This window comes from Lissotriton helveticus, chromosome 4_1 (assembly GCF_964261635.1).
Source record: "Lissotriton helveticus chromosome 4_1, aLisHel1.1, whole genome shotgun sequence".
Lineage (NCBI taxonomy): Eukaryota > Metazoa > Chordata > Amphibia > Caudata > Salamandridae > Lissotriton > Lissotriton helveticus.
The window spans coordinates 1,426,600,302-1,426,888,659 of record NC_136063.1 but is presented as its reverse complement, the minus strand read 5'-3'; positions in this window follow the sequence as shown (position 1 = coordinate 1,426,888,659).

Here is a 288,358-nt window from a genome sequence, read left to right as displayed (position 1 = left end):
CTCAATCCCCGGTTCAATGTAGATAAACAAAAAGAGAGAGGCCAGATCAATCTCAAATAATGCCACAAGATTGGAGCGAGATAACTGGGGATCACACACTCACTTAGGGTGAAAAGGAAAGCCCTCACACACCGACCTAGTCAGTGTCATGCTTCATCATCGGGCCCCACCAAAGAGGCCGAGTGCCTCTTTGGTGTGCTACAACGCCAGAAAGACTGCGGAGCTGGTTGTGTGAAGGAGGGCGTGCTGTGAGGGTGAGTTAAATTAAAAGTGTCTAAATGAGTATCAAAAAAATATTTTATTAAATGATCCCTAAGACACGATTTTACAGGTATTATGTGTCTGAATTTAGTTGCCAAGGATTAGGAATGGTAAGATTCAGATAAATACAGTGAATAAATTCGTCAGTCAACATGTTTCTGCCATATTGCAGGCTTAAATTTGCCAGCCTCCCTGTTGTGTATTCAGTTTCCGGATATTTATTCTCTATGTAGTGTGTTCGTTCAAGTGAACTAAAATCTAGTCTGGCCTAATTGGATCTTTTTAAACTTTTAAGAAAACTTTATCATTTTATTATATGAATTGAGTAGTTTTTAATGTCTTATTGAGACATTTTAATATTGTATTGTCCAGCACTTTACTTCATTCTGTATAACAAAACTGTATGAAATGTGCTGCATTTTTTTAAATGTTCTTTTATGGCCAATTTGGCAGAAATAAAGATATTTTGAATGGAATTGAAGTACATAAACTGCTGACAAGGTATATTTGGGGATTAGGCTCCCCTGCAAGGGATTAATTTTTTTAAATGTTTTTATTTTTGCCATAGCAACTTGTGCATATCCATCCCTTGACATAATTTAGCTTTTTTTGTATACCACGTTGCCTTAGCTTTTCCCCACAGAGTTTGCAGAGAAACAAAAGAGCATTTATTCTCAACAAGGAATAGCCTATGGTAGGATCTCAGTGGTTATTTCCAGAAGTCTGGATTTTTAACTATTCATGAGTCAAATAATTACTGCTGGGCATATCCAATTTGAGTACAAATCAATGGACACAGGTGCATGATTTGATATCCCATCTTCTAGTATGTCACAGGTTAACAGGAGATCATGTTATGGAGTAACAGACCAATCTCCAAAACACTCAGTCAATGCTGGAGCCAATAAGACACAGAGGAAAGTATATTCTCTATCTGTCTGATGTAGTAGGCACCAAACGTCTACAAGAGTGTGGTCTTGTAGGATCATGTCATGTAGAACCTCCATATCTGGAGAATTCACTTTGGTAGGTCCGGACCGACATGGTGGCCGTCACCCCCACTCATTGTACGAGTGTGCCCAAATTCTACCAGGAATCTATTATGGGTCGCCAATAATTGTGCTGTTGACTGATTAGGAGTGTGTATCAAGCATAAGACCAGAGTCTTTCCAAATATGTATAATTTTAAGAAGACATAGCAGGCTTTTGAGTCTTGTAATGCTTTAAACATCAGGGACTTCCTCATCAGGATGGCCTTTCCAATTTGTTTTCGAGAGGTTAGAGGGACTTTGGTCACCATCATGGTTGGAACGATGATGACTACTGCCTTTAACTTTGCCCACCAGGTCTCCTTCGATGGGTTAGCTTCTATTGCAAAAGGAGAGTTTCTTGTTTAGCGCAATGTGTGTGGTTGTTTCATGTGTAGGTAATGCTGAATTTTCTCTCTTTTAAAATAAAGCAATAACTGTTTGTCATTCAAAGAGATGTCTTCAAAGGTGAGATAGAGCTGAGTCTACATCTGTTGCCAACAACTCATCTTCCTTAATTAGTTAGATATTGTAGATGCAAAGTTATTTGAATTCAGACCACAAACAGAAGTTAATAAGGAGACCCCTAGGTTGGAACCTATGGTGGTTCCCTTGAATCAAAGAGTTCTGCAGGTGAACCTAGGGTGACAAATGTGAGGTGGTCAGCACTGTCAGTAATTGTAAATCTTGTATGAGGGTGCCATGCTAGTAGGAGCAGGTGAGGAATCAAAGTTGCAGTACTGGAGGTGTGCTGAGACTCACTGTGATCTGCACTTAGGTGGTGTTGCTTGGTCACATGCAGGAGGTAAGGGGGAAACATGGTGCCCACTGGCGAGCATCCTACAGAGGTGTGAGCTCTTCACTAAAATAAGTGCGCTTGTCCCAACTTTTGCCTTACCTTGCTACTGCCCACTATACTTTGAAGTCAGATGCTCCGGAAAACATGCAACTGGATGGCTCTGTGAAGGCTGTTTAATTTGTGTGGGATTGATGGAAGCTTGTTCATGCTTTTCTTGCCCAGAACACTATTCCTTACATTGACTGCTCTCGCAGGGTTCCCGTGCAGGGAGCTCCAGAGCGGAAAGAAAACCCTTGTCTGGGTCCCGTATGGCAGTGGCAGCAAAAGTCTGGAGGTGCGGGCCTGGGATGAGGGCTGGGGAGAATAAGGTCCATGTGTTTGCAGCATTGGGATAGACCAGGTGTCCAGCAACTGGGGCAAGTGCAACGGTATCCCTGTCTCAGTGGTTGCTATGTGGGGGCCTAAGTAGGGTGTACTTCCACCCATGATTGGTCTTTGATTAGCCTCTAAGGATGAGAGAGGCTCTAACCAGAGTCAGAACTCAACATACTCACTATGCACTCTTTCACCCAGTCTCCCCTTTATGGTCGCCCCCAAGGTAAGACCCAGTGATCAGCCTGCCGCAAACTACTCCTAAGCAGCCCACAAAACATTCTAAAAAAGGTATTGGTGTTGGGAAGGGTATTCGGGCTCTAAACCCTTAGATTAAAAGCTCGGGAGAGGCAAGCTGCAAGGAGCTGTGGGAAGCAAAAAGAAAAAGGCTACTACTCAAATTAAAGTTACTCTGTCATTGAATTCCCTTTTTAAGGATATGGCTTCAACTATTTTTTCACAGACTGCTGAGGAGTCCCTTCTTTTGTGACTTTGGAGGATCAGAGACAGGAATCCGGATCCCTGCAAAGTCCCTCAGTTGCTAATAATACAGATACACCAAGTATATCAGCTGATCTTCAAGTGGCTGGCCCCACCCAGTGTAAGCCCCAGATAACCATCAGTAATAGATTTGAGGCCCTTGTTCCCGCCATGCGGAGTGAAGAGTGAGGGGGTAGGAGAGCCTTGTCAGGGAGAACAAACGGAGAAGATGGCCTCCTCACTGGTTAGTGATGGGCTAGACAGGACTGAGATGGGTGCAGTGCCGCCTGATGAATCTTTGGCGTCCATTTTGCAAGGCTTCTAAGCTGACATTAAACATATCTTTGAGGTCTCTCAGTCTCATCAGATGGGGGTTCAAGCCTCCTGCTGGGCACTGAGTGAAAAGTTGGGTGAGGTGGTTGAACAAACTAGAGTGCTGGAAGCAAAGGTCAACCAGGCTAAGCGGTGTATAAAAAAGAACCAACAGGCATTAATGTGCTGGTAAAGCAAAACCACGTTTTGGGGGAAGATCTAGATTTCAGTTAAATAAAGCAGAAATTAGGGCCCAGATTTATTAAGGACTTGTGTTGTCCTTGCGTGACACCACAAGTCTTTCATTGGGATTTACAAAGCCATGAAATGGGTGTAAAGAAATGTAATGCAACGCAGTAGCTTGCAATGCATTTCATTACAATTCATTGTAATAGATTTTCGTTGGGTCGAGCATTGAAGTTCCCATGCATCCACCCATTGAATTTTACACAGTCCCAGATTTCCCTAAGGCATTAAATTTGAGATTGTGCCAAAATGATGTGCCTATTACAGAGAGGGGTAACAAGGAGAAATGTATATTTTTTACTTTGTTATTTCCTCTTTCAACATGTGCTGCATTGTGCAGCATACATAGAAAGAGGAATGAACCTCTGAGGATTGTTTTTGTGAAGGAAGATTTCCCTTTCTGCATACAAACAAGCCTGCCCATAACACAGGCACCCTTGCACAATGGTGCAGTGGTGCTTGCATTGGTGCTAGGCAGCCTGAAGTGCAACAGTGCAAGAAGAGAGCAGAAATGCTTCATATCTGTGTAAATATGGAGCATTTCTTCTCTCTACCTTTTATGCAACAGAGAGCAGCAAGTTCTGTTGTCGTCCTGTGTTGCAAGTAATAACAGTAAATATGGCCGTAGGTTTTTACCACAAAATGTTGAACCACTTTGGGAATCACTTGCCCATGAGATATCTCTTCATGAACTTACTTGAGTATATTCCCTGCAGTGGCAGCTCCTTTGTTAAGGGGGAGGTGCATAGCCCCACTGCTCAGCAGCAAGAAACATAAAATTACAATAACTGATGTTATTATCATTTTATGTTTCCTTCTTCTGCTGCAGCTTTCCGGGCGGGGTGGGGCTGCTCTGAGGACAAAGGAGCAGGGCAGGAGTGGTTTCCCCACTCCTAAGTGCTCATGACTGTTGGTCAGCCCTTTTAGGCCGTCATATGCACTTACCATATTCTCCATGCAGGCTGCACTACAGCATGCAAGGAGAACATGCCCAAGCCCCCATTCCCTGGCTGAGCGCCGATCCACGATGGTCAGACCAATCACAGCTACATTGCAGCTTTGTAATTGGCTATCGGGAGCCTGGTGCTTCCTGCTGCTTCCTAAATCCTGCTGCAGGACTGGAGCAGGAAGAAGAAGGCATGAGGAGAGAAGGGGGCCGGCCGTCCGTCACAGTGTGTTTTTTAACGTTTTTTGCCCCCACCTGCCCCCACCCCGCACCACCACCTGAGTTCGGTAGCAGTTGCTACTGATTCCCTGTGGTGTTAACGGGCATTATTATCCGAACACTTGTAGAATGAATTTCGTAAAAAGGCATGTTCTTATGCACAGTTGTTTACCTTTATCACCTCATTGACAGCGTTCTACCATACAATATTTAATGAACAACCAATAAACAAGAAATAAAAACATTATGATGCTACGATTTTAATTTGCAATTCAAATATCTTGATGCCATTCTATCTGACAAAAAAGTATTTTTCTAAGGCAGAACAAGTTGAGATTCCTTCACAGGTCATCCCTGGGATCAGTTAATTCTACCTTTAAAGCTATGAATTCTGTTTCCGACGCCTCAGCATGCAATCCACATCCTGCTATAGGCTTGTATATTTGGTATAATTAAAAGTACAGTTCTTCTTTTATGTTTTATGCCTAGCCTGCACATGCTCATTAATTGGGCTCTCAATTATATCACAATTTATAAAGAAAGATAACTTTGCTTTTAGCAACTGCTCACTACCCACTAATAGCTCCCGTGGGAATAGTTGTCTCCCTCTACATCTCCCATCTCATTAAGAGGTCACCTTCATTACAAGACCCACTCTGGGAATAAATCTATGCTCTAGTTACATACATCAAGGTTCTTCCAGAAGAAAATTTAAATAAACTGCATGTCATGCGAAAGAAATCCAATAAGAGGCCTTCCTCAGTTGAGGTGCATGAAGCAGAGAATTAAACAATGGTAGTAGCAATAGAATACATATTTGCACAGCTTCTAGGTTGTGTGCATATGCAAAATTAAAAACCCACACACCAAGGAATAAAATGTAGGTTCTAACTGTTTTAATTCTAAGAATTTTGGAATGCTGAGAATTCTGGCATCTTAGGCCATGGGCGTCAATTAGGGAAGCCAGAGGAAGCAACTACTGACACTGACACTGACATGATCTTTGTACCTCTGGCTACCACTGGTCTTTGAGGTCATTGGTGCATTTGGCAGGAACTGAAAGTAAACAGGCCTGCATGTAGTTTCCAGTCATTGCCATTCCTATTACACCTTATCAGCATGGACGACATAGAAGGGCCCCAGAGGTTGCAACTGTGACCCCTGGCTTGTCTTTTTCGACACCGGCACTCCTTTTACGACCCGCTGGCCTCCTATGTGGCAAGATAAGTGCCTAAGAACACAGGGTCCGCGCACCCATATGGGCATCGGGGATCCACTCTTCTTGTTTTCTCTCCATTTTTTGTATTATATTCGCAGTGAATAATAGTTTGTATTTACTATTTATGTAATAAATATTAGAGCACCAGGAGCTCGAATAGAACTTTTGCTGACAGGTGTGGTAAATAATTTGTTTAAATGCATGTTTTGTGTTTCTTTGCGGGTGAAAGTGTGTTTGTGTGAAAGAGAGAGCACGTGGATATGTAAGCATGTTTCTTTATGTGTCTGTATGTGTGAGCATGTGTGTGTGAGGGAAAATGAGTGAGAGTAAGTGACAGGTAGTGAGTGGAAATGTATGAAATTCAGTATCAATGAGAATTAGTGGGACGAAGAGTGACTGCAAATGAATGAGAGTCGGTTAGTGAGAATGAATAAGAATTAGTTTAGATAGTGTCAGAGAGAAGAAGTGTGGGTGACTAGTACTAGAGAATGACAGTGAGTGACTTTTACGGAAGGAATATGAGTTCATCAGAATGAGACAATATATGAAAAAGAGGTAAAGTAAGTGCAAATGAACTTTAGTCGGAAAGCAGGAGTGAGTGAGAGTAGGAGTGAATGCGTATAAATGTGTAAGAATGAGCGGGACTGATGAGAAAGTGGGAGTAACGTGGTGTTATGTATGTGTGTCTGCCACTGGCCCTCTCATGCCCAAGGTAGGGGTTGGCTGATAAGGTCACCCATGGCAAAATATTGGTTTTGGAAATCTGTTTGCAATTCTTAGTATTACAGTCATCTGAGACTAAATACTGGTAATGGCATACTAGAGGTATTTTTTGTTAATTGGGGCACCCGTGGAAAAATGCTGGCTCTGGCATATTTGAGGAAATTCCGGCACAGTGGATGCAAAATGCTGGCACTAGCAAATGAGAGGTCATTTTTGCCACAACTGAGAAAAAGTGTGGCATATGGAAGGGGGCCAACCATGACAAAAAGGTGGCCCTGACATGAGGTACTTTTTGGCAGAAAGATCACCATGATATGGATGGCATTATTTACACAATTCTGGCACTGGCATATTGTATGTAATTGTTGGCAAAAGGGGCATCCAGGAAATATGGAGCCACCCAAGACAAAATGCTGACCCTGGCACAATGGAGGTAATTTTTGGGCTGCCAGAGGACATTTTGGAAAAAAGGGGAAAACGCCTGAAGAGCATTAGGTTTCATTTGCCTTCGAACACTGTAAAAAAAACTATTTAAAAAAGGCTTGTTCTAAAGATGTGACTTTTTAGCATATTTATGTGAAAAGTGTGCTTTATAGTGAACGAAGTACCAAATGTTCCAAACATTTCTTGTATAGAGAAGCCCTTTGAGTCCCACGGGATGAGGTCTAACTTACTTGCTATGCTTTCTCACTACAATTCAGGGCAAGTATTATGCCCTACCCTTTCCAAAGATTATGCGAGCAACTTTGATGTAGAGAGTATCTAAGATATAAATGTGTCTGTGTTGTTATAATAAAAATGCAATGATTATGGAACTTCAGAAATGTCACTTACTGCTATGTCATCAGGGTTAGGGTCATATGACAGCACTTGCTGCAAAGATTCAGGGTCAAAGGTCACATAATTTCACTTCCTGTGCGGTCACTAAGCTTAAATAGTGTGTGATGTCACTTCTGCTATCCATGACATTTTGGTGAATTGATGTCCATGCTTATCAACAGAAAGGACACTGTTCAGAGATGAAGAGTGGTGAAATGGCAATCACTGAATTGGGCAAAGGCTGTGCAAGATATCACATCAGCGCTCCTTGGCATTTTAGTGATTTAACTTCCTATCAATTCATCAAGGGCTCTGAGTCCCTTCAAGATGACTAATGAGCTCAACCAATGAGAGGTTTCATTAGGGAGGAGGAACGCCAGTGGTAACTTGCCTCCAGTGTTCTCCCAGTCACTGAAATAATCGAGTTTGGAGAGGTAGGAATAGTAGAAGTAGTAGTTGAGGCAGTTGTACCCTTTATTGTGTTGATTTAAACACAGCATTTATAATAAAATACAGCAGAAGGCCAATAGCTCAAACATTTAATTTAAACATCACAAACTAACAGTTAAATTCATAAAAAGCTCATGAAAAGCTGCACAAATGACAAACTAAATGTTCAATTCAGATCCTTGGTTAGTTATTTGGTTTAAGTTTGTTGTAAACTAGGAAGAGAAATTTCATGGTTCAACAAATTATTCTCTTCTAAAGCCCACAGAAAACATACTGTGCAGCATCATTTTTAGTTCATATACCATAGGACCAGTTTGAAGAAATACTTTAGCTGCCCAACTGAAAGCAGCATGTTAAGCATCCCCAAAACAAAGGACTAATCTCTGCTGAAGGATGTAAGTTAGAGCGGACTATCACCCCAGAGTTTTTTCTGGCTCTGATCTGATGAGTCTGTGCACACCAAGGGCCCGATGTAGGTCGGTCGGTAACGGCCGAAAATCGGTATTTTCGGCCGTTACCGACCGGTAAATCTGATTTGGTATGTAGGGCCCGGTATTTTACAGAATCGGTAAATTTACCGATCGGTAAATTTACCGATTCTGTAAAATACCGAATCGGTATTCATACCTATTCGGTATTTTTGATATGTAGGTGGGACTCTTCTGAGTCCCACAACCCTTAACGATTCGGTATTTTACCATCAAATATATTTGATGGTAAAATACCGATTCAGGTGTGCATGCACACCTGTGCCATATGACAGGCAGACCTGCCCTTAGGGCAGGTATGCCTGCCACATGGCCCCCGATTCTTTTTTGGGGGTGCTAGAGGGTGTCAAAGTGACACCCCCTGCACCCTTGTCAAAATCTGTATTTACCGATTCGGTAAATACCGACCGGTAATGCCCCATTCATTCCTATGGGCTTCAAAGCCCATAGGAATGAATGGGGCATTACCGGTCGGTATTTACCGGTTCGGTAAATACAGATATTTACCGATTCGGTAAAAGGAACATCTGGATGTTCCTACATCTCCACCCCTTAGATTTACCGATTTTTAATTACCGAATCGGTATGATTCGGTAATTAAAAATCGGTAAATCTATTTTACCTACATCGGGCCCCTAGTGCCTAGTGGGCCACTCATAAAGCCAGGCCACAAGCTTCTTTCAGGAATTAAGTAGTGAGGAGGAGGTTTTATGTGTAGCAGTAGGTCTTTCAATGCTTCAGGGGCAATAAAGGAGAAGGCTCGACTGCCAGCTCTTGGTTTCTGTACGAGTAGGATTTGTGCAAGTAGGATTGTGGAGGTGTTTGGAAAAATTGCGAAAGCAGATGCTGTTGTTTAGGTATGCTGTGCCAGTGTTATGTAGTACCTTGAAAGTGTGGGTGAGGAGTTTGAAATGTGCTCGTTAGTGAATGGGGAGCCTTGTGGAGCTCCTACAGGTGTGGTGTGATGTGAATGTGGCGTGGAAGGTTGAAAGTGATTTTGGCCTCCGAGTACTGATTGGTCCTCAGACTTCTGATGATTTTTTTGTTTATGCCGGCTTAGAGGCTATTTCCATAGTCCAGTTTGCCTATGACCTCAGTGTGTGTGACTGTTTTCCAGGTGCTGACAGGATTTGAACATCTTTTTTACCATCTTCAGGAAACATTGAAGCATGAGGCAGGCAGTGAAGGCATTGACTTGGGAGGTCATAGTCGAGTTTGAAGCTGATGATGATCCCTATGTTCTTGGCATGGGTGGTGGGGCTATGTGTTAGTCCTAGATCCATTGGTCACTAGTTCGAGACCCACTGTGATGTGATCTTCCTGGAGATCACAATCTTGGTTTTCGGTCAGCTTTAGACAATTGGGGCCAGATGTACATTGCGCAAAATAGAGCCTTGCAAATTGTGAGTCTTTTGTGACTCGCAATTTGCGAGGCCCGATTTTGCATTTGCGATTCCCAATAGGGTCTGAAATTGCGAGGCTCATTAATATTAATGAGCCTCTTGCAATTTGCAAGCCCATTGGGAATGACAGGCTCTCAAAGGTATGGGGGCCTGCTGGGCTCAGCAGAACACCATGTCTGGGACTGCTTTTAAATAAAGCCGTTTTTTTTGGTTAAATGCAGCCCGTTTTCCTTCAAGATGCATTAAAAAAATGTTTTAAACTTATTTGTTAAATTTTTTAAGGGCAGGTAGTGGTCTGTGGTACCACTGCTTGCCCTTTAAACATATTTTTTAGAGACAGTCACAAAGTGGAAGGGGTCCCCTGTGACTGCATTACCACCCTCTTGAAGAGGGTGGTAATTTGCGAGTGTTATGAGACCGGAATTGCGGTCACAAAACATTGGTACATTGATTTGCAGACACAATTAGGAAGGGAACACCCCTTTACTAATTGCGACACGCAATTCCTAAACAGCAAGTCGCAAATAAATTTTGACTCGCTATTTAGGAATTGTACATGGCCCTGTAGGTTTTTGCATGCATAAACGGGTCGCAAACCCATTTCCGCATGCAAAAACGGGTCGTACATCTGGCCCTCGATCTTCATTCCATGAGCGATTTCAGTCTCGCAGTCATTGAACTTGATCTGGGTAGTGGGCGTCTTGTCCGTGAGGGAGAGAATGAGTTGCATGTCATCATCATTGGAGAAGACGTTTATATTGTGAGAGTGGATGATGCTGGATAGAGGGATCATATATGTGTTGATGAAGTTCTGGGTCATGGAGGATCTTTGCAGAACTTCACAGATGAGATCGCGCATCCGAGGTGTACCATGCCAGGTTGATTGATTGGGTACGTCGAGTCAGGAAGTAGCAGAGCCATCTGGTTGCATGTCATTAGATTTCGATGTTGTATTGGATTTGAATGAAGAAGGAGAGGGTGACTGTGTCAAATTATGCAGAGAGGTCCAGGAGGATGAGGATGGCTGCGTCTCCTCTGTCTAGAGTAATGTAGATGTAATCCGTGGCAGCTGTGAGGGTAGTTTACATGCTGTGGCTGGGGTTGAAACCAGACTGAGTCGTGTTGAGGAGTTGTGGTCATTGAGATATTCAATGAGGTGGCTGAGGATGATTTTCTCTAAGACCTTGGCAGGGACTAGTAGCAGGAAAATAGGTCTGTGGTTGGCAAGCTATGAAGGTCCATAGAGGGTTTTCTCCGCAATAAGACAACAGTCGCGTTTTTCCAAGCATCTGGAAAGGTCACAGAAGTCATTCAGAATGGGTGTGAGCATGGCACTGAGGGCTGCAGTACTCTGGAGTAGGTGTGGTGGGGTCAGGGGTCTGTTGTTTGCAATGGTGTCTCATCCATGTACCAATTCGCCTGTGGTCTGAAACGTATTGTATTGTATTGTTGTATTTGAGGGGGCCAGTGAGATGGCTCAGGAGGTGATATTGCAATATTTAATGGCTTTAGGGAGGCCTGTTGCTGTGGTCGGGTCAGTGGTTTTCCAGTCCATGTCAGTAATGTTTCAGTTTCAGCTTGCTGGTCTGGAGGTGTTGCATGTGCATTGAACTTGGACGGGGATGCTGACCTTCACAAGGGCGTGGTCTGTATATGGAACTGATGTGGTATCATCGACTTGGATGGTCCTGAAGTTGTTGAGAATAGGGTTCAGTGATGAAAATACTGTGAAAATATATTTGCCTTTGGCAAGACTGCTGGAGACTTTGACTATGCTCTGCAGGACAAAGGCAACAGTAGGACTCCACCAGAACTAAGACAAGAAGAACTTTCTTTGCCACATATGTTTGAGTCAAGACATAAAACAGGATTCCTCAAATATTGAAGAATTTAGAAACACACACACATATATATATATATATATATATATATATATATATATATATATATATATATATATATATATATATATATATATATATATATATATATATATATATATATATATATATATACATATATATATATATATTACCTACTGGCGGTCGCCAGTAGGTAGTTATAGTTAGGACCTAGTTTCCATAGGAAATCCTCAACATTGTATTTGGATTAACTTTGGCCCTGGTGGACGAATGTTTGCGACTGTCTCAAAGAAGATGGCTCGGTCCGCTGCGCTCCTTCCCTGAAAGTTTGGGGGGGAATGGTGAAGTGGGGGCTGAGATAAAAGGGGGTCCCAAAACGTGTTTTCTCCATGTCATTTTCCATAGGACGTTTAGACACGGCTACAGGTCGAACGGCTGAATGGATTTATAAGAAATTTGGCAAAACTGTAGAGTCCGGCTCGCAGATTACGCTTTTTTTGGAATGGTGTAAATCTGTTCAGTAGTTGCTGAGAAAATTAAAGTTAAAGTCAATTATATATCTGTAAGCGCGCACGGGTGCGCGCACTGAAGCGGCTGGCGCGGGCGGAATTTTTTTTTTGCTGCGTGGCGTCTGTTAACGTTCGATTCGAAGGAAATCAGGAAGTGTTGACCGCCATTTTGTCACTGCGAGTAAATATATTGTCATTTCAAAGCGTTGGAACATGGAAAGGGGAGAAGGTAGAGATTGTTTTGCTGCGTAGGTTCTCTCAGGGTGTGCAGTAAGGCCCTTAAACACGAAAATATATATATATATATATTTTTTTTAAGTTGCGGGGTGCGCGCACTCGGGCGCGCACACCTGTTTACAAGAGTGTGAAAATGGAGATAAATCAGAAGTTTGAGTGCTTTGATATAAGGTGGCTCTGAAAAGAGCCCTTTTGTTAATTGAGTTTTTTCTGCATTTATAAGTAAGTACCGATGCAGAGTCTGATGTTGCAGAGGAAGATTCTGTTTCCCTCATCCGTGAAATGAACACCATCTGTCCTATAGATGTCTTGCATGTGGTAACGCAAGTTGTTGTGGTAAATAGAACCCATGCTATAATCTCTGAGGAAAGCAGAAACAGATTTATTAACATGTCTCCTTGCTTTCTCAATTTGTGCACAATGTTGATTGGACCAATTCCATTTTTGTCTTTGGCATATATTGGAATATACCAAGGCAGTTCGAGGAAAAAGTGTCATCAATTGTCGAAAGGTGTCTTTTAGAAGCATTTCCAAACCTACCCCAGTCAATGTGCCTAGATCGTTCCCACCACAGTGCACAATTATAAGGTCTGGTTCTGGGAGATGCATAAAAGTTTTCACCAATGGTATTAATTGGTGACATCTTAATCCTCTTTGCCCAATCCACGTTATCTGCACATTTGGTAAATCAAGGTTGGAAATTCGTCTGCTTGCTGCATATTTTCCACTTCAGTGAATATAGCTGTGTCCTAAAAGCCAAACCTTCATTTTCAAGGCAGATGCACTCGTACTCCGATGGGTTCTGGAAGTGGAATGGCTGTTAGAAGCTGAAAGTCAGGATAAAAAAATGGATGAAGCTTGGTGTGGTTGAAAAACGAAAAATGATTGGTTGATTCTAATACGTGAAGATTGAAGACTACGTTGCATGTTAATGTTATGTAAAAGAAAAAGTAGTATTGGGTGTGAAAAAAATGACATGTAACAGAGCTGTGGATAGGCAGGTGTTTCTGGAGGGAAAACAGTGTTGTTAGTTTGCTGTAGAACGTTGAGATATGAACTTTTGACCTGTGCCTTCAGCCAGGTGCAGAATGAGGTGTTACCATGGAAACAGCCAGAGATGGCAGTGGGTAATGGGTGACTTTTATGTGACATTGAAAATATTGTGAGGGACAACCAACTGAAATGTAAATTTGAATACAAAATTTTGCGGGAGGAAATATGATTGGCTGAAGAGACATATATGAGTCTGTATTGACTGGATATCTGTGCCATTGAATTTTGGTTGCAGTGATAGCAGCATAATTGAGACTTCCGTCAAACGAATATCTATTTTGTGACTGTCAATGTTGTACATCGTACAAAGCATTGGTAAAGGTAAGTCTGTAACTGTTTGTTTTGTCATGTACCGTAAAATATGGTTTACTCACAAACAATGATTGATTTTCCTCATAGTTTGAAACTAAACTCATTTTTGGCTGTCATAATGTGTTGTATTTCTAAAACTATTTTTAATTTAAATGTGAAATATGAAGTATAAAATATGTTTAATATGAAGAGTAATTATTTGTGTGATTTTGAAGCCTTTATATATAATGAGAGAAGTTGTTTATGAAGTGAAAAAATGATATTAGCAGAGAGACAGATAATGCAGATAGAGAGAGAAATGGTAAATTACATGTGATACCGTCGTGAAAAAATGTTAATGGTTAATGAATTCGTAAACTTTCTGTCACACGACAAAATTAGAGTGCGGTTTGTGGCCGCGGCCTGCATTGGTGGGCGTAGGGTGAGAAGGGCAGGTGGTCGAGTAAAATAAAATGAAAAGTTGGTACATTACATGTGATATCGTCTTGAAAAAGTGGTAATGCTTAATGAATTCTTAAACTTTCTGACAGACGACAAAATTACATTGTAGTTTGTGGCCGCGGCTTGCACTGGTGGGGTGAGAGGGGGAGGTGGTCGAGTAAAATAAAATGAAAAGTTCTGACCATGAGGTTGTACACAGATTTGTGCAGTAAATGTGTTCGTAAATTGAGGTACCAAACGGAGTATAAAAATATCTCTCTCACTCCTGCTGTTTGACTGCATCTTCATCTGCCTTCTGTTTTCCGTCTCCGTTGCCCTGTGTTATCTTATTGTGTGTGTGTCTGTCTGTGTCTGCCTTCAGTCCGGGCTGAGGAACTTTGCTGTGGAGGCACACACAGATAGTCGCATCAAAGTAGTTGGAACGTTTTCAAAAAACTATTTATATAATTGAAATGCTTTTTTGAAGCGCTAGTGAATGTTTTCTTTCACAATTACTGCTCGGTTGTTTCCATAGAGCAGAGGGTATGTTGTAATTCACTACTTAGTGCCTCTGCATCTGCACTCTGTTCTCTGGTGGCTGGCGGAGAAGTGTTTGTTATTGTGGAGATTAAAGCGTGATAAGGAGTGAAATACGACATAGCGTCTGGTCTGTAGAAGCGTGGGAGCAGTGATTAACACTGAGTGAAGCGGAACTGCGGCGGTGCTTGGTAAGAGTAATAAATTATTTTTTTACAGAGGTACAACTGTCTGCATGGTGCGCGACCTACTAAGAAAGGGTTCACGGGCTGTTATAGGCCTGCGGGTTCTAGTATGAGTAAATCAGGTCGACAAAAGAAAATATTAAGTTAGTACAGCTGAAGTTACGTGGAACACATGAATACTGTTTCAGTATACAATCATTTTAGTTGAGATTATGGGTTAAAAGAGAGAACGTGTATATTTGAAATGTTTATTCAGAAATGCACTGTTTTCAAGGCAAGTTTCTTATCTAATACGAGTAGAGACATTGCAAAAAACAAAGTAATCGGTATAGTCACTAGTACATAAAATACAAACGGTATAGTTGATGAAAAATGAATATGGTTTAGCAAAATTAAATATACACTCTTATGAGGAAGTATATATATTTTAATAAATGGAAGAAGGTCTCTGGCCTTTCAGTTTAGGAACGATACATGAAAATGCTAGTGGTTAGACAATATGTCTTTATCAATGAGTTCTCTGCATGCGAAGCACTATCACGTTTCTGTTATGCTATTGTGTAAGGGAAAAAAAACGCGCCAAAACCGTCAAAATGGCGAGAGGTGCATGTATGTAATGTGTTGGATCGTTCGCAAATCAGTGTTGAGAAGAACTACTGTATTGAGATATCTTTTGAAGGTTGCAGTATTGCATTTGAAGTACAGTACGAAAAACAATGGAAATATTATTGAAAGAACATATTTTTCTCTTATGTATTAAAAAATATTTTAGTTTATGGAAAATTAAAGGTGCAGAGGTGTGTGAGGCGGAAATAAGCAGTTCAAAGGCGAAATGGCGTTTACAGTTATAAAAAACTCATTCTATATTTACACATTAATTAGGGCACATGTAGCATATATTACCGAGTTTTGCTTCGAGTACGTTTGAAAGAACATAAGATAAGATATACAATAGAATTGTTGAGATTAGACTTTAATAAAAAATAAAGTTCAAAATCGAGTAGCTGAAGAAAAAAAATTTAGTCCACAGAAAAGATCAAAATTTAACCAGCAGGAAATCATAATGTCTACTGTTAGTTAGGCCAATAGGTCTGTTCATGTTAAGAAAATATCCAAGAAAACGTGAAAAAGATAGAGAGGCAAAACGAAATGTGGACGTCAATGGCTTGTATAACAGTCATCCAAGTATTGTATAGGCGAAGTAGGCAGCAACTGCTTGTAACAGGAAGTCACTGTTATGATCCGAAAACATGTCAGCCATCCAATTGAAAAGAGGAAAGCAGCATTCATGATCTGTTATTACCGGAGCCTCTAGTACCATCAGAGGACAGCTCGGTGGGTTTTCAATGTAGCTGTCTGTCAGGAAATCTTGCGCCGCTTCAAATATATCCCAATGACCCAGAACTCCTTGTATCGCTGCAAAGGCCATAATCCCTCCGTTGCAACAAAACTGTTCATGATCAATTAACGGATTCATGAGATGATTGAAATTCACTTCAGGAGGTACCAAGCTGCAGAGACATAAGTCCAGGGCCCACATGAAATCACAGCTCAGGCAATGAAATACAGGCTGCACACAGGTGAAATAGGAATATCGAAATGATAATCGATATGAAGTATTCAGAGTTGAGAGTGCTAAGATGCCGTAGTAGTCAAGCATCTTCTGGCGAAATAGTTCTAAGTGTTCCGGCTTGTTTGCGAAGACAGGAGGGACATCCATTTTGAAATAAACGAGATGGGAACAGAAACGTCGCAGCACTGGCAGTTCAACAGGAAGTCCACAGAAATAGGTCGCAGAGCATGGAGTGAAGAGTAGCAGAATGACTTGATATAATTTTTGGCAGTCCGGTCACTAAACCATTGCTTAGTAGTTATAAAAAAAATAGCCTGTCTTGAAGTGGAGGATGCGTTTAAAATTAAGGGAGTCACCTCAGTAAATTGTAAAGGAAGGCCACTCTTTTATAAGGAATGGTGTTGTCTGTGAATATTAGCTAAGTGAAAGATATGTTCGCGAACAGATGCTACGCTAACTTCTTTTTGTGACATAAGGCTGTTGTTCATGTCTTGTGATTCAAGGCCGGAATTCACTGCCAGATGGAAACATCAAGGTTCAAATGCGTGGGGTAGATAAACTACATTCTTAAAGGGAAGCAAATGCAGAGTGATTTTTACCGCGCAAGCTTTGTCGTTTAAAAAGTCATAGTGATTTTCATTATATGTAAAAAATAATATCACTGATGAAGAATGAAAAAAAATCGTTATAATAATAGGCACTGGTGTATTTTTGGAAAGATATGCAACATTACAGGGATTCCACTTAAATAAGTCATGTAATTGAAAGTGCCTGCATGTGGACGACTAAATAAATGTTTAGGCGTTTAATATACAGCTTTGAAAAAAAACGTGTGTATGGTTAAAAAATGAAATGTAAAGGTTTAAAGCAGCAGTTTCCAAAGCGGTCGTGGAGGGCCAGATGTATGGTAGATTAAAAAAATTACTGCATGTTTTTCAATTGAGTTATCTAAAAAATATGTTTCATTATCTACTGTGTAGTTTTTCAGCATGTTGCTTATTGTTTGAGTTTTACTATTGCTGTGTCTTATACATTTTCAAGGGGCGGATGTAGGGTCATGGTGGCCGTGGGCAGGGAGCGTAGGTAGGGGGCCCTGTAACAGGGGGTCCGGGCAGGGCGGAGTGCGGAGCCCAGTGAACAGGGGGGGGGTCAGGGTGTTTGGAAGTGGAACAGAGCCAGAGGACGCGTAATTCTTGGCATGGGCCATCACAGAAACATGTATCTATTGTCAGAGAATTATTATATTAAGGATATATATTGGCATGGTGGTCCCTGGGGTTTGGTGATCCAGTGCAGGTGTACAGCTTGCATATGCCTAAGGCCAGCTCTGCATTTTCTGTGTATGCAGTTGTTGTCCGTTACATGGGTTTTTACAAAACGTGTGTGTGGTGAAAATGAAATGTAAAGGTTTAAAGCAGGAGTTTCCAAAGCGGTCCTGGAGGGCCAGATGCATGGCAGATTAAAAAAATTACTACATGTTTTTCAATGGGGTTATCTTAAACATATGTTTCTTTATCTACTGTGCAGTTTTTCTGCATGTTGCCTATTCTTTGATTTTTACTGTTGCTGTGTCTTATACATTTTCCAGGGGCGGGTATAGGGTCATGGCAGCCCTGGGCAGGGAGCATAGGTAGGGGGCTCTGTAACAGGGGGTTTGGGCGGGGCGGAGTGTGCAGCCCACTGAATAGGGGGGGTGGATCAAGGTGTTTGGAAGTGGAACAGAGCCAGAGCACGCCAAATTCCTGCCATGGGCCGCTACGCAAATATGTATGCATCCTTAGAGGATTATTATATTAAGGATATATATTAATATGGAGGCTTCACCTCAAACAAACCTCTGGATAGGGCACACCTTATCGTCATCCTGAATCAATCATTTAAAATGTTAGGGACAGATTTATGATAGGTGTGTGCTTCTTTTGCGCCGCTGTGCGTCACTTTTGTGACGCAGTGGCGGTGCAAAAGATTTGCTATGTTGCGACGTATTTACAACTTGATGCATCTAGGCAGATGTGTCATGCTGTAAAGTCCTGTGCCACATGAAACCAATGCAGCAGTGATGCAAAAGATGCACCATGTTGCAAGACAGGCCTCACTTCATCTCCATCAACATACCGTCTGTTTAAACTGTAAACATTTAGGAATGTGTAGGGGGCATGGAGAAGCTGAATCTTCTGTAAATGTCAAAATTGTTGTATACAGTGCTGAACTTCTGTGTACTCTTTGATATGCTAGACTGCATCTGCACAATGAGATACCTAAGCAAAGGAAACACAGGTGATGTGATTGTGAAATGAGGAAAAGAAATTCCACATTTTTCATTTACATCACCTGTGTTTCATAACTTTACGAATCACATTGTGCAGATGAGGTTTAGGCCTGTTCACGGACACAGAAGAGGTCTGACCTTTGTTCAAGAGTGCAGTGGACATGACTCACTTCATTGGTAGGTCTGCACATGTATTATCTCCTCTGTATTCTTCAACAAGCCTAAATTTCATCTGCAACCCTGAGTAGGCCTCACCTCAAACAAACCTCTGGATAGGCCACACCTTATCGTCATCCTGAATCAATCATTTAAAATGTTAGGGACAGATTTATGATAGCCGTGTGCCTCTTTTGCGCCGCTGTGCGTCACTTTTGTGATGTAGCGGCAGCGCAAAAGATGCGCTATGTTGCGACATATTTACAACTTGATGCATCTAGGCAGATGTGTCATGCTGTAAAGTCCTGTGCCACATGAAACCTGCGTCAGGTTTCATATAGGCGTTTTGTTGCAGGGTGGGCATTCATTTGCATGAAAGCCCTGTAAAACTAACACAGTGAAATTTAGAAGAATTCACTGAGTCAGCTTTATAGCATTGCTGAATCAAATCCTTACGCCTGTTTGAAACAGGCATAAGGAGTGATGCACCATGCAATGTGTGGCTTGCTCCTGTGCATTGCAGTAGACATGTTGCGCTTACGTCGTGATTCCTGCAATGTGCTGCTTTTGCGGCACAGATGTGTGACGCATCTGTGCTGTTTTTGCTCAATGGTGCTCCACATTGTAAATGCGGCACACCATGGGTGGCAGAGCAGCGGTGCACATTAACTGGTGCATCTCTGGGGATGCGCCAGTTAACATAAATCTGCCGCTTTACATTTAAGTATGAGCAGGGGACACAGAGTTGGTGAGGCTTATCCAAGGTTAAAAAGAGATGAGTCCTGTTCACTGAAAACTTGGACATAGGCCTCACCTCCTCAGCATCGCTGGACATGGCTAAATAATAGCTGCAAAATGTTACTCTTGTTAAACAATTTTACTATTATAGTCTCTGAGATTTGTCTCTTACTCTGCAACATCTTATTGTTGTTCTCTTTCTTTAAAGATAACGACAACATCAACCATGAGTGATAATGAGCAATCCGTTGATCTGGATCTTATCGTTGAACTTGTCATTGAAACGTCAGTGGAAGTAGATCCCTTAGATGATTTAAATCCTGAGGATGATGAAGAACATGATGAGGATGCCGATTTGTCAGAATTGTATGACATGGGTGGGAAGCTGACCTGCTTGAGCCTATGGAACTATAAACATTTATTTTTAAAATTTACTGGAAATAAAAAGTAAAAATGTAAACCGTTTCATTTCAAATTAAACACAACTTCAAAAACAGGTTATGTGTAGTGTCTTTAATAAAATAGTCAAATATGCTCATAAAATTAGATCAGATTCACATATAAAACAGCACAGGTAAAATGTAGAAGCATTCCATTTCTTTCCTACTATTTGTGAATACTAAATTTGCCAATGCACTAAAAATTATTCTATATAAAAATTAGAAATAGTGTGTTAAATTTTTGACAATGATGAGAGAGTAAAAAAAGGTTAACCTGATGTTTTAAAGTTATTCACGGGCTTCTTTAGAGGAAGTATTCTATATGATTGTAGCGTGGGTGTTTCACTTTTTTATAGGTAATAGAATGCATTCTGTATGCTGTAGCAGGAGGAGTACTACATGCTTGAATATTCTTCAGTGCTTATTTTCATTTCGTAAGTGGTATTGAGACCGACACAGAACTTCAATGGATCGGAGGGGCTGTTCCTGTGCATCTGGAGGACTGCCAAGCCGTTGCAGCAGTGGGAGTGAGGCCTCTCACGACACAGAACTTCAATGGATCGGAGGGGCTGTTCCTGTGCATCTGGAGGACTGCCAAGCCGTTGCAGCAGTGGGAGTGAGGCCTCTCACAGGGGCGTAGCGCAGCTCCTTTTGATGTTCACAATTGTAGATAACAGGGTAGAGATGTCCGTGGAATTTATGGATGGTTAGTCACACTAGAGTGTGCGCGGCGCCCCTAGCACCTCATTACGGCAGACAGGGGAGCCGCATTACACAGTTTGAGAATCAGAGATTTAGGACATAAACCTTCATAATAGGAAGGCTTCTAAGTGATAAAAATCGCCGGTGCTCGGCGTTAAAAATATCACTGCTATCGGTGGAATTTTCCACGGTGTTAGTGCTTCTACAGCAATGGGAACACAATACTGATAGAAAATCCTGTAACAATCTCAGTATTTCACATTATCGCGTGAAAAGAAAGTCTTCCGAAAGATGTTGAACGTTGTTCTCTTTTGAGAGTACAAAAGATAGTGAGGGAAGTGTGTTGAGTCCTCCGTGTAAATTGCAGAATAGAAACTACTAAGAACCAATTGGAAGTGTTGTTTTCGAGTCACATGACTTCACATGCGCGTCTCGGGACGTGTACGCGGTGATAGTATCTGGTCACGTACGCCATTTGGAAGTAGCGGTCTAATTCAGCGAAGTTTCAAAACGTGAAAAGGAGTAAATCCAAACACATCCGGATTTAATATATCTTCTGAGCTCGATTCAAGCATATAATTGTTAAAGTATAAAACCTTTTATATTTTTTTTTTAAATACCAAGGTGTGTACATTCGGTCACGCAGGAAAGTTTAAAAAGACATTCGGCTCCATTTAATGTAAATTCTCATAATAATAAAAAAGAAGCCTAGGTTTAGTGTCTTTGACGTAGTATAAGTTCTTTGATGGGTCTATGAAGAAATTTAATAAGTTGCAAAGTTTTCACAAATTATATATATGCGGGTGCGCGCACACGGTCGCGCACGAACGAAAGCCAAAAAAGTGGAGATAAACCCCCTTTATAATATGCTCCTGGAGCTCTTTTTGGTAGAATGAGTTAGTTCTGAAAAGAACTTTTTTTTTTTTAAAACAAGTGTTATGTTGTTTTTGATTTTTTAAACTTGCAACAACATTTTCATGTGTGACACAGGATCAAAATGAAATGAAGAAATTTATCTTTTCTTAGGGCATTTATGACTCTCAATTTTTAGTTTAGTAAGAATGAGGCTCTGCTCTCCGTACAGAAGAATTTCTCCACACTCGTTGCATTTCATGTGCACCTTTGCAAGATATGGTCTCAAGTCCATCACAGCACTCGATGGAGATACAGGTCGTCCACCAGAAGATGTGCTGGCCACCTCTGATGGTAATAGCGTGGCCAGGGCTCTTGTCGATGCCTTTGCGAATTCCACTGGGTGCACTTGTTTGACATGCCGCACCATGGTATGTATGGAAAAGGAATATTTTTTTCTTTGATTTCCTCTTGAGAGAACCGAATTGCATATCGTGCAGGTAACTTTTGGCGCATTCACTTTCTTTTGTTCTTCAGGATAAGTGGAAAATTGCCAAATAAAAGATTCCTTTTTTCTTTTTAAAGGTAGTCGCTCATTTCCTTCAGATTCTGAAGATGAATGCAGGGCGGCAGCCATTTCAGCAAAGTCTTCCAAAGGATGTTGAACGTTGTTCTCTTTTGAGAGTACAAAAGATAGTGAGGGAAGTGGGTGGAGTCCTCCGTGTAAATTGCAGAATAGAAACTACTAAGAACCAATTGGAAGTGTTGTTTTCGAGTCACTTGACTTCACATGCGCGTCTCGGGACGTGTACGCGGTGATAGTATCTGGTCACGTACGCCATTTGGAAGTAGCGGTCTAATTCAGCAAAGCTTCAAAACGTGAAAAGGAGTAAATCCAAACATATCTGGATTTAATATATCTTCTGAGCTCGATTCAAGCATACAATTGTTAGTATGGTTTTAGGAGCTTCACCACATGTTTCTATAGGAAAAAGCCCTTTACCCTTGCGACAAATCATCAACGATATGGACCATCTTCAAGAACCACTATGCACTGAAAGATGAGACATACAATTTATGGAGTATGAATACAAAATCATTCATAATCCAAGAAAAGGATACACACCTGCAAGTTTTGTCTCAAGACACATTCCACCACAGACAGAACCCAATACCCCTTGCAGAGGCATTTGCCAGCTTCATACAACAATAATCTTTCCCAAATAAACTATTGCCACACAAAATATCTGAGCAACCATTGTGAAACCTTGCACTAAGTAAGGTACGGCAAGTCAAGTCTTAACAAAGGTGGAGATATAATGACACCAGGTTATATCCAAGGGGTGTTAGCTTCAGGAAATCAAAACCAACCATGCAGATATATGAAGAACTCTTTCTGATGGCTGATGGTTATAACACGTGAGGGACCTGCTTAGCCATCTGAATATCTTTTCAGAATACCCTTACATTTCTTTCTGATTCCCTTTATGCTTTGTGCTGCAAACTCTGTGTCAGAAATTGGGTTATTAATTGTGAAGGATGTGAGTTCTTCATAGGTAATAGGTCCGCAAATTGTCTTATTACTGGGACCACGTTCCCTATTGTAGTGTTTGATTCTCCCAGGGTAGTGAAGCAGAGGAGCTCATGGCCTGCTCAGGGGAGGTAGAGTGGATTAGCATTCACAAATTGCGGGCTTTCAATAACAACACTCAATAAATTATTGCCCAGTCAGTGCTTTTATTTTTAAAAAGGAAAACGTACTTTTATTACGTACATACTACTAAATGTTAATTACGTAATAAACATATTGCTCAGATGCTCACCCCCTATAATGCTAAAACAATTTCATCCACAATGTTTGGTGCAGGGATGTGGGCCACAGGGGACAAGAGTGTTCGACAGATAACAGAAAACACCTTTTAAGGAGATTACTGTCAGTACCCCGCTCTACTCCAGCATCTATTGAGCACAGGGAGTTGGGAGTTGGATTCCTTTCTGATATCCTTTAAACTAAGCCACTATTATTGTGGTGATCTGTCTAGTCAAAACAAGAAAATCTGCATACTGAATTAATCCTTAAGGACTGTGTGAGTTTAGATATGATGACTAGAATCTCATGGTTATGTAACATAAAACAGACTTTGCTGGAACTGGAACAGGCAGAGGGAGATCTGTGGTCTCATCCACAGGATATCTTGAGGTATTAAAAAAAAGAAATAAGAAAGCATGTGCTGGAAGTCTGCCATAGAAAGAGGAAAAAAGTAGATCTCCTCAATGTTACATTAGGGTAGTATAGACTATGAAATGAGGAGTTAGGCTGCAAATTGCACCTTACGGTAGTTAATAATGCACAGCACAGGTATCTCTTAACCCGTTTCCATATACTTATTTTCCTTCATTTGACTCCTTTTCCAAAAAACAAGAGCTGGGGCACAATTACTAGGAAATGTCCCTATGAAAAGTGATCAGCTCAGTCCACTCAGCATAAAGAGTTTTTTGTAAATTTTATTTGACCTCCCCCAGGAAATCCCTTCTTAACCCCTTCGCTGCGGCGGCTATTCTGCCGCAGCGCTAAGGGGGAGGCGCGGCGATCCCGTGCTCGTGACGGAACCGCTCAGTCACGGCCCTCGGGTGAGCTGTGCTTGTGACAGAACGGTTCCGTCACGGCCCCGCCCGCCCATTAGAACGTCAGCGCAGGCGCGGAATTCGCGCCGCGCATGCGCGGCGAGCGGGCCGTGACGGAACCGCTCCGTCACCAGCACAGCCCACCCGAGGCTCGTGACGGAATGGTTCCGTAACGAGCATGGGAGGGGTTAAACCACTATTTTTACAAAAAAAGAATTATTTCTCACTAGGCTGCTTTTAATTTTTTGCATGAATTATGGGATGCTAGGTCTGCTACAGGGTCGCCCTGTTCCACTTGAAGGGGCGAGGATGTAGCCTTACAGCTAGAGCAGTCAACCTCAAAGCTGGGGAACCGGGTTCAAGTCTCGGCAATCACGCTCAACAGCCTGTGATTCTGGGAAAATCACTTAATCTCTCTGTGCCTAACAAAAATGAATGTGTCCTCTTGTAATGAAACTGGTGCTCGTGTAAAGCGCTCTGATACCTGAAGTCTCGGGTCTAGTATGCGCTATAAAAAACTCTAAAAAAAAAGTGTTTCATATTAGAGCTTTTTTAAATGATTCAGGAAACAGGAGCATTTGATAATGGTTAATGTGCTAATCTTAGTTGGTTTGTTTATTGGTGACTCCATTGGGGCATCATGGTTATATGTAGCCAATGGCCATCAGAATTGCATTTTAACCTTGCATATATAAATCGGTCTGGGGTATTTATGCATGACGTTTGCACATCATTTTATTGTTTTTACGATTTATGTTTTATATTAACTGTCCTGTTGTCATCGTGTGAATTTTGGTTTTAAGAGATCGATGTTTTAATTATATTGTAACTCTTTGTTGTAATATTTTGTGCTTTTACCGCTCAGTGAATTTGTGCCAAATAAAGCATGATAATGATGATGATACTATGCATTAAATTACAAAATAAGTACATCATGCACATGGAAATAGCTTTGGTGACACCCTCATAGCACATTACCCTCCCCCAGTGGGTACTGAACCTGATAATCACAATACCTCTCACCTATACTAAATGCAACATCGCCATATAAGGGGTGTCATTTGAAATATGGAAGACCGTCTGGCTTTGTCAAGTATAATACCTGCATTCTATGATTTGTCAAGGTAAAACATTATATGGAGTGTCAGTATATATAAAGCAGGCACACTAGCATTGTCAAGGTGTCACCACATCAACAGGACTACCTACATGTCATATTTAAGCCTTGGCGCACCATTAGAATCATTGAAACCAATACTAATAGTCATAGGAATTCACTATAATTCAAAACTGATGGAACGGGCACTTTCTGGGTGGCTGAAGAGATGCCCCCAGTCATGCAGAACCTATAGCTTCCATCAAGAGTGGGTGATTACACTTGCTGTATAACTTGTGCTTACCCTTGGCTAGCTTGGCACTGAGCAGTTGGGACTATTCTGTCCCCAGCGCCGAGATACCCTCATGGGTGATTCAGCGCTATACAAATCAATAAATATCAAATATCCAATATCAAATTTCAGAGACAATGTGTAGGGCAAAGACACAACAGTCACTCACAATAAATAAACTGAGCGTCGCAAAAGAGACTTCATACAGGATGTATGCAAATAATGTTTGTATTTAACATACATATCCCATCATTATAACTTAAACATTATGGGCCATATGTACCAACATTCTGTTTTGTGATTCCTAAATAGCGATTTTTAAGGAATCGCTATTTAGAAATCGCAAAATGGTATGTATGTATAAATCAGCTTCTTGTTAGCGATTTCTTAAAATTCCTTAATTGCGATTAGCAAATTGCTAATCGCAATTAAGGAACAATTTCCCATTCGTTTCTATGGGCCAGGAGGCCCATAGGAATGAATGGGAAAATTGCGAATCGCAATTTGCTAATCGCAAATTGTGAATATTTTCAAGGGTGCAGGGGTGTCCAAAGGACACCCTGTTGCACCCCTGAAATCGGCATGGGTGCACATACATGCCCTAAGGGCATGTATGTGCGTCACATGGCACTTAGAATATTGTAAAAATATGCATTTTGAAAGGAATTCGCAACTTACCACCAACTAGAAGTTGGTGGTAATTTGCGATTCCTTAAGGCCAATTTGCTAACTTTTTTTGGCTTTTTACATTGCATTTAAGGAATCGCAAAATTTTCGATTCCTTAAATTGAATCGCAAGATAAGGAATCGCTGTTTTGCGATTCCTTATTTTTCAAGCAGATTTGCTTGATGCATACCATTAATCCAAATTGCATTCGCAAACGCCGAATTTCGGCGTTTGCGAATTCAATTTGGCTTGATACATATGGCCCTATATACTTTTGGACACAAAACACATTTGGAAATATTACAAGCAGTTCTTGGCCTACTGGCATGGTTATGATAGCAATAATATGCACACTGTCAACACATTCTAATCTAAGCCACCCCCCCATAGAGAAAGAGAGTACCCTTGTGTGGTGCAACATGGTGTCCACCCCAGGTCCACCCTAGAAATCCTGATAATACAATCCCACACAGTTATAAAGTACACCACGGGCAACAGCGATGTCAGGCCTGCAGACTCCATGGCCCCATCCCCCCTCTAGTTCACCCTGATGGTCTTATATATCCCTGGATGGAAGATAATCACGACCAAAGTCAAACTCAGTCCTCAGGAAGCAGGTGGGGATATGTAGCAACTTCTAATTAGGAGGTAGACATAGACAAGGTGAGTTTAGCAGCCACTTGGGAAGTTCACCCACGGGTCTCAAAACACAATGGAGTCAAGCAGTCTCTTTACCTGTTTCAGACTGTTTCTGAAGCATTCCTTCAACCCAATCAATCTATCTCGCTACTACCTGGCTCCACAATATCTTCAATAGAAACCATCAGTGGAGAGGGCAGTTGGTCCACCGTGATGACGGTCAAAGGAGAACAACTGATTAATGGGGAGTAGTACAGGGAGCCTCTCAATAGGAGGAGGCACCTCGACCAATATGCGTTGATCAGGGTCGTGCCCAAACAATCCGGGCACATTGTCTGGTGCATGTCGGTATGAGTCGCACCAGACACTTCAGGTCTCAAACACTTAGAGTTGCAAATTCCATACCTCCCTGGAAATAAGGAACAATGACCGGTGTACAATGAGATGGGTTGTGCTAGGCAATTCTGGTCACACACAGCAAAGAGTTGCAAATTCCATACCTCACTGGAAATGAGGTACCATGTGAGGTGCACGATGATACAGGTTGCACCAGACCCATCTGGTCACACAAACACAGGTCCAGGATTAGCAGAGCCTCATGAGGTAGAATGAGGCACTACTACGTGTGCACCCCCACCTCCTAGGGTCGCAACCTGTGAATTGGACACCACACGCAATGAGCATGCAGTCAGCATGATTAAGGGCATGATGCATGAGAGAGAAGAGACATGATTGATGAAACAGGCTACGCAAGGTCCCACAACCGCTGAAACGCCTTACCACCAATTAGACACCTTTCAGTGGATTAGTCCCTGCGATACAGGAACTACATGCCTTAGATGCAGGCAAGGTTTCAGGGGCTCCACACTAGACAATCCGGTCCCCAGGCACAAGTCTTAGTTCCATGCTCACACCCCGCTACCCATTGAGATTCAGTACCTGATGTGGGCACTTGAGAGAGCATTGCTCCCTAGATGTTACAGGTAGATGGTGTAGGTCCCTGGCGGGAGATCTTTGATGGTCCTCTGATCTCTGGGAGAACAGGAAGCTGTCCGTCGGGCCCTTGAAGATCACACTTCAGGGTGCCACACTTCAGATGGTCTTTAGGAAGGCCAGCCACTATTCAGAAGGGGCATGCAGTTCCCTTCAAGGGCAGTAATCCTCCATGTGCACAACAGAGTCCTCTGGAAATTTGCACTACACAGTCCAGATGCTCTGGTCCCCTGTCTCCACCAGTATATTGCATCCCTTTGCTGAAGGATGGCATCACTAATTATACTGTTGTGGGTCTTTGAAGATAGGGGTGATTTAAGTGTTTTCATTTGAACCACAGATTGCTCGACTAAATTGTAGGCCTTTCTGGTGTGGGGCCATTGAATGTGGATGTTAATCCTTAGTGAAGCCATGATCCAGCCCCCAGAAGCCAAGTGTCAAAACCCCTCCCAACAATCTATCCTATTTGGCCCTCAAATTGAAAAAGTCTGTCTTTCTTGTTGCTAGAAAATGCAGAAATGTGTTCCCCCAACCCATGGTGTCTACTGGAGCCAGGCACCATGGCACCCAAGACTCTTAAAGGGTTTGGCATAGCCAATCCATTGATAGGAAACATCATGAGGCTGCTCCATTTCAATCCACTATTGCAGCCCAAAGTGATATAAACCACTTCCCTAGTTAACCTATAGGAAGAGCAAGCCTCATAGGTAGTGAAAACACACACAGGTATTCCTTACTACCTGGGTGCATGCGGACTAGTGTGCACACACATATGCAATGGCAGGTTGGGCACTTAGTCCCCAGCACCAAGGGTGCAAGTTTGCCCGCCCTAGTCTGCAACGTCAGACTGGACACAGATTTACTAATATGGGTGTCAGTGTGCATACACATGCAATAACGGGCACCATATGTGCTGGTGCACAGATTCAGGGGCCTGCAATGGCAGGCTGCTAATGTGTTTAAGCACAACAGATGCCAGTGACCACACACCGATCTGTGATGACAAGCTGGGCAAATGTTTCAGAGCATAGAGTCAGCACCACTTCCCAACACAGATAGGAAGGGTGCAGAAACTTTCACACTGTATTTACAATGGCTAAGTGCTCAGAGTCCGGAGACCCTACAACAGAATCAGAAAAACCTAGGAGGAAAAATCAAAATGTTTAGGGAAACGCTACATGACAAGTATCAGGTTAAACACAAACTTTCATTTTGCATATTGTCAATAAAGCATTTGAATTGAAGTAGTGTGTCTGAGTCTTTCTTTACTCACTGTAGACCACATAAGGCAATCATAGGACCGACCACAAGAGGACCCTGCATTCTAGTGACCAACAGCAAAACCTCCAACTCTCGGAATGCTCAAATCAATGAAGAACCTTTCTCAGCGTCAGGGATGTAATCCTCTGTGAGAAGTATGGTTATTTTAAACCAGGGACACTCAAAGTACTGCTATAGGGTCACATGCTGTCCTCCTGACCTTTAATTGCGGCCCCAGGTGAACAGCAACACTGGGCTGCTGTTCACATGACAGCGCAGGAACATTCAGAAAGCTGTGATCCAAACAGGCACAGTTTATTTACATGTTAACAAAATGAACCGTAATGAAGAAAAGAAAGTGTCCTAGGCAACTTATCTTTAGAAACACCTTTAGCTTGAAATACATCTTGCACTAAACATGTTTGATAAACTCTCTGCAAACTTCAAAAAAATGTATTTTATTAACATGCATAAGTGTTTTACCTTAGTAGATCAGATTATATCACTGCATTGAGACACATTTATTAGCAGTGATTTAAGCATGGGCGTAAAATCCATTCCGCTCGCGGATTTTGCGGATTTTCGGCAAATTCGCAATCCGCGAACTCTCGCGAATTTGCTGAAAATCCGCAAATCCGCACGCAGCGGATTTTTTTGCTTGGTGATACAATTTTGTGGCGCACGGCGTTCACTTACCGTCATTCAGCGTTTGCAGAGTTGTTTTTCTCCATATTTTGCGTGTGCTGCGCCATTTTGGATCTTACTGCGGGATCCCGCGGGAGTTTGGCGACCGCGATTACGTCAACGCGGCTTGCCACCTTGCACAGCACGCATCGCGAACACGTAGATGCGGCGAGCAGCAACAATCTTGCACTCGCGAAATTTCAAAATTTGCAATTTTGCACAAGAATCCACCAGCAAGCAGCATAAACCTTCTAAAAATGATGATTTTTATCAGAATAACTCCTAAGGTTGACATTAAATAAAATATATTGTGGGTAGCCACAGTATCCAGTAGGACCAGGGTTAGTTATGGGTGCATGATACAACTGTTTTGTTGAATTTAAATAATCATTGAGGGCATGGATGGCATGGGATTGTGCTGATTTTTGTGTGTTTTTCGATTTTTGGGGCTGCTGTTGGGGCCTTTTGCCCAGGGGTACCCAGTGGTGCATGGACTGAGTCTTTCTGTGGGGTCTCTTTCATGTAAACATCATGGAGGGCATGGATGGCATTGGATTGTGGTGATTTGTGTGTGTTTTTTGTTTTTTTAGGGTGTACTGTTGATGGGGACTGGCCATGTAGGTGGGGGCCATTTTGAGTACTGGTACAGGCAGGCCCTGGCCATGTGCTTGGGGTGCAAGGGGCCATTTTGAAGGCAGGCAGTGTTCTCAGGCCTGCACCCATTTTGCCTAGCTTTCATCCATTATGCCCAGGGGTAGTGAGTGGTGCATGGGCCTAGTCTTTCTGTGGGGTGTCTTGAATTTAAACATCATTGAGGGCATGGATGGCATGGGATTGTGCTGATTTTTGTGTTTTTTTCGATTTTGTAGGCTGCTGTTGGGGCCTTTGCCCAGGGGTACCCAGTGGTGCATGGACTGAGTCTTTCTGTGGGGTCTCTTTCATGTAAACATCATGGAGGGCATCGATGGCATTGGATTGTGGTGATTTTTGGGTGTTTTTCGTTTTTTTGGGGTGTACTGTTGATGGGGACTGGACATGTGGGTGGGGGCCATTTTTAGTGCAGGTACAGGCAGGCCCTGGCCATGTGCTTGGGGTGCCAGGGGCCATTTTGAAGACTGGCAGTGTTCTCAGGCCTGCACCCATTTTGCCTAGCTTTCATCCATTATTCCCAGGGGTAGTGAGTGGTGCATGGGCCTAGTCTTTCTGTGGGGTGTCTTGAATTTAAACATCATTGAGGGCATGGATGGCATGGGATTGTGCTGATTGTTGTGTTTTTTTCGATTTTTTAGGCTGCTGTTGGGGCCTTTTGCCCAGGGGTACCCAGTGGTGCATGGACTGAGTCTTTCTGTGGGGTCTCTTTAATGTAAACATCATGGAGGGCATGGATGGCATTGGATTGTGGTGATTTTTGTGTGTTTTCCGTTTTTTTGGGGTGTACTGTTGATGGGGACTGGCCATGTGGGTGGGGGCCATTTTGAGTGCTGGTACAGGCAGGCCCTGGCCATGTGCTTGGGGTGCAAGGGGCCATTTTGAAGGCAGGCAGTGTTCTCAGGCCTGCACCCATTTTGCCTAGATTTCATCCATTATGCCCAGGGGTAGTGAGTGGTGCATGGGCCTAGTCTTTCTGTGGGGTGTCTTGAATTTAAACATCATTGAGGGCAAGGATGGCATGGGATTGTGCTGATTTTTGGGTTTTTTTCGATTTTTTAGGCTGCTGTTGGGGCCTTTTGCCCAGGGGTACCCAGTGGTGCATGGAATGAGTCTTTCTGTGGGGTCTCTTTCGTGTAAACATCATGGAGGGCATGGATGGCATTGGATTGTGGTGATTTTTGTGTGTTTTTTGGTTTTTTTGGGGTGTACTGTTGATGGGGACTGGACATGTAGGTGGGGGCCATTTTGAGTGCTGGTACAGGCAGGCCCTGGCCATGTGCTTGGGGTGCAAGGGTCAATTTTGAAGGCAGGCAATGTTCTCAGGCCTGCACCCATTTTGCCTAGCTTTCATCCATTATGCCCAGGGCTAGTGAGTGGTGCATGGGCCTAGTCTTTCTGTGGGGTGTCTTGAATTTAAACATCATTGAGGGCATGGATGGCATGGGATTGTGCTGATTTTTGTGTCTTTTTCGATTTTTGGGGCTGCTGTTGGGGCCTTTTGCCCAGGGGTATCCAGTGGTGCATGGACTGAGTCTTTCTGTGGGGTCTCTTTCATGTAAACATCATGGAGGGCATGGATGGCATTGGATTGTGTTGATTTTTGTGTGTTTTTCGATTTTTGGGGGTGTTGATGGGGCCTGTCCATGTGGGTGGGGGCCATTTTGAGGCCTGGTCCAGGCAGGGCCTGGCCATGTGGGTGGGGGTCTAGGGGCAATTTTGAAGCCAGGAAGTGTGCTTTGTTGTGTCATAGGCCTGCACCCAGTCTGCCATGCTTTCATCCATTATGCCCAGGGGTACTCTGTCAGTGGTGCATTTTATTGGTCTTTCCATTTTGGGGGGTAGGTATAATAAAAATGCTTACTTGCAAACTATTAATTGAAGCGCTATATATGCAACATTTATTTAACTGATGTTCCTCTGGCTTCGTTTGCTTTTAGGTGCAGAAAGACGAATCATCAGCCTCATCATTCCTCATCAGTGCCAGGAAGAATTCCTGCTGCGGTGTGTGCAGAACAACGTCACGTGTGGCCACAGACAACTCTGCAACTTGTGCAACTGCGGCCTGCTGTTCTGAAATCTGAAGAAGATGGCCCCAAAAAAAGTTGCCCGTAGCTCCTCTAGCAAGAAAGTTGCCAGTAAGGAGCAGAAGAAGCAACTGGCGCCACTTACCAAGGAGACTGGTGTGACGACCGCCACATTTTTTGGGATAAAAAAAAGTACGCCTGCAGCAGCAGCGGGGTCTGCTGGGGACCAAGCTGGGAGCAGCACCTCCGCTCCATTGGGCTCAGTGCCACCACCACCACGCCAACTTAGGTCCAAGCCCTTGAGTGCTGCAGAGGCAGCCAGTATAGTTGTTCAATCACCATCGACCAGTGATGTTGGCTCATCGCAAGAAAGTAGCAGCATCCTTCAATCAACACAGGTTGTTGTAACTCATCTGACGAGTGTTGAACAACAACAGCCGCAACAACAACCACATGTGCAAGTACAAGCCCAAGTACATGTGGAAGGAGAGGCGGTGCAAGGAGAGGAGCAAGCAGAGGTGTATGGAGCGGCACAAGTGCCCACAATAGTTGTTCCACCCGAAGGAGGGGCACATCAGGAAACCGACATTCAAGCAGAGGTATCACATGAGGAAGCCACTCCTCCTGATGATTCATTGTCTTCCAGATCCCCAGCAAGGAAAAGATCAAGGATGGTGTCTACTTCTCCTTCAAGCCCCCTTCCTTCTGATGATATGGATGAAACTTGGGAACCACTACGGCCGTCTGAGAGTGAGGCACACCATGATCTGACAAAGGTAGCTAAGTGTAAAAGAAAGGACCCCGAAAGTCTCAGAGTTATGGAGTGTGATGATGACGCTGAACAAGAAGTGGCGTATACTCCTGCTGATGAAGACTCTCACGACGACGACGCAGTCATCATAGGCGTCACTCCAGCCTCAGCGGGCATGCCGCAAACAGACATTTTTACCCTATCCCGAAATGCTGCTGAGCGTGATGATGGCGACGTGTCAATGGGACCACCACCAATGCAGTTAACTAGTACACCACCACTTACAGCTTCCATATTTTCTCGCCAGAAGGGACCTCCATCCACCTCGACCTCCATTTCCTCAATTAGTGGTGCTGTAAGTGCACAATGTACTAAATTTCGGCAACACACATCCTCCAGTTCATCTGGCATTAGCAGCATTACCAGTATCGCCTCCTCCGCTCCCCACAGACATTTGAAGTCCGCAGTTTGGGACTTCTTTAGTGTTAGCCCGACAAGGGAAAACATAGCCATTTGTACCATTTGTAAGGTTCGAGTTAGTCGTGGTAAGCTTGGTACCAACTATGGTACCGGAGGCCAGAGAGGTCATCTTGAGAGACAGCACACTGTCAAATGGCATGTGCAGCTAAGGGAGATCAAGGATGCCCGAATTGCAAGTCAACAAATTGTATCCGTTGATGTTTCATCTGCTGATGACGAGGAGGAAGAAGAAGCGTCAGACATTTCTTCACTTACACCCAGTACCCCTGTCAGCAGCAGATCTATGAGCCACACTAAGAGTGTGGGAGAGAGTGAGACACCAACGCGAAAAAGTTAATCACGGAGCGTAACTGGGTCGCAGAAGTCATCATCATTCCGTAAATTGGTCCAGCCCACCATTAGAAGCATGTTGTTTCTAGAAGCGCCATATGAACGCAACCACCCAATGGCGCGTCTGTATAACAGTAAGCTGGCTAAAATGCTTGCGCTGGACCTTCTCCCTTTTTCTTTTGTGGAAGGGTGGGTTTTATTGAAATGGTGGCAACGCTCTGCCCTAAATGGAAGGTTCCTAGCCGGTTCTATTTTGCCAGAGTTGCGATTCCAGCACTACATGAAGATGTGCTGGAGGTGATTGGGGCAGCTTTGCAGAAGAGTGCTGTTCACACTATACATCTGACAACAGACATGTGGAGCAGTTGTGCAGCCACTGATTACATGTGCATCACTGCACACTGGGTCTCTTTTTCAGGGGTTAAAGGCAAGATAAACGCAGGTGTTGACGAGGGCAAAGTTTATAAAGCTGCTCGGAAACATGCAACAATAGCCATGTTTGCCATGGAGAAAACTCATACAGCAGAAAACATTTTGCATGAGTTTAACACAAAGGTCTTTCAATGGCTGTCCCCAAGAAAACGCATGATTGGTTATGTTTCCACGGATAATGGTGCCAATGTATTTAAGGCCATGGATATGGGTAACTATTTCAGAGTGCTGTGTCTGGCGCACTGTATAAACCTGGTTGTTAAAAAATTCTTGAGTGAAGAAAGTCCAGTCTCCGAGTTACTGACCACCTGCCGAAGAATGTGCACACATTTCAACCATTCTTTTAAGGCCCGGAAACAGGTGAGGTGCCTGCAATATGAACATAAATTGCCAGTGAAAGCACTCATCCAGGAGGTGGCAACAAGTTGGAACTCAACCTTCTACATGCTTGAGCGTCTGTATGAGCAGTATGTAAATGTAAATGTAAATGTACATGTATTTATATAGCGCAAATCACCGACACGGTATCTAAGCGCTTGCTTAGGGAACCCGTCCTGGTATTCCCCTGTGAGATACCCCGGCAGGGTATCCACAAGGTGAAAGCCAGGCATCCCGCCGCGAGGGGCCGTATGCGGTAGTCGATCAGTATTTCTTTAAACTGGGTACACCTATGATGGACATGAGGATACAAGTGGAGCAATGGCACCTTGGTAAAAGCCTGACAGACATGCTTCGTCCTTTTGAGGTCTTCACGCGTGCAGTCAGCAGGGAGGACTGTAATTTGGGAAAAGCTATCCCATTGTTGAGCATGCTAGAGCACCGACTGAAGGCGGTGTGTTCTAAGTTTGAAAAAGATTGAAAGGAAGAAGCATTAGAGTTGGCGGAGAAGTTATTACACCGCCTACTTGGTGATGATCGTCTTGAAATGATCAAGACAGAACAGCATTACATTTGTGCTACTATTCTGGATCCACGGTACAAAAAGGCAGTGGCAGGCAGAGTATTCTTTCCTTTTGATGACGCAGATGTTACAAAGTACAAACATTGACTAGCTGCGTCAGCCACTCGGTTTGAAAGAGAACGGCAGGAAATTGAAGGAAAAGGCAGTATATCAGCATCAGCAGGCCGTCCACAGTCAAAAAAATTCCCTTCTGCATTTGTGGCTGTGGCAGAAGTGAGTGATTTTCCCTCTCAGCCGTTAACGACACCAGCAACCGTATCATCTGCACCATACACAACAGTAATATCGGGTGATGAAGAGGATTGGCTAACTCAGCTTGGGTTTGCTTCTGAAATGGTCCCAGAAAAAAGTAAGCAAAGTGGAGGAACCCGGGAGAACCTTGAGTTGATGGCGCAGGCCTATCTGAATGACTCAACAGAGGTCCATCTTTCTCATGACCCATTGGCGTATTGGCATGGGAAAACAGTTGCTTGGCCAGAGATCACCAACCTGGTTATAAATTACTTGTCTTGCCCACTTGCAAGCGTGTCTTCTGAACGTGTTTTCAGTGCTGCTGGTGGCATTGTAACTTCCAAAAGGACCCGCCTCTCGCCCAAAAATGTGGAGAGGTTAACAATGATCAAGATGAATCAGCACCTCATACCACCAGATTACAAAATACGAGAATGCACGCAGGAAGAAGATGAGGAGGAAACCAACTTAGATGAGGGAAGTTCTTCTCTGTTAAGTGACCTACTCCCGTATGAATTCGCAGAGTTTGAGGACGAGCTCTTCTTCCCTGACACCGAGCCTTGAAAATAAATGAGTCAATGAATCACTAACTTTCTTTTTCGTCCTTATTCACTTTTATTCCTGTGTGTCTCTTTCTTTGTTTTGCAAAATCTATATGACAAAAACTTTAATCACCTAATCACAAAAAACAAGCCCATCAGCAGAACTGTCTTCACTTATTTGCTTATTGATTTGAAGGTGCCGCAGTCTGCATTCTTCAGGTTCACAAGTTCACAAGAACATGCTCCTCTATCCTCCTCCTCCAGACTCCCTCAAAGCAGATGGCTGGATTACGCCCAATGAAGAAAGACTCTGCACTTGTGGGGATGTTCTACTTCTTTGCGGGTGAGTAGACGGCTCTGGGGCGATTGCTGGGAAGGTCTAATACCGGATAAAAGTGGTTGCCTTTTTAATAATTCTAAGTATGAGATTTTCCATTTTTGCTTTTTGCCTGTTTGGGGGTGTTGTGCTTTTTTGCGGGTGGGTTGGCGGGTCTTGGGGCATTGCTGGGAAGGTCTAATACCGGATAAAAGTGTTTTGGAGAAAATCCATGAGGAAAAGCGTTTTTGCATTTTCTGACATTTCGCTCACTACAGAGTTTTTGGGGGCCTGTTTGGGGGGCTTCCAGGTGTTTGTGGGTGGGTTTTGGGGTCTTTGAGCAACCCTGGGTATGGATACTTTTCATTGCAAGTGGTTTGAAGAAAATCCGTGGTGGCAAAGGGGCGTTAGGGCCTAGCTGCAGAGCGCGCGTGGAGTGATGTTGGGAATTCGCCAGAAAAATTACTAAGTCCCCATTTTTGTAGTTTTGCTTTTTGGCTGTTTGGGGGTCTTCTACTTGTTTCCGCCTGGGTTGACGGCTCTGGGGCCATTGCTGGGAATGTCTAATACCAGATAAAAGTGTTTTGGAGAAAATCCATGAGGAAAAGCGTTTTTGCACATTAACTTAGGACTCGTTAGGGTTAGCACTAGCAGCAGGGTTGCATGTGTTTCGGGGTGTTCTAGATTTTTGCAACTGAGTTCTGGGGTCTTAGAGCACTCGTGGGAATGTGTAATTTTGGTTGCAAGTGGTTTGAAGAAAATCCATGGTGGGGAAGGGGGGATTTGGCCTAGTTAAAGAAAGCGTTTGCCACTATTCATAACTTAGGGCTCGTTAGGGTTAGCAGTATTGTATTGCATGTGTTTGGGTGGGGGGCTGTTTGTGGGGGGGTTTGCGAGTCTTTGAGCGATGCTGGGTATGGATACTTTTGCTTGCTTGCAAGTGGTTGAATACAATCCACGGTGGGTACGGGGGGATTTGGGCCTACTTTACTTTCAAAGTACGTTTTGTCACCATTTTCTACTAGGCCTCATTTTTTGAGATCTGATTGGGGGTCTTCTTAGGGTCTTCTACATTTTTGCGACTGGGTTTAGTAAGGGTCTGGGAGCACTGCTGGGAAGGTCTAATTTTGTTCTAACACACAGTTTACAGTACACCTAGCTTGAGGGGAAGGGTCCGCTAAATTAATTCGCCCATACTTATTTATCCTTTATAAGGAGACTCAGACAGAGTAGGCACTTTCAAAAATATTGTACTGTCTATTAGGAATCTCAAAGTGTGACTTTTTGCACTACACAGCGTACATACCTTATATTTATTTGTCAGTGGTGTTCTAATATCACTTCCTGTTTTTCCATCAATAATTACAGGCCGGGTTTCAGCCTGTGCAATGGGAAAAAAAGGATGAAGTCAGGCTTCACATTAGCGAGCCGCAATTCAGCATCTGGCAGGCAGTGGACAGGGTGTCTTCTGGTCACCAACATTGATGGACAGAGCGTCAGATGGAATGGAGGAGTCCCGCTAATAATAGGAATGGTTGGATACATCTTACAACTTCCCAAATTCAACAGGACAACTACAACAACATACAGATACAGTATCCGTTCTTTTCTAATTATTTTTTAAGTAATGTTATTGCTGTGAACTTCTATGAGTGTGACTCTGCATTTCTTTGATCTCTGCTTCTAAATTCATCCCTACAGCCATTGGATAGGTTTTACATCTGCTATTTTTCAAACCTAATTAATGTACGAAGTGTTTCTCTGAGTGTAGAGATAGGCAAGTGAAAACGCATAATTATTACTGCAGCCCTGTACTGTCGCATTCTTTCATTCACGGTTGTCGAAAGTACTACTTACTTTTCAGTAACCATGCATGCAGTAGTGCATGCACTTCCTTTATGTCACTTAAAAGATTCATGGTTAGCTTTGTACCCAAAGATTTGTTTATCTTCAATTATTGTTTGTCCATGCTGTGCTTTTTTTTTCTTCTCTCAACAAAACTTTCCCAAAAACCTCCATTCCCATCCATTTTCCAAACCCTAACCCTCTTCCCCCGGGCAGTGTGGTTTTGATTGATGTGTGACTAAATGACAGCAATAATTCCACACACTTGCTGGGGAGGATAAGGTCATAGCAACAGGCTGGTGAAGGAATCCGAGGATATATTCTTACTCAGCTTGACACCGAGTCACTATTGGCAAATGAAAGCAGATTTTCATGTGGGCCATCAACTTGATTGGTCATCAAGAACATCCTCCTCCTAGACGTGGCAAATGAAATTATTACGCTGCTGTGTCCTTCACCTTCAGTACTATTTCTTGTAATAGTAGCCAATGTCAAAGAAATTCAACGCAAGTAGTAGTTATACTTTAAATACTTTACCATTTGTTAGGCTACATTGTGGCACTGTTCTAGTGTACTGTCACCTTCTATATTCTCTATCGTACTGTTCTAATGCTACGGTAAGGACAAACAAGGTTTCATTTTCTTTTTTTTCAGATGCTGCAACTGCCACTGTGTAACACCACAAGTACCACCGCAATGATGACATTTCATCCGCCCAGGATTGCCAACCTTAATCGCCATTTCGCGTGCAGCCAGCCCTGTGCCTAGCCCTATTTCCAAACACAAATTACAGGTAAGATAAGCGTTTGGGTGGAGGTAGTATAATGAAGTATTAGGAGAGACGGGAGACTGACACTAGTCCTAGGACTATTGAATTCACTTACTCTGTGAGAGGCACTTAGTTTTGAAAACATTTGGGCCATTAGTACTTACACAACTTGAATCAAGATGCCACTTAAGTTTCAGGACTGTTAAACCCCCACCCACCAGCCTCAAAATCAGTAAAAAACACGTATGCTAAGATAAAGTTTAAAGTATATTTATATATCCAGTAACATAAATCTCCCGCAAGACCCAACCCACCCCCCCCCGAACCCCAACGAATGTCCCTGAAAACGAAGTCCAAAAAAGTAGAAAGCCCAACTCCCAATTCCCACCCCCCAGAAGTCTTTAAAAAAGGGGCAAGGGAAAGTCTCCTCCTACTGGCTTTTCGGGCCAGGTCAGCATGCTCCTTGCGGAGGGTCTCAAGCAGGGTTTTGGTGTTAAGGAGCTCCTGCTCGAGGTAGGAAACCCTCAGGGAAAGGCGGTGCATCCTTTTTTTGCAACTGCTGTGGGGGGCAGCTGATTTCTTTGCTGCTCGGTGGTGGTGGGTGGCTGCGATACCCTGGCTCCGTACCGCTGGAGACCTGCGCTGACTGGCTGACCCAGGGAGAGCGGAAGAGGATGCAGGTGTCGCCGTGGATGTTGTTGACGTACTCTGCGTGTCCTCCTCCTCCTGGGCCACCAGCCGCCGATATTCGGCGACAGTCGCCTCCAGCCTCCGTTGTCGGGCCCTTTCAGCCAGCTCCTTCCTTGTTGGTTTGGAAGGAGCATCTATATGAAGAAAGAAAGACATAGTCTGTAACCAATGCTCTTTAAGATTAACACAAAATGATTCAGCAGAAAGTTGTGTCACAGTAGAACTAGCAACTTGGAAGCGCAGTACATAACTATTGTGGCCAGTATCTATCTAACCTCCCACTTATTCATCCTTGCTCTAACATTAGTGGGAGTTTAAGGAATCAATTCTACGAGCACTATGGACTCACTCCATTAGAGTCGACTATGACAGTACACCAGTCTTATTCTTCTTCTTCTCTCTTGTTTAGCAAAATTGGTATGTTAACTTCTGCAAGCCGGCATAATGCCAGCGCAGTCAACTTGCACCCGAGAAAAACAGACGCCCGCCATGATGAGTGAGACAGACTTGCGTTACTGTACCAGTCTAGTACATGCAGGTGGTGATGCTCTTACTTTTCTATTACGGGTGGCACTGAGAATACTCTGTTACAAGGGCTACTGCTTAATTAATTTAACTTTCACCCTACAGTGCCAATGAATAGATACTAGAAAAGGAAAATGAAGAAGATAAATAATCTGATTATCTATCACTGCACATGGTATGTATTTGCTTACATATGGGCTGACTTTAGGTGCTTTGCTTTTTATTGAGTGAACAGTGATACATCCACACAAGAATGACCGAGTTCTACTAAACTTATTAACAGAGGTAGTGAGCGGCCATCGTAATAGCCGGATATATGCTGTGCTTGCAATACAAACTACTGCTACTATTCATGGTAGTATTCGGACAAAATTACAACTTCTTTTCCTTGCCTTTCCTACACTGGGACGGACGTGTGGGTGCGGTGTTACATGCTCTTCAAAGTAACACTTAGTTCATCTAGTGACCGTCTACTCTCTCGAGATACACATATGCTATCTAAGAGTCAGATAGTACCATGATCCAGGCATCCATCCATTCAAACTATATGTCAATCATTCTTCTTCATGTCTCTCATCTGGACAAACCTTACGTTTTCTCACGGGGAGCACACTATGCAGTCTGCAATCTCAATAAGTAAGGAATATAAGAGCTTACCACTGCCCGCCACTACCGTGGCAACCCGCACAGCAGTTTGGTCCGGCACTTGCACCGCCTCCTCCCCAGAACTTTCCTCCTCCGCCTCCACGCTGGGCCCAGCACCAGATGTTCCACCTACAAAGTACATTTAAGAATGTTAGATGTCATAGACATACACCAATCACTAGTATTTTGTCTAGGAATGAAGAAATGTGAATACCGAAAACAAGCTAATAATTTGTGACTGTCTACTCTAAAGTAAAAATGTCCCTTTTTCCAGGGAAGGGTGTTGTCTTGCTGCACTTTTTGACACAACTGATGAATGCTTGCTTTTTAACACGCACCATTTGTCTCATAACAGACAGAATCTTCACTTCTAAGAACAAATCATCATCACTAGGACGGAGGGACCAGCGATTCAGCACCAAAAAGAAAAGTTAAAGCTCAACCCAGGTGAGGGCTCGGCACGCCCACAATAAATGTGTGAAATAAATCACTATAAGCACTTTTCCATTTTTAATCAACCGTTTATGTTTTATGACAAGCTTGATTTTAATAAATATTTTTACTTTTAATAAAGCTTTAAAACTTAAATAGACTCTGTGGTTTTTGGTCATGAGTGAATGAGCAAAAGGTTTTGCAATTTGCAATGCATTAGCCCGTGCCTCTGACACTTCTGGACTCTGACTCCGTACTCTTGTCCTGCGTTGGATAATCATCATTGGGGATCAATCATCGATGAATTCGGGAGCTAAATGACTCTGCCACACTATCTAGTCAGTAAGGAGATTGGGGGTACTTCAAAGTCTGTTATCACTGAGGTATGTGGAAAGTCTACCTGCACCTATTATAATTGATAAACAATGCACTTTCGTGTCCATAGTTCTGTTTGTACAGATTTGTGCCTGCAACAGTAGTAGTATGGATTGTCCTCCTATCCAAACCAAAAGTAAAGTAGTATCTTATTTTTTCTTGGTGGTCATTCACCTTTTTATTGTTGGTAATTGTCAAAGCATAAACATTAAGAAGACTTGAAAAGACATTATGGACAATCCCAGAGGACTGCACTCAGTGCATAGAGCTATTGCTGACTAGAATGGGAGTTTCGTTTTACACCTTTTGCCAAATGTTCAATCTTAGTTAGCTACACAGACAGACAAATAAGAATAATCTAGTAATACCACAGGGAGTCATAGTCGAGGCAGGATAAGAATTTAGATACAGTCTACAAGAAGATCAAAGACGATTTAGAAAAAATCGAATGAGGAACGCTAGGAAAAAATAGGTACTCTATATTAAAATTAAAACTTACCGGGGCCAGCAAAGGAGCCCTCGCCTGATCGATCCTGGCCTTGTTCAGCAGCAGCAGCCTCCTCCAATGTCCTCTTGCCCCTGGGGGGAGCTGATGTACAACATGAAAGAAAGAAAGACCCAAAAACATGGATGATTGTTGTCAGCCAAATCAAACATTTCAAAAGAACAATAACAAAATCTTTTGGCGAAATAGCAAATAGACAACTATTGAACGGGATATATTGACCTATCTGATGTGGTCTACTACGATATTAGAATTGCTTGATTTGCGGACCGTCGACTTGGAAAGTTATGCAACTCACTAAACAAACTACTAAAAAGGTTCGCCTAGGACTGGCAGGCAGCAGTCCGCAGCACGCGAAGTGACAGACAAACTCCATCGTGATTGCAGATCAGCGACAACACTAAAAAGTTTCCTACTACATTAACCAGTCATTAAAATACTCAAACTATCAATCCACCACCACTATTTCTTCTTATTGCCAGGTGTACAAAAGAAGGACTGGACTTGAGTCTGTAGGGGCAGATTTACAAGCCCCTTGCGGCTCTTTTGCTCCATTGTTGCGTGACTTTTGTGATGCAGAGGCATAACAAAAGAGGCGCCATGGGGCGGCGTATATTAACAACGTGACGCATATGGGAGATGCATCACGTTGTAAAGCCCTGCATCATCAGGGGCGTTCCGGCGCAAGGGAGGGAACGCATCCTAAAAGTGGCTGAGGGAAATTTACAAGATGTCAATCAGTCACTTTTAGGACTCAAACCCTGCGCCTGCTTGAAGCAGACATACGGCTTGATGCAGCATTGGGGAGATAGGGCACCCCAGAGTATTGCTGGAGCTGCGCCATCGTTGTCATGCAACTCCAGCAATGCGCCGCCTTTACGGCACAGATGCGTAAGGCTTCTGTGACGTTTTGGGCCCATGGTGCGCCGCATTGTAAATACGGTGTACCATGGGTGGTGGTGGCGTGGCGCACAATTACTGGCACATCCCTGCTACTTTGCAGGGATGCGCCGGTAATTGAAAATCTGACCCTTAGTGTCTAGCATTACGCAGTTCTTTACACTACACTCATACATAATTTCTCAGGCCAATGAACACAAAATAGAAAACAAATAAGTATAGTAGCAAGGCTACTGAGAAGGAGAGCAGTGCACCTGAAATGCACAGAAGATTTTGAAATATAATTTACCTACAATGTAATCGGCAGCATTATTGCTCTTGGTAAAAAACAAAAATTTGCAATATAATAACACACAGAGCCGGAGAAAACAGAGTAGTGATGAAATAGCTAGAAATAGCTACTACTACTCACCAAGCCCGGGGATCTCGATGCCGAGCACGTCCAGCAAGTCGCGTTCCCGGTCCATGAGATCCGTCCAGCGGTGGGTGGCCTGGTTGTAGGTGCGCCGGACCCCAGAGTGTTCAAACATGGCCCGGCACACCTTCTCCCACCGCTTCCGGCGCTCCCGGATCCCGTAGCCGGTAGCGATCTTGCCGCCTCCCATGATGGTCTTGGGGAGGCGGCACTGGACATGAAAGACTAGTGCGGCCACCTCCTCCGCCCTAAAAATCTCCCGAGCTATAACTTGCTCCCCCATCAAACGCCCGCACGGGAGCCGGGCACGGGGTGCGGGACCTTTCCCCTTCGCGGGCTGCTTCCATGCCCTTTACCATGGTCTGGGCAGAAAGGAAGGTAAATAATAAAGAAGAAATAGAATAGGGAAGAAGAAAAGAAAAGAGTTAAAAAAAGTAGTTTAAAATGAACCCAAAGTAGCAGAAAACACAAAAATATAGAGCTAGAAAAATAGAGGGATAGATAATAAGTAAAATAGAACAAAAAAAACTTCAAACAAGCAAAGGATGGCAGAGATTGACAGAGGATACAGAAAGCATGCCCAGAACCATAGCAATGAATGAAAAACAAGATGGCCGCGTCCGTTGACGACCGCGTGGGTAAGTTCGCGCGAGATTTTCCCTGCGATCACACGCGAACATGTACTAGCGAGCCGCACACTTTGCGAGATTACACATAGCGCCCGGAAACGGAATTACGTCACGCAAACAAGATGGCCGCGCCCATGTATGAACGCTAGGGTAACTTCGCAAACGTTGCGCTACAAGCGGCTTGCGAACACGCAAAAAATCACGCGAACAAACACGCTGCAAAAAAACAAATCGTGTATTCGCACGAATTCGCGGCTTCCAAAATCGATCTCGCACGAATTCGCGAATCGTGAATCGCGAATCGCGCGAAATTGCAGAAAAACGATTTTTGCAAAACTGAAAGCACTCAGCAGGTGCAAAAGTTCAATCTTAACATTAGTAACCATTCCCTCTAGTGCTTCCTGAGGGGCCCCTCCAGAGTTCAGTTGCCTACTTGCAACTATTCTATGACCCTGCTCTGACCCTCACAGCAGGCTCAGAGAATAGCTACAAGTATGCCAAAGGTCCTGCTAAAAAAAAATTAGACTGCAACAGAAAGCAATTACAGATAAGGAAGCAGGTGCCAGACTGGTAGTTCAAATTCAGTGACACATTAATCAATCAGCCCCTCATTCATTCATTTCAGTTGAGGCTGGGCAGGTGTGCTTTTCCCCCCATAATCTACAGTGAGGAAACACAGGGTGGCATGGGTGAGCGAGAGGGTGGCAGTGGTGAAACAGAGGGTGGCAGTGGGGAAAAAGAGGGTGCTGTGATGAACCAGACGTAGAAACAACATGGTCGCGGCCGTTGCTACCCGACAAGTAAGTTCGCGTTTGCGAACTGGTAAAAAACCCTCGCGAAACGGCAGAAACACTTGCGAAACCAAAAAAATTTAAAATCCGCTGAATTCGCGAGAATTCGCGGATTTTGCGGATTGCGAATCCGTAATTACGCAATTTCGCGGATTGCCAATTTGCAAAATTCGCCCATCTTACATGTTACCCCCCTCTCTGAAATCAATGCCATTAGTGAAACAAGAGGCAAGCCATTTGTCAGGTGCACTTTGTATGTAGCCCTGGTTGTTATATATTAACATTTTAGTTTATTAAATAAAACACAAGATATGGTTTTGTAAAACACTGTTCTTGAACTTGTATATTTTAAGGGGCTCTCATATATGGTAATGAAGAAATAGGAGACAAAGTGAATTTAACAATTTGCCTAGTATCACACAATTTTGTCAAGTGGGGAAGCCAGGACCGATACCAGGTTTTCTGGTTTCACATTTTGTGATTCAGCCACAAGATGAGTATCTCTTTCCCTCTAACAATTTACATTAGAAGTTAATGCTGTGACTTTAATTCTTGGCGAATGAGAATAGAGCTTTGGCGGCAGAAAGAAGTTATGTGAAGGCTCGGTTTGTTGTCACACATTGCATCTGCTTGGTGTCTTCTCACACACAGCATTCATTCCCCTGGCCCTTGCATTGCTGGCATCAGTGTGGCCCTCTGACATACCACACAAAGGGCACATTAGGATGGTGGGCGGACCATCCTGACGCAAAAAGGGACCACCCTTCATAAGGGCGGGGGTCCCGTGGGGGACATTAGAATGCGCCTGCCACTGTGGCGGGCGCAAGGTTCGCCGTTTACACCTTGGTGAAGGTAGCACTAGCTAATGGATTTACTTTGATGGGTCGCATTTTTACTAACAGACTATACTTACCCCTCAAGTGCAACAATGTTCCTTTGTTTCTTGTTTTCACAGAAAACCCCTGACGAAGGGACACACATCCCGAAATGCAATGGGTTATAAAATCGATTGTTTTGAATTTTATGTATTCTCAAAATTGATGTCTTTTGTGGGTTTCTATGATATTAATCAGATGTTATGATTAGAGAAACCTGATAACAGAATGTGGTTTATTACTCCATGGTAATTGCTTTATAAAATTTGAGTTAATCTTCATATATTGTCATTGTTGATGCGTATTAGAGTCCTAGTTGCCCACACAGAGCTAGGCCACTATCATTAGTTTTCATACATATGTTTAGTAGACATATTTCTAACACTGCACACATATCGGTCAAAAATAAGAAGTATCAAAATATTGGAGTGCGCTTTTCACCAACTTTCACCACCTTTTTAAAAGAGGCATTTTCAGCCCTGCAATATAAAAACCAACTTCACTAAACGATATGTTTTGAAATTGTGAGTCAAGGGACAGCAAACATACTTTTCATAATTTTCCCAGTTTGAAGTTACACTTGTAAAATGCTACAAGGCAGCTCCAATGCTAACCTGTGGGATTGATAGGCCTTGCAATAGTGAAACATCAATGTAATCATTTTCCAGTATCAGTACCAGGACATGTAACATTTTAAAATACCTGTCCTTCTATTTAAATACACTCCACCCTGCCCTTGGGGAGGCTTAGGGCCTACTTTAGGGGTGACATATATGTAATAAAAAGGAAGCTTTGGGTCTGACAAGTACTACTTGTCTACTACTTGTCTACTACTTGGGTAATGTCACTACGAGACATCCTACTGTGTTTTTATCTGTCATTGGTGGCCCATTGAACCAAACTGTTCTAAAATTGGTAGGTGGCAACTGGAAACACTTTTAACTTCTGTTGCATTGGTCGGAATATCATGATCCTTGAGAACATCAAATTTCCCCCCAAAAGTGGGGTTGAACCTTTCTGGTATTTTTCAGTACACCGGGTGAGTACTCGATGATGAAGCATGCCACAAAGAAATATTTACGTGAGCGTCTGTTAAATAACCAAGGTTTTCTCACATTTTTTGGGTCCTCCTACCCACGGGATCAGAAGGATTATGTGGGTGGCCATCTTCCCTTTGAAATGTTTCTCTTTACCTTAGAGGAAATAGGGCAGCCGTCCTTTTAACATTTCCTCACTTCCTCTTTTGCTAAAGGTAGATAAATTTAGATAGCCAGCTAACCATTAGGAGGATTTTTCTCATCCAGCAATAAAAGCAAAAATATAGAGCACTCTTATATTTGAGTGGATTGATGTACATCATACAAATGTTTCACAGCTGCTTCATATGCTTTAATACCCAAGATTGGCCTTCCACTTTCTACTCTCACAATTGCTTAATGCGTACAGCATTGTTATTTAACAATTTACGCAATTAACAGCTTTTAACTGAGTTCAGTGATGATTTACACTTCCCAATAAACAACACTGTGCATAACCCAGAGAAGAGAATTGTTCTACTCTAAAATCTCTCAACACAAATGTAAATGAAATCACCCTATGTGCAACCGAAAACCTTTGAACACCAAAAATACTGCAGCCACACCTAAATTGCAACTCTCAGAATGACTTTGTTTGAAATCCCAAAAACCATATTCCTGAATAACTCAGTCTATGAGCAAACCAATCAAATGTATTTCTCCTTTGACTAATGGCTATTATTCTTTTTTTTGCTCTATATTCATTGCGAGAGGGTTTCCCTCGTTATAATTTATAAGAGAAGCAATCATTACAACTATCTAATAACACAGGGTCATCTGCCTATAGTATATAATAGACATGTCATTCTGATTTTATCTCTCTAGAAAAGTTCCTGGGCCACAATTATGCTATGGCCAACCATGTCAAATCAAACGCTCTCTCTTGGTACTGTGTCTTCACAAAGATATAAGCCATTGAGATTGTAGGCTGGTCTGGCGAGTCAGCATAGTATACTTATTCCTTCTTCTCATCCAAAGGTTCACCACACCATAAACAGACAATTGATGAAGCTATACTTAGTCAATGCTGATTTCTCAGCATGTCCTAATGCGAGATGATGGGTTGTGACTCATTTAGTGCCATATTTATTATCATTTTGTATCACACAGTTTTTGGATCCCTGCAGTGAGTGAGTCATGCTAACTGAGTCTCAATAACTGTAAGCTCTGTCAAAATAGATTTTGAGTGCTATTCCCCAGTGCCTGCTTTTTAACTAAGGATTGACACTGCAGAGTTTGGATAGGAGCATCCGAGCTGGTTGCACGTGAATGCATGCACAGACGCATATCCACACCTATGTAATCTGGGCGAGAGGGACTCCTGTTTATCTAAGGCTGGTACATACACATGAGTAGCCTGTCATTAATAAATGGGTTATGGCCTGTGTAGTTCTTATAATTTGATTAGGCATGCATACTGTAAATCGTTAGTGCCTCACTTTAGTCTCCAGTGTTTAACCAGATTTTACAATGTGAAAAAAGCTGCATGTAGATATATACCATTAATTTGATCATATCTGCAATCTTCTAGGCTCTATATCATATTTTTTGAGTCTGCTCCAAATTTGATTCTGGCTTTGACCCAACTGAGACAATTGATTACTCTGAAGGCAAGCAGGGTGATCAAAGCATTAATTTGACAGTGCTTTGATCTTCTGGCAATCAGGAAGAAATCTAGAGCCTTATTACAAGTTTGGTGGTCTGACTGCTGTAGAACCGCCCCCGCCTCCACCAGCACCTCACAGCGCTGGCGGTCCAAAGACTGCTGCATTACGAGTTGAACACGTGGGTGGAGTAGTGTGGCTCACTGGTTAGAGGCGGCAGGCCCGAGAGCAGAAGTCAGCCTGGGACCAGGGTTCAATTCCCGACGCGGCAGGGTCGTGGACCTTGGTCAGCGGACTTGATAATTCTCGCTTTGGTGCTTACTCTAATCAGGGGTTCCACTCGGCAACTCTGGGCATTAGCTTGCCTAATCTCCCCAACGGCCCCACCAATTCCGGGGATGCCTGGCTCCACCTTGGGGACTCCCAGCAAGGGACCATCCCACAGGGAAAGCCAGGACGGGTTCCCCAGAGTTATACAGCGCCGGGACGCCCCGTTGCTGGGGCAGCTGTGCGCTTTACAAGTATACTACATTTACATTTACATTTACATCTTCTGGCAATCAGGAAGAAATCTAGAGCCTTATTACAAGTTTGGTGGTCTGACTGCTGTAGAACCGCCCCCGCCTCCACCAGCACCTCACAGCGCTGGCGGTCCAAAGACTGCTGCATTACGAGTTGAACACGTGGTTGGTGTCGTGGAGGTGGGAATCTTGTGGCAGTGATGGATATTTTTCACAAATATATTGATGCCTGTGTGTGGACACATATGCATGATATATGTGAAAAAATATCATATACCCATTACCCGGGCTCAGACCATAGGCAGGAAATCATGGCAGTGTGGTATATGGCTCGAAACTGACTCACCTGAAGAGTGCCACAAACAGGGTCCTAATCCTCGGTGTGAAGATCCTGCTGTGAAGGGGGACCTAGAGAAAGGGATTCACATTGGAATCAGCCTGGAAGAAGAAGAAAGGGATCCAAGCTGGACTTGGCCTGGATGAAGAAGAAAAGGGTGAGTACGCACCCCAAATCCTTTCTCACCACCACCTAGAAGCAGGTGGTTGGACTGCTGTGGTCAGCTTGTGGACAAGGCAGCTCATAATACGGATGGATGTACAGCTCTCCTGTACCACTCTATGGCAGCTGCCTATCTCCGACCTTGAACCCTGTGGGGGGGCGGTCTGCTGGTGCTCAAGGCGGTTCAGCTGTGGTCTTTGCAAAGACAATCCGCCAAACTCATAATACGTCGGTCGGACCACTGAGATCTCCATGCTCTCACCGCCGCCACTGGCACTGCAGTAAATGGGACCGCCAAACTCGTAATAAGGCCCTTAGGGCGTCCGCCTGACACCGTAGTGGGATGGAATCCACCTGTCAATTAGTCAGTGGTTCCACCTCAGTATTAGGATGCAACCGCCTTATGGGTGGTCGGAAACATCCTCTCTTCTATAGCAGCTTGTGTGGCAGCCGGAAATGTGCCAAAGCACAAGCTGCAATAGAAAAATATATGTTTTCAAACATCCCTGCACCTTGTGGTGCCTGCCACACAGTGTAGGGATGATTAGGGTTGTGCCACAAGTGCACCCCAGACCACATAGAGGAGGGCCAGAGTAGAAGGGAGTCCTTCTCGGGCCCCACAAAGTCACTTTCTGCCTTTCTCTTCATGGTGGGTAGACCGCCATGAAGGCAACATGGCAATCCCGACGGCGGAGCCGAGGGTGGCTCCGCTGCAAATTTGAGATTACAATTCCTCTCGCAGCCCTGATGGGCTCAGTGAGCATGTCAGAAGCGAAGCGGAATTCCCTTGTCGGTTTTCCTCTGACTGCCAGTACCATAATACTGTGATCGGACAGAAACCTGTGATGTCGTGCAGAAAGCCTCTGATGAGCTGTCGAATGGCTTTCGACCCAAAATCTTAAAGAGGGCCTTAGAGTCCAACACCATTCTCAAATTGGTATTGATTGGAGTGGAAATAGTAAATGTCACCACTTTAGTGCCCAACACCGTCCCAAATTTTGTATAAAAAAAACTTCACACAATTTCTCTTTTTATCTGTTTCCAATTTTTTATAATTCTATAGTTTTGCATTTTGAATCATATATACTTCAAGTAAAATATTTAAATATATAAAGTTAAATACAACTTTATCATTATTTTTGTAATTAAAAAAAAATCAGGTAAATACATTTGCATGTTGTCGATTTTCAACTCTTCTTTTTCATTGTTAACAAACTTTTTTACATTTGTTAACATTTTTATTTGTATATTTTAATTTGTTTTAACTTATATTATATCAATATATAGTAAATAATCGCACATATTTTGTACTAATATTTAGTTTATACTACACAATGTTTCCACATTATTTTATAACATTGTTTGATATGTTTGATATGTTTAATAATTAAATAAAACATTTTAACATTTCTAAGCTTTTTATATGTATATTTTCAACATTATTTTAACATATTTTAAATAATTGTATATATTTCATCCTATCGTTTAATTTATACCTTACAATTTTTATTTTAAATAATGTTGTTTGATATGTTTTATATGTGTAATCATTATTTACACTTTTTTAACATTTCTAAACTTTTTAAAAATATTTATATTTTAACAATATTTTAACATGTTTCACTAGTAAATATTTGTATACAGATTTTTTATTAATATTTAGTTTATACTTTATAATTTTTTCATATTTTGTAAGATTGTTTAATGTATTTTATATGTTTAATATTTTTTTACATTTTGAAAAACATTAATTAATCACTTTTACAATTGTTCCCCTTCATTTCTATGAGGAGATAGTCTTTTATTTAGTTTACTTTAGCAGCCATTGGTTTTTATAGCTACATTCTATTTTGTAATCTAATTGGTGTTTTTTTGTCTATTTTTCCATAACCAGTTCTCACTAACATGCTGCTGTTTGTCAGAGCACGTAAGTCCTTTTTTTATGGATTTTGAGTGTTGGGGGGAATTTTCCAGGGAGGTTTAAAAGTTAGTTATAATGCTGTTTGAAGGTTTTTGGTATATGTAAAAGTATTGCTGTTAGTGTTTTACACTAGTTTGTTTATTTGCATTTTTCTACACTGTTCTAGTAATGTATTACTATGTGATGGTAGATTGGGTGATATGAGATATAGTTTAAGGGTTAACTGTTATGTATATGTATTTTTGGGAATGTAATGTGTTTTGTGGATGTTTTTTTTTCATTTACTTTACAAGTTTTTGTCTCTGAACGTCTTCTATGGGCATTTGGAGTTTAAGTTTTTTTTTTTAAAGGAAATCAGTTTTGCTTATAATACAGCAACGGTTTTTATTTTTTCAGGTTTCAAGGAGCGGTTCTATTTTGAAAACATTGTTTCAGTTTTTTTTACGAAACCTAGATACTTTGGATTGCTTCATAGAGGGTTTTGATTGGATTCGTTATATTTTTGCATTTTTTTGAGGTTGGTTCCTTGGAATACTTTATCTCATTTTTAGTGGACTACTACATTTTATTATGTGCAGACAGAGAAAGATCTGCAACCTCAGAACAGTAAGTTTTATTTATTTCATTTATTTGGGTTGGGAAATGTAATATTATATTGTTTATGTCAAATTCATGTGATTGCTATGCGGAACTGCTTGGATTATGTGTTGAAATTCTTTTATGTGATGCTTGAGTTTTATTTGATCTATTTTAGTTTGTGATAGTAAAACATCTTTTTAATAATTTATATGTATTTTTATAATATATCAGTGTTTGTTAACATTGTGATTTTAAATAATTGCTTGACTGTTCTTAAAAAATATTATATCATTTACTTCAATAAATTAGATTTGATATGTTGGTTTAGAGTTTGTCACACTTTTTGAGGACTTTAGAAGGTTAACATTTATTGTATAGTATGCTTTTGGCTATCATTGCTAAGCAATCTACTCCTTTTTTATTTAAGAATAGTTTAACTTTAAATTGTAGCACAATGTACATTCTTTTGGTTTATATGCTATTTTTAGGGCTGATTTGGCAAACAGATTGCTCCATTCATAGTTTTTAGAAACTTTGGGGTATATTATCAAGGGGTTTATCTCCGCTTTTTTGGCTTTAAAAGCCAAGAAAGCGGAGATAAAATTATCTCCCTATTACCAAGCTGTCGCTAACACCAGTTAGTGACAGCTAATAGGAGATAGCGACCATCTTGGGCCCCGCTTTGCATGTCAGTGATATTTATCACTAATGACATGCAAAGTGGGCGTGCCAAGATGTTAGCGACTGGAAACAGTCGCTAACATCGCTATCTCCTATTACCAACTTTTGGAGATACTCGCGCTAAGCGCGAATATCTCCAACAGCTAACACCTGCCCTGAGCAGTTCTTAGCCATGTTATCCAATGGGAGGTGGATAACATGGCTAAGAGCATTTGCTCGATAATGCATGAATATCGCTGACTTTTCAGCGATATTCATGCATTGCGGCCGTTTTTTATCGCTTTTGCGATAAACCTTGCTAATAGCAAGGTTTATCTGCGATAAAAATCGCCGATTTGCGGCGATAATTTTTGTCTCTAAACAAGTTAGAGACAAAAATTATCTCTATTGGTTGGTAATATGCCCCTTTGTCCTTTTTGTAATGCCTCTATAAATTTTAATAATGTAGGTTGAGTTCTGTCTAGTGTGGATTGGAAGGCATTTTGCCAACCTTGTGTTCTGTTGCTTGTTTTAGGTTCCTGTGCCAAGGCACTGTCAGAGACATTCCCCCATGGTTTTTGGAATATGGGTTTGGTGTCTGTGTCCGGAGTGATGCAGTCTGCCAACCCAAGTGTCTTCGAAATCATCCATTAGGGTAATAAGAGCTTTCTATTGGTAAGTGGTTGGCAACCTCAGTGACAGAAACATAGGCTAGTTCTATTATTTGTTCTTATTTCAAAGGCAAATTGGCTGTTTGTGGATTATCCTACACTAGGTGCAGATTTTTGGATGTGTCTCCCTATACTTTGATTGAAATAATAGTAACATCCTTGTATGTCTGTGGGGGTTATATTTTCTTAATGGTTTTAATCATGGCTTTCTCAAAGTCTATGAATATTTTTTGGGGTAGTAGTTATTCGTTTTGTGTTTTATATAGTTCAAGAGCTCGTTGTAAGTGCTACTTTGTTTATTTGTTACTAGGGCACATATAAAAGGGATATTTGTGTTTTGATATTCACAATGCATGGTGTATATCTTAGTGAAAGGCGTGGGACACATTGTGAAGGTCTAATCCATCATACAGGTTTGACATACATTTTTAAGTTTCATAAGAGTTAGGGTTTAGTTTATATATAAGTATTACTAATTTGGTTATGTAATTGTTCAGATATATATTTTTCTTCTTTCATGGTTTGATGGGAGAATCCATCATAGGTCCTTTTCCTTGTTGGGTATGTTGTTTTTAAATTATAAAAGACCTTATTTGAATTTCGATGAACTTGCTACTGTGTCACAACAGTAATGCATAACCCGCCTGCTGAAATATAATTCCCATAATATTGGATTTTTATTTCAGTGGACACTATATTCATCACCTTTGTGACGGAATTACCCGTCCGCTGAAATCTATATCAGCTAAGTTAGTGTTCCATTTATAATATTGTTATAATTGTTTGTTTAATTTTATTGGATTAAAGTTGTTTGTAATTTTACATTATTCATTGATTTAGTATAGTTCGAACTTTTTATATCAGTTGAGTCATTCTATGGTGAAAATTAATTTAGTTTTTACTTTTTATGTATAATATATAGTTTGATATTTTTTGTTTTTATATATATATATATATATATATATATATATATATATATATATATATATATATATATATATATATATATATATATATATATATATATATATATATATATATATATATATATATATATATATATATATATATATATATTACCTACTGGCGGTCGCCAGTAGGTATATATAGTTAGGATTTTTTTCCTATGGGATTTTTGAAAATTCTATGTCAAATAACTTTGGCGTTTGTGGACGGAATTGGCTGAAATTTTCAGGAAAATGGCACATTTTGTTTCTGAGCAGCCCCTGAAAATTGGGGGGGGGTTCGTCCAGGGGGGGTCGAGAAAAAAGGGGGGTCCCAAAACGTGTTTTTAACATTGAGTTTTCCATAGGGCGGTTGGCCTCACTTTTAGCCCGAACGGCTGAATGGATTTGCACGAAACTTGGCAAAATTGTAGGGACTGGTAGCCCAATGTGCCTTTTGTAGGTCTCAATATATGTGCTACAGTGGATTTTGAGAAATTAACGTTTAAAAAAAGATATATATCTGTAACAGCGGACCGGGCAGCGCTCCAGTACGCGTACTTTTCGCGCAACGGAGCTTTGTGAAGCGAAGCTGATTGGTTCTCCGGCGTCTGTAAACATTCCAAACAGTCCGTAGCGGCCGCCATCTTGTCTCTCGGTAGGATCGAGAGACAAGAGGAGGCCAAAGCGAAGGGGTAAATGACCATAAGGGGGCATAGTAGATCCTCGCTGACCCCCTAGGTTTGATGTGGAGGTTTTAAAAGGGCCCCGCGGGGCAAAAAAAAATAATAATAATAATAATCGAACGGCTGAATGGATTTGCACGAAACTTGGTAAAATATTAGGGACTGGTAGCCCGATGTGCCTTTGCTAGGTCTCAATATATGTGCTCCAGTGGATTTTGAGAAATTAACGTTCAAAAAAAGATATATATCTGTAACAGCGCTCCGCTTCGCGTAACGGAGGTTTGCGAAGCTGATTGGTCATTCTGTCACTGGGCTATAGTTGGGCTACATCTGGCTGATATTTGGGCTACATTTGTTTTTTTTGTCTCTGGCGGCCATCTTTGGGCTACATTGGGCTACATTGGGCTTCATTGGGCTTCATTGGGCTACATTGGGCTACATTTGGGCTCCAACATATATATAGGCCAATGTAGCCCAATATATCTTTTTCAAAGTTAATTTTCGTAAAAACCACTGGAGCATATATCTTGAGACATAGCAAAGGCACATCGGGCTACCAGTCCCTACAATTTTGCCAAGTTTCGTGGAAATCCATTCAGCCGTTCGAGCTAAAAGTGAGTCCAACCGCCCTATGGAAATGAAGGAAATGAATGGGTAATTTGTAATTAGCAAATAGCTTATCGCAAACTAGGAATGGTAAAGAATCGCTATTTATTCCTTAAAGTTCGCTATTTAGGAAATGCAAAAAACTTTGATGATACATATGGCGGTTCATCTCTAACAAGATAAGAAGCATAGGGATAGATTTATGATGACTGGCGCATCACCAGGGATGTGTTAGTCATTCTGTGCCGCTGTTCCGTCACCTATGGTGTGCTGCATTTACAATGCGGCGCATCATGGGGCAAAAACAGCACAGATGCGTGATGTATCTGTGCCGTAAAGGTGGCGCATTGCTGGAGTTGTATCGCAAGTGTGATGAAGCTCCAGCAAGGGTCGGGGGTGCCCCTGTCGCAGGGTTTCTGTTCTCACACAGAACTGTGGACAGAGGATTGGAACCTCGGCGAATTAGGGTGCCCCAAAACTCACCTTAGTAATCAAAAACCCCTTAGCAAGCTAGGTACAGTGTCACATTGGATATAACAAACTCTCAATGTTTAGACAATCCAGAATATGAACTTATAGTACCTCAGGATACGTGGAACTCATGAACAGTCGGTCGTTATATATTTCTTAGAAACCAGAACATGGAGTTAAGAAGAACACATGTGTATTTGAAATGTTTATTTACTAATGCCGTCTTCTCAGGCGTAGTATCTTAGATAATACAAGTACACATATTATCAGTAGCAAAATTACCAGCATAGTTACTAGTACATAAAAAGCGAATGGTGACAGTATGTTAACATGCTGTAAATGAATAAGAGTTAGCAACACTTATAAGCAGCCGCGGGCCGTGGAGGGAGTTACGGTGGGGCAGGGAGGCGGGGAGGGGGAGGGGCAGGGTGGAGAGGGCTCCACCCTGCCCCTCCCCCTCCCCGCCTCCCTGCCCCACCGTAACTCCCTCCACGGCCCGCGGCTGCTTATATCTCACCCTCCCTAATACACATATTATATTATTTGCTAAGAAGGTCTGTTTGTGTTGGTTTAGGGCGTGCCCATACTTTAGTGTCTTAGATTTGAAGGAATCACATCAGCATACACCAGCTCTCTCTTCATGTGAACCACATCAACTGTTGTGTATGTGTGTTCGGCAAAGCAATATAAAACCCGCCTCATGCCCAGAATTGGCAGAAGCTGCACTTATGTTATGAGTATGAAGTCGTGGAGATCAGACCTCATAACAATTCTGTATCGTGTTGTTCTTGAAACTTCAGCACTCGCTGTACAGATATAGTTTAACAAGCAAAGCAGATAGTAGAGCAATAACATATTATTCTCATGTAAACCACGATGAACTACTAGGTTGAAAGCTAAAGCAACAACTAAGTGTCGTGTGCAGAAGTTGCAAAAAAGGAAAAATGGCGTTTAAACCGGTAATGAGCCCATGCTAACTTAACACGGTGTAAAGATATCCAGGACCTAGATGACACCTCCCCATGATCCGGAAACAAACTGAATAAGATAATAGAAGTGCCATCTCATGAGAGCAGATTGCAACTTTATATGTGGACGGTCCGCAAGGTAAAACATTAAAAACTAGGAAAATTTAATGCTAAAGAAAAATAAAACAGCCAAGTACTTTATCGAGTCTTAAGCCAATAGGCAAGCTAAATAATAAAAACTTGACAAATAAGTCAATGAATTGTCAATGAAATGCTAGTACTCAGCATATCAAACATGAAAAAGGTCTATGACATAACTGTGTATGCAAAATAAGCTGCAACAGCCTCCAATAGGAAGTCACCGTCTTCATTCGAAAAGAGTTCAGCCATCCAATTTAAAAGCGGAAAAGAACATACGTGCTCTCCCAGCACCGGATCCTCTATCACCATCAGAGGACAGCTCGGTGGCTTTTCAAGAAAGCTCTGTTCCAAGAAAGACTGTGTTGCCGCCAGTAAATTCCAGGGACCAATTAGTCCATGCATCAATGCCACAGCCATAATCCTTTCGCCAGGACAAACCAACCCGTGAGTAATGATAGGAGTCATCAGCTGATTAAAGTCGACGTCAGGAGAAACCGGTCCGCAGAGACACAAATCAATGGCCCAATCGAAATCACAGGTCAGGCAGTGAAATACAGGCTGGACACAGGTGAAGTAGGAGAATCGAAAAGATAATCCATATGCCGTGCTTAATATCGCCAACGGCATTGTGCCATAATATTCTAGCATGCGATTGCGGAACAGTGTCAGCAGCTGCAGGGCGGGAGCTTGCACAGGAGGGACATCCATATTTAAAAATGTAAAAAAGCACAAGAGCGTCCGCTGGTAATGCAAGTAAAAATGGGAATCCACGAAGCACAGTGGAAAAAATAGAATGAAAGAAAGCAGGGATGACTCCAAAGATTTTCTCAAATGAAGTCACGAGACCACTGGTAACAACTTTAAAAAAGTGCGCCAGGGCCTTTGTGGAGGACGCGTTAAAGATAGTCCGAACCATCTTGCTGAAATGGAAAGGCGAATCAGTATTGAAAAGGGTCTGCACCTCTGTACGGGTGTTCGCTATGTGAAGCACGAAAGTTTCACGGGCCGAACTCAAGGCCACCTCTCTCTGAGACAAAAGAGCTCTTATTCTTGCCATGCCGTTGAAATCTGCTCCCAAGGTTGGTATTTGTGGCCAGATTGAAAACTCCCTATGTTCATGTGTGGGAGGAAATAGAACATTTCTGCAGCAAATAACCCGTTCACTTACTGTTACGATAAAAGGAATACTTTTAATTAACCCAGAACAATCTTCATTATTGAGCATCAAATAACTACCATTTTCCAACAACTTGAACGTGGGGATGATAGCAGGAACTGGCGTGCCTTGCAACACGCAAGCCATATTTGGTCAGTGTTTGTTGCATGAACCGTGTAACTGTATGTGCCTACACATTAGTGAATGATCTGGCGTCTCAGTGCATTCCTCTCCATTCAGATAAACTTCTTGATCATCTTTGAAACATCTGTATGTGTATGGAAGCGACCAGACCTCATGAAGAAAAGCACTACCTAAAGGTTCATAACGACCTATTGGTATATATTTCATACAATTTGAAAACTTATATAAAGCAAAAGGCAGCGTTATTAAACCGTGGATAAGGCACGTTGCCAAAAAACCCGCAATCCTCTGCTGATGATGTCACTGAGCATGTCATGAATGATGTAATATGTGACATCATCAGCAGTGGATTACGGGTAATAGTATCTCTAGTTTACTCCCCTATAGCTGTCTTTCTTTTAACATAAGTGTCTGTTTCCTTCCCTTATACTTACTGTTCTTTTTTTAAAAAAAAAATTTTGGTTCACTTCCGGTTCGCGTACCGGCGAGCGAACTGGGAACCGAACTACGAGAAATAGAGGTTGGCACAGTTCCAAATATTGTACCAATTTTTTAATAACGGGGAGGTAGTTCTGAAAAGAACTTTTTTTTTATTGTTTTTGTTGTTTTATATTTTTTTTATTATTTTTCTGAACATTTTTTTACTTTTTTTGAATTTTTCTGAACAGTTTTATATTTTTTTGGGTTTTTCTTGGAGGGGGCAATGAAAACGATTCATTGTAAAGGGCTCAACAGGAGCAACAAAACAAAAAAAAAGTATTTATTATTTGGGGCGTTTCGTACAAACTTGCATATGATAGTCAATAGCTCTGTTGATCAGAGTGATGCTTCTTTCTCCGTAGCAAATGAATCCACTGCAATATACGCAGACTTGTTTTACTTCATGAAATCTCGTTTGTATATTTGGCACCATCTCCCTGCCCTCTGGTCCCGTTACTTCCGGTACAACAGATCTTCTGGCCATAATAGGGAGATTATCTAGGTCGTTACGAAACTGTGCAGCACTGTAGTTGTTAGGATGCCACCTAGTCATATGGCGATGCATTGTGTAGTTTCCGAAACTGTATTTTTTGTCGGTCCCTCTGGACAGTCTATCTTGACATATAAGGCAAGTTACGTATCTTGCATTTACTTTTTTCTGACCTTTGGGAATTTAAAAAAATTGCCAAATGAAGTTTTCTTTCCGGTGAGACGTCCTGGGCTCCTCAGGCAAAAAGTGCCTCTCTTCGTGCTCGTCGTCCTGTTCCTCCTTTTCCTCTTCTTGCTGAATTATAACTTGAGCAGGTGGTCCACTCTTCCTTGGATGTGGTGGAGGTGGTGGGGAAGCACCAGCTGAAGCTACTAAAGAAGCCATTGCTCACTGGTAACAAAGGGTCTTTCTCTCACAATGATGAAAGTCAGAGTGAGGAAAGAAGGAGGGATTTTCATCATTTGGGAAAAACAATAGTTCTCAACCAATGAAAAGTGTTCATTTTAGATTATATGACCTAGTCTTACATCATTAGGAAACCAAAAGTGAAATGAACCAATGAAAAGTGTTATTACCAAGTCACATGACCTGCTGTGTTTACGTTAAGCGCTTTGCAGGGCCTCCCGGTTTGCTTCCAGAAACCTGTGCTTTGCGACTCGGTAAGCGTACCAGTTCGCTAACGTAGCACGTCATATGACGTATCACGCGACAACGCCAAACGTCATGCGGACGGGAGGCGTCACGATGTTGTTTTCTAACGCGGCAGTTGCGGTAAAGAAACGTTTACCGGCTCGCGGTCTATTTCGCGGCATCAAGGTCAGCTAACGGGAAGCTTCCCGATTCGCGAAGCGGGAACGAAGAAAAAAAAATTTTTTTTTTTTTTTTTATTAATAAACATATAAAATATATTTTGGGATTTAAAGAAGAATACATTTTACAGCTACAGATATTAGCTGTTAAAAAACCAATGAAATTCACTGAAAAAACCATAGGTTATAGACCATATATAGTTAGGAATTAGCATTTACAAAACCTTGAAAATTCACTGAAAAAACCATAGGTTATAGACCATATATAGTTAGGAATTAGCATTTAGAAAACCTTATTTTACTCACACAAAACCATTGAAATTCCATATATAGTTAGTTGCACTAACTATATATCGCGCACCCGCAATCCACTGCTGATGATGTCACATATTACATCATTCATGACATGGTCAGTGACATCACTGATGACATCACTGATGACATCTCAAATGACATCACTGATGACATCACTGATGACATCTCAAATGACATCACTGATGACATCATGACACACCAATACCAGTTACTACATACGCACTCACTGATTCCTACGTCTACACACACATTCACTCATTCACCCATACAATCACTCATACATACAGTCACTCATTATTACAACACTATCATATGCACTCATACACCTATGCAGACAGTCACACACTGCCACTCATCCATGGAGTTACTCACACACCAAGTCAGTCCTGTAAAGAATCAATCACACTTCCATTTCTTCATCTATACAGTTAAACACAGAACACCATACTTCAGTGACATCACTGATGACATCACTAATGACATCTGAAATGACATCACTGATGACATCTCAAATGACATCACTGATGACATCATGACACACCAATACCAGTTACTACATACGCACTCACTGATTCGTACGTCTACACACACATTCACTCATTCACCCATACAATTACTCATACATACAGTCAGTTATTATTAGAACACTATCATATGCACTCATACACCTAGTCAGTCCTGTGAAGAATCAATCACACTTCGATTTCCTCATCTATAGTTAAACACAGAACACCATACTTTTCACACATATACTAACACATACTTACTCTCTTATACAATCACTGATACAAGTACACATTGATATGCACAGCGTCACACACCTCCCAGCCAGCCACACACACACTCAGTCTTCCATCCATCCAGTCATTCTTCAATATGTAAAACGTATTTAAACTTTACAAAAACACACAGACACTAGATGATGTCATCAGTGATGTCATCAGTGATGTCACTGACCATGTCATGAATGATGTAATATGTGACATCATCAGCAGTGGATTGCGGGTGCGCGATATATAGTTAGTGCAACTAACTATATATGGAATTTCAATGGTTTTGTGTGAGTAAAATAAGGTTTTCTAAATGCTAATTCCTAACTATATATGGTCTATAACCTATGGTTTTTTCAGTGAATTTTCAAGGTTTTTTAAATGCTAATTCCTAACTATATATGGTCTATAACCTATGGTTTTTTCAGTGAATATATATATATATATATATATCTATATATATATATATATAGATATATATATATATATATATATTCCCAAAGTTGCCTCTGAGCTCAAAAACTACTACTCCACACGAGGATAGCTCAACAGAACTTTATTTCAGAAGCCGGTTCACCTTCCCAACAAATTATCAATCCCTGACGCGTTTCGATGCGCATGCATCTTATTCATAGGGCGGGGTCAGCAGCAGAAACACAGGGTCAATTAGCAGCATTTCTCCCCTATGTAGCATCCACCTTCCAATAGGCTGCATGCTGGGTGCAGTAGTTCAATGTTTCCCCTCCAGTGGGGTCCGTGTCAGTGCCGATAATAAAAACACCCCAAATGTTTTCCACAATGTCAAGCCCTCCAGTGGGCCTCAGAAAAATGCTCCGGTTTCAAAATGAAGATTCCTCGTGTGCTGAAAGGCGGCTGCCGATTATCAACAGCCACACAGACCTGTTTACAGTAGCCAGGCGGTGCAGTTTTCCACGGCCGAGGCCGACGCATCAAACATTCCCAAAGTTGCCTCTGAGCTCAAAAACGCGACCACACGAGGATAGCTCAACAGAACTTTATTTCAGAAGCCGGTTCACCTTCCCAACAAATTATCAATCCCTGACGTGTTTTAATGCGCATGCATCTTATTCATAGGGCGGGGTCAGCAGCAGAAACACGGGGTCAATTAGCAGCATTTCTCCCCTATGTAGCATCCACCCTCCAATAGGCTGCATGCTGGGTGCTGTAGTTCAATGTCTCCCCTCCAGTGGGGTCCGTGTCAGTGCCGATAATAAAAACACCCCAAATGTTTTCCACAATGTCAAGCCCTCCAGTGGGCCTCAGAAAAATGCTCCGGTTTCAAAATGAAGATTCCTCGTGTGCTGAAAGGCGGCTGCCGATTATCAACAGCCACACAGACCTGTTTACAGTAGCCAGGCGGTGCAGTATTCCACGGCCGAGGCCGCCGCATCAAACATTCCCAAAGTTGCCTCTGAGCTCAAAAACGCTACTCCACACGAGGATAGCTCAACAGAACTTTATTTCAGAAGCCGGTTCACCTTCCCAACAAATGATCAATCCCTGACGCGTTTCGATGCGCATGCATCTTATTCATAGGGCGGGGTCAGCAGCAGAAACATGGGGTCAATTAGCAGCATTTCTCCCCTATGTAGCATCCACCTTCCATTAGGCTGCATGCTGGGTGCTGTAGTTCAATGTCTCCCCTCCAGTGGGGTCCGTGTCAGTGCCGATAATAAAAACACCCCAAATGTTTTCCACAATGTCAAGCCCTCCAGTGGGCCTCAGAAAAATGCTCCGGTTTCAAAATGAAGATTCCTCGTGTGCTGAAAGGTGGCTGCCGATTATCAACAGCCACACAGACCTGTTTACAGTAGCCAGGCGGTGCAGTTTTCCACGGCCGAGGCCGCCGCATCAAGCATGCGCATCGAAACGCGTCAGGGATTGATAATTTGTTGGGAAGGTGAACCGGCTTCTGAAATAAAGTTCTGTTGAGCTATCCTCGTGTGGAGTAGCGTTTTTGAGCTCAGAGGCAACTTTGGGAATGTTTGATGCGGCGGCCTCGGCCGTGGAAAACTGCACCGCCTGGCTACTGTAAACAGGTCTGTGTGGCTGTTGATAATCGGCAGCCGCCTTTCAGCACACGAGGAATCTTCATTTTGAAACCGGAGCATTTTTCTGAGGCCCACTGGAGGGCTTGACATTGTGGAAAACATTTGGGGTGTTTTTATTATCGGCACTGACACGGACCCCACTGGAGGGGAGACATTGAACTACAGCACCCAGCATGCAGCCTATTCGAAGGTGGATGCTACATAGGGGGGGAAATGCTGCTAATTGACCCCGTGTTTCTGCTGCTGACCCCGCCCTATGAATAAGATGCATGCGCATCGAAACGCGTCAGGGATTTATAATTTGTTGGGAAGGTGAACCGGCTTCTGAAATAAAGTTCTGTTGAGCTATCCTCGTGTGGAGTAGCGTTTTTGAGCTCAGAGGCAACTTTGGGAATATATATATATATATATACATATTATATATATATATATATATATATATATAGTATATATATGTATAAATATTATATATATATTTATATATATATATATATATATATATATATATATATATATATATATATATATATATATATATATATATATATATATATTCAGTAATCTTTGGGTTGATATTTCAATATTTGCAGTTAATGTTAAATGTTTAAAAGGGCTTTTAGGCTTTTATTGTATATATTTTGGATTTATAATTCATGTGGGAATAATGGTAAATATTTTGTTGATTTAATATATTTTCATTTAATTTAAATGTGTGTATGACAAGTTTTGGGTTTATTTAAAGTAATTGCTTTATGTGAAAAGTGTTTTTTATCATTTTATTAATTATTATTTCATTATTTTTTTTAAAGTAGTCAGTGTTGTGTGAATCAATATTTTTGACGTAGTATATCTTTATCTAAAGGCAACAATATTTTTGTTTCCGATATTTTTGTTTTCTTCTATTGCAGCTTGTACTGTGGCCCGGAAAGGGTCCGTAGCACTAGCTGCATTAGAGAAAGGCAGGTTTGCAAACATCCTTGCACTGTGTGCCAGGCACCATGTGGTGCCTGGCACACCGTGCAAGGATGTTTAGGGGCACCATATGGGCCCCCCTGGCTACATAGTGGTAGCCCACATGGGATGGGAGCTCTGCTAGGGGTCCCCAAAGTCCCTTTTCAACAGTCTTTCTATGGCGGTGGAACTGCCATGAAAAGGTTGTGGGAAATGGACATTGTAATCCCTTCACAAGCACCACATTCACTGTCCGACCGCCGCCCCAATGGGTGTCTCAAGCCTGTTGGGGGTGGCACCCTTTTTTCCCAATCGCTGCACTCTGACTGCCGGTATCGTAATCTAGCGGTCAAACCGTTGCCCTGGATGTCAGGCAGACCACCACCAGCAGCCTGTCGGTGGCTGTCTGCCCAACATCATAATGAGGGTCTATGTGTATAGGTGTAAGGTAACAGTAAGGTATTGAAACATGGTTTATATAATTTTAAATAAAAACATTGTCATATTAATAACCATTTGTTTTTGAAAATATATTTATTGTAGCAAATAAAATGTGATAACATATCAACATGTGAAATAGTCATTGGGAAATATGTTATGATATTGGAAAAGAAAATGTGCTTTATTTTTATAATATTGGGCTACAATATTGCAACCTAATTGAAAATGTGTAGATAGCAAATATACTTACTTACAATTGTAACTTTTAGGGGCCCTGGGCGACGACGAATAAGCCTCAGGAAACTACAACTGAGCACCAGACAGGGGGGTCTTGGAGTACCAGACCTACGAGGATATTACTACGCAAGCCAGTTGCAATGGCTGTCACGATGGGTGGCAGGCAGGAATCTACACGAAATTGACATCACACGGGAACGATTAGCACGTGGGGAGCTACACTCCCTTCTGTTGCCCGGAGCCAAGGTCCCTCGAGACTGCCACCCCCTTCTACATACTGCTCTGCTGTGCTGGCGTAAGGCACTGGCGTACACTGCGGGGACCATACCTTATGCAGATAACATCCCCCTGTTAGGTCTCCCAACACCGCAGGGACATCTGACGCAACGCAGGTTATGGCCTTGGACAGAAGCAGGGGTTGACAGAGTGGGCGACCTGTTTGGGGACGACACACTACTGGATCACGCCTCCTTCGCGCAGTCAAAGGGGGCCCCACTGCGATTGTACTTCCTACTTGCTACAGTGACACACTATGTGAGACGCACATGGGCCCCACAGCGCAGCAAACCAGAGCAACATGAACTAGTGCATCTCCTTCATTATATGGGGAGGGGGGCCACTTAGTACGATGGCTCTACACAGGCATTAGAGAACACGCCGCTTTGCCTCTAACCACACTCAGAGATACTTGGACTCTAGACACAGGAGAGGCTATGACAGACGGGGCTTGGAAGATTGTCCTGGAACACCACAGAAGGGTGTCTAGAAACGTCAAGTTCAAATTCATACAGGCTATCATGTTGCATTGAGCATATCTCACCCCACAGAGGCTCCATAGGATGTTCCCTGCTTCCTCCCATAGTTGTCCCCGATGTCAGATGGATGAGGCCGATCTCCTCCACATGCTGTGGTCATGCCCACGATTGCGTAGCTACTGGGGGAGAGTCCGCCATACACTAACTACTGTCACAGCCCTGCAGATACCGGAGGGGGCACTGCCTTGTCTGATAGGACACAGGAAAAGACCCATGCCCCAAAAAGCCCAGCTGAAGTTCTTAGACCTGGCATTATTGTTGGCAATTAGAGTCATAACTATGAGATGGAAATCAGCCAGGCCCCCGGGTGTGGAGGTGTGGCAGACTGATTTGCTGAAATGGGGCAGGGCGGAGGGTGTAATCCTGCGTAGAGAAGAGGAGAGGGGGCTCCGGAAACATCCAATTGCGCAGGAATGGGAGCGGATGCTTTTGGAGATAGAGGAAGTAGATCTGGTGCCCTCGCAGGTGAATATCCCGTAGCCGGACCTACAGGGTGGAGAGCAGAGGACTACAGAGTAGGGATAGGTCTGCCAAGGGCACAGGTTAGCCAGCACCATGCGAATATGGTTTTCTTGGCAGGATGGGGTCTATATGCCGATGAACACAGTGCATAACCACTGGAGGAGCCAGGAGACGTAAGGGGAGGGGTGGGAGTTGGGTGGGAAAGGGAAAAGTTATGAGGCGATAATGTAATGCTACTGCAACATGACCACTGAAGTAACGAAAGATAGTCAATTAGGGCTTACTGTAAAACTGAGAAGGATTACATGTCAAATAGCCGAAAGTTATGTTATGTTATGTTATGTTATTTAATCTTTTGTATAGCGCACGGCTACTCAAAAAGAGTGTCCCGGCGCTTTTAGTAAAGAGGGCTGCATCCTAATAACATAGCACAGTTAAAATGAAAAAAAGACAGAGGCCAAGCGGACACACAAAAAGCGGGCTACTGAGTGAACAGCCAGGTTTTAAGGCCTTTTCTAAAGGCAAGTAGGCTGGTAGCTCCCCGCAAAGTGAGCGGCAGAGAGTTCCACAACTGTGGCGCTAATAGTCCAAAGGAGCGGCCTCCCAAACGAGCTCTCCTCACTCGCGGGACAACCGCCAGGAACAGGGATTCCGACCTCAAAGAGCGAGTCGGATGATAAAAGGCCAGTCTCTTTTGGAGGTACTTTGCTCCCACCGCATGGAGGGCCTTATAGGCCAGAGTCAAAGCCTTAAAGGCAATCCGTTTCCGGATTGGAAGCCAGTGCAAGGTCTTCAACAGACCCGCTGCACTGGCCCGTCTATTTAAACCAAAAATAGCTCTCGCGGAAGCGTTCTGCACCACTTGGAGCCGCTGCAGCAAATATTCTGGCAGGCCCAGGTAAAGAATGTTCGAGTAATCTAACCTGGACCCGATAAGAGCCTGCACCGTCAGCTTCCTGTGCTCCTCAGACAACAGGGGAAGGAACCTCCGCAGCATCCTAAGGAGGCCAAAGCAGGTGCCCGACACCCGAGGATCTGGTTATAAGGGGAAAACGAGAAAAGACTGTTTGATGCTAACATATATAAATGTAACATGTGATACTTGATACAGTCGTGAATAAAGTGTTTAAAAAAAAACTATTGTAACTTTTAATATAAGTATACAAATATACATAGATGTTAAGGGATATGTTGTTTAAGTGTTAAGTTTTATGTGTGGTTCTGTTTTTATTTTTTATTGCTGGTAAAATGGTACTGAAAGGCTTGAATGCTGTTTCCATTGGAAAAATAGGAAGCTCCAATGTATTTTTTTTTATTTTTGTTGTTCTTGGGTGTGGTCTAGAGGCAGAGAAGTATAGGAGGAGATGTTCCATTTCTTTCTGTAGTTTACAAGAATCAAATATTTTATGAAGCTATGGCACAAGGAGGAAAGCCTATTGAGGAGCTTGAGGCTGCAATGGAAGAAGAGGAGCATGCCATTCCCCAGGCGAGCAGGAGATTCTAAGAAGAAGACGGCTAAAGGAGAAGTGTGGCTCAATGGTTAGAGTGGCAGACCCTGATGTAGAGGTCTATCCCGGTACCAGGGTTCAATTCCCCGCCTCGGCGGGTCTTGGGCTCAAAAATTCCACAGACCTGATAATTCTCGCCTCGGTGCCTATTCCAATCATGGAGTCCCACTCTGCAACTCTGGGCAATAGCTTGCTTAATCTCCACAACGGCCCCCACAATGCTAAGGATGCCTGGCCTCCACCTTGGGGGTGCCCAGGAGTGGACACCTCACAGGGAAAGCCAGGATGGGTTCCACAGCGGTATTCGTACAAGCACCTTGAGACCCTTGCGGGTGAGTAGTGCGCTATACAAGTACCAGTTTATTTACAAAGGAGACAGTAGTGTGGTTGTTTTTCACCTTACCTGCCGGAGAGAAGAAGGTGAACGTGTACCATTTGACATGCAACTTATGACACCTAGTAATTTCATGTGGGAGTGATGAGCAGTACTTGCTGAGTACAACAGGGCCGCAAAAGCATCTAAAAGCAATTCACTCCCCACGTTTGGGATGGATTTAATGAAAAAGGCAGTTGGTGTTGGGTGAACTTGTCAAACAAAACAAGATGATGGACGCTGAAACTTTTCAACCACTCACTGCCAGTCATAGATCTGGGGTTAATCCATCATTCTTTTGTTCACTACGCCACCCTAGTTTGGACCTAGCCATTTGCAAATCAGTGTTGACCCTGCTCCTCATGTTATGTTATGTTATGTTAAATTCTTTTATAGCGTGCAATAGCTACTCCAAAGAGTGTCCCAGCGAGGAGCCAAGAGGAGTTTCTAACATAGTAGCCAGCAATTACGGGAACAGGTGAGTTTTTAATAGTTTCTTAAATACGAGCGGGTCTTGCATGTTACGCAAAAAGAATGGAAGAGCATTCCAAGCCTGAGAGGCCTTAACAGCAAGAGAGCAGCCACCCAATTTGTAGCGGTGATGGAGCAAGGTTGCGCATGTAAAGCGACTTGCTTGTATTCAACCCTCTCTAATAACTCATAATGTGCTAACTAACCTGTTTGTCTTATTAATATTGCATTTAACAAAATGTTAGGTATCTAGAAGAAGCTTACTTATGTGTTTCTACTAACAATAATCCGCTTGCACTAAAATGGCCGCTGCTACGCGGGATTTCTTACTGCGCATGCCTCTGTCACACTCATGTGACATGACGTTTCTTTCGCTTGGAGGCTTTTGCTTCTGTGCACTAGAACTAAAATGGCTGCTTTGTGTTACAGCATGCATGAAGCTTGCATCGCTGCTTTTGCTAAGCTGTTCGTTTTGACTAATCATTAACGCAATAGTTAAAATAAAATAATGGGAATAGAATAGAGATAAGTGGTATACAGTACATTCATTTATTCTGTGTTCTAAAACCGTTTCTTTTCTATTTTTTAATGTAACGATAATCTTGGGCCTGGGAGGTGTTATTACTCCATCTTGAAAACTCACACTGCGCATGTCAAACTCCAGAAGGAGCTGAAGTCATTTGACATTGAAGCCATGCCAAGCTTACAGCACAGTAGAAGATGCATCTGGGAATCTAACCTGCTGACCCCAAGCGGAAGAAAATTTTGTTAACATTGTATTTCTAAAAGAACATCCATTGTTGGGTGGAATAAAGATGCATGGGAAAATTAAATTTGATGGGCGGGAACGTTAATAGAATATTCAGAAGTAAAAGTTTCATTTTAGTATGGTGTGATGATCTCTCCCCGTCTCTTGTCCAATCAAAATTGGGGATCCTTACACTTGCAACATTGGGGGGTGGTACACTGTCCTGAAATATAGTATAACTAGAGTAGGCTTAGTTAGCTAATTTGTCCGACTTGTCCGAATATCTGACCTGTCACTGACCCAACGCACTCAATAGGTGATCGGGAACAAAGGTGCTGGCGAAGCACTTGGTCAGAAGATTCGATACCCCAATCGGAGTTTGGGAACTGGGTGCTGGCGGAGCACTCTATCTAAAGACTTTGTGACCTTGTCGGGGTTCAACTGTTAGCTGCAGAGAGAGTCCAACACAGGCGTTTGTCCTTTAGCTTCCGGTGCGGGTTCTAGCCTGAGGTGGTCCTGTCCTGATCCAATTTGTTCAGCACTTGTCCTGATTCTGGTTTGCACCTGTTCTTTCCTGCTGGTACCTGCATCTTGGGGTTCTGTCCTTTAGCCCAGCCCGTGACCAGGGTTGGTCTTCACACCACTCTAGGTAATTATAATTAGAGTGGGTTTGTCATTGTATTGTTTCCCCTTCTCTACCATTCCAATGCTGATAAATGTTTCTCATTTCATTTCAATTTTTAATCATATTCTTGATGATTGATCAAGTTTCAATTAATGTAGTATGGACACTGACATTTAATAAGTTTTCATAGATAAAGAGTTTAAATCTATCCCGAGTTTGTGGTTATTATATGAGTGCAAATGTTATTTTTCTACCTATTTTCTTGCTAACTCCCTGATCCAATAGGTCTCTAGGTACCGGTGACTAGGATTGGTAAGTCAAACGGTATAGGACCCAAATGGTTAAACAAAATCTTGATCGAGCGTAGGTTTGCCTGCTCAAAGTGTGTGTTTGTTGATTTATGGGCCCAGGTGAGTATGGTAATAAAAATCTTAGGCAGGTGAGCCCGCGCTCCATCAGTTCTTTTTGGTAGCAGCATGATGGTTAGGGTTTAGTTAATTTAGGTAGTCAGTTGTAGTTAGTTGGTTAATGAAAAATATTTTTTAATATTTGAAATTGTATTATTGATTGTATTGATTTTATGTATTAACTAAAATTGTTAGTATCTGTTTTATGCTTTGTGTGGAATCCCCGGGGTCAGAATAGTGGGTGGTAAGTGGAAGCCACACTGCCGTCTATCACCACCCCCTTTTGTGGCACTTTGGCCGCCATAAGTGTGGCAGGGTATGCTCAGACGTGAGTCCCTTGCTCACTTTGCCACTGGATTCAAGCGGGCCGGGCTGAGGACGGCTGGAATGCCAGAAACCGGTCCTCGGAGGCTTGTTTCCGGTCCAGGGAAGGCATGGCTTGGCAGTTCGGGCTGGGCTGTTCCCATGAGGCACAGGGTCAGACTGATTTGCATATAGCCATGTCTGAACTGGGGTGGCAGAGTGGGCTAAAGAATGGTGATGGATAAAAACCCAGATCTTTTGACTGGGTGTGGGTGTTTGATTGGTTTGGATGCTCCTTCCATCACCACCCCCTTTTGTGGCGCTTTGGCCGCCATAAGTGTGGCAGGGTATGCTCAGACATGAGTCCCTTGCTCACTTTGCCACTGGATTCAAGCGGGCCAGGCTGAGCACGGCTGGAATGCCAGAAACCGGTCCTCGGAGGCTTGTTTCCGGTCCAGGGAAGGTATGGCTTGGCAGTTCGGGCTGGGCTGTTCCCATGAGGCACAGGGTCAAAGCTGATTTGCATATAGCCATGTCTGAACTGGGGTGGCAGAGTGGGCTAAAGAACAGTGATGGATCAAACCCAGATCTTTTGACTGGGTGTGGGTGTTTGATTGGTTCGGATGCTCCGTCCATCACCACCCCCTTTTGTGGCACACTGCAGTGAGGTCACTTGCCTGTAGGAAATAAGTGCATCGTTAGGTAGAAGCGGGAGCACTATTTTAGGGAATTCTCTGTATGAATGTGTGAATAATTGAAAGCAAAGAGTTCGCTAGCAAAACTTTTTGTGTGATATCACCTAGAAAGGGGCACACTGAAGGAGTAGCAGGTTCTTCGGAGCTTGATTGATAGCAAAGGGGTTCGCTGGTGAAACTTTGGCCTTAGTATATCCCAGAGGGGATAAGTCTGAAGAAGAAGCAGGTTCTCTAATGGTCGCGTGAAGGGTAGACGGAAGGGATCTACTTGTAGTGTGTGAAGAGTAAGCGGAAGGGTTTTACTCGCAGTGAGTGAACTTCTGCATTAAAAGTGGAAGAAGGGGCGTGGTCAAGATAGCGCGCGGTAGGACGCTTATCCCATAGCTCCTGCCTGCCGCCCACCTAGGACAGCATAGCACGGCCGTCCCAGGGCCTGCCTGACACGGGGCTTGCTGCGGTGAAACAGGGCGAGATCGATGCCTCGTTGGCGACCCCCACACAGACTTTGGGCAGTGCCAGGACTGCGGGACATGGTGAGTGCTCCCAGCCGCCATTGCCGCGCGGCCCCGACAACGCGGTGCCGCGTAGCCGATTCTGAGGCCAGCAACTCCCTTCCTGACGGCCTTTTCGCGTCCCAGTGACTCTCGCCTGGTGTGACTGCGGCGGGAACGCGGTGGTGACCCCTGGGGGCAGTGATTGCCGCCAGCTGAAACCCCACGCGGTGTAGGGTGCGGCCTTCTCCCGGGAGCTGGGCCTCCTGAACCATCGGCCCTGCGTGAGCCCAGCTGGCCCTGCAGTCGGCGTGAGCGGTGGCACCAGGGCACCAGAGTGGTGCTTGTGACTGCGGGGGAGGCCCCGAGATTTGGTACGCCAGTCGGGGCTGACTTTTGCCTCCGGAGGGGCTTTACCTGCTTGGGCCTGCACCTTAAGGGGCCTGACCGGATGCCATGCGGGCAGCACCCGGGGCACGGCCCGAGCTCGAATTGTTTCTGAGCCCGGGAGTGGGCTGTCGGAGCGTGGAGGCCCCATCACGCCGAGGGAGCCCACCTGGAGTCCTGGCGGCCTGCACAATGCACTGCCCCCTGCGGGTCTGGGTTGAGTGCTGCGCGAAGAACGAGCACGGCGAGGCTCGCAGATCCCCAGCCTGACAGAAGCGGTGGGGGGGCTCCATGCCATTGCCTTTTGTACTGCAACGCCGCAGTAGTGACCAGCACATGGGGAGCAGCCTCTGAGTAGCTTGCCACGCGCGACGTCAGGAGTAGACGGCCGCAGCAGAGGTCTATAGATGGTCCCCCGAGCACGGGTTGAGTGCTGCGGGCGGCCGGCCCTCGGCGTTCGTGGGCCGTGTCACGCTGATCCCCGGCTTAGGGTGGGACGCCTTACGACAGTGCGCTCCCAGTAGACGGGGCACGGTGCTGACATCCTCGTCCCCGTGGTAGTCCTCGCAGATATTGGTGTGGAGGGGACCGGTTCCCCATGGGCGCGGGCTCCCACGCCGCGCTTTGCTGTCCGGAGCCCAGATACCCGCGGCCCTGTGCTGCCTCGGGGGGTGTCCTGTCGGGAGACTCTCCTTGGCCTGCGTCGTGGACATCAGCGCCCCTGCGCCCTGCCTGGGGGCGACAGCCTTAGCTCTGCACCTGATGCTCAGTGCACGCTACGTCACGTTTCCCCGCGCCGCCACCGCCGTGGGGCTCTTCCGCCGGTGGGTGCCCCGTAGGTGCCCCTGGGCCCGGCTGGAGTCCCGACCCGCTTACTCCGTTCTTGTTAGCCACACAGGAGTATGTCCAAGGCCCGGAGTGTGAAGGTGAAGCCCTTGAAGGACATTTTTGGTCGCGCTCAGTCCAACCCAGACATGGCGGCGATGGGCTCTGAAGCTACGATCCCCAAGCCTCCGGCCGGTGCGGGAGACAAACCCATAACGAAGGTGTTCTTGGAGTCACTTTTCCTCACCTTGCGCGAGCATATTCAATCGGTGAAAGCCGAATTCGCCTCGGAGCTTAAGGAGGTGCGCCGCAACGTGGACTCCATAGGCGATCGGGTAGCCACAATCGAGGAGAACAGTGACACCACGGTGGTGGACCTGTCCACCCTTCAGCAGGAGGTTCTCCGGCTTCAAGAGCAGAACATGGACATGCAGCTTCACCTAGAGGATGTCGAAAACCGGTCCCGGTGGAATAATATCCACATTCGCGGGGTGCAGCCCACTGACGCCACCAGGGACCTATTCGCCTTTACGACTAGCCTCTTCCAATTCATCTTGGGTGACTCTCACACAGCGGACATTGTCTTAGACAGGGCGCACAGGGTGGGCACCCCCCGGGGTGCCCAGGCTCCACCGGCGGATATCTTGATCTGCGTGCAGGACTTCAAGACGAAGGAACTCATTCTTTCAAAAGCAAGAGCCCTGCACCCGATCTCCTTTCAGAGTCTCTCACCGGTATTGTACCAGGATTTAGCGTTAATCACGCTACAGATGCGTAAACAGTTCCGGCCGGTGACTGATCACTTACGGCAGAAGGGGATTCCGTACTCCTGGGGGCACCCCTTTCGCCTTATCTTCCGGCTTAATAACAAGATCCACCAGCTTCGCTCTTTGGAAGACACCTGTCGCCTGTTGGGTTTGACACCACCGGAGGCTGAGGAGGCAACTGAGGATACGAGCGTGAAGCCCACGACATCCCCTTCGGGTTGGCAGCGTCAAACCAGGAGGCGGCAGTACCGGAGGCCCCCCGCCACAGAGATAGCACAGAGTCAAAAGGATGCCCTGGCGACGGCGACTGTGGTCCTCGCGAGCGACATCCCGGAGGGCACTTGAGCAACCGGCGTAGAGACACGTCTGGCCCATAGTGGTGGCGTCTTTGCTGGGCTGGGTGGGCGGTGGGTGGAGGGGGAAGGTTTCCCTTTTGTCGTTTGGGGTTTTCCGGTGATTGACCAGGTCCCCCAACTGGTTGTATTTACTGGACGCCCTGGGGCGACAGACATTACCGTCTGACCTCTTTTGGTTCCAGGTTGTTGGGGTTAGGTAGGGGGGGAGTTCATGTTGGACGGGTTTTGGAACTCCTGTCCTCTTCAGCACCGAGACTTTGTCTCCCGGATTGCTGTTCATGGCGCGGGCGGGGGGAGGGGGGAGGGAGCGGCTTGGGGGGATTTGGGGGTGGTTTCAGCTCCCGAGTTGAGGGGTGTGTTATGTTGGTATCTGGTGGGGTGGGTTCCCCTGTCCACACTTTTGTTTTTGGTTGAAACACGTTACACTGAGACTTTCTGGCATCTGTCACGTAGATGGCACTCCACACGCATGGTCGACCACGGGACTTTAGATGACTCTTTCACGACTTAAGATTCTGACCCTCAATGTGCCCGGCCTAAATAATCCTATCAAGCGAAGAGCTGGTCTGTCCCTTCTAGAGCACTCTACCGCAGACATTTGCCTCCTGCAGGAGACTCATTTATGGCATAAAGATCACCATCGGATGAAGTCCCGAGCCTTTCCCTCTCAACTATTTTCCTCTCTGCCATCCACCAAAACGGTGGGGTTAGCGATACTAGTTTCCAGATCATTTCGGGGCACGGTGCTTCAGCGGGAGGCAGAGATCAAGGGGCGCCTACTGGCATATCGGTTCCTGGCGGCGGGTCAGACTCTAGTGGTGGGTTCGATATACGCGCCCAACGAAGGTCAGGAGAGTTTCCTCCATAAAGCACTATCGTTAGCCACGGCCAACTCAGAGCGACATATACTCTTGGGGGTGACCTCAATCTCATTTTCCACAACCTGACCAATCGCTCCTGCCAACGGTCGGGCCACGTGGGGTCTCTCTCCAGGTCCAGCCTTGCATATCTCTGGGACTTAGACCTTGTAGATTTGTGGAGACACCTTCACCCTCATAGCAGGTCCTACACTTACGACTCAGGGGACCACAAGACTTATGCCCAGCTGGATTATTTCCTGTGCTCCTCCTCCCTGGTGGCACGGGCTACAGAAACCGACATCCTTCCTGCGTCGTTGTCGGATCACTCCCCAGTAGTGGCATCCTTTTGGTTGCCCAATGCCCCCACACCACAGCAACACTGGCGTCTTCGAGACTCCCTCCTGCACATCCCGTCGACTGTGGATCGGATTAAAATAGCCATCACCCAATTCTTAGCTCATAACGCTAACGCTGAGAACTCCCTGGCAACGCAATGGTCTGCTCTTAAGGCAGTCTTGCGGGGAGAATTCATCTCCATCTCCGCCGCCAACAACAAAGATCGAGCGCTGAAACGAATAGAGCTCTCGCAGCGGGTGGCAGTGCTGGAGCAAATGCACCAGCGTACAGGGGCAGCTAGGGCCTGGGGCAAACTGTGCATGGAGCGGAGGCTGCTGGCTGCTGTGGACCAAGATAAGGCGGAATACGCGGCGCTCCATCTAGGCCATGCTTACTACTCTGGAGGAGACAGATGTGGACGTCTCTTAGCGCACAAGTTGCGTGAACAACGTCAACGACATAGGGTGCAAGCCATCCAGGCGGCACAAGGTGACCTAGAATTGGACGACGCATACATAGCAGAGGCCTTCCGAGCATTCTATGAGTCACTTTATGGGAGCGACTCACTTGATGCGCACTCTAGACTGGACTACCTGCAGGATGCTCAGCTTCCCTCATTAAATCCCACGCAGGCGGCCTTCCTGGACAGTGAGATCACATTGGAGGAGATCATCACGGCCATATCACGGCTCAAGGTGGGGAAGTCCCCCGGCCCGGATGGGTACTCGGCGGCTTTCTATAAAACTTTTTGCCAACAGGTGGCCCCCCTGCTTCGAGATCTCTTTAATTCCTTTGCCCAATCTGGGGCTATCCCGGAGGAGATGCTAGAAGCCTCGATAACTGTCATCCCCAAACCAGGGAAAGTAGCAACCAGTTGTAGCTCGTATCGACCAATCTCTCTCCTTAATATCGACTTCAAATTGTATACGAGCATTTTGGTGGGACGGCTGGCTCCCTAGAGGACACAATTGGTAGAGCCAGATCAGGCCGGCTTCATCACACAGCGCCAAACCAGTGACAACACCAAACGGGTCCTGCATCCTATAGAATCTGGGTCGCGAGTGCGGCAGGACTGCATGCTGCTCGCACTTGAAGCAGAGCAGGTCTTTGACAGGGTCCATTGGCCCTACCTGGAGCAAGTTTTACACATGTTCGGCCTTGGGGATGTGATACGCATCCGCATACTGAATTGCTACCGTTCGTCTAATGCCACAGTGCGGGTCAATGGTCCCACGTCCTCCCGCCTCCCTATCGGTAGAGGGACCCATCAGGAGTGCCCTCTTTCCCCCATTTTATTCGCACTATACATGGAGCCATTAGCCCAGAGAATCCGACACCACGCTCTCATCGCCGGGATTACATTTGGGGGGATACTCATAAGATTAGATTATATGCTGATGATATTTTACTCTCCTTTACCGACCCTGTGCAATCACTTCGAGCTCTCTTTATTGAACTGCACTGCTTCGCACAGGCTTCCGGGTTTAAGATCAATGCCGACAAATCGCTTGCCTTTAACATGTCCCTTTCCGACGCGACCCTTGCCTCCATTCGGGAGGAGCATCCCGTTCAGTGGTCCGACACCACAGTCCCATATCTGGGTGTCCTTCTGGGCCCCACCATCCCTGCCACCGTCGAGGCGAACTACACCAGGCTCCGCATGCAAATTCGTGGGGAGCTCCGGCGATGGAAACATCATTCCCTATCCTGGTTAGTGAGGATCTCAGTTATTAAAATGTCGCTTCTCCCCCAGATTTTATATTTCTTTCAGACCCTTCCCTTGCATCCAACGGCAGGCTGGATCCAACAGGTCCAACTTGGTACGTTTTATCTGGCAGGGCCGCAAACCGTGCTTCAAGCAGTCTATCGCAGTCCTCCCGCCGGAACACGGTGGAGTGGGGGTGCCCGACCTGCAACTTTATTTCTACACGGCACAGCTCTGCTATTTGGTGGAGTGGCACCGTCTGGAGTCTGGTAAACACTGGTTGTTCCAGGACCAGGTGGTGGCTGGTATGCCCTTACAAAGGATTCCCTTTCTCCCGAAGCACCACCGGCCGCCCAATCTTTATGCCTCTTATATCACTAGCACTGTCATGGAGGCATGGGACCGTGCCGCTTCCAAGCACGAGTTGACTTCCTTCCCATCTCCCTTGACCCCGCTGTTTGGTAACCCTGACTTCACCCCAGGATTGGACCTTAACGCATTTGTGAACTGGCGGCGCTCTCCCTGCCGGTCCCTGAGCACATTTTTAATTTAGATGGTATCCTCTCGTTTCAACAAATGAGAGATGAGTATGGCATTACTGAGGCGGACAGGTTATCCTATCTGCAGGTGCGACACTAGGCGCTCCAACCACAGGTTCGACCGGGAGCGCAACAATACCTCACCCCTTATGAGAAGTGGTTGGTCACCCGCTCCTCCGACAAAAAGCTAGTCTCCGACCTCTACAAACACCTCCTTGTAACGAATACCCACACCTACAATGCCGGCAGGGTTCTGTGGGAACGGGACCTGGGGAGGGCCCTCTCTCACAAAGAATGGAGTGGCATATATTATAGGGCCAGGCATTCAGCTTATCAGGCAGGCCTCACCGAAACACTGACCAAATTCGCTACATATTGGTATCACACCCCAGAGCGCCTCCACCAATTTGACCCCCGTATTAGTGTTCGCTGCTGGAGGGGGTACGGGGAATTAGGCACACTAGAACACCTACTTTGGAGTTGTGACCAGCTTCACTCCTACTGGAGTACAATCCTTGACGATATCGATTCCCATCTAGACACCCAGCTTCCTCGCTTTCCCACATATATACTCCTAGGGTTACCCAATCCCTTGATGTACCCCCTGAAATCGCGGCGGGCCGCCTCATTGCCATCGCTCTTGGTCGGCTGCAAAAAACATCTTAGCGCATTGGAGATCCCCTCAGGTTCCCCCTCACACGGGTTGGTTGCACAGGTTGTGGACAGTGCTCGGCATGGAGAAGCTATCTCTCACCTTGGCGGGCAGAGGAGAGGAGTTTCCCAAGTTGTGGCACCCCTTCTTGACGTTGCTCACTGGGGAGTTTCGGGAGCTGAGTTGTCCCCGATATCTGCGACTTCTCCGCCTGGCTGATACACCAATCCCTGAGCAGGGCGGCCCCACGCGCTTGCAGCAGCTCAAGACATGCTGAATCTTTTACCTTACTTTCCCTTTTCTGTTTCTTATGCTTTGTGGACAGGGGAGGGAGTTCGATCGTTCATCCTTTTGTGTTATTTGTGAATTGTATTGTTGACCGGCTCCTAGCAATTACTTAGTAAGATTATCTGTGCCGACTTGAGAGTCTGTAACGCACTGTCTTGGAGGAGCAGGAGGTCCTGTTCTCTAGTTATGTTTGAAATGCTAATTAAGAGATTTAAACCATAAAAGTGAAAGAAATTAAGTTTTCGTATTACCTTGCAAAGGAGGGAGTCAGTTGCGGAGCTGCGCTGATGTCACTCAGAGTCGCGCTGGTATTAGAAGTATTTTGTAAACAAACTGAGAGTCATCCTAAAGGTTTGGTTTAAAATATATGTGCCATATAGGTCCGATTGTAGGAGGTAGACCCGATAGAAAATATCTAGGGTTTGCACAAGAACAGTATATAAGAGGAAGACCTCATATCATGTATGGAGAGAAAAGAAAAATGTCATTCATTAAAAGAATTAAGAACTTTTTAAAGAAAAATAAAGCAATTAAAACAAGAGAAGGGATTAATATTCCACCACCAAATACGCCCACATCATACATGATGGTTGAAAGGGGCTATCACACTTGTACACAATTGGATGGAGTACACAAAAGATGATAGTGTTTTAGCATCTCCAGACAATGGTACGTTTAATGGCAGAGTTTTGTACAATTTGAGAACTCGCTTGAATGAATTAGATCCCAGACCTAGATTAACGCAGTATGAGGTATTGCAGGAATGGGAAACTGAGGCTTTTGAGCGAGACAGACCCAGAAGTAATAGGAATTGGAGTAAGTTTTAGCCCCGATTTCCAAAAGAGACAAGAGACAAACAAATGAAACAATGGAGACAGTTCATGTTAGTGGAAGGATTGTACCCTGCATTAACTTTAGAAGAACCCACTGGAAGTAAGCGGACAGAGAAAACGAAAAATGTAATGATTAGTGGTGAATCAGATGATGATTATTTGGAGGATTTATTAATGAAAAATCCATCCACCACCTTATAATGAGGAGCCAAGTATAATTAATCCAAATGCACCATTTTTGAAACCACCTCTGATTCCGCAAGTGGTACATTAGACTTCAATAGAAAAGGTACTTCAGGAAAGAGAATGAGAAGCATTAAATAAACAAAGAAGTGAGTTAAATCAGAAAATTTCTCAATTGAATACGAGTCCTGAAGCCCTGACAATTCCGGTAACTATTGGCCCAGTTGTTCCTCTGTATGGACATAAACAACCTAGTCCTAAAAATACCATACTAACTACATCTGTAGTACAGCCTAGAAAAGAACCCTTAATAATTGATGATCAAGCAAGTGAATGTGAGTCAGTGATTTCCCTGATGGATTTACCTATAAGAGAACCAGTGAGTTACTTGGTCAAGAAAACCACTCCTATAAGTTCTAGAGAAGTACAGATGGAGACATCCTCAGGTACAAGAAGTGCCATAGTAGTAACTCCAGAAGAAATAGAGAGATGGTCCCGAGAAATAGAGAAACCAAAGTCACAACCAAAGATATTGGACATATTCAAATTAAGAGTCGAATTAGAGGAAATGATGGCTGGAAATGTGGGATTAGACAGGTTAAATACATTCAGTGAGGACGAGTTGTTGTTTATATGCAAAGCATCACTAGAAATACAGGAGTGTTTCATGAAAAACTTAATGGATATGGCAGCTAATATGGGAATTGACATTGGCAATTATAAAGTGTCACAGAAACCATATCGAGCTGAATTTTCTGACAAAGACTTGGAAAATATGAATGTGACAGGTAGAAAAGTACAAATTAAGGAGCTTATGTCATTATTACAGAAGTCGGGCGACCTAGAAAAATGGAAAACTAGATGGTCAAAGAAAAAAGATGAGGCTCGATCAAAACAAACTGCATAAGAATATGTATTAAAAGAAGCTGAAAAAGTGGAAAGGTTGTGTCCCATGAGAGAGTTACCAAGCGGAGGTTATGTACATGTCCCATGGTCTCGACAGGATATTTTGTCATTCACAAATGATTTACCAAAAACTTCGAGAGAAGCCTGTAGATTGGTACAGACAAGTCGAGAGATTTGTGAAGGTTTCAAAATGTCTTTTAAAAGATTAAGATGGGTTATTTGACATTGTCGTTCCTGTAGATTTGTAGACAGAATGTAAAGTTGCTGTTGATTGGCCAAATGATGAGTACCCTAGAGACCCAAAGACAGGAGCCCCCTCAGAAGATGTAATGAAGGAATATAATCAAGTAATACTGTATCTCAAAGGGAAAGTACCTGCAAAGAAAACTGATTGGACTAGAATAGATAGAACCACCCAGAATAAAGATGAATCTGTACATGCATATTATGAACGCTTGTTACAGGTATTTAAACAGTGCAGTGGTTTGGACAACATTGACATGAAAAACATGACGCATTTCATCTATCGGTTTGTGTCAGGATTAAGACCAGAAATTTCACAATGGATTAAAGATCATAAAATGTGTTGGCAGGCCAAGCCGACTGATGAAATTCTTAAATATGCAAAATATTGTGAAGATAAACTTGACAATAAATGAAAAGAATTAAAGGAAAAGGTAAAGTGGGCACAAGTAAAATTAGCAGAGCAACAGGAACGCCAGTTAATTCAAATGAACAATAACCAGACTCAAAGTGATGGTAATGGGGTAAGCCAAGGGGAAAATTCAATAGCGAGTAAGCCAAAAAGAAGTTCCCTTGTCACGGGTGTGGCAAGTTGGGGCACTGGAAGAACGAGTGTAAGGCTGTGCAAAATAACAGTGTTCAAACTAATCATTTGAATCCACAGATGCAGAATGGGGTGCCATGGAAGCAACAGCAGCAGGTAATACAAAACCAGTTATCCCTTGCACCTATGCCAAATTTTAGGAGCAAAGCACACCAAAGTGTGGATACACCAAATTGGGAGGGAAATGGTAATAGAGACGCAGTGACATCACAGTTTCTATTGAGTGACATATTTTTCAAGGAGGAGACATACTGACGGTGCCTGAGAGGGGAGGACGAGGAGTGCGTACTTGGCGACTCCTTGCTGGTAGATCAGTCAGGTCCGTACATTGAAGGAATGTTGAAGGAAATGATGTCACCTTTCTATTGGACACTGGTGCTACCCGTTCTACTGTGAGAACAGCAGACGTTCCAAACCTACCCCTCTCGGGAGAAGCAATCCCAGTAGTGGGCGTTTCTAATAAACAAATTAGTACCCCAGTCACAGAACCAAGGGAAGTTAGAATAGGTAATTTTAAAGAAATGCACAAATTTGTCATTTGCGATTCTAGCCCAGTGAATCTGTTAGGCAGAGATTTATTGTGCAAAATGAATTGCACCATCTTTTGCACCCCAAGTGGTGTTGAAATTCAAACTCCAGATGAAGACGGAATCTATAAATTAATGCTAGCAAAACAAGAAACAGAAAATAAAAAGTTAACTGTAGAAGACTTACCAGAATAATTACAGGATACCGTGATTCCTAATGTGTGGGATACAGGAAAAGATGTAGGATTAATGGCAAATGTCGATCCAATAAAAGTGACAGTAAAAGAAGGTGCAGTTTACCCAAATATTCGACAGTACAAAATGAGCCCAGAGATAAAAGCAGGTGTTGCAGCAGAAATAAAGCGCTTGGTTGAAACAGGCATTTTACAAGAAATAATGAGCAGTCCATGTAATTCGCCCATAATTGGCATAAAGAAACTGAGCGGAAAGTACAGGGTCGTACAGGAACTCCGCAAAATTAATAAGATTGTTGTCCCATGCTGTTCAGTTGTGCCAAATCCTGCAGTGTTTCTGTATCAGATACAGTGGGAATCTGGATGGTTCACCGTAATGGATTTATGCCACACATTTTTCTCGATTCCATTACACCCGGATAGCAAATTTATTTTTTCTTTTGAGTTCGACAGTCATGTGTACGTCTGGAACCGCGTTCCTCAGGGGTATACAGAGAGTCCATCGATCTTCAATCAGATATTGAAAAAGTGCCTTGAATCTCTGGTACTGCCCGGACAGTCAGTCCTGGTTCAATATATAGACGAACTATTGGTGGCGTCTAAAACTCGAAATGACTGTGTTGTTGATACCATTGCTTTACTGAATCATTTGGGTGAAGGAGGACATAAAGTATCACCTGAAAAGTTGCAATTTTGCACCACATCAGTGAAATATCTGGGGCACCAGATAGAAAGAGGTGTCAGAAGGGTTACCTCAGAAAGAATCAGAATAATCAAAAACATGAATCTACCTCAAACCAAGAAAGAAATCAGAATGTTCCTGGGAGTTGTAGGGTACTGCAGGCAGTGGATTGTGGGATTTGCTGTCCTAGCAAAACCATTGATACAAATGACAAAGAAAAGAGCAAAAGACCCGGTAGAATGGGAAGACGAAAGCATGACTGCTTTCTTGAAATTACGAGAATGTCTGTGTATAGCTCCAGCATTAGGGATGCCTGTCTATTCAAAAGATTTTGCACTATTCTGTGATACACGAGATAATTGTGCACTTTCAGTTCTGACCCAAACTCACGGTCTAATGAGACGTCCAGTGGCATATTTGTCTTCCACATTAGGCCCAGTGGTATATGCATTGCCGGGATGCCTGAAAGCAGAAGCTGCAACCTGCATGAGCCTTGAGAAAAGTGAGTCCATTATTGTGGGACATCCAGTAACAGTGTATGTTCCACATGCAGTTGTGATTTTGTTAAGAAGGACCAAGACTCAGTACCTAACTCCTAGTCGGCTGACTAAGTATGAGTGAATCATCGTAGGTGCAGGAAATGTAACTATTGCCAGGTGTAATATTCTGAACCCAGCAACACTGCTACCTGATTCACACTTTGCAGAAGTGAAGGGAGAAGTCGAACATGATTGTATCGACCTAACTAAATACAGTACTAAACCACGTCCTGACATAAGAGAAGAACCATTGATAAATTCAGAATACAAGCTATTTGTAGATGGATCATGCATGAGACATGAGGAGGGAGGTTTGAGTGCTGCCTATGCAGTGTGCACATTGGGGGGTCCAGTTGAAGCATCCTATTTACTTGGAGTCAAGTCCGCACAAGTAGCCGAATTGGTTGCATTAACAAAAGCCTGTAAATTTGGGAAAAATTGGAAAGTAACCATTTACACTGATAGCCAGTATGGTTTCGGGGTTATGCACGACTTTGGCCAACTCTGGATGCAAAGGGAGTTTCTGACTTCTTCAGGTACTCCTATTAAAAATGGTCATTATGTAAAAGATTTGCTGGAAGCAATTCAATTTCAAAAAGAAGTAGCTGTGGTCAAGTGTGCTGCTCACCAATCTGGAAATGCCAAAGTGACAGTTGGTAACAGATATGCTGACCAATTGGCCCAACATTGTGCCAAATATAAAATGGCTGTAAATAAGAATATTGATGCATGTGGAAACAGCTTTCAACTTATGTTGTTTGAAGGTGTGAGAACGTGGGAGGAAGTGAGAGATTTGCAAAATGAAGCAGAACCAAAAGAAAGGGAAGAGTGGAGGAAAATAGGTTGTCAGAGGAGGGTTGAAGATGGTGTCATTGTTTACCTTCATGGTAGGCCTGTGTTACCAGACTGTATGCTTGCTCCTATGGCTAGGATGTTCCACGGAGATTCCCACCTAGGGCGGGATGCCATGATCAGGTTATTCAGACAGAGTTGTTTCAATGCGAGATTCAGGAATGAAGCAGAGAGTCTTTGCCAGAAGTGTCTAGTTTGCCAGCAAATGAATCCTGGAAAGAAAACTGTAGTGTTGCCAGGAAAGATTGGAAAGGCAGAAGGCCCATTTATAAGACTACAGATTGATTTCATCCAGTTACCCCTTTGTCGAGGACTAAAATATATTCTTGTCATTGTCTGTTTGTTCTCAAAATTGATGGAAGCTTACCCCACACGTAAGAATGATAGCATCACTGTAGCCAAACTCCTACTCAGAGAACTCATACCTAGGTTTGGTTTTCCAGTAACAATTATATCAGACCGAGGCTGTCATTTTAATAATGAAATAATTGGCCTAATCTGTGAAGCATTCAACGTTAAGCAAAAGCTGCACTGTCCAGAGGCTTCTGGAGTGGTAGAACAACTGAATGGCACAATCAATGCATTATTGGGAAAGATGTATGAATCTACCCAATTATAGTGGCCAGATGCTTTGCCTCTTGTTCTGATGGGACTCAGAAGTATTCCAGACCGGAACACAGGCTTGAGTCCTCATGAAATACTAATGGGAAGAGCAATGAGGCAAGCATGGGTGCCAGGGCACAATCTGATAAATATATCTGATGATTTAGTACTGGAGTACTGCAAAGAACTGGCTGACCAAGTGCGTTCTATCTCTCACCAGGTTGGGGAAGACGCTGTCGCCAGACAAGCAAATCCAGCACATGACCTGAACCCAGGTGATTGGGTAGTGTTAAAGAAACACACTCGAAAATCTTGCCTTGCACCAAGGTGAGGAAAACCACGTCAAGTAATTTTGGTCACCACCACAGCTGTAAAGTGCGAAGGAGTTCCACACTGGATCCATGCCAGTCACACAAAAAGAGTGACTGAACCTGATAAAACTGAAGCTGAAGGTTGTGCAGCTGAGGGGTCTCAAGATATCGATCCTGAAGTAGCTGAAGAGGAACAACCAAGCACCAGTCAAGATGATTGGATTCCAGTAGTTGAGATACCTGCAGAATACGTGAGAACCAGAAGTCAGACCTATCTAGACAGTCAGAGTGATAGTGAGGTTGAGATAGGTCTAGATGAATGTACTCAGATTACAGAAATCCAAGCTAACAGTAATTCTGAGGAGGATCAGATAGGGAAAGATAAAGATATCCAGATAATCAACACTTCACCAAGAATTCCAGAGTCTGAAGAGGGACAGATAGGTATTAGGGCGGAAGCTCAGGCAGAGGAAAATCAAGGGTTTGAAGAGCTTGAGCAGGGCCAGATAGGAGTAGAAAAATGTGCACAGGAAGAAGAAGGTGAATCAAATCAAAGTCAAATTCAGCAAACACCTGAACAAGGACAGATTAGTGACCAGGCAGAAGAAACTGAAATAAGACCTGGATCAAGTTAGGCAGAGAGGGATACAGAGAAAAACATTGAAATAGATGTGCCACAACTGAATGAAAATAAGAGAGTACTGGAAAAAGGCCAGAGCACAGTGCCAGCTAAAAGGCTCAGAAAAGGAGACAAGTGGCCTAGGTTTGTCAAAAGACTGAGATTTCGTCAAAAGACAATAAATGAAGAACAAGCACAAGTAAATGAAATAACAAGTCAAGCTGAACAATCTACAGTACAACCAAGAAGGAGAAGTCCACGACTGAAAAGACTGAATAACAAAATCAGAGGCCCTGAATGGACATACATCATCCTTGAAGATTTCGAGAACTTAGAAATAAGTGAAGAAAGTGATTATGAATTAATTGCTGATCAGACTGACGGAGAAGTGAGACCCACTTGAAAGATTTCACAGGCTAAAAGACTACAAAGCTACAAAGAGGGGTTAAGTCTCCTTGGTCAGAAATGGCTGATCAAACTGTTAATGGTAAACTGAAAAGAAACTGTTTAAAAACATGTTGTAGAATATGCACATGTAGTATAGTGATAGTACTCATAGTATGGTTAGGACTGACAATAGCTATACCTTACATAATGAGTAGAGACATGAAGAATAACACTAATGAGCTTGAAACGATAGATACACCTAGAAGAATAGATACACAAGAGAAAGCACTTAGTATTAAACAACAGAAGGTAGATTTAGAAGCATCAGATGAGGAAGGACTACACTATGCTGGAATTAAAAATAGAACTCACTTAAATGTATTTGCAAATCTATTAGTACACTATGTAGAAGCTATGGAAATAGAAGATTGCTATGTGTGTATGAAATTACCTACATCAGATGCTGAGGGGGTTACGTATCATCATTTACCCCTAACATATGGTATTACATGTAGTATTTTAGCTAGTGTATTCTATAAGAAAGTAGCTTTGCAGTATTATTATTCTAATTCAAATGTGATATTTTCTGAACTTCCTATACGTAGTAACCTGAATCCTGTACATACTAAGAGTGATGTAACACGTTATATGGGTGAATACTTTCTAACAATAGGTACAATAGATATATCTGAAGCACGCAAGAATAATTTAATATGCTTATAACGTGAAAACGAGAAAATATTTTTGAATATGGTTGAGAAAAGGAGAGAGCATTTCCAAAGAAAGGCAAATGATAAGAATCATAAAATTCCTAAATGGGGTGAAAATATAGGGTTCACCCCAAATAGCAAGACTCATGCTGCTATGTTGCTGGATTTCGAAAAGAAAGGGAAACTCTGTCTCCACAGGGAAAGAACTAGTTATTATAAGAATATATTAATTGGTTCCAGTGAATGTGAACACAATTATAAGGTAATTGGGGGTTGGGGTTTCAAAGATGGAACTGAACCTGTGTTTCCTGAAATTTATTTTATATGCGGAAACAAGGCTTATTACAAACTGCCAGATCATTGGTATGGGAGCTGTTATTTTAGAATAGTCTTCCCAAAGATATATCATGTAAACAAAATCACTGGAAACAATGAAGAATCTAATGGATTAATACGTAGCAAAAGAGCTAGTTTTGGAGAAATAGTAGGTGATATATTTAGTGCATTGATACCTACAGTGGGAGTGGCTCTGAATACGCAAAGAATTTGCAAATTGTCAACAGTAGTGGATCGTTTATCGACTGATACTGCTGGAGGGTTCTTAATGGTCAATACCGAATTGGTTGCGTTCAGATCAATGGTTTTACAAAATGGACTTGCTCTTGATACATTATTAGCAAAAGAGGGCGGAGTCTGAAGAATGTTGAAAGCGCAACATTGTGCACTTACATACCTGACAAAAGTGTTGAAATTAAGAGGCATGTAAGAAATATTACTAATTTGGAAAAAGAGCTTAAACCACTGGAGGTTGATAGTGCATGGAAGAGACTTAACGATGGTCTCTCCTTTATAGGTAGTTGGCTTTCTAATGTAGGGAAAAGTTTTGTAGGTAGGATACTGATGCGAATGGTGGGAATAGGCCTACTGATTTTAGGGATAGTAATTTGTTGCAAATGTCGTACGCACAAAAAGACATATACAGTAAATAGGCGATGGAAAAAGAGAAATATTGATGAACTTGAGTTAGAAGAACTGAATGGAAACATATACAAGAAAGTGAAAAACTTTCACATGAATAATGAAAAGAAACCAAACAGAAAGTTTGAAGAAATTGAGCTGGGAGAAATGTGAAAGTTGGCATTGTTTCATTAATTAGTGATGATATAAAATATAATCAAAGAGAGGATTGATGGAGTAAGGTTGCGCATGTAGAGCGACTTGCTTGTATTCAACCCTCTCAAATAACTCATAATGTACTAACTAACATATTTGTCTTATTAATATTGCATTTCACGACATGTTAGGTATCTAGAAGAAGCTTGCTTATGTGTTTCTACTAACAATAATCCGCTTGCGATAAAATGGCCGCTGCTACGCGGCATTTCTTACTGCGCATGTGTCTGTCACACTCATGTGACATGACGTATCTTTCGCTTGGAGGGAAACTTTTGCTTCTGCGCACTAGAACTAAAATGGCTGCTTTGTGTTACAGCATGCATGAAGCTTGCATCGCTGCTTTGGCTAAGCTGTTCGTTTTGTCTAATCATTAACGCAATAGTTAAAATAAAGTAATGGGAATAGAGTAGAGATAAGTGGTATACAGTACATTCATTTATTCTGTGTTCTAAAACTGTTTCTTTTCTATTTTTTCATGTAACGATAATCTTGGGTCTGGGAGGTGTTATTAACCCATCTTGAAAACCCACACTGCGCATGTCAAACTCCAGAAGGAGCTGAAGTCATTTGACATTGAAGTCATGCCAAGCTTACAGCACACTAGAAGATCCGCCTGGGAATCTAACCTGCTGACCCCAAGCGGACGAAAATGTTGTTAACATTGTATTTCTAAAAGAACATCCATTGTTGGGTGGAATAAAGATGCAAGGGAAAATTAAATTTGATGGGCGGGAACGTTAATAGAATATTCAGAAGTAAAAGTTTAATTTTAGTATGGTGTGATGATCTCTCCCCGTCTCTTGTCCAATCAAAATTGGGGATCCTTACACTTGCAACATTGGGGGGTGGTACACTGTCCTGAAATATAGTATAACTAGAGTAGGCTTAGTTAGCTAATTTGTCCGACTTGTCCGAATAGCTGATCTGTCACCGACCCAACGCACTCAATAGGTGATCGGGAGCAGAGGTGCTAGCAAAGGATTCTGTCAGAAGATTCGATAACCCAATCGTAGTTTGGGAACTGGGTGCTGGCGGAGCACTCTATCTAAAGACTTTGTGCCCTTGTCGGGGTTCAACTGTCAGCTGCAGAGAGAGTCCAACACAGGTGTTTGTCATTTAGCTGCGGGTGCAGGTTTTAGCCTGAGGTGGTCCTGTCTTGATCCAATTTGGTCCGTACTTGTCCTGATTCTGGTTTGCACCTGTTCTTTCCTGCTGGTACCTGCATCTTGGGGTTCTGTCCTTTATCCCAGCCCGTGGCCAGGTTTGGTCTTCACACCGTTCTAGGCAATTATAATTAGTGTGGGTTTGTCATCGTATTGTTTCCCTTTCTCTACCCTTCCTATGTTTCAATGCTAATGAATGTTTCTCATTTCATTTACATTTTTAATCATATTCTTGCTGCTTGATCAAGTTTCAATTAATGTAGTATGGACACTGACATTTAATAGTTTTCATAGATAAAAAGTTTAAATCTTTCCCAAGTTTGTGGTTGTTATATAAGTGCAAATGTTATTTATCTACCTCTTTTCTTTCTAACTCCCTGATCCAATAGGTCTCTAGGTACCGGTGACTAGGATTGGTAAGTCAAATTGTATAGGACCTAAATGGTTAAACAAAATCTTGATCGAGCGTAGGTTTGCCTGTTCAAAGTGGGTGTATGTTGATTTAGGGGCCTTGCTCAGTATGGTAATAAAAATCTCGGGCAGGTGAGCCCGCGCTCCATCAGTTCGAGAAGCGAGGTACCCTGGTCAACAAAAGGGCAGAAGAACGCAAAAGTCTGGGTGGGACATAAAAAGAGAAAGTTTCTGTAGATAGATGGGCCCATGATCATAAAGAGCACAGTGAGCAATTACCAGTGATTTAAATTTAACCCTCTCCACCACGGGCAACCAGTGCAGGGCGCGGAGATGAACACACACACACTACTCCTCCTAGCGATTCCCAAAAGCAGCCTAGTGGCCGCGTTCTGCTTCACCTGAAGTCTATTCATACACTAGCCAGGGATACCAATATACAGGGCATTAGCATAATCCAAGCAAGACAGGACTAATGCCCGAATAACCGTCTCTTTTGCAGACCTAGGGAGGAGAGGGAGAAAACTCCTGAGTGTTTTGAGGAGGCCAAAACAGGAGCCTGAAATCTTTTTCACCAGAACAGAAAAGGAGAGGTTATCCTCAAACCATACTCTTACTAATACTCATACTCATGGGAACAGTCCAGCCCAAACTGCCTGGCCACGTCCGCCAGTGAAACTGCCAGCCCAAATACAAGTTGCTTTACAGCTGGTGTGACCATGGCAATCCAACCACCACATCTGAGATGGCAAAAAGGGAAGTATATAAGGCCATAACTCACCGGTACACATCTCTACACGTCATCTTCCATAAAGGATCCCATCTCACACGTCGTGTCGCTGCTTCACCTTCTCGACCACGTTCAAAATCCACTCCAATATGGAAGAAATCAATGGTAAGTCATACAACTACCAGTTTCCAAAGACTCCTCAGCAAAATGATGCTCTGCCATGGACTAGGCATGGACTTTGTGGTCTCTAAGTAATATATGCATTTGCAGGGACCTTGTCTAGGATTGTTTCATAAGAATAATCAAAAATACATCTGTAGGATGCCATCCTGGGCCAAAACTCTAGTACTGCACAGGCATACTGTACAAAATGGACATGTGTTTGCACATTATAGTCACTGATAGGGATTTATGCATTAATTTGTGTTCTAAAACAGCACCTCCACATCAATAGTATACCTACCTATTAACCTATGATACATATATGTTTCCCTTTATCACTTGTCTGTCATGTTACTACTGATTTTCACTAGTCATGCAGCTAACCATTTCTCAAGTCTGGGTGAAGTGAGATTGAAGTGACTGCAACTACCATGAGGCCCTGCTACTCCAGCTCTAACCAAGATGCTAGACTTCTTTTTCTCTTTTCCACTTTTCTGCCAAGTTACAACTGCTGTTCAGTAATACTGCAGCTTGCCATTTCTCAAGTGTTGGTAAAGTGAGATTGAAGTGACTACAACTACCATGAGGCCCTGTCACTGCAACTCTAGTCAAGATGCTAGACTCCTTTTGCCCCTTATCACTTGTCTGCCATGTTACTACTGATCTTCACTCATCATGCAGCTTAAAGGGAGATGGAAGAGACTACAACTACCATGTGGCCCTGCCACTGCACCGCTAACGAAGATGCGATAGTAACAAACTCACATTGCACACATTACCATGTCCTGTTTTGATGTCAAGGAAATATCTTTATGGATGTGTCAATAAAGTGAAACACACCTTCTCTGCTACAACTCTGTATTGGACTCTCACACATCACCCACTTGAAAAGGCAATGTCAGTCAATGGGATTATATAGAATCAGAGTGAGGGGCATTCTAAGGGCACAATGGAAACACTCTCCACAGGATAGCTATGCCTCTATCAGTGGGAACCCTGAAAGGCTCTGGTACTAGGGCACAGTACATTTTGCACATATCTGACAAACTCCATGTGCACTCAACCTGAGAATTGAAATATATCAGGGGCAACCAATTGCATAACCAAGTGCCATGCATGTGTAGGCAATGGGTAAGTGGAATTAATGAAAGCAAAACAGCACTATCAAGATGTAGCACACATCTAGATGAAGTAGCTGTAACTTGAGAAGGGGGGCAGAGGTTTAGGGAGGGGTGGGTTTAGTTTTGGGAGGGTCTTCTCAGGTTTGAGGTGTGTTATTCTGGGTTTATGGGATGGAAATGTTTTTTTCCAGAGGCAGAGTTGGAAGTGGAAGGGATGGATTTATCTTTGGGAACGGTTTTATGTTGGGTTTTTGGGGGGCCTGGGTTCATGTGGGTGGTGATGCTTTTTTAAGGGGTGGATTAGGAAGAGGAAGGGATACGATTGGGTGTGGTAGGGTCTGTGGCTGTTGGTCTTGTGTCTGCCAGAATGCTGGGTGTTGTGGAGGGATCTGTGGGTAGCAGTGTGGTGTCTGTGGGAATGCTGGGTGTTGTGGTGGGGTCTGTGGCTGTTGGTGTGCTGTCTGTGGGAATGCTGAGGGTTGTGGAGGGGTTTGTGGCTGTTGGTGGTGGGTCTGCAGGAATGCTAGGTGTTGTAGAAGGGGGTTGTGGCTGTTGCTGTGGTGTCTGTGGGAGTGTGGTTGTTGTGGAGGGGTGTTTGGCTGTTGGTGTGTGATCTGCGTGAATGCTGGGTATTGTGGAGGGGTCTGTGGATGTTGGCATGTTGTCTGCAGGAATGTTGAGTATTGTGAAGGGGTTTGTGGATGATGGTGTGGTGTCTACAGGAATTCTAAGTGTTGTGGAGGGGTCTGTGGGTGATGTGTCTGTGGGCATGGGTGTGTCTGTGGAGGGCTCTGTATGTGTTGTTGGGGTAGCTGGAGGTATTCTGGGGTGGTGGAGTGATGAGGGAAGTGAGTGTCTGTAGTGTGCATGTATGTTTGAGTTTATTATGTCTTGCATTTGTTTTTTTTGTTTTTTTGTTTTTTTTGTCCTCATTTGCCTTGCCCCTTACTTAGGAGATACCAGCCACCTTGCGTGTCCCTGACCAGGAGAGGGAGCAAAGATAGTCTTACCCATCTCTGGCGCCGGAACCCGAGAATATTTTACTGGTGGCAGAGAGGTCCCAAGAGGAAGAGGGGTTTTAAAATCTTGGGCTGACTCCATCTAGGTATGTTTCAACCTGTAGAACTAAAAACCGTAACGTGGCTAGACCCGGTCCAAGGAGTGTTGATGGCATAATCATAGGACCCGGGGGAAAAAAAGAAACAAAAAAAAAACCCGGAACACTATCTCCATTGTGTCAGCAGATCCCAAAAGACCAAGTTACGATTATTGCAAGCTCTAACCATGTCCACCTTAGATGTTTCATATAGAGACGTGAGCCAGTCCGAATATGATGGAGCAGTTTTCTCAACCCACCGTATACAAATCTGCCTTCTAGCCAGAATAATGGCATAGAACAAAAAAGATCTAGCCTTGCCAGAAATGCTGTCCTCCAAGCCAAAGATTATAAGTGGCAGTGAAATTACTAATGATGTGTTCAGGATGAAGTTCAGGGTAGACAACACTTCCTCCCAGAACCGGCCGATGTCAGGGCAGTCCATAAATATGTGAATGTCTGATGCTTCTGATAAATTGCATTTATTACATTTCTTGCCTGGGAGAAATTTGGAAAGTCTCAACGGTGTTGTATATGCCCGATGGGCTGTGAACAGGTGGTTGCGTCTCAGCCATGATGGCTTCACCACTTTATAGAGGAGCGCAAAAGATCTTAACCATACCTCCTCACACTGAAAGCCAGTCGCCTCTCCCCACAGTTCATCTGGGAGGGTAAAATCCCCATCAGTTTCCTCCTGCAGCTGCCAATACCAGAAGGCCACCTCCTTGCCTCCCCTAGGTCTTTCCATTAGTAACTGCTCCAGGTAGCTTGATTTCCCGAAGTGTCCGTCTTTACAACCTTGAGCCCTCCCCCAGCTTTCCAGCTGGATGAATTTAAATATAGAAAGCTCTGGACCTATATGGTCGTGTAATTCATCCCAAGGTAATATCAATCCTTCCACCATTAGCTCTCCCCATCTAGTGATCCCAGCCTCCTCTAATGGAGAGGATAAGCTGTCCCTTAGGCACTCCGGTAGACCCGGAGAGTCCCATATGGGAGCGAAATTAGAATAGCAGGACAGCCCCAATCTTTTTCTAATGGCTAACCAAACCTTAGCCCATGACTGTAAAATTTGTAGCCTTATTTTCTTAAAGAATTTCTGGCTCCCAAACTTAAATAGAAATCCATCTGCTGGTAGATTTGCTCCGGTTAACATGGCCTTATACATTATCCCCCCCGGAAGATTAGATGGTGTTTTTAAGAGCATCCTGGAGTAGGATAGCTGAAAGGCCCATGCGTATTATACTAAGTCCGGTAGGGCAAGACCCCCCTTCTCCCTTCACCTCCTCAACTTCTTCCATGCAATTCTAGTGGATTTATAATTCCAAATAAAATAATTAATCTCTCGCTGACACTTGTCAATCATCTTAACATCAAACCCCAAAGAAATGGCACCAAAAATGAATATAAACTTAGGAAGAATAGACATTTTTATTAGGTTCACCCTACCCATTATAGAGAGTGGCAGGTGAGTCCAGGATTTCAATAGGCCCTTACATTCCCTGGAGATTCGATCTAGGTTAGTTTGGGCAATGGTACCGATGTCTTGGGTGATTCGGATCCCGAGATAGCGCATAGAGGTGGTGATGTTTATGCCTAACCGTGGATCTGGAATATTCCACACCATAACCTCGGTCTTACTTGAGTTAATACTGTAGCCCGAGATATTACCGAACTCTTCAGCACTTTGGATCACAGCAGGGAAGGACAGTACAGGATCCGAGGTAAACATTAAAATATCGTCAGCATATAGTGCTGTCCGCCTTTCCCACTCCTTAAATTTAAATGATGGAATGTTTTCGTCTGCCCGCAAAACCTGGGCAAACGGCTCAATATATAAATTAAAAAGGAGGGGAGAGAGCGGACAGCCCTGCCTCGTACCTCTAGTAATCTTAAAGGGTTCTGTCAAGACCCCGTTGATCAGCAGCCTAGCCGAAGGGGCCCCATAAAGCAAGGCAATGGTTCTGCAAAAACCCTTCCCAAAGTTAAACTTTTTTAGTGCATCGTATAGATAGGGCCAGTTGACCCTATCAAAGGCCTTTGCCGCTTCAAGGGTGAGGGTGGCCAATGGAAGGGAAAAGGTTGAGGCAATATCTATTGCCCCTACCAAGTCATATGTAAGGTCCGAGAGATGGCGCCCTTTAATAAAACCTTTTTGGTCATGATGGATGATGGTGCCTATTACTCTTCCCAATCTTGCTGACAATATGGCGGCAAAGATCTTATAGTCGCTGTTCAGCAACGATATTGGCCTGTAAGACCCACAGTCTGATACATCCTTCCCTGGTTTGGGTATGAGAACAATTGTGGCCTCACCCCATGATTTTGGCGGTAGCATCCCTTCTCTAAGGATGCCGTTGAAAAGGGTCGTCAATACTTGGACGATACCCTCCCCCAAGACTTTGTATATCTCTCCAGGAAGACCGTCTGGGCCAGATGCTTTCCCATTTTTTGCTTGCCGTATTGCTTCCCTTACTTGTGCCTCCGTTATTACAGTCTCTAAACTATTGCTCTGTGCTATTGAGAGGGTTGGAATCATAATCCCTTCCAGCCACGTATCTCAGCCGTCTGATCATTTGGTAATTCTTCCTTATAGATTGCCTCGAAGAATTCAAAAAAGGCTTTACCGATCTCCTGATTAGATACCCTTGGCGCCGCCTCCTCCTCCACCTTGATTTCTCTGATGTATTTCAGGGCTTGGTCAGATTTTATTTTCCAATACTCTACCCGCGGCCTCTCCAAACTCAAAATGGGAGATCTTACATGCTTTCCATCTTTTATTAACCCTCTCTTGTAAAATATTTTCTAGCTGGAGCTTTAGCTCAGCCAATTTTGACTGCTCCTCTAGAGAACCTAGAGACTGCCCTAAATTTAACTCAATGCCCTTCATTTCCTGTTCCAAATTGGCTATCCTGTCCTTATATTTTTTACTCCGATAGGAGGCCCTGCTAGTAATACACCCTCTTAAAAAGGCCTTAAAGGCCTTCCAGACCACAGCCGAGAGGACCACAGGATGAGGATTCAAGATTTATTTAAAAAAATGCAGTTGTTTCTGCGGCCAGGAAGTTGACGTCACCTTCCTCTAGTAGGAGTGTCCGATCAAATGACCAAGATGGGTGTTCCTTCCTACTGTCGATTCTAAGTGAAAAAACAAGAGCCGAATGGTCCGACAGATGAGATGGGAGATATTCTATCGCTATTAAGGTGTCTTTCAAAATGTAGCTGAACAGAGCGTAGTCGATTCTGGATATGTGCTTGAAGCGACTATTCCGGAAGGAAACCCCCATTTTACTACCCACTCTTTCTCTCCATAGATCCGCCAGGCCGAGCTGAGTCATAATTGCTATAAGAGTTCGCCTGGACCTTGGTGAGCTGCAGGCCCTCGAATTTACCGATTTATCCAACTTAGGATTCAGCACGATATTAAAGTCGCCCATCCAGATCACCGGATCCTGAGAAAGTACCAGGTGGTTCCTAATGGCATCCATATGCGATGGATCGTCTGAGTTAGGGCCATAATAGCCCACCAAGGTGCAGCATCGACCCACCAACTGTACTCTCAATATCAACCATCTCCCTGTGTGGTCTTCTATGAGATCCAAAATTTGGGCTTTAGGAGCTTTCTTAAAAATAAATTGAACCCCCCTAATATTAGCGTTATGATCGGTAGAGCAGAATTTATCAACCCATCTCTGTTTTTTAAGTATCTCTACGGCCTCTGTTTTAAGAAGGTGTGACTCCTGGATGGCAATGATCTGCGCAGGGGAGTCCCTCAGATACTGCATTATGCATTCCCGCCTACTTCTCACTCGCAGACCATTGACATTCCAGGACATATAGTGAAGAACTGTCATGGTGCCACCTCTATCCCCCTCCTATCGACCTTTCCCAACAGCTCCTGCGGGGATCCTAAGATTAACCATTTACACATCTGATGTTGGACAAATGTCAGAAATAAACATACTGTAGAACAAGAGGCAGACTTATGAGGATTTTTTGCTTTTTTCCCCCTCCCTCCCTGCTCCCACCCCCCCCTGGAAAACCCTCCCCAACTTACTCTGGCCTGATGGATAGCCAGATTTACGCCTCCATCAGCTCACCAGCCTTACCTCCACCCTGCTAGTATAACCTGTCGACAAACCACGACTCCAAACCAGTATGGAAATTAGGGAATCAAGGGGGAACTTGTTTTATGATGGGAAAGGCCAGGAGACCCCTTGTGTGATATAGAGTATATTTTAATATTAACTCTCCTCTTTTTCCTCCGCCCTTTGGTCTCCCCTTTGTATATACTCAAATACACAGATATATGTATATATATATATATATACATATACACATACATTTTTAGATTATAAATGAAATTATGTTTCCCCTTCACCCCCTCTTGTGCCGAAATTATTATTATTTTTTTTTAATTTTATTAAATGCAGGTGTATCTATCGTATGCTATATATATATATATATATGCATTTATTTATTTATTTTTCTTCTTTTTTAAAGAAGTCTTATTTCCTTTTTTTTTCCCCTTCCATGTTTTACCCATTTTTCGGTTCAGGCCTAAAATTCTGTGACTAGACTAGTTTAGATCAACCGTAATTTGGGTTGACAATTAATAGTTAATAATTAAACTAGAGTAGAAACTGTATAGACCTACATAACCCGCTGTCTTTTACTCTGAGCCTGGGCATGGTTTCTAATAGATTCTAATAGCTCATCTGCTTCCAAGGGCGAGCGAATATTATGCATTTTATTATTATACATAATACGCAAAAACGCTGGGAACCTCATCTGAACGGTGGCGCCTAAAGATCTGAATTTATCCATGCGCTGCCCCAGCCCCCACTGTCTATCAAGAGTGGTTTTAGATAAATCTGACCACACCTCAAAGGAAAAGTCCGGGCCCTGCAATGATCTGGCTTTCAGTGCGAGGTTCAAGATCTTATCTTTAAGTGAGTATGTCAGGAAGTTGATCAAAACCTTTCTGGGTTTGCCTCTCCCTGGCTTTAGGCGAAATGGGTCGCGGTGAATTCGCAGGATGTCATTATCTAGCTCCTCGACTGACTCCTCCAAATTAGGAGAGTCTTTTACAATTTTAATTACAAAACTTTTAAGGTTTGTGCCCTCCTTCCCTTCCGGGATCTTTAGAAGTCTCAAATTGTTCCTCCGGGAATAATTTTCCAAACCCTCAACACGCTCTCGCATACTTTCCCCATCCCTTTGCAGTGCTTGAATTTTAGATCTAGCTATCTCTAGAGTGGATGTCAGCGACCCCAGGAAGCTTTCCAAAACGTCTGTCCTTGCACAAAGGCCGTCCACTTTTTGATCAAGCATCTCACAGGATGCTCTGATTTCGTTCTGATTCGTCTTAAAAACTGCAAAATCAGCACGGATTTCCTCCCTCATTGCAGTTATTGACTTTACCAGAGCCTCAAGTGTATTACCAACTCCTGGGACCTCCAAATTGCCCCCATCACCATCCGGCATCGCTTCCTTATCTGATGTGTGCCCCCCTTGGGACCCTTCATCTGACTGCCGGTTACATGCAGAAGCTGCCTCAGCTTCATTAGCAGGCACGGAGGACTCCCCTGATCCAATTACTGTTTTAGCTAGTATGTTAGGTACAGGGATGGCTAATGGGGGTGATGACACTAAAGGAGCTGCTATCTCCGTCAGCCTGGGAGCTAGACTGGGTGTCAGTGTCGGTGTAAGTGTAGGTGCAGCTACTGACATTAGAGCTATCTGTGTCTGTGAGGCCCCTACTATAGCAGCCGCCATCCCTGATGGAATATCCAATACTTGGGGCAGCACTTTAAAGAATGAACGTAAAGATGGGGTTATGCCGCTAGAGCTCTTTGGGGGTCTATTTCTTGTTCCCTTTTGCTTAGTATCTTTAACCACCTCCCTAAGAACAGTGCCTTTCGCTGAAGTATGCTCCTCCCCCACAGCTGCACTTCTAGTTGCACTCTGCCCCGATCTTGTGGAGCACCCTTGGAGCTGTGTTTTTTTTTTTTGACCCCCTGAGCCCTTTGTCTAGTTTCCTAGTCCCACTTCTTGTACACCTTAAGGGTAGGACCTTACTCTTCCCTTCAGAGCTAGTTTCCCCCTGGAATATCTGACCGCCTTACTTTCAGCTGAGGAGAGGTCTGCCGAGTCGTCTGAGCACGTCGAGTCTCCTCTGCTCACATTCAAACCTGCTGCTACCTGCAAATCGATGGCTGACTCGCCCGGATCCAATTCAGCGACGTGCTCTTTTGTAAAGCCCCCCGTCCTCCGTTCAGCAACCACAGCTCCTCGGAGCCCCCGGGCAGCCGCCGCGCGGCCACGCCTGAGCTCCATGGCTGCTTGTCTCCAACGAGGCAGGAACGCGGAGGGGAGAGGGCAGACCCAAAATGCGCCTTCCGTTTTTTGTTCTGCTGTTAGGGTAGTGAATATCATGTAGTGGGGCTGGAGTTGTAATTCTATAGCACTGCTCCACAACTGCCGTTTTCTTTTTTTTTTTTGTAATCCAGCCTTTCGTTTTTAATGTCGCTTTGTAGCCACAAACTTACACACCAATTCCCCTAAGTTGTATACCGTCTGTATTCGTCGTCCCACGGCATAGTCTCGTCGGGCAGAGTGGAGTCTAGACAGCTGACTCTGGGCGTGCGAGCCGCGCTAGCCTGCGGCCGCCATGTTTTCCCTCGCTCCCTGCCTCAGACAACCTCTATGTCTTGCATTTGTTTGTGGTGCTTGTGTCTGATGAACTGTGGGCATGCTTAGTTGTGTGTGTGCTTGGGAAAGCTTTGATGGGGAAGGGGCAGGAGGGGTGGAATGTTGGGATGGGTGGAGGGCTGTCATTAGGAAGGAGGCCACAGCCTGAAAAGATCTCTCTAGGGAAGACATGGCTGTGTGAATGCCTTTCAGGTAGGCAACCTTCAGTGTCAGCTGGTTGCTTTGCCCTTGAGTGGAATTATGGACTGCAGTCTGACCCACAGAGATGGTCCTTAGACGGTAAATAGCCTCCTCACTAAGAACAGCGGGGCTAGCAGGGGCAGGTGTGCCTGGAGCAAAGGATATTTCCCCTTGAGTGGAGACAGCAGGGAGGGTGGTGTTGGAACTGGGGGTAGCAGACAAGGATGAAGGTGGAACTAATCCTGTTGGGTCTACGACCACTCAGTAGTGTCCACCGGAGGAGGACTCAGATAATGACGAGCTTGAGCTGCTGTCCTCTGGGGCACTCCTAACACCCTACTGGTCATAAGGTCCCTCCGTGTCCGACATCTGGCATTCGGAACCACTGTGATCAGCAGTGTCCCCACTGATGTTGGCCCTTTCTCCTCCACTTGCCCTGAATGTATCTGAAATGACATGTAACATGAGTGTATTGCAACTGTTTTTTTCACACCTGACCTTCACAATTCAACAGAAAACATCGGAGAAGTCCACATATCACACCACCTTTATAGCTCACTTCACAGGCTTCAAATGTAGCATGAGCACATGCACATGCTACATAATCTGCAAACAGGTTACATGCTACCTAACCTGCTACATAACCTGCAAAAAGTTCGGTTCACTCATAACCCCAGAATGACCCAAAAGCTTTGATGGAATTTTCTACACTTCATCCATATGTCCATACTTGGAGAGCCAATCACCTTGCATACTTTGGCACTTGGTTTATACCATAGTATAAAGATGTAACCAAAAAGGATGGATCCAAGTGTGAAATTTACACATTGCTCAAAGAAGGCCCAGAGTCAAACATACCTAACTATTACTCATAGTACATTCTGATGTCATGAAGGTCAAGTAGAAACACCAATGTACCATCAGTTAGTGTTGTGTGAGACATCATGTCAAATCCAAATGCTCATTGCACACAGTTAACACTTTGCACTCCAGAGGTGTGACGTCGCGGCGAGGGTGACTGACGCTGGAATCTGGGGATCACGGTTCGATCCCCAGCTTCGGCGGCAGGTTAGCCCAGCACGATGTGACTCTGGGCAATAGCTTGCTTAATCTTCCTGACGGCCCCCAGCACCTAGAGACCCTTACAGGTGATTGTTCGCGCTTTACAAATGTGGATTATTATTATTATTATTACATCATATGTCCACTACCTGAAACGTCAAATGAAAGCTGTACACGTGTAGTTTAGCTATGCATAACATTTAGGAGATAAAGTTCTCAGAAAACATTTGGGAGATAGATACTTTGAATTCACATAGCACAACACTCCATATGAACATCTCCAATCCTGCTTGGCACAGGTGATGACGCCAGTGATAGATTGCATATCCACAAGCTAATACTACTTTGAAGGTTTTGGGAGTCCCTGGACATCTATGACATGAAGATGTGGGATCACTAGAGTTCCAATGGGTAGGTACATCACAACACTCTGATATTGCATACTCAGATTGCCTTGTAAGAATCAGTGTAGACACTGACAAATGATTCCCACAGTGCTACATCTCACCACCTCATGCGTATCACCAGTCAGTGAATGAGTGTTTTGAAACACTATTGCAGATTAAATATCAACTGGCAAATGCACACTGGCCACCATGTAGGTACTAATGCTGATGTTTGCACTCATTTAACTGTATAACTAGTCATTACCAATGGGAACTGCTGTACAGTCACTGCATTTACTGTGAAATGTATGTCATGTTACATGCAAAAGGGCCATGATCAATTGAGAGACAGTAGGGAGGGTACATCACTTTTCACACAAGGAAGACAAGTTGCCTGTGTGGTACAACTGTCATCCAGATTTCCTTAGACCATGAGATAATTACTCACCTCACTCAGCCAGCTGTCTGCTCAAAAGGAGAGAATTGGATGCGGACAGGACTCTGCAGTGTTCCAAGTCAGAAAGAGAATAGCCACCGCACAGCTGCTTGCACCCACTACCACACTTACCCTAACAATGACTCATCTTGCTTGGGGCATATGAGTCACCACCAATACGGTTGGTGAAATGCCTGTCTCTAGCACTCAAAGTTGGCAATATGACATGTATGACTGGCCAGGACTCACCCTCTTGTAGATCCTGTTGGGCCCTCAACTGCCCATCAAGGTCTGGGTAGGCCACTACCAGTATTTGGGCCATCAGGGGGTTTGCAGCAACATTGGGAGGACTTCCCAAGCCAGACCTCCATGATCTTCTGGGTACAGAGCCACAGGTCCTCCTACCTATTTCTGCAGTGGGCACTATGCCGGTTGAAAACCCGCAGGGTCCACACCTTCCTGGTGATGGCTCTCCAAATGAACTTCTTCTGATGGGGGTTGACCTGTATGAATGCAATAGATTTAGAAACTGAATATAATTGGAAGTTTGAGGATATTTGTATGGTTGATACAGATTTTCTGTTCATCTTGCACAAACATTAATCAAGAGTCCACACAATACATGTAGCCATGTCGCATGCTAAGCACAACTAAAGCAAGGATACACACTTCTGTGATCATTTGGTGACTAACCTCAAGCCTAGTCATGACCTACACTGGCTGAGGCAGCCCACTAGCATCATGCAGACTAGGGCCATCCTACATGCAATGTGATGTGAGGTACCATGACACACAGCACACTATTTGGACCTTGTGAAGGGTAAACTACCTGTGCATGACTATCCAGACACCTTTACTGCCAGGCCCATTGTATTGATGCATATAATCCATAGAGACAAGTACCATAGTATACATAACATTCTAAGACTAAGTTCACAAGGTAAGGGCTGGTATGTGTGACACTGAGAGCTGCCTCTCTGAGGGCCTTGTAGGCATGTGAACTACTTATATGAATATCCTAGTGAGTCATAATGAGTTTGTGTTGTTTGTACTGCCATTACAGGAAACGCCTTTTGCCATGTGCGGTACTGTAACAGGGATGACCATCAACATACCATTGTATGTGTTGTGTGATAGGGAATATTGTAACCAAGCAGATGATTCACCTTTGTAAATCTGTTCAAAAGTAACTGACTATCTACACAGTCCATGTCTTAAATATGCAATAGACCTGTAAAGTGGAAACAACACTGTTTGATCTGGGGGTCTCTAGTTGGCAATGGTATTCACCTTTTTCCAAATAGGGACCCTTACTTCTAAGTCAGGATAATGGGATTACGCTCCTTAATAACCCCTGCTCACCCCCTTGGTAGCTTGGCACGAGCAGACAGGCTTATCTCAGAGGCAGTGTGTTAAGCATTTGTGAATATACACAGTAATACAGTGGAAACACTACAGATGGACACAACACAGGTTTTATAAAAATAAATATTCTTTATATAGACTTAACACAAGACCACAAACAACAAAAATCCACAATACTACACTTAAGATTGCTTTAAAGATGATCAATGTGACTTAGTTCAAGTTGATGATAAATGCGACAAAGTTCTCAACAAAGTACCTGGATGCGTAATGCAAAGTAAACAAAAGGCTCACAAAAGGAGAGTTGCGTCGTTTCCGTGATCCGTGGGAGATGATGTGTTGTGCTTCAATGCTTGCGCAGAGTAGGGGATGCGTCGTAATCCTTACCGGTGTGGAGGTGATGCATAAATTTCCGGCCTGCAGGCCCGTTGCGGTGCGCAAGATGGTGCCTTGATGCGATGCAATGATCCGGTTGCGATGCGAGAAGATGGCGCCCTTGATGCGACGATGCGATGAAGCTGCGATGATGATGCGTAGGCGCCCTGGCAGCCTTGCAACGACTCTGTACTTTGGAGCCGCGACAGGCCCTGCGACACGCTTCTGTGGTGATGCGATGACGACTTTCTCGATGGCGTCACGCTTCTCCGGTGATGCGACAGCAGGCAGCTTCGATGAACACACGCTTCCAGGGATATGCCGCGAAAGCTCGTTTCTCCAGCGATGCGATGATTTCAACTGCGGCGGCGACACGCTTCCTCTTGATGCGTCGCGCTTCCAGATCCCAACGACACGCAAATGGCTGGAGTCAGAATTCCCAGCACGGAAATTCAGAGGGGAGCTGGAGGTGAAGTCTTTTGTCCCTGAGACTTCAGCAGGAGGCAAGCACAGTTCAGGCCTTTGGAGAATATTCTGAAGATGATGAAAGTCCTTAAAACGTTCCTTCTCCTTTCCTTGGCAATGAAGCAACCACGGCAAAACAGCACACTGGCAGAGGAGCAGTCAAACTCCTGCAGCTTCCTTGGTTCTTCTCCTTGGCAAAAGGTTTCTTGTTCCAGAAGTGATCTAATTTTTTGGGATCAGGGTCCCAATATTTATGCCCCAAAATCCTTTGTTCTCTGAAGGCAGAGAGGATTCTGCCTAGTCCACACCAGTTCCTGAGCACTTTGTTTACATGACTCTCTCCTTCCTTTCACTATGCAGGGCAGAGACATCAGCCACCCCACAGGAGGTGGAGCCATCACAGGGGAGGGAAGGCAAAGCTCTGGAGCACTCTGTTGACAAGATTCCTTCTCTTCTTTCACAGTGCAGGGCAGAGACATCAGACAAGCCACAGGAGGTGGAGCAAGCATTGTAGAGGGAAAGCCAAGCCCTATTCAGGTCGCAGGTGTAACTCCTCCCTCCCATCTAGATGCAGATCTCTCCATTCACCACTGAGCTGCCCCAGCCTGTCTCCTGGAATCCCCCAGCCCTGTCACTCACAAACCCAGACAAGGAATACACAACCTAACAGAGGCAGGCCTGGACAGTTAGGCAAGAAAATACCTACTTTCTAAAAGTGGTATTTTCAAACACAGAATATTAAAACCAACTTTACTAAAAGATGTATTTTATTATTCTGAGTTCAGTTAGGATTATAAGAATGTAATAATCTAACTGCCCATTCTAGCCTATGGAGAACAGGTAGCCGTGCTATAGTAAAACACGAAAATGGCTGTAATTCACTATTAGGACATGCTACACACACCAGAGCATGTCCTACCTTATACTTACAATGCACCCTGCCCTTGGGCTTACCATAGGGATGTCTAATATGAAGGAAATGGAAGATTTAGGGACTGGCAAGTGGGTGCACTTGCCAAGTCAACATGGCAGTACTAGACTGCACACAGGCCTTGCAATGGCAGGCCTGAGACACACTTTACAAGCTGCTTCTGTGGGTGGCACAACCAGTGCTGCAAGCCCACTAACAGCATTTGATTTACAAGCACTCGGCACACATGGTGACAGGTAAATCAAATAACCCAATCATGGAATCACTAGTCAGTACATCAATTTAACATAGGGAGCACTTGCACTGTGGCACTAAATAGCAGTGGCACAGTGCCCAAAGCATATAACCAGCAAAAACATATCAAAACAGGGGAGGCAATCTGTCAACATGGAAGGGAGACTCACGCCGATGATGCCAGGTCTAACAAACACTAATAGAAAAGTGTCAACAGTTCTGTGTGAGTAAGGGGACAGTCATTAGTGACAGACATACATTGACACTGTGGGTCAATGGATATAAGTATCTGGTCAGGGGATCGCCTCAGTCACCATTCCTCATATTATCCATGTAACAGTTTGGGGCTACTAGAGGTACAGATAACTCTTTCTGAGAACATTCATGGATTAACAGGTCTATAGGTATTATTATTCTTTGTGTCAGTTCTCCTGCCACAGTCATGCCTTGCTATCTGCAGGCTGAGGCTACTTATCCCACATCAACCTCACATTTCCAACAATTCAATACAGAAAGGTGAAACTTCTGCCCATTTCATATGTGAGCATACAGTTGTGTGGCACTCTGAAGGGGTCTGTGATGTATAGTTACCTCCCAGTCTTACAAAGTCTAATGTGGGCTGTGTGATCTGTGGGTGGTTTACTTGGCTAACTTCATCCTCAAATGCTTATAAGAGTATACAGATATGGCTCATGGTGTGAAGCATATACATAACAATGGACATATACCATTGTGTGATTTGAGAACTAATCATAGCTACAATGAACTTGAGCCCTGCATAGAGATATGCATGTAACACAAGTAGAATTCATCCTTATTACACATTTTAATGGTGGTCTTCTCTCCACAATGTACATGGCCCCATAATCCATTGCATGTATGCCCTATGTAGGGGCCACACAATGTATGTAATCAACATAATGCTTGCACTCTGACACTCAGAGGCATGTCGTAGCCTATGGGAATAGAAAGGAAGAAGTTAAATAGAGTCAAATATGCATTTGAAATAATTGCTTGTTCCTCTAGTGAGCCATAGAGGTGAGCATACAGGGGAAGAACCTCATCCACCAGGGTATTCAGCTCCTCTGGAGTGAAGGGATTGCCCCTCTACCCTCCAGTTTGTGCCATGATTGCTCCCAGAGGCGGCAAACAAGAGCTAAAATGGAAGTGTTGATAGCAGCAGTGTCAGGAGGCAAGTGAGTTATTTTTCCAGTCCCCGAGTACAGGTACGCCATATACGTGATCATCAGCGTCAGTGCGCACAACCATTGGACCGCGATCATCACTATCCCCAATGTTAGCCTATGGCTGTGTCTGCCGTGCATGCAACCATTCACCACGTGGTCAACTTCTGCCGGTGGCATATTTTTTACATATTCTATTAGCAAGGTCAGGCATCCGCCATGTTAGTGTTTGGGAAAACTGTATTGGTGACAGTTAAGTGCGTCACCACCACTACAAATGAGAGCAAACCTGTTTACATGTGAAATGCTCCATTCCCATGTAATGTCCAGTACAAAACTTCATCTTTGTAGTGCATTACTATGCATGTAGGCAAAACGTGAGCGGTGCACTGTACACCGCTGTTGGCAGTATTTCACATTAAATGTTATGCTACCCTCACTATAGCAGTAATTTAAATTTTCTGAATTGATGATGTGCACAGTTCTGTTACAGACCTGTGCATTCCACCTTGGGGATGACTGGTGGATGTTCAAAATTTGACAATGATGTAAAATGTGTAATGCTTCTTGAAGCATTAATATTCAGACACATGACTTGTTCCTTTCTCTTCACATATTTTACTCTGCACACTGTGAATAATATACATCTTTGTGTTACTCCTTCCATAGGTACCCAGGAAGAGGAAGGAGACACCAGGCTTCAGTGTATCACCCATTTCCAGATCAAACAAACCATGCAAGAGCAGCATGTCGTCCAGAGTTTAGTTTGAATCGTCAAAGAATCCTGGATTTATGTCAACTGTTGGAGCCTGGCCACCTACCTCACATGAATCCCACCATTTGCTAAACTCATGTCTGTTTTGCATTTTTGGCCACATGCTCATTTCAATTCTCTGATTCTATATCAGGTGGAATGTCACAACCTATGTTCAGTCGGATACTCCAAGAGGTGCTAGCAGCACTTTTGAGGCACGTGGCCAGCTACATCCAGTTCCCCAGATGTGAGGATTTAACCATTGTGAAGGCAGGTTTCTCTGCTTTTGGTCACATTCCATATGTGATTGGATCCATTGATGGAACACATATTGCCTTATTACCATCTCATACCAAGGAACAAGTGTACAACAGTAAGCACTATCATTTTATAAACGTGCAAGTTGTCTGCTTGGTGGATTTGTACATCTCAAATGTCTGAGCCCAGTTCTCAGGATCTGCCCATAACACATTCATACTGTGGAACATCAACATACTCCAGCTGATGTCACAACTACTACTGGAGAGAGCCTGACTTGTAGGTAAGTGTGGTCTGTCTTTTGTGTGGATGAATTTAAGTAGTATGATATGAAATTGTGTAACTCATTGTTGCACTTCTGTCTATCTTCCATCTAGGAGACTGAGTGTATCCCAACTGGCCATGGTTGTTGGCACCGCTGAGGAATCCTACTATGCCAGGGAAAGTCTGTTTCAATGAGGCCCATGGAAGAATACGGCATCCAGTGAAACAGGCTTTTGGTCTCCTGAAAGCCTGATTCAGATGTCTGGACAAGACTGGGGTATCCCTCCTCTACTCACCTGGGAAGGTGTGTTATATCACTGTAGTCTGCTGCATACTCCACACCATTGTGGATCACTAATATCGCAGAGGGTGCATGTCATGAGGAGCCACCAGGTTAGGGATCTAAAATGCCAAATGATGATGATAATAGTGGAGAAGAGGAAGAAGATGACTTGCATCAAGATCTCATCTGAAATACTTATCCTGAGTGTAAGTATGGTGTGAGATAAGATGACTTTGACTATTATTGCAACTTGTTTATAATGTTGTGAGGAGGATGTTAATGCTATATATTGGAATATATAGGTCTACAAATTTCTGAAGAAAGGTGTTTGTAATGTAAGTGTCGCTTTATTAAGCTGCAAATGCTGTCTTGGATAGTGTCTTGGATAGTGTTCTCTAGGAGATGACAATGTGACATATGCCATATGTATGGTTTCTTAGCTAATCTCTCTGTGTTGGTCTGTTTCAGGCACCTTCACCATGAAATCTTCATTTGGACATTTCAGAGTTGTGACATTAGCAGGCATATGATGATGTTCAGACGTATGAAGTGGACATGGAATGTTCCTGGGAATTTCTGTTTCCGAGTTTGTGTGTTCAAAGCCAGTACCAAGACAGCTTGCACAGTGATGGGATGGAATTTACCTGGCTTTCATTGGACTTGTTCATTGTGGTGTGTTGGGCCATTATACAATATTTGTGCCATCATATGATCCAACACAGTGTTGTGTTGGGCCCAATTCATGGTACTCTCCCTTCACATTGGCTTAATCCTATTGTGTATGCACTGTATGTAGCTGTTGATGTGTCTCCTCATTGTAGGCTAAAGTGCTTGTCGCACATCACTATTTGTGGCATTCCAACAGATGCAAGCAACACTGGATTGAAATGACCCTGTGGTGAGAAACTGTTATACAGACTTGTGTCTGTTTATTTGTTTATTTGATGTAGGATTCCTTTTGTGAGGTAGGCAATATGGCTCCAGCTGATAAAGTAGACCTAATTTATTGTTGCCTATTGTGTAGGATATTGTGAGATGGATCACCTGCTTCCAGGTTTTGAAAGTCTGCAACTGATTATGTGATCACTGACACAGAATAACTGAATCATGTCTTATTTGATATTGGTCATCATGTCAGCCTATGATTTGGACAATGGAATAAAGATGTTATCAGACCAGATATGTATGTGTTATCGTGACATGGCAGCATTCCTGAGTTGGGGATTGTTTACATACAACATATCCATTCTTCCAGAAGTCCCAAGTTTTGACATTGCAAAGTACACATGATTGTACATTCACACTGTTATATGTGAGAATTACAACATGAGACAATGATTTGGTGACGTGTTTTTAAAGAAGTGAACAAGGATGAGATCAAGAAATTAAGTAAAAATGACACTGTGTAAACAAAAAGTCTTCAGTCATGGTGGATGAAATCATTGTAGTAGAGTCCAAAGTATCAGGAGTTCAAAGCTTAACATATTTCACTCATCAGATATGGAAAAGAGGGCACAAATAGTCCACAAAGGGAATGTGTAGCACACACAGGAGGACATTAGAGGCAAGGGTTTTTCCTGGCAGTGGTGGATGTCTTGTCATCCCCACCTCCTGGATTTTTGGGTGGCCGTCCCATATTTTTAACCGAGGGTGGAATCCCAAGCCCCTGACACAGGGGTGCATGCAGGTGTGTCATCCTTTGACAGGGCTTCCCTTCCTGTGGCTGCAGCAGATGTTGATGGCCTGGATGTTCTTTGATCACAAGAAGGGGTAGATGCACGAGGCAAAGCCCTGCAGAGGGTGGTGTTGATGTCCCCCAGCACTCCAACCAGGGATTCCATGTTGGGTGTTAATGTCAGCCCCCTCAGTGTGGATGCTGGTCACCACAGTGTATGCAGGCAGCCTCCTATTATGTGTCCCTCTGCAGCTCCTTCATTTCGTGGGTTTTGGGCAGTACCTGGACCATGACCCTTTGGGAGTCCTGGTAGACTCCCAGGACTTGGGTGATGGCAGCCTTGGTGTCGGTTGCCCCAGTGGGCTCAGTCTGCAGGCCCACAGTTACCTTCCCACTATGCCTACCCCCACAGGCCGGTGTCCTTTGCACAGAAAGCACCCTCCTGGTCCTGGGTCCTCAGTGACTGAAGTGGTGATAGCCAGCTCAGAATCCAGGACTGGGGTACACAGGATTGCACTGACTGTGTTAGGTGCTCAGGTTGGGGGAGCAGTAGTTGGCTGTGTTGTTGCAGCTGTGTTGGGAGGTGTTGTTTGGTGGCACAGTGAGCCCTACTGTTGCCATCTGCCCAGGCTGACCAGATGGCCCAGGACCGTCATCCACGCCCACCTATTCAGGAGCATTGTTGCCACTGAGAGCTCCGTCCTGCGATGGAGCAGAACTCTGTTTGGTGTCCAACCAATGTGCAAGTGTTGTGGCAGATTGACCTATTGAGAAGTAGAGAACATTGTTATTGGTGGAAGTGAGGTATCTACATCCATGTTTGTGTCAAATTAAATGGGGACCTAGAATGGAACAAATAGATAGAAATTACAATTTGCATGGAGTTACTAGACATTTGAAGGCATTATGTAGTGGATTTCATCAGCTCATTAGATGTGCAGATATGTGGCATTTTGGCTTTAGAGAGAGATATGACATCTCCAAAGCTCTGCTACAAACACAGTGTAGTCATAGCATGAATATTTGTCTATTCCAAGGCCTTGCTGTGTATAATACAGACAAACACACAGCTTGGTTGTACATTTAGCAATATTCATCATGTGAGGAGTGCAGAGTCAAGGAGTCACCTGGCACTGCTAATCAGCTGAGATTCCTTCATGGCTTACATATATTAGGGATACACTGTTGTTACGGTGTCACTCGTGGCATCAGTAGTTTCAGTTGATGAGACCAGGACACCATCAAGCAAAGTAATCAGACATATATCTGAGTGGAGCATTGTTTGTACATTGCACAGTCCATGATGAGTAAAGATCAGTTGTAACATGGCAGGCAAGTGAGAATGGGCAAAAGACGTCTGGCATCTTGGTTAGAGTTGGAGTGAGAGGGCCTCGTGGTAGCTGTAGTCACTTTAATCTCACTTTAACAAAACTTGACAAATGGTAACCTGAATGATGATGTTTGCAGATCAGTTGTATCATGGCAGACAAGTGGGAAGGGGCAAAGGCAGTCTAGAATCTTCGTTAGAGTTGCAGTGACAGGTCCTCAAGGTAGTTGTAGTCACTTCAATCTCACTTTACCAACACTTGACAAATAGTAACCTGCATGATGAGTGAAGATCAGTTGTAACATGGCAGACAAGTGAGAATGGGCAACATTAGTCGAGCATCTTTAATAGAGTTGTAGTGACAGAGCTTCATGGTAGTTGTAGTCACTTCAATCTCACTTTGCCAGCACTTGACAAACGGTTAGTGTACCATACCTGTTAGCAACATGCATTTGGGATGGACCATACTTTTAAATATTCACACATTTCATGATTCCTGGATTGATATTTTTATGGTAATCCACATACAGACAGCATTGCAACATGTGGCATGTCATGGAGTTGGATGCATGCGCTCCTATATGCAACGATACACATTGACACAGACAAGCGAACATCTCAGATACTTTGAGCATTGTATGTTGGGAAAATAGATAGAGAACACAATTAGAGAAAACAGAATATTGTGATTCAGTGACAGTTATTGAAGTGCAACTTACCAGAGTCCAGTCCCCCAGCTATTCTTGTCCTCAGAATTTAGGATGTCCAAAACCTTCTCTTTCCCGGGAAAGAATTGTAATGGTGTGTGCTGGGAGGGCCCTCCCCCAAAGCTATGAGCCTCCAGGTGGTGGGTGTTGTATAGGGTATGCTCCCTCAACCTGAGGTCGTTCCACCTTTTCCTAATATCGGCTTGTGTGCACAGGGTGGTACCAAAAGCATTCACTCTGTTGACTATCCTGTCCAGCATCTCAGTTTTCCAACATAGAGGAGTATGTTGGACTTGGGAACCAAAAATGTGTGACTCTACTCTAATGATTTCAACTAACATGACTGTCATCTCAAGCTCAGTTAAGTGTGTTTTATTTTTGGCCAGGCATAATGAGAGAATTAAACAAAGTGACTATATGAAAGGAAAAACAATCAAGTGATACAGGTAAAAAGGTGCAAAACAATAATTACAGGTGGTGGCGAGTGCTGAATGGGAAGATGAAAAAAAGGGGAGCCTTATCTCAAAATGCACAAAATTGTGGTGCCTGTCTTGTGGGCTGCAGTTGGGAAGCAAAGAATGCTGGTCAGTGTTGGGTTGTGTTTTATAATGTGATTTGCAGACGTGTCAACTTGGCCAAAGCACATCAGTTGTGTAGTTTTTAAATCCATCCAATGGTCACTCTTGTAGTGTTTTTTTGCTCATTAACCGCAGAGGTCTACCACCGTTGGGCAACTGCCATTTGTTAACCGCTACTGGGAGACCCCCAGTATGACTGTGCAGTAGTAATACGCTTAGTGGCTAGACTGCAGATCTGACTGCATCGGTGGATGCATCACCAACATTGCAGATCGCCGTGGTCCTGGCCCTAAAGCGCTGTTGTCAGTGTTTCAGACAGCACAACTCGTAATACGGCAGGCAGTAGACCACCGACGCAGCAGTGTCATTAGAGGACGCGGACGCGGCGTTTAAACGGTCGGACAGCCAAACTTGTAATAAGGCCTTAGTATTAAATAGTGCTACCCAGTGCTTCTTGATGGGCCGGCCAGCCTTCCTACAGTGAAAATAGACTTTGGGTACTAATCACTGTGGAGTCATGTTATAACATTTCTAAATGCCCAACTTTTAAATACCTTGCACACAGCCTTGTGCACTACACGGCCTACATACAGTGACTAAAAGAGGTTTTGACCTGCTAAATGGGTTTATTTTGACAGGTTTGAATTTCTGTTTTTACACTGCTACTGTCAGTCTACAATGGTAAGCCTGAAGTCATGTTTGTATTGCCGCTTTAGTGGATGGCATAATAGGTGTTGCAGGCCTCTGGTGTCATTTAACTTTCAGGCCCTCAGTACATTTTGTACCATATGGTAGGGATGTCTAAATAAACCAATCGGAAGTATACTAATTCTACCATGTTAATAGGAGAAGCACAGGGTTTTTTTTACTACAGGTTAGCAGGAATAAAGTGCTCAGAGCCAAAGCACGCAAATAGATTGGATCCAGCCAAACCTAAAAAATCCTAATTGAACTCGCAGAAAAGAAGGATTTCCTACACATAACAATATGCACATATCTCATCATTATTTTGGTCTTCTACAGTTTAGATACTATTGTGGTAACTTAATATTCCCTTCTCCATATTCCACACTGCAACCCTTCCTAGGGCATTCTTAGTTATATCATGTGACTTAGAATGTCATTGGAAATGGAAAGGTGCAATGTAGAAGTGAAGACACTATGCAGGCCTTCAGAAATTACATTTTTGTCACCACATGTACCGCCTATAGCTTTTAAGACATTTGTTCAGAAAATTGTACTAAAAAAAGACTACCTTTTAATTTTCTTTACATGTTCTACGAACTGGTGAAAACTAAACACCCTGGTGTCCTGTCGAGTGATAGGCTTGTTAGGCATATCCCTGAGAGCAATGGGAATTTTCTCTGCAAAATGTTAATAAAGCTGCAGAAAAACTGTCCAGTAAAATGCACTTTTTGGCTTCTTTTTTTTCGAAAATGCCTTGGAGGAACAATCCCTGCAAACCCACCGGGAGAAAACTGGGCGTCTTTGCTTTGCTTGCTCGCTGGGATAAATGAGGGCTGATATTTATCACCCCCTGTTTCAAAGATTACCATCCACCACTGTCTATAAGTCATATATATCCACTGTTGTGAGCAGTTACACGCCCCCCTCTTCATCCACCCCTTGCTGACTTCAGAGATGGTTTATTTATTGCTTCTTTGCTTTTAGGTTAGCTTCCAGCCGGGACTCCTGAGAAGGTTAATATAGAAATCTAAGCAATCTTTGCCCTTACAATACTGCTTCAAGTCCACTATATTTCACAAGAGCATGGGTAAATATAGGTTACATTTGTTAGGAACTTATGGTTGGCTGAGCGAGCAATAGGCTCCACGAAAATTGCCATTCAACGCCACACCAACATTACCACCTCTTTCTCTGTATTTCAAAAATGCTCCATTACTCCCCTCTCCTCTCTATGAAATACAAGATCCCCAGTCCCAGCTTTTGGTAGGTCTATCGATACTGTGCAACACAAACTTGTCAAAAGGGGGGGGGGGACTTTTAACTGCTTTACCACCAAATCATCACAAAGTGCAAATTAGAACATTTAAATGTTGAGAGCCCAAATCTAAAACAACTGTATGGCTTATGGCCAATATTGGCTGCAATAGGTCATTCCAATGTTTATCATTCTGTTTTTCTTTTTTTAATTTAGAATGTTATAACTTCAGCGGGTGGAATGCTCTAAAAGCATTAGAGCCTTCCTACCTCAGGCCATACCGGTTGTTAAGGGCTCTCTCCCTCATTATTGGTCTTATTCTGCGGCCTGCAACTCAGGTTTTGGACCGTTAATAACAGGCGTGTCTCTTAGCAGTGTGATATATTGCAATATTATGTGTGTCTTCAAGCACCCTTAGTCGTCACTATGGTTTATCATAATAAGTGCACGATTGGAATATTTTATACAGGCTGGAAACCTGGTCTCCACACAGTACAATAATTCTTAACTATGGCAGCTGATTGCCCCTATTTTGCTTTATTTTGTTTGCTTTTCTACTATGCATTTGTATATATTTTTATTTTATTTATTCAGTTTACTTTTTCCACCAATACTGCCCCTCTACCAGCTACGGTCCAGCCTTATATAGTGAACAGTTACATCTCTGTCATTTTTGCTTTTCTTTTTTATTACCATGGATGCCAACAGAGTTTATGACTTCCTTTTCCATTCAGATGTGCGCCTAAGATGATTAGTGGTGTTGCCCCATATTGTTGTGCCCCTAACCCTATGAGAGATTTTGAGGGCTTCAGATCAGTTTGTACATATGTGCTCATATGTCATGAGCATGTGCTCATCCTAATTACGAGGAAAGGTTGGGAGGAGCAAGCTTTATGCAAAGGTGGTAAAGTAGTTTTGCTGTTGATGTGTCCATCTGACACAGTGTCCCATGAATGCAAAGCAAACCAATACTAGAACTGAAAACCTAGTTATAAAAATGTATTGCAATACATTATTGTGATTCTCCATAAATTAATGATCTTTCATTATTCTGAAAATGGTTTGCTCTATTTATTTTATGGCTATTTCCAGAATAATATTACAAACAGGGAGAAAGGGAGGTCCTAAGGGGAACTATTTTGAGAGCGTGGATATAGTCCCCAAATCAACTGGATAAAAAAAAAAGATATCCACGGGTCTGTACCTACAGCTGGCTAAGTAGAACACAATAATGTGAACAAGGCATACCTATTAGTAGGACGGATTCCCATCACTCACCGAGGTGACATGCTTAATCATCTGGGTCTCCTCCTAGCGTCACTCTAGTGACGCCAAGGGCTACAACCCTTCCACTATGAAGGGGAACTCGCAGATGTTTTCCAAACTAATTTGAAAAATGTGTGACTGTGCACTACTAGAGAGACCACTAGATGTGAAAAAGATGTTGTAGAAGAGTGATGGACGCAGTGCATGTGGGTAAGAAAGTGAGCTAAAATGAACACCAGGAGAAGAAAATGTATTGAATATCTCCTAACGTCCAAGTTAAAAACAGTGCAACAACAGTTTAAATATAATAACCGTGGGTGTCAAGAATGAAGAAAAATGATCTACATGTTTCAGCCTCTTGGATTAGCTAAATCCACGGCTTTCTTCAGGATCAACAACACTCAATAAATTGCTACTGCGAAAAATGTGCCTAACAAAATAACCTAAACGATAAATAAATTATAAGTAGTGTCATGGTTGGATCAATCGCAACCATGTAACCTGTATTGGTAGGTTTTCCAACTCCTCATGTGTATCAGGGATACTGTAAATACCTGTGAAGACAAACAAAGAGGAAAAAGAACCTGTCATGTATCTACTCAATCAACCAATCAATAATAGAACATTAACTCGAAAACTAGTTATATCACAATCATCATCTAGTTGCTGGAACAGCCAGTATGCCTTATCCATATACCTTGAGGAAGACACTTCACCTCTCCTGGCAGCGGCTCAGGATAATGAGGGCCCACTCTGTGGGAAACATAGAGAGCAAACAGATGCTCAAAATATTGTACCTATGAACTACTAAGGTTAAAACCATTTTACCACATCAGGAAATCCAAAAGAAATGGTCACTGCACGCGAGGGTACTGTGCTTGTTCTAAAAACAGTTGATCGGCTCTGTGCCATCTTAAAAAAGGCAGCATGGTCTATTAGAAGACCACATCATGAATAGACATCAGTTCAAGGAAGGAATTGCCATTATTGAGACATGCAGCCTTTTGCCACAGTCTCTAGATCGTAAGCAACACTGTTCTAAAAATAAAAAGTTGTATATCGATACATTCAATAACTTATGACTGCGCCTTCCAGCGGTTATCTATTCTTACGTGCAGTGTGGGGATATCCCTATCCTGGTAACTCAAACAGCTCGCCTCCGACCTGCTTGTAAATATCTCAAAAGGAGACGGAGCGCCACTAAGAGGACCGCAAAAATTAAAATATGGTAATGGCGTGCATGCAGTATTGACTAGAGTGCAAGACAAATTCTAAAGAAATTCTAAAGAATTTAAGAAGCATATTTACACCCAGTCCTGCTCATGTCTCCGTCTGTACCTCTAGTTTGACAAGAGCCGAAGGGAAGGTGCCCATTCAAGTAGTTTGCTTGATTTAATAGTAAGAATGGCGTACTTCAGCCTAAGCGTATATTACATGATGATGTCACGTACCCTAGCAATATCATGTAAGACAGTATTCTATATCCTCACATATATTTTATTATCAATGTAGCCCAGCTAGTCATTAAAATGGGAGACATCTGTAAAAAGGGGGGAACCTCACCCGAATGTATGTATCCACTCGCAAGCCTGTCGGGCTGCTTCGGCACGAGTAACTCCAATGCCCCGACTAGCGCTTGCTTGGAAATGTAGTCTCAAACAGATCCAATGAGACACATGAGGTGATCTGTTGTCAGTTAAGACCAAAGCACTGGGAGGCAGTACCTCACATTGCTGTCTCAGTTCATAAATCATGCCTATTGCCACTATACATATAGAATATTTATGAAAGGGTTGAGTATAAATTATATTGTTCTTGTGCTGCCGAGGGAGAAGGTCCATTTCCTGACTGTATTTGTAAACAGCAGTTCTTCTCTTTTGAGACCACAGAATATTACTGACATGTTACAATCGATCCTTACTACGAATCCGAGTATTTTAAATACTATACCTAATATCGTGATAAGTAATGAAGATGAATATGGCAAATTACTGGGGCTCAAGAAATCTCATTCTCGGACGTTGATCCATGGAGCCATCATGACAGATTATCTTCGGGGCAAATGCACCCCTACTGGATTAATAGTCACAAATGCCCCTAGATTGTTCCTCCCAGACAAAACATTTATGAAAGACTGGTCTTTAATTGCATTGCGCTGCACACACGACTGGCTGATCTGAATAATCAAGACAGCCAAGAGTGTGGCAGACACCATTTTAATTGAAATACAACTGTTGGAGTCACAGATTAAAACTATAATTACAGGTACTCTATATAAAAAGAACTTGGATGAATCCAACAAATCCAATAAAGAATTTAAAGATTCCATCTTGTTGACAAAAATAGAAAAATTCAAGAAGGATCTGGCCCGCTTCACATACTACATGAGCAAAGACTGTGTACTCTCCAGAATTCAATCGCAAAGGACAACGTCCAGGATCCTCTTATGGGACTTCAAGTTCCGATGAAGGGTCTTATGACTCTTATTCTTCCACTAGAAATGGCCAGCAGAAGAGAGGTTGTGGAAGAAACAACCGGCCATGGAGATATGGACCGGCACCTCAACAATACTAACAATGGTGGCCCCCAAATCCGGCATGCCTACTCCGCCATTTCAACCATTAGCTAGTCCCCAAATGGGCCCCTACCCACCACCTCAGGACCAACAACATCTCACTAACCAGCCTGTTTTAGGGTTTGGCCGCTGGCGCTCCAGGGGAAGAAGAAGAACTCAACAGGCTCAAGTACACTGGAGCCCCCCGCCATCCCCAGTAGGAACGTGTAGCAACAAGAAGAAAATCCAGCAACAGCCAGGGACCAGCACAGAGACAATTTAGTAGTTAATCTCAGCTCGCGACCAATGACCATTGATGAACAAGCAGTACTCAACAGGGGTCTGGGATTTGTGTGTAAAAATAAAGGGGATCCGTTTGTCACACAGTGTGAACTTGCCAAATTTTTCCGGAAGATGCAGCTGCATTTTATGTTCAAAGACATAAACTCAGAAATGGATCCTAGCCGGGAGGCTAACAATACGGGATAAAAGAAGAAATCCACTTCCAACCCGCCGACACATTTAGCCCCAGTACAAGTCCAAACTTTTGAAAAAGCTGTGAAACATAATGTTGAAACGTTACTTCTGACAGACAACAAATCTTTCGGAAACCTTACATAGAATGAACAACAAGCACTCAGAACACTCATGACTAATGGCCATGTTACTATTAAACCGTCCGACAAAGGCGGTGCTATTGTTATATTGGATATTGCGGCGTACCGTACAGAATGTCTTCGGCAACTAGGGGACAGAAAATCATATCACCCTTTGAAGACAGATCTCACAGAGAAATTGAAGATTTCAAATGCCACTATGTTCGAAGAGGCCAGTAATGAGGGCTGAATTAGTGACAACGTGGCAGCTTTTTTACAAACAGATTATCCGATAATGCCTAACTTTTATGTACTTCCAAAAGTACATAAACCTCAGCGACCACCACCTGGACGACCTATTATTTCAGGTCTATGCTCGATTTTAGAGCTTTTGTCCACATTTGTGGATTTTTTTCTCAGACTGTTGGTGAAGGCGATGTCGACCTATCTCCAAGATACTAAGGAAGTTTTACGCCTATTACCTGATGTTGAGTCAAATACAGATTTATTGCTATCGTTCTATGTGGAATCGCTCTATACTTCAATTCCACAGGATGAAACACTTGATGCCATCCATAGTCTTCTGGACTCCAAGAATTTAGAATCCAGAACACCGGTGCAATTCATCATGTCATGTGCCCAGTTAGCGATGAAAGAAAATGTATTTCGCTTCGAAGAGACAATCTATCTACAGACTTTCCGGTACCATTATGGGAAGAGTTTTTGCTCCTAGTTTAGCCAATCTTTACGTTCACGGATTCAAACAGGAACATTTTCTATCTGAGACCAACCACTTTCATCAGTCTATTCGCTTATGCCAATGTTATATAGATGAAATTTGTGTCATCTGGCGAGGTTACCAAGAATCCATTCTTACGTTTCTTAATTGGTTAAATACGAGGAATGATTTTCTGAGATTCACTGTTGAAATCAACAAAACCAGGCTGGCATTTTTAGATCTTTTGATTTTTTCAACCCCCACGGGTCTTGAAAGTGAGTTGTATGGCCAGGAATTCTTTATTGAGCTATGACAGTCATCATCCTAGGTCGCTCCGAGAGAACTTTCCTTATGGCCAGTTTCTTCAGTTACGCCGGAATTGTTCCACCAAAGAGACATTCGAGAAACATGCCTCATCTCTGTCCACACAACTACGTACCCGGAAATATCATAAGAAGTTGGTACGTCGCTCATTCAAGTGGGCTGCTAACAACAATAGAGAGGCTTTTCTTTAACCTCCCCAGCCTAAACCTCCCATTAACCAGATCACCTTTGTTAACACCTTCAGTACCCTGTCGAACAGGATTCCGAAAAGTGTTGGAAGCATTGGCATATACTGAACGTTGGGATTGAACAAATTCCATCACCTCTGTTTTCATTCAAAAGGAGTACTAATTTACGTGACCAACTGGTACATACAAGACCCAAAGCAAAACCTGCCCAAAGAGATAGTGTCCTATGGAATTTACCAGCTGTACAGGGACACTGCTCTTGTGGTACATTTGCTGCCTGTCCACAAACAAAAGCATCCAAAACTATTGACATAGGAACCACAAAACCGTGGTCACAGAACAAATTTACCAACTGTAACAGTGAGAGACTTATTTACTTGATTACATCCCTGTGTAATTACCAATACGTAGGCATGACAACCCAAAAAATTAAAACCAGGGTCTCGGAACATAAAAGTTCCATCAGATGCAAGAAGCAGGCTACGAAAATTACAAGACATTTCTTGTAGGTGAACCACAGACCAGAGGACTTCAGATGGACAGTATTGGAACAACCATTCATACCACCCCATGTCACTAACTTCTCCAAATTCCTGTTCCGTAGGGAGCAACAATGGGTATACAGGCTACAGAGCAACAAAAAGGGTTTAAATGATGACATACCCGGGGTTTCTTTATGACACAGTTTATTTATGACACAATTACTTTTTCTTGCTGTAGTTACATCTTTTAACCTTTTACTGAATACTTCAGTCTGCACTTACATTATATAATCTACATCATGTATACAAGACCCTTTTTCATCTATAGTATTTCACATGTACATGGTAATGGGTATGATTCATAAATGAGACATCTATACATAGTGCTGCTTTTTTGTTCTTTAGAGTCTGTTCATAAAAATTCACAGCATCTGGCTCAGAAGATCCTTTCAAGACCACATTTCCCAGCATTCAGTCTCTACTGATATATTGTGGTATCTGGGCTTACTTTATCACTCTAGGACTGCATCTTGAAGTAAGCACTTAGTAATCCTGGATCTCTTAATGATACAGCGACCTCCGGTGGCTGGAGTCACGTATGTGCCTTTATTTAACATTCCAGTCTGTACTTAAATCTAAAATCTACAGATATTATTATGTTCACATCTATAAATTTATACTCGACCCTTTCATAAATATTCCGTATGTACAGTGGCAATAGGCATGATTTATGAATTGAGACAGCAATGCGAGGTACTGCCTCCCCGTGCTTTGGTATCTACTGACAACAAATCGCGTCATGTGGCTCAGTTTTTAGACTACATTTCCCAGCAAGCGCTAGTCGAGGCATTGGAGTTACTCGTGCAGAGCAGCCTGACAGGCTTGCGAGTGGATACATGAATTTGGGTGAGGTTCCCCACTTTTTTACAGATGTCTCCCATTTTACTGACTAGCTGGGATACATTGATAATAAAATATATGCGAGGATATAGAATACTGTCTTACATGATATCGCGATGGTACGTGACATCATCATGTGATGTACGCTTAGGCGGAAGTACACCATTTGAACTATTAAATCAAGCAAACTACTCGAATGGGCACCTTCCCTTCGGCTCTTGTCAAACTAGAGGTACCAACGGAGAGGTGAACGGGACTGTAAATATGCCTTTCTTTTTAAATTCTTTTGAATTTCTTTAGAATTTGTCCTGTACTCTAGATAATACTGCATGCACGCCATTACCATGTTTTAATTTTCGCGGTCCTCTTAGTGGCGCTCCGTTTCCTATTGAGATATTTACAGGCAGGTCGGAGGCGAGCTGTTTGAGTTACCAGGATAGTGATATCCCCACACTGCATGCAAGAATAGATAACCGCTAGAAGGCGTGGTCATAAGTTATTTAATGTATCGATATACAACTTTATTTTTGAGTACAGTGTTGCTTTACGAACTAGAGACCGTGGCAAACGGCTGGATGTCTCAATATTGGCAATTCCTTACTTGAACTGATGTCTATTCATGATGTGGTCTTCTCATGGACCATACTGCCTTTTTTAAGATGGCACAGAGCCGATCAACTGTTTTTAGAACAAGCACAGTACCCTCGGGTGCAATGACTGTTTCTTTTGAATTTCTTGAAGTGATAAAATGGTTTTAACCTTAGTAGTTCATAGGTACAATATTTTGAGCATCTGTTTGCTCTTTATATTTCCCACAGAGTGGGGCCACATTATCCTGAGCCGCTGGCAGGAGAGGTGAAGTGTCTTCCTCATGGTATACGGGCAATGCATACTGGCTATTCCAGTAACTAGATGATCATTGTGATATCACTAGTTTTTGAGTTAATGTTCTATTATTGATTGGTTGGCTGAATAGATACATGACAGGTTCTTTTTCCTCTGTGTTTTTCTTCACAGGTATTTACAGTATCCCTGATACACATGAGGAGCTGGAAAACCTACCAATACAGGTTACATGGTTGCGATTGATCCAACCATGACACTACTCATAATTTATTTATCGTTTAGGTTATTTTGTTAGGCACATTTTTCGCAGTAGCAATTTATTGAGTGCTTTTGATCCTGAAGAAAGCCGTGGATTTAGCTAATCCAAGAGGCTGAAATATGTAGACCATTTTTCTTTTATCTTACTTTTTGACACTGAAAGTTATTAATTATGTTGAAACTGTTGTTGCACTTTTTTAACTTGGACGTTAGGAGATATTCAATAAATTTTCTTCTCCTGGTGTTCATTTTAGCTCACTTCCTTACCCACTTGCACTGCGTCCATCACCCTTCTACAACATCTTTTTCACATCTAGTGGTCCCCCTAGTAGTGCCCTCTCACACATTTTTCTAATTAGTTTGGAAAACGATTGCGAGCTCCCCTTCTTAGTGGAAGGGTTGTAGCCCTTGGCGTCACTAGAGTGACGCTAGGAGGAGACCCAGATGATGAAGTATGTCACCTCAGTGAGTGATGTGAATCCGTCCTACTAATAGGTATGCCTTTTTCACATTGTTGTGTTCTACTTAGCCAGCTGTAGGTGCAGACCCGTGGATATCCTTCTTTTTTATTTCCAGAATAAACACCATTTAATAAAAGCAGTAGGGAATTTGTGGTGGACTGCACAATGCTCTCAACTTCTCATTGAATAGAGGGAGAAATCTATTGACCTTTACTCTGAAGAAGGTGCAGTGCCAAGCACATCGTCCCTGAAGAACTCTGCACGTTGGCATGACGTACAATTATGCCCACACCCACCACAGTAAAATAGAGTGACAGCCCCCTGAGACTCTAAATCTCGCAAATATGCATTGGCTTTCCCGAAACTGGGGATACTCTGAAGGGCGGGCCCCTCTTTCCTCCCTTGTGCTGCATTCACTGCAGGTGCAGCAGGGGCTTGTGGTACACTCTTGGCTGCAGAAAATGACCAAAACCTACACTTCTAGAACCAACCAAACCTGCTACTGAACCTAACAGCACTCTAGATAAACGTCACTTCCATAGATTTGAATATAGGACCGGGAAAAAGTTAGCATCCTTATTTTTTCATTGTCAATGCCTTCAAGTAACTGAGAGCGTAACCCCGTGTTTAGGAACACGTCTACACAATCTCCCCTGGGCTCGTCAAGCCAGGTAAATATCTGATCAGTGGTTAATTTGTACAATAAAAATAGGTCTCAGGGTCCAGGCCCAGAGGCCAATGCAGCGTGCACCACCCACAGCCCGTCATCGCTGGCAATGACGGTACCAAAACAACTCTCTCTCTGCTGCAAGTGTGACATTTCAGATTAATCAAGGTCCCTAAAGATAAAGAAATGGCTGGAGAGGCAGATATTAGTAATTTTTAATGTACATTTTTTTCATAAACAACCTTTGTTCTGCCTATCTTTAAATTAAATTTACAGCGCCACCGCGTGGTGTGGCAGACTGTCATACCTGTTGTGTTGACAACTAAGCACTGGTGCCAAGCACCAGAAACCACTGGCTCAAATTAACCACTGCCTGAGCTACCAGAGGAGTGAATCTTGGCTATATTGGTGAGAGTCCTGGAACAAATACTTTACTGCATGGTGATATTTGGCTCATAATATCCCTCCCAAATAGCTCTGAGGCTGTGACCATAGAGTCACTGCAGTTCTACTAGACAGTTACTCCACTCAATCTCACCATGTGGCAACACATGGATGTCGTAGGAAATGCAATTTACTTTTATTTAGCTGTTAGCAGTCCTTTTTCAGAAGCAAAATACATTTCACAGACCCATTCCTTCCTCTGTTTTATTTGCACGTGCTCTGTTTGCCTTTGAAGTTGCTTTGCATTCTGTTTTGACTATGTGACTCTGACTGCGAGCCCTCTCACTGTTCGATCTCTCCGACTCGGACTGGGAGGGAGCTTGCTGTCATGGGTCCTTGTAACTTCAGAAATAAATCTCTTCTTCCAGCTACTCACTTGTGTCTGGAGTTCTTTCACCCCTTCACACCCACTTCAGGGTTAAATCAGTCAATCAGTCATAATACTTTTATTTGATTTCATTAAAAATCATGAAAGGATATATAAACCAAGCAACGCCCTGTTTTAATATGATATCGGTCGAGTTTGAAAACCGTCAGACCAATAATCCACTGATTTCATTTTTACGCGGGGGCTTTCTTGAAAAAAACTCTGTCCGTGTTCTGTTTATTTCCCTTAAAAAACTTGCAGATAACGCGGAGTGAAGATAACCCCCTGCCGTGTCCGCCCATGCAGAACGTTAACACACGCCTCTTGTGAGTTAGTTGAGAAGCCTTTCATCTTCCAGTCTGTTTTTAAATATCTAATGGAGTCCGATTGAGGTTCCTTTTTTTAACTAGTGCTTTTGCTTCATTTTCTTTTACCTTCAAGTTTGTTTAAAGTTCAAGCTAATGTATCACGCTGGACTTTATCCTCGTAACATATATCCACTAAGGTGGATATTTGTTAAACACGCCTATCACAAGCTAATGGGCTAATATGATAGATTTTGCTATATGTTGCCTGTGAATGGAAGCAGAATGCACATGTTTAGCATTTCACACATCTGTTGTTGTATCCAAATCACTGGGACGGATGTAATTTGGTGAAGGGAACATTATGATACTGTTTCCACAAAGGGTTTAATATAATTGAACTGTTTTATCCTTTGCTTTTGCCTGATTTTCCCTCTACAGGTAATTGGCCTCAGCAAACAGCTGAGTAAGCCTAAACGGCGAATGCCGTGAGTATAAGTAAAAATTTTACTTTTTTATTTATTTTTCACACTAATATCCTCACGGTTGGGTGCACCTTAGCGCATACACATTGAATGCTGAGCGACTCAGGCTCTTAAAGCAGAAACATGTTGACCAAATTTGACTAAATTGAGGACTAGGGGTCTCTAATAAATGAGACTTAACCTATGAGTCCACTCATCACCTGTTTTTAACTTGTGCTGGTTGGACTATTAATAAAATATTTGACAGTCACAACTAGGCATTTTTTAATTTTCCCCTTTTTTTGCACTCACTTAGCACAATTGGGTCTTTCCACCACTTCAACACACACAAGAACCAGCTGCGCTGTAATCAGGCGTTGTAGCACACTGGAAGGACGCTAGGTCCTTCCAGTGGGAACCCGATGATGAAGCATGTCACCACCAGGTTGGTGAGTGAGGGTTCTTCTTAAAAATATACTGTGTGTTTGTTCCCCTTCACCTTTGTTATCCCAGATTGTCTTTCACATGATATTCTGTGGTGTCTTTATGTTGTTTCACTCTTCTGTTGTTTATTAATAAAAAAAGGATATATAAACCACCATAGTACATTGTAAATTAGGTTAGGATTTTTGACAATTCAAGAAATAGGTATGTAACACAATCAAGTACTTGAACAGTCGTCGATAGTTAGATTGAAAAATTACCAGAATGTTCAATAAAATAATATTATAAAAATGTATGAACAATAAAAATAATAGATACCAGTGCTATTTGAAAATTAGGCAGGTCGTTCAGTTCTGGACTGCTCCAGTTAGTTAGTTTGTGTTTTTTTGTCCAGTTCTTTTGCCGCTGTTTTCCAGAAAGTTATAGCTCTACAAGATAGTTGAATTGACAAGCCTCCGAGACATTGTATGACTGCCCTCTACATGTCCTTGTTTGTGCCTTCCTCAGTAACTCACGGGGCAGTCTTTTTTTTAAATGTATTTCTAGTAGTGAGGGGCAAATGCATAGAAGGTGTAGCAGTGATTCTTCCCCTTGTCCCAGAGGTGGCATTCTTTGGTCGGCCAGCTACATTTCCATTTCGGAGTTAAGTCTTTCGTAGGGAAAGAGCCCAGCAGCAGCAGAGTCAGGTAGTGCTTTTTGTGCTGTGAAAAGTGTTCGGATAAGTACGCTTGGGGCTTCAGCGACTGATACGATTGTATCACTCCCCGTGCATGACTTTTCCTGGTGAAGGTTGTTTTGTCCTTTAGCAACGACACCCGTTTAATTGCGTTATTCACGGCAGTTTTGAATCCGCAGTATGAGGTGATTGTGTGCCATGCCTCCTCGAGCTGTAAGGCCAGGAGGGATTCTTTTAGGATGGTAAAAATTATATTCTGTAGCCTGACTTGTTTTTCTATCTCATCCCAACAGAAGTGGACCATAGTATTGTGTTCTGCTTCCCTCATCCACCAGTATTATTTGGCCATTGCCCCTTGTCTAGCAGGTATCTGCTTTTTGAGTCCGTATTCCAGTCGAATTTGAGCCTGAGAATTGTGTTGGGGAATTGAAAACAGTCTCTTAAAAAGACTGGATTGTGCTAGGTTTAGGACAGTGGCATCTTTTGTTTTCAGAATTTCCGACTTGTAGGATATTGAGGGGAGGAATTTTGCAGCGATTACTTTAAGGAGATGTCCTGTTGAGCAACCTGTTATCTTCTTCTGAACAGTTTTAAAAGTGAAGAGGAGTTGTTTCACTTTCATTTTTCCTTGATCCAGTTGTGACTTAAAATTGAGAGTATGATCAAGATGAAACCCCAGGTATTTATACGAGTCCACCTAAGATATTGGTATCACATCTAGCTTCCAGGTAAATTGAACTTTTGTCTTGTTTTTATGATGTTTTGAAAAACATAGTACCTTTGTTTTTTGATGATTGATTGAAAGTTGGGCAGAAGTAATGTAGGCACCTAGTTGAGGTATCGATCGCTGTAGGCCTATCGGTGTTTGGGATAGAAGGACTATGTCATCCGCGTGTTGGAGACTAGGTATCGTTGATTTGCCCAATTTTAGGGGGTAAGTTTGTTTGAGTGGAGGTACTTCTCAAGGTCTGCTGTATAGATGTTAAATAGGCAGGGAGCCAGAACGCACCCCTGTTTTAGTCCATTGGATGTTTGAATCTATTCGGTTATTGTGTGCCTGTCACCTTTCTTAATTTGGACCCATGTGTGAGAGTACAAATTGATTATGGCCTCCAATAATTTGGCGGGTGCCCCCCAACTTTGCATTTTGGCCCATAACTTTGACCTCAGAACGTTGTTGAATGCTCCTTTGAGGTCGATAAAGCATAAAAACATGGATTTTGCATGAGCTTGATAGGCTAGAAGAGGTATGGCGGAGAAGTTTGTAAATGTGCCCATTGCTGCCCGAAATCCCGTTTGTGTGTTTGACATCAAGTTTGTTCGATCAACCCAATCCTCTAGGTCTAGCAACAAATTTGATGCATATATCTTAGCCTTGACATCGATTAGTGCTATCATTCTATAGTTGGAGGGGTTGGAATGAGGGCCTGATTTGTATATGGGGTTTATAATGCTTCCTCGACATGAGTCTGGAATTGAGCCAGTTGCAAGAGCATGTGTAAAGAGCAGGGTGAGAATACTACTCCAAAACAATGGATCCTGCCGAAATAGGGCGTTTGGCAGACCGTAGGGTCCCGGGGCTCCCTCAGATTTTAGGTTTTTTAGAATCTTGTGGACCCGATCTTGCGAGAACTGGCTGACAAATACCTGGGAGCGTGGCTTGGGTGGATCCGCAGCTGTTCCTGCTTGGAGGTCCCCATTCTCAGGTTGCATCCCATTGATTGTGGGACATTGGGTGGAGGTTATATTATACGTTTGATCGATATGGGCTCTCCAGGTATCCTCCATTATATCCAAGTTGAAATGTCAGTTGACAGCAGGTAAATTATACCACAAAAGAGTCTAGAGTCTCCTTTCTTGCTGGCATGGAGGAGTTTCGCCCACATGAGTTCTCTGTAATCGAGCTTGGCCACCTTGATGTTCATCTTTAAGTCCTTTCTTGTTTTTGCTAGTAAGGATAAGGTCTCTTAGGTGGATTCTTGGCTGCAGGTTCTTAGATGTCTTAAATATGTTTTCAGTTGTTTTTTTCTGTTTCCTTAGGCTGTTTATGAACCATGCTATGAGCCTCCTACTTTGTTCCCATTGCCCTGTCTTGGCAATTCTTTGTCTAGTTTGAGAGCAAAGGATTCCCAGGCCTCTATAAACGATGATTCATGTTCGAAACTCTCCAAGAGAGTGGTGCATATACCCATTATATCATCAATAGTTCCCTTTTTCCAGGTGAGGCGCTTTAAGTTAAAACATTGAGATTGTGAAGACATCACCTTATTTGTTATTGGTCTTGGTGTATTTATGAGTAGTTTGAAAGTTTGTGGTATGTGATCACTTTCTGCTCTGTCTTGTATTTGAAAATTCGAGATGTATGGTAGAATATCGTTATCCGTAAAGGTGTAATCGATGAGTGAGCTTGTTTTTTGTGTGACCCTTTTACAGGCTGGAGTATTGTTGATCAGACCTCGTGTGTTCAGCATGCACATTGAGAGTAATTCCAAAAGTGCTGCACATCTATTACCGTGTAAATCACTTTGGGCCAGATGTAGGAAAAGCCTATTTACCAATTCATAAATACCGAATTTTACCGATTCGGTATTTATGAATCGGTAAATATGAAGGTAGGAGATGTAGCAAGATTCTATAATTGAATTACCGAATCTGTAAAAATCGGTATTTACCGAATCGGTAAATACCGATTCGGTATTGCCCATTAATTCCTATGGGCCTTGAAGCCCATAGGAATCAATGGGCAATACCGAATCGGTATTTACCGATTCGGTAAATACCGATTTTTGCAAGGGTGCAGGGGGTGTCACTTTGACACCCTCTGGCACCCCGAATACAGGCATGTGTGTAGGAGGGCGACACTACTATTTTGATGCATAACATCCAGGTTGAGTCAAAATCTAGGACAGCAATGTGCCATGGGATGTTGGTCGAAACAAAAGTGGGGAGTCCTTCTTTTGCTCTTCTGTGTTTTGAGGCTCTCTTAGCCGGATTTAGATGTTCCTTGAATCCTGTTTGTCTGCCATGTTTCTTGAAGGAGAAGTAGATCGTATTGATTGATGAATTCCATAAAATCAGGGTCTTCAAGTTTTGCACTTAGGACGTTCACATTCTAGGAGCAGAGATCACAATCATGGTTCAAATTTGAGGCTTTGGAAGATTTTGTTCATGCCATATCATTGCTGTTCCCAGCTATATTCATCTGCCTGGTGCCTGAGGACCTGACTGCTTCTGGATGGGGAAAGGTGATGGTAATTGTTCTTGCATTTTGGGCTATACCCTTCATTGGGCTGTGATGTTCTGGGCCGTTGGCTCCTCTTAGCAAGCCCTCTGCCTGGTTGGGTGGTTGAAGTGGGCTTGTATAGCAATTGAGAGCAGGCTGTTTTACCTCGATGCCCTATTTGGCGAGTGAGTCCTGCTGCTGCCAAATCTGCTCGATAATGAAGCTGTCAAGGAACGTGACTGTGGTGATCTCTTGATCGATTGGGTTAAAATTTGGTCTGAACTCTATGCTTTCTAAGTTACTGGTGTTAATGTGACTCAAAAGTGGAAGGGTTTTAAATACTTTCAATAGTGCGCTTCTGTTGAGGATGTCATGAGGTCCCCTTGAAACCTAATGGGGAATAAAACCCAACTTCTGATCGCGATTGGGGAGGACTGGCCCTCTTTCATTGACCAAGCTCTTATTGGATTGCAGATCAGCCATGATTTGCTCTGAGTCTGTTAGAGACAGGATCTGTTGATTACTTGTGCAATTGTGTGATAAAATGTCATTACCCATGGTGGGGATCGCTACACTCCTTCCCTGACGGGGAGTGCTTGTTGTTTCTGAGTTCAACCTCTCTTCTCTTTCTGTTAATTTAGACCCGATGAACTGCTTCAAGCTATTTGTTATCGTTTCTTTCGTGTTTTTATTTACATTAGGCTTCTTAATTTGTGTAGTCTGAGTTATGAGATGCTGTTTTCCCTTCCACTTGACTGGCTAGTATATTGCGTATATGTTTGCAAGGGGAGTTTTTTTCCATTGTGTGTGGATTTTGGGTGCTTCAGGCAATAAATGATTCAATCGGTGGAGTCAGGTCGACCTCAGTAATTGCGGCTTCCCCTAACATTAAAGTAGTGGTGTCTTCACTTTGAGTCGTATCTGGCACAATCATATTGCCGATTACCTTTGTTGACTGCCTGAGTTGTTTACGGTTTCTAGCCTTCCTCAGATGTTTTCTCTCCCGCTTGGATAATGGGGTTATTGCTTTTGATTGTTTTACTGAAGGCTGATTGCTGTTGACCTTGGGTGAAATGGCCAGGACACACGTGGGTCCCGGACCGTTTGGTTGTTGAGATGTATCTCTACTTGCTTGGGTTTGTGCTGTGGTGGACTCCGTTGCTCTATCATTAAGGGCCCTCGGAGTGCTGGCGCACTCCTGGACCTCTTCCCTCATTGATTCTTTTACTTTCTTGAGTGATGGTATGATCTTCATTGGTGCGCTTTTGACGACCCCCAATATTTCCATCATAAGGGTTGGAACTGTTGCCAATTGGTCTTTTATTTGGGTGCAGTGGCAATGGCATGCTTGGTATGTTGTTTCATGTTCTCGCTGGGCCCTCATGATTAGCTCGTTGAGATTTTGCAACTTTTGTTCTACCCCCTGGACATAGTTTGCTAAAATGTTTAGAAGGTCAACTTGTGTGTCCAACTTGTCAGAGTGGAAGTTCATCGCTTTGCCGATGGTGTGCAGGGTGTTTAGCAGGTGCTGCCAAACTGAAGATGGGGGTTGATTGTGTGATCCTTCTAAGGGTGAACTGACACATCGTTCTTTATAAAATACCCTATCCAGAGATGGAAAGTCCGGAGTGCCCAAGATCTTGCTGGGATGAACCTTATTTTGTGACAGTGACGGCATGGGAGATATTTCCGGGTTGTTGAATGTGAATGAGTTGTCATCATGTTGGCTGAGGTTCGGCATTTTCTGCCCAGATAGGTGTACCTTTTGCGGTGAAATGATTTGGAAACTGGATTTATCTTGTTTGTTGCTGCTGTTGAAAGTTATTTTTGTCAAACCAGAGTCATTTAAAGATCGGAATGCCGACGGCTCATCTGTGTGTGTATTTCCAAGGGGATTCGCTGTGTTTGTACTTTTCTGAGGATTTGGGAATGCCTCCTGATTATCAGATACATTTTGTTGTTGTTGCTGTGATTGTGTTTTAAGGTGGACGGATGTCCGTATATTTGTGCCTCAACTACTTGCAGGTTGCTGCGCTGGGGGCTGTGCAGAGGGTTTTGAGGTGCGGTTTTTGATGTCTGTAGATCGAGAACTTCTTTTTTTTGTAGTGAATTGAGGGTCTGGACGCATGACCCATGGTAGCCCATTTCCTTTCCACCCTTATTGGGGCTGCTTGCGTCGGGGGAATTTGTATAGACTCCCTATTGGGGGCCGATGACGTTCTACTAGAATTCATAAACTTAGGAAAGTTGGAGAAATGCGAGTCATCACTGTCAATGCGGCCCCTGCTTTGCTCAGTAGATTTGATGACTGCTTTTAGGAAGTCAGTAATCAGTGCCCGTTTGCTGCTGTATGGACATGAATGGTGCCTAAGGGGGTGCTGATGGAGAGACTATCTTGCCTTCTGCTTTTGTAGCCCGTGGAACGGACTCTGTGATCTTTTTGCTGGTAGCTGCCTTGTCGCTTTCCACTCCTGTGATGACCGTTGTTGCTGTAGCTGTTGCTTTGGCTGTAGCTATGGCTGTAGCTATGGCTGTGGGTGCAGCCCCCACTTTGGACCGCAGTTCACTGTTTGTGGACTTTGACCCTACTTGGTTCACCCCCTCTCGGGTGATTCCTGTTGTGGTTTCAGGTACTCCTGGGAAGCTGCTAGTGTGCTCCATGATTGGCGCCAGGGAACCCACCTTTTCTGTCTCCTGTGTCGAGTGGAGTGACGTTTAATTTCCCACTTTTTTTTCTCCTCTTGGCCTTCCTGACCTCATTCTAGGATGCTGCCCTGCCCCAGGACCTCTGGGGGGGGGGGGGGGTGTTATTATTTTTCTTTAGGATGGGCATGGGGATGAGCTGTTGGCTGTATACTATTAGCACTATTAACAGTTAATCAGTGTTCGGGCGTAAAAGCTTGGTGGAGAACGGCAGGACTTCGCAAAACTGGGCTGCTAGGAGTCGAGAGATTGAGAGCAGGGCATAACTGGGCACACTTCACTGCCTGCCACTAGGGGGGCACACTTCCACTCTCACTCTCTTGCTCGCTGGCTTGCCTGCTTACCTTCACCACGTCTAGTAGCTTTTAGCTCCTGTTGGCCTTGTCTGCTTTTCCCTCCTGTTGGCGTTGTAATAATATAATGTTGTCTCGTGAAAAAGCACTGTGTCTCTCTGGCTCCAGCTCCAACTTGCTGTGTATTTACTGCCCTGATCCTGGTGAGCCTGGTGAACTGTCCTGCACGGGTCACAAGTCTGACCTATGCAGGAAGATGCAGCTAGGCTCCAGCTCCGGGTCAATCCTCAAAGCTGTTCAGCCCCTCTGCCTCTCTCCGCTCTCCTGGTACACTGCAAGGGGGCCTGACCTGACTGCTCCGCCCACACCGCACTTGCCCCGACTTGCAGGCGACTCCCAGGCGATTTGCGGATGATTTGCGGACCCCCGCTCATAAAGCAGGAAAGCAGGACTGTGAGCCGAGGGCCGAGAACCGGGGGAGCCTGAAGGCAGGACCGGGAAGCAGCGGTTCGGCGTCCTAGCTTTCCTCGCTCTCCCCACCGAACTCTCCCTACTGAACGCACTTCAGAGCTCCCTTCTCTCGTACTGTTATTAGTGATGCATATTTCAACATAGTGAGAAACCTGTTACAAGAAAAGTTCAGAAAAAGAAAGAGGTGCACTAGATACCGTATGTGTTTTACTATTTCATTTTTGAAGCAGCTTTAAGATCCTGACTAAATTAATAGAAATACCTTATGTGAGTGAGCATTAAAATATGGAATTAATACATATTTATCTCTTTAAAGAAACCCGTCTTTTGGATTTTGATTGTGAAAGTGTCAATGTGGCCAGATAAAGGAGAATTTTAATTAAATTTCATAGTTGCTCACAGGAAAGAAATTGCTGTTCAGATGTAAATGTGACCCCTCATTAATTCGAGTAGTCCATCAATAACCTCAGCAAAGGCACACAGAAAAAATAAGGATGCATGAATAGAAGACATATCCCTTCATCTTTTTCTCTTTTACCTAATTGCTGAAAATAGTTTAGTCGTTAATTTGGCAAAACGGTTTTGTTTTACATGCAGCTGGCCTCAATTAATTACAAAGCCAGGTACCAGAGATAATTGGCCAAATGCATTCCACGAACAATAAGAAATATGTTTTTGAACCTAACGTGCCAGTGACAGCATTTTGCGAAAAACAAGGAGGTTATCCAGAGAGAGGAAAAAATGTGTTTTTTATTTTTTAATTGTTCACAATAAATATGTAGCATTAGTCACATATTTTATTTTGTTTTAAGAACCTGGATACATTGTACATCAGCAAGCAAACTATTCCGAATCATGCAGTACCTCTCATTGGGAAATTATGTGTTATTCTCTGCCTTTTAAACTGTTTATGATACCATTGTATGTCCATTTTTGGGCCTCATTCCTAGTCCTGAGCAGACACATGTGGGGTAATAGTGCAACAGCAGTTTGTAATAATATGAGGTATGGCAGTTTCCAGGTGCGCTATGATCAAACCATTTTGATTTGGTATCATGAATAAGGTGATTATGTCCTAGTTATGTATCTTTTCACCCATTAACAAACGGCCAGAGTGAACGGCCGTAAGTGTCACAAAATCTTGCAATTCGGACTTGAGTGCTAACTTACATTGCACCCGATTCGGGATCTACACGAGGATTGAAATAAGTCCTTTTGGGCATCATCTAGACTTAGTGGCCAGCTTGGACCCATCCTGGTCTGTGAAGGTCCTGGCCTCTGCTCCTCTGCTCCTCTGACCGAGGACTGCCTGCCATACCTAGAGATCCATTCCTGCATAGCAAAGATCATTCTGCCTGCCAGTGAGGCAGATGCATTGTAACAATAGCGGAATGCTAAGTGAGCAACATTTTTTACGCCTGCTCAGCATTCTTTTTTCAATGGAAAACAAAAAATCAATGGCCCCGACATACAGATGGTTTGTAGCCAGTGCATTAGGGCGTTGGGTGTTTTCCAACTTTGGTCCCATATTCATTGTTTGGTAGATCTGAGCTAAGTAAAAAATCAGGGATAGTCACCCTGCCCTAAATTAGGATGGGCTCAAGCCACAGAGTCCTGGTGATTCTGTGGCTCACATGCTACAGGGTCTTCCAACAGCATTTGCTCCAAACAAATCGGATCAGGAACGTGTCTTTCCGACCAACTCGGAACGGTTTCCGACCGTCCAAGTATGATGCGAGTAAGGTGTTAGGAATAACCCAAACCCAACCCAACGGCATTTGGAATGACCGGGCCATACAGAGCTGAATCGTACGGCTCTACAGGCCACATTTCTGAACGACCAAGTACGATGCTGAATTTGGACAACCTATCTGAATTGTGCCATCTGACTCGAATCAGCAGTTGGAATCAGTCTCTGGGGTACCGTAGTTGGCTGCCCTGCACCTAAAGCCTTCTCAATCGGGCCAGTGGGGGTCCCCCCTTACCAACCATGCACAGTGTGGCAGGCACAAGGGGGTGCCTGCCACAGGGTGCCTAATTTTTCCCAGCCACGCCATTCTTCGATGGGAGCCTATGTATTTAGTCAGAACAAAGGCTCCCATTGAAGGCAATGGGAGTCCAATCAAATTATACCTGGAAGCATCCAGATGCATCTGGACGATTCGGTCGGGAAGCTTTCCAAACTGCATCAGAATTGGGCCCTAAATGCGGAACTGAGAGTTCGGCAGGGATGGAGGTATGCCCATTTATGATCCACTTAAATCTTAATGACTCTGTAAACTTCAGTCAGAGACTGATAAAACATGGCAATGAACTTAAAGCTAATTTTGTTCTATAGGTGTAGACAAGAAACAAAACAAAAACACCAAAGATATTACAGTTACATTGTCGCCAAGAAATGTCTATTTACCCAGTCATCAGTTAAATAGTACATTATCTCTGCTATTTACCCAGCAGCCAGTAAAATAGTACATATTCTCTGCTATTTAGCCACTACAGCCTAAATAGCAGAGATGTTGTAAAATGTGGCTAGTGGCCTGATACATTGTGTGAAGAGGGTATTTATCTACCCAGCCGTGAAGAAAAAGGAACTAGAAGCAATGGTAACATGTTGGCTATCTTGTAATAGGGATGCAACATGTGTGAGGCATTTGAATGGGAGCGCTTATACAAATATACAATAGTTTGTAGAAAGCTAAGTGCATGAATTATGCTAAGCTGTTTACAGATATAAAAACAGTAAAACCAATTTTGAATTTAAACATGTATGTTATTTTGAAATGCTTATAAGAGATGTAAAAATCAATCTTCTATTTCAGGAGCTTCGGGATATGGAAATCAGCTATTTTGCGTGACGTTTAGGACTTTTACGCTGCCTGCAATGAATAGTGAGTATGGTTTTATAGCATGTTAGATAGGACATGTGTGGCTTGGATGCCTAACGGTATGGCCAAGTAGGTACAGAGCTCTACACCGATGACCCTAGCAAGCTTTAATTTCCGTTGCAGAATGCCTCATTTTTTATCTAATATGGTAAGGGCTGGCCTCTACATGAAAATGGTGAGCATTTGAACTAACTCTTTGCTGTATTTGGCTTATTTTCAGCATTTTCTGAGTGACACACTGTTTTTTCCACATAACAGCCACCATTTAGTCTCACCTGCAATGTGCTGAATGCACTTTCAAAATAGCACTGTTTTGCCCTGAGGAACTACTTGCTTAGTACCATGAGAGTGACAAATGCATACCTTACTTAACTGGAAGCTGCTCTAGCCTTCTTATTTGTGGAATTCCTACTGATATAACTTATTGTTCCTGCAAATTGGCACCATTTTGTGTCTGTCCTGCCATACCCTTTTACTTCAGAGAGCACCCAATTTCTGGATTTTTTGATCAGCAAATTAGCCTAATACTTCCTTTCAAGGATCTTTAGTACTTGATCATCTTCACTATAATGCTCACATATTATTTCCTCATGCCATCTTAGTGACTTTATGTGAGAAACATATCTGCATAGATTATTATTGTGTTATGTACAATAGTGCGTTGTCTTTAACATGCATTGCCTTTCTTGCAGCATAATATATCTGTGGGATGGAGATCATGCTAAAATGCACTTTATGGGTCTCTCAACTTACATAAGTTTGTTCTCAAAACATTGTTATAGGTGATATGATATTGTGATCTGATTGTGCAGTGTACTTTTTGCTCAACTCTTTCTCCCTAATACCATCTTTAGTGGAACAGTGTAGCTAGGTTACTCTTTGTGTGGGGAGAGTACATCACTGGAAGCCTCTGAATATCTCTTATGCCTTCTCTGAAGATTGCTATCATTTAAATTCTTCAAGTAATACATTTACATTACCTATGGTGGAAGCACAAATCAGCATGGCAGTTCCAACACCTGTGGTGATTCCAGAAAACTCTTCCGTCTGTTAAGACTTTGCCTTCTTCCTTAAATAAACACCCAAAGAAAGATTCCCTGTCTCCAGTAAAACCATCTCCTCCATCTAAGGAACTAATATTAAAAGAAATATGAGCATTGAAACCTTTCATGAAAGAGATGAACAATATACTTCACAAACTTGAGGATAAGTGGTCATTTAGGGACAAGTGTGTCTCTGACTTAAAACTATGGGTCAGTGATATTCAAGACTGTGCTTCCACAACTTAGAAAAAGCAATTGGAAATAAATTACTTTATAAGGCATACTGCAGATTATGAAAACAGAAATAGTAGGAATAATCTCCAAATATATGAATTAGCAGAAACTGTGAAGGGCAGTGATCCTCTACAGTTCCTCAAAGCATTTATTCTTAAAGTTCTGGTTCTTCCGGCTTCTACGTCTCTAAACATTCAGCAAACTTGGATTAGGTCCCAGATCCACTTCTAAACCCAGATGTGTCATTATTATGTTTTTACAACATGCAGACCTTCTAAAAGTCCTCAGCACTGCAGAAGTGAAGAAACAAATAATATGCTCCACACATAAAGTTTTTCCTCTCAGGTTGTTGCAAAGATTACAGCAAATAGGTGTAAATAATTTCTAGTTATTCGCCCACAACTCAGAGCATTTACCTCTCGATATGGTCTTATTCACCCTTGCCATTTCAAAGTCACCTATAAGGACAACACAACCATGTATTATGATCCTACAACATTTTAATATTTTCTGAACGTAGAGAAGATTCAATGAAATAGTTAAAGTGTTATCTGTACTCCTTCTCTATAAAATTGAATGTTTGCCCTTTTGGTGTTATCTTTATTTTCATCTTCTTTCATTAATAGGCTCTTTCCTTTACAGAATCTCTACATGCCATGATGTATTTCCTTGATGTGTGGCTGTCTTGTTCTCCCCCATATCCATCTTTGGGAATGTGTTACAGTTGTGAGATTCACGACTCATAGTCACTTTCTTCTTGTTTGTTACTTTCCTCATCTATTTCTTTCATTTTTCTTACTTACTACTTTCCTTTACACAATCTCCATCTCTTCTTCTTGCAATTTGTATTTTTCTGAAGATTCCTCTTTCATTTCAAGCTATGTATTTCATATTCTAATCAAATGTTTGTTCATTGTAAGCTCTGTTTTATACCATCAATCCTGTATTATTACCATTCAGAGGAACATCTTAGAATGTTAGGGATTTAAATAAACCCAATTAAAAGCCAGAGAGTACTCTTGCACTTATCTAAGTTTCACACAGACATTGCACTCTTCAGAGAACACCTTTAGCTGAAATAGAAGCCTTAAAATTAAAAACAAATTGGGTTGGATATGTATTTTTCTATCCTGCGATCGAGACATTGTACTATAATTCTTGTTCATAAGAAACTCAATGTGACTACCATTTCCAATCTGCAGACACAGATAGTAGATGGAATGTAGTTGATTTATTAATAGACAGTATTCCTCCTTGAATTGTTTATGTATGGCCCCCAGTAGTAAAAAACTCACTTGTAGTTATGCTGAATATTTTATTATGGAAGACGATTACAATCAAATTGCTGATCCAATACTAGATAGGCTCTCCAAAGTAAAATCTATTTCTTTCGAAATGCACAATGCTTTTTTGTTCAGCCGTATCACAAAGAGCTTGATTAACTGTTGGAGAATCGTTAACCGAACTGCAGGAGAATATTCCTTCTTTTCCCCAGTACATGGTTATCAATCTAGAATTGATTACATTTTTACTTCAAAATCACTAGTTCAAAACTTAATAAATGCTGAAATTGGTTCCATGTTGATTTCTGATCACGCTTCCACTGTTGCTAACTTTGATTTATTACCAATTTGTTCTCACCCAAAATTATGGAGATTCAATAACTCCCTTTTTTCAGACACTATACTCAACTCGCAAGTTAACAACTTCATTAATTAATTTTTCGCAATCAATGATTCTCAGGACATTCCAACACATACATTATGGGCCTCCTTTAAAACCTCCAGCAAGAGGAGTTATCCTTCATTATGTTCAAGGTAAAAGGAAACAAGCTGCAATTGTCTCTAAATCCATATTGACAGGAATGAAAAGGCTGAAACACACATTCTAGCACTCCAGGGGCCCGATGTAGGTCGCCAATTACCGGTCGGTAACGGCCGATTTTGGCCGTTACCGACCGGTATTTGGGTTTTGCTATGTAGGGGGCTGAAAATTACAGAATTGGTATATTTACCGATTCGGTAAAATTACCGATTCGGTAAATTACCGAATCGGTAAATATACCGATTCTGTAATTCCAAATGTAGGTGGCACAGTTTACAGTGCCACAGGCCCTTAGAAATTCGTTATTTACCATGTAATACTGTTGCATGGTAAATTACGAATTTCTGTGTACATGCACATCTGTGCATGTACACCTGTGCAATGTGGCATACATACATGCCCTAAGGGCATGTATGTGTGTCACATTGCACACAAGGCAAAAACAGGGATGCTACAGGGTGTCAAAGTGACACCCTGTCCCCCTTGGCAATTTGGTAATTTTACCGGTTCTGTAATTACAGAATCTGTATTTGCCCGTGATTCCTACGGGCTTCAAGGCCCATAGGAATCAATGGCAAATACCGATTCTGTAATTACAGAATCTGTAAATACCGAATCATACCGATTCTGTATTTTTTACCGAATGAATACCTACATCAGATTTATCGATTCATGAATACCGAATCGGTAAAATTCGGTATTTATGAAGCGGTAAAGTTGCATACTTTGTCAAGAGTAGCAAATGTTACCCAAACAATGTTTTGTTTATATACAATAGATTATTTGTTACTCCTATTTTCTTATATATAATGAAGGTCATTACAGATGTCAATTGCTGGTCGTATAATGCACCTCATTGTGATTTGTTGCATTGCTACTTTTTTGTGACAGGTTTGGGATGAGCTTGCTGAGATTTTTAAAATTAACTTCCCGTATACTATACATAATGCATTCTTGGGAAGCCTGTCCCCAGTTTGGTCTCACCTAACACACCCACCTCACCAACTAGACACATCGATAGCTATAGCCTTTCAGCAAATAACCTCTAATTGGAAAAACAACATACAAGTTTCTTATAAAGCCTGGTGGTATGCTGTTGGCTTTCACCATCGATTGGGCAGGGCCTATGTACACCCAATTTCATAAGTTCTTAATAAAGAATTAATTTGGTTACCCGTAACACTGTTTCTTGATAATTGAAGCTACAATAGTAAATCAGTTGATATTTTTGTTGGAGAGGTTCCTAAACATCCCTGAATTGTTCCTTATTTTTTTGCTTATAAACCTATGGTGTAATAGGATTAGTAATGATTATTTATAGTGCCCACAATGTCTTCCTTTATAATCCCTTATTTCAGTCCTTTATCCAGTTTTCTATTGTTCTTCTCTTTTCACTCTCCTCTTTCTTTCTATCTCTCCCTTGCAATTCTTTATTGACACTTTAACCCACTCATTTTACATCTTGGTTCTTTCTTTTTGTTCATAGGGTGTAACATGCACCAATATTGCATTATCTTTTACTTGTTCATTAGAATTGTGCTACCTCATTACTATTTATGATTACCCTATCAATAAAACATGCATAAACAAAAAAAAACATGTTACATAAATATTTTATTCACCGATGGGTATACATTGGTTTTTATTGGTGATCCTCCTTTTGATTAATTGTGAGGATTGGGCTCTTTTTGGGCTTCTTATGGTAGGCCTTGTGCTAGCATTAGGCTTTTTTCAAGAGGGGTTGTGTTTGCTTAGTATTTCAAACCTGTCAACACAGAAGCAGTCGACACGCAAAAGCAAACCTAGAATGAAGACAGGTGGTGTCTGGGCCCCAGAAGGAAGCACAGGTACAGTAGGCAATTAGAACACAATTTAGAAAGAAGGGGACCCCTACTATTGGTGAACTCACTAAATGTAGGGAATACTTTAAACTATATTTATAACGTACCTAATAGTGAGCTGATTAAATAAGCCAAAAACAACCTAGGAAACTAATCTGACAAGTAACTGAATCTAATCATGCATAAACAAAAATGATAACTATAGTGATTATGTAAAAATATATTTTTGTTTTATTTTGATAATTTTCTTGTTTTCTGATACACATTTCATATTTATCTATTCATATTGATTTAAAATGACAAACATATGTGAATATAACAGTTGTGCAAAAAATCAGCTAGTCAATAAAGAAACATGAATGAAAAAACTAATAAAAGACAGAAAAAGAAAACAGGTATTCAAATGACAGTGATGGTACACAGGGCTATTGGAGTAAGCAAAGCGGTGGGTGGAATCTCTACGCGCGTTTCGGCATTTGCCTTCTTCAGGAGTCCGTCATTTGCAATAGGACATATACATAACAAAGAAAGGGTTGGCGCGACTCTCTTCTATAATTGATATTCTGGTCAGATAGTGCAACTAATAGGTATTTGTTTATCAATGCTCTGTAGGGTTATGTAGAATACCCTTGTAGAGGTAAAATTATCTCTTATGTCTGCGCTTCATAAGCAAGACACTGACGAATCGAGTCCAGTAAGTATGATGGGGAACGCTTAGCACATAGTGGATATTTCTTATTGTTGTTGGGTCCGCGGTATTAATAAAATCTTATAAATCTCCAACCCTCTCAGTAAGATGTTCACACAACCTGACGTAGTGGCATCGATGTCTATATCCAGCTGGGGGGGCACAGAAGGGCGCCACACGAACCTGACAGTTGTACCCTTGTTTATAGCTTAAACTGCATAGTATTCAGTAGTTAGGTTCTCGATGTGAGGCGAGCTAAGACGATTAGTGATTGTCGGCTGTTGCGCTTCGTTAGTAACATACACCAAAAATCGGGCGGGGTTCTCAAAGGCGTCCCTCCTCGTTGTGGCGCTAGATGGGGCCAGCTCTTAGCATAGATTAAATAAATAAGTTGTTCTCAGCGGATGCGCTTAATAAGCGGTTCGGGCCGGATTACGGCTGGGGTTCTGGAAGGCGTCCCTCCTCGTGTTGATGATGGATCAACACGAGGAGGGACGCCTTCCAGAACCCCAGCCGTAATCTGGCCCGAACCGCTTATTAAGCGCATCCGCTGAGAACAACTTATTTATTTAATCTATGCTAAGAGCTGGCCCCATCTAGCGCCACAACGAGGAGGGACGCCTTTGAGAACCCCGCCCGATTTTTGGTGTATGTTACTAACGAAGCGCAACAGCCGACAATCACTAATCGTCTTAGCTCGCCTCACATCGAGAACCAAACTACTGAATACTATGCAGTTTAAGCTATAAACAAGGGTACAACTGTCAGGTTCGTGTGGCGCCCTTCTGTGCCCCCCCAGCTGGATATAGACATCGATGCCACTACGTCAGGTTGTGTGAACATCTTACTGAGAGGGTTGGAGATTTATAAGATTTTATTAATACCGCGGACCCAACAACAATAAGAAATATCCACTATGTGCTAAGCGTTCCCCATCGTACTTACTGGACTCGATTCGTCAGTGTCTTGCTTATGAAGCGCAGACATAAGAGATAATTTTACCTCTACAAGGGTATTCTACATAACCCTACAGAGCATTGATAAACAAATACCTATTAGTTGCACTATCTGACCAGAATATCAATTATAGAAGAGAGTCGCGCCAACCCTTTCTTTGTTATGTATATGTCCTATTGCAAATGACGGACTCCTGAAGAAGGCAAATGCCGAAACGCGCGTAGAGATTCCACCCACCGCTTTGCTTACTCCAATAGCCCTGTGTACCATCACTGTCATTTGAATACCTGTTTTCTTTTTCTGTCTTTTATTAGTTTTTTCATTCATGTTTCTTTATTGACTAGCTGATTTTTTGCACAACTGTTATATTCACATATGTTTGTCATTTTAAATCAATATGAATAGATAAATATGAAATGTGTATCAGAAAACAAGAAAATTATCAAAATAAAACAAAAATATATTTTTACATAATCACTATAGTTATCATTTTTGTTTATGCATGATTAGATTCAGTTACTTGTCAGATTAGTTTCCTAGGTTGTTTTTGGCTTATTTAATCAGCTCACTATTAGGTACGTTATAAATATAGTTTACAGTAGGCAATTAGTACTTGGATGCTCAGAACTTTGAGACACTTGAAGGAGGTACTTTGAGTGAGACAAAGTAATAGGGTTTCTGTGGAATAGGTGAAGTGAAAGCCGGAAACAGATAAATAATTAATCTGAATAATTCATAAGAGGAGTTCACTCTAATGCTTGTGAATAAACACACTTGTTCATAGTATCCACCCAGCAGAGTGAATTTCAGGCATAGAGGCTTTTTGGTCCCATGTCATGAGTTGCTCCTTCAGCCACATTGACATTTTAGCCACCGGCACAATGTATGTTGGGAATGTTAGTTTTGATTTGTTGTGTAACATTTTAGGACCCTATTGTAATTTTCCCGATTCATGCCCTTATATAGGTATAAATCACCATATCCTTATATAGGCATAGAAATCATAGCCATCTTTAGACATAGCTCATGCAGTCCAAATACGGCAGGGCTACTTCAACTAGTTCTGAAAATCTACAACGATTTCTTGGAAAACTCAGATTCAGCAGCTAGGGACTTCCCCTTGCCAGAATACTAGCTTGTCCAAGCACTCATGGAGTTTTCAAAGAACTGAGACTCTTTAATGATGTTATTATGTTCACCTTTATGTCAAACTCGGTAACTTCAAGGTATAAATATGCCCACACTTGCCATAGCAAACACACAGTGGTTTGGAGCAGTTCGACTATCTACTTGCCCAACGCACCCTGCTACTGCAAGTGCCGAAGGAAGCCGACCCCCCCAGCAGACGCACTGAGAGAGACACTGTCATTTCTCCTGCCCAGAAATCCAGCTCCAATGTTTCCAAGCTACCCTTGCGGGTTGTTGGGAAATCAAGTCCTGAGACTGACCTTCTTCATTCTGCACTAAGACCCTCAGAGAAATCTTGGATAGATTCTTGCAAAAGAATACTACATTTATGCTACACCTCACTTATTCCTTCCCTTGTACTAAGCTTAGGTTAGGTATATCGTGGTAGGCGTATTGTAGACGCACCAGTTGAGTACTTTATAGCCTATGGTATTTATGTATGTATTTATCTATGGTCTAGGAACCATACAATGCTCTTACAGTATTATTTTATTCTACTCTTTTTACTGTATACATTATATTTTGCAACCAGTAGTGATTGTAGCAGTTCATTTCTTATGCTTGAGAAAGAAGACTGTTCAATAAATACCTTTTATTGAAAACGCCCATCTCTCTACTTCTCTGCAACTCTGTTGAAACGAAGCATGCACGAATGACTGAGTAAAATATCTATCTATTGTTTCCAAGACTCTGAAGATCAGTTTTTTCTTGGGGAAACAAAGTTGTCATGTTTATGCGGTTGTCAGAAACTAAACCCATTCTTGTGAACTCGAAAAAGTTTCTAGTGACATCTGAGCTATCTGGCACTCACAATTAAGTCTAATATATTTGATAGAGACCTAGTAGGCAGAAGTCCTACGTCACATCTATAGGATATATTATTCCAATGCGCAGAGCCTATTGGGAATATAGGAACTACACTAAATGGCACCCAACGTTTGGTAAGGCACTAATTTAACGCTAGATACTAGAGTAACTCAGTCGTGCTTTTCACAGAGAACCCTTTATCCCATAAAATACTCCAATAGACGTCTGGAGTGGGTTAAAGGATAAAATATGCGCCTTTAACTAAGTAAGTACGAAAAATCCTATTTTATTAGTTTTTGTTTTTGATCAAAGTTGAAGGGGACAGTGTTCCAAAATATTGTGCACCTTATCTTTATTTCCTTGAAACTTGCTCTGCAAGACTTTCAGACAAAATGTCGGGTACCGACGAGGATAATCCCAGAGTAAATGGAAATGCAGTAAATGCAAACCAACCAGGTCTTGACACCACTGGTTTCCAACAAGACGATGCAGATGCTATAATCATCCCGGAAAACGTAAGGAAAACCATAGCTATAAAACTTATAGAAAATGGCCTATCAGCAAGAGGTGATAGGGTAATTGTTGTCATAGAGGGACATGAATATCGGCAGACAGAGGTATTCTATTCATGGATTATCTTTCCACAAGCAAATCCAACAACACATGTGTGCCACTTCTATAAGATAGAGGAACACCCAGCGGAATACGTTCCTTTCGAGCTCATTGAAATTCCAATAACTTACCAAGAGCATTATCTCTGGTTTAAAGGCGCCCTACAACATCAAAATCAGATTACCAGGCTCGGTCCACTAGGTAGACCAGGAGCAACATGGCCGGTACTAGCCAGCTATACACCACATCCAGCCATTGAACAAATGACAGGTCCAGAATTATTAGCTCAGCTAAAACAATTACTTAAAATCCATAGACAACTGGTACAATATGTCATGCGGACTCTAACAGTCCAACCTGCTATAAGAATTCCACAGCACTCCCCTCATCAGGGGAACACAAATAAAATAACACTACAGACTATACAATCAGTCATCGGTAAATTACCAACAAAAAGGGAACAAATTCCATTCTGGTTAGCTCAAAAAATTACTCAAATCGAGGCTGTATTTCCCGATAGTACACCTCATAAGAAACACAGGATTCTTACAATCTGTTTACAGATGGGGTTTGCACCACACCTGGAGGACTGCGACACTTGGGGTACAGTCTTTGCTGCAATCTACACAAAAACACATGGGGCCTTATTTATGAAGGCCTTGCGCCGCCGGTGCGTCACTTTTTCTCATGTTAAAAGTGGCGCATCGGCGGCGCATGGCCTTCATAAATAAGGCCTATGGTGTTCCATCCATGGCGGTAATACCAGACGTCCTGAAACAAATTCAAAATGAATATGGGGCAGAGCCTGCTTTGAATCTGGGTATGAAATTACTTAAAGATTTCAAACAGGTCTCAGCTATAATATTAGCTAATATTAAAGGTGAAGTGACATCGGTGGCAATCCGCCAAAAATTAAAGAACTTGATGTAACTGAGCAATCATATGAACTGGCCAGAACAATAGAAAAACCCTACGAAGAGATAGTTTGGGAGGGAAACCAGTAAAGCCCGAAGTAACAGAAAATCCTGAAAAAGTTTTTATTAAAAACACACTCACTACTCCTAAAAAGAAGTGGGGACAATACTAGACAGACACTTCCTAAAGAGAAGCATTCACAATCCAGAGGAAGATGTCCTCAAAAGGAGCCCTCTGAAAAGAGGTATAACTTCAGAAACAGGGATAATTTGACAAAACCTGATAGATATCAAGATACTGATACACGTTCATCTCGTATATTTCAGACTTCCTTGCAGAAATACAAAAGAAGAGGACGATCAGAACACAAGGAAGAACATGTGAAGTCCAAATACGATCAACACGTTCCGAAAAATAAGAAAACTCAATTCATCAAAAAGAAGGTAGCAAGTCTAAAAATCAGACATGCCGAGGATCTTCTTGAGGACACAACTCAAGAACGGGGAGTGGGCCCAGAGAATGCTGGACAGCGCAGCAGAGTTTACCATAGCTCGCAAGATCCTCAAGGATCATCTGGAGACAGTGGACCTGAATGAATGCATTCAAGTTGAAACTGCAGATACCAGGGTTAGCGTACCACATAAGTTATATTATGTAACACTCCGAATAGAGGGGGACATAACTAGGAAAATAAAAGCACTCTTTTGGGAAAAACTATCTAAGGGTTATGACAATCTTCTGGCTGAAAAAGACTGGCCATCCGAGTTTGTCAGGGAGTGGCCACATGGTGAAGAGATCATTATGCCAGCCTTCTCAAATCATATTCCTATTCATAAAAAATACACCTATGGCAGAAAATGGGCTGTGGCCCAGGCACCAGAATTATATAAAAATCATGTGGGATGGGATGAGGATTCCCCTCACCACAAAATCCAATTAAAAATCAACCAACTGCCCAGAAGCAGTATCCAGTTAAACAAGAATCTAAAAAACAAGTCAGGGAGATCCTATATCAACTTGAATACCACGGGGTGATTGAAACATGCACCTCATCCATGAACAATCCTTTGTTTCCTGTCTCCAAACCAGACAATACATGTAGTCTAGTTTTGGACTACAGACATTTAAATTCCTGTTGCAAAACCTTTGCAGTACAAAATGCACACAGTGCAGCACTAATAAATAACATTGTGCGCAAAAAATATAAAACAACATTAGATATTTCAAACGGTTTCTTCTGTCAAAACATTGCACCTGAAAGCAAGTATTTGACCGCTTTCCCAATAATGGGGACACACCAACACTTTTGTCGTCTCCCCCAGGGATTCAAGAATAGTCCAGGGTTATTTTCAGCCAGAGTAACAGAGTTACTAAAACGTACAATGATGAGGCATTATCTTATGTCGATGACATCTATCTGACAGATATAACTTGGACAGGCACTTGCCCAGGGTGAACACCCTAATACTTGGATTTGCCTCAGAAGGGTACAAATTCAACTTTAAAAAACCAAGAATTGCCAATCTTAACGTCCTATTCTTAGGATATGAACTTTCAAGTGAAGGCAAAAGCCTGGCAGCAAACTTTCTAGAAAAATGTCCGCTGCTCCAACCTCCAAAAACGCTGAAAAACTTACAGTCAGTTCTAGGATTCCTAAATTTTGGAAGAACTTACATTCTAAATTACGCAGAAGGGGTTAAACCTCTCTACGAACTAATCAAACCTGATTTCAAACCTAATAATTGGACTCAAAAACATACAGAAATTTTGCGTTCAGTGCAAACAGACATGTTAGCAACAACACATTTACAGACACGCGTAAATGAACGCAACCTTGTAATCCGAATCATCCCATGGAGATGCGGATTCACATACCTAACCTTTAATGAAGGTGAAAAGGTACCAATAGCTTACAAATCACACCTGTACACACAAGCTGAAATGAAATTCACTTCAACAGAGAAAATTCTGACAGCGGTGCAAACTGCGGCAGCAAAAGAGAGAGCCCGCAAACAGGGAAAACAAATAAAAGTTGTTACACCCCTACCTGCCTTAGACGCAGTGACAAAGGCAAGCATTCCAAATGCAAAACCTCTGCTCCCAAGATGGATACAATGGGTAATTCTCTTTCTGCAACAGATGTTGAATACATTTTTGACCCCTACTTGAAGACACAAGAATTTCTCCAATACGAACAAGAATGTCCTCTGCCAGCTGAAATTCTGCCTTTAGAACATTACGGCTGTACAATATATACAGACAGATCAGCACAGCCCGCAATTGGGGAAAACAAGCTTACGGTGCTGCGTGAATGATTGTTAAGGGTCGCTGGCGCGATGGTAAATTCAGACCTATGGTCACATAAACTCAATCCCTAGGAGACTGTACAGCTCAGCGGGCTGAACTACAGGCTTTCAAGATGGCGCACACAGCGTTCCTTCAACTCTGAAATCCGACCTTCACTTTTTTAAAACAAAGATTTTTTTTTCTCCTCAAAACCACAATGAACTTTGGCACAATGCAATCTGCTTAAAGTAGAACTATTCTTAGAGAACAAGAACTCTTTGAACACTTCCTAGAAACAATATTGAGATAATCCACAAACCAAAACAACTTGTATATTCTGCTACGGGATGGTCTCGACTTTTCTTCTGTAACTAAGAGCCATTTCACAAATATAATTTTGTGATTCACTTGGTTAGCATTCCCAATATGATATTATGGCTTACGATGAAATCATTGCTTTTAAATGCGTTTAGTACAAATGCTCATTTTTTCGTGTACAACCCTTTCAAATGCATTTTGTATGTATTTTGGGGTGGGATTGTAAATACATGCTATATGTTTTAGTGCTTGAACTTAGTTGAACATGATAACGTGGAGTGGGTGTTGTATAACATTTTAGGACCCTATTGCAATTTTCCCGATTCATGTCCTTATATAGGTACAAATCACCACATCATTATAAAGGCATAGAAATCATAACCATATTTAGACATAGCTCATGCAGTCCAAATACGGCAGGGCTACTTCCACTAGTTCTGAAAATCTACAACGATTTCTTGGAAAACTCGGCTTCAGCAGCTGGGGACTTCCCCTTGCTCGAATACTGACTTGTCCAAGAACTCATGGAGTTTTCAAAGAACTGAGGCTCTTTAATGACGTTATTATGTCCACCTTTACGTCAAACTCTGTAACTTCAAGGTATAAATATGCCCACACTTGCCATAGCAAACACTTGGTGGTTTGGAGCAGTTCGACTATCTACTTGCCCAACGCACCCTGCTACTGCAAGTGCCGAAGGAAGCCGAGAAATCCAGCTCCAGTGTTTCCAAGTACCTTTGCGGGTTGTTGGGAAATCGAGTCCTGAGACTGACCTTCTTCATTCTACACTAAGGTACGGAGCTGATTAGACCCTCAGAGAAATCTTGGATAGATTCTTGGCAAAAGAATACTACATTTATGCTACAACTCACTTACTTCTTCCCTTCTACTAAGCTTAGATTAGGTACATCGGGGTAGGCGTATTTTAGACGCACCAGTTGAGTACTTTTTAGCCTCTGTTATATATGTATGTATTTATCTATGGTCTAGGAACCATACAATGCTCTTACAGTATTATTTTATTCTGCTCTTTTTACTGTGTGCATTATATTTAGCAACCTGCTCTATGATTGTAGCAGTTCATTTCTTATGCTTGAGAAAGAACACTGTTCAATAAATACCTTTTATTGAAAAATCCTGTCTCTCTACTTCTCTGCAACTCTGTTGAAACGAAGCATGCACAAATGACTTGGTAAACTATCTATCTATTGTTTCCACAACTCTGAAGATCAGTTTTATCTTGGGGAAACAAAGTTGTCATGTTTATGAGGTTAAAAAAACAACAATGGGAGAGGTAGGGAGAGTCAAGAAGGCTTCTCTCAATCCCCGGTTCAATGTAGATAAACAAAAAGAGAGAGGCCAAATCAGTCTCAAAGATATGCCACTAGATTGGAGCGAGATAAATAAGGATCAAACACTCACTTAGGGTGAAATAGGAAAGCCCTCACACACCGACCTAGTCAGTGTCATGCTTCATCATCGGGCCCCACCAAAGAGGCCGAGTGCCTCTTTGGTGTGCTACAACGCCAGAAAGACTGCGGAGCTGGTTGTGTGAAGAAGGACGTGTTGTGAGGGTGAGTTAGATTAAAAGTGTCTAAACGAGTATCAAAAAAATATTTTATTAAATGATCCCTAAGACACGATTTAACAGGTATTATGTGTCTGAATTTGGTTGCCAAGGTTTAGGAATGGTAAAATTCAGAGAAATACAGTAAATTAGTTAGTCAGTCAACATGTTTTTGCCATTTTGGAGGCTTAAATTTACCAAGGCATTCATCAGGACTATACCCCGGCGGTATGGACTCTCTAATCGTCCACCCTAACCAAGGGACGTGAAAGTGAAAAAAAGGTGGGTGAAAAAGTGCATAAAAAAGGAGAGCAATTGCTCAATCCCAAAAAAACTCCAAATTCGGGAGTGTTTCTGCACCTGTAAAGTGAAAGTACACATACAAACACAAACACAAACACACAACAATTAATAAATGCCCTTGCGTTTGGTTGTCGTGCTCTTTATGGTGTGGCAAAATTCGTGTGCCCAAAGTAACATATAGGTTTAACACCATCCACATAACCCTAAAGGGATGATATCGGTAACTCTGGGACGTGGGGTGATAAGGGTGTTTTAAAATACACTTATTTTGGAGGAAATGGGTAAAAAACACACTCTATGTACTCCTTCTGAAGGGATCAATGGACCAAAAGGTCTGTGACCCCCTAGGTTGATAATAACATACATAAATCTCACTTTAAAATTTGGCGCTACTTGCACCATGGGTCTCGGGAGGGGGGTTGGAGCGAGTTTGGCACATCCTAAAAATGAAAAGAGGTATTAGCCATTCGGTCCCGATATTCGGCCAGTACTTAGCTCTGTTTTCAAGAAGAACGGCGTAGTGGTTCAGGAACACTCACGCCCTCGTTGCTCACAGCCCGCTTAGACACCTAGGATCTCCCTCGTGACCGGACCCCGTCGATGGAGAGCGGAGCCGGTAAGTGAGTATAGGAGCAGGAGAGCAGGGCGTCGCGTCCTTCCTGGTGGGCGTGTCCGGCCAGAACGAGGCCAGGAGCGCGCCCGCCCCTCGCCGCAGAGGAAGCCTGACACGCACCGGCCCCGAGCAGGGCGTCACGTCCTTCCTGGTGGGCGTGTCAGGCCAGAAAGAGGCCAGGAACGCGCCCGCCCCTCGCCTACAGAGGAGGCCTGACACGCACCGGCCCGAGTAGGTGGGGCGTTTGGTTACACCGTGCTCGAATGGGGCAGTACTAGATAAGGTGAAGGCTATTAATATTCCATATATCTAGATAACGAGTCATGCAGGATTTTGCCAGCATTATGAAATTAGAAAAGAGGGCGACTGATGAAGTCAGTAGATAGCGCCCTAGTTGTACACTTCAGTAATAATAATACTGTACTATAGAATCAGTGTAATAAGGTTCTGGGTACACGAATTCTCTGCACATTAAAGGCACGTGGTACAAACACTTATTCCAAAAAAGGGGGGAGAGAGAGGCACACAGCAAATAAAAAGAAGGCACAGAAAAGGCATTTGGCTCAAAGTGGACCTTGTCAGGAATGAATACAGAGTGATGGATCACATTATCATATTGACGCCGTTCTTCTTGAAAACAGAGCTAAGTACTGCCCGAATATCGGGACCGAATGGCTAATACCTCTTTTCATTTTTAGGATGTGCCAAACTCGCTCCAACCCCCCTCCCGAGACCCATGGTGCAAGTAGCGCCAAATTTTAAAGTGAGATTTATGTATGTTATTATCAACCTAGGGGGTCACAGACCTTTTGGTCCATTGATCCCTTCAGAAGGAGTACATAGAGTGTGTTTTTTACCCATTTCCTCCAAAATAAGTGTATTTTAAAACACCCTTATCACCCCACGTCCCAGAGTTACCGATATCATCCCTTTAGGGTTATGTGGATGGTGTTAAACCTATATGTTACTTTGGGCACACGAATTTTGCCACACCATAAGGAGCACGACAACCAAACGCAAGGGCATTTATTAATTGTTGTGTGTTTGTGTTTGTGTTTGTATGTGTACTTTCACTTTACATGTGCAGAAACACTCCCGAATTTGGAGTTTTTTTGGGATTGAGCAATTGCTCTCCTTTTTTATGCACTTTTTCACCCACCTTTTTTTCACTTTCACGTCCCTTGGTTAGGGTGGACGATTAGAGAGTCCATACCGCCGGGGTATAGTCCTGATGAATGCCTTGGTAAATTTAAGCCTCCAAAATGGCAGAAACATGTTGACTGACTAACTAATTTACTGTATTTCTCTGAATTTTACCATTCCTAAACCTTGGCAACCAAATTCAGACACATAATACCTGTTAAATCGTGTCTTAGGGATCATTTAATAAAATATTTTTTTGATACTCGTTTAGACACTTTTAATTTAACTCACCCTCACAACACGTCCTTCTTCACACAACCAGCTCCGCAGTCTTTCTGGCGTTGTAGCACACCAAAGAGGCACTCGGCCTCTTTGGTGGGGCCCGATGATGAAGCATGACACTGACTAGGTCGGTGTGTGAGGGCTTTCCTATTTCACCCTAAGTGAGTGTGTGATCCTTATTTATCTCGCTCCAATCTAGTGGCATATCTTTGAGACTGATTTGGCCTCTCTCTTTTTGTTTATCTATGTTTATGAGGTTGTCAGAAACTAAATCCCTTCTTGTGAACTTGAGAAAGTTTCTAGTGACCTCTGAGCTAGCTGGAACTCACAATTAAGTCCAATATATTCGATAGAGACCTAGTAGACAGTAGTCCTACGTCACATCTATAGGATATATTATTCAAATGCACAGAGCCTATTGTGAATATAGGAACTGCACTATAGATTTTTAACATGCTAAGCAGTGTTTTAAATGGGTACGGTCCTCACTCTGCTGAGCCCTCATGTCTGTCCTTGACAGTGTTGTCTTAGCAAAAGAAATCTTTAAGTAAAAAATAACATCTGAGTGACAGGATTGGAGGCTGTACCAGACTAAGGTTGTTGTGGAGGTGGTCTTGGGAAGGAACAAAGGAGTAGGACCGGTAGGAGGAGGATGATGACAAGTAGGAGAGGAGAATATAGACCAGAAGGTGGAACACTAGGAAGGCTAGGATGACCAGACCCACAAGGATTAGGTGAGAAAAAACAGGCCCAGGGAGATCTACTCAACTAGAACCAGTTTTACCAATGCCAGAGGGAACCAGGAACAAATAGACGGTAAGCAACAGGACAAGTAAAACCAGGGCTAGGGGTTCAATGACCCGGGTGAGAAGGTTCAGGAGGGTCAGGAGGATTTGCAACAGGGATACCTGGACCCATTAGACAAGGGCCCAAATGAACAAAAACAGCAGGGGGAGAATGAAAAGAAGGCCATTGGCTATAATGATGAAGAGGGCCCAAGAGCATCAACCAGGACCAGATGAAGGAGGGCGGCCAGGAATAGCAGACCTGGGTATCCGACCAAAGATGATCAGTACCAAGAAATCAATGGAAAGATGGACCAGGGACAACTGGCCAAGACTACAGCGATCAGATCAAGGAGGACCAAGGGAGCAGAAGCAAAAGGACCAATACTGGGAAGACCACAACTAGAAAGGACCTGGGTTAGCTGGACCCAGAGACCGTAGATTAGGATGAGTAGCGGGACATAAAGGGCCAGGAAGTCTAGGTCTAGTGGGACGAGGATTAGAAGGACTAAGAGGGTTATACTCATGGGGATCCTAAACCAGCATTGCAAGGACTACATTAACCAGGGAGACTGAGAAGACTGAGAGGACCAGTGCCACGATTACTACCAAGGGTGCCCAGAAGACCAGAGCAGGGAGGACTAGGATAACTAAAAGAATCATGACTATACCAGGGCAAGGAAGGCCATCAAGATTAGGACCTTGAGTACAAGGGCTCTGATTACTAGGTAGGACAGAGCAAGAGGACTGGACAGTGGCAGCCAAGGGACCAGGACCAAAATGACCAAGCTCAGGAGGTTCCAAAAAAGAAGAACCGGGATCAAGAGGGCCAAGTTCAATGGCTGCAGTACTAGTAGGACTAAAAGGATGATGAAAATATACAGGAGGACCAAGACAGCCCAAAGCAGGAGGACAAAGACCAAGAGGGCCAGGAAACATGATGCTAAATGGACAAGGAACTGTGGTACCAGAGCTAGAAGGTTCAGGGTGAGAAGAACCATTACAGGTTGACTAGGGACAAGAGGACCAGAAAGGAACAGAGTCAGATCGACCAAGACTGAGGAAACTATGAAGAGGCAGGATGGCTAAAAGGCAAATTCTATGATAACACTGGAAGCTGAGGGAACTTCTTTTTGTTGCTTTTGACTCCCCTCTTTTGTTTTGGAATTGTTTTTAAAACAAGCACAGTAAAACAAGAGGGACAAGGACAACCAGGACCAAGGAGACCAATGCTAGGCTAGTTGGTGAGCCAGGCCCATGATAACTAAGCCAAGATGAAACTAGACTATAAGGACCAAGAAGATCAGGACCAACTGGTACACAATCTTGAGGAGGACAAGGACGTTGAAAAACAAGAATAGTCCAACCATGGGAAGGAGTACCATGGAGGTGAGACCAGGAGGTCAGACAGCCAGAAGAAAATGTTCTAGTAGTTCCAGAAAACAAATGACTACAAACGCAGGAAGACCAGGGCAAAGCGGATCAGGACATTGAGTACCAGGAACAGGAGGATGGGGTGAGGAGGAGAAGCAGGATCAGGACAAGGATAACCACACCCTGGAGGTCCACACCACAGAGCTAGGAACAAGATGGCCAGGATGATGAGGAACAGGATGGCCATTAGAAAATTGACCACAGCAAGGAGGACCATGATCAGTTGGTATTGAAGCATGGGGACAAAGAGCAGGAGAACCAGAACCAGCTCATGGAAGATTGGGAAGATTAGGAACATGAGGATTATGGCTAACAGGACCAGAGTACCAGAATAAAGAAGACAAAGAGCAAGAACCAGGAATATCAGTAGGACCCGAGCCAGGAGGGCCACGGCCAGAGCCAGGAGGATTAGAAGGATGAGTACTAAGAGGACCAGGAACAGGCCTAGTAATGCAAGGTGGACTATGACCATGGGTCCAGAGCCTAGAGTACAAAGTGGAGCATACATACCAGGAACTGGCAGTAGCAGGACAAGGTAAGGAACATCAGGATGATTAGAAAAGCCAGAGCCAAGTAGACTAAGGGGACTGTACCAGGAGGACCAAGACCAAAATGATGAGGCGCAGAAGGACCAAGACACAGAGAACCAGGACCAAGAGGGCCCAGATCATTTGGTGCAGTGCCAGAAAGGCAATGAAGACAAGACAAGGCACGGGGCAAAGAGGACAAGGATGACCCAAACCAGGAAGACAAGAGCTAAGAGGGTAAGGCCTAGACACAAGAGGCCAAGTAGACCGAGGGGACCAGCAGGTCCAGGAACTGATGCACTAGGATTCAGATGAGTATGGTAGTAAGGATCGGATGGATCATGTCAAATTGACATGGGTCAAGAGGATCAGGTAAGAAAAGGAAGAGCTAGAAGAAGGGGACTGAAAGAATCAGGATGTACAGAAGCAAGAGGATTAGGCATACAAATACACAAATAAGGAGGACCAGAAACAAAAAGATCAAGTCTAGTGAGCACAAAACCAGGAGGAGAACATAGACTGTGAGGGCCAGGAATAGGAAAATCATAAGTAGGCAAACCAAATTGAGAGTGAGAAAGCCTAAGATGAAGAATCATGAGGAGATGGCGAGGCAACCAGAGCTAGAATGACAATAGCAAAGTGGACCATGGCGACGAGGACCTGCAGTACCTCAAATAAGGGGAAAATGAAGATCACATCACAGAGGTCCAGGAGTATCAGAACTGGCATATCGGGACAAGCAGGACCAGGATGGGGAAGAAAAGGAGGAACAGAATAAAGAAGGCCAGGATGAGAGGAGCATGATTACCATTCTGGATGGCTAAGAATATGATAACCTGAACAAGGAGGATCAGGACAAAGTGGATAAGTTGGTCCAGGATGACAATGAGCAGGAGGTCCAGGGCCAAAAGTATCATGACCTGGTGGAGGAGGACCCATGAAGCTGGCAAGGTCAGGAGGACCATTAAGAATAGGGGCTAGACTGGGAATAGGTGGATTAGAAGGATCAGAATACAAGGGACAGGCTTAGGAGTACCAGAGGGGTTAGAACCAAGGGAGAAGGATCTGACGTTCCAAGTGGAGAAGGAGGACTAGAAACTGGGGCATTATTACCAGGCTGACAAGGACACGGGAGCCAGGACAACAGTGAGCCACAGTGCCCAATGGGACTATACCAGGCCCAAAATGTTCAGGCCCAGCCCAAGAGGGCCTAATAAGGAGAACTAGGACCAGTGGACACTATACCAGGTGCATCACAGAAACAGGGAAGGGGGATTCAGGATAACCCAAACCAGGAAGACTAGGAGTGAGAGGATTAGAAGGACCAGGATCAGAAGACCCAGGAAGGGCTAATGCAAAAAGGAGCCAGGAACATAGTCAGGAAGGACTATGACCAGGAGCACCAGATTCAGGAAACCAGGGGGACCGGAACTAGCGATACCACTGCCAGGGTTAGAATCAAGAGGACCAAAAAAGCCAAGAAAAGGAGGACTTGGAACTGGACTTGTAGGAGGACCAACTTTTAAAGGCACAGGACCTGGAAGAGAAGGAAGAAGACAGAGAGCAGGAGGTTACCTATGTGAGTCTGGGCCATATCTTTAGTATATAGTTCTAATTCATGCGTCTTTGGTTGCAAACCTCTAGAAACCCTCACCTCGTAAGCCTACATATAGAACTGGTAAGTAATGTATTTGCTGAAAGCATACAAAGTGAATTAAAACCAGGGACTATAAAATCCTGAGTGATAGGAGATGCTCTCTGATGCTGGCACAGTATTCTGAGTATGGATCTGGGGTCAATGGGACTGAAATGTGGCAGATGATTTTAAAGACGGAAGAATGAAAATGAGTGTGGCCTGTGACGGATGGCAGAAATGTTTGAGAAAGTCAGATGGCTGAAGTCAGGAAAAATGTTTAATGGCTAACAAAGGGGCCAAAGAGCAATGACAATCAGCAAAGGAAATCTCAGGATCATAAGAATGCTCTGATGATGGCCCCAAGAGAGATCCTGTGCGACCCCTAGATCTTGGAACTGATATTCCATGTTCGTGTATGTTTAGTGGATATGTAGCACGTGTGCAGTAGTAAGACTCCTTATGTGATGAAAGACTAAGGGCATAGACCAGTGAAATGCATTTTGTATGTTATAAAGGAGAATAAATACAGCTTAACTAAACAGTGGGTGGATATTGACTGTGTCTCTGTGGATGGACAGTGGAGACTCATAACTGAAATGAGGATGAAAGGAGAAAAGGATTCCCAAAGAAATTCTGTGAGCTCCTTTTTAGCAAAAGTCTGCTGATTAGGTCTCCCTGAGAGAAGATATAGGGGGATGATAAGAGGAAGGGATAGGTCATAGATTTCTTTTGTTAAATGTGTCAAAGTTTCTTAGCAGAGCTGCTCTTCTGTCTGTGCCTGATGGCTGCTCAGGAAGGCTGATGACAGCCATGTATTGAGATCTCATGCTTCACTGTGTCCTTATTTTGGATATGTCTGCTTGGAGTCAGAACTATTGCTACATTTGTGAGAGCCATCAACTGTGAAAGTGTCTGAGCAACAGCCAGAACATGATACTTAAAAGACAATCACCCCAAATCAGGTCTGAAATTTCAATAATGGATCCACCTCACCTGTCTGGAAAATGAGTATTAAAGTGGAACACTGAAATGATCGATCCATAGGTCAAAGAATGGAGGTAACAAAATGTTTCTGTGCATTCAGTGTCTTATTCCTTACAATATTTGCAATAAAGTTGGTGAATATAAATCTGAGTGAGTTTATTTTTTTTGTGTCTTTGATATATCTTTCTCTGATTTACTATGAAAATCCATTCATATTCCAATGGCATTCAGTTAAATTAATTGTAATCCTTTGCTAATGGCTCCTCAATGGAATACGTGCATTGATGGCTCAACAAGGTAGGGAGCCATTGAAGGAATGACTTTATACTTCCTACCTTATTTAGAGTAAATTAAGGGAAAGGAAAACAATAATGAACCAGTCACCTGGGGAGAAAATTCTCAGCCTTTGGGACCGCTAGCTTTTGTGTATTCTTAAAAAGAAAACTCCTGGTTTGGGAGTCTGTTAATGGAAATCAAAATAATGTTGAAAGGTTTGCTATCTGGCCATCATGTCCGATGGTACTGTCCTGCAAACTTTTCATGCATAGACAGGAACTGCCATGACACCCTGTCGATGTAGAAAGTTGTACACAGGGTCAGCAAGCAACACTGAATTTGGCTAGCGGAGGTCCTTTAGGATGGTGGACGCATTGTCCTTCGCCATCCTGATGGAGTAAAATCTTCTTCAATATTGAATACATTATTGAAACTCTAAATCAGGCCCATAGGTGTTCTTATTCTGTCATGAGATTGGAATTAATCCTCTGAATGATGCTGCATTGGTTACTTTAAAAGAGACAGTTTGCAATAGTTCCTGTCTTGATCAAGTGACCCTAAATATTAGATGGCTCTCTGTCCCTGTGATGAAACATTTCCAGTTCCACTTTTTGCTTTTACAAATCAATAATTGTAGGTGTTTTAGTCTGATTTGTTTAATTTAACTGACCCCTTTCCCTTTGGGAGCATGTTTGCAGCCACAGGGGGTGTTTTCAGAAACCGAAAACTCTTTGTTTTTAAACTAGCACTAGTTCATTTAAGGAACACTGGCTGCTCTGAAAAAAACCTTAAATTTTAGAATGTATTTATAGAGATGATGGTGTGCATCCCTTGCAGACTACCATATCTGTGATTTCAGCCAACCCTGGAGGGTCTCAAATTGGCACATGCCTAATGAATATTAATTAGGCAGGCCCCTCAGTAACCTCCTGCAAAATGTTTTGTGAATCAATTGAACAGTAGATGTCAGTTTGCAAAATAGTTTTCAATTCCCAAAGCATATGTGCAAAATTTGTGACCACCTTTTGCAAATGAAATAATACAGCAGGACCCTAACCATCATAAGGAGGTGGTTAACAATTGTTTTTTGCTCCTTGTCTGAAGTTCTACCTGGTGTAAGTATCTAATGAAATATGCATAATGCATAATAACACAAAATGTATGCTGTTTAGACAGCAGCCAGGTAAATAGTGATGTTCCTCTGCTATTTTATTTATTTATTTTTATTGTAAGAGTTTTATAGAGCGCTGGCTAGACCCTGAGGTATCAGAGCGCTTTACATGAGGTTCCACAAAATTACAAGATTACATCAGTTCCAATTTACATCAGTTGCTAGACTAACAATTACAAGAGTATAGAAGACAAGATAATTGAAGTGAAGAGGGGAAGGGAGTAAGGGTAAAGGGGTAGGAGGGAGATACGGAAGAAGATGAAGGAAAGTCTGCCCAAAGTCTGGCTGGGTAGGTGACGGTCGAGGGGGAAGTCCCAAAACCCATCTCCTCTGTAGTTATCAGGTAGCTCCACCGGGAATTGGCCAAATAGCTAGGTCTCAATAGGAAAAACATGTAAAGAACATGGAGGGCAAAATAAATGGAGCGTAGAGGGGAGGGGGCAGGGAAGGTGAGAGAGGGAGGATAGGGGAAGAGACAACAAGGAGAGATGAAATGAAGTCTGTCTAAAGGCTGACTGGGTAGGTGACGACCAAGGAGGGAGTCCACGGCCCATCTCCCCTATAGCTAAACCAGGTATCTCCATCGGGCATCAGACAAAATAGTTCAGTCTCAATACATTGAGAAAGGAGAAAAGGAGAGAAATAAATAGAGGGAGGATGTGGGAAGATACGACAGGAGAGACGAAAGGAAGTCTGGCTAAAGACCGACTGGGTAGGTGACGTCCAAGGAGGGAATCCCCGGCCTGTCTCCCCTATAGCTAAACCAGGTAGCTCCATCGGGCATCAGACAAAATAGCTAGAACTCAAATGACGAGGGAAAATTCACAGATAAACAGGGTGGGGACTAAGGGCCAGGACAGGTGAGGGCAGAGGTCAGTAGCAGGAAAGTGGAGAGGAGTAAAGCGGGGAGGGGTAGGGGGTAGGTAGTTCGGTAAAAGTTCCCATGCATCTGCTTCGGAATCATTCAAAAAGCAGGTCCGTTCCTTCTCAGGTTGCCGCCCTTGTGCTCCTCTGCAGTTTCCTCTACTGGACTTGCTGCGTGAGTTTTATGCTCCTTGGACTCCCGGCAGACCCAGCATATCATCCTCTGATCCTCTGCACATAACAGCCTCAGTTTCTCTTCGTGTTTCTCACACAGATTGTCTCCCAGGGGCCTCTCTGGGGGTAGATGAAGCTGTTTTGCCAAGGTGTGCACACTATCTAGCATTTAGCCTGCCACCAGGTAAATGAAGTTTCTTTTCAAGTTATTTCCAAGGCCATTGACAATATAGTACATAATGTCTGCAATTTAGTCAGCTGCTGGGTAAATATTGAAATTTCATTTCAACTTGCCAGGCTACTGGTCAAATAATTAAAAAATGTTGCTACTTAACCAGTAGCCACATACAAATTTAAGTTTGTGTGCTACTTACACGGCTGCAGGCCGAATTGTACAGGTCTGCTGTTTTGCCAGCAGTTGGGTAATGAGTGAAGTTTTTTGTTTACTTAACTGTTAACCAAACTGTGCAGACTCTCAAATATTCAGCAGCTGATGGAGTAAATAGTGGAGGTTTGCTGCTATTTTTAAGACTGCTGGCCAAATAGGAAATAATTTTAACTATTTAGCCAGCGGACTGCATAAATAGCAGAGAAAAAAGTTCTCTATTTACCAGCCGGGTGGGAAAATAGCTTTTACCCATTGTCAAATGTAAAATTAAAGGCAGGTGGAAAACAAATTGTTTTTTTTATTTTGTAAAGTTCATTCCTTGGCAGCTTGTGTTCATTGTTTGGCCAGCATTTGTCTCCAGCAATTAAATTATAAGCCATAAATACGACTAAGTGTTCAAAGGCCCAGAACATTAGTTTCAAGAAGCATTTGTTTTCTTGTTTGCAATGATACCATTTATAAATTACCGTCCACATTTATAAGATCAATTTCAGGGCACAATTTAAGGCTGGAAAATGCATCAAACACTAGATTGTTTATTGTTAGCGGTTTAGGATATCTGGGGCCTTATTACAGATCATGAAATGTAGCACTGCTTGTACGTTTATTGGGCATGCCTGACACAGACCGTTGAGTTCTGATGATTGGTGAATAGTGGTGTGTCGAGGGAATCGAGGGAGACATTAAGTGAGGGGTATGATTCTGGTCTGGGCAAAATGGGATTTCCAGGAATCATTAATTGGTAGATAGTGTTAACTCTTGGAAATAGAACATGCAAGAAGTTACGAATAGCTGAGATTGAGTTCTGGAAAGCAGCAGGATCTGACTGGAGCTTTGCATGGTGTTGGTGGATCCTACGAATCAGGGCACAACAAGGTTGAGTGCCAGGAGTCTATGAAGGACAAATAGTGGATGCAAGATATCAGAGGCAATGGCATCTTCCCAAGGGAGTAATGAGATGAGTAAGTTATCATTGAGATGGTTCAAAGTTCAATATTAAGGACCACAGGGCATATGTATCAATAAAGCGATTTGCGATTCTCAAAATGCGATTTTTTGCGAATGGCATTTTGAGAATTGCAAACCACGATGTCACAAATATTTTGCAATTCTCAAAAATTCTCAGAATGCACTGCGAATCCCATATTAGCGATTCCTTATTTGTGAAATCGTAAATAAAGAATCAAAAAAATCGGTAATCTGCAATTCAGGTGCAGCTTGATGACATCACACCCAGGAAGTGGGAGTGCCATGCTGCACCTGATTGCCTGATGCTGAGGAGAGGCAGAGAAGTGAGCACAGCATTTCCAAACACCATGGATCCCCAAGAGAAAGAGAAGGACAAGGAGGGGGCAGTGATAAAGAGAAAGCATAAGTTCAGCGAGAGGGAGCAGGAGGTGCTGATAAAGGAGATGGTAGTCAGCAATGAACTATTATTTGGCAAAAAGGCACTCAATGTCCCAGAGACCAGAAAGAGGAAAATCTGGCTGGGTATCCAGGTGAAGGTAAATGCTGTTGGTGTGACCCAGCGCACTGTCGAGGAACTGAGAAAGAGATGGAACCACATGTGCCAAAGGTCCAAGGAGAAGGTGACAACCAGGCTGGCGGAGGGTAAGAAGACTGGTGGGGGAACACCAACGGCAACCTAGTCAACACCCCACGAGATGTTGGTGGAGTCCAACTTTCTGCCCGAGAGCGTCAGTGGTGTGGCTGACATAGACAGCTCCGACCCTGCAAACACCAGCAAAGGTAAGATGCATGCCAAATGCAGTCGCACACATCACCATCCCATACACACACTCAGGAATGCACCAAACACAAAGTACTCATGCTACTTCGGTCCACTTTTTCCAGCACACACAACAATGCATCATGGGAGATGTAGTCAAGATGCATCACACAGTGGGGCAATGAGACAAAGCAATTTTGAAGCAGTATGAGAAATCCTGTAAAGACAAAAAGCGATAGACAGCAATTAGCCAATACAAATTGAAAACATTTTATTTAGTGAGAAATGCAGACCATGTCACAAATTCAAAATGTGCCTTTTCATCCACAGCACAACTTGGGAGACAGGATGACAGTGCAGGAGCTGAGGACTGGAGGTGGAACATATGGATGAGCAAGCAGGGCAGGGGGACCCGGACGATACTACAGAGACCACACCTGTCCCACAGAGAAAGCGCACCATTGTGGCCCCACTGCCACTTCTTAAGGCAGAAACACAGTCCACAGGGGAGGATGATGCTCAGGCTGAGTCAGGGCAGCGTGCGACACAGGTCCCTGAACAGCACACACTTCAACATAGAGAGAAAGGATCTGTGAGACGCAGGCCAAGGGTGAGCACCAGCGATGCCGCAGATGATGAAGCCACAGTGTTTGCTGGACTGGAGGGCATCATGCTTAAGATACAGTGCCTGCAACAAAAATCAGTGCATTCCATTACCCAGCAGCTGGTCTCAGTGAACAACAGCCAACGTTACATGGGGGAGGGCATCATGGACACAGTAGGTTCTATCTGAGAATTGTGTGCCACATTGAAGTTTGTTTTACATTGAAGAAGGACCAGGCAGCCAGGCGCAGGGTGAGCCAACGTTCGCTCAGCTGTTTGAACACCTATACCAAGGCAGTGAACCGCCTGTGCACTGCCACAAGCCTGTTGTCACGTCGCACCATGAGCATGCAAGTGGAGATAGCCCCTGCAGCTAGGATGTGGCAAAAGGCATGGTGCAGGTCACCACCGCTGTGGAATAACTGCAGACAGCCAACACTGGTGGCACAGCACTCCTGGGCTCAGGGGAGAGTGAGGAGTTGTCCAGCAGGAGCAGTATAACCCCACCAGTGCCCAAAACAAGGCGGTGCAGTGGGAGACAGGGTGCAACACCTGAGGAGTTAAGGGAGGACAGTCAGCTCCCAGAGCAGGCAGCAGCAGGCAGTTCCAGGAGGAGATGAACTGCCATCACTGAGTCAAGCAACGGAATGAAGCAACCCATTCAAACCGGACTCCTGACTTGCATACATACCTGCACTGTGGCCATATTATGTGCTACGTATAGCGACGCTCATGGAGTCAGTCAGGCTGTGTGACAAAATTGTATCCTGTAGCTTAGGGATTGAATAAACACAGACCTGCAACATAATTTCTTTTGCATCATGTCATTATTACTCACCTAGAAATAGTTCTGTGTGATCTCATCCCATCTCTGTCGTCCGACAGCTGCCCCAATTCCAACTACTGGTCTGCCGGAGGGGACCTGGGCCCTCATCATCAGAAATATCAGTATCAATTAGTTCTACTGGAATGCCTTTTTTCATAGCAATGTTGAGGAGCATTGCACAGGTAGCCACATATTTGCAGCAGGTCTCAGGGCTGTATTGGAGTGCTCCACTGCTTTTAAGCAGGCAGCGGAACCGGCACTTCAGGATCCCAAATGTCCGCTCTATTACACAGCACATAGATTTGTGTGCACAGTTGAGTCTCCTCTCTCTTGCATTGGCTGGATTGAGGTATGGTGTCAGGATGAAGTCCTGCACTGCATATGCACTGTCACCTGCAGGAATGGAAACAAGAGGTGAGTCAATGTCCCCCACCCCAGTGATGTACTGTATGTTGGAATGTTTGAAATGCATTTACCTAGCAGGCAGCCCTCACCAAACTCACCAGCATTGAGACATCTGTATATCCCACTATGTCTATAGATAAAAGAGTCATGAGTACTGCCTGGGTATTTAGCTACAATATCATTGATGATATGTTTGGCTTTGCAGATGACCTGTATGTTTAGCGACTGATTTTCGGTTTCTGAATACATATTCATTGTTTGATGGGGGTGTGAGGGCCACATGGGTCCCATCTATGCAGCCAAATACGTGGGGGAATTGGGCAATCTGGTAGAAGTCCAGTTTTGTTTGCTGTAATGCCTGTTGTGTGCAGGGGAATTGTATGTGATGTTGTAGCCTCTGTACCATTGCATCTAGGAATGCGTGGAAGAAGCACAACAGGCAAATCTGGGAGACCCTACCTGCTACTGCTATCACCCCTTGAAAACTCCCTGAGGCCAGTAAGTGCAGTGAGTACAGAACCTGCACATGGGTTGGAATTGTTTGGGTCCTGCGTGTTGGGTGTTCCAGATGGAGTTTCATCTCCTCTATCAGGTCTAAAATGGTATTTGAGTCCAGCCTTTACTTCTAACGGATCTCCTACATAGTCTGCTGGAACAGAGTGATGCGCACTCTGAAGATCCGTTCCTGTCGCCTCCTTTTCTGTGCTGCTGCCCGAATTTGCAGCCCCTGGCTCTCACATATAGCGCTGCCATTGTGGAAGTTCCTGTTGCATTGTGGGCTTGTTTATATAGCTTGCACCTGGTTACCACCTGCATTGAATGGGTGTTAATGTTGCTGTGCAAATTTGCAATTTTCAAGAATTTGCAATTTGCAAGCTTTTCATACTTTGGTTTGCGTATTCTCAAACTGCGATTTTTCTATTTGCCTTTTTTGCAGGCTGCGTATTGCAGATTGCAAATTCGCATGAGAAATTCGCAGATATCGGGCCTTGCAAAATAAGAAATCACTAACATTGCGATTTTCTCTTTTGCGATGCGAAAATGTGTCATACATAGTGATCGTCTATTTGGTGATCGCAAACAAAGTTTTTTGCGATTCACAGTGTTTGTGATCGCAAAATAGTTTCATACATATGCCCCCATGTTACATGCTACTGGCTATTTCTGAAGTGTGGGTTGAATTTATGGGCTACGGAGGTTGCACTGTGAGTGTAATGAGTGGAGGAGAAATGGTGAAATGTGGTCTTGGAAGAGAGCAACAGGGAGTCGCAAGGGCACATTTGATTCCTGGGGATTCTGAAATGGGAGGCACTGGTAAACCCAGGGACTATAATATATGTGAGTTGATGAGTCCAGGAGTCTGACAGAAAGTGAGATATATATATATATATGCCTTAAGTCCTCATTTTAAAAATGTGTATGTTATAATTTTAATGGCAGAGGCCAGTTCTTTTTTTTTGTTGTGGAAATATATTTATATATTTATTCATTTTTGGTTTTGTAACAGTGTTAACACATACCATCCCAACAGGGGGCAAATTACCCCTTGAGTAGCATTCAGTCTATGCAAAAATCATTGGTCCCCTAACCTGTAGTATGCACATGCAGCTGGGGTCCAGTAAGGCGTCAGCCCAGATGCATAGGCCATTGAGTCTCCTCTTTGTCCTTTACCAGTTCCAGAATATGATATCATATCTAACTACCCCATATTCAGGGCCACTGTAATTACACGATTGTGCACCTTTTGCGATTTCCGCATAATTAAAGATTGAAAGCATTTTCCACATAATCCATCATCTGCCATCTACTCTGCAGATTTAAACTAAAACATTTTTCGTTCCTAGCTCAAACGGTTCAAAGGTTGCTAAAGATGCAAAGACACATGTTGCCATTCAGCAGAAGGCCCTTTGTGAAATTTGACTGGTCCCCTTTCTGTTGCTTATTACTATATTTTGGTGTTGAACTGGTACTAATGAGATGCAACCAATGCTCAGACAGTGCTAACAAGTTTAAAAATGACCAAATAATGAAGTAATACTGACACAAAATGTGCCGTATTATGCTGCATAATTTGCCTTTTCTTGCCGCATAATTTATTCAACGCTGCTGCATAACTTGACCCTCCCCTGCCGCATAATTCCAGTGGCCCTGTTCATATTTAAAGGAATTTATATGAACATTCCCTGCTCTTGTAGGTAACCCTCTCTGTCTCCATATACATATACATGCCATTTTTCCATTCGTTGAGCGTGGTAGTCTTGTGTGCGCCTCATCGTCTTGCCACATCTCATTTTGCTACCATAAATCCTAACACACAAAAGAAAAGCTTGACTCTTGGTATACCTTCTTCATTCGGGATGCCCAGGAGGATATGTTCGGGCTCTCTGTGTATTTATACCCCCAGCACATTACTCATCTCTTGTATTATTTCCGCCCAGTATAACTCAATTTGGGTGCAGCTCCACAAGGTGTGCAGAAATGTACCCCTGTCAATTTCCTATCTCATACCATTTAAATTCTGTGCCATTCCCATTTTGAAGAGTCTGTCTCTGTCAAAGTAAACCCTATGAAATATCTTGACATTTATGAGAAGCAGCTTTATTTTTATAGCCACCACTTGTAGGTGCTTCAGTGCAGCTTCCCAGTCCATATCCTCCATTTCCCCTGTGCCTCTCACTCATTTCTCTCTTGCCAACTTCCGTTATGCCAATGGCATCCCAGATTTTGAATCCCTTTCAGTTTCCCCACTTCATTCAACATTGCCCCTTCCCTTACTGTTGTCTCTCTGGTGACTTTTTTTGTTCTACCCTATGGCTCTTGTTGCTCTCAACCACGCCTCTATCACTACCTAAGTTGTGGGCAGCAACTGCTGTGTCCACCTATATACAGTGATAGTGCAAGCGCTCCTGGAGTGTTGCCCACTCCAACTTGAATGTTAGGTGATCGTATGGAGCATACATACAGTCATTTATGGTAATGAAGTGTGCCACCCAATAATAGGCCCTAATATGGGGCGAGCAATGCCACCATTGTATGGATTTTTAAACAATGTCTTGAGCTCTATTCTGGGATGACCCTTATTCCATAACAGGGTCAAGGCTCTTTGTCTATTCTAACAAGTAATGTATGTGGTACACAATAGTACGTATTTTGTAGAGCATCTGATAATTTAGGGAGTGTGATCATCTTGAATGCAGCCACTTTACCCATTAACGTGAGCTGTAATATGTGCCAAATATCAATGTCTGCTTAAAAGTTGTCTTTCACTTGACCTATGTTCTTGTTTAGACAACTCTCCTTGCTTGCTGCTTCTCAAATCGCTGTCACCTCAAGGTTCTGTAGAAAGCGACATGTCTTGCCCGGAACTTGTGGGTGAAACAGAACTGATTTCCTCATTTAATTTTGTATCCTGAGTAGGTCCCATATTCCTCAAACAGCCAGAATATTGTAGGCATCATGGTTTCAGGGTTTGTTACATACAAAAATATGTCATCTGCTTAAAGCCAGATTTTCTCCTTGCTAGGAGTGTCAACTCCATTGAACGCCTTATACTCCCATGAGCTCTAACCAGACCCACCAAGGACTCAATTGTTGTAAGAGTGAAGAATACGGGGATCAGGGAGCAATGCTGGCTTGTCTCCCTCCCCAGCCCAAAGCATTCAGAAATTGTTGTTTACTTGCATCATTGCTGTAAGTGCCTGGTATATAAGTGCCACCCATTCCCTAAACTGTGGGCCAAACCCACATTTTTCCAAAGTTTGCATAAGAAAGGGCCACCATACAGCATCAAATGCCTTTTTGGCCTCAAAGGAAAGGAAGACGTGAGTCACTGAACAATATACCACTTTGGCTAGCCAATTATGTGTTCACCTAAAGTTGAGTCTAGTTGAGCGTCCCTGCATAAAGCTTGATTATTTTTGTGAATTTGGTATGTAATACCTCTTAAGAGACACATTGCTAGGATTGTGGAGAGCACCTTGGCTTCTACGTTTAACAAGGAGATCGACTGATACGAGCCACATTGGTCCTGTCGCTTTCCATCATTGGTTATCACCGTTATGATTGAGCGCCAGAGGTCCGCTACCAGTTTTCCATTCTCTTTCCCTTCTTTCAAGTTCTTTCGCATAGAAGGCACCACTTGAACCTCAACATTTTTAACGAATTCTGTAGAAATCTCGTAAGGTCCTGGGATTTTTTCCGATTTAACCATAGCTATGGCCACCAGTACCTCTTCCAGTGTTATTTCCTTATTAAGATCTTCCCTATTTTCCTCATGTACAATAGGGATCTTCATTTGGTCCAGATATTCCTGAATTTGCTGATCATTGTTTTGGGGGTTGGCCTCATATCATTTTGTGTAATATTTAGCAACTTCTGCTGAGATACCTATGTCTGTCTTTTGTATCTTCCCCGTGAGTAAATGATTTGTCCAATCCACTTGGCCTCTTCCTCTTTCTGCTATGTCATGCTGTAGCGTGCCTGCTTTATCTCTTTTTTTAAATATAGCCTTCGCTGCTTTACTAGATCCTCTTATTTGCCTAATCATCCACTAGATCTATATACAGTGTTTTCAATAGTGTTATTTGTCTGATAATATGCTCCGCTAGCATCAGTCCCATTGAGCTTCCCAACTGTGTTATTGGTCATTAAAGCCCCTTTATTTCTGCTACGGTCTTCTTTTCTTACTTGAAATTACATTTTGTGCACTATCCCTGAGCACCATCTTGTATGCCTCCCATAGTGTCTCCACTGCTTCCAATGTGCCCTTGTTTTCTTTAAAGTACCATTCAGTGCATATTTTTAATTCTGTCACTACCCTAGGGTCTCCCAACTCCCATGCATTTAGCCTCCATGTGAGTCCCTTTCCCCCTTATTTGCTTGCCCCCACAACACTGTAAGACACTGTAAGACGCGAGTGGTCTGGTAGACTTTCCCCCACTGTTCAGCTTATATTCTGTTACAAATTTCCCCTACAGGGAAAAGTATATTGTCAAGTCTCGTAAATACCTTTTGCACCCTGGATAAGTAGGAATATTGTCTCTCCCTAGGGTGTTGTTCTGTTCTGCAAATGTCTGCTAGCCTCACTGCCTGGGTAAACTGCACTAACTATGCTGCCCCTCTCATATGAGTGCCATATGCCCCAAATCTATCCATCTCTGGTGTAATAACCAGGCCTGGGTGGAGCTCGCAATGTAGTTTCCTAAAACCTCTCCCAAATTCTCTGGAATTCCGTCAGCAGGCAGAGAAGGGCTTGGCTACCCCTAGATTCAATAAGGGTGTCTGTTGGAAAAGGAGAAACCCCTTAGTCATTTGCATGCCCCAGCTGCAAGGGTAATTTGCAGTCATTTGTGAATGTTGAAATAACTAATTTTGTGGGTAAAGAGAGGCGGTGGGCCCTGGACAGACACTGATCAGGAGAGCGGGGCCTGAGCTTAAAGAGCCACTGGGTTCTTGGTGAACGGGGTGGAGCATAAGTCTATCAACATTGCTGTATGCATAGCGAACCTTGATGAGCCCTTTCACACTGATGAAGACAAGGTGGAGCCCGAGCGCATATTGATGAGTGGGGCGGAGCCTGAGAACATCAACACTACTAAAGACTAAAGGGGAGCAGGAGAGGTATACTCATCCCCCCCTCCCACTCCTCCAAAAGCAGTTATTAATGTTTTTGGGAAATATCAGTGCTGCTGACTAACGTGCATGTTGGTTAAGTGATGATTAACTATTGTTTCAGATCATTCTGGTTGCCGTGCTAGCACCCAAGTAAGAACCAATGATGCAGAGAAAATTACTTCATAGGAAAGACGTCTCCGTTATCACTCCTCAGTTTTAGCATATTTTCCTCCATTGTGGCACTTCTGGGCGTGTACCAAACAGATGCCTCTCGAGTACCTTGCACGCCAAAAAAGCAATAATAATATACACATTAAAAAAAAGTCATGAATCTTCAAGTACATAATCTTGTGAATTAAAGCCACCGCTATTGATCGTTTCTTCAAAACTTAACAGAATGATGTGGCACAAAAAACATTTTACCTAAGATTTAAAGAGAATCACAACAGAAGAAAATCCATCACATGTTTATAGGAAGTGAGGCATGAACACCTAAGCCTGGAGACCGCACAGAAGGCAAGGAACAAGCCAACAAACAGAATGGAATAGGCAGGATGCAGAAGACACTGAAGAATCGACTTCCGTCCTGTCTGGATGATGTCAGCTGGCTCTAGCCTAATCACCAAAGATAGTATTGATACATTAATAAGCCCAAAGCACTACAACATCTTTCCTTGGTGGTCTGCCAATGTAGCAGGTCCAATCTTTATTGTTGGTACGTTCAAGGTGTACCAGTAACAGTGGTGTTCATGCAGAGAACAGACAGCCGACGTGTTTCGTCGCAGATGACTTTCCTCAAGGCTGTAAGTTCAAACATAAAACAAATCAAAACATTATTAAAAAGTTGATGAAATATTGGTTTACCAATTCATTATTTCAAATTGGCATATCACTAATTAAATCATGGAGTGATTATCGTAGCCAAAAATAGAAAAGTGAAAAATAAAAAAGGAGGGAAAACAGTGAGAAAGCCGTGACTACCATTACCGAGTTGCAACGAGAGTCCAGATACATTCAGAATAGTCACCCAACTCATGCAGAAAAAACTCAAGATATTCAAGATCTGAGTAAAGAAAAGAAACTCTATTTATATTATGAAAAAAGATCTTTGAAGAGGGAAAAATAGCCAAGTCAGCCTTGTTGACATATCATGGAACCAAAGAAAAGCTCCCAGTTTGTATACAGTCACAGAATGTAATAGAATGTAGCTAGTAATGTAGCTAGTAAGAGAAAAATATACCTGGATGGTGTAGCTAGCCAGAGCGACCCAGGGACTCTTTTTTCAAAATATAAATAGTGTTTCTTTTCTTCAATATGTCATCAATTTTTAAATAATGTTTTGATTTGTTGTACGTTTGAAATTACAGCCTTGAGAGAGTCATCTGCAATGAAACACATGTGGGCTGTTTTCTGTATGAACACTACTGTTACGGTTACAACTTGAATGTATCATCAATAAAGATTGGACCTGCTACATTGGTAGAGCACTAAGAAGAGAATTTGTAGTGCTCTGTGCTCATTAATGTATCAGAATTATATTAAGGACTATATTTTTTCTCTTTTTCATGCATGTTCTACACTAGTTAGGTGGCATAGTGTTAGGGCCAGCTCTAGGGCTGTGCGACCGGTGCCACCTGACTTCACATGGGGGCGCCTGTTTGCTTGATTATATTGTGCTTAAAAGCACCTGCTGCCGCGTTTCTGGCTTCCAGCAATTTTCAGTCAACAATTAAAATGTAAAAAAAAATCCAGTTATTAATGTTCTTCCTGACAAGATCGGAGGTTTGTCTAATAGAAGTTTTGACTCATGGAAGTTTTGATTGACGGTAAGGTAGCACAGATGGTTAATATGCCTGCTAAAAAGAAGATGTACCAGAGAGATCACAAACTTGCAGTTTCCAGTGAGTTATTAACTGTCATCAATTCAATTCAATTCAATTTATTTTATTTATGATTTTGGAACTCACATGAGATCCACATAAGAAAATAACATAAAAGATAATTACAAGTACATTCGAATACGGAAGAGAAGCAATAAAGCGATTTCATATCTACTAATATATATCTAAAAAGCTTTTAAAAAAGTAAAAATTTTTATGGCAAAACATTTCGTTAGGCGGATTATAAATGGCATCCATTAAAGAGCTGGCAGTCGAAATATTTAATTGTAAACAAATTGGTCTCAACCACTTTCGTCGATATAACAAAAGGGCCGGACATACAAAAAGAACATGAGCAATGTCCTGGATCGAGTTATTACACTGTTTGCACATTGCAGAGGAACCATACCATCTGGATAATAAATTGTTCAAAGGAAGAAGGTCCTGCCACAAAAGGAACCAAAAACGCCGTATACCATGAGGAAGGTTCCAAGAAGCATAAGGTTGTATGTTTCTGATTAGGTAGGATTTAATGACCGGAGAGACACCTTTCTTTAGGATAAGGGTATCCCTATCCATCCCAAAACTTAGATTCCATGTAGCCAGTCTTAGGGTGGACTTCAATTGGTATGTAGATAGCGTAAACAGAGTTGATTCATCCAATTGCAATAGAGCAACAGCCCTTCTAAAAAAAATTACGATTAGAGAATGCTCTTTTAATAATCCCAATAGTTCTTTTTGAATAAGGTATCTTAAGGTATCCGGTTTTCCCTTTGCCAGACATGAGACCCATCGTACTATCCCAGCGAGGCCCTGGACCCAACTGCTACGCATACCAAATTCTAGCCTAAGGGTAGCCACAGTACAGCCATTGTTAACCGTAGTTAAATACCGTAAGAGTCTGCCCTCAGTAGTATGTAAAAAACCCCATTGCCCCAGTTCAAGCAATTCGATACCATAAAGTAAGGAGGCCGGGATTTCAGCACGGAAGGCCTCTAACAAATAAACGAAATGTCTTTTGCCTGTGGATTTATAGAGCGCGCTTAAACCCTTGCCTTGTGCCATTGCCTTCCGAATATTATGATCTATATGGGCCTTATCACTCAAATTACCAGATACTATTTTCCCTAGGAAGACATATGATTTTACAACTTCTAACTTATGTCCACCTACCGACCACATAAAATTCCCATATATCTGTTTTTTCTTTCCTGTCATACACATGACTTTTTGAAATATTTATCTTCAAATGGTGAGTCTCTGCATATATCTGTAGTGCCTGCAGACGCCTATTTAATCCTTTTGGAGTTAGGTCCAATATTAATATGTCGTCTGCATACAACAAACATATAATTGGTTTATCCCCCAAAACAGGGGCAATACCTTCACTTAAAGATAAGAACTGAGGAAGATCAGATATATAAAGGGAAAATAGTAATGGGGCCAATAAACAACCTTGTTTTAGTCCATTAGCAGAAAAACATAACTTGAGATAGGCCTCTTTCCCCTCCCTGAAGAACTCTACACCAGGTATCAGAATGAAGATCCTGGACTAGATCCAATAGCAATGATGGCATGCCAAGGTCCGATAGTTTCCTTCACAGCAAAGGACGATCGACTTTGTCAAAAGCTGTGGAGAAATCTAAAAAGGCAGCATAAACTCTCCCACCTCGGACCTTGATATATTTATCAGATATTACTTGTAGGGCTGCTAGGCTGTCCATAGTGCCATGCCCTTTGCGAAAGCCCGTCTTCTCGAGGGGTAGTATATTATTCTTGTCCACCCAATCCTGAATTAACTTCAGGAGACACTTTGCAAAGACTTTTCCAATTGCGTCCAAAAGGGCGATTTGGCGATAATTTTGTGGGGCCATCCGGTCTCCCTTCTTGAAAAGGAGAACCAATATACTCCCCTTCCAAGAGGGGAGAACAGTTCTACTCAAAAAACAAAGTTTGAACAACGGGTGAAGAATTTTGCTCCACGCTACGCTATTTTGCTTTAGGACCGAAATAGGAAGCTCATCCGGTCCCATTGCCCCGGAGGAACGCAGTTCCCTAATAGCCAATTCAATAACTTTTTCAGAGGGAGGACCTGGAGCATGATTATCCGCATTAATTCTTCTAGTAGGGACCACCATTCCATTACTTGCGTATAAATTTGTAATATAATCCACCCAGGTTTGCTCCTCAATGGGAATTGGAAGTGAACTTAACCTGACACCACATCCCTCCCCCATGAGTGACCAAAATAATCGTGCTTGGCCTCTAGAAGCGGCCTCCCTTAGTTTAATCCATATAGAATCCTCCCTATCTTTTTTCAATTTAGCCCTTGATCTTCTCCTCCTTCTTTTTAATAAAACTATTCTGCGAGATCTTTCAGGAGAATTATTCAAATATTGTTCTCTTACTAGCTTATTTATTTCTATATTTAATAATCGGAGGGAGCAGGGAAGTATTATAGAATTTATTTTCCAATTAGATTTTTTAGCAACAGAAATCACCACCTTCATAAAATCTAAAAAACACACTATTTCAAATCCTTTCCAGTTAACCAAGTCATTTACTGCAGCATCAAGGATGCTCTCCAAACTCCTCACAGTCCTAGCATTCCAATAACATCTCCCTGATTTGTCTCCAAAACTGACCGAATCACTATTCAAAGACCAACAATCGGTTATAAAAGGATTTATATTTACAGTAAGAGCTAATACTTTATGGTCACTATAAGGTGTATGGGCGACCTGAAGGTCTTTCAGTAGAGAAAAGACAGAATTTTCCACCATCACATAATCTAAAATTGATTCACTCTGATTAGCTTTATGTGTATGTGTATAGTTCGCCGGAGAATCTGTGTGCAGACTTCAAGGTATAGATCAGAGCAGAGTTTTCCCCCGACTTTCATTATTCTAATGTTACAAGGGTTAATTTGGGTACAAATCAGTTATTGTTATTAAAGAGAGCCCCAATCAATTGTGTTACATTTTAAAATTCAGAGTCTGTGCTTCTCTAGACCAAGTACTCTTCAACATCTGAAGTGATATGTTTGTTCCAAAATGCAGTGAGGCTACGGAGCGAGACCCTGTTGCTTTTTCGTCATGTATCCCGGCGACGGGGTTTCTGATGAGAAGTTTGGAGTAGGGCATGCACAGCCAGAGGTGGTCAGTTCCAAGGAGCTGGAGGATGCGATGCAGAGTCTGTTGTTGTTGAAGCTGCCATTAATGAGAGATGCAAGGACCTGGGCTGTGGATGCACCAACTTGGCAATGTGTTGGTTGTGAGGACTACAGAAGAAATGTGGATCTTCATGAAGGGCCCAATACACACAGCAGCGGCGACATGTTGGTTCTGTTCGGAGATGTGCCACTCAGCAGAGGTGATGCATTAGTACTGCTAATGGATGTGCCTCTAGGCAGAAAAGATGCGTTGGACTGCTGTCAAGCACTGTAGGTCCACTTCCAAGGGTCCAGGAATGGTGTGACACCACTTGGCAGGGTTAACTCACAGATGGCAGAGTCCAGGTGCAGGTGCAAGGTTGTTGGAAACCTGTTATGTCCCTGAAATTGCAAAACAGAAAGCCAGCCAACCAGCCCTTGGAGTCTGGGTTCAAGAGATGCAGATCGATCCTTCTTATCCAAGCAAGAGGGCAACAGGTAACAGGTCAGCACAGCAAAGCAGGGGCCCATCAGAGTCCAGTCCCACAGAGTAACAGTCCTTCCGAAGCACAGCAGTCCTTCTTCCTGGCAAACTATCCACAGGTCCAGAAGTGTATTGAAGAGTTGATGTATGGGGTCCCACTTTTAAACACTGGTGCCCTGGTTCTGGAAGGTGAGAGAAGCTTCTAGACAGTGTCTGTAAAGTGTATGGGATTGCCTTACTTCCCTGCCCTGGCTCCAAGCTGGCCAAAGTGACAATACAGAGTCATTAGGCCCTTTGTGTGAAGACAGGACACAGTCTATTCAGGTGTAAATGAGGGTGGTCTAAGCTCCTCCCTCACATCCTGCCAGTGATGACCCCCTCAAATCACACTTAGGCTCCCATTGTGTGTGGCTGTCTAAGAGGAATACACAAAGCCCAACTCCCAACTACCCCCAGTCATATGACCAGAGACAGGCTACAGAAACTAAATGGTTTGCGCAAGAAAATGTAAACTTTCTAAAAGTGCCATTTTCAGAATTGTAATTTAAACTCCAACATCATAAGTTAGGATTCTAAATTAGGATTCTTGATACACCAAACATCAATCACTATTTCTGCCCCTTTGGAAATTACACTTATAAAGTGTAATAAGGCAACTCCAATGTTATCCTATGGGCGGCAATGGCCTTGCAGTAGTGAAACATGTAGGTAAGAGTTTTTTACCCGCAAGACATTTTCTACTTTTAAATGCATTGTACCCTGCCCTCTGGGCTGTCCAGAACCTACCCTCTGGGTGACTTTTCTGTATTAAAAAGGAAAAGGTTTGGGCCTGGCAAAAAGGTCTATTTTGCCAGTTCGAAATGACCGTTTAAATAGCACACACAGACTCTGCAATGGCAGGCCTCAGACATGTTTAAAAGGGCTACTTATGTAGATGGCCAAAGCAATGATGCAGGCCCACTAGTTACATTTACTTTACAGGCCCTGGGTACATGTAGCACCAGTTTACTAGGGACTTATAAGTAAAGGGGGGTCTTATAAGCAGGGTCACTCACCTGAGCCAGGAGTTTGGAGCCTGACGCCGCCGTGAGGGAAACGGCACCGGGTGTATCCTTCTGCTCGCTCCTTGCAGCTTCAGCGCCCAGCACACGCGGTAGTCCCGGCCAGCGGACTACTGCTCCCAGCAGCCCTAGGGAGGGCGTGACGCATCACCACGCGCCCGGAGGCGCCATAAGACGATCGATCGTCGAGCGCTCGTGGGGGTCACTCACCTGAGCCAGGAGCTTGGAGCCTGACGCCACCGTGAGGGAAACGGCACCGGGTGTATCCTTTTGCTCGCTCCTTGCAGCTTCAGCGCCCAGCACACGCGGTAGTCCCGGCCAGCGGACTACTGCTCCCAGCAGCCCTAGGGAGGGCGTGATGCATCACCACGCGCCCGGAGGTGCCATAAGACGATCGAGCGGCGAGCGCTCGTGGGGGTCCCTCACCTGAGCCAGGAGCTTGGAGCCTGACGCCGAAGTGAGGGAAACGGCACCGGGTGTATCCTTTTGCTCGCTCCTTGCAGCTTCAGCGCCCAGCACACGCGGTAGTCCCAGCCAGCGGACTACTGCTCCCAGCAGCCCTAGGGAGGGCGTGACGCATCACCACGCGCCCGGAGGCACCATAAGACGATCGAGCGGCGAGCGATCATGGGGGTCACTCACCTGAGCCAGGAGCTTGGAGCCTGACGCCGCCGTGAGGGAAACGGCACCGGGTGTATCCTTTTGCTCGCTCCTTGCAGCTTCAGCGCCCAGCACACGAGGTAGTCCCAGCCAGCGGACTACTGCTCCCAGCAGCCCTAGGGAGGGCGTGATGCATCACCACGCACCCGGAGGCGCCATAAGACGATCGAGCGGCGAGCGCTCGTGGGGGTCACTCACCTGAGCAAGGAGCTTGGAGCCTGACGCCGCCGTGAGAGAAACGGCACCGGGTGTATCCTTTTGCTCGCTCCTTGCAGCTTCAGCGCCCAGCACACGCGGTAGTCCCGGCCAGCAGACTACTGCTCCCAGCAGCCCTAGGGAGGGTGTGACGCATCACCACGCGCCCGGAGGCGCCATAAGACGATCGAACGCCTCCCGCCCCGCGGGACGCGCGCGGGCAGGCACTGGGAGAAGCCCGGGACAAGGGCGGGACCATCTGCGACCATCAGCGGCCAGAAGAGGCTGGGCTGGGCCAACCCCTTTTCATCTGAACCTGAGGTACCTTTGAATATTCCCTTAACCAGTGAAATGAAACAGTGACTGTCTGCACTCACGAACCCACAAAACAATCTGTATCTGTGGATCACAGGACATCGTGTAACTGGGAGAGTTGAGACATTATCATTTACGAACCCAGAAAAGGGAAGGTGTTACTCACTGACTAATCTGACAAGCTGGAAACATAAGAGGCGGCTAATTGTTGATCTAGTTTACATCCCCCTGTTCATTTAATTGACTATGTCTAACAAAACTAAACACGCTCTGCCACAAGTAAAACTCTTGCATCTCGCCCCCTAACACCTTAGGTGTGGCAAAAAATGTGGCCTTGCAGCCAACTGCAATTGATTTGATGTTGCAAAAGGTCAATAGGGAGATCGAACGCACTGAAAGAAGTTTATCTACCCCAAACACTCCCTCACAACCTACTGTTCTAAATGTCTCAGAAATGTCTGATAACGGTTCTACAGAAAATTCTGTCGATTGTATCCCTTGTGCACAGGTGATAAAAGAAGCAGTAAAAAGAACAAACAGGAAAACTAAACAAGGGGGTAGCAGGAAGAGTAAAAGGAAGAATAACACACAAAGTGGGGCAATATCTGGGACCAAAAATCGGGGGGAAATAGTGATTGAAGAAATTGAAGAACGGGAAGTAGGTCAGGTACTCCCACCGAGGTGGTTGGATGAAGTAATGGAAGATTTCCAAAAATGTATGGAAACTTTTATTATGAACCAACTAAAACCAATATTCAGCAAGTTAGATAAAGCAATAAACGAGCTAACGAAGTTAGGAAAATGCAAGGGCTCTTCTGACTGCAATCTAACAGCAAATCGTCCTCTGGTCGGGACCAGGTCAGGGGAACAAGCAGGGGGGAATAATAATAACTGTGTGAGTAATGAACATTGCACCATAGCTCAAGTACATGAAACACCAACAGCCCTAGTACAGAGAGAAAGGGGCAATACCAACACAGGGGGAAATAAGAATCTAGAAAAGGTCCAACAGAGAACCAATGCCCCGAAAGTACAATTAGAAAATGAAACAACCCAAGTCTGTTTGGAGAATGACCAGTCGAGATATGAGGTGATGGACATATCTTCACACTATGTTCCAACATGCATTAATTTACCACCTGAAGCATGCCCCTATGCTGTTGTTTTTACTGGGGTGCCTGTTTTGAGGGATGGGGAGAGAGAGTCACATGCTGATCTAAAAACCAAAATAACTAGGTTGCTAAATATACATAGGTCCCTGAGGGGTGGAGAACGAGGAGAGATACTTCTTGTAAGAAGAACAAACTGGGTAGGTAGTAGGAGGAAAGATATCACATGAGACTGTATAGTGGTAAACTTAAGGAACACTGACCTAGTGAAATACATATTATGTGGACATAACAAAAATCATACCAGCACCATATGCCCCTTACCACTAGGATAATTTTACCCAAGGAGATGTGCTGTAAATCCACTGTACCATGCCCAAGATAGACCAGGGATCTCAGGAGCAAGACATTGGCCAAGAATGGAAGAGCAGAGAGGGCAGAACCATACACAATGGATTAATAGATTCAGCCCACTACAATCTCTCGACGAACTAGACTGACTACCCCAAACACCCCGGGAAAAGGTGTTTGTAATGGTAGGAAATAACCCTAGCACACAGAGGGGTTTAGAAAGTGATCTAGCAAAGAGGGTAGATATACAACAATTACCCATAGCTAACAAGTCTCAGGGAGTGATCTTGGGAAGTGAGGCAGACTCGATAATATATATACAGGGCAGAGACAGGGGGGACACTCTGAAAGAAGGTCTAAAGATACTGTCCTGGAATATTGCTGGCCTGGCGGGGAAATTTGATAATGTGGAATGGAAAAACAATATTCGTGACTTTCATGTCCTAGCCTTTCAGGAGACCTGGGTGGTAGATCCGTCTCCCTACCAAATAGAGGGCTATAAGTGTTTTTTCACACCAGCGCTGGAAGGCAGATCTGGCAGAGCCAAGGGTGGGCTTGCTTTATATGTAAATTTAGAGCTAGAAGGCTCATGGCTAGCAACCTCATGGTCCTCGCATACCTTGCAGGCGGTGGAATTCCAGGGCAAAGGGCTAAGGCTACTAATATTCAATATTTATAATTCAGGAAAAGGTGAAGGGAATCAATCAGTTATCCACGAATTAGATGATAGACTCTATTATGAGACTAAAAAACAGAAAAGAGGTGGAGAACCAGTAGTTCTGATTATGGGCGATTTAAATTGTCACCTCTGCCCCAAACTACTCCCTGTAAAAGCAGATTGGTCATCATGCCTGTTAGAGAGTGGCCCTCACCTTGAGCATAATACGGAGGGAAAAACCATCATGAAGTTGCTAGGCAATCATGCCTTATCGCACACAATAGATCTGGTGGCCCCGGGGAGGGATGGCAACCTTACACCGACGTTTAAGGGAAGAGGATGCAATTCGATTATAGATTTTATGTTGATATCCTCATTTGCAAAGGATAGGGTCAAGGAGGTGAGAATAGAGTGGAACCCATTTAGCGATCACAATCCGTTGACTATGGAATTAGTATATAGTCGCTGCCCTGTTAGAAGTCAACAAGCAACCACTGAGCTGCGACCAACGGATCAGGGGAGGCGTCTTAGATGTTCCAAAATTAACGCTGAGGAGTTTTACGGAACCCTTGTAAAAAAAGGTAAAAAACAGATAGAAGGCTGTCTTGACCTCTCAGTAGAAGGTGGAGTGCTGGTTTCTGTGTTTGAGTCACTAACCAATCTGGTGAGTGAACTCCTGAAAATAAATGGGCCAAAGAAAGCGGAAACACAGCCACGTTGGTTTGACTCCGAATGTTCCAGGGCATTGAGAGCGCTAAAATCATGCCTCAAAAAGCAACCTAGGGACAAGCAGGAAGTAGCCTCATGCAGAAGTCTATATAAAGCAAAGGTCAAGCAGAGGAAACTTACGCTTCAAGCTGAAGTTTGGGCGGACCTGAGGGAGGCTGGGGAACACAGGGACTTCAATGAATTTTGGAGGATTGTTAACAGACCCTGTTTCCAAGATAAAAACGCCCCGGTGATTAGTAATAATATCCTTCCTGAACAATGGGTAGCACACTTCAAGAGCCTTTATAACCATGAAAGTGACATCGTGACTGAAGGGAGCTGGGACGAAGTTCGGTCCGGTGATGTAGAATTTTCACTTCAAGAAATCACCCAAGCAATTAGAGGGCTAACTCGAAATAAAGCACCAGGGCGTGATGGCACTCCACCTGACCTTTATTTAAGCAATATAGATCTCTGGGCCCCTATTATGACCAGGGTATTAAACGCTGCTATTAAGTCTGGTCTTCCGCGATCTTGGTCTACGGCATTGATTGTCCCTATCTTTAAAAAAGGTAGTAGGGACAATCCTCAATGCTATAGACCAATATCGCTGATAGATGTGTCAGCGAAATTGCTGGGTAGAGCGATTTTGAATCGTCTGATGCTGTGGACTGAAGAGCACAATATAATCGCAGACACCCAATACGGGTTCAGATCAGGGAAATCAACAAGCGATCATTGCTTAAATCTCTACCTTCTAGCTGAAAAATACACAAGGGTTAGTAAAGGAACACTCTATATGGGCATCATGGACTTGGCAGCAGCCTTTGATAATGTAAATAGGAGTAAACTTTGGGAGTTGATGAGCAACCTGGGAATTGACCCTGGACTCATCAACATCCTCAAGGAGTTGAATTGGAACACCACTGCCAGGTCCGCTATAACACAGGGGGGGGAGTACTGATCCCTTCCCGAGTACTGGCGGAGTGAGGCAGGGATGTATCCTTGCACCATTCTTGTTCTCCCTTTACATTAACGATCTGGAGAAAAGTCTGGTTGCCTTAAGTGTGGATTGTCCCAAAGTAGGAAAGCGTCATATACCGGTTCTGCTGTATGCGGATGACGCGGTCCTGCTTGCCCGCACAGCCCTGAGCTTACAACATCTAGTAGATGGGTTTGTGGATTTCATGGACAAATTAGATCTCTCTGTGAACCTGAGTAAATCCTACGTGATGGTAACAGGCAAGAAACCCAGCAGGAAATTTGTATTCAAAATAGGGGCCCATAAATTAGAAACTGTAAGCTCCTTCTCCTACCTGGGCCTTTTGTTTGACAAGGACATAAAGTTTGACCTTTTAATTGAGGAAAGATGCAGGAAGTTGGTTTGTGCAAATGGGGAAATTTTAAATTTTGCACGTAGACTGGGTCGGTGGTCTCCAGAGCAAGTGATGAATTTATACATAGCTGTAAGTACTGCTAAAGCTCTATATGGTGCAGAGGTTTGGGGCTTTAGGGATGTCAAGCTCCTACAATTGGAGGAAGACAAATTCTTACGGAGGATTCTGAAAATACCCCAGGCCACCCCAGCAGGAATAACACACACTGAGCTGGGGATCCCATATATTTCGGACCTGGTGAAGGTGAGACCCATAACAACATGGTTTAGGATATGGGTGAACCCCTGAGGCGGAATTAAGTAGGCAAATAGTCAGCGACTGTTTGCAAAAAGAAAATCATATTCAAATTCCGTGGCTGAAATACATCAAAGAGACACTAGAATCCATCGATCAGACATTACTCTTTAGTGACCCGACCTCTATAACCACCACAAGCAGATACCAAATCAAAAGAGAACTTCTAGATAACTTTGAGTCACATAGATCAAACTCTGACTCAGTAAAAAAATCAGTGGTGGCTCATCGCCTAGTAAGTAATGGAGTTGGCATGGAGCCCTATCTATTTTTAATGCACAACCATCGAGATAGGTTTTTATTCTGTCAATTTTTTACATAAAATTTTAGCTTACCCTTCAGGTTTTACGGTGACAATTGAGCAGAAGGGTGCCGGCGGCTGCGACAATAGGTCTCCGCAGGGCACCCTTCATTTTGTATTACTCTGCCCTTTTTATCGAACTCCCCGTCGCAGATTCCTTGTTGATATCTTAAAAGAGGGTAAAATCTGCCAAGCCAAGACCGCCCTAATTTTTTTACAAAAGGCTACTGATATGCGTACCCTGTGCTCTATTGGAAATTTCTTGAAAGTAACAGCAAGACTGAGAAAAACTAGAGATTGAGTAATGATGCATGCATTGTGATTTGTTTTTATTCTTTTTAACTGTTTTTAAACTGTTTTTTACAGTGGATCGGTTCAGAAATGGAAATGTAAATAATGTCTTTTGTATAAATGTATTTTTATGGTGACTTTTGGTCATCGAAATAAAGATTTAAAAAAAAAAATGGCCAAAGCAGTGATGCAGGCCCACTAGTTACATTTACTTTACAGGCCCTGGGTACATGTAGCACCAATTTACTAGGGACTTATAAGTAAATCAAATATGCCAATTGGGAATAAGCTTATATCACCATGTTTAGAGGAGAGATCCCATACACGTTAGCACTGGGCCAGCAGAAACAAAGTCAGAAAAGTGGAGAAGGAAGGCAACACATTGGGGTGAAGATCACCCTAAGGCTCACAGGTCTAACATGTGTCCCTCCATCCGAAAGTGGGGAGTACTACCCAACCCCTTTGGAGTTCCCATCACTAAGGCTGAATCACTTGAATAGACCATCAGCATTGGCATGGTCTAACCCGGGACGCTGTTCCACCGTAAAGTCCATTCCCTGTACTGACATTGACCACCTCAACAGTTTGGAATTTTCACCCCTCATTTGCATGAGCCACATGAGGGTTCTGTAGTCTGTCTGAACCCGGACTTGAGTCATAAATAGTCTGGTCTCTGCTTCTTCAGTACCCAGACCGTAGCGAAGGCCTCCTTCTCAATCACCCTCCACTTTTGTTACCATCGAAGTAGCCTCCTGCTAATAAAGACTACCATTTGGTCTAGTCCCTCCTCATTTAACTGTGCTAAGATAGCACCCATGCCATGGTCTGAAGCATCTGCCTGCACTAGAAATTCTTTGGAAAAGTCAGGACCATAGAGTACGGGTGCTTTACACATGGCCTCCTTGAGGGTATCAAAGAGTTTCTGGCAGGCCACTGTCCAGATAATATGTCTGACCTGCTTCTTTGAAGTCAGCTCTGTTAAGGTGCAACATCCTCTTAACAAACCTCCTATCGAATCCTGTTAGGCCCAGAAAGGCCCTCACTTCAGTCTGTGTTCGAAGGGGTTGCCAGTCCTGGATAGTCTCAATCTCGGCCTGGAGGTGCTGCACCATGTCCCTGCCCACCATGTGGCCCAGATAAACCACTGAACCCTGTCCTAACTGTTACTTACTGGCCTCTAGAGTGAGGCCCACTTGCTGCAGGGCCTGAAGTGCCTCATGGAGGTGGTACAGATGTTTGTCCAATCTGGTGCTTTAGCCAGCTATGTTGTCCAGGGAGGTGACACAGAATGCCTCCTTTCCAGCATAGACTCTGTTGACCAACCTCTTAAAGGATTGCAGGGGCATTCTTCAAACCAAAGGGCATCACCTGAAGCTGAAAGTGCCCCCCTGGGGTCGAGAATTCAGCCCTCTCTTTTGACCCCTTAGTCAGAGTGATCTGCCAGTAACCTGGTGGTAAATCAAAAGCACTGAGAGGCTTGACAGCGCCCAGCCTGTCTATAAGCTGATCAGCTTTGGGTATGGGGTGTGCGTCAGCCTTCGTGATGGAATTGAGGCACTGGTAGTCCATGCAGAACCTAAGTTCTGGAGTGACACCCTTGTGGCGCAGTTTTGAGTACCCGCACCACAGGGCTGGACTAAGGACTGTATGAGGGCTCAAGCATATCTAATGCCAGCATCTTGGAGACCTCTTCCTTGATAATGGCCCTCATCGTGTCTGAGAACCTGTAAATGTTCTTCCTAGACAGACTGTATCCAGTGAAAATGTCATGGATGCACAAATGTGTGAGTCAGGGCTGAGGGAGAACAGAGAGGCAAACTGTCCCATTACCTGTACTTGCTGTTTTGGGGTCAGAGTAAGGGAGAGGTTGACACACTTCACTGACCCATTGTGTTCCTGGACAGAAAGGAGGTCAGGGAGCGGCTTGCGCTTCTCTTCCACTCCTTCATCTGTCACCAAGAGCATGCTCACTTCGGAACTCTCAAAGTGTACTTTGAGGCAGTTTACATGGAGAACCATTTAGGGGTTTCTAGGGTCCTGGAGATCCACAAAGGAGGTGGACTCTCCCTTCTGCTACTTTTCCTCAAATGGACCTGATCAATGATCCTGGAGTGCTCTGGGCTCCACAGGCATATAACCCACACCTTCTGGCCAGGTGACCTTCTGGTTTCATACCCTCCTGACTGGCCACAAGGTTGCTTTTTGTCATCTTCCACAAGAGGTCGCCAGCATATAGTTGACCACATTCTGAGGAGCTTTCCTGAGAGATTGCTTCCACCTCTCTTTCACAAGGCTAACAGGTCCCCTAAGAGGGTGGTTCAAGGGGGTTAAATCCCACTACTTTCTGTGGCACCTCCCTGTAGATAAAGAAATGATATGGAAGGAGGGCACCCTACTTACATCTCATGGGTGCAGGCAGGCCCATTATCATGCCCTTCAAGGACTTGTTTATTCTCTCCAAAAGACCATTTGTTTGGGCGGATAGAGTGGAAAGAACTTATAAGTTACTCCACATTCATTCCACATGGACTCCATGTACACTGACATGAAGTTAGTGACTCTATCAGACACTATCTCTTTGGAGAACCCCACATTGAAAAAACCTCCATCAGAGCCCTGGCCACCGTAGATGCAGTCACTGACCTCAGAGGGTTAGACTCTGGGTAGCGAGTGGGGTCGTCTACCAAGACAAGGATAAACCTGTTGTCTAACGCTGTCTTGGGGTCCAAGGAAGCAATGATGTTGATGCCTACCCTCAACAACTGGTAATGGGGTGAGGGGAGCTTTTAGTTTTATACCTGACTTGCCACCGGCTTAGCAAGTGGTTGAGGACCTACAGAACGCATCTGAGGATGCGTTTATGCAGGCCAATAGAAGTGGGCAGCACGCCTGGCAAAGGTGTAGTTTTGCCCTAGATTTTCTGCCAGGGGTATGTCATGAGCCATACCCAATAAGAAGGTCCTGTAACACTGGGGCGCCACCAGCATATGGCCTGCCCCAGATCCAGGAGTCTAAGGCTCACTATATAGGAGGTCATCCTCTCAATAGATCAGGTGATCAGCAGAGGTGTCACCTGCTGTCTGGACCTTAGTTTCCCAACTCAAGCCCTCTCGAGTGGGGCAGTCATGCATTTGCAGAATTCCTTCCTAATGTGTCCACCCTCATCTTGCCAACAGCAAACTCAGGCAGGTCACCCAGGGCGACACTGATGTCCCTAGTTGGTTCTGCGGCATCTTTTTCAGGTGCCCGGTCAACCTCGATCATGGGAATATCAGAGACCCTTGACCATGCCCTTCTTGGCAGCTGTCTGGGTTAATTCATCCAGGCTCCAGACACCCTTAATTCCCTTCCCAGGCAGCTTTGGACGTTGAGGTCATACAAACCCATTCTGGTAATCCCAACTATATTCAGAAAAAATATTGAAATGAAAATATCATCCTCCCAAAATATTGTGTCCAAAATATTGTCATATGGACATATCTGCAAGAATATCATTGTCAAGATTATCAATTTTAAGGTAAGTAATATTGATTTTATAAAAATAATGGGTCTCATTATGATGTTGGACGGAAAGCCTTCTGGTAGCTCATTGGAGGCTTTCCGTCCGAGATCAGAGGTTTCCATCCGACTGCCATATCACGATACTGTCGGATGAAGAGAGGCCCATGAGGGAATTCCACTAAGCTTCCGATGGGCTCATGAAGCCCGTAGGGGCAGTGGTTGGAAAAGTAATCCCCAAATGGAAGCATAGGCATCCTTGGCTCCTCCATCGGAATTATGATTTTACTTTTAACCTGCCCTTTAATGGTGGACTGACTGCCATGAAAAGACAGACAGAAAGTGACTTTGGGTACCTGAGCCATCCTGGCCGAGCAGGGCCCTCTTCCCCCCATGGCCCTCTGCTATGGGACCTGGGGGCAACTGTGATGCCTCCCTAAACATGCCTGCATGCTGTGCCTGCCATACGGTGCAGGGTTTTTCAAAAGTGAATATTTCCTGTTGCAGCTTGTGCTGCAGCCCGCAGCACAACCTGCACAACCAGCGCCACCGGCAATAGAAAATATGCACTTTCTGAACGCCATGATGGCGGTCGCATCCTAATTAGGGAAGCAAGACCGCCGACTCCTTGTTGGACGGTCTGTTTCCAACACAATGCCAGTTGGACACTTGTCCAACCGGCATTTTAATGGGGGTTCATAGTTTGTAACTTTGTTTTTTCATTATTGTTATGTATTTTAGTATACATTTTAAATGTATATGATGTAACCTTTTTGCATAATGATTGCTAATGTTTTTATAATATGGTTGTTACATTTTTAGTAGATAGTAAATTAAATGTAAATATTTGTAGTGATTTTTAGTAGCTTAGAGGGTTGTGGGTTTATAGGGGTACAGGGTGTGAAGTAATTTAATGATAATACATTACTAGCTTTTAATTAACATCATGTATTTAATTGATAATTAATTATATTAATTGTGCAATAATTTTGTTGTTGTTACATTTTAGGTGCGGGTTTTGGGGTTTATAAGGGTACAGGGTGGGAAGTAATCTAATTCTAATTATTTAATAATCAGTTGTTAATTAATAATATTTATTTGAAAAATAATGATGTTAATTGTGTAAAAACACATTTTAATTTTAGGTGCGGGTTGTGGGGTTTGTGAAAGATGAACAAATCTCCTTTGGTGAATGGATAAATTAAAGTGAACCATAGTTTTTCATTAATTTCCATGTATAACCTGCTTAAAAAATAATATATGCTCACTTATCGGGTACAGCTCTATGTTACACAAATGGTTAAAATAAACTGTCTGAAATTCAGCGAGAAACAAATAGATTGAAAATGTACTGTGCACGTGTCAGTTGCCAGTCCTTCCTAAATTCTGAGAAATGGCTCACTAACCTTCACTTGTGTTCAAAAGCCAGTTCAGTGAGTTGATTCCTAGAAATACCTCTTTAATTTGAATATGTCAATCTGCTCTGCTCCTGCTTGGGTAAAGTGTTTGTTCATGACAAATATATGTGGGGAAATTGTGCGTAGAAAGCAGAGAGATTGGGCTTCTGCTGATGGGATCAAACAATGCTTTTTTGACAAAAACAAGATAACGGACTCAAGCTGTAGGTCAGGAGGCAGTAGTGTAGGAAATAGGCTAATATTAGCCAGTTCCAGTTTATAAGGCTTTATTTCGATAAAACATATATCTTTAAAAGCATGACAAAATACATCAGTTACAATCCATAGTTCACACCAAACTGATTTTGCACGTCATTTTATAAAAATACGACATAAATAGTATTAAAATTGGTTAAAAAGAATGTTTAAGACACTAATTAAACAATATCATTTAGCCTTTTGGTTCTGATGGACCAAGCCCATCTTAAAAATGTTGCCAGACCACAGACATACAAAGGCCGAGTGTCAGACATCAAGATACGCAATGCTAAAATATGACGTCTGGTACCTAGTACTCTACATACAAGTTTTAACCAACTCTTTCTCGGCATGATGTATGCCGGGCATTCATATAAAACATGGGCAACCGACTCAACTCTGGTCACACAGTTAGGGCAAAATGGAGAAGTTTGAAAGGGGACTTTCCAGCGTGCAGTCAGTTCTCCTACTGGAAGGGTACCTACCCTGAATGTAAAATACAGAGCCCGATCACTTGGCTTCAAGATGATATCAAGGTACGGTTCCCTAACTGCAACATCCTTTGTTCTGATAAACTTGGCAGTTAATCTGCCATGCTTTGTGTCAGAATTAATTTTGCTGGATACCCAACTCCAATAAATCTTCTTTAAGACTGCCTTTGGGGGAGCAGATCTAGATAGCCAAAATTCCCCAAGCCCCAACTCTCCTAGCAGGAATTTAACATCATTTAGCCAACTAATTTTGGACCAACCAGGCAACGAGAGTATATCAGACAGCCCTGCCGCATAACTAGCAAGCTCTGGGACCCGCCACAGACGGGACCATAATAGTAACAGGCGAAGTCTGGCCTGGTCCTTGATTGAGCGGCACCCCATATCTAGGAGCAGGGGTAGCGTGGGGGTGCTCTGTGGGAGGGCCATCAGATTCTTCAAGAATTTGTCCTCTGACCTGGAAAGCTGGTCTACATTATTTGCTCCCCACAGTTCTGCCTCATAAAGGGACTCCTTGCGCCTTGTAGATGTCTATAACAGACGCAATTGGTTTAATAGACGAGGAGCGCTGTTCCATGAGGAGGGCCCCCACACCCTTTTATTGGCAAGTAGCAACTTCTGAAGGTGGGGGTGCCACTGCATAGTATCCGATAAACGGATGCCCAGGTAATCAAATTCCGCCACCCTTTCCAGGGGCACACAATTCAGGGCTGGCGGACGACCAATTTTATTGGGTGGATTCAACATCAGATATTTTGTCTTATCGGTATTGATTATAAGCCCTCTACAAGTGCAGAAGGACTGAAAACTGTCCAGAAGACTTTGTAAACCCACTGGGGTCTTGGAAATAAGAAGAGTATCGTCAGCGAATAAGAGTGTTGGTACTCGCTTGCCCGCCAGGGAAGGTGCGTCGGATGGATTTTTCAATAGATGTACAATGAGAACAGTGTGGGGGCAAGGACACAACCCTGGCGGACACCCCTATTCACTGTGATTTTTTCCGTCTTATGTCCTTGCGTGCCCCACCTCACCTGTGCAAAGTTTCCGGTATGGAGCTTTATCAATAATGACAGAAGATACCTTGGCATCCCCATATCAGACAAAACCCTCCACAAGCGGTCCCGAGGCACAAGGTCAAAGGCAGTATTTAAATCGATAAGCGGAGATAAAGACTGCCCTTGCCAATTATGACCACCTTCCAGAATATGAGCAACAACCTGAAGGCCTGCTCAATGGTCCCTGTGCCAGACCTAAAACCTGCTTGATAGTCCGAGAGAATCTTAGAATCCTCAACCCACTGGAGCACTCTTCCCAAAATCACCTTCCCAACAACCTTCTGAGTAGAATCAATTAGGCTTATTGGGCGGTAATTGGCAGGGTCGTCCCGACACCCCTTCTTAAAAATTGGGACGACCTCAGCCCTTTTCCAAGAGTCTGGAATTCCTGCATCAATAGTGATGGCGTTAAGAAGAAATGAGATAAGCCTACCCCATTCTGTATAATTAAGGTGAAGCAGGTCCCCCAGTATTCCATCGGGGCCTGCTGCTTTGAGAGGCACTAAGCTTTTTATCACATTTTCAACTTCCTTAGGTGTAAAGGGATAGGCTTCGCAGTCCTCTATAGAGTCCATTAGAGTTGGCAAAGTCATACTTTGCCGATCTTCTGAGTTGGACGTATAGAGGGATGAAAAGTGATCAAACCACCATTGGCCAGTAATATTACAAGTAATAAGAGTATTACCCGGCCTATTCTTGCCCTTCACAAGGTTCCAGAACCCCCTTGAGTCCCTCCTCTCACTAGCTACCTTTAAATCATGCCAGAACTTGTCCTCCCAATCTTTCTTGGCTTCGCTAACAGACTGCTTATAGGCTTTCCTAGCCAAGCGGATCTGCTCGGGGGATTTATCCTTAACGGCTTTAATAAGTACCATTTTCATCTGCCGGCATTTTTTAGAATACCAACCCGGGTTACCCCTAGGTCTCTGCCGCCCCTTCTGGGAAGAATCACTGCCTCGTACTAGGAATAGATTACCCAAGTCATCAATGACGCCACTAAAAAGTGCAGAGGCTTCGGAGGGATCCTGCATGCTAATATCCAACCTAGTCACAGCCTCTGCCAGAATGGCACCTTTTTTCTGGACTTTTCCCTCTTCTAAAACAACTTTGCACCATTTGAGGCACCTCCCACAGTTTGATGGACAAACTTCTGCAGTTGACAGTAATTTAGCAGGGGGTGATAGACCATCTACAGGTGACCACAGATGGTACAGGGTCAAAGCGAGTGGATTGTGGTCACTATCCACAGTAGGTATGACCTCCATGTCATGCAAAAAATGCCAAAGTTTATAATGCAGGAATATATAATCTATCCTTGAGGAATGATCTACCCTGTTGAACGTATGAGCACCTAAGGGATCTGAGATGGATCTGCCATTAACTGCTCTTAATCCGAATTCCAAGGAAAGAATATTCAGTTGAATAGCCCGTTGCGACCATCTTTTTATGGGTTGAATTGATAGGGGGGGTATTCCCCTCCTCGCATCATCATCGGAGATATCCAAAATGCAGTGCAGTGCAGTTAAAGTCCCCCGCAACCAGGACATGCATGCCATCACGGTGGTCCCTGAGTATATCCTCTAAGATAGTAACAGTGGGAGATGGAGACCCACCTTTAGTAACCCTGACATAGATGCTGAATATTTCCAAGGTACATCCTCTCCGTGGCCCCCTAACCAAGATTCTTTGTAAGTCTGGGGTGTTGGTATCCTTTTGTACAATTTGGCAACACAGAGATACGCTTACCCAAATGAGGAGTCCACTCGAAGGACGACCTCTCCCCATGAGGGGAAGAACTGCATGGATAAAAAAAGTGGAATAGCCTACCTTATGACAAGGTTCGACAATCCAAGTCTCCTGGAAGATGCATATTGCATAAGAGTCAATCAGAGTATTCCATTCAGGAAGATCTAATTTCCTAGAAATACCAGCTATATTCCAGCTAAGAATCCCTAAGACAGAATCTTCAACAACTCGCAGTGGGGGAAGCTGAAAACTAGCCCTGTAGAGGCCTGGCAACAACCAGGTCTAACCGGGAGCTCACCCTTAGTCCCTAAGGTTTCAAGGTATGTAAATCTACTTTCACACAATGGTCCAAAAATAAATCAATCACATTATTTCATGAGTTACCACTTTTCTCAAAGATTTACTATTTCTTAGTGTGAGTCATTCAAGTTGTACAAAAATGCAAAGTATACAAAACATAAGTCAATATGTAATGTTTTTAACTATATACAATGACGAAAATACTGAAAAAGTCAAAAGTATGAAATAATTCACAAAGAAAATTCCCATGCATTTCGGGTCCCTCCGACCCTTCTTCAGGGGAGAATTACTTAATCCTGGGTTCAATGTTCATTCTGATGAAGTATACGTCAGTTCCGTGTCAAGGCACTACAAAAGTAATTTTATAATGTAACAATGAAAACTGTCACAATTTACATGATTCAAAGTTAGGATTAACCATAATTTCTGGGCGTGTCTTAATGTGATAGCATGTGATGCACCAATGACTCCCACCAACACACTGTGTTGGGCAAATGATAAAGTGCAAGTAAACAATTATGTAGTGCAAGTAAACAAAAATTCTAAACCACCGTTGTGATAAACGTGTAAACCTCAATGGACACCAAATATAATACCCCTAGTGTGCCACAAGTGTCTCAGCACCATAGGGTGCCTATCAAGTGATTGTATCAAAGGTTCTAAAACCACTCACCATGACCGTCTGATATAAAAGATATTGTATTATTCGCTCTCAACGTAAGCTGTATTCTGTAAATAACCAAAAAAATACTAGGATACTACATCCACAACACATATGAGTTAACATCTCAATGAGCGACTATTGCAAACGCTTACCCCACTGTTATCGTGAAACCACCTATGTTGTTATTCTTGTCTATGCTTCGCAAAAAGACGTCTCCAACTGGCAATCTTAAAAACAAAAGGTCCAAAGAATCCGAATCACTAAACATGATCTATCGTGTTATTGCGTGAGTAAACAGCTCTCGAGGTCGTGAAAATGCCTACCTAACGGTCGCGTAGTGTGTTGTGACCTGTAACCCAGAAACGAATGTCGGCGTCTGCATCCGGTCGGTCACCAGTTTCTGAAGACAGTAAACTTATGTGCGCCCGAGGGTAATGAAACTAAAAATAGGACTAATCGAGCTACATGGCGAATACCTGACGTGTAGTTACCTATGACCCCAGTGCGAGTGTGAATGTAAACAACAAACTAATTGCACGTTCCAGTACGTGAATGTTAATGTGTACGCTAAAAAATGAGTGTCCTGTATTCAAAGTAAAAAAGAAAAGAACCTAAGCCTGTTGCGTTGACGAAGAAAGTGTGTGTAATTAGGACATCGGAAGTGACAGACAACCACGAAGAATTTATAGTTAATCCTGTACAGAAAAATTCCATTATATGTCATATTTGCAGTACTGTCTTTTAAAAATGATGTGGATATCAGAGCTAAACATTTCTTAGCCTGAAAACGAAAGATGAAGATTATCAACATAAATCAATCTCTTCCTTGCTATGTGCATGATCCTGACAATTGTACATGAGACCACTCTAGTGTACTTTTTAGAGAGCAACAAATAGACAGTCATAGCTGAGAAAAGAATTATATTCAAGCTCTATACACTAAATGAAAAAAGTATGTAAAGCAACAGTATTATACATTATTGAGTGTTTAAAATGGGTGTAATGTTCATGAAGCACTCACATTAATGGAAGAGTGTGGCTCAATGGTTATAGCGGCAGACCCTGATGCAGAGTTCTGGCCAGGGACCAGGGTTCGATTCCCGCCTCGGCGGGGTCTCGGGCTCAATTTCCTCGGACCTGTTAATTCTCGCCTCGGTGCCTATTCTAATCACGGGCCCCACGCTGCAACTCTGGGCAATAGCTTGCTTAGCCTCCACACCGGCCCCAACAGCGCTAAGGATGCCTGGCTTCACCCTGGGGGTGCTCAGGAGTGGACACTTCACAGGGAAAGCCAGGAGGGGTTCCACAGCGGTATGAGTATCAGCGCCAGGAAGCCGAATAGGCGACACCGCAAGGTGACCGTCTGGTGACAGTGCGCTCTATAAGTACCATGACATTTACATTTACATTAATTACCAAAATTGTCATTAAAGAAAACATGCTACCCGGCTTGTTTACAGAGTATGAATACGTTTTATAAGAAGCACAACATCTCGTATTGATCATTGAGCCCACCCGGTATCAAGGTTCCCAGTTTCTTAATCCAAAATGTTTCTCGACGGGCTAATGCTGTGTTGTGATCTGTACCTGTATGTTTTTCCACTAGTTCTAACACTATAAATCTTAATTGTGGTATTGTGTGGTTAGATCTGGTCCAATGGGTTACTAAACTAGAGGTAGATGACCTGTTACGTATTGTACTCTTGTGTTCGATTATACGCGTTTTTATTTTTCTGGATGTTCTTCCCACGTAAGTTAAGCCGCATGGGCATGTGAACGCGTAAATTACACCTGTGGTGTTGCAATCAGCACTGTGTCTGAGCACTATGTCCTTGCCAGTGTGAGGATGAGGAAATATTTTACTTACAATAACGTTGTTGCATTGACCACAATTGTAACATTTTCTCATCCCTTTATAAGTCGTTTATTACATTGAAGCTGAAAACTAACCATACTCGACCTAGGTCGGGACTCCTTTGATATGCCATTTAACTCCATCGACCTAGGCCTGGTGTTTGTCGGGGAAGTATTATAAGCCGAAGTATTCAGAGGAGTACAGACTTTAGGTAAAAAGGAACTATCAGATATAGCAATGGGATCCAATAGGACACTTGACATGCTCGGCTTTCTAGTCCTTATTAAATCTACTGAAGATACTTGCCCTTTTGCAAAATTAAAAACACCATGTCAGTAGCCACGGGCCATCCCGTAGACATCAAGGTCTCTATAGGGGCCTGGGCCTTGTAGGTATAAAAAGAATTTAGATACGGACCTGATTGCTGTCCCCCCAGGGCTGGTAGCTAGCATAGGAAGGGCGAGCAGGTTGCTGATGGAAATAGCTAAGATCATGTGTACTAATACCAGCTCTACCATAACCGCGATTTTGGTTGCAGATAAACCCTGCGACCCTAGCATCCCTAAAATTCACCAAAATGCAATCGCCCGACAAATCTTTGTTTCTATTACCAATCCAACTGACCCTTCTAACGTGCAGGACCTGGCCATCAAGATGACTGGGAAGAGGTCTATTCTCATTTAACCTGTGCAAGGTTTTATTTTTAAGCTCATCGTAGGATTCAGGTCTTCCGACCTTGCACTGTGGAACCCCAGTTAAGACGACCACGTAGGGCATACAGTTGGGCAGTAGGTTTATACTTGGTAAGTTGGATTCACCATTGAGGACCAGGTTGTGCTTTTGGATTTTTGCGGAGGGTCTACAATTAGACCCCCCATTTTTACCACCTGTCTTATCAGTTTCCTGCCTCGGCATAGGTAGACAATTGTTAGAATCTTTCTGCTGTTTTGTCAACCTTAATTTCGGATTTGGGGCAGTTTGCTGTACACGATTTGTAGATATTACTGGTGTTACATCATTCAGGCCCAGCATGGGCCCACCAACTACCGCTTGTACAATTGGAACCCCTGCCTCTAAGGATGTGAGATCCACCATTGAACTTTCCTTTAGGGTCACCCACTTCCTTAATATTCTTAAACTGCAATTTGATTAATGACTTGAGAGAGAAAAAGTTATCAAGAGAGGCTTGTTCAAATCTGTCCAGCCTCTCTGTCAAAACCTTCACCCTCTCGAGTACAGGTAGAATCAGAGATTTCATAAGTTTCTCTATCTGTGTGATCGTAGGGGCCTGAGGCAAAGAATCAGCGGGAGAATTAACGATTGGACTAGTACATTCCTGAAGACTAGGGATTCCCACATGCTGACTACTGAGCTTAGGGTTATCTTCACTTCTAGATGGTATTAATTTGTCTTGCCTTCCCAACCCGGATGCCTTCTCACTTCTCACTAATGTCTTTGCCTTAAACTTCTTTGCAGTTTTAGGGAAACCACCCCTTACCCCGCTTATAACTCTTTTCCTTTTTGCAGGAGCTGGTCTAACCCCTGCATCAGTCTCTGCCTCTATTCGCATGGAGGTGCTCTCAGAAATTATAGGATCGCTAATGCTGGGGGCATTATCCTCAGCACATATAGCAGGACTTGGGGGCATATTACCAAGCAATAGCGATAATTATCGCTATTGCTTGGTTAGAGACAAAAATTTACCGCTGAGCTGCGGCGATTTTTTACCGCAAATAAACCTTGGTATTACCAAGGTTTATCGCAAATGCGATAAAAATCGGCCGCAATGCATGAATATCTCTGAAAAGTCAGCGATATTCATGCATTACCGAGCTAATGCTCTTAGCCATGTTATCCACCTCCCATTGGATAACATGGCTAAGAACTGCTCAGGGCAGGTGTTAGCTTTTGGAGATATTCGCGCTTAGCGTGAATATCTCCAAAAGTTGGTAATAGGAGTTAGCGATGTTAGCGACTGTTTCCAGTCGCTAACATCTTGGCACGCCCACTTTGCATGTCATTAGTGATAAATATCACTGACATGCAAAGTGGGGCCCAAGATGGTCGCTATCTCCTACTAGCTGTCGCTAACTGGTGTTAGCGACAGCTAGGTAATAGGGAGATCATTTTATCTCCGCTTTCTTGGCTTTTAAAGCCAAAAAAGCAGAGATAAACCCCCTTGATAATATGCCCCTTGGTTCAATCAAGGTGGCCGGTTGCCTGGAAAATTCCAATGCATTAAGCCTCTCTAAACTATCCTTAAGAGAAGAAGGATTTGGGGGGGCTTTACCAGTGATAGCACAAATATTTAAATTGGCTGGGGAAACGGCCTGTGCCAATGGCCCAAGGGAAGAGCGCTTGTGATTAAAAGATTCAAGTGAAACCCGACGCTCGGTGAGAGCAATTTCCTTTTCCAGGACTGAGTAGGCCCGGGTGATAAATTGGTCGAGAGTACCACTAACGCAGCCTCCCCCCACCCACTTACCCCTTCCGGATCGGGTTGACATTGACATTTAGGTAATACACCTCCCTTATACAACACTAATAGCCCTGGAAAATACGACTTAAATTGAGGAATACAATACAGCAGGAGTTAGAGGGTAGGGCAAGCCCAGTCCCGGTCTGCCCCGGACAGCCACAGACGGCCCGCCCTTTGCCCGGGCTTCGCCCGGCTCGTCCCGCGCTGCTGGATTTCAAGGCAGATTAAGTACACCTGTGGGGGCGTGTCGGGAGGCTGAGTCTGTGTCCCAAAGTCTGATGGGCACTGTAGTTCACCCTCCGAAGGTAGAAGCAGGAACCCCCAGCTGCGAGCGTTTGCGGGAAACGCGAGAGGTGACAGAAATAATCCTGGGCAGAATCTAGATGAAAAGACAGGCGTGGTTCTCTGCCAAATCGTGGCCCCCAGTCAAACTCCAAGCAAGCAAAGTCCGCAGGTAAGTGCAACAGTCGCCCGCGCTGCCGGGTTTCAAGGCAGATTAAGTACACCTGTGGGGGCGTGTCGGGAGGCTGAGTCTGTGTCCCGATGTCTGATGGACACTGTAGTTCACCCTCAGAAGGTAGAAGCAGGAACCCCCAGCTGCGAGCGTTTGCGGGAAACGCGAGAGGTGACAGAAATAATCCTGGGCAGAATCCAGATGAAAAGACAGGCGTGGTTCTCTGCCAAATCGTGGCCCCCAATCAAACTCCAAGCAAGCAAAGTCCGCAGGTAATATTAGCATGATCATGTGTGTCATTGCGATCACGTGTAGGGCAAATGTACAAGTAGACATATTTGTGAAAAGCTCATGCCACAGTGATGATGTTAACGATTAACATGTCTAAAGGTTCCAACTATATATAGTGGCTGATTCTTCTTTGTGTAATCACATCTCTCTGCAGTCTTCACCGTGAGCTGTCTCAGCTGCAGTTCTTTGGAAATAAAGCTGCCACTCTCAAGCTCTCATGTGTGTTTGTTCTTTATTTTTCCTTACAGATATTTTGCTTTCTCAGATTTAAAGGGGTACAGGTTGAGGATCAAATTAATTTTAAATAATTAATAATCAGTTGCTGCTTTATATTAATTATGTAATTGATAATTAATTTTGGTAATTGTTTTTTAAAAAACGTTTTTTATTTTAGGTGTGCTTTGTGGGATTTATAGGGGTACAGGGGGAAGTAAATTAATTATAAGGAAATAATATTTAGTTTTGAATTAATAATAATTATTTAGTGTATAATGAATTATGTTAATTGTGCAATAAAACATTTTTTACTTACATTTTATGTGTGGGTTGTGGGATTTGTAGGGGTATAGGGTGGGAAGTAAATGAATCTTTAAATTGTAGGGGGATAGTATATGTATGAAATGACATTTTTTACAATTTATTTTACATTTTTGCAATTTATATTACTGTGTAGTTGCTTATTTAAAATTATAATATCTATAATTATTAAACTTTAAATGTGTAAGCTATTTTACTTACATTGTAAGAAATGTATGTTGTTTTCTTTTATATTTTAATTAAAATGGTTTGTTTTGTAAATATTTCATGGTAGTGGCATATGTATATATTAATGTGTTATAAGGTTACATTATTAACCCCTTGGGTGCTTATGACGGACCACACCGTCATTAGTTACGGGCGGCGTGTGCTCATGACGGCGTGGTTCCATAATGACACTGCTGCTCCGCCCATGCGGCACTAATTCCCCGCCTGTGCAGGGGAATTAATGATTAGGCGGGGTCATGATGAAACCTCGCCGTCATGAGGACACACCGCCCGTGACTCATGACGGTGTGGAGCCGTCATGTGCACCGAAACGCCGCGCTCACCACCCCTGCACCGCGGCAGAATTCACGCCACAGCGAAGGGGTTAAAAGAATTCTAACGTTGTAATATAAATTATATATATATATATATGTGTGTGTGTGTGTGTTTATCTTTTTTCAAAAGATTGTATTTGTTACATTCGTCGAAAGATATGGTCTATTTTCTTTTAATTAATGATCTTTCTATTTAATATTTTTGAATATTAAAATGTATAATGATATTTAATAAATGATATTTAATACAACAATATTAATGAGAGCAATATTGTTTTGTCAATGTTTTTGCACACACCATGTTAAGTATAGGATGATGATATTTCTGACAATATTTTGGTTACAATATTTTTGTATGGCATAATTTTCTCAGGGGATAATTTGTCAGTGAACCAATCCCAACATCTCCAAGTATGACCTGTCCTCTACCTCCTTCGAGATAGTGTGCTCCAAGCCATTGCCCAACAGACAATTTACTGGCATGGCAGGGATCACAGCTACTATTGGATAACCAGAGAGCCCCCCTAATCAAAGGTAACCAGAGCCACTGGTAGTTGTCTCTCATGATAGCAGGCAGTTACGACTTCCTGAAATGTGTGAGGGAGGATCTGCTCTGAGAACTCCAGCTGACTTTTCCCAGTTGTCATACCGCCTCTTGTGTCCCTCAGAGCCTCTACCTGTTGCGTAATGATGGTGTCCCACTGCCTGTACTTAGAGGTATTGGCAGGCATACGTGCTTTTGGCACCATTATCTCATATCCCAGGGAAACTAGGATCACCTCTGCCTGCTCCCCAGAGCTAGATGGGACTACATTCTCCCATAGCACTACATTTGCCAACCCAGGTGTCTGCCCAACTGTGAGGGGCTGTTCCGTCTTGGAACATTTGGAGTTGCCCTTGGAGTGCCCATACTTGTAGCACTCTGTAGTTTTAGGCTCGGATTGGGACAAGTTACCACTGCACCCTTGGGAATTATTTTGGGGCCTTTCGAGAACTTCTTATTTTTAGGTTTTTCTCCCCTCTTTTTCTTCTGGCGGACTCCAGACCACCCTTATGGAAATCCCCCTCAGTTATATTTTTGGACACTCTGGTGCTGGCCCAGGGCTCCACCTCCTCAGCAAGTCTCCTGGAGTTAGTCAGCTTGCTGTTAACTAGGTGCTGGTGCAGCTCTGGGAAATAAATACTGAGCATATGCTCCCTCAAAATCAGATTCTGCAACACATTGGAATCATTAGCCTTGCTTCTCTGCAACCAACCATTCAATGCTTGCTAGAGTTGTCCACAAAATCTACCCAGGGCAGGTTGGGGAGTTTCTAGCTGTCCCTGAACCACTGGCAGTACTTTTTCAGTGGTCAACCCAAACTTAGCAATCAAGATGGCTTTCATGGGGGTGCACCTAGTTTGGTCTCCAATCCCTAAAGTAAGAAGTGTGTCCCGCCCCGCTGTACGCATGTCTTTCGCAGTGGAGGAGTGTGGCTCAATGGTTAGAGCGGCAGACCCTGATGCAGAGTTCTGGCCAGGGACCAGGGTTCAATTCCCGCCTCAGCGGGGTCTCGGGCTCAATTTCCTCTGACCTGTTAATTCTTGCCTCCGTGCCTATTCTAATCACGGGCCCACGCTGCAACTCTGGGCAATAGCTTGCTTAGCCTGCACACCGGCCCCAACAGCGCTAAGGATGCCTGGCTTCACCCTGGGGGTGCCCAGGAGTGGACACTTCATAGGGAAAGCCAGGACGGGTTCCACAGCGGTATGAGTATCAGCGCCAGGAAGCCGAATAGGCGACACCGCAAGGTGACCGTCTGGTGACGGTGCGCTCTATAAGTACCATGACATTTACATTTACATTTCCACAAACACCTCCACAGTGCTCTTTTGTGATCTTGTGAACGCTCTGCGTTACCTCTTAGAGAGAAACCCATTTGTCAATATCATCCCCCACCACATAACTAATCCTTGGGGATGTGGACTTTTTTGTCTTCTTCAGACATGGCTGGTATGCTGCCACCATCACTGCTGGACTGTGCCTGTCTGACCTTGATGTATAGCTTCCGAAGACTTAGTTCATTGGCAAGTAACAACTTTCTATCCTCCAAGGCACTTTCAGCTCTCTTCTCCATTTTTAACGTGGCCATTTGTGGTTGAAACTCTGTCTCTGCCTTCCTGTGAGCCAGTTCCTCTGGGGATGGGCCATGCAATGAAGCACTGCTTTTCCTCTGGAAGGGAGATCCAATTCAGGGGATGAGTCCCCCCGCCCACAAAAACAGCATTCCATATAGGTTGTCCTGGTCTTGATCCTGATCCTCCATATCCTCCTCTTGGTCCTCTGTGGCTGCCATCAAATGGTGGACCTCTGTCCAGGCCCTCAGAACTCCAAAGTGTTGATGCCTTACTTCATATTTAGGCCCTTATCCTTGCAGAACTGTTTATGCTCAGCCACTGTGTAGCTTTCCAGGTAGGCAGTAAAACTGTAAAAACACACCACAAAAGGAGCCCACAAAAGATTTCGAAAAAGAAAGTAACTTTTTATAAATAAAATGAGACCAAAATGACAAACATCGAATTAGTAGATTGCTCCAATTATGCACTGGTCTGTGTTCTGTTTCCTTTGTCTGGGGAGGGAATGCCTTGGAGCCCTGGGTATGGTGGTCTGCTTCACCGGACAACCGCCCCTGGGGTGCCAAGCTGTCCTGCAGCCTACAGGGAACCCGTGTCACCTGACTAATGGCCAGTGGTGTAATGAAACTTGAAGGGCACCCCCTGTAAGGTACATGGAGTAGTCCCGCTCCGGATTTAATCAGGAGCACTCAGGCAACAAGTACTGTGCTGAAGGGGCCCCTGCAACTCGAGGGCCCCCCAAACTTCAGGGGCTGTGGGGGCCTGTGTTACGCCACTGCTTCTAGCATCTCGAACTGCCAGACTCTTCCCATTGTGGGCCTCCCAGACCCCAACCTGCTGCTTCCTCCGTGGCCTTTTGCTCATCGCAGACCAGTCTCCTAAGGATCAACTGAGTCAGTGCCCCCGGCTTCTCACTACCATACCAGATTGGGATGCTTTCTTTCTCTCCACTCAGGATTCCCCCACTGGTGGCCTTGCTCACTGCCTGCTAATTCTGCCTTCAGTCTGCTCTTTGGGTCCCACATCTCTTGCTGGCCCCAATTTGGGTCCACTGTCCCTTCATTTTGATTTTCTCACTCTCCTCCAGGTCCCAATCCGTTCCACCCATTACCTGACCAGTGGAGGGGAGTCTCAAGCCCAAAGGAGCTCTCAGTGTCCTCTTCTCTCCCTTGGCGAGCTGTTTATTCCAACGGGTGGGTCCTCACCTTTTATCCTTGTTGCCCCGCATTGTGTGCATCAGCCTCTTTGTTGTTCTCTGGTCAGCTGTTTTTCCTGCACCCTGGACCACTTATTCCCTGTCAGGCACGTCTGTGCTACCATTTGCTGCTCCATCTTGCTTCAACTAGAAGATTTGGCAATGGAAAATCAGGTGGTGAGTAATATCCAAGATGGTTTTAGGAAGGAAATTGCCAAAGTCAAACTTACTCTTTTTAAGTGATGTATCTTGTGGTTTTTTCCTCCCTGCAGTCGGGTCAGAGAACTCTGCACATAAAAACATAGGGCATGGCTATCTTTTTATGTGCAGAGTCTCCATCATTAGTGCGGAGTCTCCGCAGTCATAAAACGGCTATTAGTACAATTAAACTCGTAGTTTGTGAATAGCATTAAAAAAAGTGGAAGTTTACCTTTGTGAATCAGACTCATCTGTATGTGAAAAATATCATTTTATTTGGAAGCAAGCAGAGCTCACAATGTTTTATCCTTCAGCTTGGCCGTACACGCTATTTGTCCCCACCATCATACTAACATCTTTATTTCACCCACCCACTCCTTTAAACATTCCCCTTCCCTCAAACTCCAAAGTTGCCCTCTTTTCTTTATGCTAAATCATATCTTACCCAGTATCTCCTGAGCCTAGCCCCTAAGCCTAAATGTCAAACTGCTTCTTTCAAGCCTGCCCAAAACAGTCCAAAGCTGTTTCTGTTTTACCCTTGTTAAGGTTCTTTTCCCCACTTCTCAGTTCCTACACCTTTACCCGTTCTACCTTTGCCTTATAATGAGTTCTCTCTAATCGTAATCAGAACAATCCTCCCCATAGCTGCTCTTACTGTCCTCCCAGTCTAAGAGTACTTGTCTACCGTTTTTCCAGCACCTCCTTTCTTTTCACCAAATATATCCTTTTCTCTAGTAGCAACAAATATACCCCACCTTGCTGGAACAGCACTGTCATTTGTAACCTGTATCAATGGGGCTCACTATCCTGTATTGCAGACTTTGGAAAAACCTGATATCTCTCTGTTAACCTTTATCCACGACTTATACTACCTTCTAGTCTCTTTTCACCATCTTCAGCAACTTTAACACAGGCAACTGCACTCAAGCCTTTTTCTCTGAGTGAATCAAAAACATATACTACTAAGGCCATTTCTCCTTCAGTTCATGCCATGTGCGTAGTAGCCAAAGACACAAAATGTATGAATCGAATCCAGAACAAATCAAAACATTCACCTCTAGTCAAGAGATGTGGGTTAAATCCATTGTTCGTTTGCTCACCATGCCACCCCGGTTTAGACCCAGCCATATGCAAATCAGTCTTGACCCTGTTCCTCATGGGAACAGTCCAGCCCTAACAGCCAAGCCAGGTCCACCTTGAACTAGAAACATGCATTAAACCATTTTCTTAGTCTTTGTACTTATTTTCTCTCCAGGCAGCATCATGGAATTATTTTCTTCATTTTGACTAGCGTATTGACCTTTGCTCATTACCCATCTCTGGTTAACCCTGCCATGAGCTGCTTCTTTTGCCCGTCTTGCCCTGTCCCCTCCAAAGCATCAACGGGTGCTTCTCACTGCATTTAGAGCACTTGTTTCGGAACATGCACATTGATCTAAATCAAGTTCTCTTTAAAAAGTTCTAGTACTCTCCTAATCACATGGTACTGGGCCTGGCTTTATTTCTCCTCATCGCCCTCGCGGGGAAGAGTGCCTAGAAAGCGGCGTTCATCAAGAAAGAGGGATGAGGAATACTTGTCCCGTTCAGTTCCCCAAGGACAATATTGTGATAATCAAGTAGAAAAGGACACTTGTATCTACAGAAACCATTGGTTCACTTTGACAACCCTCATAGACGCTAAAGATTTTGACGATGCGGTATATTTGTTTTTCCGCCCCTCATCTAGCGACATGGCATAGTCATTGGGTGGTCAAAGGTAAAGTATGCCTGCCTCACCCGAGGCACCTCTGGAAAGTGTAGAAGTGTCCAGAGATCAAAAGGAGAAGGTTCAATGGCCAACCTGCGAGGGAGTTTTGTAAAAAACAGTATAGTCACCATAAACAAATTTATTAAAGAAGGTGAATACTGTAGGCTATAATCAAATGGATATATTCGATAATCGTGTGACTAGATTATCATATATTAAGTTATTTTAAAAGTCGACATGTTTCAGCTCCTAGTGGCCCAGGAGGGTCGGTAGAGCTTTCGTCAGGACATAAACAAAGAAGTTCTACTTACACCACTTGTGCAGTATTCAAATGCTTAATGGCAATCATGGAAATGTTATCCTGTATTTTAGGAAACAAAAACAACAACATCATACTGTTCACATGTGAATCTGAGGCATACCTGACTGTTCAACTTACACAGTCTCTGTAACACTATACACATTGGAAAGTGTTATTTTAGGGTGCACAATGATAAGTGCAATCAAACTCTCAAAATGGTAAAGAAGATAAAAACGGTGAGGGAACATGGGCATAGGTCTCAGTGGAGGACAGTGGAAAAACAGGCTCTGGCTGTAAGAATATTATTAAAGCCCAAGAGCCCGTAATTGTTAGCGCAATAGGCGCTGTCAGGCTATCAGAAAACGACGAAATTCCTAAAGACGTCATGTTTATTGTTAAAAGAAAGAATCTCACACTAGAGTGTCTAGCGGTTTTAGGAATATGTGCAATTTAGCAAAGGTGTCATTAAAAATTCTGAACAACAAGCCAAACAAAATTGCATTCCAAGCGCATTAGGATAGTTATCGAGTGCTTAGCGGTAAAGTACCTGAATGCCTGGGAAATATTTCCTCTTCAGGGTGCTAAGGGCCGCTGTGTTGTGGTCTCAGCTGTAAGTAATAGATACGGCTTTACAATTATATGGTACACCTCCAGAGCGACTGGTGTCCTCGGAGGCTTCACACTTACCCACGTGTGTTGCTAAAGTTGTCTGTGCTGGCTCTGCCCCTGGAAGCTCCGGGCGCGGCCAGGACAACGCCTTATGACGCTATTCAAAGGAAATAGACGTTGTCTACCAGTTGGAAAACAGACTAGCGTCCAGGCTATTGGCAAGTTTCGAACCAACGTCCATCTCGATCTATATGTTAGCGGAATATCGATTGGGGACATTAATATTTTAATAATGCTCAACCTCATCAGGGTCGATGGGCAGGCAATTCACTAGCAAATTTTATTTAGATATTCAATTAATTGGTGCGAGTATACCTTGATCAGGTAGGGAATGCCATGGTGTTATAAAACTAAAATACTGAAATTATAAACTAAAATAAAAATAAAAATAATAATAAGGCCCAATCTTATTCAGAAATTAATTTAATCTATTTGCACTATGTGAATTGCCAATTGCTCAGGGGATCAGACATTGGCAGTATCAATGTAGCAAATTCAGATAGAGAGGGTAAGGTGAAAGTGTGCCATGAGCTAGTCTGCCCAGATCGCTCAATAGAAATGATGCCAAGGAATATTATCGTTCATCCCTGACACATGGGTGTTAAGACGATTCACCCATCTTTGCTCCTTTTCGAAGAGAATTTGTTCAGCATTAGTGTCTCTGTATTGAAGCATCTCAAGGACCGTCCATCTCAATTCATCGCATGTATGGCCAGCTGCAACATAATGGGCACATAATTTAGTTGTGTTCTTTTTGAGTCTCACATTGCTTCTATGTTCTCCAATTCGGACTTTCACTTTCCTGCAGGTCATGCCTACATATTGTTTCTGGCAGGGACAGGTGATCAGGTATATGAGGTGAGTTGAGTTGCAGTTCGTATGTTGACGTTGGGTCCATAGCAATTGGTCAGTTAGTTGTAATGTTTTTGTGTGCCTTGTGAATTTGCAAACTCCACACATCCCACAGGGATAATGTCCTGTGACTGAGGCCATGTTGAGATCTCTGACGTTCAACACCGGTTGTCTTGTGCGAGGGCGTGTGTGAACGAGTACATCTCTGATGTTTTTTGTTCTCCTGTTAGCAAATCTGGGCTTGGGCCAGTTGTAAGCACCAGAATTAATGATTGGCCAATGTTTCTTTATCAGTTTTTGGACCTCGTACGTTGCTGGACAGAAAGTAGTGACGCAGGTCACTAGGTCTTTTACTGGTTCCTTTTCATAGATCTGCAACAAACAGTCACGTGGTTGGTTGTTTGCCCTTTTCCTGCATTTAGAGATAACTCGAGAGGTGTAGTCTCTGGCTTGAAGTTTTTCACTCAAGATTCGTGCCTGATGTTTATAGTCACTTGTTTTGCTGCAGTTGCGTTTATGTCGTAAAAACTGGCTATATGGGAGATTATCCCTCAAAGGTTGAGGGTGATAGCTCAGATACGACAGAAGGCTATTCTTGGCAGTGGGCTTTGTGTACGTCTTCGTTTCCAGTTTTTTATTTTCACAAAAAAGCGTCAAGTCCAGGAAATCAATGCTTTTATTGCTTGCAGTAAACGTGAAATTTAACCAACGGTCTTGCCCATTTAGCCAATCAATGAACCTCTGTAAATCTTGTTTGATGTCCCAAATCAGTAAGACATCATCGATGTAACGTTTCCAGTATAGTATACTGGAAACGAAAGGATTTTTGTTGTTCAGAACACAGTTCTTCTCAAACTGACTAACATACAATCCCGCCACCGAGGGGGCAAAGGCACTGCCCATAGAAGTCCCATGGCATTGTAGGAATAGTTGTTGGTTGTATTCAAAATAGTTCTCTTTTAGAGCCATGTGACAGCATTCCAAAATGAAATGGCGAGGGGTGTGGTAAGTCCATTCTTCTTGGAAAAGTAGGTCTTCAAGCATTTGCAGTGTTTCGTCCTGGGGTAAACTTGTATATAAGGATTCGACATCTAGCCCCACTAGGAGCATAGTGTCTGGGTCGAAATCCTTATTCGCAATTTGTATCAAAAGGTCACGAGTATCCTTTAAATATGTAGGTGTCCGTTGTACAACAGGTTTGAGGAACTGGTCCGCAAACTTAGACAGAGGTTCGAGGAGGGAACCAATGCCCGATACTATTGGGCGACCAGGTGGGGGGGATTGGTTTTTGTGGGTCTTTGGTAAGGAATAAAAGAAAGGGACTTTTGTTGATCTTGGTGTCAAATAGTCGGCTTCCTTCTTCGAAATCCACCCATTCACCTCTGCTTCATGTGTCATGATCGCTATGGTGTTCGTGATTCTCTCAGTAGGGTCCGAATCAAGTCGTTTATAGAAGGTTTCGTTTGAAAGCAGGGCGAGGCACTGTTGATTATAACCTTCTTTAGTCAATATGACAACCCCCCCACCCTTGTCCGCGGGTTTGATGACTATATTGTCATTTTCCTTCAGCTCAGTGAGCGCTAGGCGTTCCAGTCTGTTCAAATTTTGAAAGGCTTTTTTGTTATGATCAAGATTGTCAATGCCTTTAAGAATAGCCTGTTCAAAAGCTAAAATTTCCAGGGGGATTGCATTGGTAGGAGGTACAAACTTCGATTTTCTTCGTAGGGTAGTGTCTCCTTCATTGTTTTGAACCGGTGTCCCTTCAAAAAAGGCCTTTAATTTAAGAGTTCTGCAAAATTCTGATAGCTCACACTTTAGTTTGAATGGATCAAGCGGAGGAGTTGGAACAAAACCAAGGCCTTTGTTAAGGATGGTCACTTGATCCGGAGTCAGCGGAACGTCGGATAGGTTAACAATTAGGGAGTTTTTTTGTTTGTCACTGATTGGGCTGATGCCATACTCCTGGTTTGCACGTTGGGTATGTGATCTTGCCAGGTCAGATTTTTCTTCTTGCCTCTTGGTTGGTTCTGGCCTTGGCCTAAAAAAGATTGCTGTGTTTGGTGTGAAGTACCGGTCATCGGCATTTGCATCACCTGGTTCCCCATCTGTGGATTTTGATCCATATTCGTATTATAGGGGTTCATCCATCCGCCGAACGGAGGCATGTAAGGTTGGAAAAAGGGCATCGGGTTTCCTTGGAAAATACAGGATAACATTTCCATGATTGCCCAATCAGTGACAAACAAAAAAACTCCCTAATTGTTAACCTATCCGACGTTCCGCTGACTCCGGATCAAGTGACCATCCTTAACAAAGGCCTTGGTTTTGTTCCAACTCCTCCGCTTGATCCATTCAAACTAAAGTGTGAGCTATCAGAATTTTGCAGAACTCTTAAATTAAAGGCCTTTTTTGAAGGGACACCGGTTCAAAACAATGAAGGAGACACTACCCTACGAAGAAAATCGAAGTTTGTACCTCCTACCAATGCAATCCCCCTGGAAATTTTAGCTTTTGAACAGGCTATTCTTAAAGGCATTGACAATCTTGATCATAACAAAAAAGCCTTTCAAAATTTGAACAGACTGGAACGCCTAGCGCTCACTGAGCTGAAGGAAAATGACAATATAGTCATCAAACCCGCGGACAAGGGTGGGGGGGTTGTCATATTGACTAAAGAAGGTTATAATCAACAGTGCCTCGCCCTGCTTTCAAACGAAACCTTCTATAAACGACTTGATTCGGACCCTACTGAGAGAATCACGAACACCATAGCGATCATGACACATGAAGCAGAGGTGAATGGGTGGATTTCGAAGAAGGAAGCCGACTATTTGACACCAAGATCAACAAAAGTCCCTTTCTTTTATTCCTTACCAAAGACCCACAAAAATCAATCCCCCCCACCTGGTCGCCCAATAGTATCGGGCATTGGTTCCCTCCTCGAACCTCTGTCTAAGTTTGCGGACCAGTTCCTCAAACCTGTTGTACAACGGACACCTACATATTTAAAGGATACTCGTGACCTTTTGATACAAATTGCGAATAAGGATTTCGACCCAGACACTATGCTCCTAGTGGGGCTAGATGTCGAATCCTTATATACAAGTTTACCCCAGGATGAAACACTGCAAATGCTTGAAGACCTACTTTTCCAAGAAGAATGGACTTACCACAACCCTCGCCATTTCATTTTGGAATGCTGTCACATGGCTCTAAAAGAGAACTATTTTGAATACAACCAACAACTATTCCTACAATGCCATGGGACTTCTATGGGCAGTGCCTTTGCCCCCTCGTTGGCGGGATTGTATGTTAGTCAGTTTGAGAAGAACTGTGTTCTGAACAACAAAAATCCTTTTGTTTCCAGTATACTATACTGGATACGTTACATCGATGATGTCTTACTGATTTGGGACATCAAACAAGATTTACAGAGGTTCATTGATTGGCTAAATGGGCAAGACCGTTGGTTAAATTTCACGTTTACTGCAAGCAATAAAAGCATTGATTTCCTGGACTTGACGCTTTTTTGTGAAAATAAAAAACTGGAAACGAAGACGTACAAAAAGCCCACTGCCAAGAATAGCCTTCTGTCGTATCTGAGCTATCACCCTCAACCTTTGAGGGATAATCTCCCATATAGCCAGTTTTACGACATAAACGCAACTGCAGCAAAACAAGTGACTATAAACATCAGGCACGAATCTTGCGTGAAAAACTTCAAGCCAGAGACTACACCTCTCGAGTTATCTCTAAATGCAGGAAAAGGGCAAACAACCAACCACGTGACTGTTTGTTGCAGATCTATGAAAAGGAACCAGTAAAAGACCTAGTGACCTGCGACACTACTTTCTGTCCAGCAACGTACGAGGTCCAAAAACTGATAAAGAAACATTGGCCAATCATTAATTCTGGTGCTTACAACTGGCCCAAGCCCAGATTTGCTAACAGGAGAACAAAAAACATCAGAGATGTACTCGTTCACACACGCCCTCACACAAGACAACCGGTGTTGAACGTCAGAGATCTCAACATGGCCCCAGTCACAGGACATTATCCGTGTGGGATGTGTGGAGTTTGCAAATTCACAAGGCACACAAAAACATTACAACTAACTGACCAATTGCTATGGACCCAACGTCAACATACGAACTGCAACTCAACTCACCTCATATACCTGATCACCTGTCCCTGCCAGAAACAATATGTAGGCATGACCTGCAGGAAAGTGAAAGTCCGAATTGGAGAACATAGAAGCAATGTGAGACTCAAAAAGAACACAACTAAGTTATGTGCCCATTATGTTGCAGCTGGCCATACATGCGATGAATTGAGATGGACGGTCCTTGAGATGCTTCAAGACAGAGACACTAATGCTGAACAAATTTTCTTCGAAAAGGAGCAAAGATGGGTGAATCGTCTTAACACCCATGTGTCAGGGATGAACGATAATATTCCCTGGCATCATTTCTATTGAGCGATCTGGGCAGACTAGCTCATGGCACACTTTCACCTTACCCTCTCTATCTGAATTTGCTACATTGATACTACCAATGTCTGATCCCCTGAGCAATTGGAAATTCACATAGTGCACATAGATTAAATTAATTTCTGAATAAGATTGGGCCTTATTATTATTTTTATTTTTATTTTAGTTTATAATTTCAGTATTTTAGTTTTATAACACCATGGCATTCCCTACCTGATCAAGGTATACTCGCACCAATTAATTGAATATCTAAATAAAATTTGCTAGTGAATTGCCTGCCCATCGACCCTGATGAGGTTGAGCATTATTAAAATATTAATGTCCCCAATCGATATTCCGCTAACATATAGATCGAGATGGACGTTGGTTCTAAACTTGCCAATAGCCTGGACGCTAGTCTGTTTTCCAACTGGTATACAACGTCTATTTCCTTTGAATAGCGTCATAAGGCGTTGTCCTGGCCGCGCCCGGAGCTTCCAGGGGCAGAGCCAGCACAGACAACTTTAGCAACACACGTGGGTAAGTGTGAAGACTCCGAGGACACCAGTCGCTCTGGAGGTGTACCATATAATTGTAAAGCCGTATCTATTACTTACAGCTGAGACCACAACACAGCGGCCCTTAGCACCCTGAAGAGGAAATATTTCCCAGGCATTCAGGTACTTTACCGCTAAGCACTCGATAACTATCCTAATGCGCTTGGAATGCAATTTTGTTTGGCTTGTTGTTCAGAATTTTTAATGACACCTTTGCTAAATTGCACATATTCCTAAAACCGCTAGACAATCTAGTGTGAGATTCTTTCTTTTAACAATAAACATGACGTCTTTAGGAATTTTGTCGTTTTCTGATAGCCTGACAGCGCCTATTGCGCTAGCAATTACGGGCTCTTGGGCTTTAATAATATTCTTACAGCCAGAGCCTGTTTTTCCACTGTCCTCCACTGAGACCTATGCCCATGTTCCCTCACCGTTTTTATCTTCTTTACCATTTTGAGAGTTTGATTGCACTTATCATTGTGCACCCTAAAATAACACTTTCCAATGTGTATAGTGTTACAGAGATTGTGTAAGTTGAACAGTCAGGTATGCCTCAGATTCACATGTGAACAGTATGATGTTGTTGTTTTTGTTTCCTAAAATACAGGATAACATTTCCATGATTGCCATTAAGCATTTGAATACTGCACAAGTGGTGTAAGTAGAACTTCTTTGTTTATGTCCTGACGAAAGCTCTACCGACCCTCCTGGGCCACTAGGAGCTGAAACATGTCGACTTTAAAAAAACCTTAATATATGATAATCTAGTCACACGATTATCGATTATATCCATTTGATTTTAGCCTACAGTATTCACCTTCTTTAATAAATTTGTTTATGGTGACTATACTGTTTTTTACAAAACTCCCTCGCAGGTTGCCCATTGAACCTTCTCCTTTTGATCTCTGGACACTTCTACTCTTTCCAGAGGTGCCTCGGGTGAGGCAGGCATACTTTACCTTTGACCACCCAATGACTATGCCATGTCGCTAGATGAGGGGCGGAAAAACAAATATACCGCATTGTCAAAATCTTTAGCGTCTATGAGGGTTGTCAAAGTGAACCAATGGTTTCTGTAGATACAAGTGTCCTTTTCTACTTGATTATCACAATATTGTCCTTGGGGAACTGAACGGGACAAGTATTCCTCATCCCTCTTTCTTGATGAACGCCTTTAAAGCAGCGTGCAGCTGTGGGAAGAATCTATCCTCGCTATAATTTTTAACAGCAGAGTGATAGTATTTTGTTTTTTAAACTTCGAGTGGTGAATGATGGAGGGAAATAGTGGCTTGAGTTTCACCGGAAGCGACATTGATGAAATCCTAGCAGCACAGCCTTTGCTTCAAAATTCAGATCTCTCTGAAGCTATTGCGCAGACAGATGACTGGGATAATTTGTCTAACAAAAAAAGAGAACAGATACGAACTGCCATTCATGGTATTATCATGACCGAGTACTTACGATTCAAAACTGCACCAAAGGGCTTATGGATATCGAATGCCCCCCGTATTTTCTTACACGATCTAGCGTTTCGTCGCGATTGGTCATCCATATCGTGGAAATGCACCCTTGACTATCTAGTCCTAATAGTCAAAACAGCCAAAAGACTCTCGGAGGCTTTACTGGCAGAGATAAAAACCTGTGAACAAGAATTACAAAAAAACATCAATCCTCTCATGTATAAGAAAAGACTAGAAGAGATCACAAAGGAAATGGATGAAACCCAAGAGTTCCTTATGCAAACCAAATAGCAAAAGCTAGCGAAAGATGTAAAGAAGTTTAGCCAGGAACGCATGCACCCTTATTCGAAGCAGGACTACACAGTAACTGAGTCTGGGTCTGACACTGACTCCACAGGTGGGTCATCAGATGGTTCAGATGGGAACCAAGAACAACAAACGACAAGAAGAGGTGGTTATAACCCTAGATACCGCGGACCGAGACGAGGAAATAGAGGCAACAGAGGAAATAGAGGAAACAGATGGCAAAGACCACCGTTCTTCCAAGGAAACCCGATGCCCTTTTTCCAACCTTACATGCCTCCGTTCGGCGGATGGATGAACCCCTATAATACGAATATGGATCAAAATCCACAGATGGGGAACTAGATGATGCAAATGCCGATGGCCTGTACTTCACACCAAACACAGCAATCTTTTTTAGGCCAAGGCCAGAACCAACCAAGAGGCAAGAAGAAAAATCTGACCTGGCAAGATCACGTACCCAACGTGCAAACCAGGAGTATGGCATCAGCCCAATCAGTGACAAACAAAAAAACTCCCTAATTGTTAACCTATCCGACGTTCCGCTGACTCCGGATCAAGTGACCATCCTTAACAAAGGCCTTGGTTTTGTTCCAACTCCTCCGCTTGATCCATTCAAACTAAAGTGTGAGCTATCAGAATTTTGCAGAACTCTTAAATTAAAGGCCTTTTTTGAAGGGACACCGGTTCAAAACAATGAAGGAGACACTACCCTACGAAGAAAATCGAAGTTTGTACCTCCTACCAATGCAATCCCCCTGGAAATTTTAGCTTTTGAACAGGCTATTCTTAAAGGCATTGACAATCTTGATCTTAACAAAAAAGCCTTTCAAAATTTGAACAGACTGGAACGCCTAGCGCTCACTGAGCTGAAGGAAAATGACAATATAGTCATCAAACCCGCGGACAAGGGAGGGGGGGTTGTCATATTGACTAAAGAAGGTTATAATCAACAGTGCCTCGCCCTGCTTTCAAACGAAACCTTCTATAAACGACTTGATTCGGACCCTACTGAGAGAATCACGAACACCATAGCGATCATGACACATGAAGCAGAGGTGAATGGGTGGATTTCGAAGAAGGAAGCCGACTATTTGACACCAAGATCAACAAAAGTCCCTTTCTTTTATTCCTTACCAAAGACCCACAAAAACCAATCCCCCCCACCTGGTCGCCCAATAGTATCGGGCATTGGTTCCCTCCTCGAACCTCTGTCTAAGTTTGCGGACCAGTTCCTCAAACCTGTTGTACAACGGACACCTACATATTTAAAGGATACTCGTGACCTTTTGATACAAATTGCGAATAAGGATTTCGACCCAGACACTATGCTCCTAGTGGGGCTAGATGTCGAATCCTTATATACAAGTTTACCCCAGGATGAAACACTGCAAATGCTTGAAGACCTACTTTTCCAAGAAGAATGGACTTACCACACCCCTCGCCATTTCATTTTGGAATGCTGTCACATGGCTCTAAAAGAGAACTATTTTGAATACAACCAACAACTATTCCTACAATGCCATGGGACTTCTATGGGCAGTGCCTTTGCCCCCTCGGTGGCGGGATTGTATGTTAGTCAGTTTGAGAAGAACTGTGTTCTGAACAACAAAAATCCTTTTGTTTCCAGTATACTATACTGGAAACGTTACATCGATGATGTCTTACTGATTTGGGACATCAAACAAGATTTACAGAGGTTCATTGATTGGCTAAATGGGCAAGACCGTTGGTTAAATTTCACGTTTACTGCAAGCAATAAAAGCATTGATTTCCTGGACTTGACGCTTTTTTGTGAAAATAAAAAACTGGAAACGAAGACGTACACAAAGCCCACTGCCAAGAATAGCCTTCTGTCGTATCTGAGCTATCACCCTCAACCTTTGAGGGATAATCTCCCATATAGCCAGTTTTTTACGACATAAACGCAACTGCAGCAAAACAAGTGACTATAAACATCAGCCACCAATCTTGAGTGAAAAACTTCAAGCCAGAGACTACACCTCTCGAGTTATCTCTAAATGCAGGAAAAGGGCAAACAACCAACCACGTGACTGTTTGTTGCAGATCTATGAAAAGGAACCAGTAAAAGACCTAGTGACCTGCGTCACTACTTTCTGTCCAGCAACGTACGAGGCCCAAAAACTGATAAAGAAACATTGGCCAATCATTAATTCTGGTGCTTACAACTGGCCCAAGCCCAGATTTGCTAACAGGAGAACAAAAAACATCAGAGATGTACTCGTTCACACACGCCCTCGCACAAGACAACCGGTGTTGAACGTCAGAGATCTCAACATGGCCCCAGTCACAGGACATTATCCCTGTGGGATGTGTGGAGTTTGCAAATTCACAAGGCACACAAAAACATTACAACTAACTGACCAATTGCTATGGACCCAACGTCAACATACGAACTGCAACTCAACTCACCTCATATACCTGATCACCTGTCCCTGCCAGAAACAATATGTAGGCATGACCTGCAGGAAAGTGAAAGTCCGAATTGGAGAACATAGAAGCAATGTGAGACTCAAAAAGAACACAACTAAGTTATGTGCCCATTATGTTGCAGCTGGCCATACATGTGATGAATTGAGATGGACGGTCCTTGAGATGCTTCAAGACAGAGACACTAATGCTGAACAAATTCTCTTCGAAAAGGAGCAAAGATGGGTGAATCGTCTTAACACCCATGTGTCAGGGATAAACGATAATATTCCCTGGCATCATTTCTATTGAGCGATCTGGGCAGACTAGCTCATGGCACACTTTCACCTTACCCTCTCTATCTGAATTTGCTACATTGATACTACCAATGTCTGATCCCCTGAGCAATTGGCAATTCACATAGTGCACATAGATTAAATTAATTTCTGAATAAGATTGGGCCTTATTAATATTTTTATTTTTATTTTAGTTTATATTTCAGTATTTTAGTTTTATAACACCATGGCATTCCCTACCTGATCAAGGTATACTCGCACCAATTAATTGAATATCTAAATAAAATTTGCTAGTGAATTGCCTGCCCATCGACCCTGATGAGGTTGAGCATTATTAAAATATTAATGTCCCCAATCGATATTCCGCTAACATATAGATCGAGATGGACGTTGGTTCTAAACTTGCCAATAGCCTGGACGCTAGTCTGTTTTCCAACTGGTAGACAACGTCTATTTCCTTTGAATAGTGTCATAAGGCGTTGTCCTGGCCGCGCCCGGAGCTTCCAGGGGCAGAGCCAGCACAGACAACTTTAGCAACACACGTGGGTAAGTGTGAAGCCTCCGAGGACACCAGTCGCTCTGGAGGTGTACCATATAATTGTAAAGCCGTATCTATTACTTACAGCTGAGACCACAACACAGCGGCCCTTAGCACCCTGAAGAGGAAATATTTCCCAGGCATTCAGGTACTTTACCGCTAAGCACTCGATAACTATCCTAATGCGCTTGGAATGCAATTTTGTTTGGCTTGTTGTTCAGAATTTTTAATGACACCTTTGCTAAATTGCACATATTCCTAAAACCGCTAGACACTCTAGTGTGAGATTCTTTCTTTTAACAATAAACATGACGTCTTTAGGAATTTCGTCGTTTTCTGATAGCCTGACAGCGCCTATTGCGCTAGCAATTACGGGCTCTTGGGCTTTAATAATATTCTTACAGCCAGAGCCTGTTTTTCCACTGTCCTCCACTGAGACCTATGCCCATGTTCCCTCACCGTTTTTATCTTCTTTACCATTTTGAGAGTTTGATTGCACTTATCATTGTGCACCCTAAAATAACACTTTCCAATGTGTATAGTGTTACAGAGACTGTGTAAGTTGAACAGTCAGGTATGCCTCAGATTCACATGTGAACAGTATGATGTTGTTGTTTTTGTTTCCTAAAATACAGGATAACATTTCCATGATTGCCATTAAGCATTTGAATACTGCACAAGTGGTGTAAGTAGAACTTCTTTGTTTATGTCCTGACGAAAGCTCTACCGACCCTCCTGGGCCACTAGGAGCTGAAACATGTCGACTTTTAAAAAAACTTAATATATGATAATCTAGTCACATGATTATCGAATATATCCATTTGATTTTAGCCTACAGTATTCACCTTCTTTAATAAATTTGTTTATGGTGACTATACTGTTTTTTACAAAACTCCCTGGCAGGTTGGCCATTGAACCTTCTCCTTTTGATCTCTGGACACTTCTACACTTTCCAGAGGTGCCTCGGGTGAGGCAGGCATACTTTACCTTTGACCACCCAATGACTATGCCATGTCGCTACATGAGGGGCGGAAAAACAAATATACCGCATCGTCAAAATCTTTAGCGTCTATGAGGGTTGTCAAAGTGAACCAATGGTTTCTGTAGATACAAGTGTCCTTTTCTACTTGATTATCACAATATTGCCTAGAAAGCGGAACATAGGATAAAGGTAGCCTACCACTGTGCTCACTGCCAGTAGTAACCTGGTTGGGGTCATTGGTTTGAGCCAAAGCTCATTAAGTAGCTCGCTCCATGACTTGATGGAACTTGATACTATGGAATTGTAGTGTGAATACTGATGGCATTCTGAAAGATTACAAGGTGAATGTACAGCTGAATTATGGAAAACATTTGAAGTGATTGCTGGGTTTCTTTTCAAAATTGGCAACGTGTGCTAGCTGGGCATTGCCTAGAGAATCTGCAAGGTGCGCTAAGAGGAGTATAATGGAAACTATTAATTAAAACAATGGAAAATTCCAAGTATATTGATTATTTGCCCTGTTTATTTCTTCATTTTGCTTCCCTAGAATTTTGTTCGCTGCTGTGCACTGAGGCCTGATACACAGAACTCTGCCACATGTGATCTTTTATAATGGTGTGCCTTAGTTCGCTCAGTGCAGAGCTAGCCTTTGTGGGACTGGCCTAATGGCTTGTTGGGGCCTTAAACAGACACCAGGGAATCATTTCATATTAACATCTATCCCATTTTTAGGCAATATACCAGTTAAATCGGGGTCAGCTATAGAATTGTGAATCAGGATATTTTTCCCGCTAATTCAGAGGACATTGTAGTGCAGCTTACAAAGTTACACTGTTCCTGACAAATCTGCCTCTGAAAATGTATTACGCTGAAGTACTTAGAGTAATTTCAGTAATCGTGCATCTCTTTTGACAGGAAATTACTGGAAAATATGCGATTACACCGGTTCACGTAAATATGGATAATATGACACCAATTCCTCTGCCACATGTGATCTTTTATAATGGTGTGCCTTAGTTCGCTCAGTGCAGAGCTAGCCTTTGTGGGACTGGCCTAATGGCTTGTTGGGGCCTTAAACAGACACCAGGGAATCATTTCATATTAACATCTATCCCATTTTTAGGCAATATACCAGTTAAATCGGGGTCAGCTATAGAATTGTGAATCAGGATATTTTTCCCGCTAATTCAGAGGACATTGTAGTGCAGCTTACAAAGTTACACTGTTCCTGACAAATCTGCCTCTGAAAATGTATTACGCTGAAGTACTTAGAGTAATTTCAGTAATCGTGCATCTCTTTTGACAGGAAATTACTGGAAAATATGCGATTACACCGGTTCACGTAAATATGGATAATATGACACCAATTCCTCTGCCACATGTGATCTTTTATAATGGTGTGCCTTAGTTCGCTCAGTGCAGAGCTAGCCTTTGTGGGACTGGCCTAATGGCTTGTTGGGGCCTTAAACAGACACCAGGGAATCATTTCATATTAACATCTATCCCATGTTTAGGCAATATACCAGTTAAATCGGGGTCAGCTATAGAATTGTGAATCAGGATATTTTTCCCGCTAATTCAGAGGACATTGTAGTGCAGCTTAGAAAGTTACACTGTTCCTGACAAATCTGCCTCTGAAAATGTATTACGCTGAAGTACTTAGAGTAATTTCAGTAATCGTGCATCTCTTTTGACAGGAAATTACTGGAAAATATGCGATTACACCGGTTCACGTAAATATGGATAATATGACACCAAATTCCTACCGCAGGAGCACTGGAAAAAAGAATTTAGGAAACGCAAGCGGCTGCTGGCTGCTGCTGTTCATGGTCTCATAGCCCTATTTACTTAGTGCATTTTGCACTATGAAAACAGTGCTAAATGCTTAAGTACGCTTTTCATGTTATTCCGCATAACCTCATAATTTTGCTGTATTTTACGTAAATTACGCTACAGAAAATTCCATGAGTTTAAGCTGTAATTCCTGATTGAGAAGGAGTAGCTCTGTCATGTTTCATATCATTGGAAAGCTAATGATAAAACAATCCTCTTTACTGGTAAAGTTGGAGTTAACATTACTATTTTAGAAATACCACTTTTAGAAAATTGACATTTCTCTTTTCTTAAAGGTCTGTGAGCCTGCAACCTGTCTTCAATACACATCTGGGGTGGGTGACATCTTGACTTTGTGTATCACCTCTAGACTGCCACGCACGGTATGCGACGTTTACAACGCAACCATTACAACGCCGTTCTATTACGACGCGGTCATACCAACGAAAGTTGTTGCAACGAATTGCGCTGGGGGGCGCTCAAGGATAGTAAATCATTTAATTTACTATCCCAACACCTTCCCTACTATCCACGGGGACTGGTGTTGGAATAGTAAATTAATTTTTTTTAATTTGCGCCCCCCCAACGCAAGTCGTTGTAACGACTTGCGTTGTTACAAACCGCGTTGTAATGGAACGCGTTGTAAAAGTGTGCGTCGTAATGACGTACATCCGCCACGCACAAAGGAAAGTTGGATATGTCTGAGTGCCCATCTGTATACTGATGGCTCATCCTGGGCTAAATAGGAGGTGGAGCTGACATGTACACCTGAATAGGCAGTGTACTATCTCCCCAAGGGTTGATTACCCCTCTGTAGAGACTCTGGAGCCAGGGCCAATGAGAAAGGACCTCTGTGCACTTCAAAGTCCTTTCTTTGAAGTCACCCCCACTTCAACGGCACTACGGGGTAGGGGTACTGGTATCTAACCCCACCAAATCAGAAACTTCTGGACCTGTAAAGAAATCGTGTTAAGAAGAGGGACTGCTGTGCTGCGACAATGACTGTCACTCTGCTGAACTGCTGTTTTGGAAGAACTGATTTTCTGCTGTGCTACCCTGCTGCCTGGTACCCTCTGCCTCTGCTGACTAAGAACTGGGCTCTGCTTTCACCCAGAGTTATCTCCAAGGGATTGTTGCCTTGCCTCTTGTTTTTCATACTCAGAGATATCAAAGCCTCACCTCTTGCTCCTCTACGTGGTCAATTGGAAGTGGGACCAGGTGGTTGCTCCAGTGGAACCGACACATCTTCTGTCTGAGGGAATCAGAACTGATGCATTGTTGCTCTTGAGGGAGCAGAATTAGCACATCGAACTCAGTGCCAGCTCATCGCCTCCCAGAATTGATGCTTTGGAACCGCTGCATCGCCGCTGCTGCAGTGTGGGAAGATCAATGCATCCCCTCGACTGCGTGCAGAAACCCAGCACATCGTCTACCGAACCAATGCCTCTGGACTCGACGCATCATCTTCGGAATGGGCGCATTATCATCACTGCATGAAGAAAATCGTTACATCACCTTTGACAGCGGTATAGACACGGACGCATTATTCAGCTTCGCCCTGCCATCACGCAGTTGGGACCAGGATCAAGGTACTTTGTTTAGCAGGCGTTGTGTGGCTCCTGTTGCTGGATGGCCTGAACTCTTGACTTCGCCCTAGTCCAGCACAATCAGATAACCCCCATGGATGCTTACTGCTTGTATGCACTATTTTTACATTTAATCTTTAAAAATTCATATCTAGACTTCTTCCTATTATACTTTTGTCATTTTTGGTAATGTTTTACTTATAAAATCATAATCTATTTTTCTAAACTAATGCAGAGCCTTTTTTGTGGTGTTTTCACTGTGTTACTGTTTGAAGAGCTGCAAAATACTTTACACAGTGCCTCTTAAATTAAGTTTGCCTGCCTGCTCTGTGTCAAGCTACCAGAAGGAGAGAACAGGGTAATTTATAGTGTGTATCTATCTTGCCCTGCCCTGTTTGGATAGGGTGCGTACCACTGCCAATCAGAAACCCAATTTCTAACAAATGCACATAAACCAATATCTTTTCACGAGAGAATAATACATCATACCAGGAACATTTAGGAACACCGATTTTCAAACATAAATATAATTCAGGCGTACATATGCAATCAAGGAAATAAACATATTTGTGCAACAGATATAAACAATTGACAGTACAAATTATGAACAATCCTTAGAGCAGACCCAGGCAATAACCTTGAATTTGTTACAGATGCAGAAACGTTCTTTACATGGCTTCCTTCTCAGGAAAGGTCAATTAATATATTTCAGCTCCACAAGTAAACAGCACTGTGAAATGGATTCTAAATCACTTATTCTCCGAAATGGAAAGACACAAAAGAGAAATATGCACATAGAAAACTCTTTCATGTAAGTTAAAAGCACAATTCTTTCTGTCACTGTAAAATGAATGTCTATTCAGGCTGACTTTGGCCTCAGTCATGTTAACTAAAGCCTGGTTATGTTAACACGAGTACATTTAAACTAAGCATTATTTTCTATTATTTAAAAATTTCGTACCAGACACATTTAACGATATGAGGACTGTTTTCATGGTTGACTCATCTTTGTCAGACCCAAAAACGAAATGCTTTCAATGGATGATGCAGAACCTGAACAAATTACGATGGGCTAAGGGCTTCCATCTTACTCGGAACCAAGTGCATTGAATAATAATGAAACCGTTCACCAAGGCAGGGTAAAATTAAAGCAAAATAAAAAGAGCATTCAGTTTGTGGTGCATTAAGCAGATCCTTTGGATGTGAATCATGCATGGCGACTGTAGTGTCTTACTTTAAGAGCAGGTTGTTCTCTGATTGTATGGAATTATGGAATGTAGGATCTTTAGGTTGATAAGGAAGGCTGTGCAACTGTTCAGTTGACAGTTACAAGTCTTCAGTGTTGGATGGGGTCTCTGTTGTCTTTGACTCAATAAAGACTGTTTACCCACTACTGCTGCCTCCTGTGTTCCTGAGAAGACGGATCTTACATTTGGCGACAAATGGAAATAAGAAGAAGACCCACGCTTACTTACAAGGGACCCCAACACACCATTTTATAGAAGACGCTTCCGTGGGAATAACGTGCCCTTCATGCCTCATCTCTTTCGGAGGATAAGACAGACACCTGGTATCCTATACTCGTGTTTGTCAAAACACTTGTGAATCCTGCCACTGGTGAGGGTGTGCATGTGACATTTGCCAAGGGTGTGAGGCCCCCGCTGCCGTGTGTACTTAGAGGCCTATTAGGATGGCGGACGGAAACGGGTTACGCCCGCCATGGTCGCTGCAAAAATACTCCCGACCGCACCGCGGATAATTCGCGGTTGCGATTAGGATATTTCTGTCATCACACACCGATCGCGGTGGACAGATCACATCAAAGACCGCCGCAAGCGGACGGTACCACAGAAACACCCTCCGCCGCGGAGGCATTGAACGCGGAAACAGGCCCAACCGTCGCCAGACCTGCGGAGGGTCCGGCTGCATGATTAGGATAACCCCGCCATCCCAACGGAACTCACACCTTCCTCGACCGCCGCGGGAAAAAAAGCATCGACAAACGGAGCATGACTGCGGAAGGACCAAACGAACATCACCCCTGGCGTCAAACCGATCCAAAAATGGCGGTCGGAAGTAAATAGAAAACACAAAAAACAAGACACACACCCACCTGAAACACCCACCCCCAACAACTACACGCCCCAATGACACCCCCCCCCAGCACAAACAAGAGCACCCAAGTCACCACACCCACAGAACACCTGACTCGCATCAACCATTGGGACACAACCACCCCACAGAGTATAAAATGAATCCCTCCCATTACCACAATTCTTTGCATCACAGCACAGCTGGAATAAAGAGGCAGAATAGCACAAACAGCAGACACACACAAACACACATACAACCTGCACACCAACACACCCACCACACAAACCCCCACAACACCATCCCTACATACCACACACCTGCACACCCCACCCCACCCCACCAACACCTTGCACATCACACACCATGGCACCCAAGAAAAACCCCAAGTTCACAGAGAGTGAGTTGAAGGTCATGGTGGATGAAATCATCCGTGTCGAACCACATCTGTTCGGTACCCTAGTCCAGCAGGCCACCTTGGCAACTAAAACCACCATGTGGGACAGGATAGTGACCAGAGTGAATGCTTCAGGGACCATGCCACGCACCAAACATGAGATCCAGAGGCGGTGGCATGACCTCAAGGCAAGGGTGAAAGGCATCAGGGCCAAGAACCACCTGCGGGCACAACACACTGGTGGCGGCACTGCCCCAGAGCCTATACCATTTGCCGAATGGGAGGAGAAGGTGCTGGGCATACTGCACCCTGAGAGCCTGGAAGGAATAGAAGAGGGACTTGAGGCTGGTAAGTACAAACCAATGACCACTATCACAATGTCATGGTCTGCCTTGCACAACTGCCAAGACACATCTCCCAGGCTCCAATCCATGCATGTGGACCACACAGTCACCCAAATGTGAAGTCCTGGGCTCAAATGCACCCACCATGACCAACCACAAATGTTGCATCCTACGTTCCCAGGCTTGCATGTTGTCAAAGCAGCCAACACCACAACTCCCAACAGGCCCCCATGTCTACAGGGAGGGTGGGGGTGGGTGGGTGAGAGTCCAGCACTACAACTCCCAACAGGCCCCCATGTCTACATGGAGAGTGGGGTGGGTGGGGGGGGTCCAGCACTACAACTCCCAACAGGCCCCCATGTCTACAGGGAGGGTGGGGGTGGGTGGGTGAGAGTCCAGCACTACAACTCCCAACAGGCCCCCATGTCTACATGGAGGGTGGGGGTGGGTGGGTGAGAGTCCAGCACTACAACTGCCAACAGGCCCCCTTGTCTACAGGGAGGGTGGGGGTGAGTGGGTGAGAGCCCAGCACTACAACTCCCAACAGGCCCCCATGTCTACATGGAGGGTGGGGGTGGGTGGGTGAGAGTCCAGCACTACAACTCCATACAGGCCCCCATGTCTACAGGGAGGGTGTGTGTGGTGGGTGGGTGAGAGTCCAGAACTACAACTCCCAACAGGCCCCCATGTCTACATGGAGGGTGGGGGTGGGTGGGGGTGGGTCCAGCACTACAACTCCCAACAGGCCCCCATGTCCACAGGGAGGGTGGGGGTGGGTGGGTGAGAGTCCAGCACTATATCTCCCAACAGGCCCCCATGTCTACATGGAGGGTGGGGGTGGGTGGGGGGGTGGGTCCAGCACTACAACTCCCAACAGGCCCCCTTGTCTACAGGGAGGGTGGGGTGGGTGGGTGAGAATCCAGCACTACAACTCCCAACAGGCCCCCATGTCTACATGGAGGGTGGGGGTGGGTGGGTGAGAGTCCAGCACTACAACTCCCAAAAGGCCCCCATGTCTACAGGGAGGGTGGGGTGGGTGAGTGAGAGTCCAGCACTACAACTCCCAACAGGCCCCCATGTCTACAGGGAGGGTGGGGGTGGGTGGGTAAGAGTCCAGCACTACAACTCCCAACAGGGCCCCATGTCTACAGGGAGGGTGGGGGTGGGTGGGGGGGATGGGTCCTGCACTACAACTCCCAACAGGCCCCCATGTCTACATGGAGGGTGGGGGTGGGTGGGGGCGTAGGTCCAGCACTACAACTCCCAACAGGCCCCCATGTCTACAGGGAGGGTGGGGGTGGGTGGGGGGTGGGTCCAGCACTACAACTCCCAACAGGCCCTCATGTCTACATGGAGGGTGGGGGTGGGTGGGGGCGTAGGTCCAGCACTACAACTCCCAACAGGCCCCCATGTCTACAGGGAGGGTGGGGGTGTGTGGGTGAGAGTCCAGCACTATAACTCCCAACAGGCCCCAATGTCTACAGGGAGGGTGGGGGTGGGTGGGGTTGGTGGGTCCAGCACTACAACTCCCAAGAGGCCCCCATGTCCCATCCCAGAGCAAGATGGAGTCCGCCCACCATTCGCTGACCAGTGCATCTCCTCCTTCAAACCTACTTCACAGGAGCACCATCCAATAGCAGGACCGGACCACACATATACAAGTATTGTCTCCCCACCTCCACACCACCATAATGCCCAGTACTGTCTACCACACCAACATGATGACAACAACAACCATGTCCTGATTCCCTTGAAATTTGTAATGTAACAACAACAAACCTGTCATGTCCACAGGATTGATCCTTAAATTCTTGTCCCTCAGGTGATCGCAACTTGACAGGCGAAAACAGGAACCGCCAGCACCAGTCGCCCCCCTCACAGCCAGGACTCTCCAGTGAAGATTCCATGGACACCTCGGGTGCAGAGGACGTTGCTCGCCCAAGCACACTCCCAGGGCCATCAGGCTCCCAGGACATCCCTGCCTCCAGCACCTTGGCAAGTGTAACAACACCAACACCTGCCATTGTGAGCTGTGCAGCTACCACCACCACCACCACAACCACCTCCACCACTCCTGCCAGTGCCACCCTGCCTGACCCATCATCCGATGATGGTCCATCAACATCTCAGGCTAGCAGGGAGAGTGGACGGGGGAGGACACAGGTGAGGCCACAGCTCACACACAGGAGTGCAGGTGCAAGGCAAGGTCAGGAACAAGACCCAGCCCATCCTGGAACCGAGACCCTGGATGCCATTGCCAGAGTGCAAGCCTCCTACGAGCAGTCGCAGGCACCGGCGGATCGGGCACACCAAGACTTGCTACAGACCTGCCAGCTGTTGCGGTCCATGGACAACCGCATGGGCCAAATTGTTGACCTCATGGGGCAGCAAACAGCTCTTTGGAGGGAGTGGTTATCCCGCGCCACACCACCTCCCCCCCCCCAAGTGGCCAGCGGGACAGGGCACCAACATCACCGCCACCAGCACCTGAGGCCACTGACAGGGAGGTGGTCCCTCAACAACCTGCCCCCACAGCTGGCTCCGCTCCGGCTCCAAGACGGAGGGGCCGTCCGAGGCTGGATCCAGCAGAGAGCAGTGGCAATGCGCCATCCACCCGCTCGAAGAGGGGCCACCACTGACTTCACCCTTCCTTGAGCCTGGCATTCATTCTGCGAACTATCTTGCCCCAAAATGCCAAGCATTGGCACACGTCTGTTGTACTAGGTGTACATCACACAATGTGGTGTCCCCACGGTGTTGTCATCTGACATGACCTTCAACTCACACTTCCCCCCAACACCTATTTGTAAATATGCACTAACAGTAATCCACACCCTGTAAATAAACACCACGGAAACACTCAAGGCTGTGTGACCTCCATGTTTTAAACACAGGTTTGCCTTAGTAGTTGTCATTACCAGGTGCAGGGATCAATGTTCTTCAGTATCATGGCTCTGTGGGAGTGACCTAGGGATAATGAGAGAACAACAAGCACAGGTCAGGAAACTGAATCACACCCATCACACCACACCATACTGCAACATCCCACAAACCACACTCATCACTCACTAATTAAGCGGATCACAGGACACACATCAGGGAGCATTGCATGTACACCATCTCCCACACCCATTTGCAAACAGAACATACCAGAACAGGCAGCATTCACACACCACATCCACACATCACCAGCAAACATACATCACTCATTGAAAAACAAAGACCGAGCACAGCAAACAACCAAGTAGATAGCTGATTGAGCCCAACCAGCAAACATATTTAATATAGAAAATGCAACAAGTAAACTCTGTTCAGCAAATCAATCTTTTTTTACAGATGTTCTTAGTTTGCAACATGTATACAGGTACAGCCGACACGTGTTTCGTCGTCATAAATAACTTTTTGCGACTTTTTCAAGGCTGTTGACAAATTCATATAAAACATACCATTAGTCATTATATATCCATTTATAAACAGAGAGATATAATTCAAACATTATTGTTTAACAACGACTAGTAAAATCAAAGCGATTTATCCATATTGTACACATTTTATAAGATCTTAAAAGTGCACGTGAAATAACTTGACCTGCATTGGAAGTTCCCAAATTTAATTGCGAAATTTCCAATTGGCTTGAAATATGAAAAAAGGGTGATTTTCTGAAGGAAAATAATACAAAGAGGTGATCAAGTAAAAAACATAAAAGAGCAGAAAGAATGTAAAATATTCTCCTGAACCAATACCAGTGTAGACAGAAAAGAACCAAAAAAGACCAAAAAAGAGAGATAGAAGTGGTGGTGAAGAAAGAGAATGAGAAAAACGAAATTACGAAGTTATAAGTGCTCGTGATATACCTTTCGCAACGTTCTCATGTGACTTCTGGGGATTCAGTACAAGCCAGAAGACTCCTGGGTTTCGCAACCGGGTAGAATAGTCCAGGCAAGCGAACGGCAAAGTCACCTGAATCTGCAGGTCACTTTAAAAAACGGCAACAATATCCTTTAAAAATAAACAAATGTAAAAGAAACTATTAAGGACAAACAGGCTAAACACTGGTCGGTTCACTGTGAGTGACAAAAAAGTTTCAATATCAACCTATATTCAGCCTCATACTCTTGGCGGGTCAGACTGTTCTCCAAATAGTAAAAAGGAACAGTCCCTTGTTATATCCTTGTTACTGTGCGATTTAGCATTACGACTTTTATTATGTATATCCATTGAAATTAGACGATGCAAGTCCTCATGTAAAGACTGCGCGTCCTAACTAAAACTATTCTTGATAGCTTGAGATTTTAAGCCATCATCAATTAAAACGTACAAGAAGTCAAACATACACAACCTTCTTCAGATCGAAAAAAGATCTGAAATAAAAAGCAATGTCAATATCGCAACAATTATACTTTGTTGTTTGACACATCCTAAAAAATCTAGAAAGTATTGACCCTCCTGCGAGAACCATATACGGTTCTCTCTTAGGCCATCACCATGCTATAATTAAATAACCCGGACTTTGTTAGACACTTACTTTTGCATCACGCATTGAACAGCAGCACATGAGGTAGTTACTCACATTCAAGGAAAGTAGCGAGCAATGAGCTGACGCCTCTGGTCCACACCTTCTTCCTCCCCACTATCCTCATCGCTGGACATGGGTGGTATGGGAGGCGGAGCAACCTGTTTGTTTGCAGGGTACATGATCAGTTCAATATTCTTGCGTAAGGCCTGGTTGTGGAGCATGCAGCAGGCAATCACTATTTTGCATACTTTGCCGGGTGAATATGGCAGGCCCCCTCCGGTTTTATCCAGGCAGCGAAACCTAGACTTCAGCAGTCCAAATGTACGTTCCACTTCCCATGGGCCTCATTATAGCGCATTTCACCTGGGGTAGTAGGATTCCGTAGGGGGCTTAGCAGCCACGGGCGGTTTGGGTACGCAGAGTCGCCTAGGTGGGGGGATGACAGACACATACATCATTACCAGGATTGGTGGGAACAGCATGGCACACATGAAAAACACAGTAGTCATCACAGCACACTCACCTACAAGCCACGCACGTTCTTGACGCAGATTAGCCATCAGTTGGGGGACAATGCTGCTCCGCTGGATGTGTGAGTCATGTGCGGACCCGGGAAATCTGGCACACACATGGGCGATGATGTTGTCAGCCAGGCACACCACTTGCACATTGATAGAATGGTAGTGCTTCCGATTGCGATAGATGGGTTCACGTGCCAGGGGTGAAATCAGACAAATATGTGTGCCATCAATGGAACCCACTACGTGTGGAATCTGGCCCAGGGCATAGAAGTCACCTTTCACTGCAGCCAGCTCTGCCGGACATGGGAAATGGATGTAATCATCCTTGTAACGCATCATGGCTTGCAGCACATCCCGCATTACCATGCTGAACATGGATTGGGACATCCACCCAGCATGACCAATTGTGTACTGGAAAGTGCCTGTCGCGAAGAAGTGAAGTGCCGCTGTTAGAATTGGGTGTCTCTGGTTGGCGCAAGTAGGTACTTGTGACAAGCAGGGACCCTCTCCTCTAAGTCAGGGCAAAGGATGACCCTTCAGAATTACCCTTGCTCACCCTCTAGGTGCGTGGCGTGAGCAGCCAAGGCGATTCTCCAGGCGTTAGTCAGTTAAGCATTTGTAGACACACACACAGTAAAATATACCAATCCCCCCACAAATGGACACCAGGCTGTGAGTATATAAAAATACGCTTCTTTATGTAAAATATATATATCTCTTAGGTCAGACTTATCACAAGATCAAATAACGTTTCTGGGGTGCCCACAGGTTGTAAATAGGCAAGCTTTCTTTGTTGTAGTTCAAAAATGTACTTTCAGTCTTTAAGATGGATGTTTTCCTGCAGTGGACCTTTCAGGATGGCTCTCTTAGTTCCTGGGGGGTATTGAGGGTCACACTGCTCCTTCCCAACTTGTTGCCGCCAGCCCAGGGGCTCCGGGATGCTTCCTGCCCGTTCCGGGCCGAGATCGGGGCCCGACCGCCCAAAGCTCACGCTTCCCGCGTGGGACGCGTTCGGCCCTGCCGGGGCTGTCGATGCGGGCGGCCCCCACAGGTCTGGGGGGCTCAGGCAGGGGTGAGTGCTGGCCTCAGAGCGGCCCACGGAAGGCAAGGGCCAAAGGACCTGGGGCCGCTCCTGTCACTGTGGCCGGGGCGCTGGATGCAGCCTGTGATTTCCCTCGCCCGCCTGGATCGGATTCCAGCGGGAGGGGCTGAGGCGCTCGCACAGAGCGGAGCGGCGCCGCGAGCAGGGACAGAGAGCGGTGCGAGTCAGCTGCGAAAGGCGGCTCGCACCACAGCTGATCTAGAGGCCGGGGGCACTCGTAGGCAGGGCGGCTGGCACAACAAAAAGGGGGAAAACAAACGTTGCGGGCCCCGAGCCCGTTGACGGTCTCGGTGGCGGCTTTCCTCCGGGGACAAAGGCGAGGTGCCCAGCAGCTCGGTCAGAGCGAGGCTGGCACCCGGGCGTCCGTCCAAGTCGGAGGTCTGTCCCCTGGGTCTGTTTTGCGTCCGGTAGGGATTTCTGGCGGGAGGGTGAGGCACAGCAGCGGGCCCTCTTTAGGCGGTCGACACAGCGATCCCCTCAGCGGGGGAAGAGCGGCTCAACGGAGCGGAGCTCTTCCTCGGCGGGGACGAGGAGACACAGTCGGTCACGGCCTCAGAGAGGGGCTGGGGGGCACCACAGCAGCGAGCCTTCCAGGCGGTCAACACAGCGATCTCCTCAGCGGGGGAAGAGCGGCTCAACGGAGCGGAGCTCTTCCTCGGCGGGGACGAGGAGACACAGTCGGTCACGGCCTCAGAGAGGGGCTGGGGGGCACCAAGGTCACAGCTCCGGCAGTAGTAGATATCCCGGTTAATTACCGGCAGACGAGCAGAGGCAGGTTGAGCCAGATGGTCCTGTGGCTCAGGTCAGGGGGCAAGCTCAGTCAAGCCCTTGGAGAATGTTTAAGCACAAAGCAGCAAAGTCTTTTCTCATCAAGTCTTTTCCTCTCCTTTCTCAGCAAGGCAAGCAGCAGGCCAGTTCTCCCAGCGTCTCTTCTCCTTCTAGTCGGGCAGAGGTCCTTCGTGGTGAAACAGGATTCTAATTTACAAGGTGCAGGGCTCCTACTTTTATACACAGTTTCTTTTGTTCTCACTGGCCAGGGGGGCCTCTGCATAACTGCTCTCAGCTCCTGAGCACTTGTGGTGGGTACTTCTGCTTCTGCATTCAGTGTGAGGGCAGGCACATCAGCCGCTCCCCAGGGGGGCGGAGCCGGCATTGTGAAGACAGGGGCAGCTTGAGCACTTTGTTGACAAGCTTCGGTCCTTCCTGGGCCAGGTGCAGGCTGAGTCATCAGTCGCTCCCCAGGAGGGCGGAGCCAGCATTGTGGTGGCAGAGCACAGCCTGATGCATCATTCAGGGGAAACTCCCACCCCCCACTAAGGTGTCATCCTGCTATTCACAACCTGTCAACTCCCAGCCCTGTCACTCACACAACTCAGACAGTCAGATACACACAAAAGCAGAGGCGGGCTGAAATAGTTAGACAAGCAAATGCTAGCTTTCTAAAAGTAGCATTTGCAAACACAGGATATTAAAATAAACTTTACTAAAAGAAGTATTTTCTTATTCTGAGTTCAGGCATACTAAACATTAATTTCTACCATGTTCCCTGAGCCTGCTGGGATTATAGAGTGTAATAATTCCAGCAGCCCATCTGGCCTAGAAGGGAACTGGTAGCCTTACAATAGTGAAAAACGAATTTGGCAGTAATTCACTATTAGAACATGCCACACACATCAGGGCATGTTCTACCTTACACTTACAATGCACCCTGCCCTCAGGCCTACCATAGGGGTGACTAATATGAAGTTAAGGGAAGGTTTAGGGGCTGGCAAGTGTGTGCACTTGCCCAGCCAGGGTGACAGTACCAGACTGCACGCAGGTTCTGCAATGGCAGACCCTAGACACATTTTAAGGCTGCTTCTGTGGGTGGCGCAACCAGCGCTGCAGGCCCACTAGCAGTATTGGCATTCACAAGCCCTGGCACTCCTGGTGCACTTTACTAGGGACTGACAGTAAATCCAATGAACCAATCATGGACACCAATCACATATATACTTTTCACAGGGAGAGCATATGCACTTTAGCACTGGTCAGCAGTGGTAAAAGTGCCCAGAGTCATTAAACCAACAAAAACAGGTCAGAGAGAGTATTGGAGGAAGGCAAAAAGTTCAGGGATGACCCTGCCAAGAGGGCCAGGTCCAACACAACCCCCTTCCAGCCAAAACGCAGGGTAGACCAATCACCACCGTGATGGGCTTCCCTGCTTTGGGCGATAGAACCTGGACCTGGCCCGCAACAGCAGGGGCACATTCCAGTTCTACGCCAATCTGAACCTATTTCAAATCCTCTGTCCATACTCTCAGGGTCCACCAAGCCAATCCCTGGGGCACCCTGTTCTTCCTCTGTGGACACCACCTGTGCAGCCTCTAACCTTAACTGGCTCACAGGTGTGTCCCAACAGGCAGTCATCAAATCACAGTGGCCACTGACGGTAGTCAGGGCTGAGACCCAGGCATCATGCCTCTCAGGGCTCTCAAACCTCTGTGGCCTCAGAGAGCGGGGGGCAGTAGCCCCAGGTGCTTGGCACCCTTTGTCCACTCTCCCTCCTGTCAGGTCAGGTATGCCATCCTGGCACTGACTCACCAGCCCCAGGCCTGTACCTGGCTGCTGGACCAAAGACTGGGGTGGGCTCTCCCACAACCGGTCCTCCTCCTTGGGGCTCTGTACCCTCCCACCTGGAGTGGTACCCCCTTCCAGAATTGTCAGGGCACCTGTGGCAGGTGATCTGCACAATTCTCCCATCAGTTCAGGGGTGCTATCCTGCAACTGGGGCACCAGGTCAGGGGGGACACCCTGCACCTGGCCCTTAAACCTAGGGTCTAAACCCTCAAGTCGCACCGGGGTCAGAGGCGAGGACTCCCTCCCTCTGCACCCCCTTCCAGGGTCCGGCCCACTCCCAACTGGAGTGGTACCCCTAGAAGTGACATGGGTCAGGACACTGATTACAGTGGTCCCACCCTCCAGGTCAGACAACACCTGAACCTGGCTCTCCAACTCAGGGACCCAACCCTGCAGTTGAACAATTGCCTGGCGCACCAGGACTTCTCGGGGAGCACACATGCCCCCCCTGAGGGTGGCACATAGCTCCTGTGCCGTGCAACAGTCTGCCTGGCGCAGATCTCCCAACCCCTGTCCCTCTGACAGTGCGGGAAGATCCCCCAGGACAGAAGTGGTGTCCCCCTGGTCATTCACTGGGGACGCAGCCCTGCTGGCTGGCCCCTGACCCACTGGTTCTTCCACTGGGGACTCTTTCCCCCTCTCGCCCCTCTTTCTGGACTTCTGCACCCTCCCAACTGGAGCGGTACTGCCAGACACCAGAACTACTGGAGCCCTGTTTACAGAGCCTCCACGTTCTCTAGCCACTGGGGGATCCCCCTTAAAGGGTGACTCATCCGGACAGCCTAGGCTCCCCACCTGGTGTTCCCTTAAAGAACCATCCAGGCTCTGAGACTGAGGTTGGGCACTACCGGGACAACACCCATTCTCACTCCTTCCCCTTAAGGACAGGACGTGAGGCCCTACACCCCTCTCACTGCTACAGGACCTAGCTGGGCTACTCTGCGCCACTTCCACCACTCTGGGCTGGAAGATACCTGAGCCACTCCCCACAGGATCACACCCCAATGCCTCTCCAGACCCTCTGGAATCCACCACAAGGTCTGCCTCCAATGTGAGCTCCCTGGGGTCAGAGAACTCACTCTCAAACAGGTGTTGGCATAGCTCTGGAAAACTGGGACTTAAAGTATGCTCTCCCACAATTGGATTACACAGCCCCCTAGCAGGGTTAACCAAACTATCCTTCACCTCACCATCCAGCGCCTCACACACATACTCCACACCATTCTCCTGAGACTGGCCAGACAGTAGCGGACTGTCTCTGTCGCACAACCCACACTCTTCTGGGCGGTCCTTACACTCACCCACCAGGACCTCAACCATGGGGGAATCCCTCCCACCACTAGGACCATGAACTCCTACGCCAGCCACCCTATTCCCTTCAGGGACGCTGCGCACTACTGGAGCTACCTCATGCCCTTGAACCTCCTGGTGTATGTTAACCCCCTCCAAGTCAGGTGCCATATCTCTAGGTGCGCGCGCTATGCTGTCAGCACTAGATACCTGAATGTTGCTGCCACCATCTGAGCTGGACTCCACCTCCAACTCAGCAAAGCTCAATCTGCGAGCTACACAAATCTCTGGATGTTGGGCGGAAGCCCTCCTGGCTTCAAGCTCCAAATCAAGTTCTTTCATCCTAAAGTAGTGATCTCTTTGGCGTTTTAGCGCCTCCATGGCTAATTTTTGGCTTTCCATTGCCAATTTATGCTTGTCCATTTCCATTTGTCCTTTTAATTTCGCCATCTCTATTTCATGCGCCCTGGTTGCTGCCTTGTCTGCCAACTCCTCTGGCGACAAGCATCTGGTTGCTGCCTTTTCCATCCTCACTGAACCAGGCATGACGTTTCACAAGCACATGGAGATCTCCCAGCAAAATTATAAAAATGGAAACCTGTGGCTACGTTATAGATCTGCTCTCACTATGTGGTGATCAGTAATTCACTGTATGTAAACTACAAATGCAAATTCGCAAATCCTCACCGCTGCGACCAATGTTAGAATTGGGTGTCTCTGGTTGGCGCAAGTAGGTACTTGTGACAAGCAGGGACCCTCTCCTCTAAGTCAGGGCAAAGGATGACCCTTCAGAATTACCCTTGCTCACCCTCTAGGTGCGTGGCGTGAGCAGCCAAGGCGATTCTCCAGGCGTTAGTCAGTTAAGCATTTGTAGACACACACACAGTAAAATATACCAATCCCCCCACAAATGGACACCAGGCTGTGAGTATATAAAAATACGCTTCTTTATGTAAAATATATATATCTCTTAGGTCAGACTTATCACAAGATCAAATAACGTTTCTGGGGTGCCCACAGGTTGTAAATAGGCAAGCTTTCTTTGTTGTAGTTCAAAAATGTACTTTCAGTCTTTAAGATGGATGTTTTCCTGCAGTGGACCTTTCAGGATGGCTCTCTTAGTTCCTGGGGGGTATTGAGGGTCACACTGCTCCTTCCCAACTTGTTGCCGCCAGCCCAGGGGCTCCGGGATGCTTCCTGCCCGTTCCGGGCCGAGATCGGGGCCCGACCGCCCAAAGCTCACGCTTCCCGCGTGGGACGCGTTCGGCCCTGCCGGGGCTGTCGATGCGGGCGGCCCCCACAGGTCTGGGGGGCTCAGGCAGGGGTGAGTGCTGGCCTCAGAGCGGCCCACGGAAGGCAAGGGCCAAAGGACCTGGGGCCGCTCCTGTCACTGTGGCCGGGGCGCTGGATGCAGCCTGTGATTTCCCTCGCCCGCCTGGATCGGATTCCAGCGGGAGGGGCTGAGGCGCTCGCACAGAGCGGAGCGGCGCCGCGAGCAGGGACAGAGAGCGGTGCGAGTCAGCTGCGAAAGGCGGCTCGCACCACAGCTGATCTAGAGGCCGGGGGCACTCGTAGGCAGGGCGGCTGGCACAACAAAAAGGGGGAAAACAAACGTTGCGGGCCCCGAGCCCGTTGACGGTCTCGGTGGCGGCTTTCCTCCGGGGACAAAGGCGAGGTGCCCAGCAGCTCGGTCAGAGCGAGGCTGGCACCCGGGCGTCCGTCCAAGTCGGAGGTCTGTCCCCTGGGTCTGTTTTGCGTCCGGTAGGGATTTCTGGCGGGAGGGTGAGGCACAGCAGCGGGCCCTCTTTAGGCGGTCGACACAGCGATCCCCTCAGCGGGGGAAGAGCGGCTCAACGGAGCGGAGCTCTTCCTCGGCGGGGACGAGGAGACACAGTCGGTCACGGCCTCAGAGAGGGGCTGGGGGGCACCACAGCAGCGAGCCTTCCAGGCGGTCAACACAGCGATCTCCTCAGCGGGGGAAGAGCGGCTCAACGGAGCGGAGCTCTTCCTCGGCGGGGACGAGGAGACACAGTCGGTCACGGCCTCAGAGAGGGGCTGGGGGGCACCAAGGTCACAGCTCCGGCAGTAGTAGATATCCCGGTTAATTACCGGCAGACGAGCAGAGGCAGGTTGAGCCAGATGGTCCTGTGGCTCAGGTCAGGGGGCAAGCTCAGTCAAGCCCTTGGAGAATGTTTAAGCACAAAGCAGCAAAGTCTTTTCTCATCAAGTCTTTTCCTCTCCTTTCTCAGCAAGGCAAGCAGCAGGCCAGTTCTCCCAGCGTCTCTTCTCCTTCTAGTCGGGCAGAGGTCCTTCGTGGTGAAACAGGATTCTAATTTACAAGGTGCAGGGCTCCTACTTTTATACACAGTTTCTTTTGTTCTCACTGGCCAGGGGGGCCTCTGCATAACTGCTCTCAGCTCCTGAGCACTTGTGGTGGGTACTTCTGCTTCTGCATTCAGTGTGAGGGCAGGCACATCAGCCGCTCCCCAGGGGGGCGGAGCCGGCATTGTGAAGACAGGGGCAGCTTGAGCACTTTGTTGACAAGCTTCGGTCCTTCCTGGGCCAGGTGCAGGCTGAGTCATCAGTCGCTCCCCAGGAGGGCGGAGCCAGCATTGTGGTGGCAGAGCACAGCCTGATGCATCATTCAGGGGAAACTCCCACCCCCCACTAAGGTGTCATCCTGCTATTCACAACCTGTCAACTCCCAGCCCTGTCACTCACACAACTCAGACAGTCAGATACACACAAAAGCAGAGGCGGGCTGAAATAGTTAGACAAGCAAATGCTAGCTTTCTAAAAGTAGCATTTGCAAACACAGGATATTAAAATAAACTTTACTAAAAGAAGTATTTTCTTATTCTGAGTTCAGGCATACTAAACATTAATTTCTACCATGTTCCCTGAGCCTGCTGGGATTATAGAGTGTAATAATTCCAGCAGCCCATCTGGCCTAGAAGGGAACTGGTAGCCTTACAATAGTGAAAAACGAATTTGGCAGTAATTCACTATTAGAACATGCCACACACATCAGGGCATGTTCTACCTTACACTTACAATGCACCCTGCCCTCAGGCCTACCATAGGGGTGACTAATATGAAGTTAAGGGAAGGTTTAGGGGCTGGCAAGTGTGTGCACTTGCCCAGCCAGGGTGACAGTACCAGACTGCACGCAGGTTCTGCAATGGCAGACCCTAGACACATTTTAAGGCTGCTTCTGTGGGTGGCGCAACCAGCGCTGCAGGCCCACTAGCAGTATTGGCATTCACAAGCCCTGGCACTCCTGGTGCACTTTACTAGGGACTGACAGTAAATCCAATGAACCAATCATGGACACCAATCACATATATACTTTTCACAGGGAGAGCATATGCACTTTAGCACTGGTCAGCAGTGGTAAAAGTGCCCAGAGTCATTAAACCAACAAAAACAGGTCAGAGAGAGTATTGGAGGAAGGCAAAAAGTTCAGGGATGACCCTGCCAAGAGGGCCAGGTCCAACAGCCGCCATCACCTTTGCTGTGGGTGTAATTGCTCCTCGATATGGCCTGTGTGGCTGCAGATGAGGTGCCAATTGGGCTACAAGGTCCTGCAATGTCGGTCGGTCAAGCCGGAATTTGCGGATTACCTCCTCTTCAACCATGTCCTCCAGCACAGTGTATGGTCGATGCACATTTAGAGCCCTCCTGTGTGGGAGTAGATGGAGCAGATGTCAATTGACCAACACCGCACAGCTGTGCCACACTATCACATCTTGACCAACACAATACAAATAATACATGTTGCAGACACTGATTGTATGTGTGACGTGACCGAAATATAAGGCACTACAGCTAACTACACACACAATGTTCACCCACAAAAAAAAAACCTGTGTGCAAACATGTCCAATGATACGTGCACACATGTTGAAAGAACAGCCAACATCACATGACTGAGGTCCCATGTGTGGACAAGCATCCCCACAGACACATATGGACGTGCACACACAACACGAACATGGAACACACCCTCCTTGTCTTCATGCACCCATGACCCCACCTACAATGCTGTGCATCCTCACATGACAGGCATGGGCATACAACAGGAGAAACACAGATGCATACACAGAATGCATGTATACCCCCATCATTGCTACTTGCACACACAAACCACACACTCATGACAGCTTCAAAATGTGGGTACACAGCCTTGATGTACTGTGTAGATGTGTACAATTAGAAACGTGTGACCTCAAAACCAAGACGTCACCACATAGCCATGCACATCTGATGCAACTTGGGCTCACATCACTGGCCTTTGTTAACCACTGGCAAGGTCAATAGTATGACCACACATGCAACTAATGGATATAAATGAGACACGTGGACACGGGCCATTGGCATGACATAATGATTCTTGACGCATTCCGGACATGGCCTGACACACATGTACACCTATAAACATTACATGTGTGCGGAGACATGCAGTGCGTGTACACACGGCATCCGGGTACGCCTTCCGCCAACACAGAAGATGATCCTTGAAACTGCAATTGTGCGTAACATTTGCTGCATGGTCAAGGACCATCACGGTCACACCCTGCAAACCGCATGTGCGCACTACCGCGATGGTGCATCTTTTGAAAATCATCACTCACTGGCATCGCAATGGCGGAGCACGCATTCCGTGGGGGCGGGGCAGGCTAACACATACAGTTGAATGTGCAAGTGGCAATGGCAGTTGGTATCCCCCCTTTCAGTCACATAGCAGCACCCAATGCAGACCGCCGGGTGCGGGCAGTCACCCACCACCGGGTGCGGGTGGTCACCCACCTCCAGGTGCGGGCGGTGGGTGACCGCCCTGTGTATTGATGTTACCCTGGCATGGATGGCCATGGCCGGTCACCCACCGCCGGGTGCGGGCGGTGGGTGACCAGCCATGGACATCCATGCCAGGGTAACATCAATACACAGGGCGGTCACCCACCGCCCGGAGCCGGCGGTGGGTGACCGCCCATGGCCATCCATGCCACGGTAACATCAATACACAGGGCGGTCACCCACCGCCTGCACCCGGCGGTGGGTGATCGTCCATGGCCATCCAAGCCACGGTAACATCAATACACAGGGCGGTCACCCACCGACCGCACCCGGCGGTGGGTGACCGCCCGCACCCGGCGGTCTGCGGTGGGGGCTGCTATGTGACTGAAAGGGGGATACCAACTGCCATTTCCACTTGCACATTCAAGAGTATGTGTTAGCCTGCCCCGCCCCCGCGGAATGCATGCTCCGCCATTTATTTATTTTATTTATTTATTTTTTTAATTTGTAAGGCGCTACAGCTACCCAAAAAGGGTTTCCCGGCGCCGAGACACAGCATAAGGATGTCAGGAGAGATTAAAGGCTATTCTTGATTATTGTTTGAATAGCCAGGTCTTAACGTGCCTCCTGAACCTGACTTGATTTTCCTCCTTTCGAATGAAGGGAGGGAGTGCGTTCCAGAGGGATGGCCCAAGGTGGGCGATGGATCTGCCTCCCATTTTTGCCAATTTAAATCTTGGGACACAGAAGTTGGCAGCTGATTGCGAGCGAAGATTTCGCTTAGGAGTATAGGGGTGGGCCAGAGATAGAAGGTACTTGGGTGCAGTACCTGCTTTGATTCTGAACATATAGTTCAGGGCTTTAAAACGGATTCTGCTTTCTACCCTGAGCCAGTGGAGTTCCTGTCGGTAACTTGTGGTAAATAAATAATTAATTACCGGTACTATTTTTGAATACAGTGAATAAAACAGATAGCTCAATAAATAAGAGACAGAATTCGAGGTATCTGAGTCTAACAGGCTTTAATCAGGCATAAGGGAAGGGACAGGAACGGGATAGCCTGCACGGAAATAGAATGGATGGCAGCTGCCATGCCTCATCGATAGTGCAGCATATATATAGTATAATACATTTCATTACATTGCATACAATAGGCGTAGCAGTAGGCGTAACTCGTAGCAGTCGCGAAAGATAAGAACAAAATGGGTGTAACAAGAAGGCGTGTACAGGGCGTATACATAGACATGTGATGAAGACGTCACAGAAGTGTCATAAATGGGGCGGAAACATGGAGGGGGCTACCTGAGCAGCTGGGACCTTTAACCTAGTGGTGCGCGCAAACGGGCAATGACGTGTTACCAGGAAGAACTGGGGGCTATGACTTCTGCACTAGAAGAGGAGACTAAAGTCTGCGGTGTCAGGACGACATGTACCTATGGCATATCTGGTATCTGGTGTTTGGAGTACATGTTGATAGAATCCAAAAGTTATCAGGGCAAAGGCTACTTGACACTAAGACTGGTGCATGCAGTATTCTACATGTATTGCGCGTGCTAGGAATATTCTATGAATATTAATACAGTATTTCTCTTACATGGAGACAGAAAGACTAGACCATAGCTGAAATTGTTGATGCGGTTCAGTAGCTTAGGAATGCAAAGAAGGAGGGCTGGACTGATAACTAGAAGCATAACATACTCTTGGCAGACAGGCAGGCAGAGCCAGGCCGGGCTGGGCACTGTGCGGCAGGAAGTAAGTGAAGGGTCAGGGATGCAGGTGGGGGCTGCATCGCTCCTCGGAGAGGGTTCAGGAGACTGGAGCTTGAATCTGGTGTCCGGGCCCTTTGGAGGCCTAGGAACGGGGACAATGCGGTGAATTAACGTGCACACTGTGAAACATGGCAACATAGGCCTAATACTCGTTGCTTTCACGAGAACTGGAAACTGGCATACTAGAGTTGGACACAACTGTAATTGCGTCTTTAATCGATCATAGGGGATACATGCATTTCGATCATGCACATATAACATAAAGTGGGGAACACGTAGGCACATATAACATGGCAAAATTTACTTTTCCACATTCCCTCCTTGTGCCCTACGTTTCCATCAGGAAACATCAATATTCATGATACCATCTATCTGTTCATATAGCATCATTTGCTCGTCTCGAATTGTTTTGGAGCAGGACTTAGGACTAGGAATACAAGAGGTAGCACACATGCCGCAAATCGCAGGGCCACATTGTAAACAGAGGCAGCAACTGAATATGATCATTACTGCTATACCTAGGAATGACAATACTTTCCATCCCCAGACAGATATGATACTCCAGAGCCAACCGGACCATGTCCAGGTGCCTGGATTCTGGTGTAACTGATGGGCAATTTTATGAAGTCTGGTTATGGCTGAATAAACAGACGGCGCGTTATTAGGAATGAAAATGCAGCAACTAGATCCGATGACTCTACAAGCTCCTCCTCTATCGGCCAGTATGACGTCAAGAACGAGACGATTTTGGAGCACAACAAAATGCATAGCAGATTGCTCTTCAGTTAAGTTACCTAGAGCGGAAGTAGTCTCATTCACTACTGCTTCAAGGGTTCTGGTTAACCTACGTATTAACTTACTATTCTGGACAGGGCCAATAAAGAAAAAGAAGCCTTTATTGAAGTCTTGATATTGTTCTAGAGCAGTTTCAGTTTGATCGACAATTGGGGACTCAGTCTCCCTTCTATGTCTAACGTGTACTAGATGTGTGTTTCTGTGATAATCAGACGGGGCTAGAAAAACTGGTGGCAGTAGGAAGGCAATGTAACATGTTCCATCCCAATCGAGGGGCAGATGGACATATGCGGTCTGACCACACACAAAATAAGAATGACGTGAGGCTTTGAAAATAGATTTCCCACTGTCACTATACTGGACCACAGTAGTACAATCACTATGACCTACATGTGCGGAACCATTCTTTCTGACACATAATTCGCCTTTGACTGGTAGTACTGAAATGGCAGGCAAATCTGGAGTAGTATCGGACTGAACATTCAAAACCATGAAATTCGAGGAATAATTACCTAAATCATATACTTCATTTTCTAGATCTAACCCTGTTCTATGGGAAAGACCTTGTTTGTCTGGGAAACATGTTCGATTCAGAAGGGACATATCAGTTGAGGATGACGTTAACGTGGACCATGCTCCACACGAACCATTATGAGAAAACGGATAGGGAAAAAGTGGCAGAACTCCCTTCGGTGTCTGGAAAGGGGGGAGTCGACCACACACCCAACAATTTGTAGCATTGCTGGTCTGGTGTGAATAGTGCAACATTCGGATAAAAGTGTTGTTACGCATAGCAAGACGATAGGATAACTCGTGAGGAGGCAGATCACTAAATGTGTGCTCTACTGTAACATTAGAAAACATATGTACATGTGAAATAGGAAAACATAAATGTAACGCATAACTTATGCATGTAACCATAAGACTTAGGAACAATAAAAAGAATAGAACGATAATACATCTTTTAGAGTTTTGACTAACTCTCTCACTGTGTGGGTCTGTCTCATACATGTCAGGAACCTGTCTAACCGTTTCACCCGAGAGGGACTTAGACAATTAAACTGGCTGACTTATTTTACTAGACCGGAGTTTTGCTTTATACTCCTGCTGCGGAGTTTTCTCTAACAGGGGTACTTTAGATTCATTTTCGGGGCAGTCCTTGAATACGGGGCAGTCTTTGAGGAATGTTTTAGGTTTTAGTCCATGGAATTTTTTAACGTGCCTCATATGTAGCCACCCTTTACGATTTTCCAGCTTTACTGCAGTCCGGGTGGTGAGGAGGACAAGACGGGGCTGCTTCCAACGGGGCTCCAGCGGACTTGAACGATCAAAATTTCGCACCAGGACAAAATCCCCCGGAACGACTTCATGCGGTTTCACTTCGGTGTTGTCTGGAAATGCAGCGGCAACCTGTGAACGACAAGATTGTAGTGCAGACATCAAGGAGGCAAGGTAATCTGTCAGCATATTACTGTCAACATCGGTTATGCTACGGGGTCTAGGAGTACCCCACATGTTAGGGGGGCGGCCAAATACTATCTCGTAGGGAGATAGACCTGAACGGGAGTGAGCGACCATTCTCATATAGAATAGGGCAACTGGCAGTGCTATTATCCAGTCTACACCTTTCTCTGCACATACTTTGGCGATGCGGATTTTCAGAGTCTGGTTATGTCTCTCTACGAGACCGGCTGCTTCAGGATGGCGTACACAATGGAACTTCCACTGGTACCCTAACAGAAGGGAAACTTGTTTCATGAGCTCGGATGAGAATGGCTGGCCGTTATCTGAATACACGACCCTAGGTAGTCCATAGCGGGGAAAATACTCACGAACCAACTGCCTGGCAGTGGTCGCGGCTGTATAATCTGGAACTGGATATGCTTCTGTCCACCTGGACAAAGCACATACAACTACGAGGACATACTTGAAACCTCGACATCGCTCCATCTGAATATAATCCATCTGGAGGACTTCAAAAGGGTGGTCAGGAGGATGGAATCCACCTTGTTCCACCGGGACACTTTTACCTGGATTGAACTGACAACATATCATACAGGTACGTACTTTCTGCTTGGCTGCTGCTCGTAAATGCTTGTTGAACCAGAGGTTCTGGATACTGTCTAACATGGCTTTCTCTCCTAAATGTGCTGGACTATGTGCGGTGTTAATAATGATTTGAACCATAGAGTCGGGGAGAAACCATGTGGCTTTTCCCTTTGTCAACCATCCTTGATCTGTCTGGACCCCTCCTTGTTCGGACCATTTCTTGATTTCATCGGGAGTAGCATGTAACTGTATGTCCATGACGTCTTGTGTAGGGTCCTTAACTGTCATACAAGTAGTCTGTTCTGAAGTGAGTGTCTGTGTCGTATTAACTGGAATGTCTGGAGTCTGAGCTGTAAGCTTGGCTGTTCGATCTGCTAGATCGTTACCCTGGGAAATGATGTCAGTGACTTTCGTACGTGCCTTGCACTTCATGATGGCGATAGCTGTCGGTAAATGTATTGCATCTAACAAAGCTTGAATGAGGAGACCATGCTGAATCTTGGTCCCATGAGAAGTCATGAAACCTCTCTCCTGCCAGAGCACTCCAAAGTCGTGTACGACTCCGAATGCATAACGTGAATCCGTGTATATGTTAACCTTCAGGTTCTTGGCACGTATGCAGGCTTGGGTCAGAGCAATGAGCTCTGCTGCTTGAGCAGACAGGGTGTCAATAACTTCAGTGTCAGTAGTCACTGCATACGCGGCTACTAGTTCTCCTGTACTTGTTCTCATACATGAACCATCCACATAAAGTGTCAGGTCGGGATCAGGTAATGCAATGTCTGTCAGATCTTGTCTTGGCTTTGTCATAGTGTTAACAACTTCCCCACAGTCATGTGTGGCAGAATTTGAAGTAACTGACGGTAACAATGTAGCTGGATTTAAAATGTTGCAGCGTCTAATTTCTATGTGTGGTTGAAACAGTGTCAGTTCATAACCTGTTAAACGTGCAATTGTCAAATGCTGAGTCTGTGTTCGGTTTAAAAGAACTTCCACGGAGTGTGGAACTTGTACTGTCAGGGAGTGTCCTAACACTATGGAATCACTCTGTCTGATAGCTAGAGCTGTGGCTGCAACGGACTTGAGGGACGCAGGCAGAGCCTGGGCCACTGGATCTAATGTGCTAGAAAAATAAGCACAGGGCTTGTATTGTCCTGCTTGATCTTGTGTAAGAACAGATAATGCAGTACCATCACGTTCTGTGACAAAAAGTGTAAAAGGCTTACTGTAGTTCGGTGTTGCTAGAACAGGTGCATTACATAAAGCTTTCTTTAACTCATTAAAAACAAGTGTATGTTCCTGGGTCCAAGGGAGGACAGTCGATGCGGCACCTCCTTCTGTGTCTTGGGCTGTGGAAGACATGCTATTAACTGGATACGGTCAGGTGTCAACTGCCTACCCCTCTTGGACAGTAAGTGTCCTAAGTAGACCACTTGCTGGACACAGAATTGCAATTTGGAAGGGGACACCTTGTGCCCCATCTCGGCCAGAAAATACAGAACTGTAAGTGACGCACGCTCGCAGTCACGTTCAGAACGGGCTGTGATCAGTAGATCATCGACATACTGGAGCAGGGCAGTGTCAGTTGGCATGTGAATGTTGTCTAGTTGTCTCTTAAGTGCTTGACTGTAAATGCTAGGACTTTCTGTAAAACCTTGAGGAGCTCGTGTGAATTTATAGCTTCTTCCATTTAAACAGAATCCGAAAAGGAACTGGCTGTCTGGATGAATGGGGACACTGAAAAATGCGTTCTTGAGATCGATAACTGAGAAGAACGTAGCTTCAGAATCAATGGCTGTCAAGAGGGAAGAAATATCTGGGACCACTGGGTACTGAGGTATAATACACTTATTAAGTTCTCGAAGGTCAATCACTAATCGATAAACTGGAGGTGCATTTGGATCAGTACGTTTCAGGACTGGAATGATAGGAGAATTACATACATTGGAGTCAGTTTCTACAACCACTCCTTGAACAATAAGTTCGTCAATAATTTTGGATAAGGCTGCTACAGCCTCAGGTGGCAATTTGTACTGTCTGATTCGTGGTAATACAACACCTTGCTTCAGAGTCACACGATGGGGTGTGATATGCATACAACCTACATCAGTTGGACCTTGCGCCCATAAATGCTGTGGTACATTCAATAATCTTGGATCAAAATCACGTAATACATAATGACCTTTGAAATCACGCAAGAACAGGCGGACCCCTTCTGGGGAACAGCATATGACTGCTCCTAATTCTTTTAAAGTCTTAATTCCTAACAGATTTTCTGGACAAGATTTCGTTAGTAACAAATCTGTAGTTCGGGACAATGGACCAACTTCTAGAGTAACTGGTTTCGATATTTCATTAACAATAGGCTTTCCTGAAAATCCAAGGGAAACATTTCTAGAGCCTGAGAGTGGAGCCCCTGGAACCTCGTCATGACTGATGGTAGTCCTACTTGCCCCTGTATCAATCAGAAACTTTCTGTCTTTCCCTAATACTTGACTGTGTACATAGGGACCCTCTTGATCTACAGGAATCTCGATGAGAGGCAAGCCTACCTCCCTCTCTAGGCTGTTTCATGAATATGGCTGATAATCTGGATACTCTGACTGTGCATACTGGTACATCTGCTGTGTAACATGCTGCGTTGCAGCTATAGGCTGCGGTGCTGTAACTGACTGTTGTGCATTCTGCGGTGGCTGGGAAGTCTGTGAAACTTGTTCTTGTCTAGGCGGACGTGGTCTCTCTTTAGTTTTACCAGTAGCTATGTTGTGTTTCAGAACTGCACACTCGTTTATAAAATGACCTGGCTGTTTACAGTAATTGCATGTCCCTTTAACGGGAGCTGTAGGATGACTGGCTTGATTCGGACCCCTCTTCTGACTGTCTTGTGGAACAGATTGTGCAACTAGTACTTTCATTTTCGTGTCTTTCATACGTCTCCTTTCGTGTTCCTGCTCTTCCCTGATTCTGTTCTGGTGGTACTGGAGCATTTGTAACATCTGAGACGGAGTATTAGCTTGCCAGGTACTTTCGACTTTCAGGACTCGATTTTTAACTTGTGGACTTGAATTCTCGACTAGTTTGGTAACAAAAAGATGAGGGTATGACTCACTACTTGTTTTCAGACCACTATTAATAATAAAACATTTCTCAAATCTAGAATAAAAATCACTAGTATCTTCGTCTTGTTTCTGTTTACAGGCTGAGATGGCATCCCAGTCTTCCTTTTTCGTGGCTAGTAATCTTGGCAAAACTTGTATCAATAACTCGGGCAATTCTTTAGCTTTATCCCCAAGACCGGTACCTGGTACTCGTATATTATCTTCAGTTTCTAGAGCTGTCCAATCTATCTTTTTCTCTCCCACCTCCCATTCTTTTTCCTTGAGTTTTTCATATATGCCCGCAGGCAACAGGACCTTTAGCATTTTAATGATATCAGGATACGTGTATTCTCCCATACGGAGCATGTCCTTTAATTCACGGTGGAACCCTGCTGGATCTTTATCGTGACAGGGTATTAATTTCTTCATTTCTAAGAGTTCCATCTTTGTGATGGGGGTGTAAACAAATACTCGTTCTAGACCACCACCCTCTTTCTTGACTGGATGTACTTCTCGTAACGGATTCTGTCTGTCTATGTAGAAGGACTTACTTTCTGGGGGTGAGACGTGAACAAAATGTGGATTCAAAAACGTTCGGTATTTGTGGCGCTATTCTAGAATGACGCTAATTAAATCGGTACCTAGACCTTTCCATCTGTATTGGAGTAACTCGTTCAATACATCATGTAGAGGACCTGGATCAGAATGTTGTTCCTCATACAGGGTAATGAGATGCTGGATCATATACATACCCACCAGTCGTTGCTGGGCTGGGGGCAGTTTCAGAAACATTTGGGCCACTATTTCGTCTGGAAAAGTGGTAGAATCAGTAGTCCACCGGACTGCTGATCGGGCTAGTTCTTGTTCATGCATTGTACTGAGCTCGCTATAACCTATCCGTAACTTCAGAATGTGATCGGTAGCTTGGAATACTTGTTCAAGAGAACACTGTTCTGGTGCTGGAGGAGGAAAAGCTTTCTTGTAATCTGGGCGTGAATGTCGGTCGGAAAGTCTAGTTCTACCTACATACGCTATTCTGGAGGGATTCTCGTCGTCTACCTCCTCAGTAGAAGAGTCATTCTCTTTCTCGGTTGCTTGTCTTGCTTCTTGTTTCTCGTGTAACTTTATGATTTCCCTACGAATTTTCTTGTACATACTCTCTATACAGTTCTGTGTCTTGTGTTTTCCCTCAGCTATATTGTCACTCCACCTGGTCAGGGCTTTCATTTCTTCCGGATCTTTTTCCGGACAATCGTGCTCTCTTATTAAACAGTTAATCAAAAACTTTAGAAGCATGAGCTGAGTCTCGACTTTTCTTTGAACCATGGCTTCGTGAATACTTTCTGGATTCACTCCTGTACGGATAAAACGATATATTCTGTCTAGATGTTCTCCCATATCGGGCAGGGTGTCCAAATAGTCGACAACCCGTCTTAAACGTAATGAATATATGACCATATGACCTTCGCCTGGAACTGGATCATAACGGCATTCAGTAAGTGCTCGCTTGATATCTGCGTATGTAGCCATTTTTGGCGTACGCTGTAATGCTAGTTCATGTAGCGTCAGCCGTCTGGTTTGAGGCGGGGTACGAAGAGAACCTCCCCCCGCGGCTCCTAAACTAGAATCGTCGGTGTATACTGTACGTGCTGGGAGAGTGACTGACGAAGCGGGTACATGTACTGTGGGCTGGGCCGGGGGTGCTGTAATGGGTGCTGTAACATGAACTGAACCCACGGAACCAGCGGCTGGAGGAACAGGAATTACATTATTAACGGGAACAGGCGGAATAGGATTTGTATATTCTGGGACTGTATCGTCCAAATAGGACGAGAGAAAAATATCAGCTGCGGTCGGTTTGTGACGTAGCTTAATCGGTACCAATGGCGGCGGAAAATTACAGGGTGCTTCCGGGGTTGCTTTTGGCAAGCCCTCGGCAAGAAGAGGATACATGCCTTTAATAAGGGCATTTCTCTGTCTGTCTGACTGTTCTGTTTTAACTCGTTCACCTACTTCGATTAATTCCCTTTCTTGGGCTTTTTCTGAGGATTCTCTACTTAATTCTGTCTTTCTGAATTCTTTTTCGGTTCTTTTATGAGATTCTTTGCGCCATAACTCGATGGCATCTTTCTGGGACTGTCTGGCTTTCTTTTTCCATAATGCTTCTTCTACTCGCATGATGCACTCGCCATCCCATGTACCTGATATGGGCCATCTATATTTCTCTTCTAGTTCCTTGGTATAGTCCGCCCACAAGTCTAGATATATTATGGCATCTAAGCCATGCTTGTGATACATAAAATGTCCTGGACTGTCCCTCGGAGGGACAGGAACTGCTTCTTCGAGTAACCCTTTTCTGGTCCTTAACTGACATAACTTGGAAAACAGAGGCATTTCACTAATACACTTGAAACACAATACACAATAATCACAGTAATAATATAGCGAACAAAACTCTCATACCACGACATAAAAATACATGAATAACAATTCGAACAGAATACTACCTGATACACTGAAAACAGAACACATGAATTTCTCGAGAGCGAAACTTACTAGAATTACTGGATGCACTGCTAAAACAGTACAGAACATACCGGTCCCATAAAGAGACACGTCAGGACCCGTATCCACCTAGGTGAATACTTCGTACTGGATCTGCGTACCCAAACCCATCGGACCAGGAACTAACTAATGCTCCTGTCTAGATACTTCTCCAGCAACGGTACTCACCGGGCAGCAAGAACGGAAGGCCTCGGACTGGACTGGACTGCTACGACGTCGGACTACGAACTTCGGACTTCAGTTACAGGTGGGCCTCCGGATACCTCGGACCTTGTACTCTCGGCTTGGGCTCTGGTCGGGACTCGCCGCGTTCCTCACCGCCTCGTCTGGATGCTGGACCGCAACCTCCGTCTCCTCCGTGGGCCTGAGGGATACTTGAAGCAGAAATATCTGCACGTGCACAGTATGGTTCCGTCACGGCTGCAGAGGGTCAGGGGGCCCGTGTGGCTTCGCCGGCGCGTGGGGAAAGGGCAAGTCCCTGTTCGGGCGCCATTATGTGGTAAATAAATAATTAATTACTGGTACTATTTTTGAATACAGTGAATAAAACAGATGGCTCAATAAATAAGAGACAGGATTCGAGGTATCTGAGTCTAACAGGCTTTAATCAGGCATAAGGGAAGGGACAGGAACGGGATAGCCTGCACGGAAATAGAATGGATGGCAGCTGCCATGCCTCATCGATAGTGCAGCATATATATAGTATAATACATTTCATTACATTGCATACAATAGGCGTAGCAGTAGGCGTAACTCGTAGCAGTCGCGAAAGATAAGAACAAAATGGGTGTAACAAGAAGGCGTGTACAGGGTGTATACATAGACATGTGATGAAGACGTCACAGAAGTGTCATAAATGGGGCGGAAACATGGAGGGGGCTACCTGAGCAGCTGGGACCTTTAACCTAGTGGTACGCGCAAACGGGCAATGACGTGTTACCAGGAAGAACTGGGGGCTATGACTTCTGCACTAGAAGAGGAGACTAAAGTCTGCGGTGTCAGGACGACATGTACCTATGGCATATCTGGTATCTGGTGTTTGGAGTACATGTTGATAGAATCCAAAAGTTATCAGGGCAAAGGCTACTTGACACTAAGACTGGTGCATGCAGTATTCTACATGTATTGCGTGTGCTAGGAATATTCTATGAATATTAATACAGTATTTCTCTTACATGGAGACAGAAAGACTAGACCATAGCTGAAATTGTTGATGCGGTTCAGTAGCTTAGGAATGCAAAGAAGGAGGGCTGGACTGATAACTAGAAGCATAACATACTCTTGGCAGACAGGCAGGCAGAGCCAGGCCGGGCCGGGCACTGTGCGGCAGGAAGTAAGTGAAGGGTCAGGGATGCAGGTGGGGGCTGCATCGCTCCTCGGAGAGGGTTCAGGAGACTGGAGCTTGAATCTGGTGTCCGGGCCCTTTGGAGGCCTAGGAACGGGGACAATGCGGTGAATTAACGTGCACACTGTGAAACATGGCAACATAGGCCTAATACTCATTGCTTTCACGAGAACTGGAAACTGGCATACTAGAGTTGGACACAACTGTAATTGCGTCTTTAATCGATCATAGGGGATACATGCATATCGATCATGCACATATAACATAAAGTGGGGAACACGTAGGCACATATAACATGGCAAAATTTACTTTTCCACAAACTCGAGACTCTGGAATTTTTAGGAATTCTGCACAGTAGTCGGACTGCAGCGTTCTGAACAAGTTGTAGTCGACTGACTACCGCTTTATTGGAGCCAAGGTACAGAATGTTGCCGTAGTCAAGCCTTGATGTTATGAGGTCATTGACTACGGTCTTTTGAGTGGAGGAGGGCAGCTTCCAAAGGATTTTTCTCAGCCATTTGATGATGGTGAGGCAAAGGCCGACAACTTTTCTGGCCTGTTGGCTCATGGAGAGGGAGCTATCCATGATGACTCCCAGATTACGTACTTGAGTCACTGGGGTAGGAAAATTACCCATCTGTTACCCATCTGTTTAGGCCAGTGTGAGGGATTCCAAAGATCTCGATGTTTTCCCAAAAGAAGAATCTCTGTCTTGTCTCCATTGAGCTTTAATTGGTTTCTTGTCATCCAATTTAGGATGTTTTGAAGCCCTAATTTGAGGGGAGATGGAGACACCGGACAAGATTCAGATAGGGAGAAAATAATTTGGGAATCGTCGGCGTAGCTCATGAAGGAAAGTCCAGATTTTTCCGCTAGGTCAGCCAGGGGTCTGAGGTAAAGGTTAAAAAACAGGGGGCTTAGTATAGATCCCTGTGGCACTCCGTGGGGGGCGTTGAAGGTGTCGGAACAGGCCAAGGAAGATGTTATTTGAAAAGTCCGTTCTGCCAGGAAGGATCGAATCCATTCAAGCGCTTTTCCACGGACACCATTTCTGTATAACGCCTTGATGAGTGTTTTGTGGGATATGGTGTCAAAGGCCGCGCTCAGATCTAAAAGCACGAGCACGACCGTCTGACCGTTGTCGAGGAGACTCCGGATGTGTTCCGTAACTCCTAGAAGGGTGGTTTCTGTCGAGAAACCAGCCCGAAAACCCGATTGCGAGGGGTGCAGAAGCGAGTTTTCTTCAGCAAAGGTGGATAAGACCGAATGGACATGTCTCTCTAAGCATTTGGAAAAGGCAGGGAGCAGGGATGTAGGTCTACAGTTAGTTGGAATTTGCTGTGGGCTTTTTTAGCAATGGCGTTATCATGGCGTGTTCCCAGAGGGCCTGAACTGTGGAGAGCTCTAACGAGGAATTTAGAGTATCTACGATGATTTCCAGGGAGCGATCGTCCAGTTGGTTAATTACTTTAATCGGGATCGGATCCCTGAGGGAGCCGGACTTGATGGTCTTAAAAATGTTTTTCAATGTGTCTACCGAGATGAGAGGCCAGGATTCCAGGGTATTTTCGCAGGGGGGAGCCTGTTCCGAGTCAGCAAAAGGGGGTGGTTCATTGTAATTGGAATTAATGTCCCTGATGATTGTCTCGATTTTTTCAGAAAAGAAGCATGCTAGGTCTTGGCATTGTTGAGTATTCAGGGGGGGAGCCGAAGCTGAGGTTTGTGCGCCAGCTAGTTCTTTGACTTTCTTGAACAAGGTTTTCGGCTTATTTGTTGCTTCCATGATAGTATTAGAGACAAATAAGGCTCGCGCTTTTGCACAGGCAGTGTGGTATAAATTTCTGGCTTCATGGTAGGTCTTTTTTGTATCAGGGGCGTAGTCTTTACACCATTGACGCTCAAGTGCCTTGCATTTCTATTTTTCCATTTTTAAAAAGTCATTAAACCATGGGGAAGGGTGGCGGTGTCTATTTCCCTTGATGTGAGGGGTGGGTAAACAGTGATCAGCGGCGTCACTGAGCCATTTGTGAGTAGCTAGTGCTAGGCTGTCCATGTTTTGACCGTTTCTAGGAGGGTTTTCATGGAGTGCTGAATTAAGTTTTGCCATGTCCAGTAGCTTCCAGTTTTTCCTGGACGTAGCTAGAAGGTCAGATTGCATAGTGGAGGTAGGTGGGAGATTGATGCAGAATTTTATTAGATGATGGTCAGACCAACAAATGGGAGTGGTGTTATGCCATTTTAGCTCGTTGATATTGGAGATAATGGGATCGAGCAGATGGCCCGCTTTATGTGTGGGTCCAGAATTGACTAAGGTCAAATTTAGGGCCGTCAGATCATCTAACAAATTGGAGAAAAAAGGGATGGAAAGGTCATCAAGATGTAAGTTTAGATCACCAATGAGTGAGAAGTTTTTTGAGGCAATGTAGAATGGAGTGATGTAGTTGGCTAGATTTGAAGCCCATTGGGATGAATTGCCGGGGGGCCGGTATATCAATAAGCCTGACATCGTGAAGTTCGGGTTTAAAGAAATTTTGAAAAAGCCGGCTTCGCAATCAGGGATGGCTACTGGTTCTAGCGTGCATTTCAAATCTCTGTTAAAGATGATTGCAATTCCACCACCTAGCTGTTTATTTCTATCTATCCTAGTAATTGCATAGTTAGCAGGCAGGGCAGTAGCAACGTCCGGGCCAGCATTCTCGTGTAGCCACGTTTCTGTCAGGAAGAGGACGCTAGGGTTATCCTCCAATAGGAGGTTGAAGATGTCCAATTTATGTTTCGGTAGTGAGCGGCAGTTAGTACTGTAGAGTACGTATTCTTGTGCTTCCACGTTGCAAGACTGTTTGCGTTTCCTGTGGCTCCTCGTAGCGTCAGGATAGGGTTGGCGGATGGTAGTGGTGAGTTTGCAGTTTAGGAAGGAGGTGACTCCTATTTTATGGAGATCGAGTGTTGTGCACCTCATGTTGGTGATCGGGCGTAGCGCTTTTAATTGCGTAGGGGATCTTACCAACCTTTTGTGAGAGGGCGGTGGGTGACCGCCCGCACCCGGCGGTCTGCGGTGGGGGCTGCTATGTGACTGAAAGGGGGATACCAACTGCCATTTCCACTTGCACATTCAAGTGTATGTGTTAGCCTTGCCCGCCCCCGCGGAATGCATGCTCCGCCATTGCAATGCCAGTGGGTGATGATTTTCAAAAGATGCACCATCGCGGTAGCGTGCACATGCGGTTGGCGAGGTGTGACCGTGATGGTCCTTGCACATGTAGCCAATGGAAACAGGTAACGTGGGGCACGTAAGCGATTTCAAAAATAGCGGAAGCCGCGCACCGCCACAGCAGGGCCAGTCATTGGCTCATTTTGAATGAGGCAGCCTGGGAAAACCAATTGCTGCAGACGTGTGCCACTGATATCAGCTCAGGGCCCTATAAATGAGTGAATTTCAGCAGCACACATCCACTGCTTCCAGCCACTGCTGCCTGCACCCATCACCTCTACCTGCTGCTGCTGAGCAATCCACCAACTCCTGCCTGCACCCATCACCTCTACCTGCTGCTGCTGAGCAATCCACCAACTGCTGCCTGCACCCATCAACTCTACCTGCTGCTGCTGAGCACTCCAACAACTGCTGCTGTTGTGGCACAGTCCTGGACCTTTATCAAAGAGAAGTGACACGCAATCACTGAGCAATGTAAGATGCGTGAAAAGATGAAAACTTTCATTCTTTGGCGTGACGGACAAGGATTAACAACACTGTGAATAAATCGGATGAATTTTGACAAACATTGAGTACGTGGATAATTGATTGATAAAGGTGCTTTCTGCTGTGCAACTCTTGTGTGACACGCAAAGGGCGTGTCACTTCTCTTTGATAAATATATACAACGCACTTGGAATGGAGCGTATCGAGAGCTTGCACGCCAAACTGGTAAAATATGATGAATTACATTCTCGGGACTTCAAAAAGGGTGTGCTTCAGACCAACTTTCAATTAAACATTATTAGCCATTCCAACTCTGTAAGCACCCCACTAACTAAGCAACTGGATTTTGAAGAAAAACTGCGTCACGTCCAAGATTCTCCGAAATACCAACTGTAGAAAAATATGTGTTTAGTCAGTCTCTCCGTGGATGTTTCGTGAACAATGTTTGTTGATGCACAAGGGTTATGTTGTTTAATTGCCGTTCATACATGACTAAGGAACTATGGGACATTGAGTTTTTTGGTTTGCTTTACACGAGGGAGGGATGTCATCGCTGTTAAAACTACATAGGGGCGGAGCATGGGAGTTATACACCAATAGTTAAGCACAGGTGAGGAAGGCGGTGATTTTTGAACAATGGGGACGCAGAGAGATCGCGTTCAGCATGGTAGTCGAGTTTTGGGGCGAGGAGTCTGGTCACGAAATTGCAAGTCACAACAGGTAAAATTGGGGATAGTTTAACCACAAGGGATTTTAGAGCGTTAATTTATGTGTAGTCATCATGAGGTTTTTTTCATGTTTAAGAGAAGGGGGTTAGTGCAACTGTTTTGTGGATGCAAAAGGGTTATGTTTCAATAATTTTCTTGTTTTTAAAGGGAAGAGTATGTATCAGTTTATGGTTAAAGATATCACTGAAAATGAGTTTAACATTGTTTATTGAATGTCGAACATGTGGGTCTTATGCATATTTTTAAATCATTGTAGATACCCCTGAAGAAGGTCGTTTACCGAACGAAATGCATTGGGTGAATTAAATATGACAGAGTAATGAAGTTTGTACTACGTGCCTGTGAATAGGCCTGGATGGGCAATCACTGAGCAATGTAAGATGCGTGAAAAGATGAAAACTTTCATTCTTTGGCGTGACGGACAAGGATTTACAACACTGTGAATAAATCGGATGAATTTTGACAAACATTGAGTACGTGGATAATTGATTGATAAAGGTGCTTTCTGCTGTGCAACTCTTGTGTGACACGTAAAGGGCGTGTCACTTCTCTTTGATAAATATATACAACGCACTTGGAATGGAGCGTATCGAGAGCTTGCACGCCAAACTGGTAAAATATGATGAATTAACTTCTTGGGACTTCAAAAAGGGTGTGCTTCAGACCAACTTTCAATTAAACAGTCCTGGACCTTGCCATGCCGAGAGTTCGAGAGATCCGGTCTCGTCCCTTCACCGCAGCGGAGCTGGAGGTCCTTGTGGATGTTGTGCTCCGCCACTATGAACGGCTCTACGGTGCCCCCGGACAGGTGGTAAGTGCAGTGGGGGACATGTTGGTGTGCATGAGGTGGTCACTGACTCCTGGCTTCTGCAATCTTGGCGGTGTGCTGTGGGACCTTCACATGTGTTGTACAGTGCATGGCTGCTGAAAGATACGTGTTGCTCCTATCTGTGTGAATGGCCAACTGTCCACTGACTTACCCCCTCTTGTCACCCATCATGGTAGGTCAAGCTGCACCTTCGCAAGACCGTGTGGAGGACCATAGCACGTGATGTACAGGCAGTGGGGGTGTGCAATAGGCGACACACACACTGCCACAAGCGGTGGGACGACATCTCCAGGCTCAGCAAGAATGTGGCAGAGATGACACTGGGGCTGATTCCAAGATCATCCCGGCTTGCACGACGCACCATGACCCATCTAATGCTCCGTATCATAGCTGTGACACATCCTGACCTGTCCGCCCGGCTGAGAGGGGAGCAGCAGCAAACTAGCGGTAAGCACACTGAATGGGTTTGTGCCTTGTGAGTGCATGCATGTATTGCTGCTCGGACACAGTAGTGACATCAGTGGTGTATCTGTTGTGCTGCAATTGCATGTGGGTGCCATTAGCGGAGTGAGCGCTGGCATCCATGTCAGCCAGGTGGACATACCAGTTGCATTGTCGTGCAGGGTCCACGAACATGCCATTGATGTCTGTGGTCCCATGGCATCACATGGGTGGTGGTGTGCATGCACTTGCCCTGTTTGTATGATGTACATGTTTCACAGGCACCCCCGGCTCTTTGACATGAGGATGTTCGTTTGCAGGATGGGTGCTACATGTTGGTCAGCAGTCAAGGAGGTTTTGATTTTGTAATTTGCAGTACGTGAGTGTGGCACTTAGGTATACAAATTTTCTCTCTCTTTCAGCTTTGGCCGAGGGCACTGACCCACAAACGACGGAGCTCAGTGGTGGCAATGCATCCGGATCAGAGATCACACACACGCAGACTGAGACTGAAGAGAGCAGCCCCGGAGAGAGTGACAGAACTGTCCCTGAGGACTCACATGTGGAGACACCATCGTCCTCATCTTCAGACAGTGGTGGTGAGTCAGCACTGTTGGTAGACACAGGGAGTGGGCAATCTACACCCTCAGTAGGTACACAGCACACTGGGCCCACACTGCCACCAACTGCAACAAGTACTGCTCGTGCTCGCCAGAGTAGGGGGAGCAGAGTGGCCTTTGGTGCAGGCACAGCTGCCCCTGCCCCTGTGACACAAAGTGCCCTTTGTGCTGAGGCGGTTGATCTGCTGGGACAGCTTTGTGTAGGGCAGACCAACATGATCAATGCATTCCTAGACCACGATAGGAAGTTGGGGCAGGTGGTAGCATTCATGGAGGGGATGCATGGCGATGTTGCTGGTCTCCACAGAACAGTTCAGTCATTATCCAACACAGTGTCTGCAGCCATTCAACAGTCGCATGGACAAGGTTCTATTTCAGTTCCCCCATCCACACCACTTGATGTCTCAGGGGAGAGTGACATTTCTGACCAGGCCTCATTTTCTGGGTATTGCACTAGAAGCAGGCACAGGCAGCAAGGCAGGGCACGGAGGCCACAGACACCATCCCCTAGGACAGGGAAATCTTTCACAGAACACGACATCAGCTACCCTGGAGTTGACACACAGGATCCTCAAGGGGTGTTGGGGGATAGGGATTCACATTGAACACAGGCATCCCCCTCAAAAGGTACTCCCAAGGCAAGGGCACCTCCCAAGGACAGGGACACTACAATGGACAGGGCACCTCCCAAGGACAGGGACACTCCCAAGGACAAGGACACTACAAAAGACAGGGCACCTCCCAAGGACAGGGACACTCCCAAGGACAGGGCACCTCCCAAGGCCAGGGACACTCCCAAGGACAAGGACACTACAAAGGACAGGGCACCTCCCAAGGACAGGGAAACTCCCAAGGACAGGGCACCTCCCAAGGCCAGGGACACTCCCAAGGACAAGGACACTACAAAAGACAGGGCACCTCCCAAGGACAGGGACACTCCCAAGGACAGGGCACCTCCCAAGGCCAGGGACACTCCCAAGGGCACTACAAAGGACAGGGCACCTCCCAAGGACAGGGACACTCCCAAGGACAGGGCACCTCCCAAGGCCAGGGACACTTCCAAGGACAAGGACACTACAAAGGACAGGGCACCTCCCAAGGGCAGGGACACTCCCAAGGACAGGGCACCTCCCAAGGCCAGGGACACTCCCAAGGGCAAGGACACTACAAAGGACAGGGCACCTCCGAAGGACAGGGACACTCCCAAGGACAGGGACACTACAAAGGAAAGGGCAACTCCCAGGGACAGAGCACCGCCGACGGATAAGGCACATTCCAAAGACAGGACACCTCCTAGGGCCAAGGCGTCTCCCACGGCCAAGGAACCTCCCAGGGCCAAGGCTTCTCCCATTCACAGGACATCCACCAAGGACAGGCATACATCACCCCTGCGTCCCCTGAAGCTGGTGTTGGTAAAGAAACGTACACCACATGTGTCAGAGGTGGAGTCCCCCCATACCTCTACTCTCATCCACACCCCGGTGAAGCAGAGGAAGGAGTACACTGTTGTTGCATCCCCCAGTACACATTATACAGAGGGCAGAAGGCAGGGTCAGAGCAAGCGTCAAGCAGGGTCCAGCACATCCCCAGAGAGCAGATCACCACCAGCACATGATCCACCTTTGATGGGTGATGTTTCAGATGAGCCCGCACCACTTACCAGTCCAGTCATGTCCAGGGTGCCCTTACATATCCCAAAGAAACGGAGACACACACCAGTGACACCTGACCACCCCAATGTCGCTCCTGTACAGCTGTCCCCAGCTCCCAGAGCCACCCTGCCTCCTGGCCCATACAGCCCTGTGGCTCATCATTTCCGTGGTTCTAGTGGGTCAGCTGCAGTTCACTCTCATGTGTCAGATAGTGGCACTGTGTCTGTTGTTCGCTGTCATGCCTCATGTAGTAGCACTGTGTCAGTTGTGCCCTCTCCTGTTTCAGGTACTGCCACTGTGTGTGTCCGCCACTCTCATGTCTCAGATGCTGGCATGGTATTTGTTGGTCACTGTACAGGGACATGTCCTGGCAGTGTGTCTGGGTCTATGGCTTATGTGTCAGTCACTAGATATGTGGCTGTGTCTCACACTCCTGTATCTGGTGCTGGCAGTGTGTCTGGTTCTATGGCTCATGTGTCAGTCACTACATCTGTGGCTGTGTCTCACACTCCTGTTTCTGGTGCTGGCAGTGTGCCTGGGTCTATGGCTCATGTGTCAGTCACTAGATCTGTGACTGTGTCTCACACTCCTGTTTCTGGTGCTGGCAGTGTGTCTGGGTCTATGGCTCATGTGTCAGTCACTAGAGCTGTGGCTGTGTCTCATAATCCTGTTTCTGGTGCTGGCAGTGTGTCTGGGTCTATGGCTCATGTGTCAGTCACTGGTACTGTGGCTGTATCTCCCAATCCTGTATCAGATCCTGCCACTGTATCTGAAGCTACTAGGTCAATCAGTCCAGCTGATTCTCTGCTATGAGGTGCAGTTTCCATCACTCACATGTCATTGTACGTGGTGTCTGGATTGTCCATTGTAACCACCCTTGCATTATTAATGTCCATGGGACGGGGCGCATGACACACGTCCTTGTGCTGCTTCAGATGTACCTGCTCTGTTCTGTACCATGGCCTGTTGATGCACTTAGCCACTCTCATGTGCTGCCTCTGATGTACCTGCTCTGTTCTTTGCCATGGACTGTTGATGCACTTAGCCCCTCTCATGTGCTGCCTCAGATGTACCTGCTCTGTGCCATGGACTGCTGATGCACTTAGCCCCTCTCATGTGCTGCCTCTGATGTACCTGTTCTTTGCCATGGACTGTTGATGCTCATTGCCCCTCTCATGTGCTGCTTCAGATGTACCTGTTCTGTTCTGAACACTGCCCTGTTGCTGTTATGATACTGCATTGTGCCCTCTCATGTGCTGCCTCTGATGTACCTGCTCTGTGCCATGAACTGTTGATGCACTTAGCCCCTCTCATGTGCTGCCTCAGATGTACCTGCTCTGTTCTGTACCATGGACTGGTGATGCTCTGTGCCCCTCTATTGTGCTGCCTCAGATGTCCCTGTTCTGTTATGAACACTGCCCTGTTGCTGTTATGATACTGCATTGTGTCCTCTCATAAGCTGCCTCAGATGTACCAGCTCTGTGCCATGGACTGTTGATGCACTTAGTCCCTCTCATGTGCTGCCTCTGATATACTTGTTCTTTGCCCTGGACTGTTGATGCTCGTTGCCCCTCTCATGTGCTGCCTCTGATGTACCTGCTCTGTTCTTTACCATGGACTGTTGATGCACTGAGCCCCTCTCATGTGCTGCCTCAGATGTACCTGCTCTGTGCCATGGACTGTTGATGCACTTAGCCCCTCTCATGTGCTGCCTCAGATGTACCTGCTCTGTTCTGTACCATGGACTGGTGATGCTCTGTGCCCCTCTATTGTGCTGCCTCAGATGTCCCTGTTCTGTTATGAACACTGCCCTGTTGCTGTTATGATACTGCATTGTGCCCTCTCATGTGCTGCCTCAGATGCACCTGCTCTGTGCCATGGACTGTTGATGCACGTAGCCCATCTCATGTGCTGCCTCTGATGTACCTGCTCTGTTCTTTGCCATGGACTGTTGATGCACTTAGCCCCTATCATGTGCTGCCTCAGATGTACCTGCTCTGTGCCATGGACTGTTGATGCACTTAGCCCCTCTCATGTGCTGCCTCTGATGTACCTGCTCTGTTCTGTACCATGGACTGGTGATGCTCTGTGCCCCTCTATTGTGCTGCCTCAGATGTCCCTGTTCTGTTATGAACACTGCCCTGTTGCTGTTATGATACTGCATTGTGCCCTCTCATGTGCTGCCTCAGATGTACCTGTTCTGTGCCATGGACTGTTGATGCACTTAGCCCCTCTCATGTGCTGCCTCAGATGTACCTGCTCTGTTCTGTACCATGGACGGGTGATGCTCTGTGCCCCTCTATTGTGCTGCCTCAGATGTCCCTGTTCTGTTATGAACACTGCCCTGTTGCTGTTATGATACTGCATTGTGCCCTCTCATGTGCTGCCTCAGATATACCTGCTCTGTGCCATGGACTGTTGATGCACTTAGCCCCTCTGATGTGCTGCCTCAGATGTACCTGCTCTGTTCTGTACCATGGACTGTTGATGCTCTGTGCCCCTCTCATGTGCTGCCTCAGATGTCCCTGTTCTGTTATGAACACTGCCCTGTTGCTGTTATGATACTGCATTGTGCCCTCCTATGTGCTGTCTCAGATGTACCTGCTCTGTGCCATGGACTGTTGATGCACTTAGCCCCTCTCATGTGCTGCTTCTGATGTACCTGTTCTTTGCCATGGACTGTTTATGCTCGTTGCCCCTCTCATGTGATGCCTCAGATGTACCTGCTCTGTGCCATGGACTGTTGATGCACTTAGCCCCTCTCATGTGCTGCCTCAGATGTACCTGCTCTTTTCTGGACCATGGACTGTTGATGCTCTGTGCCCCTCTCATGTACTGCCTCAGATATCCCTCTTCTGTTCTGAACACTGCCCTGTTGCTGTTATGATACTGCATTGTGCCCTCTCATGTGCTGCCTCAGATGTACCTGTTCTGTGCCATGGACTGTTGATGCACTTAGCCCCTCTCACGTGCTGCCTCAGATGTACCTGCTCTGTTCTGTACCATGGACTGGTGATGCTCTGTGCCCCTCTATTGTGCTGCCTCAGATGTCCCTGTTCTGTTATGAACACTGCCCTGTTGCTGTTATGATACTGCACTGTGCCCTCTCATAAGCTGCCTCAGATGTACCAGCTCGGTGCCATGGACTGTTGATGCACTTAGTCCCTCTCATGTGCTGCCTCTGATATACTTGTTCTTTGCCCTGGACTGTTGATGCTCGTTGCCCCTCTCATGTGCTGCCTCTGATGTACCTGCTCTGTTCTTTACCATGGACTGTTGATGCACTGAGCCCCTCTCATGTGCTGCCTCAGATGTACCTGCTCTGTGCCATGGACTGTTGATGCACTTAGACCCTCTCATATGCTGCCTCAGATGTACCTGCTCTGTTCTGTACCATGGACTGTTGATGCTCTGAGCCCCTCTCATGTGCTGCCTCAGATGTCCCTGTTCTGTTATGAACACTGCCCTGTTGCTGTTATGATACTGCATTGTGCTCTCTCATGTGCTGCCTCAGATATACCTGCTCTGTGCTATGGACTGTTGATGCACTTAGCCCCTCTGATGTGCTGCCTCAGATGTACCTGCTCTGTTCTGTACCATGGACTGTTGATGCTCTGTGCCCCTCTCATGTGCTGCCTCAGATGTCCCTGTTCTGTTATGAACACTGCCCTGTTGCTGTTATGATACTGCATTGTGCCCTCCTATGTGCTGTCTCAGATGTACCTGCTCTGTGCCATGGACTGTTGATGCACTTAGCCCCTCTCATGTGCTGCTTCTGATGTACCTGTTCTTTGCCATGGACTGTTTATGCTCGTTGCCCCTCTCATGTGATGCCTCAGATGTACCTGCTCTGTGCCATGGACTGTTGATGCACTTAGCCCCTCTCATGTGCTGCCTCAGATGTACCTGCTCTGTTCTGGACCATGGACTGTTGATGCTCTGTGCCCCTCTCATGTACTGCCTCAGATATCCCTCTTCTGTTCTGAACACTGCCCTGTTGCTGTTATGATACTGCATTGTGCCCTCTCATGTGCTGCCTCAGATGTACCTGTTCTGTGCCATGGACTGTTGATGCACTTAGCCCCTCTCATGTGCTGCCTCTGATGTACCTGCTCTTTTCTTTGCCATGGACTGTTGATGCACTTAGCCCCTCTCATGTGCTGCCTCAGATGTACCTGCTCTGTGCCATGGACTGTTGATGCACTTAGCCCCTCTCATGTGCTGCCTCTGATGTACCTGCTCTGTGCCATGGACTGTTGATGCACTTAGCCCCTCTCATGTGCTGCCTCAGATGTACCTGCTCTGTTCTGTACCATGGACTGTTGATGCTCTGTGCCCCTCTCATGTGCTGCCACAGATTTCCCTGTTCTGTTATGAACACTGCCCTGTTGCTGTTATGATACTGCATGGTGCCCTCCTATGTGCTGTCTCAGATGTACCTGCTCTGTGCCATGGACTGTTGATGCACTTAGCCCCTCTCATGTGCTGCTTCTGATGTACCTGTTCTTTGCCATGGACTGTTTATGCTCGTTGCCCCTCTCATGTGATGCCTCAGATGTACCTGCTCTGTGCCATGGACTGTTGATGCACTTAGCCCCTCTCATGTGCTGCCTCAGATGTACCTGCTCTGTTCTGGACCATGGACTGTTGATGCTCTGTGCCCCTCTCATGTACTGCCTCAGATATCCCTCTTCTGTTCTGAACACTGCCCTGTTGCTGTTATGATACTGCATTGTGCCCTCTCATGTGCTGCCTCAGATGTACCTGTTCTGTGCCATGGACTGTTGATGCACTTAGCCCCTCTCATGTGCTGCCTCAGATGTACCTGCTCTGTTCTGTACCATGGACTGGTGATGCTCTGTGCCCCTCTATTGTGCTGCCTCAGATGTCCCTGTTCTGTTATGAACACTGCCCTGTTGCTGTTATGATACTGCATTGTGCCCTCTCATAAGCTGCCTCAGATGTACCAGCTCTGTGCCATGGACTGTTGATGCACTTAGTCCCTCTCATGTGCTGCCTCTGATATACTTGTTCTTTGCCCTGGACTGTTGATGCTCGTTGCCCCTCTCATGTGCTGCCTCTGATGTACCTGCTCTGTTCTTTACCATGGACTGTTGATGCACTGAGCCCCTCTCATGTGCTGCCTCAGATGTACCTGCTCTGTGCCATGGACTGTTGATGCACTTACACCCTCTCATATGCTGCCTCAGATGTACCTGCTCTGTTCTGTACCATGGACTGTTGATGCTCTGAGCCCCTCTCATGTGCTGCCTCAGATGTCCCTGTTCTGTTATGAACACTGCCCTGTTGCTGTTATGATACTGCATTGTGCTCTCTCATGTGCTGCCTCAGATATACCTGCTCTGTGCCATGGACTGTTGATGCACTTAGCCCCTCTGATGTGCTGCCTCAGATGTACCTGCTCTGTTCTGTACCATGGACTGTTGATGCTCTGTGCCCCTCTCATGTGCTGCCTCAGATGTCCCTGTTCTGTTATGAACACTGCCCTGTTGCTGTTATGATACTGCATTGTGCCCTCCTATGTGCTGTCTCAGATGTACCTGCTCTGTGCCATGGACTGTTGATGCACTTAGCCCCTCTCATGTGCTGCTTCTGATGTACCTGTTCTTTGCCATGGACTGTTTATGCTCGTTGCCCCTCTCATGTGATGCCTCAGATGTACCTGCTCTGTGCCATGGACTGTTGATGCACTTAGCCCCTCTCATGTGCTGCCTCAGATGTACCTGCTCTGTTCTGGACCATGGACTGTTGATGCTCTGTGCCCCTCTCATGTACTGCCTCAGATATCCCTCTTCTGTTCTGAACACTGCCCTGTTGCTGTTATGATACTGCATTGTGCCCTCTCATGTGCTGCCTCAGATGTACCTGTTCTGTGCCATGGACTGTTGATGCACTTAGCCCCTCTCATGTGCTGCCTCTGATGTACCTGCTCTTTTCTTTGCCATGGACTGTTGATGCACTTAGCCCCTCTCATGTGCTGCCTCAGATGTACCTGCTCTGTGCCATGGACTGTTGATGCACTTAGCCCCTCTCATGTGCTGCCTCTGATGTACCTGCTCTGTGCCATGGACTGTTGATGCACTTAGCCCCTCTCATGTGCTGCCTCAGATGTACCTGCTCTGTTCTGTACCATGGACTGTTGATGCTCTGTGCCCCTCTCATGTGCTGCCACAGATTTCCCTGTTCTGTTATGAACACTGCCCTGGTACTGTTATGATACTGCATTGTGCCCTCTCATGTGTTGCCTCAGATGTACCTGCTCTGTGCCATGGACTGTTGATGCACTTAGCCCCTCTCATGTGCTGCCTCGGATGTACCTGCTCTGTTCTGTACCATGGACTGTTGATGTTCTGTGCCCCTCTCATGTGCTGCCTCAGATGTCCCTGTTCTGTTATGAACACTGCCCTGTTGCTGTTATGATACTGCATTGTGCCCTCCCATGTGCTGCCTCAGATGTACCTGCTCTGTGCCATGGACTGTTGATGCACTTAGCCCCTCTCATGTGCTGCCTCTGATGTAGCTGTTCTTTGCCATGGACTGTTGATGCCCGTTGCCCCTCTCATGTGCTGCCTCAGATGTACCTGCTCTGTGCCATGGACTGTTGATGCACTTAGCCCCTCTCATGTGCTGCCTCAGATGTACCTGCTCTGTTCTGTACCATGGACTGTTGATGCTCTGTGCCCCTCTCATGTGCTGCCTCAGATGTCACTGTTCTATTCTGAACACTGCCCTGTTGCTGTTATGATACTGCATTGTGCCCTCTCATGTGCTGCCTCAGATGCACCTGCTCTGTGCCATGGACTGTTGATGCACGTAGCCCATCTCATGTGCTGCCTCTGATGTACCTGCTCTGTTCTTTGCCATGGACTGTTGATGCACTTAGCCCCTATCATGTGCTGCCTCAGATGTACCTGCTCTGTGCCATGGACTGTTGATGCACTTAGCCCCTCTCATGTGCTGCCTCTGATGTACCTGCCTTGTGCCATGGACTGTTGATGCACTTAGCCCCTCTCATGTGCTGCCTCAGATGTACCTGCTCTGTTCTGTACCATGGACTGTTGATGCTCTGTGCCCCTCTCATGTGCTGCCTCAGATGTCCCTGTTCTGTTATAAACACTGCCCTGTTGCTGTTATGATACTGCATTGTGCCCTCTCATGTGCTGCCTCAGATGTACCTGCTCTGTGCCATGGACTGTTGATGCACTTAGCCCTTCTCATGTGCAGCCTCATATGTACCTGCTCTGTTCTGTACCATGGACTGTTGATGCACTTAGCCCCTCTCATGTGCTGCCTCAGATGTACCTGCTCTGTTCTGTACCATGGACTGTTGATGCTCTGTACCCCTCTCATGTGCTGCCTCAGATGTACCTGCTCTGTGCCATGGACTGTTGATGCACTTAGCCCCTCTCATGTGCTGCCTCAGATGTACCTGTTCTTTTCCATGGACTGTTGATGCTCGTTGCCCCTCTCATGTGCTGCCTCAGATGTACCAGCTCTGTGCCATGGACTGTTGATGCTCGTTGCCCCTCTCATGTGCTGCCTCAAATGTACCTGCTCTGTGCCATGGACTGTTGATGCACTTAGCCCCTCTCATGTGCTGCCTCAGATGTACCTGCTCTGTTCTGGACCATGGACTGTTGATGCTCTGTGCCCCTCTCATGTACTGCCTCAGATATCCCTCTTCTGTTCTGAACACTGCCCTGTTGCTGTTATGATACTGCATTGTGCCCTCTCATGTGCTGCCTCAGATGTACCTGTTCTGTGCCATGGACTGTTGATGCACTTAGCCCCTCTCACGTGCTGCCTCAGATGTACCTGCTCTGTTCTGTACCATGGACTGGTGATGCTCTGTGCCCCTCTATTGTGCTGCCTCAGATGTCCCTGTTCTGTTATGAACACTGCCCTGTTGCTGTTATGATACTGCACTGTGCCCTCTCATAAGCTGCCTCAGATGTACCAGCTCGGTGCCATGGACTGTTGATGCACTTAGTCCCTCTCATGTGCTGCCTCTGATATACTTGTTCTTTGCCCTGGACTGTTGATGCTCGTTGCCCCTCTCATGTGCTGCCTCTGATGTACCTGCTCTGTTCTTTACCATGGACTGTTGATGCACTGAGCCCCTCTCATGTGCTGCCTCAGATGTACCTGCTCTGTGCCATGGACTGTTGATGCACTTAGACCCTCTCATATGCTGCCTCAGATGTACCTGCTCTGTTCTGTACCATGGACTGTTGATGCTCTGAGCCCCTCTCATGTGCTGCCTCAGATGTCCCTGTTCTGTTATGAACACTGCCCTGTTGCTGTTATGATACTGCATTGTGCTCTCTCATGTGCTGCCTCAGATATACCTGCTCTGTGCTATGGACTGTTGATGCACTTAGCCCCTCTGATGTGCTGCCTCAGATGTACCTGCTCTGTTCTGTACCATGGACTGTTGATGCTCTGTGCCCCTCTCATGTGCTGCCTCAGATGTCCCTGTTCTGTTATGAACACTGCCCTGTTGCTGTTATGATACTGCATTGTGCCCTCCTATGTGCTGTCTCAGATGTACCTGCTCTGTGCCATGGACTGTTGATGCACTTAGCCCCTCTCATGTGCTGCTTCTGATGTACCTGTTCTTTGCCATGGACTGTTTATGCTCGTTGCCCCTCTCATGTGATGCCTCAGATGTACCTGCTCTGTGCCATGGACTGTTGATGCACTTAGCCCCTCTCATGTGCTGCCTCAGATGTACCTGCTCTGTTCTGGACCATGGACTGTTGATGCTCTGTGCCCCTCTCATGTACTGCCTCAGATATCCCTCTTCTGTTCTGAACACTGCCCTGTTGCTGTTATGATACTGCATTGTGCCCTCTCATGTGCTGCCTCAGATGTACCTGTTCTGTGCCATGGACTGTTGATGCACTTAGCCCCTCTCATGTGCTGCCTCTGATGTACCTGCTCTTTTCTTTGCCATGGACTGTTGATGCACTTAGCCCCTCTCATGTGCTGCCTCAGATGTACCTGCTCTGTGCCATGGACAGTTGATGCACTTAGCCCCTCTCATGTGCTGCCTCTGATGTACCTGCTCTGTGCCATGGACTGTTGATGCACTTATCCCCTCTCATGTGCTGCCTCAGATGTACCTGCTCTGTTCTGTACCATGGACTGTTGATGCTCTGTGCCCCTCTCATGTGCTGCCACAGATTTCCCTGTTCTGTTATGAACACTGCCCTGTTGCTGTTATGATACTGCATGGTGCCCTCCTATGTGCTGTCTCAGATGTACCTGCTCTGTGCCATGGACTGTTGATGCACTTAGCCCCTCTCATGTGCTGCTTCTGATGTACCTGTTCTTTGCCATGGACTGTTTATGCTCGTTGCCCCTCTCATGTGATGCCTCAGATGTACCTGCTCTGTGCCATGGACTGTTGATGCACTTAGCCCCTCTCATGTGCTGCCTCAGATGTACCTGCTCTGTTCTGGACCATGGACTGTTGATGCTCTGTGCCCCTCTCATGTACTGCCTCAGATATCCCTCTTCTGTTCTGAACACTGCCCTGTTGCTGTTATGATACTGCATTGTGCCCTCTCATGTGCTGCCTCAGATGTACCTGTTCTGTGCCATGGACTGTTGATGCACTTAGCCCCTCTCATGTGCTGCCTCAGATGTACCTGCTCTGTTCTGTACCATGGACTGGTGATGCTCTGTGCCCCTCTATTGTGCTGCCTCAGATGTCCCTGTTCTGTTATGAACACTGCCCTGTTGCTGTTATGATACTGCATTGTGCCCTCTCATAAGCTGCCTCAGATGTACCAGCTCTGTGCCATGGACTGTTGATGCACTTAGTCCCTCTCATGTGCTGCCTCTGATATACTTGTTCTTTGCCCTGGACTGTTGATGCTCGTTGCCCCTCTCATGTGCTGCCTCTGATGTACCTGCTCTGTTCTTTACCATGGACTGTTGATGCACTGAGCCCCTCTCATGTGCTGCCTCAGATGTACCTGCTCTGTGCCATGGACTGTTGATGCACTTACACCCTCTCATATGCTGCCTCAGATGTACCTGCTCTGTTCTGTACCATGGACTGTTGATGCTCTGAGCCCCTCTCATGTGCTGCCTCAGATGTCCCTGTTCTGTTATGAACACTGCCCTGTTGCTGTTATGATACTGCATTGTGCTCTCTCATGTGCTGCCTCAGATATACCTGCTCTGTGCCATGGACTGTTGATGCACTTAGCCCCTCTGATGTGCTGCCTCAGATGTACCTGCTCTGTTCTGTACCATGGACTGTTGATGCTCTGTGCCCCTCTCATGTGCTGCCTCAGATGTCCCTGTTCTGTTATGAACACTGCCCTGTTGCTGTTATGATACTGCATTGTGCCCTCCTATGTGCTGTCTCAGATGTACCTGCTCTGTGCCATGGACTGTTGATGCACTTAGCCCCTCTCATGTGCTGCTTCTGATGTACCTGTTCTTTGCCATGGACTGTTTATGCTCGTTGCCCCTCTCATGTGATGCCTCAGATGTACCTGCTCTGTGCCATGGACTGTTGATGCACTTAGCCCCTCTCATGTGCTGCCTCAGATGTACCTGCTCTGTTCTGGACCATGGACTGTTGATGCTCTGTGCCCCTCTCATGTACTGCCTCAGATATCCCTCTTCTGTTCTGAACACTGCCCTGTTGCTGTTATGATACTGCATTGTGCCCTCTCATGTGCTGCCTCAGATGTACCTGTTCTGTGCCATGGACTGTTGATGCACTTAGCCCCTCTCATGTGCTGCCTCTGATGTACCTGCTCTTTTCTTTGCCATGGACTGTTGATGCACTTAGCCCCTCTCATGTGCTGCCTCAGATGTACCTGCTCTGTGCCATGGACTGTTGATGCACTTAGCCCCTCTCATGTGCTGCCTCTGATGTACCTGCTCTGTGCCATGGACTGTTGATGCACTTAGCCCCTCTCATGTGCTGCCTCAGATGTACCTGCTCTGTTCTGTACCATGGACTGTTGATGCTCTGTGCCCCTCTCATGTGCTGCCACAGATTTCCCTGTTCTGTTATGAACACTGCCCTGGTACTGTTATGATACTGCATTGTGCCCTCTCATGTGTTGCCTCAGATGTACCTGCTCTGTGCCATGGACTGTTGATGCACTTAGCCCCTCTCATGTGCTGCCTCGGATGTACCTGCTCTGTTCTGTACCATGGACTGTTGATGTTCTGTGCCCCTCTCATGTGCTGCCTCAGATGTCCCTGTTCTGTTATGAACACTGCCCTGTTGCTGTTATGATACTGCATTGTGCCCTCCCATGTGCTGCCTCAGATGTACCTGCTCTGTGCCATGGACTGTTGATGCACTTAGCCCCTCTCATGTGCTGCCTCTGATGTAGCTGTTCTTTGCCATGGACTGTTGATGCCCGTTGCCCCTCTCATGTGCTGCCTCAGATGTACCTGCTCTGTGCCATGGACTGTTGATGCACTTAGCCCCTCTCATGTGCTGCCTCAGATGTACCTGCTCTGTTCTGTACCATGGACTGTTGATGCTCTGTGCCCCTCTCATGTGCTGCCTCAGATGTCACTGTTCTATTCTGAACACTGCCCTGTTGCTGTTATGATACTGCATTGTGCCCTCTCATGTGCTGCCTCAGATGCACCTGCTCTGTGCCATGGACTGTTGATGCACGTAGCCCATCTCATGTGCTGCCTCTGATGTACCTGCTCTGTTCTTTGCCATGGACTGTTGATGCACTTAGCCCCTATCATGTGCTGCCTCAGATGTACCTGCTCTGTGCCATGGACTGTTGATGCACTTAGCCCCTCTCATGTGCTGCCTCTGATGTACCTGCCTTGTGCCATGGACTGTTGATGCACTTAGCCCCTCTCATGTGCTGCCTCAGATGTACCTGCTCTGTTCTGTACCATGGACTGTTGATGCTCTGTGCCCCTCTCATGTGCTGCCTCAGATGTCCCTGTTCTGTTATAAACACTGCCCTGTTGCTGTTATGATACTGCATTGTGCCCTCTCATGTGCTGCCTCAGATGTACCTGCTCTGTGCCATGGACTGTTGATGCACTTAGCCCTTCTCATGTGCAGCCTCATATGTACCTGCTCTGTTCTGTACCATGGACTGTTGATGCACTTAGCCCCTCTCATGTGCTGCCTCAGATGTACCTGCTCTGTTCTGTACCATGGACTGTTGATGCTCTGTACCCCTCTCATGTGCTGCCTCAGATGTACCTGCTCTGTGCCATGGACTGTTGATGCACTTAGCCCCTCTCATGTGCTGCCTCAGATGTACCTGTTCTTTTCCATGGACTGTTGATGCTCGTTGCCCCTCTCATGTGCTGCCTCAGATGTACCAGCTCTGTGCCATGGACTGTTGATGCTCGTTGCCCCTCTCATGTGCTGCCTCAAATGTACCTGCTCTCTTCTTTGCCATGGAATGTTGATGCTCATTGCCCTTCTCATGTGCTGCCTCAGATGTACCTGCTCTGTTCTTTGCCATGGACTGTTGATGCACTTAGCCCCTCTCATGTGCTGCCTCAGATGTACCTGCTCTGTGCCATGGACTGTTGATGCACTTAGCCCCTCTCATGTGCTGCCTCTGATGTACCTGCTCTGTGCCATGGACTGTTGATGCACTCAGCCCCTCTCATGTGCTGCCTCAGATGTACCTGCTCTGTTCTGTACCATGGACTGTTGATACTCTGTGTCCCTCTCATGTGCTGCCACAGATTTCCCTGTTCTGTTATGAACACTGCCCTGGTACTGTTATGATACTGCATTGTTCCCTCTCATGTGTTGCCTCAGATGTACCTGCTCTGTGCCATGGAATGTTGATGCACTTAGCCCCTCTCATGTGCTGCCTCGGATGTACCTGCTCTGTTCTGTACCATGCACTGTTGATGCTCTGTGCCCCTCTCATGTGCTGCCTCAGATGTCCCTGTTCTGTTATGAACACTGCCCTGTTGCTGTTATGATACTGCATTGTGCCCTCCCATGTGCTGCCTCAGATGTACCTGCTCTGTGCCATGGACTGTTGATGCACTTAGCCCCTCTCATGTGCTGCCTCTGATGTACCTGTTCTTTGCCATGGACTGTTGATGCCCGTTGCCCCTCTCATGTGCTGCCTCAGATGTACCTGCTCTGTACCATGGACTGTTGATGCACTTAGCCCCTCTCATGTGCTGCCTCAGATGTACCTGCTCTGTTCTGTACCATGGACTGTTGATGCTCTGTGCCCCTCTCATGTGCTGCCTCAGATGTCCCTGTTCTATTCTGAACACTGCCCTGTTGCTGTTATGATACTGCATTGTGCCCTCTCATGTGCTGCCTCAGATGCACCTGCTCTGTGCCATGGACTGTTGATGCACGTAGCCCATCTCATGTGCTGCCTCTGATGTACCTGTTCTGTTCTTTGCCATGGACTGTTGATGCATTTAGCCCCTCTCATGTGCTGCCTCAGATGTACCTGCTCTGTGCCATGGACTGTTGATGCACTTAGCCCCTCTCATGTGCTGCCTCTTATGTACCTGCCTTGTGCCATGGACTGTTGATGCACTTAGCCCCTCTCATGTGCTGCCTCAGATGTACCTGCTCTGTTCTGTACCATGGACTGTTGATGCTCTGTGCCCCTCTCATGTGCTGCCTCAGATGTCCCTGTTCTGTTATAAACACTGCCCTGTTGCTGTTATGATACTGCATTGTGCCCTCTCATGTGCTGCCTCAGATGTACCCGCTCTGTGCCATGGACTGTTGATGCACTTGGCCCTTCTCATGTGCAGCCTCAGATGTACCTGCTCTGTTCTGTACCATGGACTGTTGATGCACTTAGCCCCTCTCATGTGCTGCCTCAGATGTACCTGCTCTGTTCTGTACCATGGACTGTTGATGCTCTGTACCCCTCTCATGTGCTGCCTCAGATGTACCTGCTCTGCCATGGACTGTTGATGCACTTAGCCCCTCTCATGTGCTGCCTCTGATGTACCAGCTCTGTGCCATGGACTGTTGATGCTCGTTGCCCCTCTCATGTGCTGCCTCAAATGTACCTGCTCTGTTCTTTGCCATGGAATGTTGATGCTCATTGCCCTTCTCATGTGCTGCCTCAGATGTACCTGCTCTGTTCTTTGCCATGGACTGTTGATGCACTTAGCCCCTCTCATGTGCTGCCTCAGATGTACCTGTTCTGTTCTATCCAGTGCCCATGCTCCTGGCTACTCTAGGAGTCAACCCCTATTATGTGCAATAACGCAAGTTATTCGTGTGTAGTGGTTTCTCTGTGTCATTCTTGGTTGTCTCCTTGCATTGTTGATATATTGGTGCTACCGTAAATGCTGTTTCCCCAACATGCCCCGCCCCCTCCCCAGGTCACGGCCCGGCAGGTACTCCCCTTTCGACAGCGATTGGTGTGTTTGCGTACCTGCGTCGGCGACGGTCCATGACTTGCTGGTGGTGGAGCACGAAGAGGAGCGGATATGCGTGTAGAGCTGGGTCCATGACGGCGATCTGCCTGTGGTGGGTATCTCTGCAATGTTTTGGCTCTACACTGTGGTGAATCCGCCGTGTTCAGGCTGGTGGTTTTTCCACTGCGATTTGCTGTGTCTGCCATCGTGAATTCGAGGACAGTCGGAGACGTCATTCCGTACGGCGGTGTCTCTGGATTGGTTACGTCCGCCGCGGGGTTGGGTGTATTTACACGGCGGTGCATGTTCTTCCGTGGCATACGGACATTTGACAGTGCTTCCCATCCTAATATGGCAGACGGACTGGCCGCGGCTGGCGGACTGTAAAAAGGCATTTTCCGCCTACTCCAGGCCGGCGGTCGTCCTTCCGTTCGCCATCGTAATCGACCCCTTAGTTGGCTGACGTTGCTATTTAAAGTGTGTTAAGCAAAACAAGTCCTGAGAGTCTGGTGGGGCTTTATTTTGGTACATTTGGCACGAAAGAGAGCCCTGCTGCAGCGCGTGATCAATTTACTTTGCAGCGCGTGAAGGGTAACTGGTTGCCAAGTAACCACCTGTATTGTCGTTTGCCCATCAGCAACCATTCCTCGTGCACCCTCACTTCCTCAATGTTTTAATGTCTTTGTGTGATGTTCACCACAGATCTGACCTCTCCTTTCAAGCTTCAAGCGTGTCACGGACCTTCGCCGCTGACACGCATAGCGTTTCTAGGTGTGACGTCTTCTCGTCACCACTGCCATCTGGGTTTGGGACTATGCGTGTCACGGAATTCGAGCGCTTACACGCACAGCATTTCCTAGTACGATCTTATTTCAAAATCAGCCTGATTTTCGAGAGGCATTACGCGTGTCAATGCGGTTAACCGCTGAGTCGCACAGCATTCCCTTGTGTAATTTTGTTTTCTCCAACTCATCGAATTTTTCAACTGACATTATGTGAGTCACAGAGCTCCACAGCTGACATACACAGCCTTTCATCTTCTGTGCCTGGTGTACTGTCTCTTGCTGACATGCACAGCATACCGGCATTTATCTAAGGTACTATTCTCAATTAAAAAAAAAACAGGGTACTAGTTTCATTAGAACAGTACAAGTAAAGTTACAGGTGCTGGTTTTGTATTCAGTACAGGTACAGTTACAGGTACAGGTTTTGTATAACAAAGTTTCACACAGTTACTTAAGTTATAAGATTACCTTTTATTTCACCTTTACATCTACACATGTAAGAGCCTGCTCTTATGTGCACAACACCTTATTCTTTTCTTTTCAATACAATATTTGTAAAGGGTATTATTTATATTTATCTTCCATTATGCAAAACATACCTGCGCCTCTCTTTTTCTTCTCTTCTCCTGGTGAGCCTGCTCTTCCATGGCTGAAGTCGAAGAAGGTTTTTAGCCATTATACAAGGGTCTGTAGTACATCTCTCAGCGCTGAAAGGAAAACATCTCTATTAATGCATTGTTTGGGTTCTAAGGGACAAGAAGTTTTCGAGCACCTTCCTGAAGTCTCGGATGGGGAGGCCACAGGTCTAAATGAATTTGAAATCTCTATTAAAAAACTGGATTTGCATTATCTTCCTAAGATTAGCACTTTCTTCGAAAGGTACCATTTCTGAAGGAAGATCCAGAGGCAAGAAGAGTCTGTGGAGCAATACATTACTGAATTACGCAAAGTTGCCACCACCTGCAATTTTGCAGCATCTTTGGATGAACGTCTTCATGATCAATTCATGTTGGGCTGTAGTATTGACAAAGCCAGGGATAGCTTATAGCAGAAAGGCAATCCGTCTCTACATGAGGTCCTTACTATTGCTACAACTCATGAACACTCAAAGGCATGTGATGAAACAATTCATAAAAATGAACCTTTAAAAAAAGGGTAATGAAAATGGTGTTTTGGTTATTGAGAAAGAAAAAGTAACTAGACCCAAAATACCTGTTAAGGTAGATAGCAAACCTGTTATATCCAAGACTTTCTCTGGCAAGTGCTTCAGGAGTAGCAATTCTGGACATATAGCCAATTTTAAAGCTTGCCCTGGTTGGAAAGTCACATATAATGTGTGTGGTTGCAAGGGTCATTTTACAAAATGTTGCAGATCAGGTAAAGATCTGAAGAAGATCAGGAAAGTAGATCTCTATGAAAATTATTATGATTCAGAGGTGAAAAACATTTGTCAAGTCAGTGGTTTTGGTGGCAGTGGCCAGATGGAGGTTGTCCTAATTAATGATGCACCAGTACTCAGGGGCCAAAGTGACCTTGATTCCTAAGTCATTCTTTGAACAATAGTTAGTAAAGAAAGTTAAGTTGTCCAAACCTGATATCAGACCAAGGGGGTATGGCGGAAAAGTAATTGATCTTTTGGGTTGTTTTTGGGGAACAATCGACTTTAAGGGTAGAATTTTTCCTGGAAACTTGTATGTTTCCATGAAGGGAGATTCACTCATAAGCTGGTTTCATCAACGTGATTTACATGTAATCTTGGACCCTAATCAGAATCCCTCTGTCTGCTTGAAAGAAATTCTGTCTCTTAGCCAAGTAGGTGACGGATGGAAGCCATTGGTCAAGGAGTTTCCCGAAGTATTTGATAGTAAACTTTGGTGTATTAAGAACTAATTACATTACATAAACGTTAGGCGCGATCCTGTTCTAAAGGTTGATAAAGTTTGGAGTGTGCCACTTTTAGCAAAAGAAAGCATGAAGGTTGAACTAGAGAAGTTGGTAGCCAATGGCACTGTACAAGACGTGGAAGCCACGGAGTGGCTTTCTCCTATTGTCATGGACCGCAAGGCTAATGGCAAGGCCACACTCTGTGTGGATTTGAGGGAGTAAAACAAGGCTGTGGTAGTTGATCATTACCCTCTACCCAATACCGGTGACATTTTTATTTTTTTTGTAAAATTTGTATTTTGTGTTTTATGGAGAAAACAGAGAGAATAAAACAAGCGACAGTCCCGCAGTGCTTCCCACACAGGGGGTATTTGAAGAGGCATAAAGCATAGGCAAGGGGTTATAGAGAGTAACCACAGTGCAGATCGAAGGATCAGTCCCGGAGGGCAGTAAGACGGGTACTCAAAGTCAGTCCCCCTCCAGAATCCCAGAGAAGTAGAAGCCCTGCGAAGAAGGGGTAGTGGAACCAGGGCGAGTGATTCAGTGCAGAAGATTTCCGAGGCCTCCAAGTGCCCTGTGGGCGTCGCAACAAATAACGTAACCACATTACCCCACCCAACCCCCCTCCCTACCCACCCCCCGGTGGTGGTGACAGCCACATGCAGTCATTCCTACATTCATACGACCGTGGTTATATCTGAAAGAGGTGGAGTGCACGTACTGAGGATGGGCAAACTGCAGATGGTAAGCCCCGTGAGAGAAAGCGGACCAAGGGACCCCATCGGAACACGAAATCTTTGAAGTTGCCTAGAAAGATGTCCGCCACTCGTTCCACGCTCAGTAATCTCCACAGTCTCGCGTGCCACAGGGATATTGCCGGGGCGTCTGGCTTCTTCCAGGCTGCGGCCAGGGTGAGTTTGGCTGCTCCAAGACAGAGCCACAAGATCTGTTTGTCAGCTCTGGTTTGATGTTCGAGAATTGGGTCCCGGAGACCTAGCAGGATTTGGGCCATGGAGTCAGCGATCGGGTAGCCGAGAATTTCTTTGATATGGGATAAAATCTCCTCCCAGTATGGGCGGATGACCGTGCAATCCCACCATATGTGCCGGAAGTTACCTAAGAGACCACAGCCCCTCCAACATCGGTCCGAGGAAGCCGGGAATATTCAATGTAACTTGGACGGGTACAAGTACCAATTCATAAGGGTCTTGAGATGGGCCTCCCGCAAATCTACTGAGTGGTTGTGCGCCGTAATGTCTCGCCAGAAGCCCGACCACTCCTCATCTGTAATGTCCCTCCCGAGAAGTTCCTCCCAGTGCCCCATATAACGGGGACGAGGTGTCACAGCAGTGGTAAGCAGCAGATTATAAAGGAAGGAAATAGCCCCTTTCATAGTGTTGGTTCGCAGGATGAAAGCCTCAAATGGGATGGAGGTCTCGTGGCTGCGTCGCTAACCCCAGATGAGGTAGCCCAGTGGAGGAGCTGGATGTGGTGAAACCTCTCAGAGGCCGGGACCCCATAGTCCCTCATACAGTTGGCAAAAGTAAGCGGCGCGGATCCGTGGAATAAGTGTGTAAGGGCCCTACAGCCCCCCTCTCTCCACAGTTGAAAGGGGCCGTCCTGCATCGCCGGCGGGAAGGCCGGGTTGAAGTGTATCGGTGTAAAGGGGGGTGGAAACGTAGTCCAGCGATCATCACTAGAGACTGTGTCCCAGACTTTCAGGACAGTGCCAGTGGGTGTACTGGTGTAGGCGTTCTTGGGCCTATCTACCTTAGGTTTCCAAGCCAGGTCCCATACGGACCTCCCTGCGACACTCCTGTCCATGTGCAGCCAGTGTTTTTCCGAGAGTTGCTGGGACCATTCCACCAGAACCCGTAGCTGCGCAGCTTTATAGTACAGGTGCATATCAGGGAAGCCCACCCCCCCCCCCCCCTTCTGCGGTCGTCGTAGAGTAGTGAAGGAAAACCGCGCTCGCCCCCCCTGCCAGATAAAGCGCAGCATCAAGGATTTAAGGCGCCGAAAGAAGTCCAGGTCGACCGGAATAGGAAGAGCCTGGAAGAGGTATAAAAATTTGGGGAGGAGGACCATCTTTAGAGCATGGTTTCCAACGATCCAGGTCTGCCCGCACCGATGCCAGCAACGGGGGGTAGTTGGCGGAGAGCAGTTTCCCTATGGAAGGCGTTAGCTGAACTCCCAGGTATAAGATGGAGGTGGTCGCCCAAGACAGAGGTGTTAGTAGCCGCACACATTCCACCTCAGCAGGAGGGAGTGTGAGATTGAGGATATATGATTTATCAAAGTTGACTTTGAAACCGGCTACCCCCTCAAAGCAAGACGGGACTGTTTGGATGTGCGGGAGTGAGTGAGCCGGATCTCCAATGAATAACAAAACGTCATCCGCAAACAGGGAGATTTTGTGCTGCTCACCGGTAAAGGGGAGACCCCGGATCCCCTCGTGCTCCCTCACTGCCAGCGCCAACGGCTCAATGCTCAGCACGAAGAGCAGGGGGGAGAGAGGACAGCCCTGTCGGGTACCGCGGGAGTGTGAGAAAAAGGTGGATAGGTGTCCATTAATCGTCACTCTAGAGCGGGGATCGCTATAGTTTGCCCGTATCATCGTGATAAACTTATCCGAAAAGCCAAAGGCGACCAGGGTGTGGAACAGAAATCCCCAGTCCACGCGGTCGAAGGCCTTTTCCGCGTCCAGGCCCACCAGCACTGCTGGTATGCGAAACCTATTGGCCTTTTATATCAGGTGGATCACTCGTCTCATATTATCGTGGGTCTGCCGGCCCTTGATGAAGCCAGACTGGTCCGGATGAATGAGGACCGGCATTAAGTCCTGGAGCCTACGTGCAATGATAGAAGAGTATAACTTAGCATCAACATTGAGGAGGGCTATCGGGCAATATGAGGAGCATTTGGACGGGTCCTTCCCTGATTTGGGAATAACGGAGATCGCCGCCTCAGCCATAGATCCCGAAGTGCTACCAGTCTCTGCCATTGCATTAAAGAGGGAGACCAAATCGTCACACACCTCTGCCGCGAACGCCTGATAGAAAAGGGCGGTATAGCCATCTGGTCCCGGTGCTTTCTGGCGTTTCAGGGCTTTGATAGCATCCAGCACTTCTGTTTTGGAGATGGGGGCAGCCAAGAGATCATTCCGTTCCTTAGAAACCTGGGGTATGGGAAGATCTTTATAACCAAAGAGATTCTATCAAAAAATTGTAAAAAGTGATAATATTTATATTAATTTTTGGTTTTTCTGAATGGTGCTAGGCTCTCTCTTAGAAGTGGAAAGATGAGAGCACAATGTGCTTGTTAAAATACCCCTCACACACTAAAAAATCCGTTAGTGTCATGCTTCATCATAGGGGTCTTCCCGCCCCTATAACGGGACGGGGCGTGCTACGACCAAACGAACTACGCGGGAGCACTTAAGTTGTGACAGTGGCTATGTGTGGGTGCACGGGTGTCAGTGAAAGTGTAGGGACCTAACAAAGTGAGTATAAAAAAAGGTTAAAAATTCCCTGGCTTAGTAGAAAAAAATATATTTTATTCACTTCTCTAGCTGGGAACTTTAAGAAGGGGTTGTGAGGTAGAGCATTAGCTAACTACCTAGTCGACATGTTTCGTAAGCAGTCCCCTACTGCTTACTCATCAGGACCAAATAGTGATCCCTACTTGTAATTACTCAGTTCTACAGAGATATGCCTACTGTCCTACAAACAGTACAGCAAAAATAAGCTGACTGTTTGGGCTTCGGGGCATGAGTTGGCCCAAGTGAAGCAAAAATGGATACAATGAGTACCAAAAAAAATGGACCTGATGTGGTCTCTGTGGAGGAAAAGAGAAAGAGAGAAACCAACATATATGCGTAAGTTAGCATAACAATCTGAATGGTAAACGCAAACAATTGATTGTATACCATAATGGTGGAGAGCCGCCCTATATATCTAAAGCGATCATATCCCTATATGCAATGAAACAGGAAAAAGCGTTACATCTATTGAGACTAGCTGTCTGTCGCTAGAATCATATAGTGACCTCAAGGTGTTGGGTTCCACTGTCATCTCATCATACACACAAACAATCATGACTCCATGCATTTCCAACAAGCAAGCAATTAAAAAGAAAAAAGGGGGGTTACCCTCATTCGCATCTTTTTCATGAAAAGGAAAAATGAAAAACGATAGGCGTTTTTTTTCCCGACTAGAACCTTGTCAGTAATACCATACGTACTCTTATCGGTAATTTTCAATGCCCCATGAGCTTGCAGGCGAGGGGTGTTCAGCGCGGTTACTGTAAAACAAAACCGCACCTTGGTGTCATTTGCGGAACATTTCCGAGATTTTTGTTTGCCCCTGTGACCCATTTATTAAAGACTCGAGGTCAGAGTCTATTACTCACATGTCCGGCAAAGAAAGGAATCATCATTCCTACCCCCGTGCTGCTCTGAGGATTGCCGGGCTCTTGTGTCTGCTGTTGTTTAAGAAACTTGCATTTCCGCATCGTCATTCGGCTTTCTCCGAGGGAACTAGAGCGTTAACCATTCAAGATGGCTACCGCCTATCGGCACGGTTTGGGGACAAAAGCGGAAGTCTCTCTACACTTTCTTTTTCTGAATTGGAGGTTACCAATGTTTAGATTCTAATCATTCATAATTCTAGGGAATATTTCGCAAGGTAACTGATTATTGATCAATGGCAGAGTCATATTTTGGGACATGTTTTAGGGACAAAAAACTGAAGTCTTTCCACACTCTCTTTTATTCTTCATTTCCATAACTCAATGTTATAAACAAAGAGTTCAATGATAGTCTTTAGAAATCTTTGGTGTAATCATAGAAAATTGTGGAAAATGAACCACGGCACACGCCTTAGGATGGAGTAAAGAGGGTATTTTAGGTGGTAATTTGTCAGATATCTAGATGGTCACTTTCAGAAGAGGTTCATTATAGCTGACCCCAGGGTATGTCGTCATTCAGCCCAGTTTTATGGGACTGAATGCGAAACACCCATCTTTGTTCTTTTTCCAACAGGAATTTTTCATTGCTGACCATTTCTATCACTGTCCATGAAATTTCCTCTGGTTTGTGGTTCTTTTCTAGAAAATGGTTGGTGAGTTTTGTACTGGATTTTCTGCATTTTATAGTGCTCTTATGTTCGCCTATCCTGATTTTCACTGCCCTGCTTGTCATTCCCACATATTCAAGTTTGCAGGGGCAGGTGATCATGTATACGACATTTGCACTATTGCAGTTGCTGAAACTTCTCTGTTCCCAGACGGTACCATTGTTAAAGGTTAGTTTTTTGCTCTTCTTGGTTAGACCACAAACTCTACATCCTCCACACGGGTAGTGTCCTTGGACGAAATTTGGATCTCTTTGTACACTGTTGTAGTTTGGTTTAGGTCTTGTGTGGACTAAGACATCTCTCAGACTCTGTGCTTTTTTGTGTGCAAACATAGGTTTAGGTATCTGCAGTCCGCCACTGTTCAGAATTTTCCAATTTTTGTTGATGATTTTGGTCACTAAATTAGAGCTGGTATTGTATGTAGTCACACAAATAGGTCGTTTCTCTTCATCCTTAGGTATTTTTGCTTCCAGAAGGCTTTCGCGGCAGTTGTTTTTAGCTCGTGTATATGCCTGGTTAATGATACGGTTAGGGTACATCCGTGCTTTAAGTTTCCTTTTCAGATCCTCTGATAGTATTTTGAAATTGTCAATCTCTGTGCAGTTCGTGCGTAAACGCAGGAACTGACCGTATGGGCGGTTGTCCCGTAGGTGTTTCGGACGAAAACTATTGTACATTAGAAGACAATTCTTGGAGGTGCTTTTAAAATGAGTGGTAGTCATCAATCTCCCATCTTTGGGGAAAATATTCAGGTCAAGGAAAACCAAGTTACTCCTGGAGGTTATACTGGTGAATCTCAAGAAATCATCTTGTAGATTCAGCCATGTCAGAAAATGTTCGGAATTCCTTTCATCTCCATCCCAGATGATAAGGATATCATCGATGTATCGTTTCCACAACTTAATGTTGGATCTGAAGGGATTGTTGGAGTTCAATATTTTGGTCACCTCTAGATGGTGCACGTACAGTCCAGCTATGCTAGGAGCAAATGTACTTCCCATGCTGGTACCGTGTTTTTGTAAATATATCGTGCCATTATATTCAAAGAAATTCTCTTTCAATGCAAGAGAGCAGCAATCCATCACCACATTACGTGGTGTCTGATATTCCCAGAAGTCTTCAAAGAGGACATCTTCGATGATCTCTAAGGTGGCTTGGTGTGGCAGACTGGTATAGAGACTCTCCACGTCACAGCTAATTAATAGCTGGGTGTTGGGATCAAAAGTGACCTCTTCTAGCAAATTCAGAACATCTTTGGTATCTCTCAGATACGTAGATGTTTTCTGAACCATAGGTCTGAGAAAAGGACACTACCCGTGTGGAGGATGTAGAGTTTGTGGTCTAACCAAGAAGAGCAAAAAACTAACCTTTAACAATGGTACCGTCTGGGAACAGAGAAGTTTCAGCAATAGTGCAAATGTCGTATACATGATCACCTGCCCCTGCAAACTTGAATATGTGGGAATGACAAGCAGGGCAGTGAAAATCAGGATAGGCGAACATAAGAGCACTATAAAATGCAGAAAATCCAGTACAAAACTCACCAACCATTTTCTAGAAAAGAACCACAAACCAGAGGAAATTTCATGGACAGTGATAGAAATGGTCAGCAATGAAAAATTCCTGTTGGAAAAAGAACAAAGATGGGTGTTTCGCATTCAGTCCCATAAAACTGGGCTGAATGACGACATACCCTGGGGTCAGCTATAATGAACCTCTTCTGAAAGTGACCGTCTAGATATCTGACAAATTACCACATAAGATGGTGCACGTACAGTCCAGCTATGCTAGGAGCAAATGTACTTCCCATGCTGGTACCGTGTTTTTGTAAATATATCGTGCCATTATATTCAAAGAAATTCTCTTTCAATGCAAGAGAGCAGCAATCCATCACCACATTACGTGGTGTCTGATATTCCCAGAAGTCTTCAAAGAGGACATCTTCGATGATCTCTAAGGTGGCTTGGTGTGGCAGACTGGTATAGAGACTCTCCACGTCACAGCTAATTAATAGCTGGGTGTTGGGATCAAAAGTGACCTCTTCTAGCAAATTCAGAACATCTTTGGTATCTCTCAGATACGTAGATGTTTTCTGAACCATAGGTCTGAGAAAAGCGTCCGCAAATCTAGAGACCGGCTCCAGAATAGACCCAATGCCAGAGACAATGGGTCGCCCCGGAGGGTTTTGCATGTCTTTATGGATCTTGGGTAGAGTATATAGATAGGGGATTCTGGTATCCTTTTGACAGAGAAAATCCCCTTCTTTCTTGGTGATCCAATCGTGTGCCAACGCCTCCTCTACCATTGTGCTAATCTTTGTTTTTATTCTTTCTGTGGGGTCCATGTGGAGGATTTCGTAGTTTCTTTTATCCTGTAGCAATCTCATGCATTCATTGTCATATTTTTCTATGTTCTGTATGACAGTTGCACCGCCCTTATCGGCAGGCTTGATTATGACTCTCTTGTTGTTACTGAGGTCTCGTAATGCTTTCCGTTCTTCGTTAGTAGTGTTGTGGAAGACACGTTTTTCTAGCGGGTTAATGTTTTCCAACTCCATCATTACCGCCTTCTCAAATGTTAGTAGTTCAATTGGAAGAGTATTATCCATGGGGGTAAACCTAGATTTAGGTCTTAGATTGGTGTCTCCATGCTCTGTTTCATCCTCCTTGTCTTTAAAGAAGACCTGCAGCTTTAGGCGTCGCATGAATTCCTGTACCTCTTTGCAGAGATGGAATTTATCCATGTTGGCTGTGGGCACATATCCCAATCCTTTCTCCAAGACTCTTTTTTGTAGGTCTGTTAATTCGATATCAGAAAGGTTCACCACTAGACTCACTTCTGGTTCCTCGTGCCACTGCACAGAGATTGACAATTTCAAAATACAATCAGAGGATCTGAAAAGGAAACTTAAAGCACGGATGTACCCTAACCGTATCATTAACCAGGCATATACACGAGCTAAAAACAACTGCCGCGAAAGCCTTCTGGAAGCAAAAGTACCTAAGGATGAAGAGAAACGACCTATTTGTGTGACTACATACAATACCAGCTCTAATTTAGTGACCAAAATCATCAACAAAAATTGGAAAATTCTGAACAGTGGCGGACTGCAGATACCTAAACCTATGTTTGCACACAAAAAAGCAGAGTCTGAGAGATGTCTTAGTCCACACAAGACCTAAACCAAACTACAACAGTGTACAAAGAGATCCAAATTTCGTCCAAGGACACTACCCGTGTGGAGGATGTAGAGTTTGTGGTCTAACCAAGAAGAGCAAAAAACTAACCTTTAACAATGGTACCGTCTGGGAACAGAGAAGTTTCAGCAATTGCAATAGTGCAAATGTCGTATACATGATCACCTGCCCCTGCAAACTTGAATATGTGGGAATGACAAGCAGGGCAGTGAAAATCAGGATAGGCGAACATAAGAGCACTATAAAATGCAGAAAATCCAGTACAAAACTCACCAACCATTTTCTAGAAAAGAACCACAAACCAGAGGAAATTTCATGGACAGTGATAGAAATGGTCAGCAATGAAAAATTCCTGTTGGAAAAAGAACAAAGATGGGTGTTTCGCATTCAGTCCCATAAAACTGGGCTGAATGACGACATACCCTGGGGTCAGCTATAATGAACCTCTTCTGAAAGTGACCGTCTAGATATCTGACAAATTACCACATAAAATACCCTCTTTACTCCATCCTAAGGCGTGTGCCGTGGTTCATTTTCCACAATTTTCTATGATTACACCAAAGATTTCTAAAGACTATCATTGAACTCTTTGTTTATAACACTGAGTTATGGAAATGAAGAATAAAAGAGAGTGTGGAAAGACTTCCGTTTTTTGTCCCTAAAACATGTCCCAAAATATGACTCTGCCATTGATCAATAATCAGTTACCTTGCGAAATATTCCCCAGAATTATGAATGATTAGAATCTAAATATTGGTAACCTCCAATTCAGAAAAAGAAAGTGTAGAGAGACTTCCGCTTTTGTCCCCAAACCGTGCCGATAGGCGGTAGCCATCTTGAATGGTTAACGCTCTAGTTCCCTCGGAGAAAGCCGAATGACGATGCGGAAATGCAAGTTTCTTAAACAACAGCAGACACAAGAGCCCGGCAATCCTCAGAGCAGCACGGGGGTAGGAATGATGATTCCTTTCTTTGCCGGACATGTGAGTAATAGACTCTGACCTCGAGTCTTTAATAAATGGGTCACAGGGGCAAACAAAAATCTCGGAAATGTTCCGCAAATGACACCAAGGTGCGGTTTTGTTTTACAGTAACCGCGCTGAACACCCCTCGCCTGCAAGCTCATGGGGCATTGAAAATTACCGATAAGAGTACGTATGGTATTACTGACAAGGTTCTAGTCGGAAAAAAAACGCCTATCGTTTTTCATTTTTCCTTTTCATGAAAAAGATGCGAATGAGGGTAACCCCCCTTTTTTCTTTTTAATTGCTTGCTTGTTGGAAATGCATGGAGTCATGATTGTTTGTGTGTATGATGAGATGACAGTGGAACCCAACACCTTGAGGTCACTATATGATTCTAGCGACAGACAGCTAGTCTCAACAGATGTAACGCTTTTTCCTGTTTCATTGCATATAGGGATATGATCGCTTTAGATATATAAGGCGGCTCTCCACCATTATGGTATACAATCAATTGTTTGCGTTTACCATTCAGATTGTTATGCTAACTTACGCATATATGTTGGTTTCTCTCTTTCTCTTTTCCTCCACAGAGACCACATCAGGTCCATTTTTTTTGGTACTCATTGTATCCATTTTTGCTTCACTTGGGCCAACTCATGCCCCGAAGCCCAAACAGTCAGCTTATTTTTGCTGTACTGTTTGTAGGACAGTATTTGTGAGTAATGAGTAATTACAAGTAGGGATCACTATTTGGTCCTGATGAGTAAGCAGTAGGGGACTGCTTACGAAACATGTCGACTAGGTAGTTAGCTAATGCTCTACCTCACAACCCCTTCTTAAAGTTCCCAGCTAGAGAAGTGAATAAAATAATTTTTTTCTACTAAGCCAGGGAATTTTTAACCTTTTTTTATACTCACTTTGTTAGGTCCCTACACTTTCACTGACACCCGTGCACCCACACATAGCCACTGTCACAACTTAAGTGCTCCCGCGTAGTTCGTTTGGTCGTAGCACGCCCCGTCCTGTTATAGGGGCGGGAAGACCCCTATGATGAAGCATGACACTAACGGATTTTTTAGTGTGTGAGGGGGATTTTAACAAGCACATTGTGCTCTCATCTTTCCACTTCTAAGAGAGAGCCTAGCACCATTCAGAAAAACCAAAAATTAATATAAATATTATCACTTTTTTCACTTTTTTGATAGAATCTCTTTGGTTATAAAGTTCTGTTAGGAGGGTGATTCTATCAGTACCTCTACGCTCCTCTTTTGTTTTGGAAGTATGGGAAGATCTGCCAGATATCTCTTCTGAGCCTCATGATCGAGGGCATCCCCGCGTAAAGAGCGACATAAAAGCGGCCAAAAGGGCCGCCTTATCCTCATCCCGGTGTTGCAGGTCTCCTGTCGAGTCCCAGATACCCCCGATGTATTCCCTCTCTCTCTTGTCCCGAAGTTGGCGGGCCAAGTGCCTTCCCACTTTGTTCCCCTGAGAGTACGAGAGATGCCGTAGCCGCAGCAGGGTGAACTCTGCTCGGTTATTGTAGTGGGCCCTCAGTTTTCCCCTGACCGCTGTCAGCGGGCGAAGGGTTAGTCTAGACGCGTTCAATTTGTGCGCTTGTTCCAAAGTGGCGAGCTCCGCCTCCAACCCTTCCCGCTCCATCCTCCTCAGTTTGTTAAGGTTAGCGTTGAGAGCAAGGCAGGTGCCCTGCAGTGAAGCTTTGCATGCGTCCCAGGTAGTGAATACGGACGTATCCGAAACGGGATTGAGGGTCAGGAAGTCCCGGATGGCCTTCCGCAGTTCCCTACATGATGTGTCGTCTCGGACTAGCGCGGCTGGAAAGTACCATTTGCGCAGGCCGTCACCTTTCGCCGACCAGTGTAACCCGAGGACTAGCAAGCTCTGATCAGACACAGAGAGTGGAAAAATGCTGGAGTCGCGGACATCTCCCCTGAGGGCTTGGCTCAAAAAAATGTGGTCTAGGCGGGAATAGGAATGGTGGACATGAGAGAAGAAGGTGTAATCCCGGGACTGGGGGTGCAGAGAACGCCAGCCATCAATCAAGCCCAATTCACCCACCAGTGGCTGCGTTTCAGTAGAGAACAGACCGGCATCAGATCTCTGAGTACAGGAGCTATCCAGGTCCCTGTCCCAAACCAAATTAAAGTCTCCCAGAAGAAACAAGTGTCCCTCAACGAAGTCCCCCACTCTACGTAGCAGATTCTGGAGAAAGCTATTCTGTATCGCATTGGGGACATACACCACCACAAAAGTGCACAGCCTACCATGCAGCATCCCCTTGACCATCAACCAGCGGCCTTCCTTATCGCAACTCACCCCTATAGGCTAAAAGTGAAGGGACGCACGGAACAAAAGGACCACCCCCCTGTGTTTAGTGGAGGCAGAGGACCTGTAAATGAGGGGGAAATGCCTGTGCCGGAGGCGAAGCTCATCCTTACGCGCCAAGTGGGTCTCCTGGAGGCCCACCACATCCAGTTGATGATCATTCAGGTATTTCCAAAGTTTCTGGCGCTTTTGCGGGGAGTTCAGACCTTTCACATTCCAAGTACCACCACTAAGTGGCATTGCAACACATTGATTCCCCTCTTGCTTCCCCACCTTGTCAATGGGCCCCAGCGGACCTCCCACCTCCCATGATCGAACTACCCCCTGCTCCCCATCCTCACATCCCTTCATGTTGGTATGCCACTCCCCCCTCCCAAGCAACCTCCCCCATGTCCCCCCCTCCCCACTCCCTCAACATACCATCCCGGACCCCACCCCGTAACCCCAACAAACCCCTTCAATACCCCCAGCCCCCCCAAAGGATCCCTAGTGCCGCCCCCAAACCAGTAGAACAATAGGAGGCACCAAGAGGAGAAAGAAAAACAAGGAGGAACAATGTTCTCCTTGTCGGGGCACCACAGGGTGTGCCCCAGAGGCCACGGACCGGGGTGTCTTCCCAAAAAGTACAAAGTAACCCACGGTACCTGGAGATATGTGTCCCTCCGGCGCCAAGCAATCGTCATCTCAGGACTCAGGCCGCCCCCGAGCTTTGCTAGGATGTCACCACCGTAGCCGAGGCCACAGAAGCCACCGCTGCCCCCCTTTCCTGTAGACTGGTCGTGCGATCAGGTCTTCTCCGATCCGTCTCCTGACCCACTCTCTGCCATGAGGAGGACCGCCGTCTTCTCCGCGATGGGGAACTTCCGCTCTCAGGGGAGGGGGCCGTGTCATCAAGGCCCAGAAGGTCCCTCGCCACCTGAAGTGATCGGATCTGTGCCAGTCTATTCTGCCATCTGAAAATGATGCGAAAGGGGTGGCCCCAGGAGTAGGATACATTGTGTTCCCACAGAAAGGTGGTCACAGGACGAAACTCACGCCTCTTTTGGAGTGTCGATGCCGCCAAGTCCTGATACAATTGGGGGTGGTGATCTCGGAATAGTAATGATGGGGTCTCCCGTGCCTTTCGAAGAATGCGTTCCTTCAACTGGAAGTCGTGAACGCAGACCAATATGTCGGGTGGAGGACCTCCTTCACGTCTAGGCAGCCCGACCCTGTGGACCCTGTCCATCTTGATTTCATGAATGTCCTCATCATCCAGGATCTGCAAGAAGAGTGCCAGCACATAGCCCCGTAGATCACCGGATTCCCCGTCCCAGGGCACTGCACGTATGCGGATGTTGTTCCGGCGGGAACGATTCTCCAAATCTTCCGCGTGCGCTTGAAGGTCCAAGTTCTGCTCCGTGAGCCGAATCACATCTTGCTGCAATTGGTGTACATCGTTCGCCACACTGAGGTCATGATCTTCTAGAGTAGCAACCCGCTCTCCGATACCGTCCACGTCTCTCCTCACCTCACGGAGGTCCGAAGCCAGTTGAGAACGGAGGTCAGAGATGTCCTCCTTAATGGAAGCAAAGAGCTCCATCATAAAGGCTTTGGTTGCGGGGGCTTCATCATTCTTCGGCGTAGGCGAGACGCTAGGCCCAGGGGACGCCGGCTGCTGGGATCCCTTTGAAGGTCCATCTTTACCAGGCTTCCCTTTACGCTGTGTGGAGGACATTGCGTCGCCTCTGCTTGCTCGGGTATACAGGGCGAGGGGTCACCGTCCGCCACTCCGTAGCTCCTCGGGCCCGACTGTGCACCGTGACTGTCCAGATCCCGGTCCAGGAGTAAGAGGGACGCTCCAGCGGTTCTCTGGCAAGTATCGTGCTCTCCACACGGTATATGGCGCCCTTCACTATTCACAACCACTGGGCGCCTATGCGAGGCTACCGCGCCCCTGAGCTGCTGGATCACTATATCGGACCTGGCCTGGAATGGCACTGCGGAGACTCCGGGGACGAGCCACCAGGATGTGACCGGTCGGTGGGGGCCACCATGCAATCCAGACTCCTCAGGGTCCGGGGGGCACCGCGCGTCACTGTCACTCACCCCCACCGCCGCCGGCGATAACTCTGCGGTCTGCACACCTCTGGTCTCCACCAGACCAGTCTCCTCGACAGGCACGGTGGCCCCGATGCACAGGCCCCCACGTTACCCCCCGGCACCAGGGGACCAATGTAGGGCCGTTGTAACAGGATGGGCGCCCCTTCGTCCCGCAAGTGCGCTGTGCGATCACAAGTCTGTGTCTCTAATGGTGGCTCCCTGCAGCAGCGCGGCCCATCCGCCGTGGACGGGGAAGGGGCGGCACGGCTGTACTCCCGGGCGTCCCCAGCAGGCCTCAAAAGTCCCAACAGCCCACAACAGCAAGGCAGTGCCAATTGCAAGGTCGGTTCACAGACCGAAGGCGGAGGGAGGCGCGGCGCGGCGGCGGCACCGATCGTTTCCGCAAGGCGCTGCGCCAGGCCTCCCCCTACAGGCACCTATGTGGCCGATCGGCAGTGTTCCTCGGGTCCGGGGGCTCCCGCGGCAGTCGCCGGGGGAGGGGGGGGGGCACAGTGCCAGTCGAGCCGGGGACACTCCTACACACGGCTTCCCACCGGGGTCCGCACCCCGTGCTGCAGCGCCGGAAGCTCGGCTCCTTCGCTCACCCGAGGCCGGGGATCTCTGGGCCTCACTCCGCCGCAGCCCACATGGCTCGATATCACCTTCGCTATGCCTCCGGGAATCAAAATTCCGCAACCGGATCGTGCTCCCTGACAGCAGGAGTCGCAGCAGGCAGGAGGGGCACTGACAGTTCGCTGCTCCGGGGGCTTAAACAAAGCTAAGCGGAGTTCGGCGC